The sequence below is a fragment of the Scaptodrosophila lebanonensis genome, unplaced genomic scaffold, assembly GCF_003285725.1.
Source record: "Scaptodrosophila lebanonensis strain 11010-0011.00,11010-0021.00 unplaced genomic scaffold, SlebRS2 tig00000098-arrow-pilon, whole genome shotgun sequence".
NCBI lineage: Eukaryota > Metazoa > Arthropoda > Insecta > Diptera > Drosophilidae > Scaptodrosophila > Scaptodrosophila lebanonensis.
In genome coordinates, this window is record NW_022060568.1 from 977,827 (window position 1) to 1,226,226 (window position 248,400).

At 40.4% G+C, this 248,400-nt stretch overlaps 13 protein-coding genes across 19 annotated transcripts; 4 read left to right on the plus strand and 9 right to left on the minus strand.

The window, feature by feature from the left end:
• Window positions 1-46,752: 46,752 nt before the first annotated feature.
• LOC115627944 (homeobox protein B-H2-like) lies at window positions 46,753-60,476 on the minus strand. The gene is made up of 4 exons (XM_030523837.1): window positions 60,182-60,476; window positions 59,396-60,145; window positions 49,249-49,501; window positions 46,753-47,458 (listed from the first exon to the last, which is right to left on the minus strand). Exons 1-4 carry the CDS (start codon window positions 60,474-60,476, stop codon window positions 46,753-46,755), a joined length of 2,004 nt encoding a protein of 667 aa, XP_030379697.1.
• A 15,188-nt stretch (window positions 60,477-75,664) lies between these two features.
• Window positions 75,665-76,386, plus strand: LOC115627920 (protein quiver). The gene is made up of 3 exons (XM_030523815.1): window positions 75,665-75,737; window positions 75,889-76,062; window positions 76,118-76,386. The coding sequence occupies exons 1-3, from the start codon at window positions 75,671-75,673 to the stop codon at window positions 76,330-76,332; spliced, it is 456 nt and encodes a 151-aa protein (XP_030379675.1). The 5' UTR covers window positions 75,665-75,670; the 3' UTR covers window positions 76,333-76,386.
• A 2,592-nt stretch (window positions 76,387-78,978) lies between these two features.
• LOC115627739 lies at window positions 78,979-84,066 on the minus strand. Its single transcript, XM_030523509.1, has 4 exons — window positions 83,442-84,066; window positions 83,285-83,320; window positions 80,713-82,531; window positions 78,979-79,927 (listed from the first exon to the last, which is right to left on the minus strand). Exons 1-4 carry the CDS (start codon window positions 83,631-83,633, stop codon window positions 79,755-79,757), a joined length of 2,220 nt encoding a protein of 739 aa, XP_030379369.1. The 5' UTR covers window positions 83,634-84,066; the 3' UTR covers window positions 78,979-79,754.
• A 406-nt stretch (window positions 84,067-84,472) lies between these two features.
• On the plus strand, window positions 84,473-89,914 carry LOC115627785 (bleomycin hydrolase). The gene is made up of 5 exons (XM_030523604.1): window positions 84,473-84,703; window positions 87,211-87,800; window positions 87,895-88,370; window positions 89,028-89,148; window positions 89,221-89,914. Exons 1-5 carry the CDS (start codon window positions 84,700-84,702, stop codon window positions 89,437-89,439), a joined length of 1,410 nt encoding a protein of 469 aa, XP_030379464.1. The 5' UTR covers window positions 84,473-84,699; the 3' UTR covers window positions 89,440-89,914.
• Window positions 89,915-90,032: 118 nt separating this feature from the next.
• On the minus strand, window positions 90,033-91,606 carry LOC115627786 (uncharacterized protein F58A4.6). Of its 2 annotated transcripts, none has more exons than XM_030523605.1 (3): window positions 91,500-91,606; window positions 90,830-91,431; window positions 90,033-90,727 (listed from the first exon to the last, which is right to left on the minus strand). In XM_030523605.1, the coding sequence occupies exons 2-3, from the start codon at window positions 91,238-91,240 to the stop codon at window positions 90,383-90,385; spliced, it is 756 nt and encodes a 251-aa protein (XP_030379465.1). In that variant the 5' UTR covers window positions 91,241-91,431; window positions 91,500-91,606; the 3' UTR covers window positions 90,033-90,382. The 2 variants fall into 2 exon arrangements, with proteins under 2 accessions (XP_030379465.1, XP_030379466.1); XM_030523606.1 differs by lacking the exon at window positions 91,500-91,606 and adding an exon at window positions 91,463-91,477 and having other exon boundaries at window positions 90,830-91,272.
• Window positions 91,607-91,706: 100 nt separating this feature from the next.
• On the plus strand, window positions 91,707-105,489 carry LOC115628062 (ATP-binding cassette sub-family A member 3). 4 transcript variants are annotated; one of them, XM_030524022.1, is made up of 14 exons: window positions 91,707-92,199; window positions 92,965-93,423; window positions 97,166-97,578; window positions 98,366-98,434; window positions 98,788-99,379; window positions 99,440-99,583; window positions 99,639-100,919; window positions 100,986-101,319; window positions 101,385-102,611; window positions 102,669-102,819; window positions 102,890-103,066; window positions 103,130-103,900; window positions 104,138-104,326; window positions 104,797-105,489. In XM_030524022.1, exons 3-14 carry the CDS (start codon window positions 97,364-97,366, stop codon window positions 104,843-104,845), a joined length of 5,199 nt encoding a protein of 1,732 aa, XP_030379882.1. In that variant the 5' UTR covers window positions 91,707-92,199; window positions 92,965-93,423; window positions 97,166-97,363; the 3' UTR covers window positions 104,846-105,489. The 4 variants fall into 4 exon arrangements, with proteins under 4 accessions (XP_030379882.1, XP_030379886.1, XP_030379883.1 ...); XM_030524026.1 differs by lacking the exon at window positions 98,366-98,434; XM_030524023.1 differs by lacking the exon at window positions 92,965-93,423.
• A 2,560-nt stretch (window positions 105,490-108,049) lies between these two features.
• Window positions 108,050-113,986, minus strand: LOC115627946 (ATP-binding cassette sub-family A member 3). Its single transcript, XM_030523839.1, has 9 exons — window positions 113,114-113,986; window positions 112,903-113,046; window positions 111,532-112,836; window positions 110,617-111,440; window positions 110,124-110,467; window positions 109,728-110,060; window positions 109,293-109,650; window positions 108,481-109,236; window positions 108,050-108,420 (listed from the first exon to the last, which is right to left on the minus strand). Exons 1-9 carry the CDS (start codon window positions 113,984-113,986, stop codon window positions 108,204-108,206), a joined length of 5,154 nt encoding a protein of 1,717 aa, XP_030379699.1. The 3' UTR covers window positions 108,050-108,203.
• A 5,239-nt stretch (window positions 113,987-119,225) lies between these two features.
• LOC115628047 (glycine-rich cell wall structural protein) lies at window positions 119,226-242,686 on the plus strand. Of its 3 annotated transcripts, XM_030523993.1 has the most exons (6): window positions 119,226-119,253; window positions 121,780-121,784; window positions 230,502-230,634; window positions 232,910-233,150; window positions 233,736-233,909; window positions 236,300-238,200. In XM_030523993.1, the coding sequence occupies exons 4-6, from the start codon at window positions 233,054-233,056 to the stop codon at window positions 236,680-236,682; spliced, it is 654 nt and encodes a 217-aa protein (XP_030379853.1). In that variant the 5' UTR covers window positions 119,226-119,253; window positions 121,780-121,784; window positions 230,502-230,634; window positions 232,910-233,053; the 3' UTR covers window positions 236,683-238,200. The 3 variants fall into 3 exon arrangements, with proteins under 3 accessions (XP_030379853.1, XP_030379852.1, XP_030379851.1); XM_030523992.1 differs by lacking the exons at window positions 121,780-121,784; window positions 230,502-230,634; window positions 236,300-238,200 and adding an exon at window positions 241,435-242,686 and having other exon boundaries at window positions 119,232-119,253; XM_030523991.1 differs by lacking the exons at window positions 119,226-119,253; window positions 121,780-121,784; window positions 236,300-238,200 and adding an exon at window positions 241,435-242,686.
• LOC115628048 lies at window positions 170,418-172,273 on the minus strand. Its single transcript, XM_030523994.1, has 2 exons — window positions 171,739-172,273; window positions 170,418-171,482 (listed from the first exon to the last, which is right to left on the minus strand). The coding sequence occupies exons 1-2, from the start codon at window positions 172,156-172,158 to the stop codon at window positions 170,985-170,987; spliced, it is 918 nt and encodes a 305-aa protein (XP_030379854.1). The 5' UTR covers window positions 172,159-172,273; the 3' UTR covers window positions 170,418-170,984.
• Window positions 195,410-196,377, minus strand: LOC115628050 (venom allergen 3 homolog). The gene is made up of 3 exons (XM_030523995.1): window positions 196,254-196,377; window positions 195,786-196,186; window positions 195,410-195,722 (listed from the first exon to the last, which is right to left on the minus strand). Exons 1-3 carry the CDS (start codon window positions 196,371-196,373, stop codon window positions 195,473-195,475), a joined length of 771 nt encoding a protein of 256 aa, XP_030379855.1. The 5' UTR covers window positions 196,374-196,377; the 3' UTR covers window positions 195,410-195,472.
• LOC115627948 (proteasome subunit alpha type-4-like) lies at window positions 208,683-209,405 on the minus strand. Its single transcript, XM_030523840.1, has one exon. The coding sequence runs from the start codon at window positions 209,403-209,405 to the stop codon at window positions 208,683-208,685; it is 723 nt and encodes a 240-aa protein (XP_030379700.1).
• On the minus strand, window positions 213,766-214,528 carry LOC115627949 (proteasome subunit alpha type-4-like). Its single transcript, XM_030523841.1, has one exon. It carries the CDS (start codon window positions 214,526-214,528, stop codon window positions 213,806-213,808), a length of 723 nt encoding a protein of 240 aa, XP_030379701.1. The 3' UTR covers window positions 213,766-213,805.
• Window positions 217,024-217,701, minus strand: LOC115627950 (proteasome subunit alpha type-4-like). The gene has a single exon (XM_030523842.1). The coding sequence runs from the start codon at window positions 217,699-217,701 to the stop codon at window positions 217,024-217,026; it is 678 nt and encodes a 225-aa protein (XP_030379702.1).
• Window positions 242,687-248,400: the final 5,714 nt, after the last annotated feature.

Here is a 248,400-nt window from a genome sequence, read left to right on the forward strand (position 1 = left end):
TCAGTCACATTAAAGCCGAAAGCCAAAACTGTAAGATTTAATGCTTATTTGCGTAAAGTCAAAACAGATTTCGTTGCGCTCTCCAAATGCGTACCGCTCCTTCTTCGTCTCCGACCCGTCTCCAACTCCGCCTTCATCTTCGTCTCAGTGCCTTCTCCGTCCCCGTGCCCGTGCCCGTGCTCGTCTCCGTGCTGGATCTTTGTTGGGGCCATGGGGATCGGTTAATCATGACATAAAAAAGCGCAGCAAAACCGATTTTCATTTCAATTTCAATTCAATTCGTAAATGCGCGCCACAATTTAATTAAATTCGTCTCTCGCCACAAATCTCAGCCACTTGTCGCTCATTTCTCATGCACAACTGCATCGCAAATTGTTCGGGCTGTGTGCTAAAAGTCATTAAATTGGACATGCGATTAACATTATTTCACTCTAAATGACTTTAAATGCAATCGTCGTCGTCGTCGTCGTCAACGTCGTCTCGGTTGCAACGACTGCCAGAACTGGCTGTTTCGCTGCCCCTTGGCCCCTGCCTCTGCCCCAGCCAACACTCCAGTGCTCGACTCTGCCACTCTCCAACTCACATCAACGGCAAGGCGCTGAAGTGGCGGTGGCACTAATTGCCAATTGCCAATTGCCAGTTTGCAGCTTAGCTTAGCAGCATCCGCAATTCCACAAATAAAATATTTAGATAAGTATTTTGGCATTTAGCGCAGCCAAATATGTTATAACTAAGTCTAATATGACCATTGCATTTAAAGTATTTTATATTCTGATAATTGGCCAGTATACTAATAATGTACGAGTACCTAGGTAGCCCGAGCCATTACGACCATTACGATTGAGTGCACGCCGATTTTCGACTATTAAATTCTATTAAATGTGCTCCACTCGCAATTTACTGTTGAATTCCGAATTATGAAATCACAATTAATTCGACGAAAATAAAACAAATTAACGAGCTCTTTCACACCTCTTGTTGGGTTAGTGTCCGTTAAAGGAGTGCGGTGTACCGCAACTAATTACACCCATCGGCCTCTTAATGCCACAAAAGAGAACCCATTCATTATAAATATGTATGTATGTAGTTTTTTAAATAAACTCGACCAAGCATCGCACAAGACATACCCAAAGTCCTACTAGCTTAGGAAACTCAATGACTACCAAGCTTTGTAAAAGAAAAAAAAAAACAAAACATTAAGTGGATATTATTGCACTTTGTAGAGTTATGCCAGAAAATGGGCCACGGGTGTTGGAAAGAAAACTCCCCGTTTGTGGTATTATCCAGAAATTAAATATTAAATATCACTTTTAGTTATATATTTATAATACAGCATTAGTATTATCTACATGGATAATAAGTACAATCGATAGATAAATTTGTTTATATATTATTTTCCTTAACTCATGCAACAAATTATTTAAACAATAAATTATGAATATCGTTCTTTTGCGATTAGGGGTCCAGGGTCCCATGCAATTACTTTTAAGTCCACATCTGGATTATATTCAAAAGCCATTTTACAGAACTCTGATTCATCCTTCCTCAGTGTGTGGTCACCTCCATTTCCGCGTTTAATTTCAACCCGGTTGGCTTCTCTTGACGTTATTTTCAGCCGTTTTTCGTTGCATATAAGGTCGGAGCAGAGAATGAGGCACTTGCTATTTTGATATACAAGTACATACCGTCATTATCTTCCAGGTTTCGCAGCCATATAGCAGTATGTACAAGGGTCTATACATATATACAGATAGTCGAACGATGTATAGTATATGTATAGGACGTGTGCATCGAATTAATGGATTGTACGTATGTTGAGAGAACATTAATGAAGATGAACAATATTTGTATTTATAAATCAAAAATTATAATTTTTACTATTTCTAGAATATTTCTTGTATGCGCATTTTTATTTATTGCCAATCATACAATAAAAGTCTGTTAGGGCTAAAGTTGTAAGTATCAGATGTCTACAAAGTAGTAACCTATAGTGAATAAAATGTGAATCTGGACACCAAATACTTTTAAACTCATAAACAAAGAAGAAGAGGGAGAAGTAATTAGTTTCCCAATACAATTGATAAACAAAAAAACTCATTTACATTTTGTCTGTAAGTGTATTTTTGCGAGTATGTCACTAATTTGTGTCTCTATTCCTATGCCTGCCATTTACCGGTCATTAATACGATTTTAATTGAACAAAGTCAGACTTGATACATCTATTATACACCAACAGCAACAACAACAACAACTCCATGAATGTACATATGTACATACGAGTAGTATTATGTATATATGAGTGTCTGCATTAAAATAAATAAACGCTGATATTCGAATAATTTGCCGCAATTTGTGGCAAATTGCTTGAGCAAGCCAAACACGTTGCTTTAGCACTCGACTGAATTTTTAGGTGAATATGCCACATTGTGTTTTTATCTCTAAGACGCGACGCGACGCAACTGTCATTGCTTTATAAGTACATATGCATTTGTTGTTGTTGTTGTTGTTGTTGACTATATGTTCAACATGGATTGCATAATTGCGGGCAGCACTTTAATTGCAACGACTCGGCCGGCGGTGGCGTTGGCGTTGGTGTTGGTGTTGCCGTTTTTGGAATTGGTTTTTGAATTGATTGGCAAATAGCATGTGGCACGAAAATCCAAATCCGAATCCGAATCACGAATCAATTAAGAAGCGGGTAAAACTTTTATGGCTCATGTGCCGGCACTTTGGCTTAATCAAAACAAAAGCGAAACAGTTAAAAGTACAACAACAACAACAACAACAGCAACTCCAACACCAGTCATAATAAGTAGTGCCCCGTCTTCAAAATTCGTTAAACAACTTCCGTGAAACGCGAATTTAAAACGAAACCGTTTTTACAGTCACTGAGGCAGTAGTTGTTCGTACAGTTGTTACCTGGAAATTGCAGTTGCTACCACTCTTGTTGTTGTTGTTGTTGTTGTTGTTGTTGTTGCATTTACAAATTACGCATACGCCACTTTGTACAGCTTCGCGCTCGAGCCACACAAAAACAAAAGGCAGCAATGGCAAAAATTAACGGCCGCCCGCACTCATTTGCTGCTGTTAATTGTAAAATTGCGCGCTCAAAATCCATGCTGGGTAAGTATGTAAGAAAAAAGCACAAAACGCTACGCTCAGCGAAGCACAAAACATTAATAAATACCTGCGGTTTAATTTGAAATAATTTGTTTAAACATTTCCTTTTGTTTTTCTGCCACACACACACACACACACACACTCACTCGCACACTCCACAAATTCTCAGTCGCAGTCGTTTTTAATTGCCAGCAAAATATTTGCTATGCGCTTATTGTGCAGTTAGTCAAGTCAGTCAGTCAGTCAGTTAGCCAGTCTGTCAGCCAGTCATTCTGTCAGGTAGTCGGTTAGTCACTCGAATGGCCGATGAGTATTCTATGTACCTACTATATGTCTGTCTGTCTATATCTATCCATCTAAGTGGCTGCCCATACATTTGTCTGGTGTCTGTGGCTCGCCCGCTCGATGGCGTGTACGAGTATTGTTTTAATAATTAAACAATTGCAAATTATATTGGAATATAGATAATAATACACATTATCAACGCCAACTCACAGCTCGCACACATCGAATTGCAAATTGTGGGCTTCAGAATTTTTACACGTGTGTGAACAACTTTGAATGCCGCGACGCGTTCCCCCTTCCCTGCGAGCGCACCAAAACCCACTGAGTGGGTGGCCTGCCGCATGCCACCTGAGGCATGAGAATTACGTATACTCCATGTGCTCAAACTTGAGAAAATTCGAAATATTTATGTCTTGGAAATCTTAAGAATTAAAACAAAATTGAGCTTAAATTATAGTATTTCCAGTTGCTGATATTCATTTATTTATTACTAGGCTTTCCTTCATTTTGAATAGATGTGTTCAAGAATGCTTTAAACAGCTTTTTTTATTTTATTAAACGGTTAATACAATTATTTATAAGAATAAAAACGTCTGATATTTTCAAACACACAACTCAATTTTTTATTTTGTGGAATTATTGAAGTACACAATTAATTGTTTGAGTTACTCCTTTGATCAACCAACTTGCTTCTAATTATTCTCCAACAGCCTCGGAACAAAGACTTCCAGTATAATTACACTGCTTTGATCGCCTTCGGATGCACTTTTCCATTTTATATTTGCCATGACCATGTCATTTGAAAGCCTGTTCCCCATTTATGTTTTTTACTTCTAGACTTCTTCATTGTATGTCTTGTTTAATAATCGACTTTGCAGCAACTTTTTAAACTAATCAGGCTCAACTTTTAAAGTTCCAAAATGTTGTGTAACTAATCCGAAAAATAATACACAAATTACACTAATTGGAAGAAAGGCTTGCAATCATATTCATAAAAGAGTACACTTTTTCAGCTTAAAATAAATTAAATAATTATTGAAAGCAACTGTTCGCAAAGAGTCGGTTAACAAGTCAAAAAAAGTTTGAAGTTGGAAACCCCTGAATAGCTGTACAGATCGTGCTTTGTTTAAGTATTACATAGCACTGGTAATCTTAATGAAACAAAGTATATTTTAGTAATGTGTCCCCAAAACGATTTTCATTTAGCAATTACTCTTTCTCGCCTTCATTTGTGTTTCTTTATGCACTATATTTCCTTTTTATTCATATTTCATTTTTCCTAACTACTCTAAGGCACATATGTACATATATATTTGTCTATGTAGCTTTCTTTCCTCTCCTCTCAAGCCAACAGCAGTTATTCCTTCGCAACTTCTCAGACAGTCTCCGGATCTATCTATCTGCAATTATCAAGAATTATCCGCATTAGAGCACCAGTCAGCAAACCTATTCAATGTATTGTCTCCTAATTGGCCATGCAATTCGACGTCCACTGTTATATATATTTGTATACTATTCGAATGGGTAAGTATGAGCATGTAGTTGTAGAAGCCATAACCCAATTTCACGTCCAGAGTATTAACAATAATTTAAGTAATTACTTAACACATTTTGTAATGCAGAAACAACAATAACATGGACAATGAAACGACAATACTATCCGAATGATGTCCGTAAGCGAGACACATGATGGGGACGAAGACTCGTGCAGATGGTCGACATGCTGGGAGGGGTGGGGGGCTTTAAGCGCAGCTAAATAGCCAAAAAGGTCTATGTAACTGTCATAATTAAAGTAATTTGGTAGAAAATTTTTAGCCAATTAACCAAAAAGACGCAGAAAATGAGGCCCAGACGAAGCGAACGCTCAAAAGAAAAACTTACTGTCTGACTGGCTGGCTGACTAGCTGCCGACTGACAGCAGCAGCAACAACAACAGAAACAACAACAGAAACAACAACAGCAACAACGACAAAATGCTGCTTAGTTTAATGCCATAAAAAGCCACAATAATAGCAACAACAATAATAATAGAAATAGCTACTGAGACGACAACGATGACGCCAGCAAAAAAAAATAAATACAAATAAAATAGGAGTAGTGTAAGAAAAACGTACTTTAAAAATAGTTTTCAAATCTCGCACACAATTTTTACGCATTTTAGAGCCCAATAATTGAAAGCTCAGTTTAAATGTGAGACTGCCATGAGGTGTAGAGTGGGAATGGGACTGGGGATGGTGATGGTGAAGGCGATGGAAGGGGTAGGGGTGGATGTGGGGGTAGTCTGTGGTTAAGGTGCCGCAAAATGGCACGACCCAGTGGAGCAACGCTTGGTTGGTCTTGACTTAACTTGCTTGAGCTGTCATTCTTATTAATTTGGAGACATTCAAAGGCAAGAGACAACGCCTTGACGATTGTATCGGACACTCACTCTCCCGTATCGATCTCGACCACATTGTCTGGAGCTAAGCCAAAAAGTTTTGACGCTTAATCGAATCGAATCAGCAAAGCGTTAATAATGTTCTGCCTTTTGTCCAACTGTGGGCGACTCTGACTGAGCTGCCAGTCAAATGTCACAACAAATTAGTCAAATATTCCAATTGTCTGGCGGCCGCAAAGCTCTGAATGCCCCGAAAATCGAAAATCGGCCCCTTTAACATTTCCCATTGCCCAATGATTTGCAGCAACTGTCATTCAAATATTTATTTGGAAATTAAACTAAGAATTCAGCATTGAACACCTCCATTTCATACTAATTGTCAAATATTTTAAGCGACAGCTATTTTTCACATTCCGTCAAATATATGTAGTCCGTAATTGTTCTCAAATTTTGCTATGATATACAATCTTCCCAGCTGGAAATTAAAACAAACATTTGGTTATTCACTGAAAAGCATCTCTATCCTAAGGCAGAGGCGATCTATAGGAGTTTCGTGTTTAGTTGAAAATTCTTCTTATAAGCTATACAGTTTATATTTCACTTCTGATATTCTTCACGCTATATCTTCCTTCCTTTATAATTACACAACAGCTCGATAGTTTGTCGGCCACTATGTACTTATGTATATAAGTAGATTTGTTTGTGTGTGACACCCAAAGAACTGGAATACATGGATATGTTTGATTGAAAAGCATTACAAAATGTGTAACTTGTTTGGAACCCTTGAAATGCGCGCGCTTTTTCAGTCCCATTACGCTAGAGACAGTCATTCATTCAATAGCTGACATTCATTCATTGATTTTGTGGCTCACACACACGCACACACCCAATCAAGGTGCAAGCTCATTGTTTTTGTTTACACACAGTTTTGTCACATTTTCGGTCACTTCATCGTGCCTTTGGAGCAACTTGGAGAGCGAACTCACAGCTGACGCTGCGGATTAAGTGCTACTGTTTTTTGGGCAGACCTACAAACATACACACGTATAAATACTTGTATATCCAAGTCAGTACAGTGCACAATCGATTTGACTGATTATACACAGTACAGTCAATAAATTATGCAAGCTGTGCAATCTGTTGATTACTTTATGCGTAGAAATTGTCCAATTCGGAATGAGGATCTGTCAACAATTGTTGGAATATTGTGAGAAACTGGAGCTCCCTTACTAATTACGTGCACATCAGATAGTAAGCTGAAAACTGTGCATTAATGGTGCAACTTACTGGAGTAAATGCTCACTTAATAATTGAGCGGAATTCAAAGAATCAAGGAGAATGAAAGGTCAAGCCCTCTGTTTCGATATATTAAACCATTACTTTTTATTGAGTAGACTTTCATTTTTGTAATATAAATATAATAAATAGTGTACAGTTCTCTCTCTATCTTCCTCTCTTGATTCTATGCAGTGCTGGGTCCTCCTTCCAAACTGCATTATTTTATTTGTTGCAAGTCCTCACAAGTTAAATATACGTTTTCTGCTTATAAATCTGTGATAGAGCAATCATAACATAATTCCACATTTTTGAAAAACTATAGTAAAGTATTAAATATGAGTATTTTTACATTATCGCCAAAATCTAATCAATTGCATAAAAGTTGTCAGCCTTAACAAAGATGCACTGTAAGTACATACATACGGATATATATTTTCTAAAAAATTATCTAGCTGGTCCAACTGTCTGCTTTGGGTGCGTTGACATTTGGGCAGTTGTACAAAAACAGTAGGGAAGAAAACGTTAATTAAGACGCCCCAGCTAGCAAAACTAAGCTGCTATAAAAATTACGAACCAAATTCACCACATTGTGCAAACTTCTCCTGCTGCGCCAAAAAAAAGAAGAGGAAAAAAAACCCCAAAAATATTTCAACATGCGCGCAGAGCAGCAAGAGAGAGAGAGAGAGAGAGAGCAGCGTCGCTCACTACGCGTCGTTTGCCAAACCAGTTGAAGAAAACAACAATATGGAACGCAAGTTTCAGTGCTGTCGCTGTTGTTGTTGTTGTTGCTGCTGTTTCTCTGGCGGTTGGTGGTTGCGTGTGAGCAACTCCCCACACCCAAAATCGAGCAGTAACAGCAACTTTGTCGTTGTCGTCGCTGCCGGCGTCGCCGTCGTAGTCGTCATCGTCGTCGTTGGCTTTGTCTGCTAAGTTGGACGTTTAAACTCCGCCTTTCATTTTCTAATTGATTAAAAGTGTGTTAACTTCCGCTGTCGATAACTTTGGTCCAGACAGCAGCAGCAGCAGCTGCAGAAGAAACCTACGTTTGTGTGCGTGTGTGTGTGTGCGTACGCATATGCAGAGAGACACCAGCGCCGTCTCGCTCTGGCGCACGTTTCAATGCGAGGCTAAACTTTCGCACCAATAAACAGCGACGACCATGACAACAACAGCAACAATGACAACAGCGATGATGATGACGGCGACGACAACGTTGACGAGTGCCAAAAAAAAGGAAAAACATAAGAGCCATGTACATGTATACTAATAAGAGCAAGTCGAAAAAGTTATACGCTCTGGCAACATTTTACAGCAAATTGTTAATTAATCTTTATGGCGCGTTCCCTCTCGCTCTCCTTCTCGTTTCCTTTCTCTCTCACTCCTCCAGCCAGGAGCTCGGGATTCAGATGCTGATGACGTTGTTACTGTTGTTGTTGTTGTTGTTGTTCTTGGTAGCGTCACCGTCGTCATCATCGTAGGGTGTTCAATGGGGGCACGTTCTGGCCATCGATGCCAAGGCGTGGGTGTGCTGTAAGCGAAAACGGCAAATGCACATACCTATACTCACATGGATATAAGTTTGAATGTACTCGTATTTGTATATACATATGTATACAGAGACGTTTCTGAGCTCCAACACACCGGGGAATAATTTAATGCCATACATATACATACATATGTATGTATGTATGTATTTCGTAAAGATAATATGGAGCCCGTGCAATTATAAAATGTCATGTATTCAAATTATACCCAAGAATAATTCTGACCATCATTGGTTTGCTTGCCATATTTCACACATATGTACGAAAATAAAGCTAACTCGATGAACCAGCAGCTTCAAGATCTGTCTCCGAGATGGAATTGCCTCTGCCTTCTGCTTTTTTCTAGCATATTCACTAACAGTGTATTCTCATAATGCATGCAAAATCGGCGAGTTCATAAATCGAGCTTATAACTTCTTATAAATTGTATAGACAATTCGTTGGTCAGTTAGGAAGATCGCAGCATCAAACAGGAAATGGAAATAAATTTGAACAGCCAGCTATAGCTTTGGAAATGTTACAAAGTAAGTAAATTTTGCGACCGGGCCAAAAGCCCCGCCAAACCCCCTTTAAGCCACTGCTGTGTGTGCATGGGTGGGAGAGGGGTGAGTCGGCTGGGCATTACAGCATTGACGCCTACATAGTACATCCATGCATGCACACATGTAAGCGCACATATGTATGTGTGCGTGTAGGAGTGCGATGGTGTGAGCTTGATGGCCGGCCGCCAACATCGTTAGTGTTTGCGCCTTACCACGTCTATGGGAGTATGGGTAAGTGTGTGTGTGTGTGTGTGTGTGTGTGTGCTTGTGCGTTGGCAGGATGTTAAGTAAAAAGCATTTTAAAAGTTATTTTATGGCATTTAATGCAGTTTTGGATACAGAAAAACTGTTCGTTTAGATATGACTAGAAGTTTTGCACACAGCTGGCGCCGTCGCTTTCTGCTGCCTCTCTTCGCTCGCTCTCTCCCACTTCTTCTCCCTCTCACTCTGCCTCTCCTACTCCATCACCCTACCATGCTCTTTCTTCTTCTAACGCACACATTTTTGTCTCTGTCATCACTTTGGAGCAATGGAGCTTTTTTCTTCTGCTTGTACATATGTATGTGTGTGTGTATGTATGTGTGTGTGTGTTGGTGAAAATGGCGTACGTAACGGAAACGCTTTTATACAATTAGATGCGAGTACGTGGCTTGTGACTGGGATAGTTGTACGGATGTTGTTGTTGGTGCTCTTATTGTTGCTGTTGCCATTGCTGTTACTGTTGCTGTTACTGTTGAGTGGCGCACAAAGTTGCATGTTGAATATTTAGAAGAGACGTAACTTTTTCGGCTAGACACAAAGTTTATCTCAACATGGTATACCATATCGAAGATTGAGTGGATAATTAAAGCAAAGAAAAGCGCTTTAACAGATGTTGGGGTAGCAACGACTTAAGGTTATTTAATCATCAGCTCTATGTGACGGAGAATTCCTTGTAAAGGCTCTTATCTGAAAATTCGGTATTTCAAAATGTGTATTCCATTTCGGCTATAGAGCCTATGTGTGTCAAAACGAAGACTACATGGGTGCCTCCAAAAATGTGCTTCATTACAGCAATAGCCTGCGCACCCAGAGGCTTATAAATTGAAGCCTATGTTTCAAAATGAGTTCAAATAAAACTCTTTCGGCACTTTTTAGAATGCAAAATGCAACTGTACAACAATTAGAAAATTATTACTGCAAGCTAAATTATTTAAGCAATGTCATAAGTAGCTCAATCGAAATATATATAGTAAGTTTTGAAGTATGTTTGACAACTGAGTATTTCACATGCTAGGAGCATCTTAAGCGGGCCCCGCTTATATAATTTGGCACATCTAGGTATCTTCAATCTTTAAGCCGCAGTCTTTCATTTGTTTTGCCTCTTTATATGCCAAAGCATGGTCTGCATGACAGCCATGTGGAATTATTAAGGCATTAATGTTTAAGAGTATAAAAATTAATTAAAAAATAATCAACATTACGTGAGCGGCATGGCGTGACAGCAAATAATATTTAATAATAGAGCTCATAGCAGCCGCAATAACAATAACAACAACAGTCGCGGCAACTACAACTACAAATGGGCAAAAATCAACAACGATTTGGCACAGTTGGACACAATTGGCAAAAATGGGCAAAAGTAAACAGGCTGTGTGTGGGTGTATGTATATGTGACTATGTGTGTGTGTGCAGTTGACAGCGCATGAGGGATTTGCTGCCACGCCCACCGCCCCTTACCCAAGTTTGTTGGTTTTGCTATTGTTGTTGCATGTTCTGTGGCTCACGGCAATTAATTGCGCTTAAATAGTTGCAATGCAACTTTGTTTGCTTTGCAGCTTTTGTTGGCCTGTTTGTTTGGCTTTATCGCTCGCTCTCGAGCTGTTGTTGTTGGTTTTGTTGCTGTTTAAATGCCAACTAATTAATGGTAATGGGTCATTTTGCATGCCCGCTTATTTGTTGACTTTGTATGCCATGTTTTTAGCTATCGATTTTTTATTAACACGACAAGTTTTTAAGCTTCAAAATGTCATCCAATTTTCCAGCGGAAATGTGTTTGTAAACTTTGCTCAATTTTTAGGAAAAAGGAAATAACAAATAAAGCAAATAAACAAACAAACGACCAACTGCAACCACAATACAAACCATAAGGGTCACACACACACAGACACACTCGAGGACGAGGGCGCGCTGTTATGTGTAACTGTAATTAAACGAGTCAGCGATACATGATTTTAACGCCTGTCGCGCAGCCACAAAAAGGACGCAGAAAAACACCTGAAAAGGCAAACACAACAGAACCACAGGACAGGCAAGCCGGCAGGCCGACAGGCCAGGCAGGATAGCGGAGTGGTAACAGGTTCACATTACATTACAGCGAACATTGCGCTAAGCGGCTTTTAAGGACACGTCTGTCTGTTTATCTAGGACTAGGGCTGGCCAGGACAATGACGCCACAGAAACTCTTCGTGCCAAGCATGTGCAACGGTCTCGCAATCATGTGTGAGTGTTTTTGTGTGTAGCTCTTGTCTTGTCTCTATATTTATCTACACTCAACCAAAATACAGTGGGTTTGGTTTAAAAAAAATATATTGAATTGTTCCTTGCCTCATTTCATTCAGTTGCGCCATGGTATTTATATGAAACATTGAAATATTTTGGGATGTATTTCAAATATTTCAGACGTGTCTACTAAAACAAAAGCCAAATTATGGGAAATACTAGTGAGAAAAACTTTGAAAAGAAAACTAATATCTCTAGTAAATCTTTATTTCTAGAAATGTTTTAATTTAATAACACAATAATTTACATATTTTTGTTATTTTTAAAAGTTGATCTTGGGTTGGATTTTTGAATTTTATTTAATAGTTGCCTTGTGCTTGTCGGTCATACTTGTACAAAAAAAATTTAATTCATTTTAAATGCCTTTTTTCGAATTTTATTCAATAGGGGTTGCCTGGCCCTTGTCGGTCATACAAAAGCTTATCCTTTTTTACAAAGAAGTTGTTTTTAAGGGTTTAATTCAACTTTTTGGTGTTATTTTTTTTTATCGATAAAATCTAAATATTAATGTAATTACTATTTTTAAAATTTTTTTTTAATAAACAATTATGAAAAGCAACATCGATTATTGGTATAATATTATAAATGATTGTGGAGTAAAATGATGGAATTAGCGTTTAGTTGCCAACTAAACAACTAGACAGTCTTCCCCTACACCTCTTCTTTTGCGTTTTTCCCAGTGTATGTGTGTATGGGAGTGTGTGCTAGTTGGTAGCTGTCATGTTCTGGCCAGTTTTGTTCTCATTGTGGCCAACATAAGTGACCAATTTTATGTGTCATTAAAATTGGACGCGCTGCGTCTGTGGCTGCTGCTGCTGCTGCTGCAACATCGGCTTCTGTCGCTCTGCCTCTACCTCTACCTCTGGCTTTGGCCCAGTTCCTGCTTTGTCGCTGCTCCTGTCGCAGTTCGTTTAATGAACGCACGAAATGTTAACAATGCCAGTATGGGCAGGAGCAGGAGCAGGGACACCGACATCGACACCCGCTCGCTGCATAATTAAATTACACCTGTCCTTTTTAGGGCCAGTCAGCGGTCAGAGCCAGCAGCGCTTAAAAGTTCATTAACGCGCCTGCGCAGCCACCAACAACGAAAGTGCGTGGCGGCGCTTACCGGAAATGTCTCGGACTGGCTGGCAAATGAGTTAAAGTCTATTTTCCAAACTGCTCAGATCAGTCTGTGTGGTGTTGATAATTAGCCAAAAGAGCAAGACCAAAGGCAACAGCAACAACAACAACAGTAGCTCTAACGTTGAACAATTTACAGTAGCCGTGGCATTGCATGCCCTGAGGCGCCCCACAGTGTCGTTGGATTGTTGGTTCATTCATGAAAGGAAAACGACTGCAAACTCACATATCTGTCGGCAAGGGTTAGTAGGAAATCGAAATGCCCTACACTGCTGGCTGTTGAGCAGATAAAGTAGTATTAGAAGCACAATTGAGGTCGGGTTTTGGTGCCTCGCTAAGCCTTACCAATTGAAGTTTGACATATTTAGAGGCTTCGTAGAACTTCAAAAACTCAATTTGGTCGAATGGAAGATGGGTTATGAATATAAACGTAAAAGTAGTGAAGATATGCAAGAGTTAGTGTTAGAGTTAGTTATTGGCATTTTTGGTCATGTTGAGTAATCAACTAGAAGTTTGATAGTTCGCAACGCTTATCTCCATTTTTATCAGAGTTTATACTTATTTTTATATTAAAGTTATGTCCAAACGTCTCAACAGTGAATATGCCGAACCCTATGTACTGTTAAAAACCGACAAAATATCGAGAACAATAATGAACGAAATCGAAAGAAAGAAAAAAACTCGAACACACACGGGAAACGCGTTACGCTTCGATTTGATTTCATTTTAGTTGGCAACATGGCTTTCAATTTAAAACCAATCTCAGCCAATTTCCCCCATACCTCGAGAAACCTAAACGCCGATCATTAAAGGATCATTAGTGTTCATAATCTGATTATAATGCGCTCAGTTTTACTCTGTTTTAGTTTTTAATTTAGTTTAGTTTTCGTTTTATTAACAACTCTTACCTTTGGCTCTGGTTTTGGGCTTCAGGGCTTCTCTGATTTCGATTTTTGACGGTTCAAAAAACGAAAATACCAAAACGCACACCAGGCATTGGTTTGTTTTTTATGATACGACTTCGTGTCGTGTTGGTCGTCGCCAATTAATGAAGCACATCCCGTTTCATAGCCGTGTCTCTGTCTCTGGAAAGAGAAACAGAAACAGAAACTGAAACAGACACAAAGACACATACGAGTACCCCATGATCCGCTTGCGTGTCAACGACAAATTTTCGTTGGAACCTCGCTGCTGACCTCTGCTTAAGCGCTGGCCATGTGAAACGCTTGGCTTTTTAATGTGCCGGAAATAGAATTATGAATATGTTGGCGTCCATAATTTATGCCCCACTACGCCTGATGAGCCAAAATGTTTGATTTGCCTCTGTCTCTGCCGTTGCCGTTGCCGTTGCCAATGACGATGCCGTTGTGGCGTTCGCTGCCTCTGCCTCTGCCTCTTCATCTGCATCTGCATCTGCGAGTGCGGCCCTAGACTGGCTAATTGGCCCCAAAGCTGCAAGGCTTTTAGATTTATCTATGAAGCTAGCACTAAATAAAATTTGCAGTAAGTAGAGCAGGCAGCCTCTGCCAGCCTGGACTGATTAGCCAACTAGGGATGGGCTCAACATTTTCAAAAGTGAACTAGTGCTGCAGCACTCTTTGAATATACTCGTAATTGCTGAGAAAACATCAAAAAGGATAAGGCCAAATGAAACGCTAATTTATGGTTAAACAGAAATAGCAAGAATATACAGGAATGTACTCGTGCTTGTATGTAGAATGTTTAAATTAAATAAGAGATAAGTGATCCTATGTGCTGGGATCTTGGAATATAAGTATAACGGAATACAGATATTATGGAAATGTCAAACAATAATTCAGTGAAATACTTATATGTATTAGCAAATACATGTAATAGTCTCAAACTCGTTAATATCACATGACTTTTGCTCTAAAAGAATTGTAGCTTTCTCTGTTTGAAGATTATCAGTCAATGACTTCGTACTTTGGATACATATATGCCAAGTTCTAAGTTTATTGATTCCACAAATTAAGCTTTAACTAACCTTCATTCTGATCTGATTCGGTCATTGCTTGTATGATATGTTGGTTTTCAAATTTGTATTTCATAACTTTAAAATAGTGCTTTTAAATAAAGTGGCAGGGAATGCCTTGCTGCTTTGTTAAGGAAAGCCTAACTTTATTAAGAAGAAGGTTTTCTTCTTATTACACCTTACTCCTTTTCATTGTACGAGTATACCTAAGATGGAGCTACTTAGCGATCAATTGTTCAGGAAAATTGTAAAGTGTACGATATTTGCTTGCTTTTAATTTCCAGAATTATGATACATTTTTACAATAGAACTTATTGCTGAAAACGTTGAATACCTAATGAAATTGTTGCCTGAGTGCCGCACATGATTATGCATAGCTCCATTGATCGCAAACGGATGTACAAATATGAACTAGTTCGAGCCTAGCTGGCACCCATCCGGCACTTCTATACTCGAACAAACTCGTATGTTAATATACAAATACCTACAAACATGTGCACAATTGAGTGTGCATATGTGTGTGTGTGTGTGGACGTGCATGTCGGGCGTTATAATTTACACTTAAGTTAAAATATTGATACTCGAAAAGCAATTTAGATAAGCCGGCGCAGCAAACACACTTGAAATTCCGCTTCACACCTACGGCGATGGTGATGCACATTGCTGGGATCGTTGGCGACATGCGGTGCGGAGGTGTGAAAAGGTGTGCGTGTGTGTGTGTGTGTGTTTGTTTGCGTTTGTGTATGAGTGTGTATGTGTGTATTAAGCCTGTTAAGTGCGTGGCGCGCTGCAGGACGCACGATCGTTGGCAGCTGTCATTTGGTCGAGGCTGCGCAAAAAATGAGAAAAAAACAAAACATAGATGAAAGGGAGAGAGAGAGAGATGAGAGACCGAATTAGCGGCTAGTTAGGTCGCAGAGTCTCGTTAGAGAGGAAGAGGGAGAGGGAGAGGAGAGCAAGAGAGGCGCTTGCAAAGTGCTACCAGCTGTCAGCGAATTCTAAACAAAACAAATGTCGCCGTCCACGCCCACCAAAAAGGCAACCGCTCGCATTAATGAGAGATAACATCAAATATAGGCCAGACATGATTTGTCAGACGCTGACGTCGCAACGATCGGCCAACTCAAAGGGCCCCGTCAGTAGGAGGAAGTGCGTCAAGTGCGGCTGCTCTGCTACAATTCTCACACATCAGTCAAGGAAGTTGCCGCCGCCGCTACCGCCACCGCCGCCAATTGTGAGACAGAGGAAAAACGTGAAAAACTAAAGCGTATAATTAACGTTCATTTATTTTCAAATTAACATTTGATCAATGTGCATTAAGCCTAAGCCCAACACACACACTCTCACACACTCTCACACACTCTCACGCACAAACGCCGCATTGGCCGCCACATCTACCGGCTGCAACCAAGTCTCTACCTTTGCCTTTGCTATTGGGGGGTGTGCTGAGGTCATTAGCAAGTGTTTCTAGTTTTCTAATTTATGAAACTATTTTACGCCGTTTTCTTCTCTAACAGGAAGCTGATATTCACGGTGGTGGTGGTGCCGCCGCCGCCTGGAGGTGGTTACCGATGACTACTGGTAGCTTTCGGTGCCTGCCAATGGTTTCTTAAGATCTAATATGAAGCTATGGGTAAGGCTATAGTTGAAGCAGTAATTAACGAAATTAACGTTGCATCAAAAAGTAAGCCAGTGAATGCACTCATTATTCATTCAAATATATATGGTTACACACTCGTATGTGTGGCAAATGGTTGACTTAGTGAGTAAGTAGCCTCATAAAGCTTTAAGCTTACCAACACACTCCATTCCCACTTCAAAGGATGTGTGTAACTTTTTTGATGTTTTATTCTTTAATGATAATTAACCTGTATTAAGGTAATGTAAAAAAATTGACGAATTAAGCCAACGAATGCACTCATTAAGCTTGCAAACAGATCTACTACTTGTTTTGAGAATTTTTTTCGCTCTTAAAGCAGCTTTACAAAGCATTTGATTTATAAATTTAGCAAAATTCTAACGAGTGCACTCATACACTCATTATTCTCTGGCAATTAAATGAGACTAACATGAATCATAGCTAACATCCAATAATGGGAGCCATTGTTTAATTGATGGAGTGATGGAAACGAATTCATTTACGAGTATATAGAACATATACTTGTATACAAATCATTGGAAGAAGGAATGAATAGCATTACCAAAATTTTGGATAATATTTTCAAAAAGTGTGAGCTAGGATTTCAAAACGATTTTCTTGATTTCAATTTAAATACAAGTAGTTTAGATACAAATTACATGCGCATGCCCTAAATTTACGAAGAGTTTAGTTTTTTGTTTACACTCTGCACTCATAATGAAATCAGATAGCTTTTAAAAATCAACAACAAGCAAAACAACTGTTATTATTTACATTAAAACACGCTCCATAATTTGTGTTCCCAACTCACTCTGTCCCCACTCTTTTGGGTTGCAATTTTCGAAACTCTGTCCTAATTCTCTCATTAACAACCAACAGAAAATATCACCATTATAACCACAATTGTGGCAATCTGTCTCTCTCTCTCTCTCTCTCTCTCTCTCTCTCTCTCTCTCACTCTGTGCTTTTTGTATTTAAATACAATTTGTTGTGATAATTCAAAACTTACCACTATGCTGACCTTATTCAATTTCTTGCTACTCTCGACCAATTTCGTTTCAGCCACTCTGAGCTAATGCTCAAGCCAGCAGCTAATGACAAAGTTAGCGTGGCAAAGCAGACAAAACAAATTTGGCCAAAAGGTGCCCTCATCCCTTCATTCCCCACCGTGTCCCTGTCCTGGTCCCTGTTCATGTCCATGTCCTTGTCCGCATCCGTGTCCGTGCCTAAAAACAAAGTTGCGCGCTCGGCTAATTTTTTGCGCTGTTTGTTTGTGCAGAGTGGCACAAAAAGTGGCCGAAGCGCAAAATAAAAAGCGAGTCGAGAGAAAAAAAATGCAAAATGTTTTTAATGTGAACACTTTTAACACTAATGGTGCCGGAATATTTAATTTGACAACGTCGGCACAGGTCGTGAGGGTGTCAAGAAAAAAGTACAAACAGAGGAGAGTGCGGGAGAGAGGCGTCGAAATTGCTGTTAAAAAGTTACAAGCAAGCGCAGAGCACATTAAAACCAAAGCACACACACACACACACAGCGGGTGACTGTGAGGTTGTGGTGTTGGTGTAGGGTGTGGGGTGTGGGGGGTCGGGGTGTTTGTTACAACCACCACCAGGAACAAAAACAACAACAACAACAGCCCAAAACATACCGCAAAACACGTCAAATGTGAGTAAGCCACCAACAACGAGCGCTGTTGGCTGCGCTTTTACTGGAGATGTTGGCGTAAATTTGTTAATTTGGCACCGATGACAACCAACAACAACAACAACAACGACAACTATATGGCATAGCCACCCCCAATGCCAGCACGTAACAGCAACAGGCGCGCACTTAACGCAGGGCCGGGCGCATTTCTTTTCAATACCCTACATCAAAGGCTATTTCCATTTCTACATAACATCTGGTGATCTAAGGGGGATATTATGATATTATAATGACTTAAGAAAATTATTCTCAACTAATCATATTTTATGTTCAGTTGTGTTCAACAAGCTTTTTCACTTTCTATATGCTGAAGGATTCTGTATATCGATCTAATCTAAGTAACCATTATCTTTTCAAATCAAAAAGTAGTGTATTTTAGATTTGATTTCTAGATTTGTTTAATTCTCTTAAAATAAGACTTATATTATTCTTATTCAGTTAGCTTCCAAGAGATGTTATGTCTTATAACTTATTGTAATGTGCAGATAAAATAAATTATTTTATTATTATTTTTTTCCCCCCCTTCTGAGTTCTATTACTTTCGGAAGCAAATCGTTTCAAATTATATTAAGAAAAATTTTATAAGCTATGAAAGCCTAAGTAGGAGAAATGTAATCAAATTAATTTAATTGAATTGAATTGATTAATGTGCGAATGAATCTTTGGAATGTGAAGAACAGTATATTCTTTTAGATCGAAGACTCTACAGACTCTACAGATAATGATCGCAAGATCATCTTAAAAATGTTGTTGCTCTTTCGGATGGAGTGAGTAATTTCTATTATCTCGCTAGCATGTAGAGTCTGCTACTGCTTTTCCTTTGTGGGTCAGACAGGTAAATAATTTTTCAAGCCATATTTTATTTCAACCAAATAATAATTCTCTGCTACAAAAGCTTAAGTCCCGACGAATTACAAATTCGCTAGGGCAGTTAAACTTCGGTGAACTGAAGGACTAGTTTCCAATTCGTTTTTTCTTTCAGTCTTGTTGCGGGTGGCAAATGGCATTGAGGGGGTGGGGTGGGGTGGCGTGGAGTTGGGATGGGATGGGATGGAATGGGCTCGAGCGTGGACTGATGTTCGTGCTGCTGGTGCCGTCGTTGGCACTGCCGGGTGTTGAGAGTTAAAATTGTTTTAATGTTGGGAAAATTTATGTAAATTGCGCTCTTTTTGCATATTTAAAAAGCGAATACACGAGCACTTTGCCAAAGTAATTTGTTACATAATGGCTGACAGGAGCAGCGAGCCCAAGCTGATGCTGCAAAGCAACAACAACAACCACATCCTCATCGTTATCGCTGTCGCTGTCGTTGGCGCCGCCATTTTTGTTAAATATTTTGCTTATTTTTCGTTGGCAGTTGCCAGCAGTTGGTGTCAGCTTTTTATTTTGTATGTAAAAAAGTTTAATTTGGCATAAGTGCGCGCCATTTTGCAGCGTTTTTGAACTTTTTTAATGGAAAGCTCAAACACATAAAAAAGGAGGAGAGAAAATAAGGAAAAAGTAGCAGCAACAACCAAAGAAAAACAGCAGCCAGCGACAGTGGAAAAACAAAATGGCATGTTAACAGTAAAAGCAGCGACAGCGGCTATGGAAATTATGCAAATGCCGTTTGGCTCTTAAAATATGTTAATGCCGCGCTCTCTGCACTCTCGTGCAATAATTTGTCCGTCTCTCCGTCTATCTGTCTGCCTGTTTCTCTGCCTGTATGTGTAAGTGTCTGTAAAAGAGTGTGTGTATGTATGTGTATGTGTGTGTGGGTCTGTAAATTTTTGTTCTTCCTGCTGTCATCTTTGTTGATGTTTTTTATGCTTTTAGCTGCAAGTGCCAATTATGAGCAGTGTGGGGAGGGGAAGAGGAGAGCAGAGGAGAGGAGAGGAGAAGGAAACTTGATGAGGCTTAATTGTGAGTGGATGGGTGGGCGCCTGCTGACCAACTGACTCGGCACACCTGAGCAAAGGGTTTGTCAAGCTGATGCTTAAATGAATGAATAAGAAAAGCACATATAGGGTAGAAAATATATCAACTCAAAATAATTCAGTTATGAGTACAAGTATATAGGTGCAGAAACCATCAAGTTGTTCTAGTAACGAATTCCCGTTTTTAAATGAAGTGGAGTTTTGAAACCTTTTTCGAAACACTTTTAAACTGTTCACCAGCCATGACCATAAATGTTTCGTTTCCCACTCTCTCTACTACTGAATTCTAAGGATCTTACGATCAAAATACATTTTTACAAATGCTGCATATTAAATCCATCCTACTGAATAAAAAACAAGCCATTATCCATAGAAATACATATGTATATTCAAAAGGTTTTCCTGCGATGTACACTAGTTATCTTTTGCAATTCGGTTCTTCTTTTATTTTATTTATACATCACTATATCTTCTCAAATACAAGCTTTTTTACCCTGCCCCCTTCTGCGTACGCCCTTGCTGACTTCTAACCGATTTATATAGGTATCAGTATATTCGAACCATAATGGTCGCGCATGGAATGCTAATTATTGGTCTTGCTGAGTCTTTTATTCGGTTTAAGCTGAAAGCGTTGCAGACTGGACTCTGATGACCAAAAATCATTACAAACGATCATCGATATTTATTTATATTTGTAGAAGAAAGTAAAGAAGATAATGCGCTTGATTATTGCTTGCTGTGAAGTAAATATTTATATTCTAAGATGAAGTATCAAATAAAATGGAAGCTATTTTGAATTTAAATCATTTTCAATTGTTTTGCAACCGTACCTCGTCTATATAATATATTATTGTAAGTTTGAATAATCGGTATCGTTAAACTTTGTACAAATTGCATTATTGTTGGGAAAATCATAGAGAGTAAGCCTTGTTGAGAGCGGAAGGGAAATAAATCCATGCCAAGATCTGTTATCTGTTACAAAGCAAATTGTTGGGCATTGTGGTTGTGATTTAGTGATGGCGGGCAGTAAAACGAAACAAAAAATAAATGAAATAAAACAAAAAGAGAAAATAACAAGCTCTGTAGAAAATAATATTTATAATTCTAATTAAATTCACGCAAGGCAACTCTAAATAACTCAACTACTTGTTATTAATGCTCTTCACTGATTCCTGTGCCCGACCCAGTACCATTTCAAATTCAACTTTCACAATGGCCAACACCTACACAGTGTGTGTGTGTGTGTTGGGAGACATTTGTATGGAGAGAGATACCTCGCAAGGTAACTGCAATAAATCACCACGCCCACAGCTCAATGTCAGCATTAAAAGCAAACATAACAGGCAATGGCACTGGCACTGGGAATGGCAACGGCAACGGCAACAACAAATGAAAAACTTGTCAACCTAACGATAATTGAGTCATAAACTTTATCTAATGACAATTTATGCCATTAAAAATGGAAACTAAAAAACGAAACAACAAAACACAAAACAAAAGCCACGCCACGTCGGTCAAGCGCTGAAAAGTACTCTCTACCCAGGATAGATAAATTTTGTTTTTGTAGTTTTAAATCATAATTTCATTTCATATACGAGTAGTATGTCTGTCTATGTGAGCTTGAGGGTGTGCATGAGCATGTGCATGTTGTGTGTGTGTGTGTGTGTGTGTGTGTGTGTGTGGCAAGACAATAAAAATGTCTCATTAGCGGCATAACTTTTACCGCGTCCCAAACAAATCAAAAACTAATGAAAATCGTTGCCGTTATGCAAAAGGCCGTAACAATTTTTATGCGTCCAATTATAAACAACCAGGTAGTCTATTCAAACATTGATATATACTTGTAGTACTTACATACAAGTAGGTATAGCAGATAATACGGGAAAACTGCCAACAGGTAGCCGCAATAACTGCACTTGCGCTCGGGTTCACGGCACTCAGCTAACAACTGACTTTTGAGCCTTGTCAAGCATATATTTCACTAGGCTGTACACTCAGGGAAAATGTAGCATCGTGCGGGAATAAAGTTGCTATTCCTAGCACGGAAAAGGGTATACTCATACACTATTGATAAGCCACGAAACGACCAACTGGGATCTGGGAATGTAGACTATGTACTCGACCGTTACCAAACTCTGCCACTGCAGGTACTTGGCTTGTAATCAACTTTAAAATTCCCAAAGACTCAAATGTGCCACCCTTTGTTAGAGATGATATCTAAAATACTTAAATAGGTTATTTTGCCATGAAAAATATACAGTCAATAAACTTATTTGAACACAGACAAACAAAACATAATAATTTTGGAACTTCCACACAGATTTGAATAATCTATATTAAACTTAAATGCTAGCCAAGAAGATATTCGTACTTGTAGTATGTATATTTTGAAGACTCTACTAACAAATAAAAAGAATAATAATTTAAATCCGAAGAAAGAGAAATTCCAAGTATATTCCGATATTATACAAGTATAATAAATCGAATTTCTGGTGCCTGGATTTTCTTTGAGTGTAGGCACTTTCGAATGGTCAGTCAGTAAAATGTGTGTGTAAAAAAGCCTCACTAATTAACTTAAATTTCAATTAAAATGTCTTTTGTTATGTGATTTTTATTTGTCGGTGGACATTAGTTTGTTAACCGTGGCGAACCGGAAACTTTTGTCACCCAAAAATGCTAATGAGTGCGTTAGCTGCCTGCCGTGCTCGGCTCTATAATGTCACACACATACGAACACACACACACATACACACACACACACCATCACTACATACACTGTTTGTTGTTGTTGTTGGGTCTCGTTATATTAATTTCATTTCATTTGCGCATTTTGCGTTTTGTTGCCTCTCCATGTCGCGTTTATTTGTTAATTTTTGGTTTTTGTTTTTATGAAAATTTCTTCATTAGCGCATAAATTAAGATTAATTACATTTTAGTTGGCTTTATAATCACAATAATGATGCCAACAACAATAACAAAAATGTGCTCTCAAAATGGCGCCGCTAACGGAAGTGCGCCATGAAATGTCCAAATTACGGGATTGTGTGAAGATTTCAAAATGCAATACACCTGTGGGCCCTACACCCACATCTGCGCCGAATCCGCCCCTCCCCCCCCCCCCCCCCCCCCCCGTCCCACCCCACCCAAACACACACTCATAGCATTGCAGCACCATCTAGGCGTTACTTCATTAATCACATGCCATTAGCCATAAGTTCGGCCAATTGATTGTCAAACGGTCTCGGCTGAAAGCAAAAAAAAAAAAAATGAGAAAACCCAAAATAGACAATTATATTTATTTATTTTTATCGCCGCGTATTTATCTTAATTACTTTTGGTCTATTGAGTGGCTGTGTCCGTCGCCTGCGTCCTGCCCTCTCCATGTTGTTCAACAATTCAATTTTGTGTGGCAGACAGCTGAAAAAAACGACAACAACGAGCAACAACAACAACAACAACCACAACAAACGACAAACGACACAAAAACAAAGCCAAAGACAACAACGACAACAACGACAACGACATCAACGACAAAACAATTCAATCAACTTGGCCTGCTTGCTGCTGTTGTTGTTGTTGATGTTGTTGTTGTTGCTGCGGCCATGTTATCGCCTATTGATATCCTTTTTAACGATATGAGCTGACTGGCCAAACCTTTTTCAATCGCTCGTCAACTCGTTCCGCCGCAATTAGAAGCAAGGCTTGAGGCAAACCTGCGTCATCATATCAATTTACTGCCTCGATTGATGATGGCGCGGGCGGCTACGGCTACGGGAATGAGATTGGGACCGGGAGCGTGGTGGGGCCCCACAAATATGTCATCAAATGCGACCAACAACTACAACAACAACAATACATATGTACATAGTAGGTAAAAATGGTGTCGTTTTGATTCGCCGCAAAACAAAATAGTCCATCAATCATGCACACTTGACCGACCGAGCAGGCCGAATGAATCGAAAAGTTGGCCAAGTGGTCATCAATGCCACCATGGAACATTTACGGAATCGTGTAAGCAAATTAATCCACATGCACCTATCTGGAGCCAAAACCAAATGAAATGCTTGAAACCAACGCGTGGTCTTCAAACAGTTGAGCTGATATTCTACTATATATTGCAGTCTGCCGTGGATAGAAAATTACTTGGATATGTCTCGAATGAAAAGTTTTGGTTTTTATCCACAAAATCAATCAGAACAAGCAGATGCTAATTGCCAGAAAATATAGCTTTTGTGGATAAATGCATTTAAATACAAATGCGACACTCTCATTAACAATGAAAAATCTTGCAAAGAAAATAGAGGGATGTATTTTTTAGCACACCTCTATGATTGAATCGATTTTAAATATTTGTCAACAGTTGAGCATATTACATACAAAATATATAGAACAAAAAGACAAAAAAACAAGTAAAATCGGAATGCATATTGAATCTTAAAATATTTCAACTACACAGCATTTCTTGCAGCACAACTAAGAAACAAACAACACACATACATTTTTAAATTTTATTTCCAGCTTGTTGTTACATTTTCATAAGCTGTTGAATAACATACTGACTTACTTACTTTTAAATTCTATTTCTAAATGCTAAGCAAATGAAAGGTCCTTCAGTAAATTATAAAGTAAAATAAATGATCAAATATTCAGAATCAAGTAACTCAATACTGCTTTTGTGAGCATTTCTATTTATTTATGTAAAACAGTTCTTCTATTTAAAGGAAATACAAGTAATTGCATTTTTAGAGAACAATATTTTCATTACTCGTACAAGTTGTGATATTGAGGATCAATATCGTTCTTCTTTCTGCTCTTCAGTGTTTTATGAAGTTCCATTTATTGCTAATATTATTATTTTGTTTAAACTAACTATTTCTTAATTTACATTAAAAAGAATAGGAAAGTGTAATGAGTCGATTTTAAGTCTGTTTCATTTATAGGACTTTATTGCACTATAGAGTGTTTTTTCGGCACAGTAAAAATAAAATTTGGAAATGCCTAAATCAGCTTGCAATATCTTATTTCTTAAGGAGTTCGCTTTCGCAGATGGAAGAACATACTATGCGTGTATTATTCATTTGTGCCCATGGTATCATTGAAAATATTTGTCCATATGCATGCTTCTTACTAACCATATATCCAGTTGATATATATACATATGTGTGTGTGTGTGTGTGTGTGTGTGTTAGCTGCCTTTCAATCGCATTAGAGAGCAGCAGCCGTCGCATCCTTTTGCCCGAAATTGATGACCGGCCGTATGACAAATTATCATCAATCAAATTGTGGCCAATGCGTGGGTTGCCGCAGCCACATATATGTATGTATATAGCAAGTACATATGTATGTATATACAAGTATGAGTGTCATAGTATACTGCCCCCGCTCCCGCCCACAAGCCTAGTGCTTAAGTAAAGGCAGAGGCTAGTGCGCTACTTTCATGGCTCGACTTTCGCACGCTTAACGACTGAATAATTTTAAGCAATTTAACCAAGTGAATGGCATGTTGTGGCTAACACACACACACACTCACACTCACACAAATGCACGCACGTGCATTTTAGTGTGTGTGTGTGTGGTGTATTAAATGCAAATTGACAAACGTTCAAAATGTAATCAATGCGATGCGTAACTGAAACCACTCACCACCGCTATGAACACACACACACACACATGAACATACACACATACAGATATACATATGCATGTGCATGTGTATGCACGCATTTGTGTATGTGTATGTGTAAGCAAGCCAAGTGCGAGCCCCATTGCCTGCCAGCGCCTTTTTGACCAAGTTAAGTGCTCATTAATGCGTAACACGGAGATTGGCTTCAAAAGCCATGCACCGAATGCTTTTAATTGTTATTAAATTACAGTCCCAAGTGCGTTCACATGAAGTGAATGTGTTTGCGGACTGACCCCCCACCTCTGCCCTTCTCCAGCACAGCCCTCCACTCCTTGATGCCTGCTCCCCGGGCCTAGTCAACGAATGGCGCGCAATTTTTTCGCTTTTGTTTACCATTCAGACCACACTAGAAGCAGAAAAGCAACAACAAATAACAGCACGGCACTGTTCGGTTCGGCTCGGCCATTTGAATATATTTTGATATAAATATTATTTAGCTCGCTATTGTTATTTGGCTTTCGCTTTAAAAACGATGATTTTGCATATTAACACGCACAGACACACACATGCACGCACCCATACACAATGGAGCTGTTTGGCTGATGCGATCCGAACTGGTTCAGAAATGCTGATTCCGCAATACGAATCAATTTCGAACTAGCTGTGCATTTTTAAAGCCAGCATAAATGGGAAAACGCAATGTATTTATCATTCATTTGCAAAGAATTACGGATTATTTAGCTTTTTGTAAACTACAAAAAAATTGATAGCCAGATAATGTGGATAAGGAGCTCGATGATGCTTTCATTCATAAAAACTACTCAATAAAATTGTTCTCTATTATTGAGCAATCTAAACAAAGTAACGTTTATTACAAGTAGTATATTTGAAAATTAAGTGAACTGATGAGAAATCTGAAGGGGAAGTCACTTGCTATTGCTAATTTGCGTTCGGTTTTGCTTTATTCCATTAAAAACTAATTTACATAGTTTATCTAATTTCTGACAAACTGTAGGATCACTAACTCCATGGGCGAACCAAACAATACTGAATACATAGCAGCTAAGATTATAAATAAATATTAGCTGTTCCATATTAAGAATCTAAAATAGACATAAATATTCCAATAAGAGCAGCATAGTTTGTCGGCACCATTGTACTTATTTCGATTGTATTGTACAAAAATAGTCTTTTGTCAATCATTCCCCATTTCAAAGTCCGCAAAACAGTTTAGTTATAGAACAATTTCAATCAAACCCTAATCGTAGGTAATTGGAGCACATTTGATTATAAAAGTGGGACACGTGGATGATGTTAAATATTTTGTAAAAATCAGCTAATACTGATAGTTTTACTGAACCAGTTAGCTGATATGGAATGGCAGGAAAATCGCACAGCTCTAGTGGAGACATACATACATAGATATGCATAAAAACTCATATGCGCGAAGTTCATTCAACTATGTGTGGATGTGGATGTGACTGTGAGTGTGGCCTAAGGGCAGCTGCCACAGCTTCGATTTGCCGTGCAACTTTGGTGGCGCGAAACCTGCAACACAGTAGCCAAGAGACGAGGCTGGCTTCGGTATGATGGAAAATCGAAATCCAAATTATTGACACTTGAAGAGAGAACCCAAGAAGGCAGGCAGGCAGGCAGGCAGGAAGGCAACGGCAACTTCTAGAGCGTTGCTGTCTATAACTCTTTCCTCTTCAAATTTGTTGTTGTAGCTGTTGTTGTTGTTGCGCTACCGCTACCGAAAATTGTTCATTAATGAAACTTAATTGATTTCATTCATTAATCATTAGACGAGACCAAAACGCACGTTGTTAAGCATTGCCGTCTGCTTCACATAGAAGTCTCTGTCTGCATGTATGAGTGTGTGTGTGTGTGTGTTGAGTGTGTTGAGTGTGTGTGTGTGTATGTGTACGTGTGTGTTTGCAACTTCCGTTCGATTGGGGTTTATGAATGGGTTGCTCCGCGCCACTGTGACGATGCAGATTTTGCTCGGCTTGCCAAGCATTTTCGATCAAATTGTTGTGGTAAACGTTTCACAATGTTGCAGCAACTTTCACTTGAAACGCACAAACACACACAGACACACAGACACACACACACGCTCGGATTGTCGCAACTCTTTTCCCCTCGAGACCAGAGACGCCAGTGCTGATACCACACACCACAGAAGCACTATCGCCCACCATTGACGACGTCACGACGGATGAAGTGATACTAGCCGCTCGCAGCCTGAAGCCCAACAAAGCGCCGGGCCCAGACGCAATACCGAACCGCGCCCTCAAGCTGGCATTGTGCATGCACCCCGAGACGTTCGCCGCTTTCTTTGGAAAGTGCATCAGAGAAGGAATATTCCCAGATTGCTGGAAGGTGCAGAACCTAGTCCTGCTGCCAAAACCTGGCAAGCCATCTGAAGACCCCTCGTCGTACAGGCCGATTTGTCTCCTGGACTCAATCGGTAAGGTGCTGGAGAGACTGCTGTGCGTGAGACTCGAGGCAGCCATCGGCCTATCTCCAAACCAATTCGGGTTCAGGAAATCGAGGTCCACGATTGACGCAATCAGCAAAGTGGTGGACATCGCATCTAAGGCGATATCAGGCAACAGGTGGAAAGGTGGATCAAAGGAGTACTGCCTTGTGGTGACCCTCGACGTCAAAAACGCGTTCAACTCGGCAGATTGGGGATGCATCCTCAACGCACTTGCAGCTCAGGGGATACCATCGCACTTAGTACGCTCCATCAGAAGTTACCTTAGCAATCGCTTACTTAGATATCATACCTCATCAGGCACCAAAACCGTTAATGTCGTCGCTGGAGTTCCTCAAGGGTCGGTCTTAGGGCCGCTGCTTTGGAACGTCATGTACGACGGAATTCTCTGCCTTCAGTTACCGCCTGGCACGGAATTAGTGGGTTATGCAGACGACATAGCGATTGTAGGCGTTGCAAAAGAGATCAGGGCTGTGGAGGATGCATGCAATCGATGCATCGTAACCATAATGAGTTGGCTGTCCACGGTTGGCCTCGAACTGGCGGCTGGCTAAACTGAGGTTGTGCTTATCAGCAGTCGCAAAACCGTAGAACAGGCGCACATTCGCATCGGAGGTCTACTAGTTCCTTCCAAGCGCTCCATTACATACCTTGGAGTCAGGTTGGACACACGGCTATGCTTTCGTGAACATCTGGAGCAAACAAACAAGAAAGCTGCGGAGGTAACACGGGCGCTGTCGCGAATAATGGCCAACACGCGTGGCCCCAAGCAAGGACGAAGATTACTTCTGATGAGCGTAACGAAGTCGATAATGTTATATGCGGCACCAATATGGGCTGCCGCGGTAACCAGGAAAAGTTACGTCAGGGACCTCGTAGCAACGTATCGGCTGAGCGCACTCCGCGTCTGCAGCGGCTTCCGGACGATTTCGGATGACGCCGTGTTAGTGATCGCAGGGATGACCCCTATTGACCTCCTCATCAGAGAAGCCCGCAAACTTCACGAAATTGCAGCTGGAGAGCCTCGCAGATCCGAGCGGGCGGTGGCTAGACGAACAACTATCAGCGCGTGGCAAGAGCGTTGGAATGCCTCGTCCAAAGGCAGATGGACCCACCTATTAATACCCGACGTATCACTGTGGATAAACAGAACGCACGGGCAGGTTGATTTTCATCTAACGCAACTCCTAAGCGGCCATGGTTGCTTTAGAAGTTACCTCCAGAGATTCGGGCACGACTCCAGTGCGGAGTGTCCCGCCTGCCGAGGAGTAATTGAAGATGCTAACCACGCAGCCTTCGAATGCCCTCGTTTTGAAGCGGAAAGACTGAGATGGGAGGCGACTACTGGAACCCCTCCCTCGGCGACGAATTTTGTGGCGAACATGCTCGCTAACGAGGACGCTTGGGCGGCGAGTGCAAGCTTTGCTGCTTCAATAATGGGCAAGCTCAGAAAGCTGGAGCGTGAGAGGAGCACCATATAGGCGGGCTGTTCATCCGGGCGAAGCAATGCCTAACAGCCGTACCGCCCGGTCTACAACCTGCGTATATGTATATCTATCTATTTATTTATGTATATATATTTTCTATCTATATTTTTGCTCTGTCAACTTTCTTATTTAATTCATATTAAAGAATACAAAAAAAAAAAAAAACACACACACACCACTGACACCGATACACCGATGCACTCATGCCCATACCGAGCTGAACACTCAAATTACACGGAGTCTGGGACAGCCCCCTAAAATCGTGTCCAAATTTAAAACACGCATACATATATCACTTTATGATCAGTTAAAATTATTATTTGAAACCCAAACTGCCAAGTTGACAAAAACGAAACGACAAAACTCAAATACACTATTATTACTATATTATTATAAGTAAAATAGTTAGGAAACACATTTTACCTTTTCTTTTCCAGACTTTAAAAATATTGTAGTTTTTAGATAATAAATAAATGAATGTGTTATTTATTATTTACAAAGCTTCTAATATTAAGACACGTTGTTTTTACATTTATTATAGCGTATAATATAAGTATATATCATATAACCTACAGTTTTAGCACGATTTATTATTATTTATTGTTTTTTCAATATACTTTAATATCTTCTTCTTTAGTGTCGTTTTCTTGTACATCTCCTTCTTTTATATATTCTTCTCTTATATCTTCCTTAGTGTCTTCTTCTTTTATATATTTTCCTTATAGGTTTTCTTCAATTATATTTTCTTTTATAAAATGTGTTCTTCTATATATATCGTTTTATAGTTATGTCTTATATATGTATGCCTCTTTTATATTTTCTATATCTTTAACATATTCTTCCTTTATATTCTCTTATATATTCTTTAATGACTTCCTCTTTTATAGCTTATTTTATATCTTTTATTTAGAATTATAATATACTTTTAAATATGTTCAAGTTACGAAAAGTTGTGTCAAAATAAATGGGTACTGTGAGTTTTTTTAAATATGCGAGTTCTCCCTTTATTAGTATAAAGTGCTCGTACAGATAATTTATTCTGTTGACTCCATAATAAAAAATATTAAACAGCCTCAGACATCACATGATGATCATCTTTGGCTTGAATAACTTGAATTTCTCGAACCCATTCATTCGAAAAAGTGCTTTGAAATCAGCAGACCCTTCCTTGTTGAGAGTATTCTAAAAATTTTGATTTAATATGTGCGCAGGCGCAGCGCACAAGGCGGGCAGTGGACAGCGGGACTGCCGCCGCCGCCACCGCCACCGCCACCGCCAAAGCCAAGAAATATTGTTAATGCGACAAATTTATGAGGCGGCGGCCAACCACTTGCCTGTTTTGACAAAACAAAAGTTTTAGGCGCAAGAGTGTGGCGGGTCGGCAGGCCGATTGAATTACCCACACACTAACGCATCATCGCATTGGATCAGATCCGCTCAGCATCGGCAGAGACATCGGCCCCAAATCCACATCGACATCGGATCACAGTGCGGGCAGCCTCTGCAAGTGGGGGCCCCCAAACCCAAATTTGTTTGGGAGAGCAGACTGGCGGTCGTGGCCCTTTGTGCGCGGTGTTTTGTGTGTTTTGGGTGTTAAATTTATGTTTGGCTTTTAGCTAAATTCAAATTCTATCGCTCAATTATGTTGAGATAAAAGGAAATTGCTGCGACATTAACACTTTCTTAATCTGATGTTCTGAATTTATGTTCGTGGGGGCCCAATGGCCAATGGCCGTGGAATTTGAGCGGCGTCAGGCGTGCATTTTCGAAACCGCATTAATGCCACGCGCACTAAATGCGTGCGGAACGCTTTTGAACCGGCCCAAAAATACAAACAACAGCAACAACAATAAAAACAACAACAACAACAACACTAACTGTCTGACCCAACAACATCGAATGCGGACGTTCGGACAACGTTGAAGCGACCGTGCTGTTTATTTAAAATTTATTACCAAAATTATCGACTAAACGATGCAAGCAAAAACAATCGATAAAACTGAATTCTTCAGCCGGTTTTGTCGGGCCTTAAATTGGAGTACGCGAGGATGTGGCCGTGGTTGTTTAAAAGCCATTGCATTAAACGTCAAGAAAAACCTTTTAATTTGCTTGTAACAAAAATTTGTTATCTCCTAAACTGTGCCATAAAAAACGAGAACGAGAACGGGAACGGGAACAGCGAGAATCCAAAAAGGCGCAGCCTCAAACGTAGCGAAGCCATTTTAATATATCACGGTAAACTCAGCTCAGCTCAGTTCTGAACTGAGCTGAGTTCTGTTCTGTTCTGTTCTGGGCCGGGTCTCTGGGTCTCTGACAGAGAGTCGAAGTCGTCGATGCTGCCCCTAGTCAGATGATCGCGGCACCTACACAGCACCCAGCGACGCACAGTCTGTCCGTATTCTGCTCTCCATTGTGCTCAGAGTTGAGCGTTTCAGGTTCCGTTCGAGAACACATTTTCTAGTTCTTTGCCTTGCATTCAATAAATTTAATCTCCTTTTGAGAATGAAGAGAATAAGATATAATGATTGGCCTACAAATATGCCATCATACTAGAACCATATATTAATAGCTAAGTAATACACAGATTGCTGTCAATCTAAAATTCAAAATAACTTAAATTTATAGCTAGACTAGAAAAAAAAGAAACTTCAATCTTCAACCACATATTTGATCGTGAAATACGAAAAGGACTGTAAAAAAATGGTTATACTAAACATCAATCTAGGTTTAATTATTTTTATATTCAGCTTATACTCAATTTTGAACTGATTTGGAAAATCAATAAACTAGTACCTGTATAGATAATTAGAAGATTGATAATCAAGAGCAAATAGTTCGCCGAACTAGCTCATCAATGCTCAGCACAACCTGAAGTTCGCTTCAGATGTGTTGTCTTGTGCTGTGGAGCCTGAAGCTGTGACTGGGGCTGAGGGTTCGAACTCGAGTTCGGGCTCGGGCTCGGGTTCAGGCTCTTAAAAGGTGTTGATGTTTAAGTTTAACATTGTTTCTCGTTATCGTTATAGTTTAGTGGCAGCGACAACAAAAGCTGGCAGAGCCGAAAAAAATAAACGCAGTCCGGCTAATTGATGCAACTTTTATGGTCTACAAACACACACACACACACACACACATATATATATAAATATATATATATATATATATATATATATATATGCATATAAATATATATACCTACATGTATATACATATCTGTACATATGTATATTGGCTTGGAGTTACTGCACTTTTCGGTATGGCTGCAATGTATTTTTAGCTCACGTTTACACTCAACCGATAAGCATCAGAGCGCTTGAGATAACAACAGGAACAATAGTTGTATGTTACCAACGCGGCAACAACAGCAACAACAGCAACGATGTAAGTATCTGTGTAGTATCTTGAAACTCACTCGCCACATGCGAAGCGACATACTTGTATACATACATACAGACGTGTATGTATGTACGAGGACGAGTGCGCGTATGTATCTGGAGCACTCGCATACAACTTTTATACACATTATGCACTTTTAATACATCTTGGCGATAAGGCCAGGTTGTTGTCTTAGCTAAAATATATTCATCACTGCACGCTGTTCGCTGATAGCGAGCCCCCAGCGCTCTGTTTTAATGAATGGCCAGTTGGGCGGGCTCTGAGATCGGTACGGGTTGGGGCTTGGGCTTGGACTTGGGCTCCTCTCGGCCAACCTCTCAGGTAGGTGTGCTAATTGATGTGCCAGAATGTGGCATGCGCCGCTGCTGGCGCGTGGGTTTCTCCTTTATCGCAACGCACGCAGCGCCAAAAGCTGTGCGCGTCATAAAGTTGCAAGTTGTCAACCGAAGAGCGACGATCGACGATCGACTATCGACGATCAACCAGCCGGCGAAGGCGAATGCGACTCAACACTTCAAGCCATACATATGTTTGGCCGACTTACGAGTAATATAGTCTCACAGTTGACTCAACCGAAATCCCAAGCTCAGACCAGACCAGACCTAGGCACAAGAATGTTGTGCATAACATCAATGAGTTGTTCACTTGCTGGGGTACAAACTAGAACTCATAGTACAAGTAATAATAATAATGCACAATTTTTAAACAATAAATTATGTTTCTTTTCATAATCCTAACTCTAGATTGGTCTCTTTTTTCCAACTAGAGGAAATAGATCGCGTTGACCGACATGAAACAAGTCATTTATTTATTCGACTTAACACTAGATTATAATATTACAAAGCAAAGGAAAATGTTTCAATTTTAAGCTTATTTCCGAAAAATACTTGTAGATAAGTAGTAAATGAAATAAAAAAGAAAGGAATTTTTTAACAAAATATTTCTCAACACATTTTCAATCGGTTTTGAGTTGATAAATAGTTTTCAGGCCCCTCACAGTTTAAGCAAAATCATATGTGTATGGGAGAATTGATAAGGAGTTGGGTCCATCTGTTTCTACATGTTTCTTAATAGAAAACGAGAGCTACAGTAACACGTTTCATCAATTAAAGAAAGAGAGTTATGTATGTATAAATATTAAGCTACCATTTAAAATATATTTCAATTGAAAAGACTGCAAACATTCCATCGAGAAACTTGCGTATATCTACTATTACTTGTATATAGCACGCTTTGAAGTTTCTAGAACGTACTACAGAAGTTTAATTAGCTACTGCTTTTATACTGTAGAATCTGTTCAATCAAGTAGGAAATATACATACATATATAGTATGTATGTGTTACAAATAATTAAATGCCACATTTCCAGTATTTGTGCAATAAACGAACATACCTAACTACAATAAATAATATGCGCCATGCCATTAAACGGTCTTCGAATATTTTGCCTCGCTTCACCTTATCAGCAAATACTTTGGGCAAAACTTGAAACAAATCAATAATTATATCGGAAAGAGAGCAACAAAACAGCAACAACAACAACAACAATGTAAACAATGGGCACGAAAATAAAAAATTAAAGCCCATCAAAATTAATCGAACAAAAGCAGCGCACAAGCCACATTTTATGCATAAACAAATGCGCTCAGTAAGCGCAGTGAATAAAAACAAAAGCAAAAGAGGAGCAACAAAATAAATTATTACACTCGTATGTATGTAAAAGTATGCATAAAGTCGAAGCTCAAGTCGAGCTCAAGGTATGTCGAAGAATAATTTTAGAAATAAATAAATAATTCAGCACTTATCTTTAAGCAAAATGTTAACTTAATTAGATAATTACTTTAATGTCGTTTTAAACAAAAACAAATGCGCAGCTCAAACAAAGGCTTGTCATCAGCACCAACTCATAAGCTTCAGATATAGCTACATATGTATTTCTTTGGTTGACATACAGACTCATGTGCCATCGTCATCATCATCATCATCATAATCATGATCATCAGCCTCATCTGCATCATCACCATCACCAGCACCATCACCAACACCAACAACACCGAAGTATCAGTTTTGAATGAATGAATTGTGGAATAAGACAAAAACGGCCCAGAACGAACCGCAAACAGTGACAACAAGCCAAATTTAATTAATGCACAATCTTTTATACTATGTTGAAAATTGACTTAAATTATTTATTAGCGAATAAAATTAAAAACTTAACGCCATAAAAGTGTTAAAACCACTTAACAAACCATTTGCAAGCCAGCGGCGTCTGATTTCTGACCATCTGTCTGCCACTCTGCCTGTCCGTCTGTCCGTCTGTCTGTCCGACTATCTGTCTGACTGTCTGTCCCACTATCTGTCTGACTGTCGACGCATGCGCCTTGTGCCGCCAACATTCACATCCACATCCACATCCACATCTCCATACATCCACATTGTGATGCAGGGCCAGAAATGCCTGACCAGACCCGACAGCTTCGATCACATATAGACATACATATGCACATGCTATGTATGTATGTTTGTAACGCAGCTATATGTATAGCCTGCCCACGGGCGCGTCTTTTGTATCTGTGTTTCGTTTTCTTCTGGCTCTCGGTTAAGTGCAAAATAATTTATATGCGTAAAAAAGCGAAAACTTTTAAAAATCGCTTCATTTGACAAAGGGAAATAGAAACAAACACACATACCTACATCTATCTATATGTATGCATAAGTATATACCAATATATTGATTAGCTGTATTTTAATAAATTACTAACTAACGCAGCTCGTAACTCGGCCTAGACGCGAGCTATGTGTTTCGGGCCTGAGTTGTCAGCGCGTTTGTTTTGGCTTTGACTTTGGTTTAGCCTTTAACGCTGGAGTTGGTGCGTTTTTATTTTGTCATTTTTCTTGTTGACTTTTTTCTTGATATAAATATGTGTAATTAACATAAAAAAGCAGTTAACAATTTGTACAACATTTATCTAATTTTTTTGTTTAGTTTTCTTTCTCCCTCTAGCTGTCTATGCGGCGACCAATTTTGGCTTTCTGTTTAGAAAAACGTGCCTATGTCTGTATAATTATGTATATTTTTTAAGTGGTCTTTTGTATGGTCACCAAATCAAATCAAAGCAAAGAAAGCAAAGCGTTTGGCAATAAACACTTCTACCTATTCAAACCATAGGATCTGAATGGCAAGGTGTTCGAAAAGACAGAGACATATTTGCTAATTGATTGCGTGTCTAAGCCCAAAACGGACTGCTTAAAAATATTGTGCTACTCGAATATTGAAAATACCAGAAAGTAAATTGAGTCCTCGGAAAACAAGTTGTTGAAGACAAAATGAACATAAAAGGACAATAATTTTACAACTAAATCACTTAAGCTTGGAAGAAAAAAGAAAAAAAATAAGGATAATACTATAATTGATACTAATACTATGCCTGTGATATACTTAACCGTGTTCGATTTCAGATTTCAATCTCAACTTACTTTCAACATATGTATTTTTCAGTCCATCAGCTCCGGTGAAAATTTCAAAACATTCGAGCCGACAAACACAAAACATTTCCAAATATGTGAAGAATTTGAAAAGAAGTTAATATTATGGTTAATTAATTCTCCTTTAAATGAAATCTCTTTTAACAACCGACAACTAAGAACAACAACTGAAGGTCAAGTGCAGAACACACACCGGAAATGTTATGCCGCTGTTAAGCTGCTGTTAAATCCGCTCCCACTGTCAACTCACTGTAATTTATAATTATTTGTATTTGTAATGCTGTTGAAAGAACTAAGATCTTTTTAAAGCCTTTACAACTGCATATTACAGCGCAAAAATGTTTTCTCTATTTATAATTTATTTATTTGTGTAATTCCGAAATTGTAATGCCGCTTTGGTTACAACTTTAAACAGTTTTCGTAACATGAACAATTCGTTGTCCGGTCGAGGCTTACTGTACACTTTGTACAATATATATCTTGAATGCAGGGAGCATAAATAGAGACAAACAAAATAAGGGTATACCGGTTATTAATTAAATCTTATAATCGGTGGTCGCCGATTTGTTATGATTTGAATCGAATTATGTTAATGTTTAATCATATTCTAATCCATATTCTAATCCACTCCACTTAACTAAAAAAAAGATATTCGATACATTAAGGAAAATGCACAAGAGCGAATTGCTAGACCGCAACATCTTAACATCAACCCATTTAGTGTCTGTCTGTTGTGTTAAACTGACAGACTTAGGTACGTTAAAAAATGCAAAACCTTTTTTGATTATCGAAAAAATGTAATCAAATATGCCAATAAAAAATGTGCAACAACTTGTGCTTGGTTGGTAATTCGAAACGCTTACAAACGACGCCCAGGAGTTGTTCAGAATGAAGCACCCATGGGTGCGCAGTGGGAATTCGACATTGAAAATGAAATGTACATCAAAATAATAATCAAAAATAATTTACAACAACAACAACAATGGGCTCACTGACTGACTGGCTGACTGACTGACAGGCACTTGAACAAAGTGCTGCAGCATTCGAGCGTATTGAAGGATGTGTGGTTGATGAGCGCACGGGCGGCAGGACGAGTCGAACGGGCACATAGCGTATGCTGCACGACAGGAGGCCAAGGGGTACGAGGTGCGTGGAGTGTAGAGTGTAGAGTGTGGAGCGGGGTGTACGCTTCTCTGCCTTCCACTTGGTTTACCGCGCACATCAACACCCTCGGCTAATTGATGACAAATTATTATGAGCGGCAGCAACGCACCCAAAGCCAATTTTAATGAATGTACAAAGGCAGCATAGAACAGGCGACGGGGACGTGGTCGGGGGCAGTGTGCAGGGCGGCCAACTGACGGCATAGAACTGACAACTGTCAAATTAGCAAAAGTAGCAGACGGCAGACAAACACACTTCGAAAAACAAATGTAACTCATATACCTATTTCCTAAAAACTGAACAAATCTCGTATGAGTTGTCTTTAGTTCCTATCTTCAGCAACCTTCTGATCTCGCTAATATCCGGCATGCAGCGGTCAGACAAGCAAATAGTTTGCACACAAATTCGTGCAGATTTCAGTTTAACCGGATTATTCTTTGTCGTAGTTACAAATTTTCTTTTGGCAACGTTGTTGAGCAAGATTGTGCGCAAATAATTTTCCAGCTGACCATTGCTGTAATTTGTAGACATAACTTTCCGTTTTAGCTTAATTTAAAATAGTGTATATGTCTGATATTTAAGGAATTGAATTTGTTTCGTCATGTTGATTATACATTCTTCCTTCTGGTTGTTACAATCTACCTTTCAGTAAAGCCTAAAACAATGTGATCATACTGTATAAAATTTTAGGTTAACAATCGCTTTCATTGATCCAACTTAAGTTAAAACGAAGCGCCAAAATGACTATAATTTGAATAAGTGTTTTACTATCAATTAAGGCTCTTTTCTGTGAACAGAAACAGTACGATAAGTTCAAGATCATGAAGTGATATGGATACGCTAATTATAGAGCTAGAAATTGTGTGAATAAATAGCTTATTCCAAGTCATACGATCTTAATTTTTTTTTTTACTCAAGGGTCGGTCACATGCGATTTAAATCGGTTTTTCGTTTTCATGCACAGCACAGTGAAAACAAGCCTAATATTACCTTTAAATGATTCAAGTTTTTCATGGAATTTTCTTTTAATAAAATACTGAGGGATCCACTAGAATTTAATTAATTTTCAAATGAATTCAATCAACCGATAAGTCAACCATTAAAAGCAGTTTCAAGTGGCCCAAAATACAATCATAATACAAATTGTATATTCTTCTGTAATCGATGTATCTTCAATAAAATATAAGCGGAACTTCTGCGTGTTTTTCTGAGTGTAGTGAAAAAGAATTAAGCCTGAAATTAAATTTTCATACCAAGACCAAATAGCAGCACGAGCCAAGGATGTACAGTGTAGCTGTTGTTGTTGCAGTGCTGCTGCTGCTGCTGCTGCTGCTGTTTCTGCAGCTCTTGTTGTTGTTGCTGTAGTTGTAGTTGTTGTTGTTGTACGAGTACATATTCAAATGCCCATTGTAATTCATCCCCCGTTTTATGCCAAGGCCGCCTGCTGTTGCCATTTGTTCGTTGCCTTTTGGCCGCTTAACAACAATTGGAAAATTGGCTGGACTCTGCAGCTCATGCCTTAAATACTATACATACATACGTGCATGTATGTATGTACGTGTGTACATATATAAGGTATGTATGGGAGTAATTGGATCCCATGTGCAACTGTTTGCTTTCGAGCACTTTTTGCCTTTTGTTAACATTTGTATAAGTTTAACGCGTCCCTCGCAGCTTGCGGTCCACGTGCCAAAGAAATTTGTGCGAGAGAGAGGAAAACCATTGGCTTGCAATTAGTGTTGACGGATTTTTTCCATTTAGCTGCACTTTGAGCATTTGGCCGCAAGCGTCTTTAATTCACACTCGAATTAATGCTGCCGTTACACACACAGACACACAAACACACACACATACAGGGAAACACGCTCATAGATACTTATAGTACAAGGCTGCTGGCACGCGTGTCCTTTTATTGTTGTTGTTATGGCCGTTGCTGCCGCGACACGTGCCCCGCGCACAAAACACAAACAAAAGCTTGACTTTTGGCGCCCAAACACATTCAATTCAATTGCTCGCTTGCCATCGTCCTTGGCCGCATACAAAATCAGCGCCCAGTCAAGTCAAAGGCAACGGCAACGGCAACGGCACAGAAAACAAACAAGGCCAGCAACAGGGACCACACAACACGCAACACAACAACAACAACAACAGCTAAAGCTGCAGCAACTAACGGCACTTGCTCGGCAGTGAAGTATCGCCTTACATATCGTTTGCACGGTGAGAAACTTTGCTCCGACAGCTGACTGAGCAGAGACCGAAAAGCCAGAACCAGAGCCGAAACCAAGTCCAAGACCAAGCGAGCGAGCAAACGACAATTCGACCAACGGACCAACAGACGGACCAACAAACGGACCAACGGACGGACCAGCCAACCAACCATTCCACCATCCCACCATTCCGACCATTCGACCGAACCAAACCAAACCAAACCGAACCAAACCGAACCGAACCGACCCTTTGACATTGGCGTGTGCCCTGCGTCAGCCGGCATGCTAAATGTTTTTTTGCTGCATTGTTTAGCATTTTTGGCCGCAGGCGCGCCAATTTCTGTTGCTGGCTGGTTCCTCCTGCTGCTGCTGCCGCTGCTGCCTCTGCCGCTGCTGCCTCTGCCGCCGGTGCTGCATCAAATTGCTGCCGCCTGATTGCACGCAGCTTTTCACAGTTATGCAGTCGACCGGCGGGCTCTGGAGCGCAACAGAGGAGCGAGAGACGGGCGTGAGACACAAGCGTGAGCGTGAAACTCTAGTACCTATGCGCCACCGGGGCTATAACTATATTCTTAACTGATATAAAATACCAATTAGTCTGTCGATCTATCAGAAGTTCTCTTAAAATTTTAATGAGCATCAACATTTTTCAAAGAAAACAGCCATAATTGTCTCAATCCATCACAAATACTATACATGCTCGTTTGGAACAGCTGTCCCTTTTAATAAATATATATTTTTTAGTTAAATATATTTCTGAAATATAGTCAAAGTATTTCGCATCGAAGATACTTATTACTATCTTATATCTTTTTTATGCTTTCCAAAAAACCTGAAAAGTTTAGGGAATTATGAAAAGCCATTAGAGGTAAGACTACATATATTTTAGGAGGATATGAAATAATAATCGTTTAGAAGTAGATGAAAAATATGTTGAATAGTTGCTTCAAATATAGTAAAAAACATTATCGCCTATAAAAACGTAATATCTTTTAATCCCTTTCCCACACAACGTTTCTTTGAAAATATGTATCTTGAACGGTTTGTTATAATACTTAGATAAATACCTATGTGTGTACCATGAACAATGAAATGAAACCGCATGGGTTCAATAATTTTAAAAGCAATTCTGCTAAATAAACCTAAAAGTATTACTTTACTTAAGCCCCTCGAAATAGGCATGTTTCAAACAATTCCCAGTAAACAAATATCATTTTAATTCAGTCTAGGATCTTGCTGCTGTGACTTGCCAAAAACTAGTTGCTCTTCAGCTTACTTCCAACTAATTCTAATTATATTTTTACCTTTTAGATTAAAGATCTAAAATACATTCTGGACACTCGGTATAGCAATTCCCCTGACATCTATCAAAGAAATACCTTTGTGAAATCAAACTAATGTGATTTATTTGCTATATTAATATGCACTTAAGTCCCTTTCAAGTTTTGGAGCTTTAGTTTCTACAATTGATACTTCAGATACTTCCGCAAAGGCAGAATCTATAAAAAGAATTATTAATTAGTGAACAAATTCTTCGTTTTTAAAAGGAATTGTTTCAAACTTAGAAATAATCCCCTATTTACTAAAAAATGTAACTCTTGAAGCTTCGGTAGAAAGAAAGAAATGTGAAGCACATGCTTGATTCGTGAGTTACTTAGAGTTCTTAATTCTCTGAGGGGCTTATAACGCTTCCGCACGCATCTCTAAAACAGAGTCGGCGGCGGCGGCCAACAATCGGCACTCAACTCAGTCAGTATTCGGTATTCGGCTCGAAATTGATTGAAAAACGCCAAACCACAAATGAAATAAAATTGAGGCGGCCGCAATTGGGAAATTGCCATGATCGGTGCACAAAAATCGAACGCATGCAAAATTGAGATGCCGATGACGATGCCAAATCGCTGCGAGATCCAAAAACCAGTAGCAGTACAAGAAGCCGCACTATCATTCGATCGGTCCCGGTTCAACTGCAGTCCAATCCAGTCCATATTCCATTCTCATTCCCATTCGACCACGTCTGCCCGCAATTTTCAGCGTTTACCTGCGTTGGGCCGACAAATCGATTTCTGCACTGGCGCCACAAAGCCATTTACAATAATTTAAAGCAAACTGAAAGTTGCCCACAAAAGCCGCACTAATCAACTCTGCCCTGAGCGAAAAGCCCACAATACTCGTACCGCATCGCCTGGCCCCGAGTTCGCGATGTCCAACACCCCCGCTTAGTTGAGAGCGTAGCCAAGGGGCGAAAGCGATTGCAAATATTGCTTTAACCTCCTTGTCCCCAAAACTACATACTACAAAAGTATGTATCTGATAAAAAGTTAATAAAAATGCCCTTTGCTTATACTACTACATAGTGGGAATATTCGAGACAGTTGTGGAGAGGCTTATTAGCGATCTCTAATGAAGGTATAGGTGGATTCTTGTTCCCCCACTGCTAGCCAAAATATCTGAAAATATAATTAGTTCTTTATAATATTAACATGAAGTGTAGTAGAAGACACGGTAAATATAAGCAAGAAAATAGACAATGGATGCCTGATAGTTATAGAGAGACCAGATGTCTTTATAATAATTATTTCATTTTTCATCGACAAATTATTTGATTTGTGTATTGTATCTGTCCTTTGCCATTCAGTCCACTGATATACTTTGATAATGGCTTATCCAAGAATAAAAGCGCCTATTTAGCTTGGCTCTACTTAAGTTCACATTATTAGCCTTCAATGGCGAAACTTTTCAGTAGACATAGAAGCCCGCTTCAGCCGAGAGAACTCCAAGAACAGAGAGGGAACTCCTTAATAACTCCTGTCCTGCTGGGGTTGACGCCAGACTCAAGACTTGAATTAAGCACCAATAATTTGCAATAGCATAATTTAAAATTCGACCCTCAAATAAGGGAAAATATGGTTCAATCTTTTATGTATGATTGGGTTTAAAGACGACTGGGTCTATTTATCCCATCTAGCTGGAAAGGAGCTGTTGGAAAACAAGAAAAAATATAAAAATAAATAGTTAGACTATAAAGGTGCTTTAAATTATTTGCTTTCAGAAAAGCCAATTATTATGCCAACACAGTCTGATATCCCCTCTCCTGCTTTTTATCGTCGCATATACATATATACTATATACATAGCTTCAGTGCCAACCTGCTCGAATGCTGTTAATAAACAAAAGAGCAGAATTTGAGCTGCAGAAAAGAATAAAAAACACACACACAGAGTGGTGTGTTTGTATTCCCAACACACAAAATCACAGATTACCAAATCAATATTGATTTAACCTCGTCCTGCATCCCCAGAGCCAAAGGACAAAAGCTGGGACAGAGCCATAAATTTGGTAGCTATTGTGGGCCTTCACAAAAATTTGCTATGCGGCGTTTTCCACATCACAATAAAATTATATATACCTCTCATGTATACTTGTATATGCATATATGTGTGTGTGTGTGTGTTTTTTTTTTGCGTCATCTAATTCGGATAATAGGCTAAACATTTAAGCGAGCACAAATTTTATGGACAACGGATGTGAAAATATATGCGAAACGTTCGCATCTAGTCTTCCTGTGTTGGAATAATGTCAGGGTTGCCAACGTCGCCGCTTTTGTGCGCAACAAATTGCGTGTGTAATGAAAGCCAAGTCGTCTCCCACACCCTTCCGCCCCCTCACACTACAAGCCGAGGCCACGTCCATTGGTCCATTGGTCCATTGGCCATCTGCATGCTGTGGCGCGTGTCCTGTGACAAATTAGCCTCACAAAGAAGCGCATAAAAAAGCGACCAACAAAAGTTGTCAATTAGCAGGAAGATGTGAAGACGACGCCGAACGCATTGCAGCAGCTTCCGGTGTGAAAGCATTTTGTCAGACGAGCACACAAAAAGACCCTGTGCCGTTCCCCATTCCCCATTCCCCATCTCCCCCTCCATGTGGGGAGGGGGGTGGACACACAATAGGCGGCATAAGGCAGCTAAACGTGCAACATTTCAGCATCTTCCTTCACTTCACATCCCGTCTGCTTGCATTCAACTAAGATATATGTATGTATTTGCGAAAAAATGAACGCATTCAGTTTATTACCTTAAACTGTATCTTGCAGAAGATTTTCAATTCAATATTTTCACCCCCCGGCCATGAATCTAGCTTTGGGTGCTCAATGGACTGTGGGACTGCGGGGGGGAAAGCATAAAAGGAAGTGTGCATAACTTTATGCAAATCTGTGCTACTTAGGCATGGTTCACAATTTTGTTATCCCTTTTATTATACTAATCATTAGTGTTTAATGCGCTGCAACTCGTTGGATCTATTCTCCCTCAGAGCTAAGCTGTCTGCTCCAGAAAGCAAAGCAACATTGAAGGGGACAGTCAAATTATTATCCAAAGAATTTCCTTAAAAGTTATTTCCGCTGCTTTCTTCAGCTTCCGTTCAGACTGTGGAGCTAATTTTTGATCTTTTGAAAGAGCGCCTTCTTCTTCATATTTGCTTTTTTCAGTACATTTCTTTAGCTTTGAATGTTATTTTCTTGCTTCAGGATAGTGACTGATATACTGCAATCTTCTTATATTTCTGATATAGAATATAAAGATTTGGAATGGTTACTAAAGCAAAGTATAAAAGCAACAATATATTCTTTATGCAACATTGCTCTATAAAAGAGTTAAACCAGATATTAGACTACAAAATATGAATCTCTAAGAAACTAAAATCTGCCGAATCTTGAGTTCATTCTTTATTTTTCACTTAAAGACTACATTTCGGCGCTTTCGATCGGTTGTTATTTAAATGTTTTCCAACTGGAATGTCTTTTGACTGCGTTGAGCAACCGCATCCCTCGAGATTATGTAGCGTAGTGCAAATCGAAGTCGATAGCAGTTCGATATGCGCTTTTCTACACACACACACACTTTGGATCAAGGACGCGGCCAACTTTCCCACGTCTGCGGGCCACTCATAAATTTATAAGTGCGCGCGACGACGCACTCATAAAAATTCAAATTCAATGCGAAAAGAATAACCGCAACAAATAATCAATTTGTTACAGAGGCGTTATTCAGAGCCCCGCATACGCACAAAATTCGAACCGAAGAACCAAAGAACGAATCAACGAACCCTCCCAACACTTGACGGTCGCAACGAAGTCGCCGCCGACGTTGCCACTCAACCGCGCGTCCTAGTCGAGAAGTCAAAGTCAACGCGGCTACCGGCTAAGGATTGAGCGTCAAGGATTCCGGATCGAGGGCTGAGGACTGGAGGTCTACCCTGTCGATGAGAGGCAGTGCGAATTGCATTCGCTTAGGCACAACCCCATAAATTAAAATACATTAGCATTGCCACAGCGCCTAGTGGCAGGCAATGCAAAATGAAATTGTCACGAGCAGGAAGCGAAGAGTGAGAGAAAGAGAGACAGGGAGAAAAGCGAGAGAAGAAGTGCAAATAGTATCGAAAATAGCTGGCAAAACAAACAGCGCCAGAGCCGAGACGAACCAAAGGGGTTGCTCTGCCTTTGCCTGCCGCCAGTCAATTAGAAACGTTTCGGGCCACTCGTCGCACATCCTTAACGCTCTGGAGTGGCTTGTGGCACACACACACACTCACACACACACACACACACACACACACAATGCGACCTGGTAACAATTTCTAAGTGAGCAGTTTAAAGGGCAGTAGCAGTAGCTGTAGCAGTAGCAGTAGCAGGAGGAACAGCAGCCTGGGAAGCCCTCAAGGCAAAATGCAACAGTTTTTCGAGTGGCCACCAAGTGGATCGAGTGGCCGCTTGAACGGCACGCAAGGAGTTGTGCGCCAAGTGGCAGATAAATTTCAGAGTTCAGTTGAGCAGTTCCTTGACTGTGTTCGTTCGGTCGACTGCCTAGCAAAAGGGCAACCTTGTGTCAACTCGCATTAAAATCAACATTCAGTTCATTTTTCACTCTTTCGGCCTGAGAAAAATGCCAAACAAAAAGTACACGCAGTTCTCCATCTTTTTTTCTCATTTTCATTTATTTTTCAGTTTCTTTTTATTACACAAAACTTGCCTTATCGAGTGGCCGAGCAACGCGCACACAATAGACGACTTAAGACTAGGCACAAAAATACAAAAAAAAAATTATGTTACGTGGGCTTTGAAAAAAAATTGTATCATGCGACTGCGCTTATATACAAAACATTTACAAATTTACAAACTTTAACTCTAGGTTTTAAATATGCAAAAAAAAAATTGATACAGTACACGCTCCATATAGGCAGTCTGTCGAAATTTCTTCGACTTTAATTCGACACTAACTATGGAAAGAGCTAAGATTTTGTAATGTGAATTTTAAGCTCTGTTCCAGATTTAAGCCGTTCGAATACTCAGTTTGCCAGCAGTGTTATATCTTTGGCTATAGATTGGCAAATTTGATTGCGCATCGCTGGTTCGAACACCGCCGACGGAAAAAACAACAAGTTGAATCAATTTTAAAAAGTTATTTAAATTTGAATTGCGAATCAGGCCTAAATCTGCCAAGGTTAAAATTCCTATTTAATGTAGTAAATAATATCCTGGGATCTTTCAGGACTAGGCCCCCATTAAAAGACGAAGTCGTCCCTTGTTTGTCTGTTTGTAGCTTTGGATAGGACCTTCCCAAATAGTTACCTTTACATTGGACAGATATTGCTAATTTGTCTCACACTCAACTGCCTATATCGGGCGCATACTGTAGATATATGTATAGTACATGTATTTATATAGTATATATTTGTTTATGTAGAGAGTGAGAGAAAAAGTAACTGATGTGAGACACTTTACTGTCTGAGATCCAGCCCCAAGCCAGGCGCAATTTAGCGCGCTACTCACACATCCAACGCCAGCTCCTCGTCCTCATCGTCGTCCTCGTGGCTCAGAGGCTGCTGCTCGAGCGTTGGCGTTTTGCTGCCTGCAGCGACCAGCGGCGTCGTTGGTCTTCTTGCCTCCGCCAGCGTTTCATTCTCCTCCGAGGCGGCGACGGCGATAGCGCGTTCCGGCGGACTGCCCGGATTCAGTTGCGGACTAGGCGTCTGCAAGCGTTGTCTGCTGCTGCTGCTCCGCTCGTACTCGGCCTCACTGGCGCTTTGGCTGGTCGCTGGCGAGCGTTCGCGCTCCCGCTCCCGCTCTCGCTCTCGATCGCGTGTTGGCGTTGTTGTGGCCGCCGCCGCTGCCGCCGCATAGTAGCCGCTGAGCGAGCTGAGTGAGGAGCTGGCGCTGTGCAGGGCGCCCATCGGTGCGCCGGGCGGTGGCGGCGGCATGCCCGGCAGTCCCATGGGCGGCATGCTCGGGTACATGCGATATGAGGCGGGCATTGGTTTTTGTAGAGCGGCCGCAGCTGCCGCTTGACGATAATAGATGTCAATGGCCGAGGGCGGAGCGCCATGAGGCGTTTGGGCGGCAGCGGCGACGCTTGCGTACGGCCAGGCGCTAAGGTAGGGCGAGGCGCCGCCATAAAGACGTTGAAAGGCCGCATAATTGCCAGCCTCGGCGAGCAGTTCCAGGCCCACGGCGGTCTGGCGCTTCCATTTGGTTCTACAGAGATAATGGAGAGAAAGGGAAAGAGAAAGATGGAGGGAGTATGCGATTAGTCAGGCTGCCGCAACGAATGTTAAAAAATTCAAATAAATGGAAATAAAAACAGTGCCCTGGTCCTGCGCATTATTAATCATGTCAAGCACTTTCTCGGATTCCATACACTTCTCCTTTTTTGTTTTTGCTCGATTTTGCTGCATCATGCAACTGCAACAGACTAGCCGAGGAACCGAACAACCGACCAACCGACCAACCGCCCGCCCTCCCGCTGCTCTGTGTGCAACGATACTGCTGCCCTATTATTGCTGTTTATATTTCGCACTTAATTGTTTTGTCATTTATCTTCCCGGCCATGCCGCGCCCCCGACGCCAGCGCCTAATTGGCTTAGCAACGATGACGGAACCGATAGACCAACCGATGAGCAAACAACCGAACGAGGAAATAGTCCAAGTCCCTGCGACCGCCCGCCTGCTCGAGTTTAGCAAATCCTTTAATTGCGCCAACACCAACGACGTCTAGGCGCCGCCGTTTCACTGCCACAGAGCCGGAGAAATAGACGAAGAGATAGAGAGAGAAAGAGAGAGAGAGAGAGAGCACATTGCTTGTTTTCTTTTCGCGCACTCATCCAACTCGTGAGCAGCTGTGAAACTCTTTAAAATGTTTAACGGCTCTCACGGCGCGCAATATCCGGTTGCCCGAAAAAATAAAATAAAATTGATCTTGCGGCCCAGGCACAGGCAAAATGCTACGTTGTTGTTGTTGTCGTTGTTGTTGTTGTTGTTGTTATTCCTGCTGCTGTTGCCGTCGAATTGTGACAAGTCATTGAGCAATAATTAAAAACGAAAATAAAATGCTATTAAACGTAATAAGCTGCGGCTTTTGTTGCTATTTTTAAACAGCAGCGACGCGTCGCAGCAAACACAATATTAGAAAATCGTAATTGTATATATACTCTCTCACACATACACACACTCATATCTATCGGAATACAGTACAATTTGCTTAATAGTGGATGTGGGAACTTGAAATATCCCTAGACTATATATTTTCAAAAATTGTATAATACCAGTAAACTGCAGTTGCTTCGACATCACAGACTGATTGTGGATCTTCAATGAACCATCAATTGAGAAAAGCTAAAAAAAAAACATATTTCATTCCATATCCATATTCAAAAGTAAGTCCCCTAGAACTTCCATGCATACTTGTAGATTATCTCTATATTTCTGGAACTGTAATTTTCATGAAACATTCGCATTTCTATTATTTGATCGTTAAAAAAAATGATAATATAGAGGAAACGATCACTTTGAAATTGGCCGCGGTTTCTTTAAATAGTTTCCACTGTACTCGTATAACGAAAGACTTAAGCAACAAACTTGCGCACGCATGCAATCAAAGCGCGTTGAGCGCCGTCGAGTGGCGCAAAATAAAAAAATAAACAACTCATTTAATAAACAGCGCGACAGTAATGACAACAAATATAACTACAACAGCAACAGCAACAACAAGAGTGTTTCAACTATTTTACGACTGTTTCGCAAAATGCAGCAAATTAAGCAATCAGCATAAAAACAAAATGCATAAACCGTCAACGACTCACTTGACGGCTGCGAATCCTCAAATCTGGAATCGTGACTCGCAGTCGGCAAAACATTAAAATCATTTTTATCGAAAGTGCGCAAAGAAATGGGCGTTGGACCATAAAACGCGCTGATTAGCGCGGCAAAACCAAAACAAAGATTCCATTGCCATTGCCATTGCCAAAGAGGCCGGCCCCTCGACTCACCTACGATTCTGGTACCAGGTCTTCACCTGGCAATCGCTCAGCTCCAGCTTATTGGCCAGCTCCATGCGGTCCTGCACGCTCAGATATTTCTGTCGCTCGAAGGACTTCTCCAGCGTCTGTAGCTGATGATCTGTGAAGGCTGTCCGCGCTTTCCGCTGCTTCTTGCTCAGACTGAGACTCAGATGTGAGTCACCATTGGCGCCCGAGCCGCTGCCATTCTTCAGACTATCATCGCCGTCATCGTCTTTGGCACCTATAGAGGAAACGAAATAATTGGAAGAATGACAGGAATATAGTTTTTTGTTTTCTACAAGTACCATAAAAATCTTTATCTCTTTATGTATAAAAACAACTGTTCATAACACTGAATATTTCTTGAAGTACTTTCCAATCACGTGATTATTCTGATTTCTTTCCAAATTCGTTCTAAAACTTATTCCTTACTTTTATAAATATGTTCCTTTTGGCATCAGAACTCAATACTTGACGTTCCGACTTGTCTTTTTTATACGCTATATATACCCAAATTGTTTTATAAACCGATCGATATATGCCATCGAAACCTATCTGTTAGTACTATTACTTATATTGTCATTGAAGAGTCTTTTTTGATTCCCTTTAACAACATAAGTATGTACCTTAATCAAAGGTAAGATAAAATTGCATTTTAAATTCATTTAATGCTGGATAATTTTTAAACTACAAGTAAGAATATATGTTCTTATAATGATTTTAAAGTGCCTTTGTTTCTTGGTTTTGTTCTTATTTATTGCATTCACATGTAGGCCTAGTCTATCCGCCTATTTATTATTAACTTCTACCCCTACTCGATCTCCGCCTTCCGCTTTGTCCCTCATCATCATTGCTTTTATGGCAGCTGTTTGAACTGGCTGCGGGTCTCTGAGCATTTTGCCACTCATATTTTTACAATTTTCTGCAACATTTACGCGCTTTTTAGTTTTATGGTATGCCAACATGCAACAAGACCGGCAGCTACAGCAGCAGCTACAGCAGCAGCAGCAGCAACAACAACAACAATAATAACTGCTACCACTTGCTCCGAAACTAACATCAACAGCACCATTGACGAGGCAGCAGTTAAATGCGCAACTTTGTAGCGGGGCGCTCAACAATGCGACCGAATCGCTCCACACCGATCCGACATGCCATTGCTAATTTGCAATTAAACAGTTTATGAGCACAAATTACAACAACAGCAACAACACCAATAACAACTGCACAACAGCCAGCACCACAATCTTAATACTCTCAGTGCTTTATAAGCCATTCAATTGGAGAAACGTTTGCATAATATTTGCATTTCGAAGGCGAGAAACAGAATAAAGAATGCGAATATCTGATATTGCCAAAGTGTTCATGAAATGGAAAGATATACAAGTAGTGAAAGGTATTCAGTCAACTCACATGCATATATCAACTATATAATATTCCCACAAACATGCTTAGGAGAGTCTGTGTAATGTTCACAAGAGTGCAGATAGTTCTCTTTTTATTTAAATTCTAGACTAGTAAGCAATGTTTGGACCGAGTTCTATCAACTTTGTTAAAGTAGATTTTTATTAAATATTCAGTTAAATTTCAGTTCAATAAAAATATATTTTGGTTGCTCAACAAATTAAAGCACTTTGTGCCAATTGTTGAATGGAATTATGAAGGCCGTTTAATAATTTGGAACAAAATTGTTCATTTGTTTTGTTATAAACTGTTCTTGACTAGGATAGGAAGGTGTTGTTCGTCAATAGGGCTTCCCAAATTAGGGGTGTTGCTTATATTTGTTTTTTTTTTTTTTTTTTTTTTTTTTTTTTTTTTTTTGTTGATAGGAGTTGTTGCTTATTATTTGTTCAAATGTCATATTTTTTCTTGGCGCAACTAAATGTCCACTGAATAGCCAATGCCAATTCAAAAACTAAAAACTGCATGCACACTATATATATATACATATATATAAATATATACATAATTTTAAAAAGGCTCTCAAGTGTGCCATAAACAGCAGAATGGAAAAGCTTAACTGATTGCTCACTTTGTACATCGTCTGTTGAATATTATATTGATTGCGCTCTGATTCTAACAATGAAAGAAAATTGTTCCTCTATTTTATAGGATTATAATACTTGTATATTTTGTGCTCATAGCTAGCGATTTTTTCGAGTACTCTCTCCTCAATCAATGCCTAAAGCAAGCCACTGTGCCGTGTCATTTCCCTCTGCAGTCATTGCTAACTGTTCACACACACACACACACACACACACACACAAAGCAAGCCACACAAGCACACATACTTGTGTTTATAAAGTTATTTACACTTTGCCAAGCAGACAGCAACAGCCAAGTGGCCAAAAGCAAGCGCTCACAAAACATTTCCGCAAAAATGCGCGCAACGTCTGCCATAGGTGTTCTTTTTGTTGTTGTTGTTGGTGTTGGTGTTGTTGCTGCCTCCGCCATCGCAGGCGACGTCGTAGCGCGCATTTGTAATTAAGTGCTCGTGGCTAAATTGTATTAAACATGCTTAAGTGTGCAACCGCAGCCCAGAAACATACAGACACACTTGCACATATACAAGAATGTATATGCATGCATATAGACATAGACTAAAAGCAGCGGCAAAGAAACAGAGAAACAACAACAACAACAGCACCGATATATGCGAATGCAACTACAACTTTCTGTTAACTTCCTAGCCCAGCTGCCATCTGCATTTAATTGCGAGCATAACAACAGCAACAGCAACAGCACCATGAACAACAATTGGCCTTTTTGCATTTTAATTAAACCGACACTCACACTCACCCACAAGAGTATACCTACATACACATACACTAGATTGTCTGTATGGAGCTGGCTGCCTGACTGCCTGCCTGACTGCCTGCCTGCCTGTCTAGCTTGCCTGTTTTGTTGTTAAACGTTTATCAACATTTTGATAATGTTTGCGTTTAGTGTGCGCTCAGCAACACCCGCGATCCCATCGAGCAGCGAAGCGACGCGACGCGACTCAACGCGACTCAACGCGACGCTGACTGCGACTGCGGCTGAGACTACTGGTTGCATAACGGTATCGCGTTTTAGTGCTGCCTGCCTGCCTAACTACCTGTCTGCATTATAATTTATAATTATTGTGCTATGATTTTTGCGCTGCTTCCTTTCCTTTCCTTTCCTTCTCTGCACGAACAAACGAAAGACTTAGGCAACAAACTTGCGCCGCAAACTTCCGCACTCAACTTTGGGGAAGTGCACGTAGATTACATGCATACACACACATGTGCACGTCTGTATTGGTGCATTTGCAACAACCACATGTTGCAGCTGTTATTGTTGTTGTTGCTATTATTATTATTATTGGTGTTGGTGTTGGTTTTATCGCCCACTATCAACAACAATGGACAGCAAATTCCAAAAGCAACGTTGGTGCCACATGAAGCATACATACGAGTATATGCAATCATAATCATATTACATACAACAGCTCAAAAAAAAAAATAAAAGAAAATAGGAATAACAAAGCATAAGTATTTCTTTAAATAAACTATTACATACTTCTGTGCTTCACAAATATTTTTAAACGATCTACTTAGATACCCTCCACTGTGAATCCATGAATACCCTGCTGTTTCCGTACTTGCTCCTCTTTTATTAGAAAGCAGTTCTTAATTATTCTGTCTTCGAGGCCCTTGATCATAGTCGGTCTAGACACGTTATCTGTATCATATAGGTATATAACCAAACATGTCTACCCTTCTCCCTTCTGAGTTGCACAAAATAACGGCCCAAAAACAATATTACGATTGAACTTTTCAGTGAAGGGTATAACAAACATATACAAGTATTATAACAATTTAGATTTATATGCAAGGGATAAAAAGTCAAGTAAAACGGCATTTTTCTTCGAAAACTGCGCAGACAGGTCTGCCTTAAATGAATTCTTTTTAAATTGTAATAATTTGTTACTTATTATTGAGATGAAATCTCGCACGAGTAGTTGAATCTCTAGTACAGGCAATTCAAATTTTTTAAAATTAGAGTCCAAACAATTTTGAACAGAGCCGGTATGTCTTGGCTTGATTCTTTCTAATGGTAATTCTTAGTTTTCTCTAAAAGATTCATTGAATATTCTTTTAAGCGTTTCTGCCTGGCTTGCCAATAAATAATTTTAGGAATATATGAACAGCTTTGTTTCAAGCTTTGTTGCTTTATGGAATGCAAAACGAGCTGCGTGAAAAACAGCTTATTGCCATTTTGGTAATAAATTGTTTCTTTTTGAAAATCTAGTTTTGAATACTCGCTAAATGTATATATAGCATTAGTTATAATATCATATTGACATTAATTAACAGTTTGCATAACTTTCTCCACTTCAACTTTATTTTGATGATTTGATAGGCTTTCAAATTTTTAAGTGATTTGACTTTTGTTTTAAAAAGCCTCTAAGTATTTAGTTTTGGGAGACGGTTAATCATATATACATAAGTACTTATTTGTTATTTGCTCAATTGTGCGCTCGTGGAAGCTACAAAAAGTGAAAAGGCAAAGTGAATTCTTATTGGAACAAGCAGAAAGACAGATTTAGTTTCGAGATCTTGTTCTATTTGTACATATTCGTAAATTCTATAAATTGTTACAATGTGATCCGTCCCTTCTATTTTGCTCCACTATATGTATATATAGTGATTTGATTTGATTTTAAAATAGAAAAAAATCTATATAATATTGATTATCTTGTACGATTATTGCGTAGACTTTTCAACTCCAAATATTTTGTAAAAAACCTCCAAGTAGTTTCTTCAAGCGTTTCTTCAGAAATTGTCAGCGTGCGACCGAATCACAAAATCATAAACTTATATTTTTGACTTCTTTTTAAATTGCGCTCATATGGAAGCCACAAAAGCTACGCATTTTTCAAATTCCAGTCAAAAATATCAATTTCAATTAAAAAATTGTCAATTTTGCTCAGGTTTTAGTTACTGTTGTTGCTGTTTTTCTGTCTGCCATCAACTGCCTGTGCTTCTTGTTGTTGTTCTGGATTCTTGGCTCTTTTGATATTTCGTTTTTGGTACAAATGCGCACTCAGCCGGCAAGAAGTGTGATCCAAACGTCAATGCACATCAGTGTACAGTTCATTTGACAGGCAACAGCGACAACAACAACAACAACAGCAGCAACAACAACCAAAGCAACTCGACAAGGAGCGTTGAGCTCAATTTCAAACGCGCTACGCGCCTCATGTTAAAAAACAAAAACAAACAAGACTTTGCACGTCGCAAGTGGCTGAGCAATGAGAAGAGGCAAAAGCAACACGAGAAAATGAAGAAGAAGAAGAAGAAGGGGACGAGCAGGAGGAGTGAAGTGCAGCAATCCTTCTTGTGCCTTGTGTCCTGGCCAACTGTCGCTCGCACGCGTCTCAAGTGACACGCGAGTGTCGAACTATGGCCAAAAATGTTCAGTTATAGCTTCGAAATAAAAAGCATAAACTTGAAGAAAAAATTGAATATCGAGATCGACTTTTCAATTTTTTCATTTTTTCATTTTTTTTTTTGTTGTACTTGTTTTTGGCTTCGCAGTCGCTGTTGCGATTAAGCCGTTAAAAGCAACGTTTTGGTTTCGTTTCATAAACAAAAAACAAAAAAAGTAAAATAAATAAACGAAGAAAAAAACCGAAGCTTACAGAAAAATAATCTTTGGGTCGCGTCGCAGCGTGGGCTAAACTTGCCAGCCTGACTGACTGACTGCACACAATGACACCCAAAACATTTATGTCCACACAAACATACACTCTGCATGTGTGTGTGTGTGTGTGTGTGTGTGTGTGTGTGTGACTTGCCTTTGTTTGTAGCCAACACATTTAATTGTTGGCTTGTGTCTTAAATCACAACACCATTCCATCTGTCTGACCAAATCAAGTGTGTATACATATAAATGGGGTGTGCGTGTGTGCGTGTGTGTTTGTGTGCCTTCACAGCTGCCCCATTTCTCCTATTCATTTTATAGTTTAATTTGTTAATGTGTTTCTTTGGGGCTACCTGAGCATGAAATGGACAAACAACAAAAGTTAAATGAAAATCCAAACCATTCCCCTTTTCCTCTTCATTAAGAGCGTGCCTCAATTTCGGGCTTTATTAAAAAATTAAAATCAATAGATATGCTGTTCTATAATCTTATTAGTATTATCGTATTAGAGCCGGTCATGAGTGGCGTTTTCATATACGGTTCTATCCATTCAAAGCATACCTACTATATAGAATTCTATACATGTAGAATATGTATATAATACAATGTATATGACAATTATCCAGCTATGTTGGCAATAAATTGTCACCAATGGGATTATTGTTGTATTCTATCAGAGTTACGAATTATTATTTAAGGGAGCGCTAACAAAGTGCGCGAAAAGATGGCCGATATTCGATATAATATCATTGATATAGATCCGACTCAAATCTTCAATCTTCTCAATCATCAATTGTTAACTATCTTATTTAGTTCCAATATTTAAACAAATCAACACGTTTTCTATGGACTCTTAAATTGAAGACTCGTGGTAGCAATTCACTGACTTGGACAAGTTTTACATTTCTAAATATCGTTATTTACAATAATCATTCGCTCCACAAACTAAACCAGATTTTGAAATAAACATTTCCTATATAGTATACATATACGCAACCGTTCCATCAACTGGGAATGCGCAGACTCGGGTATCTATTGAATGATCTCACCCTATATGTCCTAGATAATAGCCCTCAGGAGGTACGGAAGGAATCCCCCCATTTACCCTTTTATAATTCCTACAATGTACGATTGCCAGACTCTGAAATTGAATAATTATGCGACTCAGAGGGGCTTTAAGTCATAACTATAATTACAAGTATTTAGAAATATTATTTCTTCGTTTTTTATTTCTTCAAAGATATTGACATCTATTCGAAAGTTAGAATAGAATATGTTATGAATTATATTCATAAATCTCTTATGAAAGTTGAATAAGTTACAGTGAGAGTAAGTGAGACAAAATACAAGAATACCAAACCTAATAAAAATAATGACTGCCTCAATCATATATACAAGTAAATCGTGCATGGCATCGCATCCATTTTCTCCCACACATTATTCCAATTTCCCTGTTCAGAAATGCATCGAAAGCATGGACCAATACGAATAATCAGTTGTTGCGCCATTAAATTGATAAACAGCACTAATTAGAGGCTATAGTTGATGCTGATGAGGTTGCAGACATAAAACACAATGTATGTGTGTGTTCTCTCCTCTTCCCTCGAAATCAATTTCGAACGCACGCTTATGACTATTTAATAGTAATTTGTCATAATTTGCATAACGTTTAAAAACACTTAACAAATAACAAATAATAAATAACAACAACAGCAAGCGCAAGAGCAACAACAGCAACAACATTAAATAAATTAATTTGTTGCATGCAAAAAGCAGTCGTCGAGAAGTCGGACGATCTATCGGACGGACGGTCGCTATAACTGACATTCGTGCCGGGCCAGGCCGGGCCTCAAGGGTAGTGGGTTGAGAGTGACGGGCGGGCTTATCGCTCGCTGCTATCTGACGAGGCTGTCACGAACACACACAACCATACACTACACATAGTATATAAGTACATATGTACATACATATATACTCACACATACTCGTATGTGCGTGTGTGTGTATACTCGCTGTTAAGTTTGATGGCTAATTTCACAGACACTGCCTGTTGACAATTTTGCACAAATTTGTTGCATGGCCATGTCACACACACAAACAAGCACTGCAAACACACACACACACACACACACACACACACACACACGCTCCCATGCTCGATAGGCGCATAAAATGTTGCACTTAAGCGACATCGCATTGCATTTATTAATAATGATAAATACTATAGCTTGGTCCGCAGAGTCAAGTCAGCGCCTCGACTGCTAAGCTACTAAGCACCTGCGACAACTTTTCTCACACACACACACACACACACACAAACACACACACACTCATATGCACAAGCACACACATATGCCCTGCAGTCTAGTGAACTAGTTAGCCTTAAGATGCTGAGTCATATTTAAGTGTATTTTTAACTCACTTTCTTTCGTTCAAAGTTGTATAACTAAAGCGTCATCTTCTTTTCAATTACACTTCCCATCAAACAGTAACTCCCATTCTCATCTGAATACCCTTAAGATGTTAGAATATTACCCTCACCTCCATCCGAAAAGAGTTCCCATATAGTTGCTTACTTCCATTCGATGATGCCTCTTATCCAACAGCATTGGACAAGATTTAAAACCAGTTACAGCCCTTTAAGACAAGAACTCTTTTTCCTTTAAAGTTAAATACTTTATAGTTTAAGCTACACTATATTGTTGAAGTCTATAGATCCCACTCTGCCCCTCACTTTCTGTTCAGCATTAGAAGAAAGCAAGCAAGTGGCATTCATTTCAAAATGCGCAACAGCCTTAACTCGTTTGAGTATTAGAAATCTGAAAGGTAGTGCATCTTTTTATTTCTTAATCGCGTATCCACTATAATATCAATAATTCATTGCTTCTACAATTGTCCACTCTTAACGAATAAAGTTTTAAAGTTAAATTCAATTACAACTTGTTCTATTCCTCAATTTAAATCATTTATAGTTTTCATAATCCCCACTGTCTGCGGATGTATTTTGAGCTGGTTCGCAAAAACAAAAACTAGTTCAGCTGCTAGTGTGAAAGTGGCAGTTGTCTTATCTCTTGGTATTTTGGCTTGGAGTTTTTTTTTTTTTTTTTTGTTGCTGCATTAAAGCGGCAGCGACGAATCTATTCAGTTTAAAGCTTTAAGTGCCAGCACTAACTGTTATGTTGATTATTTCAGATATATCCACACAGATCTTATCATTTGGGAGCAACTGCACCCAAAAGTGCCACAAAGTAACAAGTTTTCCAAGATAGGCTCGAATCGCATTAAGCCACAAATTATGCTTTTGATTTGAGCAACATTATGGAACTAAGTGGAATTCAATGCCTGGCTTATGTGCTCAAGTATTTTCTCTGGCAAAGAACAGCCTCACAATACCCAGCCTATGTTCTCCGTAGAGAACGGCAGACAACATACATAAGTAACGATAAGGAATCGCATAATTAACATGTGTAAATGCAAGAAAATCGAGTCACGAGAGCCTCACTATGCTGCAGGAAGAGGCTGAATTGCTAGTCCAGAGGCTTCGATTAAAAGTTAAACTCAGCCAACGCGTCGCTGATGAAATAGATGGACAGCATCCGAATTATGTGATCAGCTTGGCTGACTTTATTTACATTTTAATGAATTAATCCCGTTAATTGAAATAATTTAAGTGTGCAACGTGAATTATTAAATATTTAGTAACGAATTCATTTAATTACTCGATTGGCTTTACTGCTTTTTTAATTATACTTTCGATTTACGCCACATTCTAAACTGGTTAGACTTAACTAATTGGTTACCTGATTCAAAATTTCCCCCGTGCTGTTCTACTAAGCATATTTTTTATCACTCGATGCTGTGTTTAATTGAATTTTTTGTAATTTGTCATTTATTTAATTAATGCTCAGCAGAGAGCAACTGCATGAACGCCTTGTTCTCGAATATTAAATGCCGTACAAGTATGGCTTCCAAATTTCTTGTGAGCATTACACTAACATTAAAGATAATGAGTGTGTTTAACTGTACATATTTAAATTCAAATAAAATCAATTCACTTGACAGCTGTCACAGAAGCGATTAATCAACAAATACTTGTATATTTCTGATTTCCTTCCACACTTATCTCAAAATTGCTCATTTTTGTTGCTAATTAATATTTTAAAAACGGACAACTTAAATTATCCAGCAGCATCACAGCTAATTTGTTCGACTGTATGAACGCCTCATTCTAAAATATTAAAAGCGCTATTTAAACAAAATTTTTTGTGAACTTAACACGGACATTCAAGCAAATAAGTTGTGTTTTGCTTTATTAGATTATCAAAGAGTTTCAATATATTCAGATATAAATCGCTTTAATTGACTGAGAAATAAATTTCAAATCTCCTAAAAGAAAATTGCTGCCAATTATCATAGAGATCTTCCCATTAAATTTGATCGACAAATAGAGTATCACTCGACTTACCACAATCGTCGCTGTCGCTATCATCGATAGTGCTCGCCTGATCTCCGCTGATGCTGCTTCCTGCACCGCCTAATAGCAATCCACCGTTATTGTTGTTGTTGCCATTGCTGCCACTATTGCTATTGTTGTTGTTGTTGTTGGCGGCATGGTGATGATGGTGATTGCCAAGGGCTTGCAGTACTAACGGTGAACGCGAGCGATCGTCGAGAGAGTCCGCCGAGGCGGATGCCGCTGCTGCCGCATGGCGATGCAACACCTCCAGACGCTCGCGTTCCAAATGCAAATGATGCGGATGCGGATGCACGTGGGGGGGCTGCTGATGCTGCTGTTGCTGCTGCTGCTGCAGCATGGCGTAGTGAGCCGGCGTGGCAGCGTGCGGAAAGTGCGCCAAAAGGGCACCCGGTGGCAAGTGTGGAGCTCCGTGATGATGAAGCGCAGCAGCTGCCGCGGCAGCGGCGGCGGCAGCAGCAGCTGCCGATGCAGGGGGTGGCGTGTGGCGCGGCTGTTGCTGCTGCTGCTGCTGTTGTTGTTGTTGCTGCTGCTGATAATGCTCACGCTCACGTTCGCGCTCACGCTCGAAACGCAGCAAGTGCTGCTGTTGTGCGAGATAATGTTGCAGGGCTACATGCTGCTGATGATGCTGCTGCTGCTGCGGATGATGATGCTGCTGCTGTTGTTGCTGATGTTGCTGCTGCTGCTGCTGCTGATGGTGGTGAGCAGCGAGGGCAGCCTGATGTTGCAAGTGCGATGCTTGCTGCCCCATTGGCGGCGATACCGATGAGGCACGCACGCCTGCTGCTGCGCCGTAATGCGCCTCCGGACTGGCCGAGCGGCTGGCCGCCGCCATAGCTGCTGCTGCCGCTGCTGCAGCCGCCGCTGCCGCACTGCCCGCCAAGATGTCGGTGATCATGAAGCGGGAACGTGTTGCTGTTGCTGTTAGAGCGGCACTCGTGTCACGCGGCATCCCCCCTCCGACGCCCCCGCCGCCCGCTGCCGCAGCTGACACGGGCGTGAGCGGTACGGTGGGTGCAGGTGCAACGGCAGCAGTGGTTGTGGACATTTCCGGTGGCATTGTGGTCATGTGGGTGATAATGTTGCTGTTGTTGCTATCGACACTTGCTGCCGCTTCTGTTGTTGTTCTTCTTCTTTTTGTTGTTGTATTTATTAGCGGTCACAACAGGGAAGAGAAATGCACGACTTTGACACTCACACGACGCACGATTTCAATTTTTGTTTTTTGCCGTCGGCACAAATAGTTTTGCACAATAAAAAAATAAATATTTGTAATGGACAATCGGAAATTTGTAACGTGTTTTTATTTTTTTTTGGTTGGTGGTGTTCTTCGGCCCGCCGCCTATGATTGCCAACCACTTTGCATGTGGCGTGGCACAGCGCACAGCACAACTAACTGAATTGTATGTTGTTGTCGTCACTGCTGTTATTGTTGTTGCTATTGTTGCTAAAGCCGAGAGACAACCGCTCGCCTTTGCCTTTCAACCGAAACTGAACCTGAAACTGAAACTGTGGCCAAGCAAGCAAGCAGCTGCGTGTCTTGCTGTTGCCGTTGCCGTTGCCGTCTGCCGCCTGTTGTTTCGACCAGCGAGCAGTGAGCAGCGACCAGCGACGGCAGCCAACAACACTCAATAATCAGAAACAACAACAAAACCAGTCCTCAGTCTCGGCCTCAGTCGCCGTTGCTGTTGCTGTTGCTGTTGCCGCTGCCATCCATATCAAATGTAGCTGAACACCTGTCGTTGTCTCGCTCGCTCGCTCGCTCGCTCACACGCAAGCTTGCAAACGGCATTGTTGCTGCTATCTCTCACCGTGGTGAGTTTCCGACGCATCTCTGTAGGTGTGTGTCTGTGCTTCATTGTCTGTCGCTTGCATTTATTGGTCGTAATTGCTTGCAATTGACATTCATTAGTCTTCAATCAAAACAGTCAGACGACGGGCAGGCAGGCAGGCAGGCAGGCAGGCAGCAGCAACAACACCAACAACGACAGCTCCCATAGCTGCGCATGTGTGTGTGAGTGTGGTGAGTTGCGCACGCAAACAATGGCCGCTAACATAACGGTAACATTTGCTTTGCTATAAAAGTTTATGGCAAGCGCCGCATGCGTAAGGCAACAGCATCAGTCGGACTTATAACAACAACAACAGCAAAGACACAATAATAACTTGCTCAATTACAATGACAACAATAACAGCAACAACAACTTCATCTTGGCCCAAGTATTGTTGTTATTGCTAATATTGCCGCTGTCTGTAATAAAATGCTGCAACCCCGTCCAGCATCAGTACCAACAGCAACAACAACTTTAGCATCCTCGGGCTAAGCTCCGCCCCAGCAAACTGGTTCACAGACACACACGCACACACTCGCACACAGAGAGCCAAAGATACACACACATATAGCGCGCTCGCTCGCACACACGCCCAAAAGGCTGTGTGTGCTTCTTTTAGACTTCGTTAGTCACTGTTATTGTTGTTGTTGCTACAGATTATATGTGCCTGTATGTGTGTGTGTCTTTTGTTATTTTTGCGCTTGTTAACACTTTTTGTTTGGCATTTAAACAGTAAATTGGCAGCAGTTAAATGATGCCGCCGTCTCACTCTGTATGAACGTACTTACATACATACAAGTATATATGTGTGTGTGGTGCGTAATTGTGTGGGTGTGTTGGCCACTCCATTGCCGAATTTTTACTTCTGCTTCTGCTTTTGTTGTTGTTGCTGTCGCTGTTGCTCCCCATATCGATGTCAATTTGCTGCCTGATGATGACCAGGATCATGACTGAGGCCGCAGGGCTAACATTTTTTGCTTAGAGCGGATGCTGCTTTCCGCTGCCGCTTCATTTTCCCGCCCCCTTGCCATTTTCGTTGCTTGTCGCCGTAATGGCATTATTTTTGCCATTACAGGACATTTAATTGCATTTGATTGCTGCTTTACCTGAATGCTATTAATTCTTAATCCTCTTTCATGAATGAAACAAATTTTACACCTAACCACCTGCATTAATCAATACAGTCAATTGATCAATTAATTCCATACCTCATTGAGTGGCTATTTTAGTTTTCTAGCAAGAAATCTTGTTAACAAATTATAGTTTATACAGTTATACAAATTAAAAATGAATTTGTTTAAGAATTTACTCGAAAAGGGTATTGTAAGTACAACATTATGTTGATTCTAATTATTATTTGAGAAATTGCGTTATTCAACCATGGAGTTTTAAACATTTGGATTTAAAAGTAAATTAAAATGCCCAGAAAGTAATATAAAATTTTAAATCATTTCTAAGTATTAAAACGTTGCTCAGCTATTTAAATAGATAATACATTTTTATAAATAGTTTAAAAATGAAAATAAAATTATAGGCTAGAAAAATTAAATTAAATTTTAAGAAATGGGCCGATAATGCAGGGAACTTGTTCGGCAAAGAAAATCACAGTAATTGAAATTAATCCAAAATACAAGAGCTCCGACCTAAAAACAGTTTTTCAGGATGAAGTAGTATTTCGGACGAGAGCTTTATGACAGCATGTTCTCTAGATTGCCATAAAATGTTGACAATCAAAGGAATATTTTAAGAAAGTCCTGTTTACTTTGTGATTCACTTTGTGTTGGAGCAATGAATCATAAAAAGGCATGTTGTCATGCCATCATTATTGGACACTAAATAGCGGAACAATAATAATCCCAAACCCAATCTAATTATTAATAAAGTAAATATAAAAGCTAAAAGGATAATTTATCGATTAATATTTTATAGAATGTGACCAAATTGCAATTAGTATAACAAGAATTAACAATATTTATTGAATTTAAAGATACAATTTGCTATTTATTAAGAAAATGGAAAACTTGCTAGACATAACTTGATAAATATATCACTACCTAAAAGCAATTGCTTCCATCACTAACACCACAAAATTAGTCTGCCATTATGCATTAAAATAAAACCAATAGACTAAAGGTCCTCTAAATGAAACAGGCACAGAATGAATGTTTCCATGTTGTCTAAAAATATATACTATGTGCATAAATAAGTAGATAGCAAAATTCTCTAAATTTATGATCATCGATTAGTTCTATTTAATACGGAAACTTCTTCCAATAAATTTAAGGTAGAGCATTCAAAAATAGTCTAGCTGTTCGGACACAGTTCCGCAATCATAATTAATTTTTAAAAAAAATCGCATTATTTGGTATAAGCTGATGTCAGGTCACAAATACTCTGTTTTTGGGATTTTGTATTTTAAATTAACTGTAGCTTTTTCTACACAAAGGGCCAGAAGGGCATGTCAGTTAGGATGACATAATGAGTCTGTATAGCCATGTCCGTCTGTCTAGCTGTATGAAAGCAAGAATGTTAAAAAGTAGCAGACTTGGTCCAAGAAAGGACGAGTTTCTGAACCTCCCTCCCCCTGATGCAAGTATTTTAACCTCTGTTAACGACAATAACATCGGAAAAGCGTAGGAAATTTTGGTCTTGCTGGCATTAGAGAGATAGCGGGAGCTCTAAACATCTCTTACGGATCGATTCCACACATTTTGGTTGATGTTCCAATTTATGATTGTGTCTAAATTCTTGGCTATCTGTGACTCCGGCCTGTCTTCCAAAACTCAAGTATCCTGCTAAAAACTAAAGGTCACCCCAATGGAACAATCTTTTTATTTTAAACCAAATCTGATCAGATGCTACATAGGAGTATAATGAAGAATGAAATTGAACCCGAGTTGCAAGGAAGATTGGCAAATATGCTATTTATGAGTTGTAATATCCGAATACTGGCATTTGTAGTTTAGAAAGTAGTTACGCGGCCATTTGTACATACCATATGTGTACCTCAAACATCATGATTTGGGCTTCTGCTGACAAATTAGCGGCGCTACTTTCGTGGTGGCTCATGAAAGAAGCGCAAGTTAATGTGCAGGCGTAATGACTTCATTAAAAATAAATAAACAAATGAGAGGAGAGGTGGGGTGAGGTGAGGGGAAACGACAAGTAGACCTCACACTCATGTGTAATTATTTAAAAAGACATTAACATGAAATTTCCAGCCAGCAGCTCCAAGTGCGAGTGCTGCTTTCCCCGGGTCTGACCCGGACTCGGACTCGAACTCGAGCTCGGGCCGTCATTAAAATCAGCGAAGTGCGGCTGACCAGGCCTGTCCAGGGAGTGGAAGTGGGTAGGGAGGTGGGTTCACAATGTTGACAGTTGAACGAAACTCGCTGGTTGGCTGCGCGTCTAAATTTCACACTACCGTTGAGTTATTTTAATTAGCCACAACGCAGCGAGCAGCGAGCAGCGGATGTGGCGACAGTTAAAGGGATTCTCAACCACCCACCCGGCCAGTTAGCCGGCTAGCCAGCCAGCCAAAGGGCCAACTGGCAAAGCAACAACCCCCCAGAGAGGCGCTTAAGTAGAGGCAAAGTGGCCGAAACATCAACAGAGGGCTGTTGATGTGGGGGTGGAGGGGTTGTTGCAACGTTTGAAGGTGTTGTAATTGTGTGACGACCTCACTTGTGATTTGCACCCATTTGGCGGGCAGGGGCAGGCACAGGAACAGGGAGATAAAAGCGATCCGCTGACAACCCTCGGATGGTGTCTGTATGTGTCCGTGTGTGTGTGTGTGTGTGTGTGTGTGTGTGTGTGTGTGTGTGTGTGTGTGTGTGTGTGTGTGGCTGCCACCCTCGAAAGCCTTCAGTGATTTGTTTCTAAAGGCAAACAAATTAAAAAGCACTTAACAGCCTGCATTTAATGTGGTAGACAGCCTCGCCTCTAATTCCGATTCCGATTCCAATTCCGATTCTGATTCCGACTACAACTCGCACTCAGACTGAGATTCGTAGTCATATTCATTTCTTTTCATGACTTGCGTGTGAATTGCCAATGCCAATGAAATAAAAATATATACACAAATGTATTTATGTATACGAGTTGAATGAGTTGAAGTTTTGCCACAAAGATCATTTAGCATTTTGGTTGGGTTCGCGTCTCGTTCGGGATCTTTTGGCGCTGGCCTGTCAACGGCTCAGGCATACAGCTCGTAAATATCTCGAGACTGGCGTGTGGCGTCAGTCAAAGCGAATTTAACATCCTGTTGCGGGCATTTTCAATCAAGCTCCGGCCCCGAACTTCTTAATTGAGGTTTAACACAACATTTACCGCTTTTCGCTAATCGCCTTGAAGACGCCGCCATCTACGCCACACCGCCACACCGTCGTCCCCTCCATAGCCCGATAATGACTGCTCCCTAGCTAAGCTATGAGTTATCCCATTTGGGGCGTGGCTGCAGCCTCATTTTGTGGCCGCCAAGTTCCCAGCTCGTACGTGATTTCATTCATAAAAATCGCGTTCGTTTTGTTTATAAGCATGTACAAGTATGTTGAAAACATCGACGAAGACGACGACGACGACGACGAGGCCGTCGAAGGCGGCTTAATAACAACACGTCATGTCATTTCATTTGGGTTTCGATTTGGGACCCAGGTCCAGTTTCGAGCTCTCGGTCTAGAGGCCCAGTCCCGAAACCCATTGAGAAATGCGCAGCGTTTGTTCATCACGCAATGTCGCCCCGACCCGACGTTTTGTCGGGTCGTATCGGGTCGAGTCGAGTCGGCTCTCTTTCATATAAATCTCATGCTTGTTTGTTGTTGTTATTATTATTATTGCTCTTGTCTTTCGGCTTTTATTGTATTTATTTAATAATATTGACGTTTGGTCGTTACTGACCCTTGTTAGAGCACTGGCTTTGAATTCAACTTGTCCAACATTTCTGAACAAAATTTCGAAATTCAAGCCATAACAGACTTGCTCGTACAATTATAAAGACATGGTCTTCAAACGCCACAGTATATTAATGGCGATGTATTTATGAAATTAATCCAATCAATTTTCTTTAATTCGTTTAGCTACTTTCTATTCATTTCCAACGATTTGTTTCGACGCAGCCGAGCTATCGATTTCAATTTCTTCACTTACATTTCGGCACTCGGACTTGCCGTTTCCTAAAGAGTACTTCCACCAGCCACTACACAGAGAGAAAAATAACGAAATCGATCTGGTATTGTTGGATCTGAATAGCAATGTTTAATTCCAATGTGATTTAAAAGTCATCGCTACATTTGATTAAAAAGGGTGTTAAGAAATGTGAGGATTCGATTGTTACACACAGAGAAAAATTTAGAATTTCATGTCCAAATCGAATTAAATTATATTACTTTTATATATTGTTGAACCTATGCATATTTTTGATTATAAAAAAAATATATTTTGCTATTCTTTTCTTTTCCGTTTTAATTCTTCTTATATTCTCTTTTCTTAGTCCAATAATTATCAATTCTTACTCCAATAATATCTCTGACTAGTACGTCCGACATCTGCAATTTAGTTAACTCTGCATTTGAGTCGATTGAAGGTTGGACAAAATGTAGTTTATGGATCAATTGAAAAGATTTCTGTACATCCAAAATGATTCCAAATCAATAAGTTCTCCAAAAACGAAATTAAAAACGAAAAAATGGGTCTAATCAGGTATTTTATACTTCACTCGAATAATGCGTAATTAAATTGTTTCTTAACTACGTACAAGTACTTAGTTGAATGTAATTTTATTTATTTGCAAGAGAGCCAAAAAGGGACTCTCAAAAACTGGCTGATCCCCATTGGATGCAAGAACTGGAAATATGGAGTTGATTCTGAAACTTGCTTAAACCCTTCCTCGGGAAGCTAAGGAAAACATGAGGAAAATTAATAATTCATGAACAATTTATCAAGAAACTTGGCCATATCTTTAGCTGTAAGATCAAGCAATCTTGAAGTTAAATCAATTAAGACCGGGGTAAAACAAAACTGGAACAATCTTTTAAGTCAGAAAAATGTACAATTCTAGTTCTCGTTTCACGCTCTCCAATTTATGATTTGTAAGTATGCATTAAGTGAATGCATTCCCGTTGAATTGTGCACCCATTGAGTGCATTCGAAGTGGGGCGCACACCCACTTGGAGGAGGCCTTTAGAGTCACAACTGTGGCCATAAAGCCGATCCCCAACTTTGGACCAAGTCGGATGGTTGCTGATGTTACAGAGAGCCATGGAATGGCGGAAGTGTAGGGAGCATCGGGGCCTGAGGGGGGGAGAGGTAATTTATGCGAGCGAACAACGATTAGAGCTATCACTAGTTATATATCATGGAGACAAAAGGCGGCCAAACAAAAGTGACAAAATCCTACAAACACACAAAACATCGCATTACAAAAAAAAAAAAAAAAAAAAAAAAAAAAAAAAAACAGACGACAAAGTTTTCGGTGTGTTGTTATCAACGAAATGTGCCGTGACCAGCAACAACAACAGCAACAACAACAATAAAACAAGGCAAGAAATGTACAAAGTTTTATGTTAATTTTAGTGTGCCAGTCGATGTGTGTGTGAGTGTGTGTGTACAGTGAAAACTCCCCTAATGGACATCTCTTTCATCCGGACACCCGCTTCGGCGGATACTTTTTCTAAAACATTCGATCGGTGTATCAAGTATTTAAAAAAAATTGCCCGACCGTGAGTGTCCGACCAAGAGAGTTTTCACTGTATATAGCCCAGACATACATACATACACATACACATACATATACATACTATATGCATAAGCACTGAATGAACTGAAAGCGAACGGCAAACAGAAATCAAATTAAATCAATTTAAATATGGCATAAAATAAAAGTACAAAGTCGTGTTTGTCTAAAAGGCCAATAGATATGTGCATGTATACTAGTGTTAGTATGTGTGTGTGTGTGTGTGTGTGCATGGGCGTTTGATAATACCAATCGAATTTATATTTATTACACTAGCTTATCGCCGCACTAAATCGTCTCGCTTTGGCCGCACAATTTGTGAAATTAATTTACCACTCGGATAGTCGCCGCGATTTCAAACAAATTGAACGCCAGCCCCACAGCCCCACAGCGCCACAAACGCCGCAAACGCCACTTAAGACTCGCATAAAAATCGTTGATCCGGGGCCTAATTATGAACCCAATCAGCCAGACAGTCGGACAACCACCCACCCATCCACTCTCCTCCATATACTTGTAGAAACTCTTGCCTGCTGGCCTGCCCGCCAAATGCTAAAAATAGTTGATTGTCATTTCTGCAGATAAGTTAAAAGTCGGGCCAGTGTTGCCGCATAAATCGTGGCCGTGCGGTACGCTCAAAATCTTATCGCCAAAACACATCAAAAAGTCAAGAGTTCTCTTTTTTTATTCCCCAACAACAACAGCAACAACAACAACAGCAACAGCAACAAAAGTCGCCTCTTGATGGCGTTGACAATATTTTTCATGCTAAGAGACTTTTAAGCTGTCAACACGATGCTCATAAAAATGGACCACCGACTGGTAGTCAGTTGGAGAACTCGGAGCTGTTGCAGTTGTTGGAGCTCTTGGGGCGTTGTAACTGCCCGAAGGAGTCGGGTGGGGCACAGCGTCAAACTGTCTGGCATTGTTTTATGCATTTAATGTGCACCCAATGCGCCAATCAGGCCAATCAGGCCAGTCAGCCCAGTCGGGCCATGCGAGTGTTGTCAGGCGAGGCCATAGCTGAGAAGCATATTTCAACTAAGCTCCGATAATTGCATTGAAAATAACACTCTGATCTATTAAGCTGACTTCATATCTATCTATAATTGTACTATATATGTAGTATATATATGGCTGTTTGTCCTGATTCAAACACTATTCAAACATAAATTTGCTACAATTCGTCGTTAAGGTTGCATACTGGTGCATACTGCGAAAACTCAGCCCGCAAATGGGGGAAAATCGCGATCGAAAATTGCTGAACACTAGAGTTGGGAAATAGAGTTCACTTTGCTGTGATATAGAGCAGTAGTTCCAATTTCCTCTGCGTCGTTAAAGGTGTGTACTTCGAAAACTCAGCTCGCAAATGGGGGAAATTGCGATCTAATATGGCTAATTACAGCCACAAAATTGGCCTAGACACGGCCCGGCGAGACTCAGCACTAAAGTTGGGAAATAGAGTTCGCTTTGTTGTGATAAAGAGCAGTAGTTCCTATTGCTAATTATTGAATGGAGTTAGTTTAACAAAGAGATCGTTTTCGTGATTTAGAATCTTATAAGGACATATTATACAAGTATGACCAATTATTTCTCATTTGAAATTACAATCAGAACGTTAAAGAACATTTGAGAGAAGTTATAAAATTCATTCCATTTATTCCCCTTAAAGCTCATCTTTTAAAATCGGTTTTAGATGATCTGGCTTCGATTCCATTTCCCCATTCTGTGATAAGCATTTGAAAGTGTTTCTTGGCTCATTTTAATACAGAATTGTAATTGCCTTTGTTGGTGGAAAAGTTGTATAGATAATAGAAAATTGGACACGAAAGTGGGGGAATACAGAGGGAAACAATTGCGTGAAACTTCATCACACCCTTCACTGTGTCCTGAAAGAAACCTTCATTTCTCCATGGTCATGGGCTGCGATCCAATTACATACCCTACTAGTACGAATCTGCAGTAGAATTTATATCGCTCCAAAACATTTCATATTTTATGTATTTATTGAAACAAATGAACCCATTTATTTGATGAACAAATAACCAAAGTTCAGTAATGTTTTATGGGTTATATTTAGGATTTGAAATTCGAGTGAGAGAGTTTGGTCGTCTTGTTTACCATCGCTGTGAAAGTCTTGATTGTGCTTTGTATTTTTTACCCTTGCGCACCAATCATGAGATAGATAGTCCCCTTAATCCAAATCTTGTTTCGAGGGGCGTAGGAGTTGGTGGACTCCTGGTACACCATGCAGCTTATGTCCACGAACATGTCAACGAAGTTGAATAGTTCACAGATGTCGTAGGTTATGGTCGGCAAATCGGGATTGAGATCCTTAAGATGCCTCTCGAACATTCTGCGCAAGTCAGTTATGCAGTCTTCGGTGCTCGCGTAGGCGAAAAAGGTACGGGACTCAGGACTTTGGTCCTCCTGCAGCAAAAGTATGGTGTGCGAGAACAGCTCGCTGTCTGTGAAGGCCAAGATATGCACTCATGTCCGATTACACCATTCGGAATCACCTACCATCATTAAACGGCATTTTTACGAAGAGTTTCGCGACTTTATTCCGATAACTGCAATAAAGACAAATTTCAACCTATTACCTCTAGAATTGGGAATAAATACTATCTTGTACGGTCGATCTGATTTGATTGTCAAAGCTTGTTAAACGCTACGTTGCCCAAATAAAATGTTGCTCAAGCTGATGAAAATGAACGCTGAAGTATAGAGAAGTATTGGGGGTCACCACAAGTTATCAGGGTGTTCCTAACATTGAAAGCGGCAACAAATAATTAAAATTTATGTTAGAAAGTCTTCTTAAATAGTTGAAAAGGCTTAAGAAAATTCCATTAAATGCTTGGAATTGCTTCATTTGTTTATAGTCTGCCACTTAGTATGGTTTTCTCAACTCATTGCCTTCTACCTTCTCACTGCAGCTGTTTTAGGTAAAACTCTTATAATTCGCAACTAGTTCTAGATATTCTTAAATTTATTTAAGGACATTTAGAAGACAGGGAATCTGAATAAGAATAAGTTAAATTGATTTTGAAAAGTATGGCATATGCTTTATTTGCACTTCTATGGCTTCCTTAATTTAAAAAACCACATAATTTTAATCACTAATTAAGAAATAATATTAATAATATTTACATATCGTGTGGACGTTAAGTTGATAATAATTTAAGTGTCTAGCTGGAGGCTGGGGGCTGCGGGCTGGAAGTCAAATCGAAAAACTTTGTGGAATCCTCTCTCGTGCCTCATTCTATAGTCAGTCAGGCAGTCAAACAAGCAAACAAACAAACAAACAAACAGATAGACAGATGGACAGATGGACAAGGAAATGGAATGAAGGAGGATTTGCAGACATGTAACAAGTTCTGGCATTGGAGAGTCAAATACGAGGAGCACGTGCCCGGGCGTGTGCATGTGAGCAAAGGACGATAATGATGATGGAGATGATGGAGATGATGGAGATGATGATGTTTACAATTGGCAATGGCAATAGCAATGGCTGCTTGTAATTCCCAATCTATGAATAACAAATAGGCCGGTGCCAAACGTCAGGCACCAAGCCCCCGAACTAACTAACGAAATGAGTAGGCTGTTTGTTTGTTTCCCAGTTTTGGAGGAGGGGAGTGGGAGTGGGACTGGGACTGGGAGAAGGACGTGTTGTTACTGCTCAGAAATCAAATCATAATACTCGCATGAATTTTTTTTAGAAAAACCCCAACAACAAAGACTCCGCGGACTGGCATAAAAGGAGAAGCAGAATCTGACTCCGAGCCTGGCTGCCAACGAACAAATGCAATTTTAGAATGTTACATGAAACGAGAAAATGCCAACGTTTTCATGTGGGTGGGGGGAGGGGGGGCTTGGCAACGGAAATGGCGTCGTGTCGTCTACGCTTCACAGTGCCTGTGTGTGTATGTGTGTGTGTGAGAGAGTGAGAGAGAGAGAGGGAGAGAGAGAGACGGCATGCATTATGATAGGACTTACGCTTTGACGCCTTTTGATTTGATTGTCCATGACATGAGCGTCGACGTCGAAGGTGGCTGCTGAGCGTGAGGATGGGGGTGGGGTGGGGGTGGGGGTGCGTGAGTGGGCAGCCGGGTTGTGGCGTTGCATGTGCGCCATTTGTAATTCAAGTCAAAAGGCAACAACGCGACGTTGTTGTTGTTGTTGTTGTCGCCGTTGGAGCATAAGCGTCGACGGATTATAATTTCTTTTCCGTTTCAATGCATTTCATTTCCGTACCAACGCACGAGCAAGCAAAAGCAAACACACACACGTCCAACACCCTCTTCCCACACACACACACACACACACACACACACACACACACACACACACACACACACACACACACACACACACACACACACACACACACACACACACACACACACACACACACACACACACACACACACACACACACACACACACACACACACACACACACACACACACACACACACACACACACACACACACACACCCACACAAACAAGCATAAAGAGCCCTGCAAACATTTGCTTGGCGACTCAACATAAATCTCTAACAACTCGGTGCCGTATCTCTGACGAGACATTGACAAGTCAGTAACGAGTCCCTCAGAAGTCTTGTCAGGAAACGAGTCTTTAATGAAACGGCAACGAGTTACAACTGAACGGGAAAAGAGTGTCGCACAAGCAGCGAACGAGAAGAAGCGTTCGACTTAGGAACGAGTCACAAATGAGTCGGAGATGAGTTCCAAGCTGACAAGCTGCGAACGAGATGACTCCATGACGAGTAGGGAAGCAGCGAACGACTCTACAACGATTTGGATTGAAATATATATGATGAGTAAAAGGACTGGGAACTCTTTCTTGGCGACTCAACATAAAACTCTAACGACTCGGTGCCGTATCTCTGACGAGACATTGACAAGTCAGTAACGAGTCCCTCAGAAGTCTTGTCAGGAAACGAGTCTTTAATGAAACGGCAACGAGTTACAACTGAACGGGAAAAGAGTGTCGCACAAGCAGCGAACGAGAAGAAGCGTTCGACTTAGGAACGAGTCACAAATGAGTCGGAGATGAGTTCAAAGCTGACAAGCTGCGAACGAGATGACTCCATGACGAGTAGGGAAGCAACGAGTCCCTCAATCAGGAAACGAGTCTTTAATGAAACGGCAACGAGTTACAACTGAACGGGAAATGAGTCTCTAACAAGGATATGGGTAAAAATTTTTAACGAGTGGGTGCCGAATCGGCAACTAAAGGACAATTGTTGGTTGAGACATTCACGAATCTCGAATAACTCATTGAAGAGTTTATACGCTGCATTGGCGAGTCTCTGTTGAGTCAAATGTACGTACAAGTCTGTGATGTCTAGGACTTATACGTAAGAGTGGCTTAAAAGTCTCTGAGAAGATATTGACGAGTCTTTTAAAAAACATCGAGAAGTGAGAAACAAGTCGAAAACGGTTGCGTAACAAGCCACGACAGAGTCCCTGCCCCTGCCTTCGTTGTGAACAATTTTTTTAAGATACATATATTTAAGATTGTTTCAGGGAAGGTTGATCTGTAGAATTGGATGCTTCGACGACTGCCCTTTTAAGAGAATGGAGGGAGCTGCCGGTGAAAATCTTTTGACATGCATAAATTTAGATGAAAATTTCAAATGAAATGCACTGATTCCTTTTTAAACAAATCCTTCTGTTTTTATTCCACACCTCCAATCATCGTGTAGAGAAGAAGTCAGGTAGTTGGCTGAGACTTGGTGTAATAATAGAACTTTTATATGACTTCCCTACCAAAAAATGCATATGCTAACAGACTTAAGGAAGTATCTTCAGTGTATCTTCAGTGATGGAGAAGTTACGAAGTCCCTTGCAGAGGAAAGATTCAATGAGAAAAGGAGCCATCATCCTTGAAATATTTTATTCCAGCAGTGTTTCAAGACAACGATCTAGTGGTTGTCTTCGATGTTGTCTGTTGTCGAGCAGGTTAGCGGCCAGGATGTTCAGAGAGCCTTTTGATAGTCTGATCCGCAAACAGCTGTGCTCTGTTTCCTCGTCCAAGAGGTACTCTGTCTGGTCCTTATGCCAAGTCCACTGACAAGTGCCTTACAACTATCCTAACAGAGAGTTCTTTTCGGCTTTCGCGCGACATCATATGAATGCTTAATATAAGAACTAGATAGTTTTGGTGATAAAAAAGATAAATATATGATATTTCAATTTTTAATTCCCTGCTGGCTGGGGCTCACAAAAGGGATCTCTTTGCGCTGAAAATGAAAAACAATTGAAAATGCTCACAGGGTTTGTTTATTTTTGTTTTCCATTTTTCAGACTCAATTACAATTATCATGCAAAAGTGAATGTCGTTGTCGCCCCCCTTTCCCCTCCCCCCTTCTCTGGCCACCTACCGCTCGCCCTTTACTTGGCCAGACTCGGCATCCCTGCTGCTGAAGTAACGCCTCCTGTAAGCTGATTATATAACGTGAAGAAATTAAAATGCATATATTTGAGAGCAGACACACGTTTGCTTTTATTTCCAATTTCAAATGTTAATCCGATATGTAAAGAAAAGTATACATATATACGAGTACATACATATAAGAACATATGTAAGTATGAGCTTGGTGTGTGACTTGGCAGAGGAGTTGGCGCGAATTGTTGCATACTTTGAGGCGCCAGAAAGCGGCAAACTACTTTTTAAAACACTATACCAACCAAATACTTGTATGCTTTAGGCAGCCAGCAGAGGAACTATATTCGATGCTATTATTTATAGCTGCGAGAAATCCGACAAAGGCATGCCCCACAACTACTAAATGGGCCTTTAAGGAAGCACTTTAGTTTCCATCCGGCGAATTAGTCGTACGAGTATCTGAGGCTTGATTGCGAAATGCTTAGATAAGTGGTCGTGGACTTACAATATCAACATCAACATTTGAGTCGAACTGAACGCCTATTCTTATTATCGATTCTAACGAAATTATGTGTCAGACCTATACAATGAAATCTGCTGTTCCCGTGAATTAGGAGATGTCCGAAAAGTTTAACGCATTTGACTTCAAACACCTTTGAAATGCATAAAAAATCACCAATCTACTTAAAGGGAAAACAATAATAACAAAGCAAATAGCAATTAAGAAGGAAGACACTTTAAAAATGTGCTCCAAGGCAGAGCAATTCTCAAGAATTCTGCATGTAGTATAAACTTAATCGTTTTAAATCGAAGTTTCAGAAGTTTCAGTTAAAATAAAACATAACATAAAAGTCTACAATTTGGTCTTAAAATACATAAATAAATAAAAATTGCATATGTGGAATAGCAACGCACATTGTCTCCACATTTCAAATTCAAATTCAAAACTCCAGTGTGCACGAAACTGCACTGCTTGTCAGAAGCAGTGCATATCTGCTTCTTACATACTTGTCATTCAAGAAAATCAAAAAGTTATGTTTATTAGCCAACACTGGATCAACACTAGCTGTCTTTTGAGCGACTGCTTGCTCAGTCTGTTAGATACCAAGCAGGTGGCCGACCTCCAGTCGATAACGTAATTCGCAATTATCGCACCATTCCGATGTGCACACACCTATATCATCGATAGACTTCAAGAAACGACAACAAGATCACGGATTGCAATTGAAATTTAGTGTCATTTACTAATTTAATCATAATTTAAGAATACTCAGAGCGTGCAATAATGCAGACTAGTGCACTCATTTTTGCTGTGATAATTTTTATAAGCGCGAATGCGCCCCAAATAAATGGTAAGTTGCCAGTTCGTATCTTATTGAACTCTTTTGTCTAGCTGCGTGTGGCTGTGTGTGTGCGCGAAGTGGAGCCAACAATTGAAATTTCACTTTCAATAATATTTTCGTTCTCGTTGTTGTTGCTGCTATTGTTGTTGGGCTTTCGCAGCGTTACTGCGTCGCTGCTACCATTGCCGATCACGCGGCGATCTAGGCAGCTGTCGCGATCCCTTTCTCTTCAACGCCACCGACGTGGAACGCGAGCCTGGAGTAGCGGCCGTGCCCTGCGCCAGCGGCTGGTGCGGCAAGGTGATCGAAGGCGGTGGCACCTATGCCGTCGACGGTGAGTAACTCGCCTTAAAACTAAATTACGTTTTCACGTCACCTCCATCTGACAGACTACGATTTGGCCATTCAGCGCATGTGCGTCCAGCGGGGGCCCGACGATAATATGGATCGTTGTGCGGACACCGTCTTCAATTACAAAAAAGTCCATATGTGCTTTTGTCAGGGAGATCTGTGCAATGGCAGCGACTCAATTATGGGTGCGAAACAGCTTCCCCTACTCCTATTCTCTACGTTGGTTGCAATGCGCCTGAGCGCGCTTTTTTAGCTGAAAATGCAATCCTTCATTTACTGCTGCCCATTTGCTGAGACTGCGCCCAACTGCCTGATGTATACTTTTTTTTTTTATCTCACCCTAATTAGAAATGTTTAAAACAAAGATTTTTAAATAGCAACAATTTATACAAGTATTTTGATTGATTTTGGTTGTGTGGGTTCATTGATTGTCAAAACGCGAAGATGTCTCAATTTCTGGTAAGTCCGGTAAAATAAGAAGGGTGATTCATGTTTGCAATAAAAAAAGAGAAAAGCTGTACACCTTGGGTGTGCTTGTGGATCAGATTTCGTACGTTTTTGCGGCTAGAAGTCTAAGCCTAGGGTATTACTATAGGGCTAGCCTTGTGCATACGCGAAATCGGGGTGACTATAAGGACGTTGGAAGGGAAGGGGGGAGGGGCCGTTGCCCCTAGGAAAAATTTTGCCATATAAAGTCGACCACACGTTCATTATTATGACGCATTATTTCGCCTTAAAATGGATCTGAGTTGGATTTGTTGAAGTTTTTTCATTGATCATATGCATTAGTTATTTTTTAAGTGCATCGTTCATTATTTAATCGAAATTTTAATTTTTTGGGCCCCCCCTTTGGTAAAACCTGCCTACGCTCTAGTATATGTGTATAGTGTTTGGTATCGATTCTATAAGTGTACTAAAAAGTTATGTTGCCTAAACTTTGTGGCTTAAAGTATCTTCTAAGCACAAATAGAAAAACGTACCGTAACGTTTCAGACTATCTAATATCTTGCTCAAAATCAACATGTTTCTTCACTACAAAGAAGACCGGAAAGGCATTGCTCGAGGTGGCAACGCCGCGTCCAATATTGTTGTTAGATTTAAATAAAATAAAAAGATAAATTGATTAAAATGCCAAAAGGAAGCTACAAATCGAATTGCGTGAATATTCTTGCATAATTCTGCATAACATACATACGTCTGTTAGCCACAATTAATTCAACAATTCAATTCATTTTTCATGCAGAAATGCGGACACTTGGTTTATTTACTTTGTATTAATTCTGAGAACACTCCATACCCTACACAACGACGCAAGTAACATACATTTCCCTGTAATTGGTAATTGCAGTGCTATATTTTATTTTCAAATTTCGCGCACAGCACACAGTCTAGAGCAGTCGACTCTGACAGGTTGCCGTTAACCAGGGCTGACACAAACAAAATATGCATTACTTTGCCAGGGCGCCATGCATTCAACTGTTTCCGGCTGCAAAGAAAATCTGTAACAAATAAATACGAACATTAAATTTAGCGCTGAAACAATTGAAACAATCTCCTTAACCCATTTTGAGCCTATGTTTCATTTCTTAGGAAAATGAATGTCGTTTTTCCCCTCGAACGATTATTTGCTGAAAATGCCACTTTGTTTATTTTCATTTTCCCCTTGTAACCCATATTATACATTGCAACACAAGTGATACGCCTTCGCCGTAATTGATGATTGCAGCGCTATCCAGGGCCAGGCCGACAACAAAGAAAAGATAAAATTCCTTACCAGGGAGCCATACATTCAATTGTTAGCGGCTGCAGATCAATTTTTTACAAACACAACAAATACAAATTATCTTTAATGCTATAACACTAGCTTTTTGTTTATAGAATAGGGCACATGTACATACATACATATGTATGTATGTATGTCATAAATATATGTATGTAGTTTACGCATGTTGCGTCTACTTTCTAAGAAATCAAATGCCGTTGTTTTTCACAAACGGCTCCTCTGCTGGCAATGGAGATGTGGAGAAATTGAATACGAATTGATTTATTCTTTTCAACTTCCTTGCAAGCGTATATAGAATACGTACATATATATGTACATATACATATATATATGCACATATACATACATATATGTATATGCATGTATATACATACATATGTATAACCGTAGGATAAATCTCTAAGCAATTCAATATTCGATTCTTCTTGGTTGTTGTAGACATTTAATACTAAGTACATATGTAGATACATATGTACATATGTATGTATGTACATCCGTAAACTTTTCAAAATAAGTACAAACATATATACATATGTATGTATGTATGTAAGTGTCTATGTGATGTGTGTGTGTGTACGCACGTGCCTCGACAGTAGATACTCAATAAAACAAATGGTCGATATTGAAGCAACGAGGAAAATTTAAACATTATTATAATAATAATTATTATTTTCCCACCTGATTGCATATACAATTAAATCATATATTCCAGTAAATTAATAGGTGTTCTAAAAACTACTACAAAATAAATACATTTTTTTCTGCCAAACAATTTATCTTTTTCGATCGAAAAATTAATTCAGGATTCGTATAACCATACTGTACATACATATGTATGTATGTACATACAATACATTGGCATTTCGAATGCTGTGCACTCTTTTGCCAGTTATAGCTGATTTTGGAAAACATAAAAAATCGAAATCTAGTACAACTTTATCCATCCGTCTTCCCCCCTTCGAGCTTGGAATGGTCTTATGTATGTATATCTTAATAAAAACGGAGCAAAACTTGTTTCTACTGGGATATAGCTGTAATTCCCATTTATAACAGTTGCCATAATCCAATATTAATCCGCTCACAGCAAACCAAATAAATAATAAATAGATTATTTTCTAGTTTTTATCTGTTTTTTATTTTATCATTTAAGAACTCTCACATTGCATGACTTCGCGACTTCAAGTCGGGTGCACATGGGCAGCGATTTTAACGACGTATATAATGTATGCATATACTATATATCTAGATTTTGTTTAAAATGTTTAACGAATACACAAAGCGGTCAGAAAAAATAAAATGTATTGAAAAAAAAACTACATAAATTTAAATGAGTGTATAGTTGTTCAATTTAGTACAAACAGCTGAACTAGATCTCTAGTTCGAATTAAATTCTACCAATTTTTCAGATAACGGCTAGTACTGGAAACGAAAACAAAGCAGAAAGATTCCAAAAGTGGATGGGGAGTCCGAGACACATACATAGTTTAAAAGTTAGCGCCTGTCGTTGATGCGCTAATGAAACCGGAACTTTAATCTTATCTATCCCTAATGACCCAGTACAGGGGTGTGTATACCTGCTGGTCCGTGTATAAGCAGAGGGGGACAGAGAAGGATATATTGTGTAGTGAGTCCGGTTGACAAAGGGCCGCTGCTATTAATAGCTAGAGATGTGGATTATTGGATGGATGGATGGATGAATGTGTGTGTAGGTGTAGGTGTATAGTATGTGTCTGTGTCTGTGCACGACTTCTGGCGCAAGATTTTAAAACAAAGAGCCGCATGACTTGGTTGATTGCTATGCTGACGAGGCGGGGAAGAGGGTGATGGAAACTTTCTGAACGTGAGCGTCACATTAGCGCCTCAGAGACGACAGCTATGCCGACCTCTCGTGCTCAAAGCGCCGGCTTGCTGGGACGCGCCTTGCTGCTCAGATCGCGCAAGCATCTGGAGCACTTGGTCAGCGATAGTGGACGCACGCCCTTGCTGGTGGCACCTCCTCCGACGACATCATCATCGCAGTTAACGTAGCTCAAGACCTGGCAGCTCTCGCAAAGCAGCACGTTATCTAGAAACGAAAAAGATAAGAAATGGCAGATAAGCATATAGAAGTCTATATATACAACTAACACTTTCGATGTTTTCCCCCCATTTTGTGATAATTTCTGTTTTTTCAATACCCCGTTTCAGTGTTTAGTCATTTCCTATCATTCTAAACCTAAAACGAAAAATAAAACCGTAATTCTGTTCTAAAAATGTGTATGGTATATTTATATATTTGTCCAAAATATGCACATTTTTGATTCGATTGGAATAAAGAGATTTACATAGAAGTATTATTCAATTTAAGCGCGATAGGTGTTTTTATTTATTTTTTTTGTTATAGTTGCAATGCAACTAACGAAACCTTAGATTGGTACCCTCGCTTGAGGGAAATATGTACATATGTATATAGGTTTTCGAGTTGAGCGTGAAAATATTTCCAAATAGATATCGAGAAACTTTAATCGAAATCGAAGACCGGAAAAGGTGTGATATTTAATGCTTTCAACTCTCTCACACATCATCAATGGATGTTTTAAAATAATAGGCTGTTAGATAACATTTCCCTTCTCGAGGAAATAGCTTTAAATCGAAATCAGGTATCGAAGAATCAGGTACATTTTATCAATTGCTGTTCCCAGAAATGACTTTAATATAGTTTTGGTTCACTTTATCAATTTTTCATCATATTAATCATGCCACACATCTCACATTATCCAGACTATTTATATACATTTATGGACGTATTTTGTATGATGAATAGGGGTTTGTTAGAGCGAACGTTTACTGTTGTTAGGGCTGCCAACTCACCTGGACGTTTCTTGCAATCTTTGTACTTGGGCTTCACATCCGTGGTTATCACAGCCTTGACATTGTTGGCACGGTCGCTGGAGAGCGACACCTCCGTAGTGTCCACCTTATCGGGACTTTGACTCTTGCTTTTGCGGCCGGAACCGTTGCCGCTGCCGGCGGGTTTGCTCGCCTTCTTGGCTTGCAAACGTTTTTCTTTGGGCGAGAGCAGAAACTCGGGCTTGGCCTGTTTCTGTTTCTTAAGGCGTGCCACATCCAGACTGGGCATCTGCTGGCCGTAATGAAAGACGATGCCGCTAGCATTCTGTACTGTACGACGCTTACGCTTGGAGTGCCGCTGACTCAGCTTCTTCAGCACTTCGGGTGTGTAAAGCTCGAAAAGGCGGAGGAACAACTCCTGACCATACTCCTCTGGCTTTACGCGCGTCTCGCGCGGCTCATCGTCCCAAAAGGCGCTGAGACGCTGCTGTTCATAGAGCTCGTGATTGGAATCATCAGAGGATGTGCAGGCTGGCGACGACGAAGTCGATCCTAAATGGGTGGGCGAATAGGTTTGTGGAGGCGGCGAGCCAGCACCTTCCGGTTTGCGAATCTTGCGCGTCTTATGCTGTTTGGGTTGGCCTCCAGTTGCCGCTCCAAGAACAGAAATAGCTGCTGCATTTGGTTTGCGGCCGACCTCAACTTGAACTTTGCTGGCTTTCGGAATGGGCTGCTTGACTTCTGGTTTGGGGGGACTGGGCACATGCTCGTTCAGCTTGATTTTGCGCGTACCCTCGGCGTTGGTCACCTCCAGGGAGGGTTCGTCGTCGATGAGACGCGGCTGCTGTTTGGTTTTGCGTGCACGCTTCAATGCCTGCCGCAAATTCATGCGACTCTGCTCGACGCCATCGTAGGCGGGCGGAGAGGCCGGCGCCCCCGTCGAGGTTGATGCCACCACAGCGTTGGTGGATGTGGTCACATCTTGTGCCTGCGTGTTCGAAATGGGCGCCAAAGGTGGCGGCGACCTGGTCAAGCGTCTAGTATACTGATATTCTACTTTCGGCTCCAGCAACTGAGCTGCATCGTCACCGCCGCCGCTGCAGCTAAAGCCACCCACAGCACCCATACCGCTTACTGTGGAGCGTGGTATGAGCAGCGAGCGTTGCTCCTTGGCCGCTTTCACCGCGGCGCGTTGTGCCTTAAGCACCTTGTCAGGCACGATCATGACGGCCACCTCGCTAGTTAAGCCTGGACCACATATGTTGCCTCCACTGGAATGCGGCTTGGGGTGGGCACTTATTGTCACCTCTCCCAGCTTCTTCAAGATGCTTAGCTGTTCCGCTTCGCTCTGAGAGGCGCTGTCGAAGAGGTCGTTAATGTCGGTTCCACGGACATTGACATTGGCTGCAGCACCAGGATCGGCAAGGGCATCAACGCCGACGCCACCAGCGGCTCCAACATCCACCTTATCGGCATCATCCATCATGATCAGTGGTATGTCCTCATCGAGTTCGCTGAGCTTGAGCGGCGGACGCGACACGCCGTCCTCCTCATCCTGCGAGAGCAGGAAATGCTTGCGTATGAGCATCTGTTCATTGTCGCGCTCCACAACGTTTTGTGGATAAATTTTGTAGCTGGCATCGCCAATTAAAGGCACTAGGAGGCCCGAGATATACTCGTTGGCCAGTTCAGGTACACTTTCTATGCCATTGTCCTGCAGCTTCTTATAAAATAGCTGCAGGTCGTCCTTCAGGTGCAGCATCAGGAACTGATTCTCGGCATTGATTTCGTACACCTCCTCCTCCAGTTCATTCAATATGCGCTGCATCTGCACAGGATCCTGTGGCAATTAAAAAAAAACATGGATAAAACCCAGCATATATGAGTCCTCTGCGGTCAAGTGAAAGTCAGAGGGAGGGGGATAAAAGCAACAACATAACGACAACAACAATGTATCACCATCAAGCACGTGCGGCTCGCAACTTTCGCCTCACCCCTTCATTAATATGGTGATATGAGTTTCCGTTCTACCTTTCAGCGCTTACGCAAGCACTCAGAACCCATCACCGCCCCGCCCCGCCCCTCCCGCAAGCTATGCTAAAAGTTCTTGTCTTGCGCTTGTAAAATTTTTTTTTTAATAATGTAAGTATGTACATACATATGTATGTATGTACATTTATTGAGTCTGGAGGCAGCCTAAGAGTTGCCACCTGAAAAGCACATGACGAGGTAACAAAACAGCAGCAAACGTAAGATTAATAAAACCTGTAACGCTACACAAGAAACAAAAAGAAAACTGAAAATATCTGCTATCAATAAAAGTTGCGGCAGTCCCAATTAAATTGACAAAAGGGAGGGTGGGGGGTCTGACAACTCTGTACCGGGGCAGCCGTTGCAGGCTGGAAGGCCTACGTGTGAGCGGGCGAGTGAAGCGTTGGGGCAAACAAACAAAGAAAAAAATAAAATGCGTTGCATTAGGTACATCAGAAGAAGGAACGAGCGGGCTCCTTTGTCAGAATGTCCAGCTCTATTGGCAGAGGGGGTAGGGTAGAGCGGGGCAGGGGGTAGTGTTGGTCATAAAGACGTTACTTACCGCATCGGCCTGCTCCTTGAAGACATCGGATACCAGCTGCAAAGAGAAGAGAAAACACACACACACGCACACATACATACACGTTAGTTTCAGGTTGCTTGTATTGTCCATCGTTATTTTAGTTTTAATTTCGCACTAATTTCGATTTCTCACTCACCGCATGTACTTTAAGAAAGTCCCTCATTGCACGCTGGCAGTAGATAATGTCATTCTTCAGATCCGATGGCATGGTATAGCACTTTTCCATGTATTTCAGGAATATGGATGAGGAGTCCATTTCCAGTTCGCTCTTATTCTTGCTGTTGTTGTTGCTGCTGGTGCTGGTACTGGCACTGGTGCTGCTCATCATCTTGGGCGCGTAGTTGCAAAATACGGAAAAACAACGACGACGACTACGATGACGCGAACGCACAGAATTAACTCACGGACAAGACTAGAACTATGTATATTAACGACCACGACGACAATGATGATGATTCTACAACAAGTCTCAAAAATTCAAACAGAGTCTCAGAATCTGAATCTCAACATTAACGCCTTCAACCAGAATTCTGTCTGTCGTCTTGTTCCTCAACGCTGTATTTGTATGTGCACCTTGCGTTTCAAACTGAATTATTTTTTTTGTCTTTTGCTAAATCTATCCAACGTTGTTTGCTGCCGCTGTGACGTCTAGGCGCTATTGGCTGGCTATACCGTATCACTTACTATGTATATATTGAAGACGGTGTTATACTACGGTCTACGGCCCAAATTTCAAAATGCGCGACTATTCGGCCCAACAACAGCAACAGCCACAGCCGCGACGACAGAGCAACAGTCGCAGTTTTTTTTTACACTTTTGTTGTAGGATTGAATTGTGCATTGGTCGCGCCAACGATCTGGCAGCTCCAGTAGTTTTTGGTATTTTAGATGTTTGATTGCGGTATTTTGAAGGGCTATCACCCGTCCAGACAAAAATGCTTATTAAATATGCGCTGTTTGAGCTGCAGGTATAGCTCAATCATAGAACTAACTAATCCAACATGTGCAATGTTAATTAGATTATTTTAATCTATGCATTGGAAGATGAACATTCCATAACATCCGTTTAAACATATCGATACTACACGGTCGATATCATTTGTCGATATGTTCCGACTGGCCATATTACCAGCACAAGAAAAAAGCCGCAAAATTAGACTGACCCTCCGTCAAGTGTAGCACACAACTACCATCCCAACCAACAAAAACAATAGTAATACTATATACGCTACAGTTGCGGTCTCCCGTGTTCTAACAAAAACAGCCAACTTCACTGGACCATTGTGCAAACGGCAAAAACAGCTCGGTACGTGCGCACACACAACGAACGCGGCAACAATAAACCAACATAAATAGCAAGGAAGTGAGAGGCCATCAAAACAACGACCCCAACTATGTGTAAGTAGTTTAATTATTCTTGTTGTTGTTGGAGTGGAGTCCGAATAAGCCGCGGGCAGCGTCAATGAAACTGCATTAAAATGGAAAAAGATTGTGTGTGGGTAATAAGCATTTGCAAAGATATATCCATTGTTTCACGTTAGCTGCTTGAAATTAGAACTCAGAGCCCTAGCCCTTTTGTATTTCTTGTTGCTGTTAATGTCGCCGCCAAGGCGCCTCGTAAAAAGCAAAACGCATGCCAACCAACAGTAGTTTCGCATCATCATTATTATCATGTGCGGGTGTGTGCAAATGATGCCTTATATATAAGTATGTATCTATACATATGTACATATATAAATATGTATGTATGTGTATATGTATGTAATAAAGTGCGAGCGAGACAATCACAATTTGCTGACGCCCCAAAACAGAGGTAGAAACAACAACAACAACAGGAACAACAAATATGCCGCAGCGTAACGAAAGTAAAATTTCACCCAAATTTGTTTGTTTTTGCTGCTTGTCCTACACACATGCATATGTACATCTGTACATACAAACATACATATATTTCTGCATCTGTGTATCTGCCGTATAAAAAACAAAAAGTTGCAAAACTAGTTTCGGTTTCGCTTAACCCTTTTGTTGTCCGTTTTGTCCGTTATGGTTTGTTTATATTAAACGCGGTTAAGCGACGCGCCGGCATATACGAAAGTTTAAAACGGGATTTTTTGTGTCGAATTTCTACGCATGCGTGTGTGTGTGTGTGTGTGAGGGAGGAGGGGTTTGTACGAGATGGTGCCGTTAACAGCAGCGGACTGCTTAAACTGGTTTTATTGCACTTTACCAACTCTAACACTAACTTACACACACACATGCAATCCTTTGCTCCATTACTTAAAACATTTCTCTCTCTTTAGATATACATACATATGTATGCACGTGTGTATGTGTTTGTGCACATACATGAGTATGTATGTATGTAATATTTATGTACATATGCATGCTCGTCTGTAGATTCGGTTAGCTTAATTAATGTTTTATGAGGATCTGCTTTTCTTATCAGCAATTGCACAACACACGTAGGCATCATTTCGCTTAAAATTATTGCTAGTTAGCTTTAAGTTTGTTTATTGATGTTACGAGGTGCAAATTTCAAATTGCATACATGTATGAATATTTTTTTAATGGACTACCAACCAGCCAGCCAGCCAACCACCCACCTACATACGCCCACTCACATGTGCATTTTAACGTGATTTGCAAAAAGAATGGAACGACAAATGAGAAGAAAAAACTGAAACGTTAACAAGTCAAGCAACAACAGCACGCATTGGGGGCGACATTTGCAGCGAGCCCGCTAGCGATCGTTTAGCCCCACAAACAAAGACACACACACACACACATACATAAGCGAAAATCTCAAATCATTGCTCAAAGTGCACCACACACCAACACACACACAAGCACACACACGCATATATTTCGTCGCAGCTGTTTTCCCAACACGTAATTAGTTTTGTTTATGTGCAGCTGTTGTGGCGTTGTGTGTGTGTGTGTGTAAACAGTTACTTTTATATTGGATTGTGGGCGTCACCCACTTTGCCAGCGACCGCTGCAATTATAGCTTGCGAGCGAGCTAGAAAATTAACAGAAACTAGGAACATGATTCACCTAATATAGGCTTTAAAAGTTTTCCGATTTTCAAGAATCCTCAACGAAAACCCTACGACCTAAAATATCCGAAGCTATATACATATGTACATACATACATATGTATATAGGATACCTTTCACTGTGCAAGAATCTTTTTTTAGATCATATTTTTAATCTCTTGCCCATTTGGTCATCCATGGTATTTTCGAGAGGCACGGATGGCGCAGCACCAGCAATTGAGCTTCAAAATTAAAAAAAAAAAGTTTCCAAAGGGGAATGCGAATTTATACTCAAAAATTATATTTAACGTTGCAACAAAACACTTGTTGGGAAATTTTAATGTACAGAATATTGTAGAAGCATGCATATAAATAGGAAAGTAGATGGATAGATATGGAACTCGACATTTTCAATAGTTGCACGGATGAATAGCTAGGATATTCGAAATCTAGTATCAACGATTTTTAGGGAAAATATCCAAAATGGATGGCATTTAAGCGGAATTAGGAATGCACTAGACATATTTAGATCCCACTGACAACATTCCCTCAATAATACTATGTGATATCCTTGTGTCATTTACAAATAAAATCCATCCCAGCCATCCAATTGTTTATTCTCCCGTATTGGTTTTCGCACTCTTTTCGATGCACTTTTGCTTTTCTGTTTTTCTTCTTCGTTTGCAGTTTGTGCGGCAAGAAAATGGTTGCGCGTCCGAACAATGAATTACCATCAACAACAACATCAAAAGTATTATCAAGAAATTCTCAAGACTTTCAATAACATTCGTCGTGCCCCAAGCTGCCTCTCGTTTTCCAACAGCACCAACAACAACTCAAATGCGGCTTGTTCCCATCATTTACTTGCAGCTGACAAGAAAAGCAACAGCAGCAGCAACAACAATACGAATGTTGCCAGTGCCATAACGCCGGATCTCCTGAGTAAGTGGAGAGAGAACTTCTACGCGGAGCCGAAGAACGTATTGGCGCAGAATGTTTGCTCCCGTGTTGATCCCTTCGAAGTTTGCCTGTCGCGCAAGGCGCTGGAAACGACCAATCATGTGTTCAACTATAAGGTCGAAACGGAAGGAAAGCCAGTAACCAATCAGCGTAGCTCCGGTCGCTGTTGGCTTTTTGCGGCACTGAATTGCATACGCCTGCCCTTCATGAAGAACTACAATCTCGATGAGTTCGAATTCTCACAAGCCTTCCTCTTCTATTGGGACAAAATCGAGCGTTGCAATTATTTCTTGAATAACATTGTGAAGACGGCGAAGCGCGGCGAGAAGGTGGACGGACGCCTGGTCTCGTTCCTTCTGCTCGACCCCACCTCTGATGGCGGCCAGTGGGACATGCTGGTGAATCTGATAACCAAACACGGTCTGATGCCAAAGAAATGCTTTCCCGAGAGCTTTAGCTGCGAGTCCAGCATACGCATGAACGCCATACTGAAGAGCAAGGTGAGTCGGAAACTCTCCTATTAATATTCTACCCAACATTAATATTCTACCCAACATTAATAACATACTATATCGTACAATTTTTGGATTTCAGTTGCGCGAATACGCATGCGCTTTGCGAGTGCTGATGGAAAATAATCCCAGCGAGGAGGAGATCAACAGTAAGATTCAGGAACAAATGGCAGAGGTCTATAAGGTGGTCGGCATCTGCCTCGGCATACCCGCCGAAACCTTCACCTGGGAATACTACGACAAGTCGAAAAATTATCAGTTCATAGGGCCGGTCACTGCGCTGGAGTTTTACGAGCGCTATGTAAAGCCCCACTTCAATGTGGAGGATAAAGTGTGTCTGGTGACCGATCCCCGTTCCAGCAGTAGCTACGATCAGGCCTACACTGTTGACTGTTTGGGCAATGTTGTCGGTGGACGACCCGTGCTTTACAATAACCAGCCGGTAGATATGCTTCTCGCTATGGTCACTAAATCGCTGAAGGCCGGCGAAGCCGTATGGTTTGGCTGTGAGGTTAGCAAGCGCTTTGCTTCCAAGCAGGGTATCGAGGATACGGACGTGTGAGTAGCAAAATATTATTCGAAAATGTTTGATATTGAACCGTGAGAAATAGATTAATTTTATGAAAATGATTTGTGGAATCGTATTAAATGGAAGTTATTCTTCCTGAGGACATTGAAACAAAATTAGGCTTACATACATATACGAAAATTGAAATCTAAGAGACAATATCTAAAGAGGTCTGACTACTTCTATCTCAAGTTCTTGTTAGCCCTGCTTCCATTTTTCTATATGATTACATTTGTCGAAGAATATTTTGCGAAATTCAATTCAAATCGATTTTAACAAGTTGGTGGAATTCGAAAGTGGTTCCAAATGTCATTCGTGCGTTAAATATTAAATCACTTCAAATATTCAATTAGTCAATTAGTATAATAATAATTCCATTGAAACGCCCATTCATTCTAAATATGAATCGCAGAAAATCGGTTTGCTTGTGCAATTTTTTTATGAAAAACATTACAAATTCTATTCCCATGAACAATGAATATTAATTTAAGTTAAAGTTTTCATAATCATCGCTAAAGTCGTCTTGTCGTCATTGACTTAATTCTTTAAGGAGTCAAATCCTAGCTGCTGCTTATTGTGTATGCATTACTAATTCTGTCTCCTTCTATTTTCCATCTGCGTTCTCGTTCTATGTCGTGTACATATAGCCATGATTTCAAGCTGGTCTTTGACATCGATATACAAACGACCCTCAGCAAGGCCGATCGTTTGGTCTATGGTGAGTCTGCCATGACGCATGCCATGGTCTTCACAGCGGTCTCCGTGGATGTAAGTGATCCCCCGCACCCGCCCCTGACTCTGACATAATTCCGCTTTAAAAATTTGTTTTTAACTTCACAGAAAAACGGAACTGCCGAGAAACTGCGCGTGGAAAACTCGTGGGGTGAGGAGCGCGGCGAGAAGGGCTATTTGGTTATGTGCGCCGACTGGTTTAGAGAGTTCGGCTTTGAGGTCGTTGTGGATAAGAAGTATGTGCCCGAGGAGGTGCTGCGAGTATTTGATATGGATCCCATTGTACTGCCCGCCTGGGATCCTATGGGAACGCTGGCGCAACAGTAAAATGAGAAACGCATGCAAGGCGAATTAAAAAGCTTTATGAGTACCACAACCGGCAGACCGCATACATACATACAATTACACGCATGCATATACAACTATACATACATACAACATATACATATATATATATATATACAAACGAGCCAAGCAATCTAAATTCTTTGTACATTTTTGTGGCAGATTTCACATCAAACTATTTGTATCTACTTTGTTTTGTTTTAAATTAAAAGCGCCAATTATTTGTCAACTAAGCCAAACACCCACCCATACACACACACACACACACACATACACTTATATATATACACAGGCGTCAATTTTTTTGATAATATATACTGTAGCGTAAGTAAAAAGTGGTAATGAGTTGTTTTCACGCATGGTTTTTTTATTGTATATCTTTTATTTCATTGTTTTTTTTGCGCAATTTTGAAAAAATGTCCAATACAAATATAAAATCTATGAATTTATCCAACAACTGCTGAGAAACATTGTTCATAACAAGAACGCAGACGCTGATTTGTGTGTTTTGCCCGAAATAGAAGAAAAAACTGTGAGCCACGGCAAAAGAAATGTAAATGCATTTTATAAATATATACGTATAAATAAATAAATATATTGAATACAAATATTTACCTAAATACAATTTATAAACTTTTTGCTTTTAACATGCCTAACGATAATTCGCACAGGAAATACATTTTGAAAAGCCCTATGACCGTGGCCATAAGTACAGGGCCAAACAATTTTGGATTTTACAAAAACACATGCCTAGAAAAAATATTATTTTTTGTTAAAAAAAAATCGTATATGTCCCGCGATCTGTTTACTATCTACGGTATTACCCTTTGAGTGGTTGCATTTGGTTTGTCAACGTACATATTTGTGTTTGCCCGTGCGAACAAGTTGTATAACTTATACATTAGCAATAAATAAGGAAAGAAATCTACACAATGAGTGGCGGGGCCAGCTTCCCATCACAAGCTTTCCGCTCGCCATCACCAATGGCGCATGATTCACGAGCCAGCATCTTCTGTTTCTGGCGCTCCTTGTACTCGAAGCAAAGGCGCAACCAAATCCCTTGACACATCCGCACTAGTCGAATGTCGTGCTCCTTGTGAACCTTTGCAAACTGATATTGGGAGCGTATGAGATGCTTGGCCAGACGAAGCTGTCCACGCTGTATCAGCGATATGCTATAGTATAGTTTGCAGCGCGCCTGCAGGAATGGATCACCCAAACGCATGCCAATGTGCAATTGTTGTAAGGAAATCTTACCCGCTGTGTCGGCCTGCAATAGAAAAGTATTGCAACTATAGCAAATAAATAATTCATAGGACCGCCATTTGGGGCAGAGACCTAAGCCAATTTAAATATTTTGGATGCTACTTACACAACGTTCGAACTGTTCGCCAAGCGCAGAAAAGCCACCGCCTAGTGTGGACAACCAAGACATCAGATGTTCCACTTCGATGTGCTCCCAGAGCGTGTGCGCCAGCATATCGGCCCATTTGTAGTCGATGGTATCACGTACCGGCGGCTGCAGTTCTAGCCATAAAAGTTGTACACCATGGCGCTCCTGTAACCGCCGCCGAAGTGCCTGCTGTTGCAATATCTCCCGCAGCCAGTAGTTGCCACTAATAGCGTCCAGTTTTAGTTGCAAGCGGCGTAAGTTCTGGTTGTTGTGATTGAAGCTACCGCCAGCTGCGACCCGGAACATTGGATCATTGTTGCAGCTACTGGGATGGTAGTAGTGGCGACGTTGCCAATAATCACAAATACACACAGTTAAAGTTTGTGTCATATTGTATGGAATTGGGGCGCCTCCAGGGCCAGCTGTGATGTGAGCGACGTTATCGCAAAGTTCATAAATTTAAATTATGTATGTATGAATGTATGTTCAAGGGTCCAACCAAAATTTTTGCGCAAGCTGTTGCTGTTGTTGTGATTTTGCTATCAGCAGATAAAAAATGTGGAGCTGCCACATTTGTGGGACTTGCAACACATAAATTATTTCGTTACTTACAGTTATTGCTATATTACAATTCAAGTTAAGATTATACCTGCATAAGGTTATGGTAAAAGTATACAATATGAGATCGAGTTTTGAAGTTTCTAGAACTCCTGTACTGACCGACCGGCAGCACCGTAAGCGTTTTGTTTACGTTTTGTATGGGCAGCTCCAACAGGTCTGGCAACGCATACCGCTCTGAGTGTTGACGGCAGAACTTGTGTTCCTCTCATTTTTGATGTTTGTTGTTGCTGCCGTTATTGCCCGACAGTAGATGCAAAAGTTGTTATACGCATTTTTCAGTTATTGCTCAGTGCTCGGGTCGGTTCTGTGCGCGCGCTACAACTATTTTATATAGTTACATGTTTTTTTTGTGCGTGCTTCATTTAATATATTTTTGTGAATGACCAGCTGTTGAGGGTGCCGTTACATTGACTAAAATACACAATCATTAGACGAGGGGAACTGGTACGAAAGTTAACAAATGTGATGATTGCCAAAATCGGCAACTGTGATAAAATGTCCAAATCAAATACATAAAACTAGTTGTGTGACGCATTCGTGTCTGTGGCAGCTCCCTCACTGCGGGGGGCGGGACTGCGGCGTGAAGGGCAACGGAATAATAGCGAACCGATTACCAAAACAAAATATAAATATTTTATTAGACGGCGGCTGCCATCAGCTGCATAATAATTCTCAGCCAAATGATGTATGAATGAATAGTGCATTGGTCGATACGGAAAGGGGAGGAGGTAAGCCGGTGGTACTACATATTGTTTCAAAAATTATAGCCATGTATGCAAATACGAATGTAAATATCTTGAATGTCAACGAGTCTTATGTGACGCCCCCTTCATAACGAAGGGCAACAATTATTATCAATATTGCACTGCCCTATGGCATTCCTACATATACATATATGCATATCCTATGTCTGTATGCATGTATTTGTCTGTATAGTGGCGATTTTCTCTGTCAGTCCCAGATTTTCTCTATCTATGCATGTATCTATCAATGTGCAGTACCTTAATAGGTAGATACATACACATATTGCACTTTTCGAGGGGTGCTTAAAGTTCAGCATCATTGACAAGTGCATCGCCAGGGTGTTGGCCAACAGCGCTGGAAATGGTGGGAATGGCTTGGGTCTCAACACTCAGCATACACATCTGGAACGCATTTCAATTCTGGAATTGCAAACCCTGGTTTTTAACCCCCATCAGTTGCAATCATCGAAATGATTCTGCGAATATTTTATAAAAGTGCACTAACGAGCCTCAAAATCGATTAAGTTTCCAGTTCCATCATGTAAGTTCAGGTACTTTGCTAGGCCAAACAATAATTAATTATCCAGCGCCTCCAATTAAATACTCTATAATCCAATATTCCACGCGCAAGCCCACTACACGTTTTATTTATGTCCACTTTTGTCACCATGACTTTTGCAATTTTAACTGAACCCAAATCGTTTAGTTACTAACAAATTGTTAACCTTCATTTTCGTATTAATTATGCAGCAGTAATGACCTAAAGCCAAGGAACACCACTAGGCGCTCGTTGAAAAAAAAAGTTGGAAGGCAATACAGCAAAACCATTATACCTAGACCTGTTCAGTAAAAATCTCACAAGCGTCCAATTAAGTTTCATTCTACCAGCCCAAGCTGCGTATGAGTAATGTAGCCTACATCCATATAAATATATATATAGATATATGTACGTGTTTGTATGTATGGAATATGTATCTGTATGTATGCACGAAAGTACTTTTTTCGCCACTGCTACCTAACAATGGCCACTCGGCAAATGTCAACGCCACCAAACGAGTTGGCATTCGAGCCACAGACGACTGGCGACTGACGAGGGACGCTACTACTGCTGTCTAATAAAAAGCCACTAGTTGCTACAAACTAAGCGAGCCGGAGGCGTTGAGCGCTAATATTCCGATCGACGACGACTCACACAACCACGACCATAAGGTGAGTGCGAATCACTTGACACTTGACACTTGACTTCCTTCTTTGCATGTCGTCATGGTAGAAAATATTCGCATAATTGAGATTTTCTGAATCGAAATGAAACGGATCTAAGCGCATGGCGAAATACAAGAGTGAGCACTATATAGAAATGTCTTACAGATATTACGAATCATATATCATCATATTTTGACTAATTTCACATTCACAAAGTTCAAATATGTAATGCTCCATAAATGGTAAAACAGAGTTATGGATGACAATTAGTTGAAGTGCCTTCCCTCGCCCCTCCCCCTCTCCACTCACTCACTCATCAATATTTGTTGTCACGTGGAATAAACTCCGCCATGCATAATCGATTCCGGCTCATTTAATATTGTTTCTTTCACTTAATGCTATTTCATTTGTCAAATAATTGTTGGTAATTTGCAGTAATAGATTGTAATAGACGAAATAATGTGACAGTGCGCACTAAATACTGAATTTTGTGGATTTTGTGAAAGACAAAGCACTATTGGTAAAGGTTGTGGCAATTCCTCTTCATAAAGGCCATATAAACACTAAAGTGAAATAATCATTATCGAATAAATAAAAAAAGAGTATTGTGATTTCGCACCGAATCGAGAAAACTTTAATAATATTTCCAATAAGATCCCAATTCTCAATCCCCTCTATTTTTGTTGCAAACTCCCAGCTCTAGTCCGAGCTACCTGTTCTTTTCCATGATTTATTATAAAAGTGTAAACTTATGCTACAGATAAGACATAACTTATCTTCTCTAGTCGAAAATGTTGCACGAGAATTTTAATCAAATCATTATCGATGCAAAGCGACGCCGATGCCTTCGATTTTGGACGACGTCTAAGCGTTACGAGTGGACGAATACATGTGTCGATTCTAATAGGCCAACGCCAATAAATGAAATTTGTGTTTATATTGTATAGATTACGCATTGTTACGTCCAATTGATAAATATTGGGAATCGCGTTCAGCTCAACTCAGTTTCGAATTGTTCGTGTTCGCAAACGGTGGTGTTTTCGGAGTCCCTCGAATTGGAGTTGCCGCCACAAAAAAGGGAACTTTCGTTTTGTCCAACAATCGGTTCCCGCTCGAAACCACTTTTTTTTCTTTTTTTTTTGTGATTATCTGTCTTGCCAAGTGAGTGCTTTGTGGTACCGAGGTACCTCTGTCATAAATTATTCAAATTATCGGAGTCCATCTGCATCAGCTGTTGGTTAGTTGAATTTATGTTAGGTTTATTTGCCTATCGGCTACCCCCAAAGTCTGCCAGCTTTAACAGACTCTTCAGAAACCCGAACATTTTTGCAAGTAATTCTCATGTCAGCTATTTTTGCGTTCACATGTACTGCCCCTAACTGATTACATTATCGCCTAACCGCGTTGGTAACCATTGGTACTTCGACTATTAGAAACAAGGAACCCTTAGCTAGTGCTATAACGACCAACTCGATTATATTAAGTGCACGTTCACATAATAAATAGGCTGTCATAAAAACTATACACAGCTCAGTTTTTCTTTGCTTAGGACAAATGAGCCTAAAATAGGATTTTAAAGTATTAATGTTGTGCAATGTTTGTTTACTTTTATACCCTGTACCCGTAGGGGAAAAAAGGGTATATTAGATTTGTGCGAAGTATGTAACAGGCAGAAGGAAGCATCTCCGACCCCATAAAGTATATATATTCTGAATCAGCATGACGAGACGAATCGATCTAGACATGTCCGTCCGTCTGTCCGTCTGTCCGTCCGTCCGGATGAACGCTAGGATCTCAACAATAATTCGCCAATAATGTTCATATTTCAAAAGGTACATAAATTAAACTGCACACGTTATATATGTACAGATATCTACTTTAGCTTCAAATTTCATCCGGGTACAGGGTATTTCACTGTCGGGCTTGCTCGGCTAGCGTAGCGTTGTCTCTGGTTTCAATACTCTTTATGTTCGATTGCCAACCAACTTATTAGCTTCGCTTTTTATTATTATTAACTATTTCAAATGTTGACAGTTTTGACACATCTAGTATATAGAAATGATATAAAATTTCAACCAATTGTTGAAAGGTTACTATGAAATGATTACTTTGTTAAACAATTAAAAGCTTTAAAACAAACAACGATTTATCAACTAATAATTAAACATTTTTGTTGTAAAAAAGACACTTTGACCATATAGTGTGCAAATAGTTTTTAATTCATTCATTATTGAAGAAGGCTTTACATTTTATTTGATGAGTAAAATTGTAAAACAATATGGGCATAAGATGTGCGCTTAGGGTATAACATTATCTGGGCAATATTGGCCCAATGATGAACATATGGAGGACCCCTCGACATTGCGGTTCTTTATAACTCGAAAAATCACCGAGAAACAGCAGATGGACTACAGAGCTTTCTCAATACACTGGCAGCTTGGTGCACTAGGTGGAATTTAAAGGTCAATCCCATGAAAACCTCTAACCCCTGCTTCACGCCGAAAATGCTAATTCCCTGCACGCCTCCTATTCAGCTTGAGGGAGTAACCCTAGAACAGCCAGTGCAAGCTAAATACCTTGGCATTACCCTAGACAAGCGTCTCACTTTTTGGCCACATCTGAAAGCTACGGTAAAAAGATGTGGCCAAAGAATGCAACAGTTGCGATGGCTACTAAATAGAAGGAGCACTATGCCACTTAGAGCAAAAAGAGCTGTCTATGCCCACTGCATAGCTCCGATATGGCTGTACGGTATTCAAAATCTAATTATAAGCGCGTCCAGGTCCTGCAAAATCGTGCATTGCGGCAAATTACCAACTGCCCCTGGTACGTGCGCGGCTCGACCCTTCACCGTGACCTAAACCTTTTCACCGTGGAGGAGCAGATTGGAAGGCATACAAGTAGATACAGTGACAGGCTTCTGAGTCACCGCAGTTTGCTTGCAAGAGGACTCCTTCCTGCTAGACCTTTGCGAAGACTGAAACGATTAGGTTTTTTCAAAACATTTAGATAAGCATAAGCCACCACTAACTTATTAATCCTCGCGCGGAAGTGCTCGAGGTTGGGCTATTTTATATTTGTAAAAATGTATTGTTAAGGTGCTAATCTGAATGCACGGCTTCAATGCTGTGATTAAACAGAAGAAAAAATATTGTCTTGGTGCTAGTCTATCTTTATAGCTTTCGGCCACATGCCAACGGAGCTGGCTCGTAAATGTGTTGCCATTACGCAATTATATTGGTGTCCCTAACAAGGCCAACAAAGTTTCCTTTGTTCATCCAACAACTAACCTTTATTTACATATAAATTGCTTATCTTATCGATTTGCAACGCACTTGTTGTGACAAATTTGACGTAACTATACATAGTAGTTTAGCCGGTGTTTGTTAAATACTCGCATACAGATGTTCCCAACATGTCCAAACACACCGACTAGGGGGGCGGGTTCCATACAGCAGCCATGTTGCGTGTACATGTGTGTGTGTGTGTGTGGCAAAGATAACGGTTAATTGTCGTGACTCACTGCCAAGCTATCCCCAATAAAAATATAAAACTAAAGCCAACCAACCACCCATTTGACTATGAATAGTTTTTGAATTCGTTAAGCAGTTATTGAAAGGACCGGATTGAGCTTGTTTTTTAAGGACGAATAGTTGTTAGGACTCCTAACTTAGGAGTGCATTTAATATGTGATGTGAACTGCAATACAATTGTCTTAATAACTGTTAATTTTACGGGCTTTTTACAGCTACTACGTCAATTAGTTGAATCAGCTGACTGAAGGAGTACTGGCGTGGCCTGTTTAAGTGCCTTGATATAGACGATAGACCAGATATGCCGGTACATATTGTTGCTGCTGATACCTAAGACTGCAACGAAAGGGAAACCGATACGCCTATCAAAAGCCGCACAACCAACCGACCAACCAACTGAAGTCGTCAACACAATGGCTAAGGTTAGCAATTGGGACAAATTTGTGTTACTGCTCTGGAAAAATTGGACGCTGCAATGGAACCACAAGTGGCAGTTGATCATCGAACTGCTGTTGCCGGTGGTGTTCTCGCTGCTGTTGGTGCTGGTTCGAGCGTTGGTGGCCGCGGAGCCCATCACAACAGAGACCCATTACCGACCACTAAAGATAGACACGCTAGAACTATACCAGTAAGTTATGCAGTTGGCGACAATTCGCGACGATTCGCCAGTGAATTCATGTCTCGTCTTTTAGTTTTCGGTTTCGATTCGATCGATTTTGTTCAATTCCTAGTTTCTGCTTTGTTCTTCGTATTGTTTTCAAAATTATGCCAAATGGTTTTGATTTTGTTACGAAAGCACGGCTGCTTTCCCTGCATACTGTATATATTGAGTTATATATTTGGTTGCAATATTCATTCAATTTCTTCGATACACTGTTTTTTCCACTCACTTGCTATATACATACTATACATATGTACTATATGTGCAGTGTGCGAAATAAGTGTGTAGTGGAAAGTTGTGTGCAAATTATTTGCCCGTCTGTCCATACTTTACTGAAGCTTAGGCATAACTATTCCAAAAGCGGAGGAAAAATACAAATAGGAAATAAGAATTTAGGACTCGTGAGCCACTTGAACTATTGATATAGCCACCAGATTGTCGTAATCTGGCGAATACCCACAACATTTCTCCAAAGTTAGGAGCTGATAGAATCGTCGCACATTTGTGGAAATGTTTTCTTCCCCCCTGTTGTGACCGCAAATTAACGTATCGTGCCGTCTCCTTGGAGAGATACACTCCATTGTGTGAATAGTCCAAGAGAATAGTGTATTTTCATATAGGATTGTTTATGAATATTATAAAACAATGTAGGTATTATACTTGTATGTATGTATATGCATATTTCGCACACTGAGCAGCCTCTATTCGTTTAGTGTATATGTAAATGTATTCTTGTATACAACACAACTTTCAGAGATGCAATGCTAGGTTCGCGTCGCATGCACGCCCTCATATCGCTGCTAATGTCCAAGAAGAAGAAGAGGTAAACTATATTTTTGTTGTTCAAAAAATTTGCTTGATCTTACTGTAGCTTCTTAGTATGTATTGCAAGTTTGAATTATGCATGCATGCACTGTATCTAAAAACCAAACAATGACAGCAAAAAAATACAGATAACACACCACCCCTACACCCACAACACTAATCAGAGGTGGAAGAAACGACCCAGCTAATCGCTGCACTAAAATACAATCTAGCTTTGCCAATGCCTTATCATATTAACAAATAGCTAATTGAATGTAGATATACTTGTGTGTACTTATATTTGTGTGTGTGTTTGCAATTAGAAAATTTATTGTTTAATCCAATGCCCCAAACATTTTCCCCGCAATTCAGCGAAACCATGGCACATCAGGGCATACTCACTGGTCCGACTTTTGAGCTATACTACTCTCCCAAGAAACCATGGCTAGACAGTATACTAGAAGAAACAATACAGACCCTGAACATGACAGGCTATACGGGTTTCGACAATGCTGCCGAACTGGAGAATGCATTGGTGGGCCAAAATGTCTTTGCCGGCATACAGTTTGACGACGATTGGGCCAATTTGGACGAGCTGCCGAAAAAATTCCACTACGCAATCCGATTTCCCGCTGAGTCGCGTACCGCATCCTATAACATTGGCTTGACTTGGCTGACGATGCGTCTATTTCCCATTATTGATCTGACGGGTCCGCGAAATCCCAGCTCCGACGATGGGGGCCTGCCAGTTGGCTATTTACGCGAGGGCTTTCTGCCCGTACAGCATGCTCTGACCATGGCCTATCTACGTCAGATGTCTGGAAATGCAACACTGCCGGAGGTGGTCATGCAACGTTATCCGTATCCGCAATACATTTCCGATCCGCTGCTCGAGGGCTTGGCCTCAATTATGTCGCTGATCATACTGCTTAGCTTCATCTACCCCTGCACATACATAACGAAGGTAAGTGGACCTGGCGTGTTCGGGTTGTGACTCCTCTCACGGCATTTCAACCACTTGCAGTACATAACAGGCGAGAAAGAGAAACAGTTGAAGGAAGTCATGAAGATCATGGGCCTGAACAATTGGATACATTGGACAGCTTGGTTCGTCAAGTCGTTCATCATGCTAACAATTTCGGCCGTATTGATAGCCTTATTCCTAAAGGTATTTAACGGAAAGTTCAAAGGATAACTTGAAATTTAATGACTTCTCACCTCAGATACAATGGACCGAAAAGGTGTCTGTGCTAACATATGCTGATTTTTCAGTGCTGGTCGTATTCCTGATAGTCTACGTTATTACGAGCATATGCTTTTGCTTCATGTTGGCTACGTTCTTTTCAAAAGCAAGCACGGCTGCCGCTGTTACGGGCCTTCTGTGGTTCATCGCGTATATACCGTTCTCGTTTACGGTCAATACCTACGACGATCTGTCGCTAGGAACAAAGCTTGGCTGGAGTCTGATATCGAACACCGCCATGGGCTTTGGAGTCAAACTTATCCTCGGATTTGAGGGCACCGGAGAGGGTCTGCAGTGGAGCAACCTCTTCACACCCGTATCCATAGACGACACACTGACCGTGGGCGCCATTATGCTAATGATGCTTCTATCCTGCTTCATTTACATGCTGGTTTGCTTGTACGTCGAACAAATTTTGCCGGGCGAATTCGGTGTACCCAAAAAGTGGAACTTTCCTTTCACCAGAAAGTTCTGGTGCGGTGATATTGACTACGCCGGAGTTGAGGACATCCCGAACGGCCACATTGAAAACCGTAACCCCGACGCTTTCGAGGTGGAGCCAGAGGACAAGCATATTGGCTTGCAGGTTCGCAATCTGAAAAAAACGTTTGGAAAGAAAACGGCCGTCAAAGGACTATCAGTAAATATGTATGAAGATGAAATTACCGTGCTCTTGGGACACAATGGTGCTGGAAAGACCACGACCATCTCCATGCTTACCGGCATGTTCCCTCCAACCATGGGCACGGCCATCATCAACGGCAGTGACATTAGAACGAATATTGAGGGCGCTCGGATGTCGCTCGGAATTTGTCCGCAGCACAATGTGCTCTTTGACGAGATGAGCGTATCCAATCATATCCGCTTCTTCAGTCGCATGAAGGGATTAAGTGGCAAGGCTGTCGAACAGGAGGTAGCTAAGTATTTAAAGATGATCGAACTGGAGGACAAGGCGAACGTGGCTTCGTCGAAGCTCTCGGGTGGCATGAAGAGAAAACTGTCCGTATGCTGTGCCCTCTGCGGTGATACAAAAGTTGTGCTCTGCGACGAGCCGAGCTCCGGCATGGATCCCTCGGCACGTCGTCAGCTATGGGACCTCCTGCAGCAGGAGAAGATAGGGCGAACACTTCTGTTGACGACTCATTTCATGGATGAGGCCGATGTTTTGGGCGATCGCATCGCTATCATGTGTGACGGAGAGCTGAAGTGCCACGGCACATCGTTCTTCCTGAAGAAGAAGTACGGTTCGGGCTATCGTTTGGTATGTGATAGGCCGTAATGGCTACCTTAGCTTTCAAAGTAACCGTATGCCTCTTATTTTCAACAGATTTGTGTGAAACGTGAGAACTGTCAGCCATCCGAAGTGACGGAATTGCTGAACAGATACATACCTGGCCTGGTGCCCGAGTGCGATATCGGAGCGGAGCTTTCCTACCAGCTGCCTGACAGCTATTCGTCCAAATTCGAAGAGATGTTTGCTGCCCTTGAAGAGAACTCAGACGCTCTTTTCCTCAACGGTTATGGCGTCGGCATTACATCCATGGAGGAGGTGTTCATGAAGGTGGGCGCTGAAAAGGGTAGCGACGGTAAGGTTAAGGACCAGAACGCTATCATGAATGGAGGCACTGGATACGCCGAGGAGGACGTTGAGTCCGTTCAGTGTAAGCAGTGATTGAACTAAGTCTGCCCGACGTGGCGATTGATAAGCTCAAATTACTGCTTTCAGCGGATGGCATGTTTGCGGACAGTCGGCGTTTGCTCAAGGGTTCCCAGCTATTCGTTAATCAATGGCGCGCGATGCTCCTGAAGAAGCTGCTCTACACATACCGAAACAAATTGCTACTTCTCATACAAAACATGATGCCCATCTTCTTTGTCGTGGTCACCATATTAATCACACGCACCCAAGGCACTTTCCGGGAACTGCCGTCCATGACTATGAGCTTGACACAGTACCCTGTCGCAGTAACGGTACTGGAGCGTGGGGCCAACGTAACGGCCAGCTCAGTCGAGGAAAAGATGGTGGAGGAGTACCAGAAGTTAGCCGAATCCTACGGTCCGGATTACACATTCGCGTCAACCGGTAGCGGAAACTTCTCCGATTATATTCTTAAGCTAGGCGAGGCCATACAGGTGCGCATTAACGCGCGGTACCTGGCCTCGGCGACAATATATGCCGGCAAAATAGTAGCTTGGCTGAACAATCAGCCGATGCACACGGCCCCACTGACCGTCAACCTGGTGCACAATGCCATCGCACGTGTGTTAATCGGTAACGATAGCGAGATACGGGTAACTAACGCACCCCTGCCGTATACGACAAACACGCTACTTACTCAGCTCAATACGGGCAACAATCTGGGCACACAACTGGCCACGAACCTGTGCTTCTGTATGTGCTTTGTCAGCGCCTTCTACATCCTGTTCCTGATCAAGGAGCGCGAGTCCCGCTCCAAGCTCCTCCAGTTCGTCGGTGGTGTCAAAGTATGGACCTTCTGGCTGTCGCAACTGCTCTGGGATTTTTTCACGTACACGATCACAGCGCTGATCGTTATTGTGACTATAGCCTGCTTCCAGGAAGATGGCTTTACGAAATTCTCCGAACTGGGTCGTTATTTCTTACTTTTGTTAATTTTCGGCTGCTCTGTTCTACCATTCACCTACATAGTGTCGCTGTACTTTAAAGAACCGGCTACTGGCTTCGCCCGCATCTCCATCATTAACATATTCGCGGGCATGGCCCTCTTTATTGTAGTTGTTGTGATGTCGTTTGAGTTCTTTGATACCAAGGACACAGCCAATATAATGGGCTGGTTTTTCCGCGTTTTCCCACACTTCTCTCTGGCAATGGGACTTAACAAAATGTACATAAATGTGGCTATGCGCAATGCCTGCGACAAGGTTGATGCCTTGCCGCCGATCCTGAGGTGTGAGCTAATACCCAAATGCTGCAGTGAGTAGACACTTTGCATGGGCCTTGCATCTCTTTCAAATTGAATCTTTAATTTAGATATGAAGGACTATTTCGCTTGGGAGGAGCCCGGCGTGCTTCCCGAAACCCTTTACATGGCAGTCACTGCGGTTGTCTTCTTCTTGATACTCGTGCTTCGAGAATTCGGTCTAGTCAATGAGCTTATCTATATGGTGCGCAAACGCACTTTGTAAGTAATTCTACTTCCTAGTTTGTGCAGAAAAAGTGTTGAGGGTTTAAATTGTACATTGTTTTGATAGCAAACCGCCGCCACCTCCTGAGAATGGTTACTTCGATGACGATGTTGAGCGTGAACGCCAACGAATCTTGAACATGACTTCGGCGGAGCTGACTAGCAAGAATCTGGTATTGGACCGTGTAACCAAGTACTACGGAAAGTTCTTGGCTGTCAATCAAGTGTCGTTGTGCGTGCAAAAGTAAGTGGTCGAGACAATTGGTCTGGTGGTGCGAAGATGCTTATATGACTACCCTATTTTTAGCGCCGAGTGTTTTGGACTTTTGGGTGTTAACGGAGCTGGAAAGACGACCACGTTTAAAATGATGACTGGAGATGAGCGCATCACCTCGGGATCCGCCTACGTTCAGGGACTCAGTCTGGAGTCGGACATGAATAGCATTTATAAGGAAATTGGCTACTGTCCGCAATTTGATGCGCTACTCGACGATCTTACTGGCCGCGAGATACTGAAGATTTTCTGCCTTCTCCGTGGCGTACAGCCGGCTCGGATTAATCAGCTTTCTGAGGATTTGGCCAAGTCTTTTGGTTTCATGAAACATATTGACAAGGAGACGCGTGCCTACAGTGGAGGCAACAAACGAAAGCTGAGCACAGCCATTGCCGTTATCGGCAGTCCGTCGGTTATCTACCTGGACGAGCCCACCACGGGCATGGATCCGGCAGCACGTCGACAACTGTGGAACATGGTCTGTCGTATTCGCGACTCGGGTAAATCAATTGTCCTAACCTCGCACAGCATGGAGGAGTGCGAGGCACTCTGTACGCGCTTGGCCATCATGGTCAATGGCGAATTTAAGTGCATTGGCTCGACCCAGCACCTAAAGAACAAATTCTCCAAGGGTCTCATACTAAAGATCAAGGTCCGACGCAACATGGATTCCCGAAAACTGTCTCGTACCAACAGCATTACACGCCATGGTGATGAACCCACAGTACCTATGCAAATTGCCCAGCAGGACATTAATAATGTCAAGGAGTTTGTCGAGCGTGAATTTCCGCAATCCATATTACAGTGAGTATAGTATTCTAGAATTTTTATTTAAAGGGAGGTGGCAGACCACATGTTAGACATGTCCGTTGCTCCAACTGTCCGTCTGTATGAACGCCGATAACTTTTGAGCCACAACAGCTAGGGACACCAAACTTGGAATGTCGACGTACCACACCAAGTTGTTCACAAACCATATATAGTGTCTACTCTATAGGTATTGTAATATTTGTTTCTCTCTCTTACTACTTTGTTTCTCAGAGAGGAGTACCAAGGAATCCTCACGTTTTACATTCCATTGTCTGGCATTAAATGGTCGGAAATCTTTGGTCTCATGGAGCACAAGCGGGAGGAGCTTAACATCGAGGATTACTCAATAAGTCAGACCACGTTGGAGGAGATATTCTTGGACTTTGCCAAGTACCAGCGCGAGGATCCGCGTTCCTTGAAGTGAGATAGCCCCCAAGCTGTAGACGTTGCTAACTTCTCTTTCAAAACATACGCTCTATCTGCACCGCCGCACACTGCATACCCACACACACACACACACACACACGCACATAAAAGCATACACACAGAGCCGACAGAGTTCGGCTCCTATGCTATTCATAAACGATATCTTTTTTGTTTGTTTAATTATTTAGATCCATTTTTAAAAATTAACCAATTTACATTTTAGCTAGTTGTTTATTCTTGTAGAGCCGCCACCTTAGCATAATCTTTCAACATACATACTACATACTTATATGCTATGCTCGGCCTAAACAAATTTACCTACACGCTAACCAACGCCTTGCTAACCGCATAAGTAGCATTGTAATCGATCGATTTTAATACTTGGTAAACAATTGCCAATTAGCGAGCACCCTTCTGCTGTTTGCACTCTATTAATTAATTAACACTGTCTTTCATGTAAGCAGCGTAGTCAAGGCAAGGAAACTTTGCAGCTGCAGTTGCCTATTAAATTAAGCGGCTGTCACCACCGGACCGGGCCGGACCGCATCAGGCCGGACCACCCCAACTAGTCAAATAAAGGCGACAATTAAAAAAAAACCAACAAACAAACGGACCTGGACGGCGTACCTGAAACGGCGAGCACAAAACTTCACCAACAATTGACGTTAAATGTTATTTTAAAAAAGGAAAGTGATGTTGAATCAATTTTAAATTAGTTACACTTATAAACAATTAGTTCTACCTTGTTGCCTTGTGATTTATTAGAGAAATTAATACCTAATGTAAATCTATGCTATATATGTATGTATGTAGTTATGCATAGTAACGCACACACGTACATTATGTACAAACATTTAGGCGTATATCGTCTAAGCACATAAGTTCCAACGCTATACGAGTACACAAAGCAGGGCTATGCTCCAAAAATGTATATGTAATTATTTTTATAACTATTTAAAATCACAAACAAAACAGAGCCGATGTGTAGTCGTACTTAAATACGAGGTATTCCTACTTTTGCACTCCGCGCCATCGGCCTCTACAAATGTAAATTAAATGTAAAACAGTCGAGTTCAACCAAAGTATGTAAATAGGAGCAACAAATATATATTCAATAACATTTTCAAAATGATTGTTATCAACGAAAAAGAAAACAATATCTATCTACTTGTATATTCTATCATCGAATTACAAATTTAATGTACTCTAGCCTCAACGGTCAACAAGGTGCGCTTCAAAGTAAACAGGAGTGGGGAATATTATCGACTTGCAGCTCTGCCGGAAGCGCAGTTATCGACCACAATGTAACACTGTATTTTTGTTATCGGTACAAAAGTGAGCATCGAGCAAAGAATCAATCTTAAAGTTTTGTGTGTCTTAAACTTGGTACCGAAACGTTTGGGCCAAGTTTATGGTCTTGCAGCCGAAAAGATCCGGACATTGATCAAACAGAAGCTAAAATCTTCATTGAAATTAATAGAAATGATATTGAACAGCTCCGTAGCATCAATATACCCCATTTTTATCGAACATTTGATCCACATCGTAACTGGCAAAAAATAGTGGTGTCCTTATATGATCCTGAAACCGAGCGACAGAGTGCCGAGTGGAAGAAGTCAAAAGTTGATTTGCTTTCAAGATTGGATTGCCGATTGGATTTGCCGATGAATGCGGTATGTTTTACGTCCACATACCCCGTCGAAAGGGCTGGTACTGACATCATTCATAAAGACCATCCCGTCCAACGAGCTCGACATGCTTTTTGACCGAGTCACCCACTTTATCAAGTCCGGAAGGGAATATTTTGATTGTGAAAGATGTTTGATTGTTTTTATTATTTTTGAAAAGTCTCGTTTACTTTGAAACGCAACTTGTACCAGTTTTCGTTGTAAATGCTTTTATTTGAAGCCCTCAACCCGATGATTCCTCCACTTATGGCGAGCTATTGCGTTCGTAGTCGATCTGCATGAGTACAATGGCATTTAGAGTTGAGGCTGTGAGAAAAGAGAAGGCCATTCTCTTGTGGAACGAGAATAGACCGTACATTTGGAGAACAAACGGCTTACAGAGCAATTGGAATTTAAACAGATGCAGCTATTAGGGGGAGGAAAGAGCAAAAATAAAAATACATTTTGGTAGAAGTTTTGGAGTCGTTCACCTGTCGTGCGGCGTCTTCACACAAGGTCTGTCGATCAATATATTGCTGAAGCACAATCCCAGGCAGTGTTGTCAGTCGGACGGATTCGAAGATGGCATTGGAGAAGATGGATATGTCGCCATAGTAGGAAAGACAAGCGCAGAAAAGTAGGCAAAGGTCGCTCGTAGTGAGCGCCAAAACATTCTCGCCGTACTTTAGAAAAGTGTAGATGAGATAGAAAAGCGCCATATTGGAGGCGTACATGGTGAGTAAGCAGCAACCACCCTGTGCCATATAGACGCTGTTGATGCGCAACAACAACTGCTGCAGTCCACTGTAGGAACGGGCGATGCGTCGGACCTGGAAGGCCCTCAATTCGCCATCGCCATCGCCTACCTCTAGTAGCCGCTCAAACTGGGCTTGCCAGAGCGAGATCTGTAGATTCAACGAAGTTACGTAGAAATAATAGTGGAGCATAATGACATCGGGCAGAGTTGTCAGCCAGAATATGAGGACCAGGGCCAGTAATACGCCCGTGTCGACACGACGCTTCATAATCGCCAGCAGCAGCAACAAGCTGAACAGATCCGAGAGTTGTGTGGTAAGAATCTTGCGTACTATGTCGAATTCGAAGCTCTGTTGCAACTCCCTTGACATAGAGAAGTGCAGTCTACGAAATCGCCGATAGCACCGCATTAAGGTAAATTGCTCCGCATAGTTCTGTGCTAGGGAAACGGCCAGTGTTGCGTATCGTATGCCAATGACGCCTCCTGCCACCAATTGGGGCAACTGGAGTCCTGCGAATACCGCGCGTACTTCCTGGCTGATGAGCAACACCAACGGCAAGATGGCCAGCACGAGAATGTTCACACAGATGTTATAGCGCATATTGTGGCCGTTTAGTTGTAAATCCTGTTTTTCAAAGTCATAGTCCAAAGGGCACATGCCCAGCACCCGCGAGTACACATAGACGAGTCGTACAAAGCGATTAGTGCGCGTATGTCCTGACATGTCATCGCTTAAACAAAACTACAACTGAAGTACGAAAACTAACAGGGCTATCTATGCAATTTGTCGGAGTGGTTCAACGTGCTCCTCGATTGAGTATTTGATACATATCTGTGTGACCTTAATATTCAATTTAGATGCGAAAGACCGGACATTTGGAATGGGAAAAATTAGCCTTCCGATTACAAAAGCAATCACTTAAATACATACTCGTATGTGTTGTATAAGAGAGTTCGATTGAAATGCAGTATGCATAAATAAAGAGAGACAAATAAAGATCGTCTTAATGAGTGCATGCACAAATGGTTGAATAGATAGTCTTCATTCGCCTCAAGCAACAGAACTTTCCATGCGAATGCTTTTTAGCCACTTGCCTCTCATAATCTGCTCAAGTGATTGTTCCTACTAATAAAATGTTGCATTTGCCTGTTCTACTCATTTGCCATTCTGAAACGCGCGCTCAAACATTTATTCATTCATTTGGCGCGTGCAGCCCTCTGCTATGCCTATGCATATGCGGCAGTTTCGAATTCAAGAGATTGAATTGCGGTCTGTTTTTGCTCTAGGAATTGTAAATGTCACTTATACTCATATATGTATTTCTAAAATCGGTTTATACAATTTAATTAGAAAGCATGTCGGGGTACTTTGGCGGCCACTGATGGCGGTAATGAAGCTTTGGATTAGGAGTGGATCTAGTAATTTCATCAATAAGCGGCCTCACAGTTAATTTTCTTGGTTGTTATCTCCGATTTTAGGATCTTTATCCTTTGTTTTGGGGCGTCCCAGCATATCCATGTTCGTCCCTCGAATCATGTTACGTGTTATGTAAAAGGCTTCCAAATTATTTTCGAAGGCTTGTTTGCGTATGTATAGAAAGATTCGCGAAAACGTGGTGGACTCGAGTGGTACGTAATAAATCATGATGTCCTCATGTTGGTCGCTACGTATGGAATACAGGAATTATGTTATCGCATATCATTTGTTTAAATGCACTACTTACATCAATGTCGATTCGGGAAATGTTTCCTCCATATAGAGGGAAAATCTCTCATGCGGCGTCATTGGAAATTGACTAACCCGAGTCCAGTTGTGTCGCGTCACACTCACCGGCAAGGTGTACACAAATTTTCGCCTGAAGCGCACCTGCACTTGATAGCCAGGCTTATAGCGATGCGCGTAGTCTCCATGCACCCCGATCGACCAGAACTTTCCTTTATAGATCACCGGCGTGCGTTGGCACAGGTGTTCGGTGTCGATTGGCGAGAGGGTGGTGTACAGGAAAGCGACGCCACGCTTTTGCAAACTGGTCGTGATTTGGAAAATATTGCGCTTCCCTATGGGATCAATGCCAGCCGGTACACTGTCTATGCACGCCAGAACCGGATCGCCCATAACAGCCAGTGCGAAGGTGAGACGACGGTACTGGCCTGTCGTGCAGTAGCAGAGCGGCCGTTCGTAGCTACTATGGAAGCCACACATGCGCGCCAGAGCTTCGCAGATTAGCTCCGCCTCGTCGTAGGGGTAGGGGTAGAGCATGGCACACATTACCATAATCTCACGCGGCGTGAACTCATTGGGCAGATTGTAAGACTGCGTGGTACAGCCCAGGATCGGAAAGCATTTCGAGCGCTCTTTGTTTATGTTGAGACCACGAATCCAGATGGATCCATGTGTGGCGGTTTCTTCCCCAACCAGTAGCTTTACTAATGTCGATTTACCCGAGCCATTCAGTCCCATCAGACCCACACATTCGCCTCTATATTACTTACATTCAACAAAGGAGCCTTAAGGTGATGATGAACTACTACTCACTTGCTAATTCTCAGATATAAACGGTTGAGCGCCCATTTCTTGCCATACCGCTTGCAAATGTTTTCACAGACAACCGCAAAGAATTGTCGATTCCCGCTGTGTATGTGCTGAACGAGCTGACGCTCTCTGATGACCGATTCATCCATCGGATACTCGGCATTTTGTCCATGTCTTGCCTTGTGGTCGTCTTGCTCGATCTGTCTGGCTAGTTTTAAATTATCTCTGTGCCAGTTGGGTAAGAGCTTAATGCTATACAATTCAATGAGAATTATAGCGACCCAGGGTGTGACAATCGTTAGCAGCATGATGAAAAACTCAAATCGAATCCCATTATCGGAACCCCAATAAGTATAGTCAACTGTAAATGATTGGGGAAGCAATACGCTTTAGTGTGCTCAGCGGCATACGAGTATATTACTTATGTCAATACTTAACTGCAACAGTTCGGCCTGTCATAGCAATGCATGATGTCCTTGGAGATGAAGCTTATGTACGGATCCTTGCAGAACTCTTTGGTCTCATAGATGAGAAAGAGCTTGAAGAGGATCTCTCCGAATGTGTATTGCGTGAGAAATTGGTACTGGTCGGGCAAATTGTGGAGCACCTCCTTAGACTGGGTCACGATCAGGGTGAATGTGATAACGCCCAGGGCATTAACCAACGAGATCGCTATGTAGCCAGTGATGGGATCCGTAAAGAACATTGAAAGGCAGTAGGATGTGAACGTAACTGACAACCCTGCCAAAAGTACCACAAACAACAGCCAGCCTGCAAGTTAGACCTTTTAACTGAGAATAACGTTTAAGAATAACAGTCGATCATTCAACGTACAAATCAACATTAAATCCAGTCGCGGATTTAGAAAAAATGCTGTAAGTAATATCAGCCAGATGGTAACAAAGATCACCTGAACGAGATCGAATATCGTCACGCTTAGCCAGAACGACAACAGACGTGCCCCAGACAGGAACTGAACCTGCCTAAAAGTTGAAGAGCGCTCCCGTATGAGAAATATTGCGGACATCGGCCACACATAACAGAAGCAGAACGACAGGTTGATCGCCAGCAAGCTTCCCAGGGTGAGCGTCGACTGGGGGAACATGTTCACCGGCGTGTCAACGAATGGCAGGGGTACAAGGCTCACATCAATGCAGGCCTCCTCATTGAAAATGACTCTGTACGACAACATAGCATATTAAGAAGAAAAATAAATATTAACTATCCTTGGAGCTGTACTACTTGAATATATATTAACAACAATCGGATCACCCCCTTCGGTATAGAGAGGGTATTGAAATGATTATCTTAGCCACTTACCACTTACCTGGCTACGGCATTATGAACCGCATTTAGACTGAACGGTGCCGCATGTAGAGGTATGTTATTAAACCACGCTGTGATCGATTCGGTCTCAATGGTAGCGCCAAACATATATTTGAAGTTTATATCTTTTAGAAATGGACTATCCTGCTGAGTTAAGACAGAGTTGTGCTGTGATGATATTGGTATTTTGTGGATATGAGCATCGAACCAGAAAAGCAATTCCGCATACGAGTCTCGGAACTCCAGTGCCTCCGGACTCTCAGATAACGACTCAACGAACGCTTCAATATAATGCAACTGTGTCAGATTGTAGCACAGCGGGGTTAATTGATAGTATTTGCCATACAGTAGAATGGCAGCAAACGGAAATATGGTGGATATTATCAAGGCGCCCAAATTAAGAATTTTGATTGTCAGCCACCGCTTACTCATCGTCCACAACTTGTATATCAGAGCGGTCATTTGTCTTTTGAACCGATTTTTTCCACCCATTAGCAAAGCACGTTGCTCGAGAATGCTGTTATATTCTTGGATTAGTGAAACGGTATCAGTTGCCACCTCTTCTGGCTCATCGGGGAGCTCACCGCCAAACCGTAAAAAAATCTCCTCCATCGATGTTTCGCGTACACGAAAGCTTACCAAATCCAGCCGACGCATATTCTTCTCGAGATTCCCAAGCAACTCATCGAAATCATCCTCATATTTGTTTTCCAGAACATACGATATCTTCTGACCCACGTCGCTCTCAACCATTATATCAGGTATATGTTGGGCGAGGAATTCGGTCAACTTCTCCACATCGCAACTTATGCCTTTGATGCAGACCTGCGTAGATCAAGGCCTGACTGAACTGCCATCGTGCAGGGGAAGGCAGAGAGAGAGAGAGAGAGGGGGCGAAGACGAAAGGCACACTTACCAGCCGGAATCCGTGGCCATACATATTTCGCAGAAAGGGCTTACTTCCCGTACACTTGAGCTCCCCATTCGACATGATCGCAATACGGTCGGCCACAAGCACTGCCAGCTTAGTTGAATTGGAGACTATGAGGATGGTGCGTTTCGACTTCTCTTCGTTTATCAGTTTACAAATGAGCGATTGCGTGGGCAGGTCCAGATCTGAGTGGAGATCATCCAACAGTATAATCGAACTGTTCCCTGCAAAGGCGCACCCTATATTCACGATGCTGCGTTCTCGAGGCGACAACGATCGTATGACGCGCTGCTTCAAGTGCTCCATTTGCAGGGCTTCCATGAGGAATTTGACATCCTCGTTGATTTCGCTGCGAGGTAAGCCCTTGATCCGGCAGGTGAATCTTATCTGATCGAGAACAGTAAGATCGAAGTTGAGCAGATCGTCATTCAATCCCAAGCCCATTAGCATTGCAGCCTCGCCACGCTCTGATTTGATGTCGAAACCACCCACTATGACTGTACCGCGGTTTGGCTCGAGCAGCCCACCAATTACCTTGAGCAGTGTTGTCTTGCCGCAACCATTGTGCCCCAATAGTACAGTCACCTCGTTCTCGTAGACGTTCCAGGTGAATAAATTGAGGGCTGCACGCTCTTTCACAAAATACCGTTTGCAGAGCTTATTGATTATGACTCGAAAGCGGCGATGCGATGGCTCCACCTCGTAAATTTTCGTCGAATCAACGCCGATTCGGGGTGGTATCTGGGGTGTGAAATCGTTGAGGTATTCCGCATTGTTGGGGTCATTTTCGAAGGCACTGGTACGGTGTGGATTAGGACGGTTTCGTGTACGATGGCCCCTCAGCTCACCCGTGTGCCACACTTCCATGTAAAGTCCGAGCAGAAAATATATCACTGTCTGGGCATAGAATATCCAAGTGCCCTGGTAAACAGATATACGATTGGCGGCATAATTGAGGGAGTAGCCCTTATCATTCCATTGCTTTTGCACAATCAGCTCGCGTTCGATTAGACCCTCAAAGGTCAGGGAAACCACTGTGTTGGGAAATGCACTGACTATATAGCGTATGGCAACCACTGTCTTTTCGGGATTATTCCACAGCAATAAAAATGGGAGATATGTAAAGATCCAAATAATGGTCAGCATACAAATGCCTGTGTATACGTTTACAAAAAACGAAGCGATCGCAATGCAAAACGCAGTTGCTGCCATATTATACGTTAGTAGCACCAGCACTACCACTGACCACGGGGTTTCCGTGAGCAGTGCACTACTATAATGCCATTGGACCTGAGTGTTATACAGCGAGGCTCGGCGTTGAGGTCACAAAGTTAATGAGAAAATAAAGCGCCCTACCTTGACCATCAGCGAAATCAGTAAGGAGCTGAGCATCATGTACACCAGACCCGTACAGTACCAGGTAAAGACTTGTAGAAGATTTCCAAATCGCATGTTGATTAAGAATATGCGCATTGTGGAATCCTTCTCCCGTATTATTTGCTAAAACGGGAGTCCGCATTTCAGTACAATAGGTAATTAATTAATAATTATTGAGCTGAAGGCTTACCTTAACCAAGACCTGGGCTGGAAACAGGAATCCAATGTTGATTAACATTGCTAGCCCTCGATTTATGTAGTCCATCAAGGGATCATACTTGCTGGCGATAATGGGAAAACGTCTCAGGGAAAACTTCGGCACTTGGGTTTTGGACACAACTTTCAAAAATGACTCAGTGATGGCCATCTGTATTTTTATGAAGCCTTCGCGTACGTAGCCCACATAACCGCCACAGTATGGCATCTTGAGGCGTGACAGTATGGAACTCTTGGGATCATCGTGAAAGATCGTCATCCAGTTGGCCCCAATAAAGGTGTGGTTGAAAATGCGCAGCTCGCTGGGAAATATTATCGAATAGTTGAAGTGGGGCGTAATACGATGCCCCGCATGTAGCTTTATTCCGCTGAAATTGTACTTCTTATCAAATTTTCCAATATCAAAGCAGATGCCGGCAAAAAGTGAGTCCTCTTTTATGGCTTTCGCCATATTCTCGCAATCCCCGAATTGCCGCATCTGCATCGGCTTTAATTTCCCACTGGCGATCTCCATTGTTTTCAGAAAGATATCGTAATCATTGGGTGCCCAGGCCACGACAAGTTGTGGCACAAACGGGTTGAGACTCACGTTTAATGCGCTCGCCACTTTCTGGCGCTCCTCTATTGTGTCGATAAGTTCATCCCAACTGCGCTGAATGTCGATGAGGTCGAAAAATATGTCCGCTCGTTCACTGGAACCCACCGTCAGTCGCAGCAGTACTGCAAGGAACACAAGGATCACTGGCGAAAAGAGCAACCATAGGAATTCGAGTGGTCGGGACCATTGCGACTTGTGATTTCTCAAGGTGAGTATCAGAAATTTTTCCATACACCCTAGATGCGTCATTTCGGCTGCTCGGATCCCTTTATCAATTCGAAACAGAACTAATTTCGAGCTCAATTACAGTTTGTATTGCTGCCACTTAGCATGCTTTGAATAGTGAACTCGGTTACCTGATGTGGAAATAACTATTAGGTGTATCTGAAGATATGAAGACCCCTTTTTAAAAATCACATCCTTCATTAGGGGTTATCAAGCTATTTGCTACTAGCAATACCCGAATGGCAAAGAGTACTTACTTAGATTTAAGCTACATGGCTTTATATGCCGTGATCATTAAGTTAGTTATATGTACAGTTCAAGGAGTGTTACATCAGCGTTTGGTATAAGAAGGGAAAGGTGGGGTCGATTCCAATCTTGGAAGTTCATTTGCCTAACAAGTTTCATTTTTCAAAATAATGTTGATTGCAAACTAATGTTGCAATGATCGGGGAAATCATGGCTTTTAGGTACTTGGTGCTCATACGGATGGACAGAGGGACATCGGGAATTTGTCTCGTCCCAATTATCATAACATAGACTTACATAATATATACAAAAAAAAGATAGTGAATCAAATCATGTCAGCGTTTAAGAAAAAACATTTTAAGTTTTCAACTAATATTCTAAATATTTCTGCTCTTTAGAAATTTATTTCTAATTTCCAGGATCAGTTCAAATTTTAAACAAGAGAGAACGCTACAGTCGAGCAAGTCCGACAGTGTAATACCCTGTACCCAGGTAAACTTCCGTCACTGAGTTATATGCGCCCAAAAAGAGGAAGAAGAAATTGCAAAAAATAAAATAAACTCGTCCTTTCTCGGACCTAGGAGAATCTGGATGCCAACTTTGGTTATTCTAGCTCCTATAGTTTCTGAGATCCTTGCGTTCATCCAGACGGACGGACAGAAGGACATGCCTAGATCGATTTCTCTCGTCATGCTGATTCAGAATATATATACTTTAAGGGTCGGAGATGCTTCCTTCTGCATGTTACATACTTTGCACAAACCTAATATACCCTTTTTACCCTACGGGTACAGGGTATATATTTGAGTGTAGGGTATTTTTTTGAGTGTAGGCCTTAGGGCGAGTTAAATGTATTTTTACACTTGTAGTATTGTTAAAGGTATGTGACAATTTGTATAAAGAATGCTGTGCGTTTCTTCAAATAGTCCTCAAGTGATTCACTTCTAATTCCATTGGGTTATTTGTTTCCATAATATTGTTTTCTGTGTGCTTAAAGTTATTGGGCAGTCGACCAGAATATGATTTTCCAATTGGATTTGATGAGTTGACTTTGCAGTTGATAGACCAAAGCTTTGTTTTCATTTTCCACATGCCACATGTGTGTGTGCTCAGACTTTTGTGCGAATGGATATGAAGTAGTCGGTCAGTGGCTTTGGCGTATATTTGTACACACGAGTATGTATGTATGCATATATACTTGTATGTGTATGTATATATATTCGGTAACTTCTCGTTCTGTCATCAATTTCAATTTTCATTGTCAACTGTCGCCTGCGGCTTTTGTCCTTCCTACTACTACTGTTGGCTCTCTCTTTTTTGGGTTCGACTCGACTCTAACATTTTCAGTTATTACATCCGTTTTAAGTGCTTATTTTGTCTCTGCTCGTTTGGTCAGCTAGTTTTTCATTCTTTCATATGTACATACATATACTCGTAGTACTATACATATGTACATACGCCCATACATATGCTTATTTTTGGCAACGATCAAGCGTTTATTTATTCTTTGACATAACATTTTTATTGCATTCTAAAGTAAACAAATGCCAATAAAAGCCTTGCGCTTCTTTGCTTTGACCAACCCATTCAACCAGCTATATAAGTTCATATGTATACATATATACATACATATGTATGCATGTACTGTATAAGTATGTGGTGGTTAAGAACTATAGTCAAAAATGTACTGTAATAATAATTGTCCAGTAGTATATTACATTTCTATGGGGCTCGGGTTTATAGCTCTGAAGGAGGAACATTAAACAAAGCCTACGCTGTACAACTACCTTATAGCAGTTGCACGAATAGTTCAATAAAATATATGTATTACCCAAAAATTAAACAAAGAAGAAGACACAGAATTATGTCACCACTCACGACCGTGGAAACTTAACGAAACTGATGCGATTTAAGAAATATATATGAAAGTAACGACATATCATCATTTGTTTTTTAATGACATTTAATGGATGAATGGAAGATCACAAGTCAACCGGTAATTACTCACATTTTTTTAAATGCATTTTGTACGAGAAGGTACATACATATCTGTTGAATGCTCGTATTTGTCTTATGTTAGTGATCTGTCATGGCTGACTTCAATGTCAACTAAGGTAATTAATATTAATGGTGAACGGAGATTTACTAAGGAATAACACAACTTTGCGGCTCACTTCTATTTTTGATCCCTGTCTTAGAATGTAACTGTAGGGGTTCCACTCTATATGCTTTTGAGGATTGGCAGCCCACTTATCTTTTTTCCTTCTCGCTATTGATTTCAATTGTAGTGCATTTCCCCGTCGCTGTGACAGGAAGCTCAGCTGATTTTGGCCTTCTGCGACACATTCAATTGCATTTATTGACCAAAGAAATATTTTATTACTTTACGCTTGGCAAATATTAGTTGCCATCGATGTTTGCCTTTGTGCTTATTTGCTCACACTCCATGGCTTATTCGTACGTAACTATGTGCGCCCCACTTTGGACGCCAAAAAATGTTTCTCCGTATGTGTTTGTGCTCTCGTTTCAATTTCAGTGTGGACCGAAAAAAAAATCCGTTGTCATTGACGCAGCAGCGCATCTAAGTTGTTTGTCTCTATGTGTGATGCTGATGACGTTGATACCATGACTCGTCTGCCCGCCTGTGGATGTCTGCCTGACTGGCTGGCTAATATTTCCGCCATTTTGGTGCCGCTTTTGTCGCCCGCTTTGATTTCTTGGCATCATGGCTCTAACTTTACCATGTTCTCCTCTTTTTCTATTTTTTTTGTTTGATTTTTCCAGCGTTCTTTTCTCCCTTTTTTTTGTTTTTTTGTTCCACCAGCAACTTTTGCAAATATTTTGGTCATAGCTGAGATTTGCGTGCCTTCAACGGTTTTGTTTGTTTGCTGTCCACAAATGGCTGGCCAGTGGATTGTGTGTTTGTGTGTGTGCGTGCGAGCACTGAATGTGGGTAATTCGGTCATGAATATGCGAACAATTTTTGTACATTGTCCAAGCATTTTGGGTGCGCATATTTGTCGTAAATGGACTACATTACATTACTGCTACAGTTATCTTTTGATATATACTATTTGCTGGACTCCACAGCATCAGCATTACCGACAACAACAACCACAACGGCAGCTACAACAAGAACAATGGCAACCACAAAGGCAAATTCGAATGACTTTCAACAATAAAAAGTTGCATTAAACTTACACAACATAATGGCAAAAAACGGTACATTCAATAAAATAATAAAAGCCATAGCACAACAACACTAACAATGGCGGAAACAAATTATTATTAAAATTAAGCTCGGGGCACATGTTGAACTTGAAATTGTGTTTATGAAAACAACAAACAATGCTGAGAGCGCAACAAACAATCGAGTGCATTTCAGGGAGAGAGAGAGAGAGAGAGAGAGAGAGAGAGAGAAAGAGCGTGAGTATTGGCATAAGGACTATTCAACTAAGTTGAGCGCCCAACGTGGGGCCGCTGCACATCAGACAGACTAGAAAGTTGGGGGAATTGCAAATGCAATTTATTCAACCAACAACTCATTGAACCCAACTTCAAAAGCTTTGGAGTTAGGAGTTACACGCTCTCGAGCTCCTATAACGCTGTGAGGCCTATGCCGGAGGCCTCCAGCAGGATGCCAACTTCATTGAGATTGCACGTGCAAGCTCGTACACACGTGTATGTATGCATACAAACATACATACATACATATATGTAAATTCATGCACTCATATGTATGTTCATTTGCTTGCGAATTGCCTGAATGAAGCGCACCAAACCGGTTACAAGCTTACATACGTATAACTGTAGGGAATATGTTGTGTAACGGCATATTGATTATGAGCAGTGGCTTGCAAAGTTCACAACGAATCTAAAGCTCAACAGAAATGTATCAGAAATGTTTTATTTATTCTAAATACGTCCATCTCTGATTAATTACATATTTTATCTAAGTTTTACAGAACAACTGCATGCATTTTCAAAGATATTTTTGCTAGGAAAAGAATTATCTTACAACAGTAAAATACTTCATAGGTACATAAGTCTATATTTTTATATTTTTGAAGTCTCCATATGTACATACTACATATGTAAATACTATACATTGTTATTATTTTAGAGGACAGTGACATTGCAGAAGAATTAAGATAATGAATACAGTACAGTTTTGTGCTTAATATAATACTATAGTATACTAATATGTAGGGATTTACTTGCAATACGAGTATATTCACTTTTAAAAGATACATTCAAATGTATACCTCTGTGCATAATTTAAGGATTGATTTAAGAACCCGACGAAAGTAAATTTTAGAATATCCCACATTTTCAGATCCACCCCTTTAAGAGAGGCCTTCGTACAACTCTGATAAAGATTTCAGATATAGAGCCGCCTATATTATATGATGAATTCTTAAGAGTTAAGGCGCTAAGTACTAAAACCAGGGTATTAACATCTTATAGGGGTAGCAAATCAAATGGTTTGCGTACAAACCCTCCTTTCTTATAAATAGTGTCAGCCTTTTAAGCATAGGGGGGAAGAGCATTTGAAGTAAATCGGCTGCTATCTAATTCGAAATAACAAGGCAAAGAGCAGCGCAGCATCCCAATCTCATAGCCGGAACCCCAATTAGTTCTCTTCGATGCTAGAAAAGTACAAAAAAAAACAAACTTACGCCGAACAGCTGCTTGCTTGGCATTGAAAATGTCGTCGGCGCATATGAGTAAGAGGGAGAGGTGCAGAGAAAGAGCAAGAGCGAAAGAGCGAGACTTATTGCAGCAGCGCCATTGCGGCAAACAAATGACGCGGCATAGCTAACAACAGCAACAACTGCTTCGTGTGGCCGCACACGAACACAATCCCAACACACACGACGACAAATACCGAAGAACCGATGCTTCCGACTGGTTTTTGGCGCTGACTCTGATGTTGGGACCGCTGTCGCTTTGAGTGGCGCCTTCAGTGCGAAACGTACCATCGAAAGTGTCAGGTGTTGTCGAGCTTGCGTTCGTTTTTTGGCTCCATTGGCGCATAAATTGACGTACGTAGTATACGGACGTGGTTTCCAAATACGCTGTTTTCTGAAGTGACTGCGAAAAAGATAATCATATTGAAAACAATAACTAACAATTAAACTGCTAATGATTGGGGATTTTTTGTGCGCGCTATTTCGCGAAATTCACTGAATTTTTTTTTTACGTTTTATAATTTTTTTTAATTGTGTGCATTAAATCATCTCTCAGCTAAAGTGCTAAAAAATCGTCGCGGCATCTAAAAGTAGCTATTGCCGTTTCTGCTAATGTAATTGTTGTTGTTGTCGCGCTACATCATTGTTATAATATTTACATTTTGTGTGGCTAGTTTTTTTTTAGTTTCCGTTATTTTTTCATATTCTATTTTTCTCACGTGTGTGCGCAAGTGAGAAGTCTCCGCGCGATCGCATCGACATTGATGATCGGCCTTTCTGTATTTTTAATTTAAAATGCTTTACTTAATTTGGAATGCAAAAGGCACTGTGCGCCGTTGTTGTTGTTGTTGTTGCTGGTTTTGTTATTTGTGGTTGATTATTAGATCGGCAATTTGCTTCCAATTTCATTGATTGATTTCAATTTCTGCTTTGTGACAAAGAACTTTCAATGACAAACTAAACTGGACACGTGTAAAATGTTCTCAAGAGATTGTTCTCTCATTCCTATTTTATGAGTTCGTTCCGAATGTTTTGAATAACCAATTTCGCATTGATGACGCAGACAACCGATTTGTTCTCTTTCAAAGCAAATTAAAAGTTTTGTATCTTTTGCAATTATGCGTTGTTTTTTATTTTAAAGAATTGAAAGAATTGAATTGAATTTAAAGAATATATATGTATATATATACATATATATGTATATATATATATATATATGTATATATATATATATATATATGTACATATATAAATACAGGTAGCAGCTTGTGTATTTTCCTAGAATTTAGAAAGGCGGCCGCCACAACAGTGTTATATTTTTTACCGACTCTCATTTTTAATGCCCTGTTTACAGTTCGTGAGGCATTGCGTCCGGACGTTGATGAGTTCTGTGACGAAATGTTCCTCATCAGTCAACATTTCTAGGAACAGCGGCTGTTCTATTTAACATACATATGTACATTTTAGCAGTGCAAAATTCGCTTAGGGGAATACTTAAATATTTTTTACACCGATCGCATCTTTTAGAAAAAGTGACCGTCGAAGAGTGTCCGGATAAAAGAGGTGCCCGTTAAGGGAGTGAAACTGTACATACAAAAACAGTGTTAAAACGCACCGTTATACTGTATATACAAATATGTAAATACATACATACACACATACATATAACAACGCATTACAATTAGCTCTATTTGACCATTTTCATAACATATTTGAAATATTCTGAATAGGACTTTTGCCCAGAAAGCCTATTTGCTCTAGATTGTGCTTAAATCATTCATTCAGTGTCTGTTTCATCAGAAATCAAACTGCGATTTATTGGCTCTATCGCTTTCACACACACACACACACGAACAACAGTGTGCTTGTGCTTTATAGGTTTGACCATCACTGATAAGGAACGTGAATTTCAATGCGATCTCTATGCGTGTATGTATGTATGTACATATGTATGTATGTGCATATAGTAGGTACGTGCTGGTCGGCTCTATACTGGAGCTACAGCTGATATTTGTATGTATTTTAGTTAACATTTTATTGGCAAAACATGCTCAGCATTGAAACCTTCCTTCCATTCGTCAATTTATAAAGTTTTGCGGCTTTGCCAAGCAATTCGTTAAAACAAATTATTATTTTTTGCTCATTTGTGTAGCTATCGACCCACAGCAATAACAACAACAAAAACAGAAAAGGGAAGCCACTTAGACAGGCGGCTCATAGCTAATAAGTTCTTTTCTTACGCCTTGCTCAGCGCAAAAAAAAAGCAAAAAGCACCAACAACAATAACAAAATTCTGGCGAACCATAAACATTAAATAACAATAATAAGCAACAACAACAGCAAAAAGTTGAAGCCGTTTTCTAAGTGGCGATGCTTTGTCAAAGCACATAAGAAATAATACAATAGAGACTACATACATATACATAGATGGAACAACAACAACAACAACAACAGCAGCAACAACAACAATAATAGCGCCTGGCTTCCAGACACGCAACAGTCAAAAGCCCCCAACCCCACGCCCCCTACCCGCCATTATAAAGCGGTCCTTGCGTGCTTCGCGTGTGTGAACCCCGCCCTGCAGCCAACCCGGTCACCGGCTCCGGTTCTTGGTGCACCGCTCCCCCCAATTCAAGCGCGCTTGTACCGCTCAGCAGGACTCTCGCGACTTCAAACAGCGCGCAAGGCGGCTGGACTTTGGTTACACATACAAACATACAACTTTACATACATACTGTGTGTATGTGTATGTGTACGTGTACATATATCATATACTGTGTATATTTCTATAACGAAATTTGTTTTCTTGTTTTTGTTTTTTGTTTTGTGCGCCACTTCTTCACATCATTCTCGTGCTGTTTACTTGTTACCGGAGAGTAGGTCAGGTCAGTATGTTCTACTATTTTTCTATATAATGCACACACACACACTTACACAACACAACACACACTCACCCACTCACTCACTCACTCACTCACTCACTCATTCACTCGCTCATTCACATGTCATGTGTGTGTATTATTATTATTATTATTACAACTCTTGCCTTGTTTTGCATATTAGACTAAAGTTTTCAATTTGTTGCAGTGCCCACTTAGACAATGTTTTAATTTATTGCTATTGTTGATTTTTTACTATACATACAAGTTACATGTTGACATTGTAGTGGTTGTGGGAGGGGGGCGGGGAGAGTTATGAATAATGCAGGTCTGTTCTTCTTTCAAGTACCAGTTTCAAGTTTTGTCGGAACTCCAATTTCCTCTAACATGGAACTGAATGTGATATTCGGAGTGTACCTTTCCTAAATAAGACATATGTATGTTCATCCTTATGTGTTTGATAGCTTCGCCCAGACGTAATATGATCTTTTATTAGATTTTTTACAAATAGTTTCTGCCAGCTGAGAACTTAATACCTGTCTAGGTGTATGTACAAGAGTAGCGTTCTATATTTTGTGGCCTTTATTGATCATCTCGGCTATACTAAGGTGCATTTTTGAAATGATTTCTACCACCTGAGAATTTAATATGATACAATGATACTAGAAAATTACAAATTATACACGAAATATAAGAATATTCTACTTTTCAAATGTAGTCCTTAATACATAATATACAATATATTTCTATTCTGCTGCTGCTTGGTCACCTTTTCTTAGTTCGCCCCTAAATGTTAATGGCCGTGACTAGACTTTGTATATAAGCTCTTTTTTAAAAACAGTTTCAAACATGAGATTAAACTCGAATTCAATATCGAAATAAATTATGAAACTTGGCAGTCAAGCTTGAAATCATGCTGGGATCGTAAATAGTATCTTCATTGTTTGTTAGATCCATTTTTCTTTAAATGGCATCGGATGGGCTTATGAATGTACATAGATCTTCACAAAGTGCGAAACTCGAAAACATATTTGTACTAGAAGCGTGTCCTTTAAAATAAGATTCATATAATTTATTATGTCTAAATCGCTGCTGTATTTTGATAACCTCGGTCATGCGTATTATGATCTCTCTGTTGTGTTTTGAAATAAATTCAAAAACTCAGTAACGTAATAATCAGTCTCTGCCAACGACATTGAAATTCCACCTAATGTTAGACAGGTTTCTCAAGATTGGTAACGATCTGGAAACAATTGTATTTGTCATAAGATAAGTTGAATTGCTAATTAATTGTTCATGGCAGTGGATGAAATCCCCTGTATAATTTTGCTGAAGTTTGCGCATTACCCAACCATACATTGACATCATTAGCCATATTAGGTCTTTCCCTCTTAACATGTGTAAGTACGTGTCATACCCCCTCTCACCGCGACTCTTTGGCCACAAATTGTGTGCGTCTAGCTCGAAAAGTTAATTTCATTTATGGGTTGGCGCGCCCCCGACATGGCAAACATGCAATAAAAACTCGGCTACAAATTGCTGGCAATGAAAGCAACATGAAACGAACTGGAAGTTGAAGACCAAGTCGAAGTCGCAGTCGAAGTCGCAGTCGCAGTCGAATGCCAAAGCTAATGCCAAAGCCAATGAGGTTGCCAACGCCAGAGCCAATGAGAAGTGAAATGAAATGAAAGTTCTCTCTCAAACAATTAACTGCGATTGAAAGTTATGCGCAACAAGATAATTGTGGCTCAATTTATTGCGGCGGGCATTTGGGGCAGAGATATGTTTGTTTCAACCGCCACCTACATGCATACGTATTGTACAGATTTATGTATATATATATATATGTATATGACTACTATATGTGTCTATGGTGGTGAAATTGCTGGCTTGGTGTCAATTCAGTTAGCAGCTCGAGATTGAGTCACAAAAGCGAACATCAACGACATTGTTTTAATAATGCAGGCGGCAAAAATGCAACAAAATACTCCCACAGCCATACCTATATTTATAGTGCCAGATAGGGATTGGGTGGCTGTGGAGATAGTGAGAGAGGTAAACGATGGTAGATAGCCAAGCAAATGAACAAAGCGCAACCAGCAACAAAGAAACAACAAAGGACACTTTTGGTCGACTGCGACTGTCAAACCAAATGCGCAGAAACAAAGCAAGGACAGACTGGACAGGACACGGCGGAGCTGCCGAGCAGGACGGAAGGGAATGGAGAATACAGCGGCGGCTAGGGGGTTGGGCTGTGGGAAGGGCAGCTGGTCGAAAATTGCTAACCATGTTGCATGTTTGCAGCGTTGCCAAAATCATGCTTGAAGAAAAAATGACCAACCTCAGGTGCCAGTTTGGCCGACTCTAAAATAACCTGTAATCCATGTAAGGTACGAGCTGGTCGAAGGACATACAATCCAAGCATGTGTTCGATAAATGGAATTAGAAGGAATTAAAAATATACTAGAATATAATGCGATTCGCATTATACAAGTAATTAAAGCATTTTGAAACAATTTAGTATAAGATATAGCTTTAAAAAGCGCAACATTTTTGAGCATTTAATGTGCTTCATTTATCTAGACAGTACCCACAATAAGTTTGATGCTGGTTATCCCAGTTCTCATGCTTACCTCATGTTGAGGCGTTCATACGGACAGACCTAAACCATTCTACCCTTTGGGTGCAGGGCATTTACATACATACATAGACCGGCAAATGTCTCTTAAGTTGCTGTGGCGCATTTGTGTTGCGGTTGGCCAACAAAACAACAACAATAAATTCAACGGCGCCGAGAAGAAAAAACAATGTGTAACTTGCTGCCTGCAATATTTTCAAGGTCCCAAAGCGTAAGCACAAAATGCGCCAGGGCTAAATCAGACTTTTTAGTAGTAGAGACACACTCATACATACACTCACATACATATCCATATACATATATAGTACATATATACCCGTACATGTATGAACAGAAAAAGTGAATCAGTGAGTGGCCTAGAGGGGGCTAAGAAAATCTTTTGTGGTTTATTCGCAAGCTAAGCGACAAACATCTGGATTTGTTCGTCGACCTTTCTCGTTTCTACTATACAGTAGGTTGTGTAAGCACGCTCCGTCTTTCTTTTTGGAGAATTAATCTTGTGCTGCAAGAAAGGAGCAAACAAATGAAGCTAGTATGTCCCGAGAACTAAATCAAAGCAAAAGTCAGGCAAATTAAATAATAGAAACAATTGCTAACACGCCACTTGAGCGCTCGTTCACAAAAAGCAAAAGCAAAAGCTCTTTGTATTTTTGCATCGTTACACCCGATCCTCCCAAATCCCCCAGCCCCTTCTCAACACGCCCCAAGTTGCCGTGTCACGGCACGAATGCCATGTGACTCAAAGCAAATTGGATTAGATTCGTTAAGCGCATCAGCGGCTGCTGAACGAAGTTGTTGCAGTTAGCAGCGAGTGCTCTTACACTTTTATTCCCAAATCCAAATACAGTGGGACCTTAATTTGTTATCAACTTTAAAATTCTTATTTACTTTATTGAATCTGCACCAGTTAACTAGAGTTTGCATCGCTGTCCGAGTTTAGGACAATCATTAGAAAAAATTCAATAATCTGATTCCTTTCCATTAATATATTTATTTTAAAAAAAAAAATCCTACTTAGATATTGTCTGGCTCTGAAATATCTGAACAATGTAGCTTTTTAAAAACTTTATCAGAATATTTGGGTTCTCTATTGTGGGCCTTTTCGAATTTACACCTTTTGATTGCTCGGAAGTAGAGCCAAATTCTGTACCATTTGGTCTTTAGATGTAATAGCAAACATTCCTTTTTGCTGATATATCCCTTGACCACTCACACATGTTTTCCGTCAATAGAGGTTCAACCTATCGAGGATCAACTGTAGTTAGTACATACTCGTCGATGGAAGTTGAAAGATTCTTGTGGACGGACACTAGCATTCGGTGGAATAGGTGTCTTAATAATTAACAAAAATAATTTAGAGAAATCCGAAACGTTTGTGTCCTTCATTGAGCCAGATTATTATAACTGTTTCTGTTTCTACTCGTACTCGTATATCTTTACTGCAGTTTGTCATCAAATTATATGCATTATATGCATATTGAATGTACATGAAGAGTCAAATATCCATCATTAGTAACTTAGTAAATATATACTCTACCCCTTTTATATCACGACCCTTGCACGATTTTTCAATTTAACATTGGAAAATTGTAAAAAAAAATGAAAATTTTTCCTTTTTTTTTAAGATGGTAAAGAAATTTCATTCCCTTTAATAAGAAATAAAACATTTTGAAGTCAGTTCTGTTGTTGCTAAATTGCAATACTAAAATGCCGAGTGAGTTTATTGAAAGTTATAGTATTTGTATACGAGTAATCAATTCTTTTGTAGGTTGTGTATGGTTTGTATTTCACACCTTCAAGTGGCGGATCGGTCTACTATAGATGCGGTGATGTAGGCTTTTAGGCCGAATGGGGTATGAATGTATCTTATTCATGGTCCTCAAGCGATTTCCCAAACCTTGCGGCAATTGAGAAAGTTTTCTCGACGTGCTAATTTTCTTCAGCACTTCCAACTGCATTTTCTTCGCTACGATTCACATTCATTTATTGTTTAATTAAACAAAGTCCACAGGTTTGTGTGTAGTATCTCTAGCACAAAAGCCTTATCTATACAATTGAGCGACTGTATTCATACAAACATATGCACATCCCATACATACATATAGTATGTATATAAGTACTTATGTACTTATATACAAGACTCACTCTACACACTTATATATATTTGTACACTCACCTAGTGTGTACTCTACAGCATCTCGCATCCGCTCCGCTTGTCTCCCTCCTCCCTCCAACCCGTCGTGCGCTCCCAGACTTGACCCTGACCATCTAAGGTTATCAACGACCCCAGGCCTAATCTTGTTTGGCATTCGGGAGAACGTAAAATGCGGCAGCACATTGAAAATTTCGAAGAATTTATTGTGTTGTTGAAAATATGTCCACCACTTTTTTTTCATAGCTTTGTATATTTTTTTGCTTTCAATAAACGACGAGGACGGAACGGTCGGCCTATGCTGCCATTAATTTGCCTTCATGTTGAAATTGATTTTGTGTTTCAGCTTGTGAAATTTTCAGTTGCTAATGAATAAATACGTACCATATAGTATATACTATATGTATGGATATACATATGTACATAGTATGTATTATATAACGTTTATTGTGTGCCAATCAAGAGACTCTTTTGTGATTTATTCATTGAGAAAAACTAATCAAAGCGACGGCATTTTTAATCAGATAAACAACACCCTCGAGTTTTTATTAAAAAATGCATATCTTAACATTTATAATATTTCCCAAGCATGTATTAATTATTATTCTATTTATAAGTAGCGAGCAAGTTACACAACATATTATTTGTATCAAGAAGTGATTAGCCTCAGAATAAATCAGTTATACAAAATATTTGTTTCTCTAGTTGTTGTATACATTCAGCATTGCCGTGAATTAAAGTATCTACTATATGTATGTATATGCAGGCTTCAGCAATTAGCACAGCTTAATATCAAAGTACAAAACCTAATTTGGATTAGAGATAAAATATACCAAATAGTTTATTTTGCTAATATCGATAAGAGGTTACTTAACGCCTGTAAATACTATATACTTTCAGTGGAGCTAAATATGGAACCCGCTTCAAGATTCTAGATTTCAGAGACCATAAGAGCAAGAGATACCAAATTTGTTATTTGATTTCCGACCTTAGCTTCTCCACTTGTTTACACTTAAAATTATTCCTTCTTAATTAGACTAATTTATTAATGCTAAATATTCAACATTTGGAGTAACGTTTTGACATATTTGTTTTCTATTTAACATAGTACGTTGCAAAATTTAAACACAATTAGTCGGTCAAATGTACCCGTCGACAGTCAGCTGTTGCTGACAGCTGGCTTGGGGGAGAAGTTCGAAAAAATGAAATCTTTCGAAGCTGTAGCCGAAACCACCGAAGTTTTCTGTGGCCCCCCCCTATATATTAGGATTGGTGAGCTGAAATATGAAACAGGCAGAAGGAGGATGAGTCGATCTATGTCTGTCTGTCTGTCCGTCCGTATGATCAACTATATCTCAAAAGAGATCTTCAAAAGAGACAATTTCGCACGAAAATGGAATGATTTAGTTTTTTGGAAGAGAATGTAATATCGAAGACGAGAATACGATAATATTTGTATTATTACGTTTACGGGAAAAATTCGTGAGTAGTGATGTAAATCTGAAATGAACATCGACGTTTTACATCGGAAACGAAAATTGCCATGACAAACATCGATGCAGCGATGTATCGAAAAACTTAACATCGATTTTTCATAAATATTTGTAATATAAAACAAGAGAACAACTCTCCTGTTCATATTATATGCGCACGAAACTATTATGCCCTTTGGTTACGGGGTATAAAAAGAAGCTAGAAGTGTGTCTTTGTATTCATTTTATAATTTTTAATTCAAAAATATTTGTTATATTTATTGTCAGGAACGGAAACAGGAAGTGTTGAATGACGAAATGTTATGGTTATACTTACGTTGTTCTTGTGAAGTTTTGCTCCTGAACTAGCCTTCTGTGTCTTTTACTTGCCTCGTGTCTTGTGAGACTTGTTAATGTGGGAAATAAATGCTTTTTGTATAACATGCAAAAGGGTATATTTTCGTCGTATATACCGCGACTTAGCCAGATCCTGTCCTTCTTTGCGGCGCTGCCGGCTGTGGTGGTTCCGATCCCAATAATTGTGGCGGTTTTGACACTGTTTTTGCTCCAGTGTAAAAAACTGCTGGGCAAGAAGCAATTTTTCGCTCCATATTGATTACAAAAACTTTTAAATAAAAAAAATTGAATTGACTTTCCATTTTTGATTTTTACAAAATGAATGCTGAATACTGAATGAATGCTGTTAATATGATTAGGACGTGCTAGGTAACGCCTACCCGAATCAATTTCATTTCAGAGTTAATATTCATATTTAACAAGAAACAAACTCTTAAATAACCTGTACCTCCCGCAAAAAGAAAAAAATTTTAAAAAATGTTTAAATTAATTAAATTATTTAATGAAATTAAATACAAATTATTCAATACATACATACAAAAGTGGAGAAATGTTCATGTACAGTTTCAAGAACATACATTTACATACATCGGAATCGTGTCTCTGCGTGCTGATGTGCGTGTATGTATGCAGCACAAAGGTGAACCTTGCGTTCATACAGGCAGGCGACTCGCCTTGTCATCCTGATCAAGAATATATAGCTCAGCTCAAAAAAAAATGCTTAACTTTAAATGTTCTCATCAGAGCTTTGATTGAGACTTTTCCTTACCAGCGGGTTGAATTGTCTAGTGCCCCCCGCTTTAAACATCATAAATGAACATAGAGTTAAAAGGGCTGTATATTTTTGTCCATTGCAATCATTCTATGCTTAATAATAAAACTCAAAGATAATCATATACACACGTTTAGTGTATATAATAGCATTTACCGCATTACGTTGACTGATGCCCTGATTGCCTCACTTTATGATTCTTTAATTTGTATTCAGTCCCTGGTGGCGGACTTACTGCCAGCTGTCTCAAGGGCGTAACTAAAGCCGCGAGTCATGACTGAGCGGACTTTTGTCGGAATCACAACAATAAACAAACAATGGCAACAACAAAAAACAATCAAAAAGCTAAAGTTCGTTTTATGCCCACGAATGTGTTCATACTCATGTATACATATGTATATATTTTCACATTTACGAAGAACACAAAATACATATTTATTTTTTGCACAATTTTTTACTTAAATATTTCGATTTCTCAAAAACATATACTATACGAGTTAGTAAAATAAAGTGAAGGAAAATTAAATTGGCAAACCAATTATATTGACATAGGAATTGTGTCTATGTGTCTGTGCAGCACAATGTTGAACCAAAGCAGCAACAACAACAACAGCTGGGGGCAGCGCTTGGCCAGATATATGGCTATAACTTCCTGATAAATCGGCTTAGCATAATGAAACCGAGTATACGGACACATAATCACTTAATGGAGGTATTTGCCAAATTAGAGTCAAAAATTCCAAGAATTACGAAAGTTATGGGAAATCATGAATTGCGTGGGTGATCGGGATGGAGGGCAAGTCCGTCCGTATGATCACCTAGATCTCAGAGAATAGAAGAACTAGAGACACCAAATTTTACACAAAGATGTGCTTTATTTTTTTGATTCTTGTGTTTTTTGGAATTCCCCTCCACCCTCCCTCTCCCCCAAAAATCGTGATGTTCTCTAACTCCCGTACCCGTTGGGTACAGGGTATAAAGAAAACGTGTTGTCGCACTCCTTGATGTTATTTATTGGTTCTCTGCATTCCACAAATACGAGTATGTATACTTATCAACGAACAAAAGCAGCATAACTTTATGTATTCGTTTGGTGAGAAATTATGATGCCGATTGGGATTTTTGTTTTTCGAAACGTCAACTTTAAGAGCTTCACATATGCGTGTGTATTTTTTATATACATGCATACATATTTATAGGACAATATGCATATGTATGTGTATGTGGAAGTATGCATTCTGCATGTTTGCAATATATATGTACATATGTACATACGACAGTATGAGAGTGGCGCATAAAAAACGTCAAATAAATGCCGGTTATCGGGCATTTAATGTTGTTGTAGTTGTTGTTGCTTCTGCAGTTTCTGTTAATTTGTTGTTCAATTGAGCGCTCAGAGCGGCATGCATTTTTAAAAAGCACTCGAATTTAATATTTAAAAGCGCGCTGTAATTTTATTTGTTTGCAAAACTTTTGCACATCAAATGATTGTCGCCGTCATTTCATTTGCATCGTAAGTAGAAAGCGATTTAAGTGGCATTAAGCAATTTGTTTGATGGCTTTTTACACTGTTATTGTTTCTTGCATACTCTGTGTATTTGTAAGAAATACAAGTACATATGAAAATTTGTCTGTCCATCATGTCTGTCTGTCTGTGTGTAATGCCATGTACTTTGTGGTTAGCCACGTGCAGTGCCCATTAAACAAAATGCGGAAAAGCCATTGCGTATGAAAGCAACGTGCAAAATTTGAGATGAATATTGTATAGTTTTTCAATATTGGCTTAACTTTATCGCCTGCATTCGAATTCACATTTAATTCGACATCGATGCGCTCAGCGTCTGTGAAATTGACAGTGCGAGCTGCCAAATTAAAAGAAAAAAAAATAACAAGATAGAACGCTACAGTCGAGCAAGGCCGACAATAAAATACCCTGAACTCTCCACAAAAAAGGAAAATTTAAGAAAACAAATTATTTAAAACAAGATAGAACGCTACAGTCGAGCAAGGCCGACAATAAAATACCCTAAACTCTCCACAAAAAAGGAAAATTTAAGAAAACAAAGTTTAAAAATTTGAATTAATTTAATTAATTAATTAAATTACTTAAATTAATTGTAATTACAGTGAAATGAATTAAAAACCTATAAAAAAAAACTCAGACTCGTACTTTCTCGGACTTAGGAGAATCTGGATACCAAGTTTGGTCATTCAGACAGACGGACGGACGGTCAGACAGACGGACAGACGGACATGGCTATATCGACTCGACTTGTCATCCTGATCAAGAATATATACACTTTGTGGGGTCTGCCACGCCTTCTTCTGCCTGTTCCATACATTCGCACACACCTAGTATACTTTTTCACCCTTTGGGTACAGGGTATAAAAACGAGAGGAATAGATATATGGCAGAAGAGAATGAAAAAAGAAAGTCCAAACCAATCTGACAGGAAACAGCCGACATGGCAGCCTGAAATGTCAGTCATCTGGGGCCCAATGACAAAATTCTCTGCCAGCCAGCCAGCCAGCCAGCCAGTCAGTTAGTCAGTTAGTCAGAGCGCCATGGAAGTCGACTGTAGAAGGTAAAAAGTTAACCTTGAAATGCTCTTGGCTGCCAACTTTATAAACGGATGTGCCAATTGAATTGTCAGCGATCCAAAGGACTAAGGGCAGCAGAAGCAGCTCAGCACAGCACAGCACAGTAACTGTAATTGTAAGTGCAACTGCAACATTTTCAACTTTTAGTTGCAATGACAAAACTCGTCATGCCAACGGCCGGGCCTGGACTGCCTTTGGAACAGCACTGAGATAGGGTATGGAAAGGGTGTGAAGAATAGCCCAAGGTAGCAGCATTATCCGTACCCAGTCGCATCGCTCATTCAATTTGGTTTGCTCAATTCAAGTAACTGGCCATTCAGTCAGCCTTTTGTGAATGCAAGTAGCAGAAAAGGGAGCCATGTTCTTTGAACAGCATATGCAGCTCCGAACGTAATATATTCAATATATAGTATATGTATATGTACTTACATTAAATTGGACTAGTATACGAGTACGAGTATGGCTTGATCTATAAGTTGCGACAAAAGTTAAAGTGATCGCAAATTTCTTTATGTATAAAAAAATTAAAATCGTAATTTATCATTAATATGTAATTATTGGTAAGCTCTGATATTACCGGGACATCCAAACAATTAAGAGGCACTGCTTTACGGATGAGCTGGCAAGGGTGAGAACTTCCCGGCAGATGTCTCCGGCTAAGGACGAAATCTGTAAGGTCTTAGTCTTCTTTTGGCTGCTGACGAACGGACAAAGAAAGTAGGTTGCGACTAATTAAATGTCTAAGCAAAAATTCAATATAGAACTGAAAGGAAATGTGAAGTTCTTCCAAATAAAACTATATTTCGTTTTTAGTTCTTCAGGAAGTTTATTTTTCGTTCACAAAATAATTTTTGAGCTTAAATTAATATTGCTTTCTTGCGTTTTATGTTCTACAAAAAAGTTATTGTATTACATTGTTGTATACATATTATTGCCTTTCAATTGGAAATATTTCCAAGAAAATTGCTCTTGTTCATGGAAATTCGAATTACTTGTGGTAGAAATTGGTTTTGGTTCTAAAACTCAAGCTGAAGCTTTTCTCAGCCTCTGTTGAAAATATTTCCAAATCTTGTCAGCTGGTCTGAATTATTTTTGAATACTCCTTAGAATAGAAGTTAGTAGTTTCACATTTCATATTGGATTGAAGTCAGGTTTTCTATATTCTTAATAAATGATGACAAACATACAGAAATATGAAGAGATATGTATAACAAAACTGTAGCGTTCAATGTATTGAGCTGCAATTGAAAACTTAAACATGCATTATTAACGCGTTGCAATCAGCTGGCATAGTCATGGCCACTAATCATGGGCAACAATGACAGCCTCTATAATATGTAAAGTCCTTTATTCACCTTCCCGTGCCCTCTATCGGCACATTGGGGCTTAATTGTCGTCTCTGGCGAGGCCTTTAAATGAAATTATTCACCATTGAGGCTCAAAATTTATGATTTAATTACAAAAGAAAACGTGCAAAGCCGAACAGCTGTCGGGCCGACAGGAAAAAATCCAATTGAATGGCCCGGCCCGGCAATGATTTATGAAAATTACGGACTAACATTTTACCCTACTCAGTGCTTTGGAAGGGAGGGAGCAGCGAGCAGCGAGCAGGGAGTAGGGTTGTGGGGGGTTGGGGAGGCACTGGGGTGCACAAAACACTTTGACGATCAAAGTTACGATGCGTTCAACATTCTCGTTTTTGTTTTTTATTATTTAGGCGAAAAGTTCTTAAGTGTTCATAATTTGCCGCTTTCTTGGCCTCCAACTTTGCCATCCACTGCTCTGAGTTCTAAATTCTGTCGCGTGCTTCATTGTTAATCGCGACAATAAATAAATCTATATATATACATATATAGATATGTATTTGTGTATAAACATTTTTTTCATGCACAATTTGTCAGGCATGCAACGCACAAACATTTTGTTGTAAAACACGCAACACACAGAACTCGAATTCAAACCGAAGGCCCGCACCTCCATCTCCGTATCCATCTCCGTCTCCGTATCCGTCTCCACCACCATCCACAGGCACCACCCATTCCAGGGTCCCGAAAAAATATAAATTATATTTATATATGTATACATGCGAGAGTATATATTTTTATGTTTGTGTCGCCTTTAAAAGGCGCAGACCGCTCCCGTCGCCATCGCCCGTCATCGTCATCGTCATCCACTTTTCACGTCATTTACACTTCAGCAGCTTAGCGCCTATGGAGCAGAAAGTATTGGCAGGTTAGGGGCAATGATGGCGGGGGGTGGCGGGGGGGGGAAGCCTGGTGGGGGGTATGCGACAAATTATGTTCATAACGATGATGTCTGCCGATGCTATATTGTCGCCAAATGATGACGTTGTTGATGATGCTGATTATGCGTCGCTATTCCTTTTTTCTCTGCTTTTTTGTTGTTGCCTTTTGTAGTTGATATTAAACTTTATTGTTGCATGGCATTTGGTTCCGCAACGGCTTTTATCGGGCATTAAAAATCAGCGTATATATGCATAATTTGTACGAGTATAGATATGTACATATGTATACATACATCCACACACATTTAGTGTCGGTTGAATGCGCGCCTTAAAAGTAATCGCTGTTTAAATATGGGATTTGTAGTCGTAAAAGTTTTGCTGGAAATGCGACATAAAGGAAATGAGCTTTGAAAGTGACAGAGATAGGCAGGGCCTGCAGAGAATGTTCAAGGAATAAATGATGTATGATTGGATTACTTTGATTAAATTTGGTAATACAAGCAGGTAGTTGGATGCGATTAAGGGCTGCTGTACTCCTCGCTGCTGACTGCTTACTGTCATGCCACTCCGACTCTTCCTCTTTTCCCCGCTATAGTCAACTAAAATAAACGTTGTTGTACCAATCATTCCTAAGGTATTCGGATAAGAAAAGGATGAGAAAAGTCTGATGTCTGTAGCCAGAATTGTGGGACAGTCCCATGTTTTTGTATCTTTTTCTAGAAATATGGGGATCTCTATTGGCTTATTGTATTATATATTATTGTGTACATATATTTGGACATACACTATTGTAAACTATTAAAAAATAATAGAATTTACTATTTGCAACTTTTCATGGGCTTAAGGAGCGACATACTTAATATTTTTGGAATGTTTGTGCAAGCGCTACTATTATTTTGAGCGCGTGGAATAGGGACTAGCTGTGGAAAATGCAAATAATAACAACAACAAGTGCACAAAAAGCTAAAGTAACGCGACATTTTATTGTGTTCTTGTTGTAGATCACATAGGTAGAAAGAAAGGATTAAACATGAAAGGAAACACAAAAATACGAACGGTAGAACGTAGTGAAAAATATCACTACTATTACAAGTATTTAGAGCACAACTGTATCTTCCATTATCCACCTAATAATTACTCGATTCGATCTGGACAAAAGGGCATTTTTGAACGTTAGTATTTCATTTAAATAAATGTTTGCAAAAGGTTTGTGAAATGCGATAAATTAATATATTTTTTTAAAAGTTCAAAAAAGTACATTTAACGCTCATATTACTTATATTTCTATGTGGTGTTCTTTTATGGACTCTGAACCTTATAGCTTTGAGGTAAAATGCTGTTCTCATATGTTCTAGAGTCCATTAAAAATACTCCCAATCCTGCCCTAATAAGGCAGTTTACCAATTAAATTGAAAATAAAGCGTCGAGACAATATTTGAAAAATCTATTTTTTTTATATTTTAATTTGAGCTTGAATTTCAGCTTTCTATACTTGTACACACACTAATCATAATAATTCCTGTTTGTTGTGTCAGATCATAAATCAAAAACCTGTTTAGCAATTAAAACTAAATTAAAGTTCATTTGATGTGCAATTAAATGTTTAAATGCGCCACTGATGTGAATGCCGATGTCGGCGATTTGCGAATGATTGTGTGTGTGAGTGTGTGTGGGTTTGGGTGGTGGAAGGGGGGGGGGGGGGTGTTCTAAGGGCCCAAAAATGATATATGTATGCGTGTATATGCTATACGCAAGCCCCAAACCCCCTTTCCCGATTCGAGCCCAAAACATAGTACAGCGGGCATCACTCGACGTCACTTAACGCGCTCTCCCAAAAGCCCCAATCCAGTACATCAATGTCGTTTATTGTTTTCCTTGTTATTGCCTTGTTGTTGTCGTTACTGCTGCTGTTGTTGCTGTTGCTGTTGTTGCTGCTGGATGGCGTCATAAATAAATTTACACTGCATTCCCATTCGCATTCACATTCCCTTTCACCGAATTGTGAACTGTTCGAGGCTGACTGACTGTCCATAAATGTTCGAGTACATACATATATGTAGAAGTATGTGCATAAATATATACTTATGTGTATATTCCACATGTCTACATACATACGTACGTACATTCTGAACACATATCTGCATAAGAACGCATTGTCGCAACGATCTAGTTCAAAACTACTGACTGACAAGGCTACTCCAAATGTTTACCTGCGGTATAAAATATAAATCCATTATAAAAGAACCAATTGGCGGGAAGTGCAACTGCATTTCTGGAAACTGCATTTCTGATCATTGCATAAAAAGTTATAACTGTGCTTTGAATGCCCGACTCAATGACGATTTGCCCAGGAATCATTATCTTCTTCGACTTTTTCAATTCATAATTTCTGTATATGTGAATACTTTACTGTTATTGTTTTTTAAATGTATATGTATGTATATATATTTTTTAATATGTATATTCTTCAATATAGAGGTATATAATATTTTTGAATTTGCAAATGAGAAATAAGTGCAGAAAAAACTAAGAAAGAGCTGTTAACTAAATTTTATACATAGGTATTCTCGAATAAAATAGTTGCATACATGAAAAAAGAACAAAATCCTAAATTTGTATAAACCTAAAATATTTTACCAAGTAAATGTGATTGAACATTATACTTTTATTCTTATCAAAACAAGCATAAACCTTTTTTTTTGCCTTTAAAGTTTTGGTCAAAGGAAGCACTTAGGAGTCGGCAGTCGAAAAACATTGCCTGAATGACTCATTTGAAGAATATGCTCAGCATGCAAAGTAGTTCCCGGTCAAGAGACTAGTTCGGCTACAAAATTGTCAATTTAAGCACTACAGGGTGTATAGACATACATAAATGTATGTATATATATATATATATATATACTTACATACAAACATATTTGAAATATATGTATGAGAACGCGTTTATTTTATCTGTTGATTTACTGCGCGGTACTTTCGAGAGTATGAATGTGTGAGTGTGTGTGTGTGTGTGAGTGTATGTGTGTGTGTGTATGCGCGCGTGTCCATTATAGCCACTGCCGTTGTTGTTGTTGACCCTTTTTGCGCGGCGCATTTGGAACAGCGATGTTAATGTCGACGATGGCTTCGTCCTGTTGATGAGCTGAAAATATGAAATTTAATGCGCTTGCAAAATTTATTCATAATTAAATATAAATTTACGCTCAATTGTGGCTTAACACGATGTCCACCACACATACACACACACACACACACGCACACGCTGAAATAAATTTTGACTGCGTTTGCATTTCTTGCCGTCAAACTCATTTGTCAACGGTACTCTCTGTCGCAAAACACACACACACATGCATTCCCTGTCAGGCACATTTGCATATAATTTCGACACACACACACACATACATATGTACATAGATAATTTTTGTACCATACACTCAATCATCGTCATCGTCGTTAGTTGGAAAATCTACAACATTTACAATTCATATTTGTATGTGCATGTTTATATACTATGTGTGTGTGTGTGTGTGTGTGTGTGTGTGTGTGTGTGTGTAGGTATGAAGAGACAAAGAAAAAAGCAACACCCCAAAATAACAAAGAATATAATTTAATGTCTATTTAATTACCTGCAAATAATTCATATTTAATGAAGCCATTTGTTGTTGGTTTTTGTTGCTATTTGTGTTGTTTTTGCCGGCTCTTTCGTGCATATAAATTGTTGTCTATCTGTGCAGATCTCTTTGGACAATGTTCGCATTCAGGGGCCACTGGCCAGAACCGAGCTCTTTTAGAATCTGTTGTTGTTGTCCATTATGAATGACTTACCGGTTGCGCTGGACCGTATAGGAATTTTGGAAATCAGTAATTAACCAAACTATTCAAATGTATAGATCAGATGTGCAACATTTCGCCATAATGTGCACGACATTATTGCGATTTTTAATTAGCTTCTCCACAATACAATTGACGTCATATATTGCCAGAGATATAGTGAAATAATATAAGCATGTTGCGCTTATTAGCTGACGAATGTAATTTAAAGTATCGCTCAATATTGTTATGTGCAAAGAAAAAATAAGAAAAGGCGTGAGGAAGTTCCTTTCAACTATTTTGATACTTGTTGCTTTTAAATGAAGCTTTCGGGTCTGTTGAAAAACCCCAACTACTAAATTCTTCTGGAAACTGTCTACGAAAGTTTGAATTGGAATATTGTAGCTTTACAGTCAAACGGTTAGAAAAATCTCCAATCCAAAAGAGACTTACAGTTTTTATCGTTTTGAATTAAATAGATATCTTAGAAGACTTATGTGAACTCTGCAGATCTTGAAGTTCAATGCAATGTTTTAAAAACACTGGGGAATCTGGTTTGAGGTGAAGGATTTATTAGTCAGAGCTAATGTACTTTCCACATTTCTCCTTCTATATACATATATCAAAGAATTATTGGTGCTGGCATCGTATTATTTTCATCTAAAAAGCTTATCATTTTACAAAATAACCAATCGACTGCAAACAGTAAACGCTGTGGCAATGATATTCTTGCTTTGTTAGTTCTTTATAAAATATATAGAGAATGCTAGGGCTGATCTGAAATGTGTTTGCGGTGTAGGGTGTAGGGTTTTCGCGACTTTTAAACAATTTGGTTGGCTTTTCATTTTTAGCGCATGACACATGGCATTCATAAATCTTGAATGCGGACGGCACGGCGTATGGCAAACGAATGCGCCAATAACTCAATAAAGGGATAGTGCTGGGGGGGGGGGGGGGGGGGGGGGGTAACGAAATAAAAACGGAAACCAAAACCAAAAAGCGACAACAGCTCGCACAACAACGAACATAAAAATGAACAACTTTTGTACATAAACGCATCTATCTATGTATTTATACATATACCTATATGTACGGGTGTGTGTGTGTGTGTGTATTTATCTGTGCGTGTGCGCGCGCCAACACTTCTGACTGTGTGTGACGTCGTTATGGCCAAAATGACGACCAATGCTGCAGCATCAGCTGCTGCTTCCGCCGCTGCTCGCCTGACAATTGACTTCCGCTTTAAATTTTGCACAACTTCCGACTGCCGGCATTGCATATGCGCCGACAGACCCCCTATCCACCATACTGTTCTCTTCTCTGGGGGGAAGGGGCCCTCCATTTTATTTGTACATTTTGAAAATTCCTTTTAAACCACAATGGCCTTTTTCCTCTCGTACCAACAACCACAAAACCAATTTGCAGCACAAAAAAGAATAACAAAAATTAATGCATAGGCTGAGGCACAAACACTTTGACATAAATGGCATGACAACTCTGATGTCCTTGACAGAGATGCCAACAAATACATGGCAACTGCACTAAACTGAAAATGAAGTCAAAGCTGTGACTACAAAAAGACAAAAAAGGGAAACCAAGCAAACGAAAATAATATGTAAAAGTGAACAAAACAGAGAAGCTCCTTTGCCTCAATGGGCCCTCCACATTCAAAAACACAAAAAAGTGAATAACAAAAAAATGCGAACTGAAACGAACTAAGCCGAACCGAACCAGAAAACACGCCGACTGCCTTCAAATTATACAAAAACAAAAAAGTGCGCCGCACAACTTTTGCGTCTTGCAGCGTTTTGTTGTTGCGCTTTATAATGTTGCCTGTAGTAGTTGTTATTGTTGTTGTTTTTGTTGTTGTTGCATATAAAACAAAAGTGCAAAATAGGAACAATGACAAAATGGCAACGCCAGCAGCAGAGGTCGCCAAAGTGTTGGACACTGGGACGGACCAGAGACATCGAGGACGATGGCGGAGACGGAGGCGGAGATTCAGACGAGCGGCGTCCAACAACGAGCCTCCAAGTGGCAAGACAAGTTGCTGCCCCTTCCACGCCGCAGCCCCACCGCTCCAAACACACACACTACACAGCTCCTCTGTGCTGCACCCATCAGTGCCAGCTAAAATAGGCGCAATCTCTTTGTACAGTACAAATCGCCTAAGTGGAGCTAAGGAATAGTAGCATCGCTTTTTTTTCAATGTAGGAAACAGAATCGTTAGACATCTTGTGCAATATAATAACAATTAGATTTTAATAATTTGCACCAATTTAGGAAATATGCTTTCTTTTTCCCCATTTTTGTGTAGAATCACAATTTATGGACAGTCCATCAATTTAATTTGTTTAAAATTAACCTGCAGATTAGGAAACAGCAGCTTTGAATACAGAATATTTTCAGGAAATATAAACACTAATGTTGCATGTTATATATTTGATGAAATTAATTAATTAAATTATTCACATTTTTTTTATTAATCTGGTTTTTTTGTGAGGTGGGTACAGGTTATTTAAGAATTGAGCCCGCTCGACTTTAGCATTCCTTTCTTGTTTTAGTACTGATTAGTTCCAGAAATCTAAGCACAATTTGAAGGAAGATTAAAAACTAAGCCAGCAACTCACCATGTTTCACCATTTTCCCAGAATTAGTTCCTATCGCGCTATTATCTTAGAAAGTATTATAGCAGCTCCCAGCTCTTGCACTCAATACTGTACCGCGACATAAAGAAATAATGAGAACAAAGAATTGTGCACTTTTTCTTGTTTTTCAACACATTAAACACGCACGACTGCCATCGTCCGTTGCCATATTTGAGAAGTCTGTGTGCGGAAATAGAATTGCCGCTATGAAGACAGCGAGAGCGAGCTCTTGAGCAGCTGTTTCAGTTAGGCAATTATAGCTGTAAATATTTACAATGTATTTGTTGCTGTTGTTAGTGTTGCAGTTACTGCTGTTTTTAATTTTATTTGCGCTCTTACTCGTCGCTCTCCACTCTCTAAAAAAGTAGTGTATTGTGTGTAGTTGCGGGCATCAAGTTGAGAATTGTGTCACATGGCGGCGTGCAAAACTCCGATGCTCCGATGCTCAGCAATGGGCCCAAGCCTAGGACCAGGCCCAGGCCCAGGCCCAAGCCCGAGCCCAGGCCAGGGCCAGTCAAAGACAGCAGCCCGTTGGCTGCCGTTGCCGCTGCTTGACTAATATGAGGTTAGATTTAGTTGCCCTAAATAGTGAAACTGCTGTTGCTGTTGCTGCTTCTGATGCTGCTGCTGTTGCTTTTGTTGTTGTTGCCTAAATTTATTGTGCACTTCTTTTCAATTTTTTTATTTTTAATTTTTTTTTTTGTTTTCGGTTTTTGTTTTTACTGGCTTGCCACGCTCAAAAAGTGGGCCATGATGCAATTGTGTGGCAAGCTTTTCGGCACACACACACTAACAGACACACACAATACATAGATAGGTTTGCAAAATGCAGTTTGGAGCGCCGCCCGCGTTCTCTGATTTATGCTTTGACCTTTTCCGCAGGCAGTGCCATATTTTTGTAGCTGTTGTTGTTGTTGTCTTTTTGCAGCTCCTTCTGCTTTTTTATGCATTTCGTTTTTTAGCTTAATTAGCGTCTCTGCCACAAATGACATTAGTGGGTTAATTAGACGTACCAACACAGACACAGCCACAGCCACAGCCACAGCCGAGTATGTGTGAGTGAGAGCGAAAGGCTGGTCTGGCATTATAAATGTGTGTCAACTGGCAGCAAACACATCTATGTATGTGTGTGTGTGTGTGTGTGAGTGTGTGAGTGTGTGCTTACCTTCGTGCTAATGAGCCAACGTCATTTTGGCCCTGCCCTATCTATCAAAGCCTGAGCCAATCCTTAAGCTCTTTTTAAAGTGTTTGCGACTTGATTTGATTAATTGAAGAGCAGGCCACTGTCATTGTTCTTGTTGTCGTTGCTTTTGATGCTGACAATGCGCGTAGCGTCTAATTAATTTGATTAACACCCACACACACTCACACACAGCCATTTAAGAAAAAGGTATACGCATGTGCGTGTTAATTGATTGAGTGCCTGACGAGAAAGGACAAAAGCCTTTTGTGTGCTGTTTAAGCAAGAAATTTGGGACGCATACAAGGTAAGGGAAATGTGCATATGTATGTATGAAACAGCAGCAGCATTTAAGCTTAGCACATTTATACAAGTATATTGTATATTTATAATGTCAATGACTCCTTCTTTCCTACCATCAATAATACTCTTCGATGGGTGTCCATTTGATTTCCATTGCATACTTTTGGGCTGCAGATCACTATTGGCTGTTTATTCATTTCATTTCATGTGCGAATGAGCAGCATTTATTTAATCAGTTTCACGAATTACATATGTATTTAAAATATAAACTCTTTAGGAATGCAGTCATTTGGATAGTTTTGCTATAAATAGATCGTGAGAATAACAGATTATCGCTCAGATCATATACTATAAAGCCATGATAAAGTTGCATTTCTTTTTAATAAAATTCTTTTGATTATTACCATTTATTATTATTTTAATTTGTTTTTTTTTTATTTATTTTTTTGAAACTCTGTATTTTTGTTAACTTGAATTAGTTGTGCTGTATTCATTTTAAATGATAAATATTTGTATATCGAACAGACAGCAGATTGACGTCATTTCTAGGCTCAGATAATAACAATTTATATGCCACTATGTTGTGCATTTTTATTTGAAATGGAAGAAATAAAGTAATATACTAGTGCTTATCTCTAAATTTGAAATGATGTAACGAAATAAACTCCCAACCCAGAGTTTATTGCAAAGGCTTCCAATTAATGTTGATGGATAATAATACAGCCACTTCAAGTATTCTATGAAACACAACATTGTGTGTTTGTGTGAGCAAACAGCAGGCTGTCTAGACTTACAAACACACACACACACACACACACGCGCGCACACACACAAGGAAGCACGCCCATTAATACATAAGCATTGTACATTCTGCATAATTGTAAAAATATCTGTAGGACTTACGCCTGAGCTGTGCATCGCACCTAATGAATAGCAATGAAATATCAGAGTGCAGCTTTGATTGCAAATAACAGTAGTTTTTTGATAACACATTGTTAACATTCAGAAAATATGTAACAATGTGCTTGGCGGGTGGTGGGTGGGCGTGGGAAATTGTATCGGATATGTAATGGGTAGTGGGAATTGAGAGTGGATGCCAAGAGTGGACGAAAGCAAAATTTTGCGCAAGTTTTGTTGAGATTTCATAACAATGCAGTTACCAAAATACAAATACACACACACACACACACTGGCATACTCACCACATATTTATGCATGTGCTTGTGTGTGTGTGTGTGTGTGTGGTTGCGCGTGTGTGTGTAGTCACGCATGGGCCTGGGTCATGGCATCGGTGCAGGAATATCTGGGTTAGCCAACATTTCGTTGCATACACACAGGCGCACCTGCAAATCGATGCCCCTCAGCACCACTTAGCGCCACATCACATCGCTCGACCCAGAGCTGTGCATGCACTTCAAATGCATGCCAATAAAATTAAAATATTTTGGACATAAATCAAGCTCGAAAATGGGGACAAACGAAAACAAATGAGTTGACAATACAAAACTTATGCAGGACACTGCCAGCATCTAGTCTACTCTAGTCCTTTAATGGACACTACATGCGTACATGTCGCTCTTTTGTCTGTGTATGTCTGTGTGTGTCCTTGCACCTAAAATGTTGTAAAGTCTTTGCCTCTGGTAATGTTGATTTCAAATTTTCTAATAGTCCGATGACATTTGACAGAACACCCAGACGGCAAATGATGCACGTTGTTGGGCAAATATAAATAAGGGTAGGGGTGTGCTATGGTGCAGTGGATAGTGGGGGTGGGGAAGTGGGAAGTGCAGTGAAAAGCTGTTGGAAATTGAAAATTGATATGACGCGCACTATTGTTGCCCTTATCGCGTCTGGAGCGTCTGTGTCGCGTTTTTAAAACATTACCATGCACTTACAGCTCAAGCTCTAAACGAGCGCAAATAATAATGACAACGGCACTGGCAACGAGACCGGCTTTGGGGGAAGTAGAACAGTAGTTTCCGTTTCATTATTTCACAAAAAAATTCAAATAAAACGATGAAACCATAAAATGTCTGTACATTACATTTAAGGAAAGTGAACAATTCGGAAATTGTTCTAGTATTATGTGCGATCGAAAAACTTAATTACATTTTTGAATTCAATTCAATTATAGCTTTTTTCCGCATGAAAACTGGCATGTTGTATAGCTATTAAGGTGTAGAAATGAATGCCACAGACGGGTTCCCGGATAGGAGGATATGAGTTTGAATTTTACCATAAAATGTCGTTTGTTTAGTGTTTGTATGCAAGAAAAATGAAGTTAATTCTTATTACTTGTACTTATTACTTAACAGGAGCAATATATGTTTTTTTGTAAATAAATAATAAACTGACAAGATCTCATCGGATTACTGAACCACTATTAACATTAAATACTATTGATAGAGGAAATTCACTTGGCTCACTGCAGATTGTTGACGTTTCAGTTAATTTTTTGTACCACTTGATATTCTTACTCCCATGGTTGGTATCTGATTAAACATTCTTTATAAACTCATCATTACATCACTGAATTTTGTTTTTCGAATTTATTTCGATTGCGTGGTCCTAAGGTAATGGCAGTCGGGTTGTAGAGCTTAAAACAAATGTTGTCTACGAACTATTTTTTGTACCACTGTGCGCTGGCGTCAGCAACTGCTGTTGGTGTCGCTGTTTCTTCTTCTACTTCTGCTTCGTCGTCTGCCATTGCCGCGCTCCCGCAACGTGTACAACTCTTTCCGTTTCCTTTTAACATGCGCTTGGTTCGCGCGCGCGTTTCTACACACACACACACACGCACACACACATGCAGAACTGTATGTGCATGTAAACATATATGCACATGTGTGGGGCAACGTGTTGAAGTTCCTTTATATATTTTTTTAGTGCCGCTGCAACGGCTGCTGCCTCAGTCGCTGCCGATGCCGCTGCCACTGCCACTGCTGCTTCATCTGACATGATTTCCGCATGTCGTTTGAGTTTTTTTCGCCTGCCTGCTATTCTTTTGCTTCTTCTTGGCATTTTTTCCATCGTTTTCCTCATATTTTTTGTTGCTTTTTGGCTTATTTTTGCCTTTCGTGTGCTCAATTTCATACAAAAACGTCAGTTTATGTTGATGTCTGCATGGCTTTCCTGTCGCCGACTGCGCGACGCGCCAAAAAAAAGAAGCAGCGACGGTCATAAGGATGATGTTGGTGGTAGCGGCGGTGGTGGCGGTGGTGGCGGTGGCAACAACTGCGCCAAGTCAAGTTGTCGCGTCAGAAAGGCAGGCCAGCAGCCATCAGCCAGCAGCCAGAGTTGCCATTGATATCGCTGACGAAATTGAGAATTATTATGTTTAAACGTGTGCCGGCGTTTTGCCTTTGACGTTCTCGTCTTCGACTCAGCCGCTGAGTGACACGTGTGTGTGTGTGTGTGTGGGTGTGTGTATGTGTGTGTGTGTCAAGTCAAGCAACATCATTTTGGATGCCGCATATGTCGCTGTCGCATCAGACATTTCGGTTTGCTTGGAAATTAGATTGCTTGTGTGTGTCTAAGACGCACACATTCACTCCCATGTATGTATATTTATATACATATACTATACATATAGTACATATGCATGTGTGTATTTATGCGCATGCATAGGCAGCTGTCGCTTGCATTATGCCACCATCATACTTGTGCTTCGTACGTACGTATGTATATACATTTGTATATACTTTGTACCGCCTTGCCTACTTCAAGGCGTAATTGCATGCGGCACAAGTGGCAGTTATTATAATAAGTTCGACTGCCTTTCGCTTCAATTTCTGTGTAGGCAATCAATAAGTTCGAGCGCCGAAGCGTTCATTGCAATGCACACACACACACATCGCACACATCTTCATACGAGTATATCCTAACTGACTAAAGTCAATGCCATGTCGTTATGCTCGTATGTTTGCTACAAAAGGCGCATTGTTAAGCACACATGCAACTGTGTCGTGTGTGTGTGTGTGTTTGTGTGTAGGCACACAAAACTGACTCTGACTCTGACTTACTGCCAAAGGCTAATGAAGGAAAGGCACGGCAAAGCAAGGCGAGGCAACAGACAGGACATGGACGAGACGTTGACCAACAAGCGCGGGTCGGCAGAACTCTTGTTGCTGTTGCATGCACGCTGGCATGCAAAATGGCATTGCCTTTGCCTTTGCCTTTGCTTTTGCTGCTCATATGCCTAGCATGTTGACATCAAACAAACAAATAAACAAGCAAACGGACGAACGAACGAACAAACGGACGAGCGGACGAGCGGACGAACGGACAAACAGGCAAGCAAACAAACTGACAAACAAATATGTACGGGCTTGTATAGAAAACAGCTCGCAAAAGCGCACAGAGCCAAACAAAACGAGGCGAAACAAAATGAAAATTGTCTAAACAGGCCAATGGAAAAGTCATGTCCAACTGACGCTTCACTTTGTATCTACATTTTGTGTGCTGTGCTTTAAGTTTAGCGTTAACTTCCACATCTATACAATATATGCATATGTACAAGTACATACGAGTATGTGCTTGTGTACCTTGAAAATGTTGTCGCTCTCTTGTTGACAAAATTTCACACATACTATAACTACACACACATATTTTAATGTAGTTTTCAAGAAATCAAACATTGCAAGCACATGTCTTTTATTTTGTAAATAAGTATTACAGCAGTGCTTGTCGAACAAAACGAACTCAGTTCTTTCGACACAACATTGATGTCAGAAATTTTGTGAGCAACAGTGTTACTTTCTCCACTAGGTTTCTTACCCCGTCAAGAGGGTTTTTACTTGTAAGCATACAATTAAAAGAATCTTATGAAACCTTATGTCTACGTAACTTAGCTTAGACATTAGTAATAACAGGAAATGCTGGAAACTATTCTTTGGTTCGCTACTGAAATATTGAGGAATATTTGAGCAATAAAAGCTTCTTTGAAATATTGAGATCAGTTTGAATACAATTTCTTGTCTAAAATTCCACGAGCAAGGGCAAGATCGGTCAGTTGCTGACATGTTTGCTTTCCTTTAAACTATATAATACAATTGAAGGTGGTTAATTAAACAGGTCCGTCACTTAAATACCATTACTATCATTGTTTATCTTCAGTATTTTGGAAATACATGAAATGTTTTAGCTTTTATTTTCAAAATATATCAGAAACTTTAAATTTATACTAAAAACAAAAATGGATGAATTTCCAATACATTTAGTTTGCGCTGAAACAATTGTTATTAATCTAAAAAATTCGGAAATCTTGCCATTTATACTCTTCTATTATATTTCGGCAAGCAATAAGGCGTTTAAGGCGGCAAAAAATGTTCATAAAATAAAGTAAGCCTCAATGGACAGACTTTGAATGCTTGACACATCAATAATCATCATCATCGTCACATCAATACTTGTAATATATATAATACATTAATATAAATAAATATTAACATCACAATACATTCTTTTTCTGTAGTTGTTTTTTTAGGCTTTTTATACACTGTACCCGTAGGATAAATCGGGTATATTAGGTTTGTGCAAAATATGTAACATGAAGCATCTCCGACCCCATAAAGTATATGACGAGACGAATCGATCTAGACATGTCCGTCCGTCTGGATGAACTCGAGGATCTCAAAAACTATAAAAGCTGAAATAACCAAAGTTGGTATCCAGATTCTCCTAGGTCCGAGAAAGGACGAGTTTATTCCCCCCCCCCCCCCCTTTCCCGCTACAGAATTTTGCCAATATTATTGCCAATATTAATATATTTCGAAAGCTACATAAACCAAACTTGCACTCGTAATCTATATACAATTATCTACTTTTGGTTCAATTTTAATTTAAATCGGTAAACTTAAAAAAAGAAGTTATCATCGAAACAATTTCACTCCAGTACTATGCCCACAAGCTGCAGCTTCAAGTTCGCTCTTCTTCTCCTTTTTGCTTCTACTATGGGCCGGAAATGTGGTTAGGTACAGGGTATTTCACTGCCGGGCCTGCTGACTGCAGCATTCTCTCTTGTCTTATGATACAGAATAGTTTTTCAATATTTATCTCGAAATATGCATGGTGAAAAGTAATTTAGCTACTTGGTAAGAGTTGTTGAATATGCTGTGATTGATTTATGTTTTAATTAAAATATGAAGGTGCTGTGCTACTAGAAGCGTTTTGTCTTCGTCAATGCTTCTGTTTCCTGTATCAATGAATGAGTTCTGTTGCCAAGGCAGGTCCACTCAGCAATTTGCGCCCTAAATGAATGGCCTCACAAGAAATTTCGCAAGATAACAGTTGCAATGTTTTAATTCGCATCTAATTATGCTTCCAACTGTGACTCACCCTCGCTGTGTCTATCGCTGCCCAAATACTTGCCTCTTACGCATCAAGTATACGACACGCTGTGCAATTTTCTCCCCACACACTCAAAAGATGTTCAAGTATGTACGAGTGTGTCTGTTGCCCCGCCTCCTGTGCGAGCTGCTACCCATTAAGCTGGAATCGCGTCAGCTGTTGCGGCAACTAATCAAAAACTAATTGAATTCATATGCCAAACATCGAATGGAAATGGAAATGGATGAGGATGTGGGATCAGCAAGGGATGGGGGAGTAGGGGAGTTGGGGAGAGGGTCGTGTCTTTGCTCTGCTTGTATTATTTATGTAAATTTATGAAGCAACACTGAGATTTCAATTAAAACGCAATGCAGCCAGATTTAATAAAGCGCGTTGTGGGCGGCTGTTGCTGTTGTGGGCGTGGCCGTCTTACCTCGAACGCTGTCGGCGACAAGCAAAATAACTTTAAATTAATTAAAAAGCGCATGCAAAAATTTTTCAAGCGCGCGCGCACGCGTTCACAACAAGCGATGGAAATGTTGGTAAGAGGAATGGGCTGGGGGGAAGAGGGAAGTAGGTCCTCAGACAGCATACACACACACACACACACACACACACTCACACACACACGCCGTAAGACTAGCAAAGACGTAGCATTTCTACTGACGCACAATGGGTAGAAGTTTTCAATGAACCTGAAAAAAATGTAATATTTTTTGTAAAGGAATCTAAAAATCAATGTTTAGCATCAACCGGAGTCGCGGAATAAGGCAACGTTTTAGCAAATATCAAATACTTAATATTAGATATACAAGTATAATTTGTAATAATTTATAATTGTTCATGTCTTATGAAAAATGAAAGTAAAGAATCAGAAAGCGGGCAATGTTAGTTTTAAACACTAGTTTACAGTTTGAAGATATTTTATTTATTTATTTTTCATCGACAAACAATGCAGTCGATGAACATAAAAAAAAATCAATACAATAGAGAACTTAAGCTAAGTAAAACTAAATGAAAAAAAAAGCCTATAAAGATGACAGCGCTATTGAGATTAGTCACGATTGCTACCTTGGATGAACGCATTTCGGGGCTTAGGAAATATATTCTCAATAAAATGTAAATAAACTCTAGATTTAAATTAAAACCACTCCAATTATTATCGTAGAATTCGAAGGTTTTTTATTCATATTTATAGTAATAAATACTATAAAGAAAATCAAAAAGAACGAAGCTTAACTGCTTACTTTAATGAAAAATATTTGAATGTGCTTATACAAATTTATTCAGAAATCTGCAAAGGGTTTTTAAATATTTGTTTCATCTTGAATTTGAATAACCATAATTACTGCAACCAAGTCTTAGAATCAAAAGAGTAGGGCTGTTTCTAGTATTGTACTAGATCTGCCAAGCTAAATTATTTATTCACACCACTGTGCGTTGCTAGCAACAGCATCAGAATCAGAAGAAACAGCAAAGGCAACAGCCACGACGACGACAATGTCGACGAAGACGAGGGCGATGAGGGCGATGAGGACGATGAGGACGATGAGGACGACGTGCATCAATGTCGCGGAAATTAATTGAAATGAAGGAAGGAATTTCGCCAGACTCACAACGTAGGTCTTATTTGGGTTGCAGCGTGCGAGGTAAAATGAAATAATGAAGATGCGATGCTGTCGTCATCGTCATCGTCATTGTTGTTGTTGTTGTTGTTTCTATTGTTGTTGTTGTTGATGCTGCTGTCGTCACCATTTGTTGCGCACAAAGGGGCGAGCAACGCTTAGAAAATGTCGCGCATTGAAGCGCAAACGAAATGGAAATTTCTCGTTAACGGAAATTGTAATTTATACACTTTGCTGATTATTTATTATTGTTGCTGCGCCCGCTGCGGCCATTGCCGAAAAGAAGGCAAAGTGGAGAGCCCAATGCTGCGTACTTTGGGGGGCGGCCAGACAAACAGACAGACAGACAGTCCAGACGGGCCAAGTACGGGAGCTTATGAGAACATTACCGCATCGTCCACAACACAAGTTGTGCTAACTACGTTGGCACGTCTATCTGTCTGTCTGTGTTCTGGTGAGTGTGTTGGTATGTGTGTGTGTGTGTGTGTGCGTGTGTGTGTGTGTGTGAACAGCAAGCAAATGTTGCACATTCGTTTGCTCTTGTCGAGCTTTATTTTGTTCAAATTAAACGATAAAAACTAAGCGAGAGAGAAAAAATTGCAGCCTAAAGTTGCAACTGCGCGTGCAGTGGGAGCTAGAAAAGGGGGGCAGAGATAAGGAAAACTACGCTCACACACTCATACACTGGGCGAAAAATAGATGGAACATTTAGAACATTTCACTTATTAAATATGCTTAATTAAATTATTGATCTTAGTTTCAAACGGAATTTCCGAGCACCAATAATAAACATTTTCCGCTTCGCGAATTTCTTATAATTTTGTTTTATTGGATTTCTAGCAAAGAAGAAATATTTCAAAAATTTAAAGACCACTGCTTTTGGTTTGTTTGTCTCTACTTGTATTTATTTGCACCAAGCTTAACATTGTTGTATTTTCTTTATGCTGCCAAAATGCAAGCATAATAGATAATATTTTGTGCAGTGTAGGACCAAAGCACAGCCAACAAATGAAATTAAGCAAATAAATTTGAGGCGGATTAGTTGGCCGGACTGAACGTTTTGCGGCTTAGCGAGTTATCTACAGTCGTTTGGGGGCCAAACGCAGTTCAGGAGTGTGGAGTCTGAAGAGGTGTCTGAAGGTTGTTGGCATATGCTGCTGCTGGCTTAGAATGCAGCATGCATAACTCTTGAGTAAGAATCGCTTTGAAATATGGGGCAAGAAAATTGCAAAGAAGCAAGGCGCAGGGGCAGGCTCTGTAGAGGGTCGACAGGCAATTAAACTAAAGCAGAGTGCACGCGAATGGTCGTCGCAGCGAGTTTGAAGTCACATTGTTGTTGTTATTTCAATGTTGCCTGCAATATGCAAAAATGGCAGACCCATGCCACTGCATCAAACATAGAGAGGAAGCCCAGGAAGCCATGCACCCCAGCACTCCCGATGAACCACTCAGATATACAGAAGGCGGCGGAGGGGGGGAGGGGTAGGAATGACTCAGCCGAAAAGCCTGCGTTGAAGCGTAAGTTGCGAGTGCAAACAGATAAACAAACGAACCAACAAACAAATAAACCGACAAACGAACCAAACAACCAACCAACCAACCAGTCAACCAACAGCGGCTACAATCGCAACAACAACAGCTGAGAGTCGAGAAATTTTTTTAAAATAAGATGGAACGTGCAGCTTTTGCCATCCATTTGAAAAATTAAAAATTAAATGACATTTGGCGGATGGATTTCACAAAAATATTTGTGCACCATGAAAAAAAAAGCGACGAGTGCGAGGCCAACAACATAGCAATTTTGCAATAAATACAAAAGATTCCGCAAAATAAAGAATAAATCTGCGACTATGTCTAGCTAAGCCAAAATTCAAGCGATGAAAAGCTTTTGTGCAGTCTCTGAAACAATTTAAGTGCATCTAACGTATTCTTAACTTGATTGCGTATTCCATCCGCTGAAAGGGGGCTAAAGAAAGTCATTCCAGTTGGAGTTGGAATTATTTAAGTCCGATTAGCATGGCCTTTATTAAGTTTGTAAGGCCATTTTAGATACATAGTATATGTAAATCATTTGACGCCCTTCATCTGCCAGAGATTGCTGATTATTTTTTAATTAAAATGCTTAAATGCGAGAAATGTGTGAAAGGGATAGATCGAGGAATCAGCCTAGATGGTCTTCCCTTTTTAAGCTGATCATATGCAGGAGCTCCTGAAGATGAGAACTCCTGAGAATCATTTTGAATGACAATATTTTGTATAATATATATATATATATATATATATATATATATATATATATATATATATATATATATATATATATATATATATATATATATATATATATATATATATATTATATAATCCTTTTAGTCTAAACACTTTTTACGTTTTTTTTGCTGCCAATACTCGTATCTAAATAATTGTTTAGTTTTTGGAATGTTTATTATTAGCTTTGTGTACTTAAGATTGATTGTTAAACAATTTCCCTTCCAAAGAATGAATAATCCTTTACTTCGACTTATCTTAGTTGATTTGTTTTAATGATAATATTTCTGGAATAATGGATTCATTATTTGCTAATATTTGTATGCAAAAGGTCTCATTCATTGTAATTGCATTATATTCTTTTCATTTCATCAGTACAAGTATGTGCCACATAGGCAAATTAGGAAAGGTCATATTTATATATTTGAAGCAATATGTATTTGTCTGAGTTGTCTTGTACTATATAATAAGCAAGTATTTTCGGCAAAGAATTTGATAATAATATCGCTAATAAACGAGTAGATGGTAAAGAGCTTAGCTTAAGTCTTACAAATAGAGAAAATACTTGCATGCTTTTTATCCTCAGGATGCGTATTATGAAATCATGTTTAAATGTAAGATCGTGTCTTGTCGTAAGTATTGTTGCAGCTCCACTGTAAATATTTACCTTTATTGGTATTTTTTTCGCCGACAACTTCAATGCATTCTTCACCTACTCGATGGCATTCACTTTTCCACTTATACTCGCCCGACCAGATATCTAGGAATGTCATTCAGCTACACACAAACACATACATAATCGTACATACCTATCTATATACTTGTATATGGCGTTGTTTGCGCGAATGACCGACCGTCTAGCGCTTCCCAAAAGCTTCGTTGCATTACAAATAACATTTTTCTCAATATTTCTTTCATTTTATTTTCCATTGCAGGTGAGTGCAGTTTCCGTTTGTAGCTAAAGCCAAGTTGTAAGAAAGTAAAAGAGGAAGGAATAAGTTGGCAGTATCTGCTTTTTCTTTGTCCAGAGCAAGTAAGTAAGTAGGTAAGTAACTAAGTCCAGCCGAATTTTTATACGTTTTGTGGGGGTGAGGTTTGGGGAAGGCAGGTGGGAAGTTGGAGAGAGTCGGGGTAGGGGTAGGGGCGGCATGAAGGAAAAAGCGCGCTCACGTTTCGGCACAGGAAATAACCAAATATGTCAATGATAAATGGCATAATCTTTTCGACTCTTTGTGCAAAAAGCTTCGCAGCACTTACACACACACACACACATACTACTATAGCATACACAATATAGTATATTGTGCTGGTGCGCCAGTTCGTTTTTCAGCTGCTTTGGCATAATGATAATGCACAAAAATTATGCTAATAGCTTAATGCCGGCGCACTTAAGCGCTAAGACAGCGGCAAGGACAGCGCCAAGGATGGCGATGACAACGGAGATGATGGCAAAGACGTAGACAACAACAACAACAGCAACAACTGCAACAACAACAGCAACAACAGCAACGACGACACCAACGACAACAAGGTACAGAACGAAGAAGACGCTAAAAAGCCGGCAACGTCAACGCCTGCGATTATGCTTTAGTTTTTGTCGCTGAGCTTTTTGAGGAAGTTGGCTTTTGGTGTTGCTTGTTGGTTGTTGGTTGTTCTGCGGGCAGATGTGGGCGCATCTGGTTGAGTGGAAGGGGGGCGGCCACAGTTGACAGCAGACGAAAGACGGCAGGCAGTGAAAGGAAGCAGTGTGTAGCAGCTTGTGTTTGGACATTTGGCAGCTGCGGACCTTATACAACAACTTATACTTAAAACTTGGCCAAGATTAATATGTGAACGGAGTGGACATACAACGAACGAACGTACGAACGAACGAACAGTTGCTGCATTGCACTGGGCGTGTCCCAAATTTCAAGGGTGTTTTCCAAAAAGTCAGCAAAAGGAAGGCAATTAGCTGTGCTGTAGATAAAAAAGTAGAATAAGTAGAAACAAATAAAGGAGAATGAGAACCGACCAAGAAGATTAAAACTCACAACGCCGTAGATGAAGCGAAAAAGCTGATGCGAGAATCGAATCAATAAGAAAATTAAAAGGAACAAACAAGCCACCTACAAGCTTTAAAACCATATTTCCGAAAACAGAATATACGCAATTTGAGAAAATATGTAAAAATTAGCAAACGGAAAATGAGCAGGCATACAAATTTATGAACTGTACGCAGCTCAAAAATCTGTTGCGGGCGGTTGACGCGGTTTTCTTTTGTACCCCAAGAAGGCCCCAATAATTCAGCCTCCAAGAAAAAATTAAAAATAACCGAGTATGCAGTTTTATTTGTATTTGTATTGATTTTAGAAACCAAGTTTTAATTCGATCGGTTGAAAAATGTGGATTTTGAGAGAAACTTTAGAGCTTATTTTTCCCCCTTTGAAGCTCGAATTTTCCAAAATCCCTTCTTATTGCCAGCCTACGCTATCAAAGGATACTTGAGCCCAAATTTCAGCTACCTAGCTTTTACCGTTTGGGCTGTGCGTTGATCACCAATCAGTCAGTCAGTCAGTCAGTCAGTATATTTATTGATAAACTGCAGCAACTATCAATTTTTATTAGCTTTATAGGTAGCTAGGTTTAATGAAATCACAAAATTCAAGACTCTAGGGGTTATTGAAATGCTGAGTAGCTAAAATCGAGAAGCCAATTTGCCAGAATGTGAGGCAATAACGATGCGAGCGAAATAAAGCAAAAGGCAAGCGCAGCGTCAGCATAAGAAATGATTTTTTAAGTACGGCCAAAGAAACAGTAGTAGAAAGAATAAAAACAACAACATCAACAACAACAACAACAACGATAATAACAAGTGCAACAACAAAAACTGTAAGTGTAACAATAACGACCAAAAATCCATCAAGCGGGTGTTTTGCGCTAAAAGGGGCGAGAAAAAAGGCTTGCTGTCGACGACGGTTGTTACGACAACGAAAAATGCATTAGCTAAGGACCGGGAAGAAGACCAGGACCAGAACCAAGACCAGGACCAGGACCAGAACAAGACCAGCCAGCACAACGACCAAGACAAGGAAAAAAGAAATGTTCTTTGCTGGAATGCATGAGATTTGCACTAACAAGACGCCAGCCAAAATGACATCCGCTTACAGAGTGCAGCAAACGTTGCCAAAGCTCAAGCGCAAGTTTCAAGTAAATGATTCTCAAAATTACACACTTACACACACACACACACATACACACACGGACAAACTTACACACTTACACATACTTGCATATGCCCAAAAGTGCCAAATCAGCGCATGAAAAGGGCAACAAATGAAGCAGGAGCCGGAGCCATGGGAGTCGCCAAAGCGCCAAAGCGCCAAAGGGCGCATACAAAATATTAAATGATTTTGCAATAGACTTCAAAAGTGCACACATTGAGGCAGCAAGTTCGTATGTGCAGGAATGCACAAATATGCCTGAAGGATCTCCGTACATACTACTATATAAGTAAGTACAGTCCACATTGGTTGCATAGACTGCACAAGTTAAGCGAAACAAACTCAAGGCGTTCAAACCGCCTTCAAAAACATCTATTGCGGGCTGAAGTTTTGAGAGGAAAGGGGAAGTCTTTCAATCGCCTTTGAAAACAAATCGATCCAACAATAAATTACTAATCAGTTCACGCTAATTGGTTAGTTATTAATTTAGATTATAAGATTCGAACTTACTGGAATATAGTTAAGCAGTCTTACAAGTATAAGCATGAACTACAACTACATCTATAAAACAGGTCGATTAGTTAAATTGAAGTGACGTTCAATTGTCCTTTTTGTCAAATTTCAATTCAACGATGGGATGTGAACGCCAAATAGCCGATTTATTACAACAATTTGTAGCGATCTGATATGTAATTATATTTCTATTATATGTGCTGGTCATTGTAGGTCAGGAGTCTTCATTGTTCCTGCTCATAAAATGTTGGATTCAACTTGAATGAAATTCTCTGAATATATGGAAAGCATTTAACAAAACTAAAGACTATATATTGCAATTATATTAGTTTATTTTTATTAATTATGTTTTTATTTTTATGTAATTATATTTCAATTATATGTGCTGGTCATTGTAGGTCAGGGATCTTCATTGTTCCTGCTCGTCAAATGTTGGATTCAACTTGAATGAAATTCTCTGAATACAAGTATATGGAAAGCATTTAACAAAGCTAAAGACTCTGTATATATTGAAATTACATTAGTTTATTTTGATTAAAAGAAAGCAATGCCTATCATTTGAAAAGAACTCGCGTATGTTTATAGTTGGTAATTACTGTCCATGCCGTTTGCAAAAAAGTGTGTACTTATCTCGGTTTGTAAACGTCTGGGTGCATCTACTACGTACATATATATAGTATGCATAGTGCATGACCAGACAAGTGAAAAGTGCATCGGAAAATGGACGAGGAAGTTGAGGTTGAAGTCGAAGTCTTCAGGAAGTGGATGCAAGTGGATGTGGATGCAGACGAAGTCACACTTATGCACTGATACATCCGCAGATGGTCGTATCTGTTTGTTAATGCACCTATGAGGAGCAACTGGCGTTTATTGAGGCGCCGCCAGAGTTCATTTCATTGACATTATGAGGCCGAAGGGAGGTGGTGCGACGGTTGTCGACGAAAAGAAGATGTGAATGCAAAAGTGCAGAGACATGGGATGCGTAGGAATATCCAAAAATTTTTGCAACGGAAATGACCAGCAAGAGCAGCAGTTGGTTGCAAACAAAAAGTGACAGGCACACACACAGGCAGTCTGGCTGGCAGGCAGGCAGAGAGGCAGACAGACAGAAAGACAGACAGACAGACAGACAGATGAACAGGGAGTACAAGTATGACAGAGAGTAGCAATGACAGAAATGTTCGGGTATGTCATGTGATGAGCTGAACGCGAACTGTAGATTCCACTCTACATTATCATGCATACTGACGTATTTTCTTTTTTCTGGTTCTGGTCGTTGTTGTTTGGCAAACGAGCCGGAGAGTGGCCGGACAATGAAAAGCATTGGCACACACACACACACACACACACACACACATACATACAAACATTTGCCACATCAGCAAATGATGTGAAAATGTCATTTCCAGGCGCAGGCGATGAAGTTGGCGGTGACGGTGGACCACCGGCACGGAAGGGGCCGAACTGCTTTTGGTTATCAAATTGCACAGACATATCCAAACTCACAATCACACCCACACCCACACCAATACCAACACCCGCACTCACGTACACGCACACAGCCACATATGTACATTTGCACTAAATTTGCGGCAAACGACAGCGACAGCTACAGCGACAGCACGAAGCAATGGAGACCAAAAAGGACCTCGACAAGCGACCAAATGTCCAAGCGAGCGACCCTCCGAGCGAGCGCAAAGCGCAAAAAAGGCACAAAGTACAAAACTAATGATGGGTGAAGACGAGCTGAGGATACCTTCCCTCTCGCTCGCCCTCTCTTCTCTCTCCCTTCCGCCAGCCCAGCACCGTCTTCACTCTACACTCTACTCGTCTGTCCAAATGTCCTGCTGCCCCTCCGTCATGTTCGTCCTGCTGTGGCCGTGCCGACGCGCCATTGAGCTTATCAAATTGCGCATACATGTCACATGGCGCGGTTGCGCGGCCAATTGTGTGTGTGTGTGTGTGTCTGCTAGTGTGGGAATATGTGACCACCGGCATGTGTGTGCGAGTATGCGTGAGTGTGTCGGTGTGTGTGTGGGTGTGTGTGTGTGCGAGCAAATCAAATTTAATTGATGCATTTACAAAGCACAAGCACGCAAAATGTGATGCCTGGCTATGCCAACAACATTTCGTTCGAATTCGATCGGTTTCCCCCATATCGAAAAATAATGAAGAACGCCTTGCGCGGATTTAACGGAAACACAAATACACACAATTTTCGATGACTTGCTAATAAGAGGCTATTTACTTTTTATAGATTTCATTAGAAAAACCGAATTGTTTGAAGTTTAAAGTTACTTACGACTTTCTCCAATGAACAATCAATTAAAATTGTAATTCCATTTTAAGTTTGGCTGCCAAAGTTTATCTATAATTTATATAATTTTATACATATTTATTAAAAATTAAATTCAATCAGGTAGCCTCGTTCGTTTCCGTTAAGTCAATGGAGCTCAGAAGCCTTGAATAATGGTGAGCAATATTTAAGGAAATCATAGAAAAAGAGCATTTCTACGGTCAAGTTTTGCAAACACTTTTTAGGAGACTTGTGAAAAAAATACAGTCACCCGGAAATAAATATACCTCTAATACAAATTGTTCTTTGTACTTATATGTATTTAAATGGCTCATTGAGTATTTGAGAAATGTGCTTCTTTATTTATGAGACCACATTTTTGAAACAATATATCGAACAAAGGATACGAGCTAGCAAAGCAGAGGCTATTAACAAGCATACAGTATTGGTTTATTCCTTTGAAAGTTGTAGTCATAAATATCTAACAAATTTCGCATGTGCGTGATAATTTTTTATCAAAGCATTCCTTATGGCACAGCTAAGGGCATCAGAAAGTCAAAAAGTGATCAATTGGGCCAGATAGAAAATATCATTTTCAAAACAACATTTGTAGCACGCTTTTCTTCAAGGTCAGCGCTTTAGATATATGTACATACGTGCTATATATTCTAAGTATAACTTTCTATTTATCATTCAATATTGAGAGAGTGCTTACATTTATTTACTTGTTGGCATTATTGTGGATTACAATGGAAATGCCTGGCCTTTGGGGTCAATCAGTCCGAAATTTTCAATCAAGTTCATGCATAAGTATGGGTCATGACTCATGATATACTTATGTAATATTCCCTTTGATCCATTGAGGCAATTTCATTTGTATGCGTTAAGCCTCTGGCCTCTGCTCTGCCTTAATAAAATCAAAATGCGAATCGAAATCAAAACCAGAGATTACGACCTCTCGGACCTAAATAGCTCAGTTCATACTCTCGTAAAAATGTGACCAGAGTCTATGTTAAAGCATAAACACGGCTAATTTCCACATATATTATGGCCCGCTCATCCCGCCCCCCATCCACTTAACACTCTCAAACAGCCGAAGACTTCTCGGCCGGCCAATTTGGCCAACACTTGAATTTCTATGACTGTGTTGTCGTTGGGTAAATGTTTGATTGAAAGCAGGCCGAGACAAAGGCGGACCTTTTAAGTTGTCTTTTGCTTTTATGCCTTCATTTGCGCCCCATGTACAGTATGTGTGCTTGGTGGTAGTGGTGGTGTTGATGGTGGTGGTGGTGGTGGTGTACATGTGTGTGTGTGTGTGTGTGTGTGTTAGTTGTGTGCTAGTGTTGGCGCTTATTGACTTTTTCGTTTTGCCTTTGGCGCTTGGCGTTTGTTTGGGTTTCTCGTTGCCATTCTCGTTGTCTGTTTAGTTTCATTTTCTTACCACATCGTCATCATCGCCGACTTTCATTATGCTATAGAATAGTCGAGTCCAGTACCGTCCAGTTAAGTCCATTGACCTGCCATCGTGTATATAGTATTGTGTGCCCACTCTCAATTCCTCTTCTCTGCTGCTCCCTCCCATCCCCTCTGTCGTCTGCCATTTGGTTCCTCCTCTGTTTGAAAGAACAATTAATTTGGTGATTTACTTAATTTCTTTTCTTTTGTAGAGATTTTGTTTTGTGGCCAGCAAAACTTGCACATTTGTGTTGGCAATTAAGCGTAGCGTGGGTGGCTGACTGACTGGCTGGCTGGCTGGCTGGCTGTTGGCCACCATTTGCCAGAGTTTCCAGCTTCGCCACGCCGGCTTGGGTCTTTGTTTAATTGTTCCATAAGTTGATACGTGTGTGGGGCTTACATTAGAGCTCTACATGTCGGCAGTTACGTGATTCAATTCCTCTAGCATCGTCAGTGCCAGTGCTGAGAATTGATGGCAATTTTTGTTCCCGTTCTCGTTAAAGTACTGCTGTATCTTTGTCAAATGGTTTCTGCCCCTTTCCTGCCATAACTATCTACAGCTGAAATGAAACGCTTTAAAGCGAAAACTAACCAAACATTACGCACATTTCATTCACTTGTATGTATATATTTCATATTAAACTGAGACTAAATGATAATTATTGCAATTGCAAAACAAATTCGATGACTGAAAACCTAATCTGCTTTCCTGATCCTGTATTGTATCATCCCTAAAACAAATTGAAATAAGGTGGTTGCTTATCGCTTTCAAGTGGTTCGTTTTTCCCTTATTAATAACAATATTTTGAATCATAATTTGATTTGTAACTCCATTTCGTTGCTGTGCTGTTTCTCTTCACGTCATTAGCATATCACACTTTTCAAGGCACAGGGTGTCGATATTCCATACACACACATGGGGGTAATAGCCTCTGTTCTCAGTCCTGGGACGGCTTTAAAAATTTTCGAGCACGCATAAGCCTCCGTTTTGCAGTGTACTTTCTCGTCAGACATTTGAAGCATGAAATGGCAAAAAATGAAAAAGAACATGGGGAAGATGCTCGTCTGCAAAATATATACATATAAGCCGATTGCATTGCATTGTGTTCCAAATGAGGGGACATAACACATTGCTTTGCTTTTCTACTACTTATATGCGAGTATACGAGTATGCTTTAGAAACATATTCATAAACTATTGTTTACTATAGTTTTGCTGCAAAGCTGGCTTGCACAAACACAATGCAATGAAAGGAAAACAAAATAAATGGGGAGTATATGTTTTTTCTATTAGTAAATTTTCAGATATTTTACAAACTAGTGTTGTCCATTGCGTATACGTAATATGCGGCAAGGTTGTGTGTCTGCGGTATTTGCAAATGAACTTGAAATCGCATTTCAATTGCCTACACTGTGTCATTATCTCAGTCATCATTGCATCTTATCAAACGATTACATCGGCCATATCAGACAATGGCAGGAACTAGAAGTAGTAATGGCCTTGCCCTTTTCGGCTTCTCTTGGCTTTCTCTATCTTTGTGGCCGGCAAGCAACAAATGATGCATAAGAATTGCTTTAATAAACACATCCCACCCCCATATCTATTTCAACTTGCCTTCATTTTCTATATTTTTTCCTCTCTTTAGCACTTTTTTTGCGTGTGTTGTTCAATGCTGCGTTTGTGTTTCTGGCATTTGCTTTGTTGCTGCTGCTGTTTTCTGTTGTTTCTGATGCGCTGCGTTGTGTTTGTTGTTCCGCTTTAGCTATTTCCGGCCCATTTAGTCGGCGGCAAATCGACAACCCATCGAGCGGCCGTGCAAAGTGAAATCGCATGTAGCTTTGCATTCCTAAAGCAACCGCAGCAAAGCCCAGCCCAGCTCAGCTGCATTCGAAGTTCAAGCTTTTTCCATTTGGTGCGTCAGCTTAAGTCTTTAAGCGGCCATTCGACTGTTGAGCGGCACCAGTAGCAATTGTGGCTGCAAATCAACTCTTTTCCAAAGATAATAAATATTTTATTTGCAACTCTTCCTCACTCAGTGGCTGGCATAGTGGTTGGGAAAAAATATGGCGAAGCCCAATACCAGGGCCGGAAACAAACGAGCTTACTAGCTTGCTTGGTGAGTTGAGTAAATCAAGCCGCACTTCCGCTTCAAGCTGCACTCACACAATTCACATTTACAAATACAGTGGAACCTCTGTTAAAATGCTCTCAGAATATTTAAGAAAGTGGAAAATAATCTGATAGATTGTCTGTTGCTGGAGATAGAGGTCTGTTAATACACCATTTGGATGAACAGCAGTAGCAAGTAAATGGCTTATGTTTTTAAAAACGAAGCATAGATAGAAACTAAATATGACTCCATGCTTTCTACATAGTACTAGAACAGCCAGATCTTGCCCATGTAAGAAATGTTTTTACAGCTCGTGCGATCACATATATATATATATATATATATATATATATATATATATATATGTACAAGTATATATATAAATATATATATGTATATTATATTTTGTACGGTTTGGTGTTGGTGTTTGGGCTACAAATTCATTTCAAAATAAAGCATAGCGCAGCCTGACTGTAGTTGTGTGTTTTTGTGTGTGTGTGTGTGCGAGTCTTCTTGTCTGCAGTGCAGTCGCTTGCAATATTTTCCAATGCATACTTTTTGGCGCACGCTTGAAAATGTAGCTTCGACTTGGCTTGGCGCGGCGCGGCTTGGGTGGGCGTTAGCGCTGTTCCAGCGTCGCTGGCTCATGGAAGCAACGGGAACATGTCCTCGAGCCTGCAAGCTCCCCCAACCCATCAAACGACGACCCCTTGGCTCGTGCCTCAGCCTGTCTAACTGAATGAAAGCCTTAGCGCGTTGACTGATTTCGAATGGATTTGCATGTTGTGTCTGTGCGTCACTGTGTGTGTGTTTGTGTGTGTGTGTTTGTGTACGTACGTGCATGTGCGAATGTTTTGTATGTGTGCGTGTGTGTGTGAGACATGAAATCCCGTAGGTGCAAAATGACGCGCACTTTAAGCAACGAAGCGTGTGCACATTTCTGTTTTGTTTTTGCTCTGGCGCTTGGCTTTTCTCCTCTTTTTTTTGTCGAGAATGTGCAGCTTGGTTTGTTGAGGTTGCTGCTTGTTATTGTTGTATTTATAGTTTTTGTGTTGTTGTTGTTGTTGTTGGTGCTGCTGCTGTTGCAGTTGTTGGTTGTTGCGCACTCACACGCCATTTTTGCTTCACCACATGCATTGGTGCAACAAAAAGGCCAAAAAGAAAATAGAAACCATAAAAAAACAACAAATGCACACCAAAGTCGCTGGCTCTCAATGCTGAGGTCTGGGGCTTGTAGCTCGAAGCTCGAGGCTCGAGGCTCTCTAAGGCATCGTCGCGGCCTGGCTTTTAGATGGGAGCCTGAGGCGTGAAGGGCGGAGGGCGGCTGCTCGGCTGGTCGCTGAGCCATGGAAAACTTAACGATGTGCTTAAGCGGAAAACAACATTTTGCTATTGTTTGCCGATTTTCGAAATATTTTTCAGTTATTGTAGCTTTGGTAGCAAGGTATTTTTGTTGGCTTTGGCAGCTTTCAGAAGTTCTGAGCGTGCACTGAAGAGCAGGCAGACAAGCAGACAGACAGACAAACAGCCAAACACCCAAACCCCCAGACAGACAAACAGACAGACAGACAGACAGACAGACAGACAAACAGACAGGCAGACAGACACACACATGTGCAAGCTGCCATTTCACCACTTAGACAATTTTCTACAAATCGTGGCTGCACCGACAGCCCAATACTTGAAAATGTGGGCGTGGTGGCCGAGGTGGTGGAGTGTTGGGCCGAGCAAAGTTTTGCTGCACGATTGGCCTGCGGTTTGAAATGCGTTGCATATGCTAGACAGCTGTAGAAGTAGAGGAGCCAGAGCAAAGCTACATGCAACTTATTGAGGTGTTAAGCTAAACATTTTAAGCATAGAAAGCCTCGCCCAGGCTTTAAAAGCCACAACAAAGGCGTCGACCAGCAAATGCGGATATGCATACGGATATGTTTGTTAGCTAAAGTAAAGGAATTAGGAAAGAAAACTTGGAAATACTACTGCGTTTTTCACATTCGCATATATACGTATTCATGACTGATCAGCTTTCTGATCCGCCATATATATTTGTGCTTTATTCAAATCCTTTTTTTGCATCATAAAGTATGATTGATCCATATTTGTGGGAGGGTACTTTATTTTTAATTAACAACAAATTTAGCAACAAATAAAAAATTAAAGTACTTATTAATCAAATTTACATTAAATAATAAAAAAATTTACATAATGTTCTGTTACAAAAAGTATGTAAATAGGAATGACCTTGTTGGTTTATGTTTTTTGTAGAGTAGTTATGACAATATTTTCTTTGTACTCGTTTCAAAAACAATGTCATCAGCAAACTCTTGAAATTTTCCGGTTCCTCAAAAGCTTAATCAGCTCACGCCTGTTTCATAGAAATTTAAGATAATATCAGGCTTATGAGGGACATAATATTGTCTAACAACTTATAAAGAAACTGATTCAAATTTGGAGTTGTTATTTATCATTGAGCCATTTCGGTTTCTGTTTTATTGCTTCATTTCATATAGTTTTATGCCTAACTTCATATATTAGTTGTTATTATAAATGAAGAAAAGGCCTTAGGAGCAGAAAAAACAATATCCTCGGTAGTTCCCTAGCTCTTTCTAAATAGGCGATGATGAAGTGAAGCTTGAATTTGTATAAGAGAGTTATTTGGACTAAAATAGTGTGAAATATTCATCAATGGACTGCTTCTTTGTGCGATATTTTGATATTTATATTGAAATTTGAAAGGGAACGTATATGATTTCTTTCACTTACTTCCGAAGACACGTTTTCCATCGCATTAACTGCTGTTTAATTTCTCATATTCAAGTGAAGGCAGAGAGTATGGCAAGCCTCAAAGTACCCTAAGTGCTTAAGTGCAATTATTTAAAATCCATTTGGTTACTTGACGTCTTATTTCGGATTAATTGGAAAAGCTCTTTGGTTTCGATTATGCTGGAAAAAAACAAACAACCACACATACATATACGCACATATACGCTCACTCATGTCACATACACACACACACACACACACACACACACACTCGATTGCCATGTCGAGTGTCCTTGAGTGAGGACAAATGAAAATTGTTTGGCAAAGTGCACAATGCACTTGACTGTCGTATCGGACATGAGTGTTGCTGTCGTTGTTGTTGCTGTGGTTGTTGTTGCTGTGGTTGTAGCTGTTATTGTTGTTGTTGTTGGCTGCATGCAAAAATGTTGCACAACAGCCAAAGCGACGGCGCTCAATGAACGAGCGAAGGCAGCCGGCCAAAATCTGCGAGACAATACAACAACAATAAATATAGTATGAACAACAGCAGTTATGGGCCAAACAAAATGGGCGAAAGAAAAAGAAACAATAACAAAAAGGAGGTTAAATGAAGGCGGACTGTGGCAGGGCGAAGGAGCGGCAACAGCAGCAATAACAACAATAAAAGCAACAACAAACATAAAACAAGCACAAAAACTCGCCGTGAGTGAAAGCAACAATAAAAATTGTCCTTAACAGAAAATGAGGACAATTGCAACAACTTTCCGGCAATTTTATTGAAACAATGCCACGTTGATGCGCTGGCTGACTGTCGTATCTGTTGTTGTTGTTGTTGTTATTATTATTGTTGTTGTTGCTGGTGCTGTTGCTTGGGTCAGCACTGACAGTGGCCAGCGGCTAGCCATGACCACGCCTTGGCCCTCCTCGCACTGCCCTCGACGCCCACATGGGCCGACGATGCTGCAATAAAAATTTGTCCTGCGGTAAATGAAATGGATAGCAATTGCGATTGCGATAACTGGCATCTGAACCGAACCAAACCGAACCAAACCAAACTGAAGCTGAGCAGCAACAACAACAACAACAACAACAGAAGCAGCAGAGACAGGACAACAACTGAAACAACAATGGAGCTAAACTGAAATCACGATAAAAAAGTTATAGTCCTAACGCTGCCCCCATCGCCATTGCCATCGCCATCGCCATCGCCATAACCAGCACCCGTCACTAAAGGCGCAGCCAACACTGCACTGCACTGGGTCGAGGTCACCTCAAAATGCTTTTCGCTTGTCCCTTTTTGGCTCTTTGTTTTCCTCTTGTTGCTGTTCCTTTTTTGGCGCCCGCATTGCTTTTCGATTTTGCACTTTTGACCTCTTCTGCCATCATTTTGTTGTCTGTCCTTTATACCCTTGCAACCAAGGAATTATGACTCTCAGTCTGCTGTTCGTCAGCGCCGTCATATCTGCAAGTTGCATTTTCTTTAACCTGAACTCTGAACTCTGTCTTTTACTTTTTACCACTCTTCCGGTGTGGTGAAAACGTCTGCAGTTTGCTAAAAACAATCATGACAGGAGTGAGAAAATATCCCTGTTGTTATTTTGATTATTTTTATGTCTCAGCAGCTAGTCAGAAATTTGTATTTAAGTACAAATCTGAAATCGAGGATGAATTTTCAAACTTGAGCATATTCTTAATTTCAGGATCTGCTTGACCCTCTCTTAGATATGAGCAGAAAACGATCTGAATTTCGGAGCATAAAGAAACTTAAATATTAGCGTTCGGGAAGCAGAATCTGTCAAACAATTTCAAATGAGTCTGAAATTATTAAATAGTTCCAATTTCCGATAGATTCTTTTGTTTAACTTCTTCAAAGCATAAGGCGACGAGAATGTTGTATTCAAAGCTCTATTTCTTTCTATTCTTCTAAAGAATAGATTTTCTTTTCAAAACGGCAAGCAATATTTTAGAAAATGCAATCGAATTATTTAGTTAGATAATTGTAACTTTGAATTAATAGTTAATTACAATGTGATTCGCTTTTCTAAAGAAACGAAGGCCTTTAAGTAAAGTTCTTGAAAAGTATTCATAACAACAATTTGTCGTTTTTATCGACTTTTTATTATCATTTGTATGCCTGGTTTCGATATGTTAGTGGAGCTAACTTGATTGGATTTATTATAAATGCTTTTAGGAAAAGCTAAAAAAAAGGGATGTTTATACTGCGTAGAAATGAATTATTCATAGTGTATTCCGAAGTCGAGTGTTCTCATTTCAGTTGCCTGTTGTGTGTTTTATAATCGGCCTCAAGCTTAACCAAAAACTTTATCTCTCTGGGCTGCATACTCGTATGTGGGCAGAGTCTGTGTGCGAGAAAATCTGTATCGCTGTTTTATTTTGTGGGTCAATCGCCAGAGGGCTGCCTAATTAACAAAGTCGCGTGGCCACTTGAAAAGGAAAGTTGGAGAGCAGATAACGCGCACATATGAGCAACACACACACACACACATGTATGTATATATATATACACATATGGATATGCTGGTGCACACATATAGGTTTGCACTTATGTGCGGGTGCACAAGCACGTCCATATAGAGGTAAGGTTTCAGGCAATTTGCCGCTTACCGTTTGCTGGCACCATTTGCAAAACTGTGTCAGATTAAATTGCGTTCAATAAGCAGGTCGACATGTACACACACACACACACACACACACTTGCACGCACATAGACACACACACACACACACACAGGGAGGAGCTGTTATGCTAAAGTGACACTTGTGGGCTGCCATAGCTGTTGCATAATTGGGAAAACAGTTCATTGTGCGCCATTAAAATGATTAAGTTGGTTTTGTGCATTTAAGGCTCTAAGCACACGCAATGCTGCCTCCCGGAACGCTGCCAACTGTCTTTTCCTCTAAGCTGCTTCCTCCCCCTCCCCCTTCCCCTTCCCCCCATCGCCATCAAGTTGCCTGCCTTGCGTGCTCCACTCCTGTGTCCTATTTGGCCCATTTGCATATTGCCAATATCGCCAATCGGTGTGCCTTATGTGCGTTTTTTGCTTGCATAAATGTGTTTCCGTGGCGCTTTTTAAGCTACATTTGTGACCAGCCATCAGCTTAAAGCGATGAACTGCAAAAACGTGAACACGTTCGAACGTATAATGTGGGAATGGGGCGTATATTTAAATTATAAATGAATACTGAATATGAATACACATCGTAGTCAAAATCAATTCGGCGAAAATTAGCAAAAGGCTATTACATTTCAAATAGAAAACGATAGTCGAAATCGTTATACAAATTTCTATTAATTGATGTACTAATGGAAATTGCTAATTACATAAATGAACTAGCATGGTTGCTTTACTCTGCCAAAGTTTTTAAGCTACTCTTCAGTATGGAATATTATAGTTTAATTTCAAAACTCTTTAAAAATTATATACAAACCTCCACAATATCGGCCCATAAACAATATTCTAACAAGAACCTAAACCATTTTCGTAGCAATTTCAAAACGGAGTTTTGACTAATTTTACACAAATAATATCTGTAATACATACAAGTATTTAACTATACACTTAGTGTAAACCACTTAACATAAATATACTCTGAGCAATTTTCAAACAAATTCCGAATCAGCTCGGATGCGGAACTCGATTTGAAATTCCGAGACTTTTGAAAATATGTCGAGCTAAATATGGCAGATGATTGGAAAATCATTTTCGAGTTGAGTAACCCATCCCATCCCATAATGCTGTCCCGAAATGTAATCCTTGTTTTACTTTCTGGTGACTGTCCTTTATTCTCTATCTAATCGTACCTGTATTCAAATCCTTTAGTTTTTTTGAAGTTCCAACAACATGGTGACATGCACAACATTATTCAAAATCGAAATTCGTTCAAACATTCAAATATAGTTTGAGTTACTTGCTTACTTATGATTCAAAATAACCTTCGCTTAGCACTCGTAACCCAGACACCTAGTTTAAGAGGCGAAAAGAGTGTTTTGGAACTCGTCTGTCATTTGCACTTAACACGCTCCCACTGCACGATTCTAAATCGAACAGAAGCGTTCCCAATTGAAAGCCAACCAACCCCCACCTGCTCTCCTCTGCTCAACCCTGCTCCGCCCAAGCTCAAATTATTATGCGCAATTCAAAATGAAATCGTGCGAAAGGCAAATTTGCACACCCTGGAGCCGCAGCGGCAGCGGCAGCCGCAGTCGAAGCTGTAAATGAATGCAGCAGCTGCAACAATCGCCAGAGCAGAGCAGAGTAGAGGACTAGGACTAGGACCGATACCAGGTCCTGCCCTGAAAGTAATTGTCAAATTAAAGCGCTCGATAGGAAATGACAGTAGAAAGTCTTAGGTTAAGTGCAATAAGACCGTTGAGGCCAATAAAACAAGATAAGAACCCATTGAACGAGACGGCCAACAGTGGACAACAAACCGAAATATGTAAATGTTTGGTGATTGCAGATATGTATTATGTTTTACATATAACATTTACTATATATTCTCTTTAAACAATTAAAGAGTTTGCATCAAAAATTAAAACTATTAATTGTTAGAGAACTGTTAATGGTTAGAGAAAAAAGTAATTTAAGTTTTGCAGGCAAAGAACGTTTCTTGTTTCTTTGTATCAGATGGAAAGAAAATAAGGATGATTCCTCGACTTAAGCCTTCAAAACAGAATAATTCAATGATTTTTAATATAATTAAGAGTCTTATAAAATACCTGATGAGCATGAAACAAAATTAAACGAAAGAGTTGCTTTCCAATTTACTAAAGTTCATACATGCGAGTTCGTTCAAGACTTATCGGAGGCACAGTGCAGCGTCAAATTATAATGGCGAAATCATAAAAATAAGCGAGGCGTTGCCCGGACTCAGTCATTTAAATGTTGCTGACATTTGAATTGTGGCCGTGGCCGGCGCCATTCTCGCTCGCTGCCTTCAGCTTGCTGATTATGTTTTGGCCCACAAGCTGTCAGGATCGTCCTTTTTGTAGTTGTGCCTCGGCTGGCTGGCGGTGACGGTGACGGTGGTGCTGTCAACGTCCCGACTACGTCCCATTTCGCCAAGCAGTCGCGCACAATGAATTAAATGAATCTCAATTTCCGTTTGGTTTGCGGTTAAAAGCCGCAGAAGCTGCCATCGTCATTGCTTGCCATCCAGCTTGTGCTAGGCTAGCCTGCTTGAACTGCTAGTCACCCCTGTTGGACTTGAATGCACCTCCTGTCCCTGTCCCTGTCCCTGTCCAAAGGAAAGCCTTGTCCCTGTCCATGTCCTGCCCTGGCCGCAGCTCGCGAATGCAAATTCGCCAACACGAAAATGAAAACAAGCCGAAAAACTAAAAACAACAAATTCATGCTGCATACTTTGCGCTCTGGCTCAATTGCCTGGCTTCCGAATCAGCGACCCGGAGAGCTGGCTAGCGGGACAGCAGGCCAGCGGGTGACCAAACGGCAGTCGAGAACAGTGGGGTGGACAGCAGGGACAATAAGGAGATTGTGGACGGGCAAACGTCGCGTCGCGTCGCGTCGGTCGGTTCGTATCGCGTCTGCGTTTGAAGTTGGTTTTGTAGCCTAAGAAAAGCCGTAAATTGCTGCAAGATTCCCGTGCATTTTAAGACTCTTGGTCTTGGTCGTAGTACTTGCCAGCGCAAAGATTTCGCAGCAAAGTTTTTCCGGCTGAACTTTTACAACTGCGTCAAGTCGCGGGTTCATGGGAGCGTCTGCAAAAGTTTTGCGATTTGTTTGCGCGGCTTGAATTTGTTTTCGGTCTTTGGTCTCTTTGTTCCTTAAAGCCGAATCATATTACAAACCAAAAAAAAAAAAGTATAGTAGCGAAAAAATTTGAAATGACCAATAAACGCAACGCAGATAATTTGCGCAATGGGTTACTTTCGGAAATTTCGTCTATTTCAAAGATCTTAAAATCAAATGAAAATTTTCCCTTACACATAAAATTTCTTTAAAGTAGCCGAAAGCGGCAGAGACATACTATACAATCTGGCTGAACACATCCACTCATTTCATAAAACCTTCTCCTATTTCTCTCGTTCTTCTCTCCATCGCTCTCTCCCTCTAGTGTGTGATATGCTGAGGCTTTGCAGACAACAAACCACTCCTTCTCCATGATCTCTTCCTAATTAGTTGTGTTGTTCTTTCTCATTCTCTCTTCGTCCATCCTCCTCTCTTTCTATTTTGCTTGAAATTCGTAGGTTAAGTGGACATCCAGTCGGGTTCAACCCATCCATTCCCCAAAATACCTCTTATTCGATCGCTTCATCTTTCGCTCACTCTCTCTCTATTAAGCGAACTTCAGTGGACATCCAATCTGGTTATATCCATCCTCTCATCTCCAATAGTTTCTTCACCTTTTTCTTTCTTTTCCTCGCTGGTATTGTTCATCTTTCTCTCTCGCTCTCTCTCTCTCTCTCTCTCTCTCTCTCTCTCTCTCTCTATTATACGAAACGCGGACGCTTAGAGGCCATGCGCATGTTTTGGAACTCTTGCGTGGAAATGAAGTCTATGATGGGCAGACGACTGCTCAAGGGTACCTGCAAGCGCTGTCGCTGCTGCATCTCTGCATCGCACACAAATGGCTCGACAGGGCTCATGCGCGTATCTCTAGGCGGTAGCGTCTTGGGCAGACGTTGGCCCATATTGGAGAAGAATTCCATGACATTGTGTGGCTGCGAGCGGGGTGGCATGGAGCGTGGATTGCGTTCGTAGAGTGCTCCGCGCAGCTGGTCAAGCTGACGTTGCTGGTTTTGCAGCTTATGGAGCTTCAATTGCTGCTGCTCGTGCTCCTGCTGGTGCTGTTGCTGATCGCGCCTTAGCTGCTTTAGCTGCAGCTGATGATGATGCGTCTTGCGCTTTGGCGTATCCTTTACAAGAAACAGAACTGGCGTGCCTGCAGTTTTGGGATCCGTATGCTGAATCTTGCGTTTATGTTTGCGCTGTGGGATATATTTAATTGAATTATATAATAAACTAATAAGCAAAAAATTGGCAAACAAAGTCTGCAAATTGTTCAAGTAGTCCATGATTTATTGTTTTTAGCAAATAATTGCCTCTTTACTTCAAGACAAACTTTCGAAATCCGTTTGCAAAATTTTGTACTTATCTGGATTGGCTTAAACTTTTGCAAAATGATGAAGGCTTTTTTTTGTGGAAAGGCACTTTTTGTTCCGTTGTTTTAATTACAACACTTACCAACGCCTTCACAGACTTTCCCGTCATTGCAGTATTGGCAGTCTTGCCAGCCTTGCCAGATTTCAGGGTCTTTGCCGTCTTGCGTTGCAGCTGCACTCCAACGCTGGTCAGCTGTTGATGCTTATATGGCTGGTTAGTCCAGGCATCTTTTTTTTTCTTGGCCACCTGACTGGTCACGATCTTGCGGATTTTATGGCGCGTATTGAGAATACCCTCAGTCAGCGGTGACACGGACAACGGAGCTTTCTTACTACGCATTATCGGTGAAGAGCGACGCGGTGCTTTAGATGGCAACTTCTTTTTCTTCGGGTCACGACTCTTCGAGTGCAGTTGCGAGGTCGCTTGCCATTGCATGGGTGGCTTCTGTTTTCCCAGATACTTGATTTTCGTGGTGGACGGTCGCAGTTTGGCTCTTGCCATGCTTTGTTCTTGTCGCTTTTGGAGTGGCTGTAAAAATTTTAGTCTGTCTAAAAACAAAAAAAGGGAAAAGGCAATTGTGTGTGCTAAATAGGATTGTAATGTATTGTGACTGATTGGGCGGTGGAATGTGACGCTTCTCGAAATGTTAACTTCTGGCTAATCTGATGTGTGAGGCAAAGTAACGACTAGACATCAAGTGTGAACACTTGGCTGGCAAACGAATTTAAACTTAAACACGTTCCTGTCTGTCTCCCAACATCCGCATTCACTTCCTCTGCCACCTTTTCACTTTGTTAAACTCTTCGCCGGGGTTACAAGTTCAACGGGCACGGCAACAGCAACAGCAACAACAACAACTAAAACAATACGTATAACAATAACGAAAATTGCCGGCGACCCTACACTTCTTGGCATATTTTTTAATGTTTGCTTGCCTGCCTTTTTGGTTGCCTGGTCTATTTGTCAGAGTGTTTGTTTATTCTAACCTTTGTCTTTTCTCTTAATATAAGTATAAGTATACGTATATACGTGTGTATAAATTTATTTTGTACCCTCCGATTGTCTCATACTCGTACCTTCTTGTCTGGTTCGTTTTTTTGTACTTGGCGCCCCAACGTCCCGAGGGCCAACTCGAAATCAACTTCCGTCTGCTGTCTTAGATTTTTGTACGATTTGTTGCTCCAGCTATTTGCATACATATGTTTCGTTACTTCCACAACAACATTGACAACCACCCCGCCGAGAACCAACAACAGCCCCCAACCCCACCCACACCCCCACTCCCACCGCACCCTTGCACGCACATAGCATTTTCACAGTTCGCTGCCCGTCTTTGCTGTTTGCTCACACATTTCATTTCATTCATTTCTCTTCGTGTTGTTTTGTTTGTTTGTTTGTTTGTTTGTTTGTTTTTTGCACACGGTACGTATACGCAATGCGCGCCGCGTTCAAAGCGATTTAAATTCATTTAACGAAAATTTTATTGCATACTTTGCGGCTGTGGCTGCAGCTGCAGCTGCAACTCAAACTCGAGCTGCTCTGCTCTCCGCTCTCTGCTAAGTAGCTTCTAGCTCTGCCCTCTATTGATTTTTCTTTGAGTGCGTCTGTGTGTGTGCATGTGTGCATGTGTGCATTGTCGTTGCTCCTTGCAGTATGCAACAAAATATTTCCCACCACTCTGCCGTAGAACAGCAAAAGCAACAGCAGCAAAAACAACTGCTATAACTATAGAAACAGCAGCAACAATAGTGAAACAAAAACAACAACAAACAGGGGAGTAAGTAGTAGAAGAAGAAGAAGAAGAAGAAGAGCGCACTCTGCTAACGAGTCATTAATAAAGTAAATTTCTTGTTCGACTTTGTTGCTGCTGTTGCCTCCGTTCCAGTCCCCTACATTCAATTGCCTTGCCTTACACTGCTGGCTGCCAATGTAACTTACATGCATGCACACATACACCCAAACATACACACACACACACACGCACACATTCATACATACATACCCATACACATATGTACATGGTAGTGTTGAGGAAAATGGGAATCTTTCAATCCCTGTGCTTTAGTAATGTGATGCGAAAGTAACACATTAAACAACAAATGTGATTTCGTTTTTAAGTGTTTCTATATAAAAAATGTATTTACTATTTATTAATATATTATATATCAAATATATTTTCAAAAAATGATAATAATATCCTAAGGAACTTTGGGGTTTTTCTTTATAGTGTTCTCAATCCCGCTTATATATATTGTGTGAAGAGTTAATGTAATATTTTTTTAAATATAGAATTTTTACAGATTATTCAGCTATGGTTCAATTTATTATGGTTTTACAATAGTAAATGAAATGTATATGGTGGACAGCATTGAAAAGATGGTGAGAAGAGCAACAAAGTCATAATATTTTTGGGAAATGTAGATAAAGATGCAGCACAGCAGTTGCAGGGAAAAGCATTAACTACAAACGACTGCTACTACTATACAATCACCACAATTGAGTCACGATCTGTTCATTCTTGCGCAACACTATTACATCCTTACAGGAAGAAATGTTCGTATGTGTGTTGGTGTGTGTGTTATGCCCCGCGCCATAATTCAACGTTTGGTTTAGTGTTTTTTCTGCTCCCCTCAACATATTTTGGTGTCAAGTGTTGCGTATCATTTAATGTGACATACTTAACTTTGAAGTACACACACATAAAGACCCACACATACTATAGAGACAAACATACTATATGCGAGTATACAAGTAGGGTGGTGGGAAAGGGGGCGGAGGCATTCGAGTGACAGCAACACATGTTTGCTGCATGCTAATTTGCTGCGCTCAGCAATTCAACATAATGACGCAATATGGTCGGTCTGGTCGCTTGGTTGCTTAGTTGGTCGCCGACTCTTGTTATTGTAGTTGTTATTGTTATTGTTGTCGTTGTGGTTCGGTGTGCCGAAAAAAAATCACTGCCACAAACACGCCGGCCTACTGTGCACAGTGAATGGACAAAGGAGACAAAGGGGACAATAGCGAGCTAAGCATTCGTGAAGCGACATGCGGACATTACTCACCAGAAACAACAGGAACAGGAATACACATACAAATACACACACAGCTGCAGGAAATCAACAGGACAACAAGACTACACGCACATATAGACAGACCACGTATAGACTATGGACTCACTGACTGACTGACTGACTGACCAGCAAACAGACCGCTGCATACACTCACAGAAGTACGCCACACCGATACTTACACACATACATATACTATATAGTACATGCATCCTGGCAGCCTGACCAAATGGACGCCACATTGTCAGCCTGTGCTGAGTTTAAAGAGATCAAGCAAGCAATCAATTGCATTATATCCACTTCACTTCCATTCTCTAAACTATGCCTAGTTATTAATAATTCAATTGACTCTAGCATTTTTTTATTGGAAACTCTCGCTTCTTACAGTCTTATCTTATTTTTGCTTAACAACACCTTTTTGAAGGATCAACCGCATTGCGGAAATGTGAAAAAATATTTATGTTAAATGTTGTTACAAGTCGAGGCAAATACTTGGAGGAATTGCTTTTAGCCCCAAAAAATATTTATCTTAATACTTATACATAGTTTTGAATTTCTCATAATGCGGATTCAGTTTTTACTACAAAAAGATATTTTATTTCTTCTGTTTTAACATTATATTTGCACTTCTTTGAAACAAAAAAGTACGCTTTTTTCCCATAGCTATGAATATTTAAAAATAAATATTTGCGGTGTTGAGGCGTACAAGCGTTTTGTAATTCAATTTGTATTAAAATCGAATTCTGTTTCCTTTTGGCCACATTTTTGAAGGCAAGAGAGAAATGATTAAACTCTGCGAATATTTTGAATGAGTCAAATCACACAAAGTGCTTGTTATTTCTGCGTACAATAAGAAATATTTCTACCTTATTACTACTTATTTAATAATTAATAAAATCCACCTATATATCTACAAACTTGATTCATCAATTGATTTGTATGTTTGTTGAGGGAACTTGGAAATATTTTTAAGTACACACAGAAAAAGAATTACTACGACTTAGCTATTTATGCATTTAAATAAAGTTGATATTGGTTTTCATGCAATCTCAATTCATTTTTATTGAGTTATTTATGTACATTTTTAAAATGATTTAGTCAAGTGTAACATTTATTATTTACGTATTTCAACTACAAGCAATGCCCATTCAAAATTGTATTGGCGAGCACGATATTTGATCAGCTATGAAGATGGTAGAGTTCTTTAACATATGTAAGTATAATTAATGATTTAGTTAATTAATTGGTGCAGCGTATTACATAGAGCTTAATAATTGCTGTATACTGCGGATTCAATACGAGTTGTCTGCTTCTGCGAATGAGAGTGGTTGCTTCGAGTACCCAAGGAATGCTGCCATTTCGCCCGTTTCTATGGCTCGACTATTTCAATTGAAGCTCAACATCGTTAGGAAGACGTACGAGTAGCCAGCAACGGCACTGAGCTCTGGTCTGCGCATGCCGCATTAGGCAAAGGCAATAGGAGGCGTTGTGGCGGGGTGGGAGGGAGGAGGGGCTACCATGTGTTTGGTTGGAGCGACGCATTGCCGCGGGCACGTAATACAATTCATACTGATTTCAGCGTGTTAGCTGATTTCAATTGTTTCACAGACAATGAATGTCATGTGGTGATTAGCATTTGAACTGTGCTTGCCACACACACACGCACTCATGCACACACATGCAACATGCAGCATGCAGCAGACATGCAAATTACACAGGGCGTTGTAAATTATTGGAACTTGGAACAGCTCACTGTCTGTCTATCCGTCCCTCTGTCTATCTGGCCATCCGTCTATCTGCCTGTTCGACCCTCCAACCATCTGACTGTCGGTTTGTCTGGCATGTGCGGTTAGTTGGCTGTCTCTGACAATTTGCTGCTTTCGTCGTAATTTGACTTTAGATATGCGACTTGAGAATGCCACGGCCAAGGAAGTTTCGCAGAGAGTTGGTATTGGAATCGAGTCCGCCGCCCGGTTCCTGCCCTTCCTCCTCTCCCCTCTCTCCTTTATTGTTGTCGTATGAAATGTTAAGTGAAATTTATGCTGACATTGCGGGGCAATGTGCAGCGGCTTGTCGAGCTTGTCGAGCACAATGTGCAGCATGTGCGTGCCACTTAATTTGATAACATAATATTTAACTAATTCATTTGATATACTTGATAAATTGCATTGCATTTGGCGTCGACGTCTGTGTGTGTGTGTGTGTGTGTGTGTGCTTGTGCTTTCCATATTTAAATGCAAATGACGCTGCTGCCTTGGAAGCCGTAGAAAACATATACCAGTCGATGGCACTTTCGGCCAGACAGGAGGGCGTACCATTTCCCTAATAAAATGTTTGCTATGTAAATGCATTGCAAATGAACAGCCAAACAATTGAAAACTTGAGTCCTTGATGGACACTGCAGTCTCCTTAAGTTAATGAATGGCTTTGCCTTTAAATAGGAAACGCATCAAATGGCCAAGACATATTTCAATTCTTTGCAGCGACCCAACAGACAAATATTATTAATAAAACAACATTTAATAAGAACAATTGAATTATGCTTTGAATTGATTTCAAATGATAATTATAGTTGTGTTGGAATATATTGAAGGTTTCCATGGCATTTTCTATACTCGAGACTTACATTCATGCTCAACAACAGTACAAATCTATTTACCTAGAATTGAAAATACTTATGTAATAATTCAAGATTTGGAGCGACGTTTAGTAAGACATTCGCTCAACCGACGGACAATTGCCATTTTAGACACGCATTTTCCTAAACGATTATGCTGCGACGCAAAGCACCTGAAAACAAAATCAATTCTGAAACGGGTCCAACAGCGGCCAAGAGGCGACGCTTGGTATTTCATTTGGAATTGCCCAATCGTCGTGAGGTTATTGGCAACGTATTGGTGTGTGGAACTGGCGACACTGGCCAGCTAAGACTTGGCGAGGACATTCTCGAACGCAAACACCTGACTGTGGTCGAGAACATACCGAATCCTGTTGATGTCTGTGCCGGTGGCATGCATTGTTTGGTGTTGACCAAGGATGGCGATGTCTACTCATTTGGCTGCAACGATGAGGGTGCCCTTGGATGCGATACCAGGGGCGAAGGTGCCGAGGCACTGCCGGCGCGGATTAACTTGCCTGAAAAAGCGCTGTGCATCTCAGCGGGAGATTCGCACTCGGCCTGTGGCTTATGTGGCTTTGATTTGCAATATATATATATATATATATATATATATATATATATATATATATACTTGATTTATATATATTTATATATTGTTATATAAATCAATTATTAAACGAGAGTGAAAAATGAAAGCATAAGCAATATGCTTTCTTTCTTACTCGTCAAAGGAATTTCCAATTTCTATTATAATATATGTATAATATAATCGAATTAATTTTAGGACCTCTTTTATTTCGTCCTTTACATTGTTATGTTTATCTAAAAGAAAAGTAAACTATTCACTAAGTCTTGAATTGCCTCTACTTTATACCCGTCTGGTCGATATTGCTAATCCATTAAATTTCGAAATTCTTCAGACAAATTGCTAATGTTGAACTCCACAATGCATCGCCTATCCTTGCATAAATACGCGTACCTGTCCGTACATTGAATGGCGCACCTCTTGATAAGTACTTGAATGTACACAAGTCTATCCAATATATTTGTACGATTTGTTGTGTCTGATAATGAAATGAATCTACCACATAAACGATGTGGCGATGCTATATTTACACTGGCACTAATTGTGATTGATTCGGAGGGGGAGCTCAAATTGCTCAAATGTGGCTGTGTGGAGGCACTATGAGCTATAGTATATCATATTGCTTTGACGCTCATTAGGGGGAGCGGGCCAAGCAGGAGGAGGAGAAGTGGGAGTGGGAGTGGGAAGTGGAAGTGCAACGGAAGTCAACACGTTTTGCTTATTAAACGTTTACAGCTCATCAACTTGAAGTGCGCCGAGCAGTCAGCTCTTCTGCTCCTGTCTGTTTGTCTAATTGAAAACGGCAGTGGCAGTGGCAGTGGCAGTAACAACAACAACACCAACACCAACACCAACAACAACAAGAATACGCAATGTTCTTATAAATGGTGGAGAAGACTCCCCTCTGTACTTGCACATGGCGGCCATTAACATCCAGTCAGTGAACGGTGAAGGCACACAATGGCAGTGCCAGTCATAGGTGAAGATGAAGCAGAAGAAGAAATGCCAGACATGATGATGATGATGTCGAGCATAATGGGACGGAAGAGGGGGAGAAGGAATGGGGAAGAAGACCGCTTGACTGTACCAATGTGTCAATTAACAATTTGCGCGCACTGTTTATGAGTCCAGGGAGAATATTTGCCGGTTGCTGTTGCTGTTGTTGTTGTTGTGTTTGGTTCTGGCTTTGGTTTTGGTTTCGGTTTCGGTTTCGGTAGACCTCAACAGCCAAATCATAGTTAATGTTAGTGCTGATAGCTACACCCGCCCCCCTCTCCGCATCGCAGCATCCACAAACTTTCCAAAACTTAGCCAACAACTCAGCAGGAACAGCTACAGTAACAACAACAACAACAACAACCTCAACGACAGAAAGACGAAGATTTGAGCTCGAAATTAAGGCTGCGTTTATGACATGCAATTTATGTGCGACGCCTGCGTCATTAGATACAACAACAACAACAACTACATCAACAACAACTACATCAACAACAGCAGCAACAGCAGCAACAGCTACGGCAACAATCGTATGGTAGTATAAGCAACTAAGTCCATTCAATTTGTTTGTTTTCATTAGCATTTAAGTGACTCAAGTGCTCGTTGAACACACTCGCAATTGAGGCAAATGCTGTCACCAAGTGCCATTTACTATATACGAGTGTTGTTGTTTCTGTTTCGGTTGTTGTTGTTATTGCTGTTATTGTTGCACTCGTAACACTCGTTATTGCTACTGTCGCAAGCACAGTTATATGAGCTGTCATATACTATACTCGCAGTATGTCTTGATTGGCTTAATGGAAGGCAATTTCAGTTGCGCCAAATTCGAGTCATTTGTCTCACAACTGTTCATTCATTTTGATGAATGCGAATAAATGCAATTAATTTCGAATTATACATTCACTTCTATGAATAGTTTGTAATTGTTATATTCAAGAGTTCACATTTTACACATGTATATTTGAAAGTGTTGTGTGCATTCATATTGTGTATAGGTTAGTGTGGTGTAGTTGATGTCTCGACTCCTTCACTAAATGAATCCACTCTCTTTATTCTTCTAAATCTTGAATTATTAAAAGTTGTTCATTTTCTTTACTAGCTACTTTATAGCTAGTATTGATTTAATTTCACAAAAATAATCATAGAACAGTGAACATTGATGCACTCATTTGTGTTTGTATATATGAGTCATTATATTCGAATTGAATTGAATAGTTGAATAGTTTGCAACAAATTATCTATCTAAATTGTAATGCAATTATGACTGGCACTCACTGCACTGCAAGTGCTTATAAGTCATAGTCATTCTTTTAGTGGAGAATGCTAGTATTCTATTGGTTCACTTCAACCTGATTTTTTTTAATCACCCCCAGAAAAATAATCCAATTTGTAGGTGCACTAGATTGAGTATTAATTAAAAATCCTTTATCTAAGCCACCTTCCATTACTTGCTCATTTCTCTGCTGTATGTATTCGTCGCATTCACTCCATCGGCATTCACTTGATTTGAGCTCAAAGTGATTGACTTGTGACACGCTTCAGTTCACAATCAGTCTGTTCAATCAATTGCATTTAAATGTGTGACAGTAGAGTGGAAAATTAATTAAAAGAAAATTTTAGTGACCAATTGCTTGTAAAGCACCCACGACTACCCAGAACAACCCCAAGAGCCAACCTATAAGCCAAACCAAACCAGACCAAACCAAACCAAACCAAACCGAGCCAAGTCAACTCAATTCAATTCGAACACGACGAAAGCTTCGGCTTAGGCCAAATAACGAAGGGCGGACAAAAGCGACCGTGAAATTGCATTGCGGTGGCTTTGCCAGCACGGCTGACTGATCAACTAACTGACTGACTGACTCAGTGGGTGAACGAGTGGATGAGTACATGAGTGGGAGTGTGTGTGTGTGTGTGTGTGAGTGTGTAGATGATGCATGGGTGACTGATTGAAAACGTGCGCCAGCACGTGAAATGAATTAAATGGCATTACAACAATTAAGAGGCATTCACACTCACACTCACACTCATAGTTTTCATTGTTTTTATTGTAGTTGTTGTTGTGGCATTGCTGTCTCTGGCGCCCCCACGATTCACCAGCAAATTGTCTAACAAAGACTTAAAGGCTTAAAGCACAATAATCTCATTGTCAATTGTATAAAGCGCATTTGCCTTTCATGCCTTAGCGGCGACTCGACGCGCACATTCAATCAACGAAAATGAAAACGACTTGCACAGACACGCACACCACTGAGCAGAGTGAGATAGAGCAACAGAGAGACAGAGAGACAGAGAGAGAGAGGGAGAGAGAGAGAGAGAGAGAGCGATTGGGAGACTTAGCGGATGAGGGAGAGAGCGAACACTTATTCGTTCATTTGTATACTAATAGGCGCACAATCAGACAAAATGACAGACAATCAGTCAAACAAACAAACAAGCTGACAAACCGGCAAACAGACAAGCAAGCAAACAAAACGTAGAGCGACATGGCTAGGGTGGTGGTGCACTAGGGATTGGGCGGAGGGGTACGGGGAGCAACAAACGACATTATCCAAAGTCAACAGCTCAAACAAATCATAAGCACACATACACGTACATGCGACTCGCATAAATGACTCGTTCTTGCTGCTGCGGGCACAAACACACACACACACACACATACACACACACAATCACACTCACACACATTAGGTGCGCTTTATGTTTATCTCAAAAAGTGATGCTTGGCTGCTGATGAGTCCTGTTAACGTTTGTTGTTGTTGTTTCTGCTACGTAGCATTTAAAATGGCGACGCCTGAGTGTTGGCTTTGACTCACTTTCGAGTCTGCCATACTCCCATCCTGCCTATATGGCCGTCCGCCCGTCTGTCTGCCTGACTGTCTGTCTGACTGTCTGTCTGTCTGTCTGCGGGTGTGCTTTATTGCCGTTGCTGTTGTTTTCATGGCTGTTCCTGCATAAACCGCTTAGCGGCGTAATTTAAATCCTTTTGTGTTCAAAAACTCGTGCAAGCCTTTCAAATGATTATCATAATGGCTATGATGGTGATGGTGACGGTGACGTTGGCGTGTGTTGAAGGAGGCTGGCTGCTCATTGTTATTGTAGCTTCTGCCATCATTACTGTTGTTCTCCTTATAATGCGGAAGAATAGGGGAAAACACTTCATCTTACTTACGCCCGGCCTAGGCGTACAAATATGCCAAAAAACTATACATTTTATTGTTAGCCATTTCTTTGTACTATGTCGTATATCAGCCTTTGAACACTTGCACAATTAAACAAAAGTAATTTCGATTAATAAACAGAATTTATTTCAACACATTAAATCTTAATAATAATGAGAATATACACTGGTCGGCACAATTATTTTGACGAACTGTACTCACGACTATCGGTGCTGGTTGCTTTTAGTTTCAAGGAATAACGGTACAATTTTCATACGGGATATTGAGTTCATAGCAACAACAATATGTAGGCAAAATATTTTGTCTATTACTCTTCACACCTTTTTTCTACAAATGACAATGTGAGTTGACTGCGGATTCAGGCACGGCATAAGTATTTTGACCAAACCTTGTCGCCGTTTTCGCGTACGTTTTATCAAGTGATACTAAAATAACTTTGGTGTAACAATTTTTGTTGACCTTTTTACATTATTTTCATTAAAATTTGATTCAAAAGTAATCGATACAATGGTAAAAAAGACAGAATTAAGTTATGTTGTTAGAGCCTCAATAGTGGCGAAGTTTAATGCCGGCGTAGCACCAAAAGACATTGCAAATGAATATAATTTGTCGCGGCAAACAGTCCACTATCAAATTAACAAATATAAGACCCACAATGACGTCAAAAACTTGCCTAGATCAGGTGCTAACCGCAAAACAACACCCATTGAAGATCGAGTCCTATTGCGGGAATTTAAAAAAAATATTCATTTAAAGCCGCAAGCTGCTGCAGATCAATGGAATAAGTCGACCAAGACTCCAATCAGTGAGCGTACTGTTCGGCGACGCCTAAAAGAAGAAGATTTTAAGACATACAAAGCGAAGGACATACCTTACATATCAAAGGTGAACAAGCTCAAAAGATTGGCTTTTGCAAAGGAGCATCTGCATAAGCCAAAAGAGTTTTGGAGAAGCGTTCTATGGACAGATGAAAGCTCCTTTGAATATAATTCATCAAAAACAAAGATTTTTGTAAGGCTCCCACAGTTTCAAAGACAAAAAAATATCCCCGTATGTCAAAAAGTGAGCCATGGCGGAGGCTCAGTCATGTTCTGGGGATGCATTGCGTACAATGGGTTAGGTGATTTCGTTCCCATAACCGGCTCAATGAACCAGCAACAATATTTGAGTACCCTTAACGAAAACGCATTCCCTTCCGGTGACAGGCTGATTGGAGAATCATTTATCCTGCAACAGGATAACGCCCCATGCCACAAAAGCAAAATGATAAGAGCATTTTTAAGCGATGTTGGTGTTACTACTCTGGATTGGCCACCACAAAGTCCGGACTTAAACGTTATTGAGAATGTGTGGTCTCTTGTAAAACGTAAAAGAAATGCGTCTTTGCATAAAACCGAAGAAGAAACTATTTCCGAGGTCACTTCTCTTTGGAAAGAGATACCATTAGAGGTCCTTCAAAATTTAGTGGACTCAGTTCCAAGACGTCTTCAAAAAGTTATCGAAGCCAAAGGCGGGTATACATTTTATTAATCTACCATCAATTTCTTATGTTTTGTTTAGTATTAAGCTTTGTTTTTTTTGTTAATATCCATTGTCAAAATACTTATGCCAACCCATGAAAATTACCTTGATTTATAATTTTAAAAGTTCTTATAAAAATATATCCTTTGAATTATTTTTAAGTTTGTAATACCAATATGGAATTGAGAAAAAAAGTTTCCTTTGATATCTTAAACCAATAACCAGTTATTGACAAAAATGTATGATTTTCTTCTCGTCAAAATAATTGTGCCGACCAGTGTACATAATATTTCCTTGAAAGCAGCACACAGAACTGTTCTTCTTTATAAGCTTCTCTTCTATAACTAACTGTTCCCGTCTTTTATTTCTTAGTACCAGCCAAGCTTTTTTACTTACATCAACATCATTTATTTTTCAATCTACATAGTAACTTACTACATCTAGCGTTCTTCTATTTCTTAAGACCAGTAATACATTTGTGCTTTGGATGATTTTTCTTCAATCTACAAGTATATAGTAACTAACTAACTACAGCTTCTTCTAAGTTTTTTTAATGCCAGTAATACATTTGTCCTTGCATCCAAATGATTTTTCTTCAATCTACAGAGTAATGCAAAAGGTGCAACACATAATAAATAATACCCTACATTACCTTTCATTGCCATTCCACCTCTTTCAGGTTAGTGAAACGCACTTACAAGATTCGTACATTCTATATTTGTTTCGATCAAATGAGGACTTTGGTATTAATATTATTAAAGAAACATATTCATTACTTTTTTTTGTGTTGCCTAATCACTCATTCTTCACAAATGATTGTTATAAAAAGTCCTGACAATTGAAAGCAGAAGCCAAATTTGATCAGATACCTTTGTTTTGATTTCCCTATTTACAGCATCCACACAATTATATTTACTACACATACAAGTATATACGAGTATATAATGAAAGAGTGTATAGAAATGCTTTTACTTTTTAGAAAATTGCTAAAACATGTACTATTTACAAAAGATATCTCCACCAGAGAAAAATGCTTTTGGCTTTTGTTTTTGTCTTTCGTCTTTTTCTGAATGCTGCTATTATAAACGTATAAAATCCTTAAGACTGCATAATTCTTCATCTTATATACACTGGTCGGCACAATTATTTTGACGAACTGTACTCACGACTATCGGTGCTGGTTGCTTTTAGTTTCAAGGAATAACGGTACAATTTTCATACGGGATATTGAGTTCATAGCAACAACAATATGTAGGCAAAATATTTTGTCTATTACTCTTCACACCTTTTTTCTACAAATGACAATGTGAGTTGACTGCGGATTCAGGCACGGCATAAGTATTTTGACCAAACCTTGTCGCCGTTTTCGCGTACGTTTTATCAAGTGATACTAAAATAACTTTGGTGTAACAATTTTTGTTGACCTTTTTACATTATTTTCATTAAAATTTGATTCAAAAGTAATCGATACAATGGTAAAAAAGACAGAATTAAGTTATGTTGTTAGAGCCTCAATAGTGGCGAAGTTTAATGCCGGCGTAGCACCAAAAGACATTGCAAATGAATATAATTTGTCGCGGCAAACAGTCCACTATCAAATTAACAAATATAAGACCCACAATGACGTCAAAAACTTGCCTAGATCAGGTGCTAACCGCAAAACAACACCCATTGAAGATCGAGTCCTATTGCGGGAATTTAAAAAAAATATTCATTTAAAGCCGCAAGCTGCTGCAGATCAATGGAATAAGTCGACCAAGACTCCAATCAGTGAGCGTACTGTTCGGCGACGCCTAAAAGAAGAAGATTTTAAGACATACAAAGCGAAGGACATACCTTACATATCAAAGGTGAACAAGCTCAAAAGATTGGCTTTTGCAAAGGAGCATCTGCATAAGCCAAAAGAGTTTTGGAGAAGCGTTCTATGGACAGATGAAAGCTCCTTTGAATATAATTCATCAAAAACAAAGATTTTTGTAAGGCTCCCACAGTTTCAAAGACAAAAAAATATCCCCGTATGTCAAAAAGTGAGCCATGGCGGAGGCTCAGTCATGTTCTGGGGATGCATTGCGTACAATGGGTTAGGTGATTTCGTTCCCATAACCGGCTCAATGAACCAGCAACAATATTTGAGTACCCTTAACGAAAACGCATTCCCTTCCGGTGACAGGCTGATTGGAGAATCATTTATCCTGCAACAGGATAACGCCCCATGCCACAAAAGCAAAATGATAAGAGCATTTTTAACCGATGTTGGTGTTACTACTCTGGATTGGCCACCACAAAGTCCGGACTTAAACGTTATTGAGAATGTGTGGTCTCTTGTAAAACGTAAAAGAAATGCGTCTTTGCATAAAACCGAAGAAGAAACTATTTCCGAAGTCACTTTTCTTTGGAAAGAGATACCATTAGAGGTCCTTCAAAATTTAGTGGACTCAGTTCCAAGACGTCTTCAAAAAGTTATCGAAGCCAAAGGCGGGTATACATTTTATTAATCTACCATCAATTTCTTATGTTTTGTTTAGTATTAAGCTTTGTTTTTTTTGTTAATATCCATTGTCAAAATACTTATGCCAACCCATGAAAATTACCTTGATTTATAATTTTAAAAGTTCTTATAAAAATATATCCTTTGAATTATTTTTAAGTTTGTAATACCAATATGGAATTGAGAAAAAAAGTTTCCTTTGATATCTTAAACCAATAACCAGTTATTGACAAAAATGTATGATTTTCTTCTCGTCAAAATAATTGTGCCGACCAGTGTATATCAGATTGAAATGCTAACCTCACATTGAAATATGTTCGGGCGAGTAATTTATTTTGCCTTGCAACTTTTTTAGTCTGCCAATAGTCTGGGGCTTAAGTCGTCTACCGATTATTATTAACAATTACGTATATATACGTATATACGAGGTGGCAGATCTGAGCCGAAAAAGTTGCCAGCAAGTTGGAACCGCACAAATCACAATTAAACTGCCTGTCAGCCTGGCCGTAAAGTTACCAAAAAGTCATTGCGAATGCGCTTGTTACGTGTAACAAGTAAACTTGGGCCAGGCCAACGGCATGCAATGGCAACTGTGCTCCATGCCCCATGCCCCATGCTCCATACTCCATACTCCATGCCATTGGAATCTGCGGGAAACTATACGGAAAACTAGCAGGCGGCAACATACTATATATAGTCGTTGATTTTTATTTGTACTTATTTCTCGATGTAGTTTTTGTTGCGGCGTCGAGCACGGCTACACATGACTTTTAGAGAGGAGAGAGGCGCGGTTCAGGAGGGTGGAGGGGGTCTGAAGGGGTCTCTTAGTCTGGCCGATTTCGTGTACGGCGCAATTTTCATGTCTACGACTTTTCCACCAGACTGAAACGGCTGAGACGACTTTGGCTAGAGCAGTGTTGGGTAGCGGGGCTGAGTTGGTGCGGTGGGGAGGGGGGAGGGGCATCTGCTATGGCTGTCTGCACGCGATGGTGGCAGCAACAGTAGCAGCAGCAGCAGCAGCAGCAGCGGCAGCAGAGGCTGAAGAAGCAGCAGCAGCAGCGTCTGGCAGTGCTACTTAAACGCAGCCCCTAACGACTACGAAGACGACGCTGACGACGTTGGTAGGCAAATGCAAACAAGAAACTTTTTCGGCTAACACGAAACTGTGGCCCGATCCCCTCCCCTTCTTCCCCTTCCACGCCCAGTCGCCGCCAATCATCGGCGTAAATTGAGCTCATTGTGGTCTAACACCATTATGTTGGTGAGTGTGTGAAGGTGAGTGTGTATGTGTTTGTGTGTGTGTGTGTGTGTGTGTGTGTGTGTGTGTGTGTGTGCCCCAAAGTCAACGCAGCGGCTCAGACCTTGCCAGAATTTCTTGCGGCTCAGCGGACCGCCCGGGGCAGCCGTGTGAAGTCGTTAAATGTGGCAAAGTAAAATAAATTGAGGCAAGTCATGTTTCGCTCATGAAATGCATTTTTATTTCAATGCTGCCACAAGATATATGAACTATTGAAATGCAAAAGATATCGACTGCGATTACAAGTGTGCTGTGCCGGGCCCCACAGACCCGCCACAGCTGGCGGCATTCTCTGCACAGCGATGCAGCAAATAAAGTCTAACAATTTATATCGAATTTATATTGAAATGTTGTTTTGATGATTGCACAAACGACCGCAAACGAGCTCAACGAGGGGACTCGGAGTGTGGTGGAGGGCCGGGTACTTCAATGTATTTTATTGGCAGAGAGAGAGAGAGAGAAGGGGGGGGGGGGGGGGGGTTGAAGGGGGCAATGCCAAATTTCGCATTGGCAAAAAAAAAATGGCAATGGATTTGAAAGTAGAAGTGGGAGCTGCAACAATTGCGGGCCTATTCGCATGTGGCTGTCATGCATTTTATGGGGGAATTATTCAAAACCAATATTAAAAGTAAACACACTGTGGATTGGCTTTAATATTTAGAGCATTTCGAATATACCTGTATACGAACAATGCCGTACAAACAAGAGGAATGTGAAACCAATATGTTCAATTGAAAAAGTACAATTATTCAGAGTCATAAAATAGTAGTGAAGTGTTGAATCATAGACAATATTTGCGGTCTAACAAAATCATATTTATTTGGGAATGGGTGAGGACAGCTTTTCTTCATAGTACTTACAAGGTATTTTCCAAAGTAAACAGGACTCTTTGAATCTAGCGCCCCCTGGTGGCGCTATCTGTATGTCGACTGGTGCGTTAGAATCTGCTATCTTTATCGATTGTCCAGTGAGAATTTCATGACATTTCATCGATTGGAAGTGCAGTTATTGACTTTTGAGTGTCAGTATGTTTGTGTTATCGGTGCGAAAATGAGCTTCGAACAAAGAGGCACCATTAAATTTTGTTTTAAAATTGGTAAAACTATTACTGAAACATTTCAATTGATGGAACAAGTTTGTGGCGATGATTGCCTATCCCGTAGCAGAGTGCACGAGTGGTTTGAACGTTTTCAAAGTGGTCGTGAGGACATAAATGACGATCAACATGTGGGCCAATCAAAATTCGTGATCACCGAAAATTCCATCGAAACTGTGCGTGAATTCATAAAAAATCAGCCGAAATCATCATTGAAATTGATGGAAATGGAATTGAACATCTCCAAAACATCGATTTATCGCATTTTGACCGAACATTTGGGCTTACGAAAGGTGTGTGCACGGTTTGCTCCGCACAAATTGACTGACGACCAAAAATTGCTCAGAATCCGTCTCATCAATTTTGCCGAAAAAACTATTTGTTCTGTTTTTTTAAAAGTCCTGTTTACTTTGGAACACACCTTGTATGGGAGGTATGTTCTAATCGATGGCATATTGTGGGTAAGAAAAGTTGCGTCAAACATTTGATATTGCAATCTGTCTTGTTTGGAAAACAATAATATAATATAATTAGAAACATGCTATAATTTTTATAGGCGGAGCTGGAAAATATTATGTAAAGGTGATAATGAGAATTAAAATTCTTAAAAGTTCTCTAACGCAATACTCGCACACTCATTGCGCTTAAGTGAACAGAAATAGAACGAAACTTGCCTCTGTCTACTATATAATTGAATATTTTGTGGCATGAACAAACGGTCTTATGTGTGAAAGATTCTTCTGTAAAAGATTGTTTTTGAAAACCAGAACTGTTGACACTTTTCGTACTTGATTTGAGAACATACTTGTAGCTACCTGCCTATATTATGAGTACAGCACTCAATTCAACTTGCACATTGGCTACCATATCTTAAGAAATAATCAAGTCTTAAATTAGGTCTTTGAACGACAGGTTTTTGATAAAGCGATCTGATATTTCAATACTAAGAGAAAAGGTGGAGCAGGCAGGCGAACATTGCGATTTGTTATGCTGATCACATATGGCCTATAATGTGAGTCTGCCATTTTTCTTTCTGAGTGTTTCAGTGAAGGGTATAAATAAGGGTACAGCATATTTTAAAGACTGGGTCGATTTATAGAATAGCGTTTTATAGAATGACTTGCCAAACTGATATTGTTCCTGAGTTCGCAGAGTTCACATAACAATAGTTGTACGATGTACATACTATACATAAATTATACTATATTTTGATAACATCTTCATTATGTGCATTCAATTGATACAAATTTTCCATTCTCTTCATTTTGTTGCAGGTAAGCCCCACTGATTGGACACAGTCTATTATTATTTATATGGAATCCAAGCATGTATGTACGTAGGTATATATTTTTCCATTCTGCTCTATCTTACAAGTATACATACTATACTTGGTCTGGGACTCGTTGCCAAGCATTGTGTAATGTTGCCTTTTTGGTTTGCTGAACAGTCCTTGCCGTCTGGCCCCTAGTGATGATGGCGGCAGCGCAGCAGCTTCATAAATTTTAATGTAATATTTCCATGTCGTACATTTTTATGGCGCCAAAACGCTTACAACGCCGAAAATTATGCCATAAAAATGCACAACACTAATTAGGCCAACAAACATGGACATGGACAGCAAGACAAGAACCAGAACCAGAGCAGGCTCGGCAATGGCCGCAGCAATAGCCACAGCTACACCCACCCACTCCAACAGCAACAACAACAACAACAACAGCAGTAACAGAAATAGCAGCAACAAGAACAACAATACCATGGCAAATGCGTTTATAGAAATGTTGCGCTATCCATTCCTTGAACAGACGCTTTCGCGACCGCCTTCGCCGCTGGCATCGCACATTTCTTTCTACACCCTGGGAAAGGGTATTTAGGCCTTAATGTAATGCATGAAATGCTTACCAAAAAGCAACACCAATAGGAGAAGAGTAATTAGCTTCACAGTCAGCTTATATGTCTATATAGCAGCTTAATTGAGTTGTATTCCATACAAGCGGATTGAAAATAAGTTGAAAATTGCAATACAAGTTTATTTGATTTATTTGCCAAACAAACTATAAAAAAACAACCATTCAGTATTCATTAAATTGATGTTTGAAAACATCAAATACTTCCATAATTTGGAACTAGATGTGCAAGTATCTGCATTGAGGCATTATTTAGATTGCAAGAAAATGTAAATAACATAACACTACATAGTACTAGTATATATCTTAAATTTGCCACAAATCGCGATTGCTTGAACAATAAAACTAACTAAAGAATGTATTCTATAAGTTTTGCTGGTGCTTTGAACTGACATTGTTGATGTCCACATAACCTGCCTGCCTGCCTGCCTGCCTTCTACTATATAGTAAGCAAACTCAATACCTAGAGTATCTGCTCTTCGGCATTCCGAAGATGGCGATTCTTCTTGCTTTTTTTGTTCCAACGCCATTCTACGCTTTCCTCTTCTTGCGCGCCATTTCTGCTATGAGTGTAATCATTGCACGATGAAAGCCGCTTACAATAATTGCCCCGCGTTGTCCGACATCGCACCCAGGCGGCTGCCAATGCTTCTGCTTCTGCTCCTGGTTCTCCCTCTCGTTAGCCCCCTTCCCTCCCCTTCCCTTCCCCTTCAGCTTGGCAGCACTTCGGCACCACCTTCACCATTTGCTGCCACAGTGGCCAGTGTAGCCTTTAGTTCGTAGCGGATGTGGATGTGGCTGTGGCTGTGGCTGTAGATGGAGATGGGGACTTGGAACTTTTGCTTTCGCTTACGAGTAATTCATTGAAGACGAGGCAGAAAACGGAACGTTTTGTGTCGATTTCCGACCGCAATGAAAAAGTAGGTTGTGCGGCGGTAAACTTGCTACAGATTCGCCGGTTCATGAACAAAATGGTATGTGAATACAAAGTAGTTATTAAAATGTTTCCAAATGGTTAACTCTTTGCTTTGGGCGCAACTGCTTCTCGGCACTGCTGTCGAAAAGGAGTTTTCGCTTGGCCTAGTTGGTTTGAGGCGACGATGTCGGTGTTCAGCGGTTACGGCTAGAAAAATGCATTCAGACGTTTAATTTGAATGCCGGTGTGTGTGTGTGTGTGTGTGTGTGTTTGTGTGTGTGCGCCAATTACCAGCATAACCATAAATGTTAATCTAATCCATAGCAGACACATTAAAAGCTGTCTGAAGGATAACTGCAAATACATATACTTTGTACTTTTGTCTGTATATAATACTACTGGATGTTCAAGAGAACTATTTTGTACATAAAAAATCTTAAAAATAATTAAATCAATTACCGCATAGATCTGTTCCTATCACATACGATTTATATCGAATATACAAGTATGTGCATACTTGTATATACTCGAATCCGAAAACTAAACTAAACTTTAGTATTTGCACATTATTTTATTGAAGTCTTACGGCTGCTGGCCTGTGGCTGGTGTGGCATTTGGGGAGAAGGCGGCAAAAATTGATTAAATTTTCTATATTTGTGCCGTTTAACAAAAACATTAATAGACACTTAAATTTATGCAAATATATTAAGCTGTCTCTCGCAATAAAAGAAATATATGTGCGTGTGGGGTTTCCCGTCCCAGACTTCTTTTTCGTGGCGCAGAGGCAGGGGCAGTTTTTTATATTATTTATTTATTTTTTTATTTGTATTGTTTTTTTTCCCCATATTTATTTTGGTAACAGGCCGAGTCGAAATGAAGAGGAAAAAAATATGAGAAAAAAATGCCAAAAATGAAAGAACAATATTTATGCCTTTTTGCTTTGTTGGCCTGTCAATGTTGTTGCCTTTTTTGCCGTTGTTGGTGTTGTTGCTGTTGTTGTTATTGCTGCTGTTGTTCACCACAGACAAGGGTCGCGCATGGTTGAGGTTTTGTTAAGGTTTTCTCGCTCCCTTTTTCATTTCGGGTGGTTGTGCTACGTATCGAAAACTTTTGGCCATTTCTGTCATATCGTATTTATATTTTTTTTTTGCAGCCCCTTGCATAATTGGCAACATTTTTGTATGTGTCGGTCCCACTGCGACTGAATGAATGAATGATTGAATGAATGAATGAATGAATAAATGATTGAATAAATGAATGAATGAGCTTATGGTGTGTGCTGCGTATTGTGTATTAAAGATTGTTTAAGTGCAGGTTCGCTAAAGTTGGTCGCCCCTTCAAATGGCCGGCATTAAAATGTTCGCCACTTTAACATTAAAAATGGTCGACCCATCAAACAACAACAACAACAACAGCAACAACAACAATAAGCCATGAGCACCACATGGCAGCCACAGCTAGCGAGATGCCAGCTGACTCTTAAAAGCTTTCTGCCTGTTAAGGCCTCCGCTAACAAGAGCAAAACAACAGCAACAACAACAACCACCAGCTGTCACATGCGACAGCAAATTGTAATAAAATTAAAGGGGCGTGTAAGTAGCGCTTGAAAATGATTGCACTTTAAAGAGCCGCATGCTGCGTATCGGATCTTGCTGTTGTTGTTGTTGTTGATGATGAAGTTGCTGCTGCATGCTGTAAAAAAATAATAAATAAATTAAACTGCCCCCCGTCTCGCCATCTTGGGGGCAGGGCAGCGAAAATGCGATTAATTAAGTTGCCTGCGGTTAGCCGAGGCCAATGCCGACGTTCGTGTCGATGCCCCAGAACCCCGGCAAAAGATCCAGAATGGTAGATGCGACTGAGAGAGCAAGATAGAGAGAGAGAGAGAGAGAGAGAGAGAGGGGTGGGGAAAGAGAGCTGGGGAGAGGTGGCTTTATGCAGCTGCACTTTGTGCCACGGCCCAAACCACAGCCACAGCCGCAGCCGCCAATGCACTTGTGCATATTGCATGAAGCCGCACTTTCTCACAAACACACACACACACACACAGACACACACACACAGCAAGCACCCACATGGGTTACACTCGAAAAAAAATTTTGAATAAATATGATTTGACATGCGACACAACTCTTTTATTGGATCCGTTTTTAAAGCGCTTAAGAAAACACAGGCCAGGCAGTTGCATTCACGATTTCTGTTCTCAACCAAAGTTCAAGTTTTAATTAGAAGGATACCTTTTTTTTAGAAACAAATCTGGATCTGTATACAAATCTGCACCTGTATTTGAAATGCCCAAGAAAACACATGCCAGGCAGTAGCATAAACGATTTCTTTTCTCCGCCAAAGTTCAAGTTTTAATTAGAAGGATACCTTTTTTTTAGAAACAAATCTGGATCTGTATACAAATCTGAATCTGGATATTTAAATTTAAATTTAATTTAATATTTAAAGTGCCCAAGAAAACACATGCCAGGCAGTTGAATACTTTTTTTTTTAGAAACAAATCTGGATCTGGATACAAATCTAGATCTGTATACAAATCTGCACCTGTATTTGAAATGCCCAAGAAAACACATGCCAGACAGTTGAATAAACGATTTCTTTTCTCCATCAAAGTTCAAGTTTTAAGTAGGAAGCTACTGCTTTTAAATACAAATACAATAATGATTTAAATTTCAATTAAATTAAAAACAAAAATAATAAATTACGACTGTTCTTATTTCTTTTTATGTATGTGAGTGTGTGTAGCATATTTCATTCCCAAAAAGTTCTAAAGTTACGGTCAGACAGACAAATAATTAAGCCGCCACTTCATCACATTTCACAAATTGGCTTTGAAGCCAATAGGGCCTTATTGCGTTATTGTCATTATAGAATCTTTATTGCAAATGATTGAGATTGTGTATTTCTGACAAACTCGTGTGCAAATTATTTGCTGGCAATCTTCATTAGTCCCAACTTCCGGAGCAGCTCTCTTCAAAATGCCCGTTCATCTTGAAGTATAGTTTTGTATTGAATACAGAATATCCATATTTCTTCTTTAACGGTTGAGGCTCTTTATATTGAATTTTCAAGCATTATAGGCTCGTAAATCAATATTTGATAACTGTTAAAAAATTCGTTCCTATGTTTTAATGGAGTATTTATATATACAAGTATCCTGTACTTCAATTGAAACAGGCTAAGCTAGTTAAACATACTTGGAATGAATAGGTAAAACACCTATATCCTTATTATTGCAAAACTTTATTCGAACCAAAACATATTTTTCTTTCACTGAATGCTCATATTTGACGCTGAATATTCCTGTCTGCCAGTTGTCTGAATTCGTTTCCGTACTTTTTAGCATACTTGACTTTGACTTTGGCACATCAAACTTCATTTGGTAAATGAAAATTGCATTGCTTGCCATTTGCAGAACTCTGTGGAGGCACTGAGGGGCCTACGGCAGCCCCCCAATAGGATAAGGCTGTGACTGAGACGGAGACTGAGATTGGAGCTGACGGTTGTGGTTTTCAGCCTGCTGTTCGCTGCTGGCTCCTGGCTCCTAGCTCCTGGCTGCTGGCTGGGGCCTTTGTGCTCAGTTTTCATATGTCACTTGCATATTTTATTGTCTTTTAATTAACTAAAATGTACATTGATTCTGTTGGACGAGTGCATGAACGCATACCCGTATGTCTGTCCTCTCATGGCATCCTTCAATGCCAGAAATTATGGACCCGGCAAAGCCGACCACCAAAACCGAGGCCCGAGCTACGAGCCCAATGGGCCGCCCGCAACCACAATCTCACAGCTGAGGCAGTGGAGCTTCACACGATGACAGTGTGGCTAACCGGCCACGAAATTGGCACAGGCAATACTTCAGATGAAAGGCAATTGCTGTGGAAACCAAACATGTTCGGCGATTTAGATTTCCGCATTTAAATGGAAGGCCTTTGCGGGACTGGTGATTAAATGGATTTTCAAGATAGACTCTAAGAAGTTGTTTGTGGTATTAGAAGTGTAGGATCGATTGATATTTAAGCTATTAACGGAAATCCCAGTCGACCGGTCTGTCATTTAAAACCATGCATAGTTACAGCTGTATGAAGTGGATAAGTGCTTGTTTTATTGCTAGGCTAGGAAAAAAGCTTCTGACCTAGTCCTGGAAATTGTAGTCGACCTTCTCGCGTACACTACAAAGTGCACTATAGTTGGGATTTGTGCCAGTTTTGCATTTAGTGGCAGGTTTCTTGCAGTCTGAGTAGACAGGATAGTCCACCATATTGGTGACTGCATAGTTGCAGGTCATCAGGAAAGTTGTCCAGGACCCCTTTCTATATTTGGCCAACGCACAGCCTACGGCCACATTTCGCTCGTTGGCAATAACCGTGAAATGTCCAATTGCCCTACCCGGATGGATTAGAATCTTAAAAGTACCAATACTGCAAGAACTTATGGAATGGACTTACGGCCCACTGTTGTATCTGGGATAGCTCTTCAATTGGTCCTTTTCGGTTTTGGACTCCTCCGATACCCAGTTCTGGAAGCCAGTTCGTAGAAGGTTGTCTACTTTGGGGAACGGGCCTCTCGAGTACCTGGCCTGGTAGATGTTCTGACCGGCATACTGGAATCGCGCTGTGCCGCGACAACCATCGTGGGCCATTTCGCATTGTTTCACATTCAGTTCGGCCAAGCGCGCCAGTTCCGGACTCCACTGCATGGTGGCCATGCGGCAGGCTGTCAGCCGCACTTTGCCATAACCACCGGCAAGCTTGTGACGCAAGTTATTGTGGAGTTGCAGCAAAAGGTTTTGGTTATCGGCATCAATGGACAGCAGTTTGGCGTCCTCCGGGCAAGTGCTGGCAAAGCTCTACATGAAGTAAACAAGGAGAAGCGGATCAGCAGAGCAGCTATATTCAAGTTTATCGCCAACTAACTCCCTTATTCTTGCAGGCAATGTGCTTCCGTTTGTTGGGACAGAGCTTCGCATTGCAGTAGTCCTGGGCCTGGCAACTGTCCAGCAACAGCACCAAAGTGATTGTCAGAATGATGCGCATACTCTTACTGCAGAAACTCTGTTGAGATCGGCCTAGCCGCACCTCCCTTTATAGTATAGCGGTTTTAGATATTTGTGCCATATCTGGTAATCGTGCTCGACTATCAGTGCGTGCCGCACTCGAGCCATAAACAGCACCAGCGTGAGTGAGATTAGTTGCACGATCTTCACGTGCAACGTGCCATGAGAGAATTAAAGTGAAGTACGAAAATAAAGTAAAGCGCTTCAAACAATTTGCATGACTGCAGAGTAGAGTGAAAATTCTTTACATGCAAATGAAATACTACTTGTATAATTACCTCTTACAATTAATTATTATTGAGTTTATTTCAACAATTTTCATACAAGACTTAGTTCACAATACTTAATAGAATAGGTCCATATCGAAGCCTTAATCATTGTCTAAATGAGCTTATTCTTTTGAAGATTGAGGCAGAGAGAGTGTGTGTTGCTTTTTAAACATCCGCTATTTTCAACTACGCTTCTGTTTCACAATAAGCCTGACGGGTTTGATGTCCAATTCAGCTCAGACTTATCGCTTAATATGCCTCCAAACAGTCGTAGCTGACGATTTAAGTGGCGAAAGAAATATATAGCTTCTCGGCAAGCTGTTAACAGACTTTTGGTAGCTGCCAAGAGATTACAAAAAGTACTATATGTGTTCAAATTTTTAAAACTCTTTAAAGTTTCCAACTTCCTTACCATTAACAACAGTTCTTTGGAAAGCACATTCAATGTCATGCATTGGGGTCATTTGTAACTAAATAAATGACTGTTCGTCAAATACAAAAATATATCTCGGAGAGTAGCACACTCGTTCCATAACAATGCGGCATAAGTGTAAGTATTCAGGCGGCTTGTTTCTTTCTTTGTATAGTATTTGAATTACGAGAGACGCTTGTCACCATTACCAGCGAGTCATTAAATTTAAAAGCTTAAAATTAGCATGGAATCGTAAAGCCAATCTGAGAGCATTTGGCCTGCACTGCACAACGTTTCCATCAGCTGCAGAGATCAAATATTTATTTGCTGTTAAATTTATGACAAACGGCACGCACATAAAACCAAAATTCTCGGCTTTGCCGACGACAGTGTGGAACGGAAGTGCGACAAAAATTTGCATGCAGCTGCGACCCTGTTCCTCCACTTGAAAGGGTGGGCTGGTCTGGGATATGGGGATGTCCTAAGAAGGGGTGGAGGGAGGGACGGAGGGGCGAGACACATGATCCGAAGACGCTTTTATGTGCCACTTTACCAATTTGACGGCTGTAAAGTTGAGCGAGAGTATTTGGGCTCTGCCCCATCGACTTGTTGCCGCCCGCTTATGAAGGCAATGAGACATTGAATTTTTTCAACCTTGGGTTCAATGCTATATTGTTAAATGGGGGCATGGGTGGGAGGGGGGGGGGGGTGGTGTTTCTATTTGATTGACTGCTGCTGGCAACTCTCTCGACTATCGACTGTCGGCTCTCGTCTCAATATTCAATTTATCAAGTCTGCTGCAACAACTCCGGGCAAGAAAGCCAGAAAGGGGAAGTGTGGGGGGCACATGTCTCCTTAAGTTGTTGTTGCCCTTCTCATCGGACTGTTGTTTATTTTACGGACTCTTCTCTAGGACTCGAAGTTGGTGAAGTCTCACTTAGTTGCATTTAACAATTTGTTGACAAATTAGCAGCACACTTCTTGGTCGTCAAGCAAAAGAACTAGAATCCCGAGGATATGGAAATGGAAGGATAAGCAACATTGTTGTGCTTCGACTTTTCAACATGGCCTTAGTCAGGACTTTTCTTCTTATTTATTTATTTAGTTTTTTTTTTGAGCGCTACAACTACTGTTGTTGCAATTGTTGTTGCTATTGTTATTTTATTCAAATGTGTGTGTGCGTCCCAAGGAAAATATGCAAATGAAGTTCTAATGCAAATTTATGGCAAAACAAATATATATGCATACTATATGGTACATACATATATTTACATATACAAACGTGCCTATGCATGTATCGGTTTGTATGTTCGGGCACGAGCATGTGTGAGTGGAGACCCATGTGGTATAGACAACAACAACAATATCTAAGTTGATTGGGGCGTTCGGAACATTGGAAAAAACATGGATGATTATGTGGTTGCCAGAAGTGTCAGAGATTCCCGCACCTTCGCCACCAAAGAGATGATGAATTGCATTATAAATGTCAAATGCAATTGAAAATGTGTCGCATATGCATATTTGCTTTCGCGCTTTAAATAAACGTACATTCATACATGCAAAGTGTGTCCCAAAGGATAGACATTTTTAGAAATATTCCTTTCTGATGACACCAAATATGGACAGCATTAGTTAGGAATATCTTCAATAGATTGCACATTAATTTGATAGATAGATGCAAAGCTATTAATCCTAAAGCTTGTGTGCTTGTATCCTGAAGTGGTTAGGTATTGCCAATTTTTCAGATCGGTCCTTGACAACTTTATAAGCAGTTTGGCATTCGCAATTGTGATGGGAATATTTGGTAAAAAATGTTCAAGAATAATGAGCCTAAATCGAGCAACAAATATCAGCTTTAGGTTAAGTGAAGTGGCATTGTTAACTTATTGATCCAATAATTTGCCTGATGGGAGAAAGAAGTGGACTTTTTCTTTCTAAGATTTACAAAATATGTGACAAAAGGGAGAAATCGCAATTCATTTGCAATGTTTGTTTGCTCATCAAATACTGATGAGCCTTTTTCTTAAATTTTCTCCGGCTACATTCTATCTATCTGTTGGCAGTGTATGGTTAGGTATTATTTATTATTCCTGTAACCTAACCATGTTGATAGATTTATATAAGAGCTGAGTTGGCTTAAGTTGCTCCGACCACGTCCGCAATAAATGCAATTTCTGCACAAATATTTCGACAAACAAAATTGCTGTGACGTTGTCTGCCAAATATTTTCGAAATGTGTGCGACATTTTTGAAGTTTGGTGGGAAATTTCAGCCAACGTCGGCAGATTAAAGCGTCGACGAAAAGTCTGCTGCTCGTCTAATTTCTTAACAACCTGCGTCTTTCATCAACAAACCCACACACACACACACACACAGACACACCATACACTCTGCCACACGCATGCCCTCACATACGAGTGTAAGGCACGCACACCCATGATTATATCTGAGCGAGTGTATGTAAGTTTTCGAGCAGGAAAATGAGCATAAAACAAAGTTTATGCGAAACTTTTTGATTACAAATGCAAATTACAGCGCCGGCAGAGGCTCGAGAGCTTGGAAAAACTTTTTGATATTGCAGCAAAATTGCGCCAATGTTTGTTTGTTTGTTTGTTTGTTTGTGTGTTTGTTTGTTCCTTCATTTGTTTGTCCGCTGTGTTTGTTTGCTGTGTCACTGCGTGTGCGACTGTATGCGTGTGTGTGTGTGCGTGTGTGTGCTCGCCTCTTAGCATGTCATTAAGTTGGAACTGTTTTGGCAGCGAGTCGACGAAACATTTCATTTGCAGCCGAGGCAGCGGCAGCAGCCCAAACACAAGCAATAATAATTCCAAGCACTCCCCTAAAAAACATATTAACCCAAGAAAGAGGAAGGCACCTACGACCCCCACCACCCACCCCCCACCCCCTACTCCGCTCCGAGCAACCACTCTCCCTTTGAGTCCTGTCTGGCAGTCGCGATTTGCTTCGTCAGTTAATTAGCATGTTAAGTTGGAAGCCATTTCGAGATTGCCTTACAATTTGATGTACTCCTCTGCTCTGTATGAGCACATTAATTTGACATCCGGGGAATAAAAGTGCACTGCAAGTTATAATCTGCTCCCCCCTCCCCCCTCCTACTCTTCGTGAGCTCGCACAGATAACTCACAATTATGCGATTAAAGGGAGCCAGAAAATATGTGAGCCCTTTCTCAGCTCAGTTGGTTCTAGCATTTCCCCTCGCCCCACGGGCCAATGCAGAATTTGTTTATTGTTTTTTAATTTGTTTATGTCAGTAACAAGTTGTTGCTTCAGCCCTAGCTTTGCCATTCTGCCAGCATTTTATGTCTGATTAATTGGTGGCAAATAATTTGCCGCAATGATTAATTACTTAAGCTGTTGAGCGGGAAATTGACGAATCGATTTTGTGCGAGCTCGCATAGTATTCATAATTGGGGGGATTAAGGACAATGTTATGTCGTGTCGTCCTTCAGCACGTTTGCAAAACGGTATTGTGTTGCTAGTTCAAGTAACAATTAATTCTGGGAATTAATCCCAAATGCAATCGTAATTCATTTCAAAAGAGAAACACATTCTTGAATTTGCATTTTGTTTTCGTATATTCTTCATTTGCTTATTTTATTTCCAATTCTCATGAATAAGAAGGAATCGAGAGCACAAATCGGCAGATTTATTTTCAAGTTATTATCACAATTTAGGGAATAACGACAACTTGTGGATACCTTGCAACGCTATTACGTGCTTCTTTGTCAGCGTAGATATGTATTACTCTCGTAAGCTTCTTAGTGTGACTGCTTTAATAAATAACGTCTGTGATTCTTTACCCTCGAGGAAACAATTTACTTGCAACCTGGATAAAAGCTGTCCCCCAGCGTTCCATTTTTATTAACATTCTCTTGACTGTCTCTTTGCAATATCCTTTTTGCAATTTGCCAGACAAATATTAAAATGTCGAGGTTTTCTTCTCTTATTATTAATACAATATTTACGAGCGTATATGTGTTTAATGGCCCTGTAAATTGTTTGGCCGGGTTGCATAAGCCATTGCAATAATTTGGGAAAGGCTTCGCCCTCCGGCTGAGTGTTGACCGAACTCACCTGCAATTAAATGCTTATCGAAAAGTTGCGAGCACAGGGAGCAGCCAAAGGATTCTTTAACTGCTGCCAGAGCTGGTGAGTGGGGCGGCATACTCGTATAATTGAGGCTATGGCTATGGCAACCTTTGGCAAACTTTTGTCAGCCACTTTCCACTTTCGAATCATGTTTGTTGTGGGCTGGCGAGAGGGAAGCGGCATATTTTTCGTTTGCCATACGCAGCTGACACCGAACTTTCCAGGCAAAAGTTTCAACAGCAGTGGACGGCATCATCATCATCGTCATCATTATGATAATCCAGGCTTAATTGTGGTTTCAAGTGACGCATGGTCGCTCACAATTCCCGTCTAATCATACATAAATACGAGTATGCAGCATAATTGCAATTAATTCGGTCGAAAATATAGAAACAAAAGACCACTTAGTGCACACACATAACGCGCTTAAGGAATTAATTAAAGCAATCAGGCAAAAAAGCATGTGACAACACACCTCTTGAAAAAGGAGCTGGCTGGCTGTCTCTGGCTGGCTGGCTGGCTGTCTCTGGCTGGGTAGCTCTCTAAATAAGTGTTGGCAAAATAGGAAAAACGAAAATGGAAGGAAAAAGTGAAATGTAGCGAACGCAAAAGAGACGAATATAAATCGAGTTGTTGGCATGGAAATTAATTGCAGCAAATTCGGGCGACACTTTTCGCAAGAGCGAGCGGCCAAGGCAACAGGCCACTGGCCACTGGCCACAGGAAAGGACGAACAGCAGCAAGGACGCTCAAATGAGCGCTAGCTGAAGCGCATGAATGACTGATTGTGGGCGGGAGGGCTCTCTTTGGTGGGTGGGATGGGTTCGTGGAGCGGATGATTGCAGAGTGCTTGCTGTAGAAGAGGAAATTGAGTAATGATGTTTCCAGCTCGCATTTGCCTTGTTTCTTATTCTTATGAGCACCCTGTTCTCCCCTTTCTTCACACTTTATCTCCATCTCTCTCTCTCTCTCTCTCTCTCTCGTTCTGTTGCTCTTCGCTTACTGCCCAGTTGGCCGAGTAATAAATGAAACGGAAATGCGCAGCGTTCGCAGAAAGGCAAATGAAATGCAAGGCAAGAAAAATAATAATAAAAAATAAAACAAAAATTAAAAGCAAAAATAAAAATAAAAAATTTTACCCAACGACCGTGACAGCACTCGACTCGACGCGACTCAACTCAACTCGAACCTGGGCAACCGAATCTTTACAACCGAATCCATTAGGCGGCCACATGGTCATATGCGCTCTGGCGTGACAATTGACGCGATTAAAGGAGGAGAGTGCGCGAGGGTAGCTCGTACAGTTACAGTCGAGCCAAGTAGGAAGTGGGAAAATAAAATGTTGCGCTAATTAAGCGTTTTTCTAATGAACACCTCCTCCCCAACACCCACCCGCCAACATACATTAGAGCTCTGCAACAATGCCCACCTGCTAGACAAAAAAATGCCGACTGAGTCACGTCGCCAGGCATACACATACACACATAGATGCACACACCCACACACACATGCACACATGCGAGCACATGAGTACTTAGATGGGTAGCAGAAATGAAAAAGTCAAAGAAATGTGTAAAATGACTTGTAAAGTGGGCTTGTCAGCTGGCTTGTTGGGGGGTACTGTCGCCATGCTGGGGTTAAGGTGTTCCTACTGTCTGCTGACAAAAGCAAAAACAACAAAAACAACAAGAACAACAAGAGCATCAACGTGAACAATCAGGCTTGAACAACAGCTAGCGAGTCATTGTGACAAACATGTTGGCAATGCTTCCGGTAAGGTAAGCCTTTTGTGCAAAGCAAATGAGCACGAGAAATGGCAATGGCAGCAGCAACAACAAAATGACAGGCAGACAAACAGACAAACAGACAGACAGACAGACAGTCCCCAGATGGCGATGGCGATGACGATGGCAATGCAGATAACGCAGACGAACGCCTTTAACCTTAATTAACGTGTCCTGCACGTAGAGGCGCACAGATCCACGCTCATTACACAGTTTTTTCTTAACACTGCTGCAAAAACAAAAAACAAATCATAATAATAATTAAAGCTGAGCCTTTATGTGTGACAGAAATTGTATGTATAATTGTTACCTCCAGCAGCAAATAAGCGATATTTTTATATTTCCTCTAAAAGTTTTTCTATTTTATCAAAAATATTAGTATTTCTTTCTAAAGTATTTTCAAAACTGTGTAGCCATTACAATAAGTTCTATTTGTTGTAATGCTTTTTCATCGCTTCGTGCGGTAGTTCCATTTCTTAAGCAATACATTTTCAGATGTTATTGAAAAGGGGTTGACATATACAAATAGTTCAAATAGACCTCTTAAAAGACTTATAACTGAATGGCAGCCTATTTATAAGGCGGCCCATTAGCTCATTAGCCGCTGCTTCGATCCGAGGTAATCCTTTCTTTTTTGTAAGGGTTCATTGCTACGATTTAATTTTTTATATTTCCTAGATTAAGAAGAGGAAATTAGCGATTTCTCTATCCTCATCGGGGATCCTTTCCTTACTTTTATTGCACTAGATCCTCGCAACCTAAGCTCAGTCACACACCCTAAGGAATAAGGGGTTTAATATAAATGATTTATTTTGCTCGCTTTGGAGCCAAAAAATTATAGTAAGTGCTAAAAATACAATTAAATAAACTTGTATATTATTGTACAAGCACTTCAATTTCATGAAAACCTACAGTTCAGTTGTAAATTATATTGAAAAGGAATTGTTATATTTTTATTGATTTAAATGATTACCCTTAGTGGCCATCCCATATATTCTTTCGCTAAACGTTTCCTCCTCCTGTTGCGATAACTTTCGCGATGCCAATCACCTTATATTGTTATTCCTTTTGACATTTAGGCAATTTCATTGGCATTACCTAATGGTCAACACCTGATTGAGTGCTCAGGGCACTCGCCTTCTATATGTGTGTATGTATGTATGTGTGCCTCCAATTTCTTCTGCTCCTGCTCCTGCTCCTGTTTTTTTTTTTTTTTTTTTTTTTTTTTTTTTTTGTTTTGCTGCTGCTGGTGCAGTTGCTGGGCCTGGTGTCGCCATCCTGACGTTGATAAGTTGCGCAATTATTGCGCTTCGCTTGTGACGTCGCTGCTGACGTCGCTGCTGCTGCTGTTGCCGCTACTTCTGTCTCTGCCGACGTCAGTCGCGTTCGATTTTCCACAATTGAATTCAATTTCATTCACAATAAAATTCGTCGCCGTCGCCGTCTCCATCGTAATCGGCTGGCATTGACGTTGCCCCCATAATCATCATCATCATCAGCATCATCAGCATCGTCATAGTCGTCGTCGTCGTCGTCCTTCGCTCCATTGGCCAGCATCGACTGGCAGGCAGCCGGCAGGAGGCATTAGGCATGAGCCATGAACCATCGGCATCAACGACCAACGACCCGACCAAGCGTTTTGACTTGTTTTTGGAACATTTCATTTGGTTGAATTCAATTCATTCGATTCATGGCAACCAATTTGCAGGCGCCAGCATCGACATCGGCATCGGCATCGGCATCAGAGCCACAGCTCAAAACAACAACATGAGCATATTTTTTTGGGAGGCTCGCTTGTAAATGTTTTCATTTTCGTTGATTTTTGTGCTCTTCGCTGCGGCTCTTGCTGGCAGACGTTCAAGAAAGAAATCAAATGAAAATATAAAAAATAGAAGATGAAAAAACGAAAAGAGAAAAGCCAAAGTGCCATTGCTGAAAAACACGATAATGTGCATTAAATGAGCTGTGCGCACATTTCGCAGGCGTCGCCCTGGCTATTGAACTTTATTAGCCTTGTAGTAGTGCGATAGTTGCTATCCTTCCCCTTACCCTCCCCCCCCCCCCCACAGTCCACTACAGCTACACATTTTACTACACACACACAACACACACACACACACACACATGAAGAGGCGAGCTTGCCCATTTGACATTTTCTTAAGCATTTCAGTTTTGCTGCTCGGCCGACAACTAAATCAATTTGCATTAGTTTGGTTGACCGCTGACCAAAAATGAAAATCGTAAACATTTTTTATGCGCCCTGACGTTGATTCAGGACCACTGCCAGCATGACTTGCCTGACCAGCACCACCAGGACCACCAGGACCAGTGCACCAGACACAGAACTGTTCACTAAAATGGGGACAGTAATGCTGTCGATTTCAGCATGAGAAAGAAATCGACCTATCTGAAATGGTTGATTTTGAATATGAAGTATGTACATACATACAAGTATGTATGGGTCGGAATCAGGGGAACTTATGATGCTCAAGGAGTCGCGCGCCGTTACAGATTTTTGGCTGATTGATATTTCGCAACATGACAATTCGAATCTTCAATTTCAATATGTATCAGATCAAGAGATCAAGTGCTGCATTTAATATCAACAACAATGAATAGTATTTTTTATTGCAGCCTTTTCCAAGCCCGGCATTTGTAGAGTTTTATGCATATTCTGCTCCTGAATGTAGGAAGATTATTAAGTGTATTGAGAAAGTTGGATGTTTCTTTTCTGATTGTAGAAATGTGTAATTTTTTTCGAACTATTATAGGTGTGTTTGTCTTAGCTGTTGCAGTCTTCCGTATCGTATTTTCCTGAAAGCAGTTTATATTTCTGGAATTAAGTGGAAATAATAAACACAAATAATAGCTTACGGATGGGACAGATGAGCAGGCAAAGTAATTGGGTAATTTTTCCCGACACGTGTGGTTTTTTTTTTTTTAAAAGGATATGGGATTTTGTTCCTAAATTTATTATTTCATATTAATTTGATTGAAGATTCTTTTATTTTTGTTGTGTTGTGTAGCCAAACCGTTTCTCTGTTGTGCCAGCTTGGATTATAGACCAGCATCGTACCTACTTGAATAAACTCTTCTGTTTATTTATTCGGCCTTGTCTCTCTCTCGCTCTCTCTCTCGCTCTCTCTCTCTCTATTTGATATTTATGCACGTGTATATAAGGCTGTGTGTGTGCGTGTATGTTTATACTACATATATTATGTTTATGTGCTAAGCTGAGCATCGCAGTTTATCAAAAGCTTAAATATCAAACATACACACACACACACAGACGCTCAAATAAAACGTTGGCGGCCATTTTTGCCATGTCACACACACACATGAGTAACTGTAGCTGAAGTTGAAGCCGTTGTTGAAGCCAAGGCTATGCCCCTTGCTGCTGCCCCCTTTTCTCCCCCTCGTCCAGCTGGTCCTGCATGTTTCATGTCCACTTAACTAAACTCATTGCCCGCTTTGAGAACGACAGGACGTTGGCCCGCAGTCTTGCTTAACAATTTGTTGCTGTTGTTGTTGTTGTTGTTGTTGGCTCGCACTGAATTACGCTTAAATTATGGTAATTTATTTTGCCCCAAAGAGCGATTCAAGAAGACGCGCACGAGCGTAGTATTCTAGCTTCCACACATACAGACATACAAGTATACTTGTATGAGTGGCTGTGTGCGTTTGTGTATGAGTGGGCGTGTGTGTCTATGTCTGTATGTGTGACCAGTTCATGTTGTTGTTGTTGCTGCTCGTAAAATTTTATCATAGGCCGTCGGCCCCTTTTCATACATGTTCAATTTTTGCCAAGGCGTAACTTTGTCGTCTGAGTCGTGCTGGTTTCCAGTCAACCCCGTAACCCTGTAACCCCTTCGCGGTCCAGTCCCGATCCCAATCCCAGTCCTAGTTCCATGCACCATTCCTTATCTCATCGCTCTCACAACATTAAAAATGTATGCGATTTGGAACTGCCAGCACATGTGACCAGCGGCCACAATGCCCATTGACTGACTATGTCCCGTCATCAGCAGCGACGTCGGCATCTCTGACTCTGGCGCTGGCGCAGGCTCTGCTTCAGCTTCATCTCCAGCTCCAGCTTCAGCTCTGGCGTCAGCGTCGGCTTCTTGATTTATGCCACACTTTTGCCAGCCGGGCCTGCCCGCCTGCAGTTGAAATGTTGTGCACGACGACGAAATGAAAAGAAAAATGTGTGGAAATGGGAAAAACTGTAGCATGCCCCAAGGGCGCGCGTATTACAACGCCATCGGTGCCGACGATGAGGAGGCCGCATCGTTGGCTTAAAATAATGCCAGGCAATTAAAACACAAAAATTCGTTTGCAAGCGCAATGCGCACGAACAAATACAACACACCAGAGCGGTGAAAAGCTGAGCTGAGTAGGTTCGAGGGGCTTGGTGGAAGGGAGGAGGCAGGAGGCAGGAGGCGAAGGGAGAGGTATACAAAACGACACACACACACACCATTGGGACAACATTTTGAAATGGGAAAGCCGAGTGACTCTGCTGAATGATGTTGAAAGCTGAGCTTTTGCCGTTTGCCTGTGTCCTGCCTCCACCTCCTGTTCTCCTGTCCCCGCGTATCCCTGCCTTCCAGCCTGCTAGCCTGCCTGCCTGCCTGCTCGACTGGATTAACATGTTGGCCGCACGGGGCTCATTATGTGCGTCGTTTGTATAACGAACGACTGACTGCAGCACACTGAGTGTGCCCCTATTTGTTTGTGTGTGTGTGTGTGTGTGTGGCTGCGAGTGCTCGCGCTTAGAACGCACATCAAATAACAAATTAACGCCAAGTTGTCGCTATTCCTCATTTCCTCATTTCCAGCAGGAGGCCCCATTCACCACCCAATGCTCCGCAATTTTTGTGCGTAATTTTTAAGCAAATATTTGTGCTGACTGTTTGCTGGTGCGATTGACTGAATGAATGAGTGACTCAATAGTTGAATAAATACTCCTATATGTGTGCTGATGCTGATAAGCGCTGATTTAGAAGTGGCTTTAAATTGATTTCTTCAAAAGCCCATTACTGCTGCTTCAGGAAAGGACAGATCAAGCCGCTAGCTACCCCAGCCTCGCAAATCAGTTACTATATTAACGACGATGATCTGTCTATAAAATTGATTCAATTATTTAAATAAAAAAAACCCCAGTATTTGTTGAAGCAATGCTTTTTCTGCTGTATGCTCTATAACTTACTTCTTAGTTCCCACAATTTAATTTTCATCAACGCCATTATTTACTTCTATAAGGAATCTTAAAAACACCCTGAGTGAGGCATTTATAGTAGGTTATATTTCTTAAAGCTGTTATTGCCCTTGCACTATTAGTTGCCTAGCTGGAAGGGTTGTGTATTCCAAGTATTCCTTAGTAAATCAAATTGAAATTCAAGAAAATTTTATGTAACTAAGAATCACTTCATTTTCGTCAATAACTTCTTCTTCTTTTTTTTCAAGCTATTGTAGGTTTGTTGGTTTTGCTGAACTTTTCATAGTCGTAGATATTGAACTCATTTGGATAAACACTGTAATAAGATAACGAAAGATTTTACAACTTACAAGACAATTAAATTGGTCATATCCAGCTGAAATAATATTATATAATAATAATATTTCAATGAAGTTGTTAAATATATTGATTAAAGCATTTATTGTTATAACACGGAATTCATTTGTGTGGATGATATACGACTGCAATTATTTATCTAGGTCTGCTGGACGAGCTCCTCTTCTTCGGCGACATCGAACAATTCGTAGACTGTAGTGCCACCCACACGCTGCAAGGTGGCCACCTCGAAGTTCTCTGGCTTGAAATCGGGGGCTGTCTTGTCAAGCACCTTGACTAACACATCCTTGGCCTCATCCAGCATGATTTTCTCCTTGCCGGCCAGCTCCTCATGCAGCATGCTGATGACAACATTAGAGTTCTTGCCCACGCACGTGGCCATGCATTCCGAGTGGTATCCAAAAGGCTCGGACTGACGCAGCTGAAAGCCGTACCTTGCGTCCCAACCCATATAGAGTATAGAGACAGCGAAAACATGCAGTCCCCCAGCCTCGATGTAGGTCCGCTTCGCATTACACAGCTGGGTGGCGACCGATGTGCACGGCATGGGCTCGTTAACGTGCTCTTCGTAGATCTGCGCCATCTCGCGAGCCTTCTTTATCAAAGCCAAAGCATCGGACGACAAGCCAGCCAAGGCACAGACAACGTTAGTGTTGATCTGAAAAATCTTCTGCGAATATGTGGAATGGGGTGCAGTCGCGACACTAGAACCTACAAATTCACGTTCAGCGGCTAAGAGAACGCCGTCCTCGGCCTTGATGCCCACACACATAGCGGATTGGGCTACGAAGCGATATGCGTTGTCAATCTTAATGCTGTTAGCGTCCTCCACAGATCGTTCCACTATGTATGAGAATTCCATCTATATTTTTAAATTGTGATAATTTGTTCAATTCGAAGCGTCGATGTCGTCGAAATCTGTGAGCTTATCGATAACAATCAGTGTTTACTGGAGCCGTTGTAGAGTAGCCGCAGTAGTGTTGTAAAAGCAAAGCTCATGTATTTATTAGCGTTCACAAAAAATACATTTCAGATTTGAAAAAGAAACCTATAGACACAAGATTGCGGAAAGAAAAAAATATAATTCATTTTAAAATATTATATAAACATTAAAAGCTCACTACAAATTTATAATGTCAACAGTTAAAAAATGTGTGATTCAGTAAACTAAATACAAAGCGATGGGTGGAAATTTGCAGGCAATTATATATTGCTGATTTAGATCAATTTATAGTTATATTTTTCATCTTATCTATAAATACTTGTATATATATACATTTTGAATTTTTCACATCATTCTAATTTTATTACCCCTATTATAATTCGTAAATACTAGTATGCTTCTAATAAATTATATATTTCCATTTACTTGATGCTCTGCTTAATTTTCCATTCCTATCCTATGACATTTATTCTTTCCTACTCCTACTCTTATTTTAGAAATAATTTAAGCGACTTCGTTATGGGCCAGGCTTGTCTGTTTGCATTGGTCCTCCTAGAGGACCGCATTTTCCTTGTTTCGCGTTTATGTGAATTTAAGCTATACGGGTATATGATGATATATGTATGTATGTTGCCATTGCTCTTCAAGTCGCTTGTATTTTGATCTTCTAATGACACTTTTCTTTTGTGGGAAACTGCAGAACCCAACATTCTTGGTTATGATTTTGTTGTTATTTATAATAGCACTTAGCTTTCCACTGAACAACTTTTTCTTTTGGAGCAAAATACCCGTTGCCCAGCAGCTAATACTAGACATGTACATTTTAATCACAGTTCGTTTCACTCCTTTCGTTTGCAGTGTTTAGGTGCAGAGTTATTAATTTATATGGCATATTCCCTTAATAATAGCACACTGCCAATTTGTCTATTTGATCATAAATATGTATATAAAATGATAATTCATTTAAATTCAAGCCAAAAACCAAGCAAGCACCTGCAACCGTGTGCTAGAACACACAACAATATAGCCACAGTCTAAAACATTATTCAGCTTTGGAAATAGACAGAAAATCATGTTCTGGCTAAGTGAGTTCTCCTTCGTTGCTCCTCAACAGCCCCACACTGAACGATTGAAGATTAAAGCCTTTGTCAGCTGTCCTGTCTTGCAAATTATTCCATTGGACGTTTATTGTACTCGTATAACGTCTCTCAAATAGAAGAGCCGTTCACCTCACGCTCACATACGCCTTAGCATACGTAATTGCATTTACTTTCTTACAAACATTTAACGTCATCCTTAACGTTAGAAATTAAAATGTTAGTATACATAGAAGTGATATGATATGTACATTTTGAAGTTTCTTGTTCATGAACAAGCTAGCTAGCTGCTTTAGTACATAAATATTTGAGCTCAATTAATGTATTTATGCGATACTTTGACTGCTAATTAAAATCACTCAAATTTTTCACACCGTCATCCAAACGTCAACAAATATTTAATGTATAATTGGTTGTTGTTAGCCTACAGCTGTGGCCTTCTGAATTCGGGGAACCGTTTAAAGCTCGTTTACGAGTATGTATATCAATTAATGGACGTGCCATGTTTCTAAAATAGCGTCTAGATCGTTGATTACATATGCATTTTGTCGGCTGCTGTACACTTGCGAGCCCCATGCATGCCTGAGTGAGCTCGTCCTGCTTTAATGCGCCTCAAAATTCACAATTTACGGCTGCCCTAAACTCATTGGCAACAGCAAAGGCGCAGGCAAAGGCGAAGGCGTATGTAGTTGGAGGCAATTATGACCCAATTGGTTTGCTTTGCTTGGCTTGGTTTGGCTTGCCTTGGAGCATTGCTTGGCTGGGTCGGAAAGTCCGTGCTACGCACCGTTTGCTCGGTGTCTCATGTGTTAAGTCTGATTTGCGCATTGCTGGCTCTGCCAAGCACGTGCTCCTGCACAGATAGTGGGCAGGAGCAGGAGCAGGAGATGCGGGTGCCAGTGTCTGACTCTATGGATGCAATGAAATTATCACTTTCAATTGCAATTGCAGCCAGCACTTGGCACACACACACACACACACACACACACACACACACACACACACACACACACACACACACACACACATGTTCATGTGCTGGTGGATTCAAAGGGACAGCAGTGGCTCGAGCAGTGGCTAGAGCGGGGGCAGAGGTGCCATCGAGCAGGTGTTGAGTGCACGTAGCGCGCATAAGCGCCGCTCTTGCCGCTTTTATGTGTCTGTCTGCACGTGCCACGTGCCATGTTCCATGTTCCATGTTCCATGCTCGATGTTCCGCTTTTGTCTGTTGTCTGCCGTCTTTTTTACTTAGCCACGTGCTCTGCCAAATCTTTGCCCTCCCTCCTTCCCCCTCACCCCCTCACCACCTCTTTGCTCTCACTCTCGCTCGCTTGGCCCCAAAATCTCATCTCTGCTTAATATTTGCATGTAACTGTAACTGTAACAGTAACTGTAAGGCTGCCTCTCAGTCATTTTATTTACAACATTTTCCATTTCCATTGCATACTTCTGTGCGTTCATTTAATTGCAACGACAGCGGCGACTGCAGCGTCAACGACGACGTTAGCTGCGACTGCAGCGTCGCTTTTTATGCCAACTGCTCCGTCTGTTGACTGCTGACTGTCGACTGCCGACTGCCTGCTGTTGACAAATAGATATATGATGCAAATTCTAAGAAGAAATTGGTTGCTCTTTTTGTGCGCGCCTTTTTGTTTTGCCTCAGCACACACACACACACACACACAAATACGCACACGTACACTCAACCCACCCATCCACACACACACACAGCTGTTTGTGCTTTGTATGCATTTCAATTTGTTTTTGTTATTTTTGTTGTCGTCAGCTTCATGATGTTGTTGTCTGTGTGTGGGTGTGGGTGTGCTTGTGTGTGTTATGCTTGGCTCAAATTAAATTTTTGCTGCAAGCTGAGCATCAAAAAGTTGTGCACCCTCGACCGTGCCTCGCCTCGCCTCGCCGCGCCTCGCCCACCCACTAGCGATCCCTTCAGTCACTGGCAACTGTGCTCGTCCAACCTTGTGCGGTTTTATTTTTGATTTGCGGCAGCAATTTGCTTCTTTTAAATAAGTTTTAATCAACGACATGCTGTCAGCAGCAGCTCAGCTTGACAGTTATGGATATATCTGTACACATACATACATATATAAACAAATACATTCATACTTGACGTATTCGTTAGTATGTTTATACACAAACGCGGTACATATGTGTATATGGATGTATGTGTGTGGGCGCGTGGCCTGCCGCGGGGCCCATTTGTTTGGATTTATATCGCTAGCTGCGACTGCGCGACCTATAAACCAATAAAAACCACTAAATGGGCCATATGTGGAACAGACAATGCAATTAAATCGTTGCACAGCCATTTCCAAAGCACTTCACATATATATTCCTATGCATCTTGAATGGGGAATGCAACTATTGTGCCTACGAGTATGTGGCCCACAAATCAGCAGAAAGACGCACTTAAGATTAAATTTGTTGCAATATAGTGCATATCAAGTAAAATAGTTATATTAACACATCATTTAAATAAAATAAGGATGCTGATCTAGGAGTTATTTCGTTCAATGCGAATGCTCATGTTTCCTAGCATTATAGCGAACAATTACAACTACATTGAATTATGAGCTGAGTGTTTTCGTTTTTAACGAAAAGTTAACGAAACCAAATGAGTTTGTTATTAAAACTTTGTAAGCCCAAACATTAACAACTTAAATGAAGAACATTATATTATAATTAATAATAATAAATTTTATAACGCGATAGGTAAAATAACTTTTAATTTACAAACACCAGAAAAAGGTTGAATATATTTTTGAATATCTTCAACACCTCGGTTAAGGAAATAAAACTACAATCATATTTTTCCAATTTATAATATTATGTAATTTTAGTTGGAAATTATATAGAGAGACCTTCAATAAGCAAAACCTAAATCCTTAGCTGTCTTTACTCAATTTCTTGCCACTAGGAATTGTTAATGAAATTATTCAAAATTGTTCATAGTTGTAGACATTGAACTCAATTGGAAAACCACTGTAATAAGATAACGAAAGGTTTTAATGAATGAACACCTTTGCCCGTTTGAAAATGCAACCTTGGGAAAACTTACAAGACAATTAAATTGGTCATATCCAGCTGAAATAATAATATATAATAATAATATTTCAATGAAGTTGTTAAATATATTGATTAAAGCATTTATTGTTATAACACGGAATTCATTTGTGTGGATGATATGCGACTGCAATTATTTATCTAGGTCTGCTGGACGAGCTCCTCTTCTTCGGCGACATCGAACAATTCGTAGACTGTAGTGCCACCCACACGCTGCAAGGTGGCCACCTCGAAGTTCTCTGGCTTGAAATCGGGGGCTGCCTTGTCAAGCACCTTGACTAACACATCCTTGGCCTCATCCAGCATGATTTTCTCCTTGCCGGCCAGCTCCTCATGCAGCATGCTGATGACAACATTAGAGTTCTTGCCCACGCACGTGGCCATGCATTCCGAGTGGTATCCAAAAGGCTCGGACTGACGCAGCTGAAAGCCGTACCTTGCGTCCCAACCCATATAGAGTATAGAGACAGCGAAAACATGCAGTCCCCCAGCCTCGATGTAGGTCCGCTTCGCATTACACAGCTGGGTGGCGACCGATGTGCACGGCATGGGCTCGTTAACGTGCTCTTCGTAGATCTGCGCCATCTCGCGAGCCTTCTTTATCAAAGCCAAAGCATCGGACGACAAGCCAGCCAAGGCACAGACAACGTTAGTGTTGATCTGAAAAATCTTCTGCGAATATGTGGAATGGGGTGCAGTCGCGACACTAGAACCTACAAATTCACGTTCAGCGGCTAAGAGAACGCCGTCCTCGGCCTTGATGCCCACACACATAGCGGATTGGGCTACGAAGCGATAGGCGTTGTCAATCTTAATGCTGTTAGCGTCCTCCACAGATCGTTCCACTATGTATGAGAATTCCATCTATATTTTTAAATTGTGATAATTTGTTCAATTCGAAGCGTCGATGTCGTCGAAATCTTTGAGCTTATCGATAACAATCAGTGTTTACTGGAGCCGTTGTAGAGTAGCCGCAGTAGTGTTGTAAAAGCAAAGCTCATGTATTTATTAGCGTTCACAAGCAATACATTTCAGATTTGAAAAAGAAACCTATAGACACAAGATTGCGGAAAGAAAAAAATATAATTCATATAATATAAAGCTCACTACAAATTTATAATGTCAACAGTTAAAAAATGTGTGATTCAGTAAACTAAATACAAAGCGATGGGTGGAAATTTGCAGGCAATTATATATTGCCGATTTAGTTCTATTTTTTTATCTTTCTTATTTCTAACTAGCCAGTATTGCCCGCCTTAACCCGGCTCAATATAATGTTCCAAATTGGGGTGGTACAGGGTATTTAAGAGTTGCGTTTAGCATTCATTTCTTCTTTGAATTCTTGTATAGATTACACAAACCAAGTTTGTTAATTGTTCACTAATGAGTGGTGGCATGGGTCTTATTCAAAATATAGCACAGCTTTTAAACAAATAATCGTATTGAACTGCCCTGCCAAATTGTATTATCGAACACTATTTGGCACTTTAACTCCTAAGGGGTAATGGGGAGTTTCGAATTGGAGCATTTTCATAAATTGAAGCTGCAGTCCGCGGTAATGCTTTGATTCACATTTTTCTACTGCTGCAGCTCCATTCTAATGGCAGTGCATTTGGACGGGAGAGTGCGTTTTATTGGCCTGGCCCGAAATGAGCTGCAAATGCGTAAGGGGGAAAACGGTTCAAGGCTGCTGCTGCTCCTGCTGCTCCTGCTGTCGCTGCAGCTCACTTACTGCCTTCTGTTTGCTGTCACTGCCTCCCCATCGCCCCATCTACGACCACGACCACACTGCTCGCCCAGCTTGTACTCGCTGCTCTCCTTTTTGATATTTAGCCCAGTTCTTGTTGCTTGGCGCTTGCCTCTCGGCTCTTGGCTGTTAGTCCTGTTGTTTTGCATAAGGCACTGCACATTGTTGTTGCCATCCTCATCCTCATCCCCATCCCCATATCCATCCTAATGCTCATCCTAGGCACCATCGTCGTCATCGTCGCTGGCTTTATTCGCCCCGCTTACTTTTTAATGAGCTGCTGCTGCTGCTGCTGCTGCAGCTGCAGCTCAGTTGCTGCGTTGCTTTGTTGCCATCTGGCCTTGTGCCTATTAGGGGCACGCTTTTGATGTGCCGCGAATCTCCGTTCGCCCCATTCGCCCCAGTCGCCTTTATCTGTTCATTAGCACCGAAGTTCGTCAGCGACGTCTCTTGACTCAATTTAGTGCCCATGTGCTGGGTCAGGGGAGTGGCTATAATCTACATAGTAGCTAGGTGCTAGGGGTCTCCTGCGCTAGTTAGGTCACAATGGCATGCCATTTGGCTTTAACATTAAATTTCACGCTCGTCGTGCAACCAAATTGTTTGTGGGCCCTTCCCTTCGTCTTCCTGTTCGTCTTGGCCTCTGCATGGCCATTGCAGATCTCTGTGGCGGCACGTGAGCCATCTAGCTGTGATTTAAGCTCGTGCCGGGTCAGACAAAAGTAAAAGTGTTGATGCAGCAATGCGTGCAACGCACACACATACATACCCTTACTTTACTAGAGTATATATACATACATATGTACACACATACTTGTATATGAATACAGTAAGCACACACCAAAAGCAATCGGAACTGGCTCGCACGTTTCCGGCCAGGCAGGCGCACGTCATTGTCCTGACATGGAGATGCTGCAGTCCACTAGTCAGCGGGTTTTTTCATATCTCATATAATACTCGTATCTGACAATTGTTATTAATTTATTTAAATTATTTGCCTCGTATTTGACTCATCCTCTCATTTCCTGTTTTCGATTGCAACATTTCAGGCTGATCTTTCATACGTTTTTAAAAGGGTTTGTGCAAAGAAACTGCGGTTGGTTTCGAATCTTTATGGCCATAAATGTAGTGCATTATTTTGGAATTTGAAAAAATAAATGTTTGAGTCTTAATATGCCTTCAGTCTATGAAATTGTTTCTTAATAAATTCCTCTATACCATCAGTTAATAATTGAATATTTGCCCAGACTGTTTGAGTGAAAGCCTTTAATGGTTAACTGGTTTATAAATAGAGAGACCTTTTTCGACTATCCTACCAAAGGCCTTCCTACTACCTCCTACTTAGGCCTGCCTAGCTAATTGTTCTTATGTCGACAATGTTTGTTGACATAAATAAATATTTAATAAAATAAATGTTAAGCCCAATATTTGCAATATTTGCTAGCAATCAAGAACCCACGATGTTTCTTTTAGTACAATATTTTAATTAACAGCAAAACAGTAAGCAATAAACTTATTAATTTTCATGTGACAAGTGTGTATGTGTGTTTTGCGCAGACATGTGCTTGTTTGGTGTGGTTTTTATCGCTGTAAAGGACTCCCAATTCCCGCTCTACCTAATTAGCTTGTTCACATCGGCGCCTCGCAGCACATCGTAGACCGTTCTACTGCGAGCACGCTGCAAAGTAGCTATTTCGTAGTTGGCTGCTGAAAAGTCGGCGAAGCTGTTGCTCAGAACTTTGATGGCCAGCTGTTTGGCTTCCTCCAAGGTGATGGCTTCAATGCCGCACAACTCCTGCCTCAGCATGGCCGATACAATGTCGAATTTGTTTCCAATGCATGCCGACTTGCAGCCAGTGTAGGAGCCGTTGGGATGAGACTGTATCAGTTGATAACAGCATTTGGCGTCCCAGCCCATGTAGAGTATGGATACGGCCAAGGTCCAGAGTTGGTCGGCCTGGTTGTAGGTGCGCTTCGCATCACTCAGCTCGAATGCCACCTCTGCACAGGACATGGGTCGCCTGTGGCGACTTTCGTAGCGTTCGGCACTCATGAGCGCCTGCTTCATCAGAAGGGAGGCGTCCGATTGGACGCCCGTCACGGCACAGACCACATTGTCATTCACCTGGAATATCTTCTGGGACGGAGTGTTTCGACACTCCATTGATCGTTCTACGGCTATGAGGACGCCATCCTTGGCCTTGATGCCCAAGCACAGGCCGGCCTCCGAGACGATCTGAAAGGCGTATTTGACTTTGATGAGGTTAGCTTCCGCCAGGGGATTCGCCATCACTGGCAAATAGCAAAATTTAATTTGTTTCAAAATTGTATATAAATCTAAGCGTTTCGTTGAACACTTACGTTTTCTACAATATACATATGTATGTGTATATTTTACGTTCAGGCATTGACAGGTGAACGCTTCCGACAAAATATAAAACCTGTAGACCGACATTGGAATACTTGTAATATTGTTGAGCATTACTATTGTCAGTATTACAAGTATAAGCACTTTTCTCTGTTTTGGCTTCCTTGAACGCTTTCCCAATTCCACCAAATTGCAATTTCATTTGTCTGCCGAATGACAGAACGACTTCGAAAGAAACTTTTCTGATTGCAGAGTGGAAGGTAGACTTTGTTTCATCTCTATGTACTCGTATATGAGCAGCAGAATACAAGTAGTTCGGTTGTCTGTTCTCCCCACTACTTGTATATCTTCCAAAATGTATTGCTAACAAATAGTTGTAAGTTTCTGTATTGTCTCCATTCTACCTATCAAGGCCTATTTTCAAATTAAATTCAAATTCTTGGTTTGAATGAATATTACGTTTTCATACAAAATGTAACTCAAATGAAGTAGGAAACCGCATATACTTGTACATATATTTTATATGAACATCAGCATGATGGGAGGAGTCAATCGGTTCGCCCATCTGTCCAAAGAAAATTCACTACAAACCATAGATAGCTTCATTATCTGGTATAGCTGGTATCACTCTTAGCAGGATAATTTTTTGCTTACCTAGATATCTAAAGAAAATCCTGTCACCATAATCTTAAGTTTCAACAATATCGGCTAACGATATCAGATAGCTGCCATGGGAGCGATCGGTTGAAACGTCAATATTATAAGGACAAGTTTTCTGTTTATAAAGATATCTGAAGCAAATCGATAGTTTTGAGTTTGTATAGAAAGATATTCCAAAGTCTAATCAAAATCGTTGTTGCATATAAATTTTAACATTCATTTGAACTCTAAAAGAATCATCTTTTTTTTTTTTTTTAACATTTTGAAGAGCAGAAACAACTGAACAAAAAAGTATTATTTACTGTCATTTGTGTAAATAACGCTTTGGCTTTTGGTGCATCTTAACGAGTTGTTACTGTGAACAAGTTGAACACAAACATTTGCTTGGGTTATTCGACTGGTGTTTCTCTAAGGATTGTGGATGCGTGGCTGGCTGCTGGGTTGGTGGAATGCTCGGTTGGTTTCTGTGTCGCTGATAGCGCAAAACTGCCAGATCATTATCGCCTAACGGTTTTTGTCAACTTTATAAACGGCCGGGCGGACGAGCATGTCCCTTTGTCACTGCTTAACCCTTCCTCGTCATCGTCCTCGTCACCGTCGTCGTCCTCCTTGCCGTCTTTTGCACGGTCATTGTGTGCGCAGTTTGCCAGTTTGTTTGACTTGTCGCCCTTTGGCCGATGCGCCTCAAAACTCATTGCCCAGCATTGTCAGTGTGTCGTTCGCTTTTCTTAACTGCCCTTCCACACCACAACCCTCCACACCCTGCCCTCGTCCTGCTCAGACCAGACCACACCACACTAGCCCAGCCCAGCCCAGAGGAGAGAGAGAAAGAGAGAGATGCCGGGGGCGTTGTCGTTGTCACTGTTAATTGGCTGCCACAATTTGACTTTTTGCGCCTATCAGCACACAAAATCAGTAAAAGGAGCAGCTGGAGCAACATCATCATCCTTATGGCTCTCCCCGCATTCACACTCCGCACAACCACTGCCATTGCCATTGCCATTGCCATTGCCCATTGCCCATTCCCCTTTCTCCATTTGCTGTGCGTGACTATCAAGCTGTGTCACAGTTTTGCATACAAAATTGAAAATTTTTCACTCGATGTTTGTCTAGCCAGTTCCAGAATCCAGAATCCAGTAACTACCCCCCTACTCCACCTCCACCTCCACCCACGATGTGTCCGGTCATAAGCCACTTTTTGGCAAGTTGCTCTTCTGCATTCTGTTCAGTCGTTCTTTTCTTTTCTTTTCTATTCTATTCCATTCACATTCTTTTCTTCTTCATTTTGACTGTTACGTAGGGTTTAACTTTTGATTGTTTGGCATGCGTGGCAAGAATTGCTCAAAGTGTGAAAGGACTTGCACTTCAGTTCCAATTTTAAATGCATCCAGTGTAGGCCTTTAAGGAGGGGCAGAAGGGAGAGTGGATGGGGGAGAAGGTTGCTTTCACTCTAGAGACAAGCGCGCCACTTTAGCACCTTTGTGCACTCACTCAATGCTCTTCCGTGCGATCAGGTGGTATCCTCGTACATACAAGTATACCTCCCAATACCACCGCCCCACCTGCCGTTGGCGCTGCGCAAACAATTTCTAATATAATTTCCTTTCACACGACGTATTCAGAGACACTTTGCCCAACGGCATTGCCGGCTGCTGCATTTTAGTGCAATTTTAACAAATTTTACAACATCAGAGTTAAAAAAACATGCACACACACACACACACACACACACGCACACACATTTGTATATAGATATGTGTGTATAGGAGCACTGAGGTAAAAGGGAAGAACTGCAAAGCTCGCAGCTTTTTGAATGTGCATGTGAGCTTGGTTTTATGATTTGGCTTTTGCTTTGGCTTTTGCTTTTCGCCATTGCTAGTGGCCTTATATACGGTAATTCCCATCTGTACGATGTGTGTGCTTCTATGTGCATGTGTATGTGCATGTGCATTTGTGTGTGTGTATGTCTGCGAGCATTATAAACTTATCATAAAATAAAGTTAGCTGCTATTCAAACCACAAATTTTGAAGCACACGTTGTCGGTATTAAATCACAAGCCCGCTGCACCAACGCTCTGTAGGTGAGTATGTACTCCTATATATGTACATATAGTAGGTATATATGTATATATATATGTGTGTGCGCCTCTAGAACTTAACAAAGGTAAAAGGGGAAAAATGAACGTACAACACACAAACTACTGCACCAAATGGCAGCTGCAAAAAAAAAATAAAAAAATAATGAAAAAAAAAAAATAACGAGTAGCACGCTAGCAGCGCCGGGTTGACATTTTCTCAACTTAATTAATTTTCTGCTACCTCAACTAATATAGTATACATACATATATACACACACATGCTAAGCAACACACACACAAGTCTGCCGCCATTTTTGTTTAGTTTTGCAGCCACGTTTGGCGCTTGATTAAATTTGGGAGGCGGCCGTGATAAATATTTCAACTTCGATTAAAAATTAAAGATGGCTTTACTCTAAAATTCGCTCGAGCAGTTGCACGCTAACTCCATAGTGTTCAGCTCAAGTTATTAAAACTTGGAGTCAGCAACAGAAATAGTTTTAAAAGCACTTTCGATTGAACTGAATGTGAAATGCTAATGAGCTGAGCCACAATCGACAGGAACCTGTTTTGTGAAACCAACTATGCCCTTCGATTACAAGCTAATTCAACTTAGTAGCTTGTTCCCACTAAAAATATGCCTAAAAGTAATACCGGATTATTAACCATATTATTGCTTGATTAAAAAATTGTATAGTTATGACGTGTGATGAGTTCTTTTTGTTCTTCGATTTCAGAGTTTTCAGGCCAAACACATTGATTATATTGCTTTCAAAGATAACACCTCTGCTTATATCCGATATTATGGCAGTGACAGGCATTAATGTGCATAATAAATCCAAAATACCACTAACACCAGAAAGACCCCAACTAGCAACCAAAAATGGGGAGAACTATAGGGCCCCTCGTTCTACCCCTCCCCTATCGCTTCGGTTCAATTTTATTACTTTCAAGTGGCTCGATTTTGTTTTCAAAAGCAATTCGGCCAACTTGAGAGTTGAAGCCCACTACGTCGGCTGCGCTTCATCGACGACAATACTCGAAGGTAGTTGATGGGCGAGAGAGTGCGAGGAACTCTGATTCTCGAACAGCAGCCAGCACTTGTTTCCGCTAAACTGCAAAATGTAAATGCTTAAGTTGAGGTCGATTTTGATGGAGATTTGATTAAAATTGAGCAAAATATAAATAGCGCGGCACGAGTATCAGTTGATAGGTCAGTGAGTAAAATATTTCAAAGAAGTTGAGAAGATTTTTGTTATCCTTCCAAATGAATCGACTTACTTGGAAACAACATTATGTTTATATTTGACCATCGACGGGGCTATAATTCAATTCGTAATCTCTTATCAAAATGGCACAAAGAACTCCCCAAAATTACAGATTGTAATAAACTGATTGCAGTAAACAGATTGAGAACAAGAAAGGAATGCTAAAGTCGAGCAGGCTCAACTCTTAAATACCCTGTACCACCCCACAAAAAAGTAATTTAATTAATTAATTAATTTAATTTAATTAATTAACTAAATTAATTTAATTAATTAACTAAATATTAACTAATTAAATATAAAATATTCCATGCATGCATACATACATTTACATTTACATCAGAATCGTGCCTTATGCGTGTTTGTGTACTTGTACATATGTATGTATGTGTGCATTGGGCCTGGTTATATGGCTATAACTTTCTTTTTGATCATTCTATCATAATGAAACTTGGTATACGGATATATAATTACTAACCTAATGTGACTACCAAATTTAAGTTTAAAATTCCAAGAATTATGGGAGTTATAGAAAATTGGTAATAGGGGGGGAGTGGGGGGTTGGATCAGAAAAAATGAACAAACTTGTCCTTTCTCGGTCTCAGGAGAATCTGTATACCAAGTTTGGTTATTCTAGCTCTTATACTTTCGGAGATCCTTGCGTTCATACAGACAGACAGACGGACAGACAGACGGACAGACAGACGGACAGACGGTCAGACGGACAGACGGACAGACGGACATGGCTATATCGACTCGGCTTGTCATGCTGATCAAGAATATATATACTTTGTGGGGTCCACCAAGCCTCCTTCTGTGTGTTCCATGTGCACTCGCACAAAACTAATATACCCTTGTACCCTTTGGGTACAGGGTATAAAAACTGATCATGTCTGTATATATTATTATTATATTACTTTGAAATTTCAAATTTCGCAAGCCGCATAGCTGTTGGTTTTAGATATGTTGTTTATATGTGTGCTCTCTGAGTCAGTAATACCTCTTCAGTCTATTTTAATTGTGGCTGAATTATACAAGTAATGTAAGTTTAGCCAACTACCCATCCAGAAACTAGAATACAAAGTGTTGTAAAGCGCTCACGAGCTCTACTTACTTTAGGCTCAAAATGATTAGCGCTTCTCATTTCGTGCCCTTTTCTGAACACTTCCCAGACAAAGTCTTGTAATAAAGTTTACTCAAGTGCGAGACTAATTTCTTTTTGCGCTTTAAGCAATGTGCAGCAGGCGTCGAATATTGTCAGCCAAGGGGAAAGAAAAGTGGGTGCGCGGAGGTGTAAGGGAGTTGGAGTGGAGGCGCCTATGCTGTAATCATTTCATTTCTTAGTCAAAGCAGCAGGCAAGCGCGAGTTATTATTTGCTGTAAAACTAACTAAAAAGGAAAATTGCAGTGCAAGAGCGTAGAAATGAAAATAAAAATAGAATGAAGGAAGTGCCAAGACGAAATTAGAGAAGAAAAAGGAGGCAGCCAAGCGGCGAGCGACGAGTGTTGAGCGCAAACAATTTTAGCGACGGACATTCCCTGTAAACGAAGAAAGTTTAAATTGCACTTGCAGGAGTTTTAAATTATGCGCCTCAATGAAACAGCAGCAACAACAAGAAAAGCAGCTGTAAAATGTTGCCTCTTGCTACATCTTTGACTTTGAATGCCACCACTATATCAATGCCTGTACTTGCTCATTATCTTTTCAATAAAGTATTGAAAAGTTCCATCGAATTTTTCATCGTGTAGCTTCAAGTTTTGCGTGCATTTGATGGGCTTACCAAATAATATATACGAGTATAGATAATAATCGTGAACATTTCAATTTATCAGAATCGACCACATATTTCTTCATATGTAATCTATTGGCACCAGCATCAAACTGATGAGTACGAGTAGGTATTACATACGAGTAGCGTTCAAACCCTCGCTAAGAGATTCAAAACAAATAAAAAAGTACCTTTTTATTCGAATATTTACTCCAAGTTATTCGTATCCGCAGTTACAGATCTTTCATATGTGTGAAAAAAATTACCAACAACAGTGAATACAATTATTTTCGCCCTGTGCCTTGTTTTTCGCCTGAAATGAGATTTGATTACGCATACGCAGTGTGGCGGCGAACTCGGGCAATTGCTGGGCATGCCTTTGTCGTTGGCCCGGCCTATCGCATTCCGGGCATCTTAAGAGCCTGTAAGTAAATGTAAGAGCATAAATTTCTGATGCTACTCGCACAGGGACTGCACTCGAGCAGACAACGAACCCGAGGCTGCTTTGTCTGCTCCTTCTCGATGCACTCTGTGTCCTCCCCGTGCTCGTTGTTGTTATTGTCGTCGTCATATCGAAAATCAGACAACTATTGAACTTTGCTGCAGTTTTTTCTGCCAATGGCTGCCAACAAGTTGCCGTTGTAATCCACTTAAATCCGTTAGCAGTTGCTGCCTTCTACATTTACTTGGCTATTGTTGTTGTTTTCGTTGCTGCTACAAAGTGCAGGGCCTTGCCAATGCAAGGATGCAAACAATTCTCTTGCCTGACTGAGCAGTCTAGGCAGGAGTTGCAGCAACAACAACTACACTACAGCGACCCTTCGATTTGCATAGTGTCGCAGAGGCCAGGAGTTGCAAACAATGGCAACAACAGCAACAACAGCAACGTCAGCATCATCAACATCAACAAATAGCTTTGCTGGCCAAAAGGTCGAGTCTGCAGCTTATTTGTGTTGCATGATGGCATTTCATTTACTAATAAAGTCGTTTATTAAGTTACCCGAGAGCAGCTCTGACTTAACAAATCTGCCAGGATTGCCAAAGGATTGCCGCCTGGGTCTTCAAATGTTGAAGCAGTTATGAAAAAACCTTGCATAAATCATGCACAAGTTTTCAAGGAAAATTAAAGTCTGTCTCTCTAGCATTTTTCATGAATTTTCATCAAAACGTAGCAATTGCTCTCTTTATCTCTCAGCTGCCAAAAATTAAACGGCTATTCACACAACATGCAAATTGCATCGAGCATGTTAGATATAATAAATAATTTGCACATTTTCCGGCACATGTGGGAGGAGAGAACGAACGGAGGTCCTGGGGGACTGACAGACTGAGAGACTGAGGGACTGAGGGACTCGCCGCAGTAACCGCAGAGTGAATTTTGACCAAAAACTGAACGCAAATATGTGACCATAGTAAACTAATAAAAGAAGTCGCATGTAATGACAGCAGTAACAACAACAACAACAACAACAATGGTCTCTCAAATAACAGCAGCAGCAACAACAACAACAGCAACTAACAATATGCCAGCAGCACAATCGCAACAATAACAACAACAGGAACAACTACTGCTCTTCCAATAACAGCAAACATTTTGCAGAGTAAACATTTTGCGGTCGTTGAAATAAATATGCATCGCCTCATCGGCAAAATAAAATTATAGTTCTGTTTAAAACGTGTTATTGTTGAATTGTACGGCAATTAGAGCAGTTGCGGAGCGATAGTGTGTGAATATTAGATAGACAGTCACTAGAATACCAACACACCCGTATGTGAATAGAATGAATGGCTTGCTATTGCAAACTACATTATGTGTACCGACAATGTTTATGCACAAAAAAAAAAAAAAAGAAAAACAAAAAACTGGTATTTGTTAAACATAACTGATGCTGATGGCCAGTTGATGCGTGACACAAACGAAATGGTACGATTACATAAATCTATGAATTGAAACCAAAAAGCGATTCAATTAAAAAAATAATAAGCAATACATCATTTATTTTATTTAGACAGAATTGATGCTCAAACAAGAGAGAACATAAGTCGAGCAATATTCAGCTACTTCTTCCTCATGTTTTGTGCGTTGCTATTAGCGACAAGAATAAAAGGATTGCGAACCCATTGGCTTGGCCAATAACTTTTTATAAGATTTCGATTACATTTCAAATGATATTTAAGCCAAAAATGTCAGCGGTTAGCTGATTCATATGAAAAGGAGGAGCACTGTGCAGAAGAGGATTCTGGTAGCATGGTTATAATTAATATGATTTAAGGCAGAGGAAAGTTTCTAAAATTTCGTTTAGATATACAAGTAATGAATTACGATTGTATAGACGGATCGCATAGAACGAATTGAATTAACTATGTAAACAATCTGGAAGATGCAGTGATTGCCGTTGGTTAATATTTCAATATCCAAACCTGTTTTCTGTACAGTAAACCAATCCTGGGACCGAGGTCTACAAAATAATATTGAATTTGTATTTGCTCGTACTTAAACAGATTGAAGATATTTACGTATACCGTACCTCAATACGGTTTATTTCCTTTTCACAACAGCTTTTGCTCAGTTCTCCTTGTTATTTTTTTTTTTCTTTAAATTCTTTATTTTATCAACAAAATGCTTAGCTACGCAGCTAACCATTCCTGGATATTTGATGCATATTTGATTCCCTGTTCCTAATTTGATCAAAAGTAACAATATCAATCATTGGACCTCGCTGTTGCTGATGTGGCTCGTCTGTACGCTAATAATGCAGCCGTTCCTGTTACAGTTCGCGTTGATGCCAAGTGCAAATGTGCGTGTAATTCATCATTCGATTCATTTTTCTTCTCTGCAAATATGTAGCTGGAATTGTTGTACGAGTATTGCACACGTTTAGGCATCCCTGCCGGCAAACTTTTCATGTCGCTCTGACCTTTTAAAACTGTCGTTTTAATGAACATTTCGCTCTCACAGTTGCTGTCGCGCAACAGTAGTACTTGTAGTTTTTGTTAATTAATTAAAGCATTTACAACAGCTGCCTGCCAACACACTCACCCCCGCACAAAAAAAAAACACATACACACACACATACACGCGCACACACATTCACGCAAACATACAAATACATGCGCACTTCAAAATAAATTAAAAGTGGCACTTGAGGCTGTGTTACATTTCAACTTCCTGTCCCCTTCGCCATTTCCTGATGTATGTACGTTGGTTGCTGTACTGTTGTTGTTGGTGTTGTTGTTGACGATGTGTTTTCGACCAGTTTTGTTTTTGCCAAACAGTTTAAATTAATTGCATACTTTTCGGCTGCTGCCAAATTGCCAGCCAAAGCATAAATATTTGATGTTCTCATTCGTGTGTGCGTATATGGAGACCTGTATGTGTGTGGGTGTGTGTGTGTGTGTGTGAGTGTGTGTGTGTGTGTTGCACACTCTCGTTGTTGATTAAAATCACGTGCACGCCCAATTGAACTTTTAATATGATTTATTTCAATTTAATTACACGAAATTTTATGTGAGCTCTGCCTTACTTTTTCATTTAAATTTATTTTATTTATCAGCTGAGTGCTTCATTGCCTGATATGTACAATAATAATAATAATAATCACAGATCTATGAGAGTCCTGATTAATTATTAAATTTTTAACGCATAAAGTTAAAAAAAAGAACACAACTGGAGCAGAACAATATAAAAATAAATTCGATATACAAGTAATTGGAAGACCAAGCCAGGTATCAAGTCTTTTCTTGACTTGTGTTCCGTTTTAGCAAATCCGAGACACCGTTTAAATACCTTTTCTTCTACTTAGATGGCACTTTTAATTATTAAGCAAAAAATTTAAGCTATACATGCAAACAAATTTCATATTCTATTATTGATTCACGTAAGCTAATGTCCCAGAGTTTTAGGTCGCTCTTATTAAAGAATCTAGATATAAGTTCTAAAAAGAAGGAATGACTCCACGGATGACTGCTATCAGTAGATATTTGACATCTTGTTAACAGTCCTACACTCAGTCTTTATCTTACTCCCCTGCAGGGCTGTTTAAAGTGCATCTTGTCTAACATACTCGTACTACAAGTATGTATGTACGTAGTACAACCATTTTTGGGCTGGCAAACTGATTTTTGTTTTGCCTTTTAGGCCGTTTCTCTTTTTCTTTCTTTTTCATTTCACTGCAAAAGCAACGCAACGCCTTTTGTCATATTTTTAAAATAGGAAGAAAAAAATACACACACATGTGTGTGTATGTGTGTGGCTCGTTGGGCTTACATTGAAGTTTTTAATTAACTCCCTTACAAAGATTTCGTTTTTCATTTTACTCAGTCAGCAAAAATGTCATCCTCGTTCCCCCACTCTCTCCCCACTCTCTCCCCACTCTCCCCCCTCTCTCCCTCTCCATCTTTATCCTACTACACGGCAATACCCTGAATGCCCATATACTGTTGTTGTTGTGCATTCGTGTTCTTTTTTTTGGGCACTGCCGGAATTTAATAAGCCAAAAAATGTCGTCCTTACACAAAACTGAAATGGGGAAAAAATCTGTAGCGCTGGCTAATTAAACGTTTGGCTGTCAAAATGCTGCAAACATGCGGCGTGCTCAGCCACGCTGCCACGCCCCCTTTGGCCTACGTCCGGTGACAAATGGCTATCAGTTTGTCAGCCAATAGCAGCTGCTGAGCCATCACCACTTGACAATTGCAAAATGTGGGCACAGGAAGAATGAAAATTGAAAAAAAAGGAGAGAGAAGGAAATGTGTTGCCAACTTTTGTGCACCTACAAATGAAAAGGTTTCCATTTATTTCACTTCTAGTTTTTTTTTAAATGGTTTTTGAAATGATTCAGGAGCGTAATGAATGGAACTTCATTCGTTGGCTCGCTAGTTTTTTGGCCGTGCAAAATAGAGGAAGAAGAAGCTGGAAGCAGGAGAGGCCAGCATGCAATTAACTGTGAAAATGCTGTCACAATATTTGAAAGTTTTAATTGTTTGTTTAATTGCAACTAACTGGGCACCCAGTTGGCCCATCACGAACTTTGTTTAAAGTTGTTTAAAGTGCGAATGTTGCCTCTTCCGCTCTGGCTGCGACTGCGACTGCAACTGCAACTGCTGCTCACTCACTTGTCGTCAGAGTCCACATTCTCGTTCCCGTTCTCGTTCTCATGCTCGTTTTCGTTCCCCTTTCCCCTTCTCATTCCCATTGTCCTCATCCCCATCGTCAGTGCTCAACGCTGGCCGCGGCATTTTCGTTTCCTTTCCTTTTTTGCAAAATAATTTAACATGAATATATCGCATTTCATGGAGTCATACATCACACAGCGGCAGGCGGCAGGCGGCAGGCGGCGGACTACGGACTACACAGTGCGGATTGTGGACAGCGGACTGCGGACTGCGGACCTGGGGGCAGTGGGTAGTGAATGTGGCGAAGGAGCGGAGGGCAGCGCGCCAAGTGACAGCCGACTAACATAAACCACAATAATATCCAAAGTCATGAAGGAAGTAACCAAGTGTGAATTTTCGGTTTATGCCTTGCAAAGCGTCGTTATTGTTGTTGTTGTTTCTGTTGCTGTTGCTGTTTTTGTTCTTCATCTTGTTTTTGCTATATTTGTTGTTGCCAAGCTCGCTTCCTACTTGCACCCTACACCCTGCACAGTCATGTGTGCTTTATGAACCTCTACAAGATTCTCAATTAAAGGTTATGAATATAAACATAAATCGCGCATTCAAGAAAATGTGTGGACAGGTGCTTACGAAAATTTATAAACATATATTTATACAAATATTATATTTGTAGATATTATATAGATATTTAAATCTAGCGAGCAAAAAGAATTGGAATCTTTAATGTGTGCATTTATTAATTTACTAGGTTGTAATTGATTTGAACTTTGAACTTGAAGCTCAACAAACAATTTCATTTAAACACTGATAGTCCAATCGCCCGATTTTCTTGAATATGAAACAAAATAAGTGACGGAACTCAATGAATAGCCAAATCAATGACTTCTTATGAAAGTTAACTGGTTTTTGAATTTGAATCAGAATCTTATCAATTAGGTTTAATTTAAATTGTTTTATTTTAATTTACTTTTCTCTTGCAAAACGGTGCATTAAAAAAAATGCTGATGGTCCTTTCTTTTGTTTACTTAGCATAGCTGGTTAGTTGGTTGGTTACGTTTATATGCTCTCAAAATGTATTTGCTTGGAGTATAATGGAAAAAACGTTGATGCAGTACATCAAAATACTTAAGAAACGATTTTTGATTATCAGACATATTCAGCGAAGACCTTTACCTCCTCACTTAATTTACTCACATTGTTTTGTACATTTGTAAATCTATTATATTATCAGTCAATAGTTTTAATACTCAACCAAATATTTGGACCCTTTTTCCTTCTAAGGCCTTTGAGTTCAATTATAATCAATAATACATATTAAGGGAAAAGTCTTAAAACATGTCAAGTATTTGTTGCTTATCATTACTTAAATGATCCCAGTAGAAAAATTGTATTAGGGAGCGCGTTTAAGGAATGCTTAACAAATAGCTTGTGCTATTTTTTTCCATGTTTGGATCCATCTATTCCAATAACTGACTGATTTCGGAGGCCAATCACATTTTAGGATATAAGCTGGGCTTAATGAAAGTCGATTTCTTAGCTATCCAAGAGCGGGGATTTTTTCAACATCAGCAAGTTCTGTGCAGGCTAACGTGCGATTCATTCTGACCGAATCCAGAACTCTGATCCCATTGCTGGGCTCTGGGCTGGCCTGGTCCTGCTCCAGCTGGGTGGCAGGCGAGCTGTTTGGTTGAAACCATGGTTGGCTGGCTGGCTGGCTGGCTAGATAGATGGATGGATGGCTACCCATGTTGCAGTTGTTTTATTTGCGCTTCCGTTTCGCGGACAGTTTGCTGTGCGTCTTTTTACTTATTTTTCTCTCTTTCTCGCTGTACCTCTAGGTTGCCTCCATTCAACAAAACAAAACAACAAAAAAGAAAACAAAAAACGTTGCAACAAAACATTTACGACGTCATCGTTTCACAATTTTCGTGCGAGCCCCCCACAGAGTCACTTGCCACCTACCGTGTTGTTGTACGTATATCTTAAAATATAAATTGTTGTTGCTGCATGCGAGTGTGTAGTGTACACCCCCAATGGGGCATATGAAATACAACAAATAAGAACAGAGAACTAAAAAAGGGAATGGGGGGCGGGGGGTCTGAAAAAGAAAGCAAACTTTGTGTCATTTATCATGCATTTCCACTTTTGGCTTCCGCCGACCGGGACGTGGCCCGCACAGACAAATGTACAACGACAGCTGGACAGAGCACGCGCCCCCAAACGTCACCATCCACCACGCCCCTTTACCCCTTCAGTTGGTTAGACAGACAGCGGTCGAGTTGAGTCGAGTGCAGTGGATGTTGAGGCGAGTTGAAATGATGTGAGCGCACGCTGCCGCACAGAAGACGAACACAAAAAAAAAATTAAACCAAAAACGAAAAGAAACAAAACAAACAAGAAAGCGGGCCACAACGCTTGCCTCCCCAGAACTATGAGTTCTGCATTCATTTACTCACTCACTGCCTCACTCATTCATTCATTCGAACATGCCTTCATTCATATTGTCAGGCAGACAATCAGACAGCTGGCCATTCCAGGAGACAAATGAACCGGCCCACAAATCATAGGCAGACGCCAATTTTGCGATTTCATTTTGGGTACGCGGCACCGAATGCCAAGCATTTTCCATTTCCTGCCGCCAACCATAACCAAAATGCCCGAAATGTTTAAACAAAATGAGAAAAAAAATGATGAAAACGCGGAAAAACTTTGGCTATTAAAATTAATTTCCTTTATGGCTAAGCTTTTTTTGTTCTTGTTTTATTATTGTTTTTTTTTTTTTTGCACGGCACAGCAATAGGCACGACCCAAGAAGTTGCGACGTCATCAAAGGCAATTTCGAAATGCCAGCAAACGGGAATGGGGTGTCTAGGGGGTGTGTGTATATATATATATATATGTGTGTGTGTGTGTGTGTACTATATGTTTGTGGCGGAGCTAAAGCCGAGCCAATATTAAGTTGCCAACGCAAAGTCAAAATGAAGAAATTTATAACAAGTTGTGGGAGCTCTGCAACATTTTGTGGGTCAGACTTGCAATAATAATGAGCTCTGTATAGCTCAACGATTTCAATTAGATACCGCAGTATGCATTATATATATTACCATGGTACATAAGTTTATAAAATAAGATAAATTAATCTACCTAGTAGTGATTGATTTCAATGCTCAGGGAATTATTGAAAGGTGATATTTTAGAAATGAAATGACTATTCTCTTAATAAGGTAATTTCATTTTCCATTCGTTTGAATCTGAAAAAAGCCCCTTCTTACTTCCCTTTTCTAATTAAATAAAAAAAATTCAAAATACTCCCTATGTTGCCTAACCAATAATTACAATTCTTGTCAAAGCACCCGTATACTATATTTTAACTCAGCAGGGGTTACAAGAAAGCAATTGAAATACAATCAAATAATCGTGCAGTCTATATAACATTATGTATAAATATATTTTCAGAGTATACAAATTGCCTATTTGTTGGGTTTTCAATTATTTGACTTATGTTCTTATATACTTTGCTTCTAGTGTGGCTTTTTTCTAGATCTGACCTCTCGCCTCACTAAGTATTTCCATTGGCTTTAAGTTGTAATATCCAGGAAAATCATTACTGGATTATAAATGTATGTAGATAAAATCCATAATCGTTGTTTCCCATTAATCCTAAATGTTGTTAAATTTTGCGACCATTATTTAGTCAAGTTTCTTGTGTGATGCATAATTTGGTAATTATTTATATAGGCCATATAGTTTATGGATTTGTGTCGCCAAGCACTTTGAAAAGACGATCATTTTCTTGTGCGGGCCTGAGCAACAGAAGAAGCAACATTGGCCATATGCTACACATTCCGAGGCACACTCACCCACACATTTATCAAGTGGGGCAAAACAAATGCCACACGATTCGTTGCAGAGCAGTTAGAGGCCTCATTGTCTGTTTGATTCGGAGTCGAAGCGTCTGCCTGTTGTCTGGCCAAATGGTGCGGAAGGAGGGTGCTGAGTATGGAGCTCGAGGCAGCTGTCAATGTGATAAATATATAAATAAAGTTTGTCTGGGAAGGGCAGCATTTGTTGGCAACTTGTGGCATTGGCATGATCCGTGACCCACACACCCGCCAATGTTTAACAGCAAATAAATAATAATTTATGCCGCCATCTTGGCAAAGACTTTGTATAAATCACTTTGCTGCGCAATTTTCATTTCAATGTTGTTCTTTTTTCTCTCTCTCTCTCTTTGTGTCTCCCTCAGCTTTTGCCAACAGCAGAAACAACAATAAGAATTACAAAAAAACAGCTTAAAGGGAAGAGGAAGGAAGGAATCTGAAAAGACGTTGCAATAGACTGCAGTCCGCACAACAACTAACGAGCTAAGCACTTCCCGTTGCTGTCGAGAATGGGCGTGGCACGCGTCACTCGTGGCGCCGCATCGATGCTGCTGCTGACAGGACTCCTGCTCCTGTGCCTGGGCGACACCGTCAACGCCTACTCCAGTACGTATACGTAATAAACGAGCGTACCGATTCGATTCAACAAATGAATGAACGAACGAACGAATGAATGAATGAATGCTGCGTCATTTTTGTGTGCTTGTATGTTTGTGTGTCTGTGTGTCAGTCTGTCCGACTGTTCACATGGCGTATGCTTGATGCTAACTACAATTATGATCACCACTATTTGTGCGGGAGTGTCAAGTATATAGTATATGTGTGTATGTCTTATTCTTAATATCGCGAACTCATCATCAACATCCTCATTATCATCCACATTATATTCTTCGACATTCTTCGACATGCCTCATTGTGCTGCATTCCTTCAATATTTTGTGTTTGACATCTTCTCCTTTTGTTATTTTACAAATATTATTACTTTCTATTATTTTATGCCCCACACACATCCCGATGCAACTTTGAAAAATCCAAAACGAATCACCAACTGCGACAAAACAACCAACAAACCAAACCAAACCGAATCGAACCCAATGCCTTTTACACATACACCAATACAAAAACATAAACACACACACACACACACACACACATACATACATACATATACATATATACATATGTACGCAGAGTATGGACGCGGCTGCGGCGACATTGGCTGTCTGCCCAATGAGGAATGCGTCATCACCAGCGACTCGTGCAGTTACAATCAGCGGGATGGCAAGGACTGTGGCAATTATCCGACCTGTAAGAGGAAGAGCGGCGCTGGCGGCTCAACGCAAACGTCGTCTGTTAATCCGTCAGGTATTTATTTCCCTTATTTCATTCCCCTGCCCCTCAAACACCCCTCACCCACCGCCCGACTCCAACATGATTTCGTTGTACTTGATTTAAATGTGTTTACCCATTCGCCCGATCTCTTCTGTTTCGTTCGTTCTGTTCGAATCTGCTCAGCCATTGTTTTGCCTACTGGGTTTATTCTTCAATTCGGTTTTTCTTTTATTTTTTATATTTTTATTATACTACATGTCTGTTCTTTTTTGTTGTCTGTGTTTTCTGTTTTATTTTGTGTGCTTTATTCGTGTTCGTGCCTTCAGTTTATCTGCACAAGTTACAAGTTTTTTGTTTGGCTGGCCGCGTTCCTAGGCGCAACTTTGTGGCGTATGGAGCTAAGTAAAACATTTGAGTTTTGATTTGGTCGGTGGGCGGTGCAATATGGGCGTGACCGGCTACCAGTGCCTTAGCTTTAGCTGTCTGTTTTCATATTTTGAAGTTTTATATAAATTGACTTTGACTGGCACTAGGGGCGCCGTCATGGCGCAGACATTTGTGGGACTTTCGTCTCAGACTCCAACACCAACAATAACATCAGCAGCAGAAACTTTTCAACTTGCCTGCAGCAGCAATAGCAATAGCAGTAGCAGTAGTAGTGGCAGTAGGAAATGCAGTTAGCCACTGTGGGCTCACAAGCAGATAGTTGGCTGATAACTTTTCACATATCTAGTGCAAATAATGGCTATTGGTCGATGCTACTCGATGTGTTTGAAAATTATGATATTTTCCTAAATTCGGGTAAACTAGTAAGAGTAATTTGCATGTCAAAAAAATACATTTGACTCGGCCAGCACCATCAAAAGCATTAAAGCATAAACCAAAGAATTGTGTAAATGTTAATTTAATAGCTAGAACTTGACGAGCTTCGTAGTACTCTATAATGAATAGCGAAGGAATATTTTAATGAAACCTACTTATGTTATGAAAGAGGGGGAGACTCATGCAATACAGATCTCTATATAGGAGCCATATTCTACATCAACTTCGATTGCAGATGATCATTCTTTATAGATAGATCTTTGCTAAAATATATGTAGATTTGTTTCGTGCTCGCCAACGACGGGACTTGTACTTCCTTTTATAATGTTGAGATTTAGGAAATGTTTTATTTATTTGCGGCCAGCATTTAATTTATTGTCATTTATTTCCCTTATGCCGCTTCCCAATATACATATGAACGAGTAATCCGCAACTATCCCCAAAATACAGATCTGCCAACAAATACACACAAATAAAATACAAACACACTAATTGTTAAATAGCTGAAAGGCTTTGAAAGTGCGCGCATTTAAAACACAAACAAACCCTTACTCATACACGCTTTACAACAAAAGCACACAAACCAATAAACAAACATAAACAGCTGCAAGGCATACAAACAGAATTTAATGCAATTTCAACAAACATACTACAAGCATATAATAAAAGAATACTTATTCGTATATATACGACGCACTACATAATACCATATATATTTATTTATACAAACAACCGCTCGCTTGTCGGGCCATAAGTATGTGCTTAGTTTTTGAATTTAGTTTACTATTTTTGTTTGCTAGCTCTTACTCTCTCTCTGTCTCGCTCTCGCGCGCTTTTTGTGCTCATTCATTCGCTCACTTTCACATCGCCTCATTGCTCAGTAGCTTGTAGACGCTGAAAAGTATGCTACGCTTTTTTGTGCCAAAGTAAGCAGCGCAATGCATGCGTGCGTAGCGCCAACAAGAAGAAGAAGAAGAATCAGAAGAATACGAAGATGTTGCATTGCTCACTAACCAACTAAATCACCTCCTCTCGCTCTCTCTCCATCACACACAAACACACACACACACACACACCCATACAAAAATTATTATCCATATGGCACGCTAATGAAGGATCAAGTCTGAATACGGGGCCAGAGAATAACATTTTTGCGCCTGCCTCATCGAATCCCACGCTTAACACCTACACATATTTCAATCACAACAACAACAACAACAACCAGCAGCAGCAGCAACAGCAGGAGCTTCAGCAAAATAATCCCAATGCCGGCAATACTAACCACCACAACAATCACAATAATAACAATGGCAATGGCAATGGACGCATTAGTCTAACCAGTCATTCATCCTCGAATAATGGCAATGGTGGACTATCTGGGGTCGGCGGTGGGAGCAATGGTGGCTCGAGCGCGAGCAGCTCGGCCGCCGCAGCGGGAGCGGGAGCAGCAGCCGCTGGTGTCTCATCCACTGGCATCGATCCGCATTATGTGTTTGGTGCAAAGCATCATATGCCCGTTATACCCAATATGCCCATTTTTCCGTACAACTCCCCCACACAAGCGCCCTCGTTTCAACAATTTCCACAACCCAATCATCCAGGTAGCGTCCTCAATCCGGGCTATCCCATGCATGGCCTGCAGCCGGTGAATCCGTACAATCCACCGTTCGTATTCGGCCAACTGCCATTCTATGGGGCCCCCGGCGGTACGGGCGGCCCGCCCGGCGGTAGTGCCGGAATTTTGGGTGGCAGCGGCGGCGGTCTGGCGCCCTATGGCAGCAACTATCAGGGCTACCAGAATCCGAATATGTACAATAAGCCGCCGCCTCAGTATCAGAACCAGAACCAGCAGAATCCGTACAATCGCCAGACGCAGGCGCATCCATCGGGGGCGGCACGCTTACAGGGGCGTGGCAGTGCGATATTCACAATGGTCTCAGCGCTGCTCACCACTCTGCTGGCATCGACGTTGCGCAGCACGTAATAAGTATACAAATATTGATAATAATAACAACGATCAGGATGACTATAATAACGATGATGATGACAATTATGGTTTTGATTTCGATTCTGGATTATCAATTATTACAGTTTCGATCACAATTTTACGTTACTTTCAATATAAATTTTGTTTTGCATTACCTTTTTTCAATATTTCTATAAATCTGTTTATGCTTATATGTATAAGTAGATGATAGTATGTAAGTCTCTGTTCTGTGTGGCAACAGCAACATCAACAACAACAACAGTAGCAACAACAATTAAAACAACAACAGCAACACCATTAAATATTATAATGCAGAAGTGAGTCAAAAAATGTGTGCAACCATTTTTCCCCCTCGTTGGGATCGCGTTAAGCCTTATGTAAGTTTCAAAAGAGAAGTTTTAGATTTCATTATCAGTAGCTATAAAAGATATTTCCTAGAGGTACAAAATTAAAGTCCTTTACAAATGTTATATGTGATCTTGGATCAATTCATATTTCAACTTTTCCATCATTTTAATCTGAACAAATTTATTTGTATCTAATTTCTTTTTTTTAAACAGTTGCTTATGGGGTCTAAAAATCACCAATTGATTTAAATTCTTCAGTTAATTGTTTACCCTGACTCTGTTTGTTTGTTTACTGTGTCCAGACCATAAATACTTGAATTGCCCTTGAATCGGTACAGAAAATTAAACTTCAATGTTATTCCAATTCACAAGCCTTTAAAGCAATTGGAATAGGTACACCTTTTCTAGTTTTAAGGGAGTGGGAACAATTTGGCAGAATTCAAAACTTTTATTACTTTTTATACATTTTGCGAAATTTTAAGGCACCATAAATCGATACACAGCAAAGCTTAAAATATTCCCAAAAATACTGAAATATTTAATTAAATTTTGATTTTTCATTTTGCTTTAATTGCAGCCAACATTTTATAGAGTATATTCACTTTAGAATGTTTATAACAACACTTGTGTTGTCCCTAAATAGTAGAAGAAGAGAAGTAGAAACGGAGGCGTACAAAGTCAATTTTGTATGCTACACTCACACACACAGACAGACACATGTCCGTTCTCTTTCTCCCTCCGTTCTCCCTCACTTTCTCTTTCTAACTCTCTCTCTCCCTCTCTGTCTTTCAAGTGTGTGTAGTAAAGTGAAGCTATCTTACTGTTGGAAACTCATAAGCGTTTTCCCATACAGTCTGCCACCCGGCGTATACGTAATTTCAATTTAAAATTCCATATACATATGTATGTATGTAGATACGTGCAGTGTCTGTGTGTTCGTGTCCATGTAGCAAGTTCATTTGTGCGGTCTAACTATCAGTTGGCTTCCAACGCTTCAACTTCAAGCAGCTAGCAACTCGTCGTTTCCGGCCATGCCTTCTTCCTGCCATCCCCTAAGCTTTTATTTTTTTGTAGCTCAATTAAATTGGAATTTAATTTCGGTTTTAGGCAGGCACACACACACACACACGCACACAGTTTTGTTTGAAGTGAGTTAGAACAGAACAGAATGGAATGGGTGGGGAGGGCAGGGGTGGGGAGGGAGGGGAGAGAGAGGCAGCACACATGGCTGGTTAGATTGTTGAGCTATCGTCTGGTCGATGGCAACTTTGATGTTAATTTCATTTCTGTTGTTGTTGTTGTTGTTATTGTTGCTACGAATTTTGCGGTCAACTGTGCAGCTCGTTTTCATTTTGTGTGATTTTTAGTTGCCACAGCACTAACAGCACTCGATGTTGTCGTTGTTATTGCTATTTCGTTGTTGCTGTTATTTTGTTGCACTGCTGCGCATTTGATGCGTTGATTGAAAGCCTCACAGACAGACTAACACGTATATATGTACATATATATCCGCACATATATACAAAGACAGTGAACAACAAAATTGAAACTGAAAAAGAAAATGGAAGCCCGCAATATGTACGAGTATGTAGATATGTACGCATGCCAATCAAAATGCACACAGAAAGCTAATTTTAAACTACTTACAAACAAGCATCAGCCTGCAGCCAGCAAGCGTAGAGCAACAACTAAAAAATAAACTTATATATGATCTGCCAAAATGTATCTAAACATCGAACGAATCTAAATATGAATCTAAATCTAAATGGCCCGTCTGGGCAGTTTCAAATTAATAGCAAAACATTTGGCAAATGGAAAATAAAGCAACATACATACATATGTCTATGTCTATATATATATATATATATATATATATATATATATATTATATATATATACGAGTATATATATAAAATAACAAAATTGTAATGTGGATAAATGTTTTGCACTCAGTGCAAGCGTTTTCCACAATAAATACAATAGTTTTTTGTTTTTTTTTTTTATAACTGAGTGTAAAAGGAAAAACAACTTTTAAAATCAAACTAAAATATTGTATGGTAAGAAAATGACAAACAATGTGTGAATTAAAAATATCTCACATACTTAGAAGGTGACAATTCCAATTGCAAGCAATTGAAAAATTGTTCTTATAAGCCAAAATGAATACGTACTATAGTATACAGAATCAAAAATGTAGCCAGAAAGAAAAATGCATGCATTTAAGAGACAACTTCAAGCAACAGAAAACCAAACAAAACGACATACAATAAACAGAGGCATAAGCAATATGCAAATCAAAAACTAAACATAATTCTCAAGAGAAATTGGTGAGCTGCATTTACCAAAAAGTTGGACTGCAGTCTGGGGTATCTACACGAGTAGTAAGACGACCCAAGCAACCTCAATATCTTGCCCAGTTCTGCAACAATTTCAAAAGGAAAATAATTGAGTTATCACAAAAGTTATTCAAATTCAATTGAAGTTGATTTCTTTTCAAATTATGGTGAATGAGTTTTTGGAAATTTAAAATATACATATACGAAGAAAGCAAAGGCGCAATATTTTACTAGTCTATAAGAAAGTCCGGATTTAATGTCAATAAATGTTTATATTTGTTATCATTTCTATTTAGCGTTTGTTAGTTTCATGCTCTCGCCATTATTTCAAATTTGAAAGACAAATTCAAATTGTAATATTTGCAAAACTGTTTAATAACAATGCAATTAATTAATTAATTTCGCTCTCATATGATTTTAAATCCATCCTATTAAGTTGTAATGGAAATTGCAAAATTTATATTAAATAGTATTTTTCAAGAAATAACTTACTTTAAATAAAACTGCTGTTCTCAATAAAATTCAAGTCGGTTTTCATTCAATGTTTCGTAAAATCCATACCATTTCGTAAATTTGTGATAAATAAAATTCAATACCATTTAACAAAATAATTAAGCAAAAATATTCACAAAATCCGGACTCTAGTCATAAGTTTTTTCATTTCATTTGGAGCAATTGTTTCAAAGTTTGTGTCTGTTTTAATTATTTGAATTTTGAATTTGTATTGTAAAGCACCCCAAATAAATTTGTGTTTATATGCAAAAACAGAGTTTACTCCGTCCGTTCACACATTAATTATGACTTAATTATTATTATTTGAGTTAAGCAAACTCAGATCGAGTGCATTATTGAATCGTTCAGACTGAGTTCTGGACCTAACAACAACCACAGTCCTGCAGCATTTCTGATACCACTAACCCAAACCAAACCAAACGCATTTCATATACATACTTGGTAAACATAGGTATCTACACTAAAGAATGAACATTAACATTAATTAACTGTACAATTTACTAAAACAAAATTTACTAAACTTTATACAAACAACAAAGAATAACGAAAAGGTCGAGCGATTAGCAACAACTAAACAAAATGCATGCAAGAGAAAACCAAAACCAAACTCATAAAACAATAATATTACTATTAATATTAATGACTGTGTTCATTTTTTGGCGACTTTTGGCAGTTTGGCAGTCGCAGCTAAAACCCCAGAACTAAATCAAAAAAACAATAACGGAGAACATTTAATAATAATTTGGCATTTATAGTACATATATACTATATGAATTTATGTGTATGTATGTATGTATACTACTATATATGCATGCCTGCAGTATGTAGTATATACAGGGCGATGTACATAGCATGGTCGTTTATATATTTATTATATGTATAACAATTAATTATAGACATTTACTAATGCATAAAGCAGAGAAGACTTATAAACTAAGCGAACAAAAAACGAACAAAACCAAACTCAAAGTTGTGTAGATTTAATAATGAAAAGCAAAAAAACCAAAAAACCAAAAAAAAAGAACAACCAAAAAACAGAGAATTGAAGAAACAAAAACGCTAAGCATTTAACAGAACTTTTTAAAAGATAACGGAAATCAAGTTTGTTAATCCAAAGCAGCTGCTGCCTCATTTACACTGCCTGCAATACGAGTAAGAAGAGAGCAGGCACTCTCTCTCTCCCTCTCTCTCTTTCTCTTTCTCTGCATCACTGCTCTGTTATTGGAATTTGGTTAACAGCAGTCCAATTGAAAGGTCTCTGAACTGTAACTGACTGCTGTTACATAAGTTAACAGGCCGCCTAATGCAGTCGGTTTTAGGGCTTTGAATGCAGGCAGTCTAAAGGAGGCGCTTTTTTGAAGCTTTCGAAGCCGTGGCCCCTCTTAAGAACATTTTGCTTTGCTTCTATTTGTTGTGTTCTATTTCATTTCTAATTGCATTTTGTGTTTCTTTATTTTGTTTGTTTGTTTATTTTTTCTTCGTTTATCAAACGCTTTTGTGGCTAACCCAAAAAACAAAATCCGTGCTTGCGCTGCTTCGACGCCAACGCTTAGTGAGTGGCGGCAATACCAACAATGCCTACACGCCCAGCGCGCCGCATCCTGAAGGCGATGGCGGTGCCATGGGCGGTGGCGGCGGTGCTGGGTACGGTGGTGGCGGCGGCGCCGGTGGATATGGTGGTGGCTTTTCGGCTGGCGGCCATAGTCTCTATCCCACCCTTCCCGATTCTGGCGGCAACAACAACAATGGAGGTGGTGGTGGTGGTGCAGCTTACAATCCCTATGGTGGAGGTGCAAGTGGCGGCTATCAACCAGGTGGCTACCAACCGGGTGGCTACCAGCCCGGCGGCTATCAACCAGGCGGCTATCAACCTGCAGCCGGCGGTGCCTATCAGCCCTCTCCCGGCGGTGGTTACAGACCTGTGCCCGGCTACACTCCACCAGCTCCCGGCTATGAGAACGGTGGTGGCGGCAGCGGCGGCCAAAAGCCCAAAGACAAGGAGGGCGGCTTCTTCTCCAACTTCTTCTCAAATCCGGCGGTGAGTCAAGCGGTTTCCGGTATCATTGCAGGCCAAATTGCGAAGACATTACAAGGTGGTGGCGGTGCCAATAATGGTGGTGGCGGCGCCGGCGGTGGATACCAACCCAGTGGCGGTTATCAGCCCAGCGGTGGCTATGGCGGTGGCGGTGGCGGCAGCAGCGGTGGCAGCTCCTCTTCGGGCAGCAATATTCTCGGTGGCCTGCTCGGATCTGTTTTGTCTGGCGGTGGTGGCAGCACTGCCGGAGGCAGTGGCGGCGCGAGCAGCTTCCTTGGCAGTCTCTTGGGCGGTGGCGGCAGTGGCGGTGGTGCTGCTGCTGGCGGTCACGGTGGTGGCGGTAGTGCTCTCAGCGAAATCTTTGGCTCCAAAAACTTCGGCGGCCTCTTCAGCGAGAATCCGTCCTCCCGTGGCGGCAGTGGTGGTTCGGAGTCCTCCTCATCTGGTGGCGCAAAGAGCTATCCCACGCAGCCACCGATGAGCGGCAACTATTATGGCTAAGAGTGGCCTATATCCATAAAGCAATTCATTCCTCTTCTTGTTTTTTTTTGTAACTTTTGCTATGGCATCTAATCAAATACGAGTTTTTCAACGTGAAATTCAAAGATCAATATACACATACATATATATATATATACGATAATTATACAATATATATACCTAATTACTGCAACAAATATATAAGCCGAGCATTCAATGTAATTTGAAGAAAGCAATTAATCTGTAAATAGATGAGGCATATACGTAAGAATTGAAACACTCAGCCGAAACCTGTGTTTTTATTGGACGTGGGATGGGGTGGGGGAACTAATGGGGATCTTTCAGCTGGTCGCCAGGTAGGTATTCAAATGCTCCTTACGGTGACTCACTCGTAGTTCCCAAGCTTCCGATGCTGATAGAGTACAATTCTGATAATAATCTGCAGCAATAAGACAATCGGAAAGTGGCGTCAACTGTCAGGTGCTGCCAACCTGTTTACTTTCAAAAATGAGTCGCTTACACACACTATCAGAAAGCAATTGTCCTTTGGTAACCCTGATTCCATCGGATGAGACAGCAGAATTGCTCTTTCTATTTAATTTTTTTTTTTTGTGGGTTTTTTCTTCTGCTTTTTTACCGCTTGCAATGGACAGAACTCGACTAATAGCCCTCGTGCGTGAGCGACGGGAGCTGTGGGACTCCTTGATGCCAATTAGAGCTCGGAGGCAAATTTCCACAGCGCAATGGAAGGAGGTGGCTGGCATCACGGGCCTAAAGGTAGCCGAATGCAAGCGGCAATTCAAAACACTACGCGACGGCTACCGAGTCCAAGTGCGGAGAATGCAATCGCAATGTAAATCCTTTTCCAGCTGGGAGCATTTCTACGCCCTGGACTTCATGCGACCTATTTATGACCCGCACCATCTAGTGCCGACGGATCCGCCAATGGACGATGTGAATGTAGTCGGCGATAATCTTCCAGTCACCTCTGAGCACATGGATGATATATTTACTTGTACGTCACTGGGCCTATCTGAGGCGGAAATGGAAGTAATAAAGCAACGCATTGAGTTGGACACGTATACTCTAGTCAAACAAGAAAATAGGGATGAAGCAGTCGCACTGCCCGGCATTTGTGACCCGCAGCAGCTAGTGCCGATTTTCGTGGAAATGCAGCTGCCAATGGAGGATGTGGATAAGGCCAGCGAGCACATGGATGATCTATTTAATTGTACGCCGCTGGGCCTATCTGAGCCAGAAAAGGAACAAATAAAGCAACTCATTGAGCAGGACACGTCTACTGTAGTCAAGCAAGAAAATAACGAGCTGTCTATCGATGAGGATACTCGTGGGGTCGAGGCAACGGAGGAGGCATCGTTGCCCAATAACGAAATGCATGTCCTGTCTCCTACCAATAGCCAAATATTTCACTCAAAGACTATGCCTTTGGAGTCTGATCTAAAGCGCGAAGAGGACGCAGAATCCTGTGTCTCATTTGGCATTATGCCCATAGACGATTCTCATATTATGGTTAAAAATGAGCCCCTGAGCGACTAACGCCCACAATCCTGCCCGTCTAAGCTCTATATTAAAACACAGAGCTTGGACAACCCACCAACCCAAAGAAATAAATCAAATGTTTTTCGTTTTTGACAAACAATTTGCGAAAAAAATGTACTTCTTACAAAGTATTTGTTTCAGAGAATTCTGAAGAAATATTTTAGATATACCCATTTGTAAAGCCTTTAAAATTGTGTGCGACAAGCCAACAAAGTACCAATGCATAGAAATCCAGACTGCATTAATAAAGCTTGAAGAGTTGGATCATCTTTATTTCCTACAGCTGGTCTGGAAGATCAATTTTCGGAACCCGCAAGGTTTGAAGATTACGGATATTTTAGCAACATTTTATGACCCATGTCTTTGGTCGTGTTAATGGTTATTGATGGCCTATTAAGACGGAGATTTTTGCTATATACTCGTACATATGTGAATCAAAATTCTCTTCCAATTTGAATTTTTGAGCTACATATACTATACAGCTCTTATTAATTGAGCTTTATTTTCTGTGATGGCGTACATTTTGTCCAGCCCTAAACGAATCCTGTAGATTTTTAACTTTATTATAAGCACTCGTACATGAGTATAAGAGCATATAGAGTACTGTTAAATTAAGTATTATCCTATGTAAGTGACGTAAGTGAGCAGCTCTTAAAAATTCAACCCCCCGTATATTCAGTTTATTTCATGCGATCGTGATTAAACGACATTGACATTTTGTTTTGGGCTAAATTATAGGAAACTATAGGGAGACAAGCATTAAAAAAGTTATACAAGTATGAAGAATTTCTTTTGATCGAGCTCAAATATTGTTGAGAGGTAAAGCTGTTTCTCAGTTGTTTTGGTCGCACACTCATGGCTCATTAAATCAAACATGTCCCTACCCTAAGGTTTGTTTTATGGCTCACCACGTAAGCGGCTTGGCTGGACCAGGCGCTCACAAGGCACGGATGGCTGGAGCAACCTGCTCATTATATTTCATGTACAAGTATATATACATATGAATGGAACAACTGCAATAATCTGCCGTCTAGGTTTAATTCATCTATTCACAATTCCATGTCTGTCACGCAATCACAACTCTCAGCCCTCTACTCCATGGAGGTGTCTCTGTCTCCCTATTCCATTGCCTACGGTGGCACTGATCCTATCTGTTGCATCCTGTGCGATGCTGTTACCGCTCGCTCGCATAATGCAACACTTGGCATGCAAGACACTTGCCGCTGCCGCTGCTGCTGCTGCTACCACTGGCATAGAACTCGTACATCGCCTGTCATATCACACAATATATTATGCGCTAAGCCTGCAAACTCCCTGTTTCCCCCTGCCACTGCTCCTGCTCCTGCTCCTGTTCCTGTTCCCGTTCCTGCTCCCTAATTCCCCCGCCCACTCTTGTAGGCAGTCGGAGTATGCTGAGATGGCAATGTGGCAGCCATTTGGGCTCTGGTTAACCGACTACCATTTTGTAATTTATTTAAGTAATAAAATAAATATATGCACACACTGCACCTGCACACACACACACACGCACACACGCACACACACACACCCGTTATATGGGGGTGTAAGGGGGCCGAGTGCGCACATGTGGGCCACTAAGTCGGTTGCAGTTACCATCATGAAGTGTGGGGTGAGGGTGGGAATACCTTGTATACCTTGTATCGTTCCAGCTGCTCTTGTTGTTGTTGTGGTTGTTGTTGTTGTTGTTGTTGCTGCTGCTGCTACTGTTGTTGTAGTTGTTGCAGAGAGCGAACACGCAAGAGCAAGTGCGCTCTTGAACGGTGCACGGAGCACCTACTTGGCCAAAGTGAATTTAGTGTCAAGTGCAGGAAAATGTGAAAAGCAGCAACGAGTTAGTTTTTCATATTTAAGCAGCACTTGAGCGGCAACAGCAACAACAACAACAACAACAGTATAACGACGATGTCGTTGTTGGTGTCACCGTTGGCACTTGGGTGGCAATCCCACACATACACACACACACACACACACATGTATTTGTGAGTGTGTGGCTGTTGCAAAACAATGACGCGCCACATTTAGCTTAGCTTGGCGCGCACTTCCGTTTGGCGGATGTCGTTGACTTTTCAAGTCGCATTAGGAGCCAAAGCAGCGACGCAGATGGAAGGCGCATTAAAATACATGTAAGAGGCTTTCAACTTATTGTTTGGCATTCGTTTTATGATTGGCGTTTGGGCTCGGCTTTGCCATTGCCTCTGGCTTTGGCTTTGGCTGTGGCTTTCGCTCTGGCTCTCGCTCCGTTTCCTCAACATTGGCGTCGAGAATGGCGCTTCATTTTATTAATATTATACGTACTTGTCACTGGCAAGAAAACACTCATCGAGCACGGCAAACAGGAGACAAGAGATGGGAGATGGGAGACGGTAAGTAGGAGGTAGGCGGCAGGATGTCCCACGGTAGGCCGCCGCTTTTCGATTTTGTGGTCGCGCGTATTAATTTTTATGGGAACAACGATTTTATAAACACAAGGACGACGATGGCGACAGCGATGGCGATGGCGATGGCGAAGCAAGTTGATCAACTTTTATGTCCACTTCGGCGACTACAATCCAATTACATTTCAAAATAAACAGCAAGGTGCTTGCATTTAACGACCAACACCAAAAGCAACAACAGCAATACGCTGACTGTGGGCTGAAATGGGGGAGGGGCTGAATGCGATTTGGCATTATAGTGGGGCTTATGCATAAGTGCTTAAGTATACATACATTTAGTAAATTAGTTTGCAATACCGAGGCAGGACGAACAGAAGCAACGGCGGAAGCAGAAGCAGACGAGCGGAAAAGCAGCCCGGCTATACGGACTTAAAGTTGCTTCAGATATGATTAAAATGCCACAAAATAACAAATTAATAAAGTTTTAATAAGCCCTGCGACTCACTGGAAGCTCCGCCTATCCACCCACTCTATAAACTGTCTGATATCGGATAGACTGGCTCGCATCCAGAGTCCAGACTCTGTGTGTTAAACGCATTGGGATGACAAAGTCTGTCTCGATTAGACAAAGATTATTTTGAAATTCCTGTCAAGCTTAACGTTTATTTAATATGCAAAGAGATAGAGCCTCTGAGTAATCGAGCATAGAGAAAGGCGCTCTAATCGAGGCACCCTGCTGAACTATAAGTGGATGGGTTGGCTGGAATACCGATCTGCGTATTTACTAATGTGCTGATACATTAAGAGTCAATCAGATAGACATGCCGCTCTCAAAATATATACCGGGCTTTTATTATCTATCTCTGATACCTGAACTGTATTGTTTCGAACAGACTTTGGGTGATCAGACCGCGATGGTAGCAAGAGTTAAATCTTAAATCTGACTAGAAGAGGGCTTTGTGTGTGTCAAGTGGATTCACTTTATTGGTACTCGTAGTATCAATTGTGAAAGAGTACGATTATCAGCATTTCAAAAAATCAATAAATAACAAACAGGAAATAACCAATGAAAGAAATCATTAAAGCGGCAAAAAATAGACAAATATATTAAAAACTACAAGTAAAGCCTGAGCGCCTGTTACAATAACGACTGACAACTGAGAATTTCGCTCACAACAATACTAACTTGATTGGCAAAATACCTTTAAAGTATTTGTATGGATGCGAAACGTACCTAAATATTGGATTTTGTACTTAAAAACAATACTAGCATTTGTGTTTGGGTTTTGAATGAAAATACTTCTTTGTTTATTGCCCTCTGGCCCTTTTATTTGTTGGTAACCAACCGGAATTTCATTCGAAGCGCTGGCCAGCTTTGGCTTCAATTGACAACTTGCCTGTGGCTGGCTCTGTTAATTCTTTTTTGAAATGTAAGCAAAAAGTTGAAATAGTCGATGGAAATTTGAAACAGCAACACACACAGCAACCTCACACCAATACCAGTGCAAATAGCAGTGCACACACGTGTGTGTGTGTGTGTGTGTGTTTGTGTCGGCTTCGGTGGCTAATCAACCACAGCTGACACGGCAAAGGCACAAAATGCTGCGCTTGCGTGTCAAACTATTTCATTTGGACAGCAAATTTATTTAACGTTTCTTCCTTTTTGTTGCCGTTGCTGCTGCAGTTGTTGCTGTTGGTGGCACTGCTGTTGGGCAATAAAAATGCTACAGCTTAATTAATTAAGTGCAAATGCTAAAAATGACCAAAAGCACGAAGCGTCGAACAAATGTAGAGAAATGTTCGTGACAGAGGAGCAGGAGGGAGACGAATGGCCAACAGAAACAGCAACTACAAATGTTGCCTCAACAGCTGCAGCAAACAAAACTGGTTCAGTGGGGAGGGGATGGGGGGATGGGCAGAAACACAGAACCAGCAACAGAAACAGAAAAAAACTAATTAAGTTTTATGTGCAATTTTCGTGGCTGAAAAGTTTTGTGGCATGTGGCAATTGTGGCGGGTTTCGTTCGTCTTGCGTTTGTTATTCATTG

What these genes read in the sequence shown, in the direction of transcription:
- LOC115627785 (XM_030523604.1), top strand. An exon ending in ACGCCATACTGAAGAGCAAG is followed by an intron (nt 87,801 to 87,894) that starts GTGAGTCGGAAA and finishes TTTGGATTTCAG; the next exon opens with TTGCGCGAATACGCATGCGC. An exon ending in TCACAGCGGTCTCCGTGGAT is followed by an intron (nt 89,149 to 89,220) that starts GTAAGTGATCCC and finishes TTAACTTCACAG; the next exon opens with AAAAACGGAACTGCCGAGAA.
- LOC115627948 (XM_030523840.1), bottom strand. Translation starts at nt 209,405, where the DNA reads ATGGAATTCTCATACATAGTGGAACGATCTGTGGAGGACGCTAACAGC.
- LOC115628062 (XM_030524022.1), top strand. Translation starts at nt 97,364, where the DNA reads ATGGCTAAGGTTAGCAATTGGGACAAATTTGTGTTACTGCTCTGGAAA. An exon ending in ATGTCCAAGAAGAAGAAGAG is followed by an intron (nt 98,435 to 98,787) that starts GTAAACTATATT and finishes CCCGCAATTCAG; the next exon opens with CGAAACCATGGCACATCAGG. An exon ending in ATGGTGCGCAAACGCACTTT is followed by an intron (nt 102,820 to 102,889) that starts GTAAGTAATTCT and finishes TTGTTTTGATAG; the next exon opens with CAAACCGCCGCCACCTCCTG.
- LOC115627946 (XM_030523839.1), bottom strand. Translation starts at nt 113,986, where the DNA reads ATGACGCATCTAGGGTGTATGGAAAAATTTCTGATACTCACCTTGAGA. An exon ending in ACTGGATTTAATGTTGATTT is followed by an intron (nt 110,061 to 110,123) that starts GTACGTTGAATG and finishes TCTAACTTGCAG; the next exon opens with GCTGGCTGTTGTTTGTGGTA. An exon ending in TTATATCTGAGAATTAGCAA is followed by an intron (nt 109,237 to 109,292) that starts GTGAGTAGTAGT and finishes TAAGTAATATAG; the next exon opens with AGGCGAATGTGTGGGTCTGA.
- LOC115627739 (XM_030523509.1), bottom strand. Translation starts at nt 83,633, where the DNA reads ATGATGAGCAGCACCAGTGCCAGTACCAGCACCAGCAGCAACAACAAC. An exon ending in TCAAGGAGCAGGCCGATGCG is followed by an intron (nt 82,532 to 83,284) that starts GTAAGTAACGTC and finishes TAATTGCCACAG; the next exon opens with GATCCTGTGCAGATGCAGCG. An exon ending in AGATTGCAAGAAACGTCCAG is followed by an intron (nt 79,928 to 80,712) that starts GTGAGTTGGCAG and finishes TTTCGTTTCTAG; the next exon opens with ATAACGTGCTGCTTTGCGAG.
- LOC115627944 (XM_030523837.1), bottom strand. Translation starts at nt 60,476, where the DNA reads ATGACCACAATGCCACCGGAAATGTCCACAACCACTGCTGCCGTTGCA. An exon ending in CGGCGCAGCAGCAGGCGTGC is followed by an intron (nt 60,146 to 60,181) that starts GTGCCTCATCGG and finishes TGGGGCAGCAAG; the next exon opens with CATCGCACTTGCAACATCAG. An exon ending in ACCTGGTACCAGAATCGTAG is followed by an intron (nt 47,459 to 49,248) that starts GTGAGTCGAGGG and finishes TTATCTCTGTAG; the next exon opens with AACCAAATGGAAGCGCCAGA.
- LOC115627786 (XM_030523605.1), bottom strand. Translation starts at nt 91,240, where the DNA reads ATGACACAAACTTTAACTGTGTGTATTTGTGATTATTGGCAACGTCGC. An exon ending in GCGAACAGTTCGAACGTTGT is followed by an intron (nt 90,728 to 90,829) that starts GTAAGTAGCATC and finishes TTTCTATTGCAG; the next exon opens with GCCGACACAGCGGGTAAGAT.
- LOC115627949 (XM_030523841.1), bottom strand. Translation starts at nt 214,528, where the DNA reads ATGGAATTCTCATACATAGTGGAACGATCTGTGGAGGACGCTAACAGC.
- LOC115627920 (XM_030523815.1), top strand. Translation starts at nt 75,671, where the DNA reads ATGCAGACTAGTGCACTCATTTTTGCTGTGATAATTTTTATAAGCGCG. An exon ending in GAATGCGCCCCAAATAAATG is followed by an intron (nt 75,738 to 75,888) that starts GTAAGTTGCCAG and finishes GGGCTTTCGCAG; the next exon opens with CGTTACTGCGTCGCTGCTAC. An exon ending in TGGCACCTATGCCGTCGACG is followed by an intron (nt 76,063 to 76,117) that starts GTGAGTAACTCG and finishes TCCATCTGACAG; the next exon opens with ACTACGATTTGGCCATTCAG.
- LOC115628048 (XM_030523994.1), bottom strand. Translation starts at nt 172,158, where the DNA reads ATGGCAAGAGCCAAACTGCGACCGTCCACCACGAAAATCAAGTATCTG. An exon ending in GAAAGTCTGTGAAGGCGTTG is followed by an intron (nt 171,483 to 171,738) that starts GTAAGTGTTGTA and finishes TATATCCCACAG; the next exon opens with CGCAAACATAAACGCAAGAT.
- LOC115628050 (XM_030523995.1), bottom strand. Translation starts at nt 196,373, where the DNA reads ATGCGCATCATTCTGACAATCACTTTGGTGCTGTTGCTGGACAGTTGC. An exon ending in TTGCCTGCAAGAATAAGGGA is followed by an intron (nt 196,187 to 196,253) that starts GTTAGTTGGCGA and finishes TACTTCATGTAG; the next exon opens with AGCTTTGCCAGCACTTGCCC. An exon ending in CCCAGATACAACAGTGGGCC is followed by an intron (nt 195,723 to 195,785) that starts GTAAGTCCATTC and finishes CCATCCGGGTAG; the next exon opens with GGCAATTGGACATTTCACGG.
- LOC115628047 (XM_030523992.1), top strand. Translation starts at nt 233,054, where the DNA reads ATGGGCGTGGCACGCGTCACTCGTGGCGCCGCATCGATGCTGCTGCTG. An exon ending in CACCGTCAACGCCTACTCCA is followed by an intron (nt 233,151 to 233,735) that starts GTACGTATACGT and finishes ATATGTACGCAG; the next exon opens with AGTATGGACGCGGCTGCGGC. An exon ending in GTCGTCTGTTAATCCGTCAG is followed by an intron (nt 233,910 to 241,434) that starts GTATTTATTTCC and finishes GCCAACGCTTAG; the next exon opens with TGAGTGGCGGCAATACCAAC.
- LOC115627950 (XM_030523842.1), bottom strand. Translation starts at nt 217,701, where the DNA reads ATGGCGAATCCCCTGGCGGAAGCTAACCTCATCAAAGTCAAATACGCC.